Genomic DNA, 243,793 nt, shown 5'->3' with positions numbered 1-243,793 from the left:
TTGTGTCCTCTTTGGTTGTAGTCAAGTGATACCTGGCAAGTGTTGGATAGACATTTGTTGAATGAATGAGTGACTAAATGTGTGAGTGAATGATTTGAACTCCAACCTCTCCTCGACAAACTTCTAATATTGAGTGTTCACATGTAAATTATAGATGCTTGATGCACTGTGAGTACATTGAACAGATGTAAGTTCTGCGGTTTCATAGCATCACAGGGACCTCCACTTCTCTGGGTTTGCTCTGTTTATTCATGCTCAGATGTTCTCCTCTCCAGAGGAACAGTGTGAAATAATATGAAGAGCATCTGAAATATACAAAATGGTGAAGATGCTATGCTCACTAAATGAAGTAGGATGATTTCTTCAACTCAAAAGCAGATAAGAGGCTCATATCACAAAATAAGAAATGTACACTAAAAATCTCACATGTATAGGTTATGCTTTTTTAATGGAATCATACTGAATGAACTGAAGTTAAAGCCATGAGGTATGAATTTACAAAGTTTATGTGACCTTTATCAGAATTAATATTGATTAAACATTATAGCCTTATTACCTTTGAGGTAAACTTAATGTAACTATCTTGTAATTATATCTATGGTTACTGTCAATTTCACAATTGCTGGCTCATGGCATTCATTATAATCACCTTTCCACAAATGTTAGAGGGTCTCCTTTAAATTGTGAGATGTGCTCTGTGACTTGCAGTCCCCTGAGGGCACTCATTTATCTCTCTGGGGAGATACCTTCATGATGGAGCTCGGGTAAATTGCAGGCTGGATTGTTCCAAGCTCCCTTTATGATGCCCAGCTCTCAGGAAGCGCCTAGTTGTTTATAAATCTTTCCATATTATATCTCTTCAAGGAGAGAAATTCCATGATCTTCCTCCCTGGATTTCTCAGCAGGAGAGAAGTCAAGATGGAACTGTCATAATATACTTCATCTTGGCGCAGAGCTCCGCCTTTGATAATCTCCAGGGCACATTCTTCCTTTGGAGACGCTTGTGCACTGTATATCCCAGCAATTGCTTTCATGGCTGTGTCTGTAGAGCGAGAAGGGAAGAGTGTGGTTATCCAAGACAAGTAGTGTCTACATGATGGGAGGCCTGCAGACACCAGCAGCTTAGCTTTTAGGGGCTGTTGGCCAGTGCTTGTTCGGGCCCTGTCGGGAATACCTGGGGAAGACTGGGTTTGTTGAGGGCCTTTTGGGCAAAGAGAATCTTAGTGTTCATATGGACCCTATCTTCCTGGATGGAAATTTGTGGGGGCAACTGGAGGTTACTAGTTGAGCGATTTGAATGAATCAGACTCCTCTCTCGGGTGTTTTGGTTGGAGTGAGGGAGTGATATTGGGGCGCAGAATGAGGATAGAAGCCATGTGATGGGAAGAGTCAATGCGCAAAATCAGAGTGAGATGTGATAGTGAGGACTGACTTGTAAAAGGAAGAGACAGACAGGAATCCAGGCCTTGGCCCCCTTGGCAGCATCAACCACGTTCACTTGGAGGGAAACATTGTTACCTGCTCTCTCCTCCTAGGATTTGTGTCCTCCTTGCCCAGCTTCTCTCTGTTTCCCCACCCCTTCTTGTTTCACTGTGTGTCTTTGTCTTTCTCTCTCTTTTGTTCTGTAACTACCACTCAATGTATCCAAACTTAAAAAAAACTTTTATTTGGCTGTGCAGAGTGCAGGATCTTAGTTTCCTGATTAGGGATTGAACCCATGCCCCCTGCAGTGAAAGTGTGGAGTCTTAACCACTGGACTGCCGGGGAAGTCCCTTCAATAAAGTATGATTAAAGTTCTATCACATATTTTAGATAAACTTGCATTTGGACTTACAGAAAAGTTTAAAAAATTGTGCAAAGTCTTTCCTTACATCTTTCAATCAAAACATCATACATAACCATTATACAACTATCAACAATATATATGATAGAATTGGAACAATATTACTAACTAAACTGCAGACTTAATTTTTTCACTAATGTCCTTTGTATGTTCCAGGATCTTATCCAGGAGTACACTTAGCAGTAATTTTTTCTTCTTTTCCCTCTGATCTCTGACAGTTCCTTACTCTTTCCTTGTCTCTCATCACCTTGACACTTTGGAAGAGTTCTGTTCAATGGATCTGTATGAACCCCCCCCCCAAATTTGGTTTTTTCCCCCCCGTTGTTCTCATGATTAGAATAGGATTATGTGTTTTCGACAAGAATACCCCCCAAATGATGCTGTGTCCCTCTCAGTGCAACATATCAAAGTTGTGACATCTGTGACTTATTATTGATATGTTATTAAGGAAAACAAACTCATATTTAATAATCTCACATAGGAAAGTAATGGCCATTGAGTTTCCATGAGGGACATAAGGTGTTCAGAATAGGGTCAGGTGAGGAATGTGCTGTTATGCAGCACAGTTGGCAGTCAGAATGGAGAGAAGGGTCAAAGAGCAGTCAGAAGCTCCACAGGTGACAGAACACACCATTAAAGGGGGTCTAGTGCTGTCACTGGTTTTCAGTGCTTGACACATGATGACGTCAGGGAGTTCAGCACCCTCTTTACCCACCATAGTAAGACAGACAGTCCATCTGCAGGCCACTTATTCCAATTTCTTGAACTTACCTGTGTCGATGAGGCCAAGAATACAGAGGGTGATTGACACATTGACCTTGGTCGCCTCATATTCCATCCTGAGAGAGGAGAAGAACCCATCCAGAGCAAACTTGCTTGCAGAATAGCCAGCAATAAGTGGACAAGCTATTTTCCCTAAATGATACAGAAGTGGGTTAACATGGTCATCCATTGCAGCTCTGACAGAGCTGATCTGTGCTTTATCTGTAGCAGGCTTTGTAACCTCCATGAAGTACTTCTACCCTTAGTTTCTCTCTACTCCCCAAGGAGATTATCCTGCTGTGCTGAATTTCAAAAAGAAAGAAACATGATGATATCAAAGAAACTCCCCTTGATGGACTGGGATATGGTGTAGAGTGGTCTGCAGGAAAACTTTCATTGAAAAGGGATTAGTTAGATTTTTAGTAAGGATGATAAATAATTACGATTACAAAAGAGCCATGCAATTTCACACCTGGTAACTCTTCCACCTTTGACCCAAGAGCGCTGGAAAGCAAGTGTTTGGCAAGAGCTCTCTACCAGCACAGAGACCTGTCACTGGTCTTTCTACGCAAGGGGAAGGAAAACTCCTGTCTTTATTTTCTACTTCAAATCACCTTTCTTACTTTCATCAGTCTGGTTAATTCTTAGTTAGTTCTCAGTATTTTGGAGGATATGTGGGCATGTGTCCGATCAGTTCAGTTCAATTCAGTTGCTCAGCCATGTCCAACTCTTTGTGACTCCATAGACTACAGCATGCCAGGCCTCTCTGTCCATCCCCAACTCCTGGAGTTTACTCAAACTCATGTCCATTGAGTCGGTGATGCCATCCAACCATCTCATCCTCTGTCGTCCCCTCTCCTCCTGCCTTCAGTCTTTCCCAGCATCAGGGTCTTTTCCAAGGAGTCAGTTCTTCCCATCAGGTGCCCAAAGCATTGGACTGTCAGCTTCAGCATCAGTCCTTCCAATGAATATTCAGGACTGATTTCCTCTAGGATGGACTGGTTGGATCTCCTTTCAGTCCAAGGGACTCTCAAGAGTCTTCTCCAACACCACAGTTCAAAAGCATCAACTCTTTGGCACTCAGCTTTCTTTATAGCCCAACTCTCACATCCATATGTGACTACTGAAAAAACCATAGCCTTGACTAGACAGACCTTTGTTGGCAAAGTAATGTCTCTGCTTTTTAATATGCTGTCTAGCTTGGTCATAACTTTTCTTCTAAGAGGAAAATGTCTTTTAATTTCATGGCTGAAGTCACCATCTGCAGTGATTTTGGATCCCCCAAAAATAAGGTCTGACACTGTTTCCACTGTTTCTCCATCTATTTGCCATGAAGTGATGGGACTGGATGCCATAATCTTAGTTTTCTGAATGTTGAGCTTTAAGTCAACTTTTTCACTCTTGTCCCTCACTTTCACCAAGAGGCTCTTTAGTTCTTCTTCACTTTCTGCATAAGGGTGGTGTGATCTGCATATCCGAAGTTATTGCTGTTTCTCCTGGCACTCTTGATTCCAGCTTGTGCTTCATCCAGCCCAGCGTTTCTCATTATGTACTCTGCATATAAGTTAAATAAGCAGGGTGACAATATACAGCCTTGTCATACTCCTTTCCCTATTTGGAATCAGTCTGTTGTTCCATGTCCAGTTCTAACTGTTGCTTCCTGACCTGCATATAGGTTTCTAGAGAGACAGGTGAGGTGGTCTGGTATTCCCATCTCTTTCAGAATTTTCCACAGTTTGTTGTGATCCACACAGTCAAAGTCTTTGGCATAGTCAATAAAGCAGAAATAGATGTTTTTCTGGAACTCTCTCACTTTTTTGGTGAGCCAACAGATGTTGGCAATTTGATCTCTGGTTCCTCTGCCTTTTCTAAAAGCAACTTGAACATCTGGAAGTTCATGGTTCACGTATTGTTGAAGCCTGGCTTGGAGAATTTTGAGCATTACTTTACTAGCGTGTGAGATGAGTGCAATTGTGTGGTAGTTTGAGCATTCTTTGGCATTGACTTTCTTTGGGATTGGAATGAAAACTGACCTTTTCCAGTCCTGTGGCCACTGCTGAGTTTTCCAAATTTGTTGGCATATTGAGTGCAGCACTTTTACAGCATCATCTTTTAGGATTTGAAATAGCTCAACTGGAATTCCATCACCTCCACTAGCTTTGTTCATAGTGATGCTTCCTAAGGCCCAGTTGACTTCACATTCCAGGATGTCTGGCTCTAGGTGAGTAATTACACCATCGTGATTATCTGGGTCATGAAGATCTTTTTTGTATAGTTCTTCTGTGTATTCTTGCCACCTCTTCTTAATATCTTCTGCTCTGTTAGGTCCATACCATTTCTGTCATTTATTGAGCCCATCTTTGTATGAAATATTCCCTTGGTATCTCTAATTTTCTTGAAGAGATCGCTAGTCTTTTCCATTCTATTGTTTTTCTTGATCACTGAGGAAGGCTTTCTTATTTCTCCTTGCTATTCTTGGAACTCTGCATTCAGGTGAGTATATCTTTCCTTTTCTCCTTTGCCTTTCATTTCTCTTCTTTTCACAGCTATTTGTAAGCCCTCCTCAGACAGCCATTTTGCTTTTTTGCATTTCTTTTTCTTGGGGATGGTCTTGATTCCTGTCTCCTGTACAATGTCATGAACCTCCATCCATAGTTCATGAGGCACTCTGTCTGTCAGATCTAGTCCCTTAAATCTATTTGTCACTTCCACTCTATAATCGTAAGGGATTTGATTTAGGTCATACCTGAATGGTCTAGTGGTTTTCTAATTGGTTTTCTTCAATTTAAGTCTGAATTTGGCAATAAGGAGTTCATGATCTGAGCCACAGTTAGCTCCCAGTCTTGTTTTTGCTGATTGTATAGAGCTTCTTCACCTTTGGCTGCAAAGAAGATAATCAATCTGATTTCGGTGTTGACCATCTGGTGATGTCCATATATAGAGTCTTCTCTTGAGTTGTTGGAAGAGGGTGTTTGCTTTGACCAGTGCGTTCTCTTGGCAAAACTCTATTAGCCTTTGTCCTGCTTCATTCTGTACTCCAAGGCCAAATTTGCCTGTTATTTCACATGTTTCTTGACTTCCTACTTTTGCATTCCAGTCCCCTATAATGAAAAGGACATCTTTTTTGTGTGTTAGTTCTTGAAGGTCTTTTAGGTCTTCACAGAACCATTCAACTTCAGCTTCTTCAGCATTACTGGTCGGGGCATAGACTTGGATTACTGTGATATTGAATGGTTTGCCTTGGGAATGAACAGAGATCATTCTGTCATTTTTGAGATTGCATCCAAGTACTGCATTTGGGACTCCTTTGTTTACTATGATTCCTACTCCATTTCTTCTAAGGGATTCCTGCCCACAGTAGTAGATATAATGGTCATCTGAGTTAAATTCACCCATTCCAGTCCATTTTAGTTTGCTGATTCCTAAAATGTCAATGTTCAGTCTTGCCACTCCTGTTTGACCACTTCCAATTTGCCTTGATTCATGGACCTAACATTCCAGGTTCCTATGCAATATTGCTCTTTACAGCATCAGACCTTGCTTCCATCACAAGTCACATCCACAACTTGGTGTTGTTTTTGCTTTGGCTCCATCTCCTCATTCTTTCTGGAGTTATTTCTCCACTGATCTCCAGTAGCATATTGGGTACCTACTGACCTGGGGAGTTCATCTTTCAGTGTCCTATCTTTTTGCCTTTTCATACTGTTCATGGGGTTCTCAAGGCAAGAATACTGAAGTGGTATGCCATTCTCCTTCTCCAGTGAACTGCATTTTGTCAGAACTCTCCACCATGACCCGTCCATCTTGGGTGGCCCTACACAGCATGGCTTATAGTTTCATTGAGTTAGACAAGGCTGTGGTCCATGTGATCAGATTGGTTAGTTTCCTGTGATTGTGGTTTTCAGTCTGTATGCCTGATAGTGTAACTTATTCATTATACCCTTTGTAAGAGGAGAGAGTGGAGGTGTCCTGAGACCGTAGAGCATTGTTACAATGAAAAATGAAAGTGAAAGTTGTTCAATCATGTCCGACTCTTTGTGACCCCATGGACTATGTAATCCATGGAATGTCTAGGCCAGAATACTGGAGTGGGTAGCATTTCCCTTCTCCAGGGGATCTTCCCAACCCATGGATCAAACCCAGGTCTCTTGCATTACAGGCGGATTCTTTTCCAGTTGAACCACAAGGGAAGCCCAAGAATACTGGAGTGCGTAGCCTATCCCTTCTCCAGTGGATCTTCCTGACCCAGGATTCAACCTGGGGTCTCCTGAATTACAGGTGGATTCTTTACCAACTGAGCTATCAAGGAAGCCCATTGTTATAATAGTTACTTTAAAATCCTTATCTAATTCTAAAAATCTGGGTCATTTTAGTACTGATCTCCATTGATTGCCTTTCCTCTTGAATATGGGTCACATATCATATTCTTGTATGTGTAGTGACTTTTCATTGTATGCTTGATAGTGTTAGAGTCTTTGGATTCTGTCATATTCTTCCAAAGAGTATTGATTTTTATTTTTTGGTGGGCAGTTAATTTGGCTTCCCTGGTGGCACAGATGGTAAAGAATCTGTCTGCAATGTGGGCTTGATCCCTGGATTGGGAAGATGCCCTGGAGAAGGGAATGGCTACCCACTTTCAGTATTCTTGTCTAGAGAATTCCATGAACAGAGGAGCTGGTGGGCTACAGTCCATGGGGTCACAAAGAGTTGGATATGACTGAATCACTGACACTCACTTGGCTGAAACTCTGGGTCTCTTGCAGTAGGTGCCAAGTGAAATCTCTGTTTAATTATTTGAATCTTAACTGAGCTTCTTGATGGCTACACTGCTCTGTGAGTATTTCAGGGGATGAACAGAGATTTGAGAAAAGTTTATATACAGAATTTGGTGCTCTTCTAATGTGGCTCTTTTCTTTCTGGGATGTCTTCTTTCACTTTCCACCTGCTACAGAAACCCCAAGCTCTTCCTTTTGCTTCTACAAGGTAGTAAGGTGGCATATTTCCGGCCTGAAAATGGCACTGATAGGGACCTGCTCTTGAGCATAAGCTACAAAATTGGGAAAATCACCCAGTGTCATTTCCCTCTTTCAAGTGCCAAAAGCTCTCCAGTTTCTGTCTTCTTTTTTTTCTTCTCTTCAGTGCTTTCAATGGTTGTTTTGTATATTTTTTCCAAGTTTGTTATCTGGGGAAGGTTGGTCTATTAGGTAATGCCCTGCTATTATGTTAGAGAATTTGCCTGTAGTGCAGGAGACCTGGGTTCGATCCCTGGATAAGGAAGATGCCTTGGAGAAGGAAATGGCAACCCACTCCAGTATTTTTGCTGGAGAAGGAAATTGCAACCCACTTTAGGATTTGCCTGGAAAATCCTATGGACAGAGGAACCTGGCAGTCTACAGACCACGGGGTCTCAAGAGTCGGACACGACTTAGGGACTAAACTACCACTACTGTTATTATTGGAATTGGAACCTCTGTGTGTTTTTAAAAATAATAAAGTTGCATTCCAAATCAATAAAAGAAAAATGACTTATTCAATAAAGATGTTGGGAAAGTTGGTTAACTAATTGGAAAAAAGATTGTTAACTCCTTGTTTCATACCATATATAAAAAATGATACATGGAAAAATTGTGGCAGGTGATGTTGCCATGTCCATTTCCCTTTCTTTAATAAAAGAACCTAATTTTATTCAGGATAGCAATGTGTTGAGATAAAAATATTTACTTCCTCAAGATTCCCTTGCTCTTTTAGTCGTGTGCTCTAGACCTGGCCAGTGAGAAATCTAGCAGATGGGTCTCCAGGAAAGATATCGATTACCTGATAAAATAGATGAATTCAGGTGGCTTGTAGCTTTTATGTTTTGCCATTTCTCCTTCTTTCTAAGTAGACTACAGATACAATGCCTAGAATTGCAGTAGTCATTTATGAACTTGAGGAAATGCTCTATATTAATTATGTAATTAAGGATTATAGTACAAAAATGTGGAATGAGGTTAGATTTTTGAAGATCTAGTACCTCCAAAAAACCAGTTCTTGACTACTTATTGCCCGAGAAAAAGGAAACCTTATTTAGTGTTAAGCCATTGTAAGTGGAGTTTTGTTACATGTGCAGCAGAATGCACCTCCTGACTAATTAAAAATTTAATCATAGAAAGAGGATAATAGAGGCAAATCATGATCAGTTTCTTATTTATGAAAAATCATTCTAGCATAAAAGTTAAAAACATGTTAAGGCCAGGAATATTTGATTATAGGAAATGTAAAATTTCTGGATGTCAAAATGGCGACTATAATAATTTCACTATAAAGATAAAGGGTAAAATGATAAACTAGAAAATCATTTTCAACATATTAGGCAGACAAAAGCTTAATATCCTCAACCTCTAATGTATAAAGAGCTCTTAGAAATGCAAAAATACAAGCAAATCTCTGTAGGGAACCACTCCATCCTCAATCCTCGGCCATGAGTTTTGGGTTAAGATAACTCTAGTCAAGTTCTAGGAATGGGTGTGTGACACAGGATGTGCAGTTTCTGACACCACTCGGTTACTGACTAGTCTAAGGCTGAACCAAAGCAAGACCCACGCAGGGCTTCCAGATATGTCGTAGCCAAACCAGAGTTTAGTTTCCTTTTCTTCCTCTGTATTAGAACCCCAAGTGAATTCATGTTTCCACCTGTCGCAGGAACTGCAGTATCATCTCCATGTGTCTTCTGCCCCTCTTCCTTAGTGGCAGAATCCAGGATTTATATCTGGGCTCACAGTTACCTGGAATAAAGTCCACATTCCTCAGCTTCTCTCAGCCAGATGTTGCCAGATGACTCGGTGCTGTCCAATAATTTGTACACAGAAGCATGTCATGTGATTTCTGGGATACAGCCTTAAAGGAAGAAATCAGTCTCTCCCTTCTCAATCCTTTCTCCTTCTTAGGTTGTGACTGTTGGCTGTGACTCCAGAACTATCATGGATCATGGAGTAGAAGCTTCGTGTTGAGAATGGCAGAGCATCTAGAGAAAAGGAAGGAACCTGGCTGACCATGCGCTGCCCTCCTAGCCCTATACTTGTTATTTCCAGACTTGATTTACCTTTTTAACTTGTTACATCTACTATTGTTTTAGGTTTTCTGTGTCAGAGAGCCGCACTTCTCTGTTGAGAGTCCCTGTCGCTTTTACATAGTCCATGTGCCAAAGGGAAGCCGATACTATCTCTAAATCTAGAGGTGGCTCGCGTGATTTATTTAATACCATCATCCCTGCCCACAGTTGATACAGGGATGGGCGTGGGCCCCATTCTGGACCAGTGAGGCTCGAGGGGAATTTTGTTGGAGTGTCTGGGAAAGTTCTTGGTCCTTTTAGGAGAGTTTCTTAAAGTAGAAATACTGTCTCTCTTCTGCTGGATGTTTTTGTGTATGGCTGAAATTGTTGCAGCTGTCTCATGATCAGCCTGAGGATGAGGCTGCACGTGGAAGACAGCAGAGCCAAGAGAGTCAGGGGACACTGAACCTGAGCCAAGTCAGCTGTGAAGCCAGCCCTGCATCTGGACTTCCAGTCATGTCAATAATTTTCCTTATCGTTTGAGCCAAAAATAGATCCAGATTGCTTACAAGAGTAGCGTAATGGCTAAAAGTATGAGCTCTAGAGTGAGATGACCAGGGTGTGAAATCCCAAGCATACCATTTCTTAGCTATAATATGTGGATAATAATATTACTAAGCTGAAGTAATCCACGTATTAGATTTAGCACAAGCTGACACACAGAAAGCACTTAGAAATGCCATTATTATTAGTATTTCAAATTGGTGAGAAAAGTGTAAGCTGTTCAAAAAATCATGTGAGAATGAACAGCTAGCTACTTAAAGAAAAGAAAAATGCCATTCTAATAAACAGATTCAAATTATATTAGGCAGCACTTTGTGAAAACTAAAAGAATACAATATGGGTGAATATATAATCTCAAGGTAAGAGATGCTTTTAAAGCATGAACTCAAAGGCATATGCTCTAAAGGAAGAGATAAAGAGATCTGAATATATGAGATTTAGACAGCGTCAGTGTACTAGAAATGCTCACCACTGCCTCCCTACACAGATCCCCTTCAAAAAGGTTTTGCATTTCCATCCACAGAAGATCAGGTCAGTGGTGGTTAATGTGCACAGTGGCTTGAACACTCATCAGGTCTCTCTCAAGAAACTGAAATAAGCAACTCTAGGATTCTAATTAGCTGTTGTGAACTTTGAACTAAAACTTTATATAAGACTGGGACTTGAGTAACCATTTACAGTCATGGAAAGGGCTAAGTAAACAGACAAACAAAATAGGCAGCCACATGCAGGAGACAAAGAAAATAAGCATTAAAATTGGAGCTAAATAAGAGCTAAAGTTTATTTAGCTCTTATATATAATTTAAAGTCTTAAGGCTAAGTCATTGCCTACAGTTGCAGAGTTGGAGAATTAGAATTCAAATTTGATTCTCGTGGCTCACACACATATGGTGGTGTTTGCTCTATAGAAGTCATTGTTCTTTATATGAGTGTTTTTTTGGAGCCATGCGTCAAATCCAACCTTTTCTGGAGTGGATGAAGATTCTCTCTACTTGACAGTTAAGCCCCAAATAGGCAAAATTTATGAAAAGCAGAAATATTTACACTTTTAAGCTGACAGCTGCTGTGAAAGTGCTGCACTTAATAGGCCAGCAAATTTGGAAAACTCAGCAGTGGCCCCTGGACTGGAAAAGGTCAGTTTTCATTCCAGTCCCAAAGAAAGACAGTTCCCAAGAATGTTCAAATTACCACACAATTGCACTCATTTCACATGCTAGCAAAGTAATGCTCAAAATTCTCCAAGCTAGGCTTCAACAGTACATGAACAGAGAACTCCCAGATGTTCAAGCTGGATTTAGAAAAGGCAGAGGAACCAGAGATCAAATTGCCAACATCCACTGGGTCACAGAAAAAGCAAGAGAATTCCAAAAAAACATCTACTTCTGCTTCGTTGACTACGCTAAAGCCTTTGACTGTGTGGATCACAGCATAATGTGGAAAATTCTGAAAGAGATGGGAATACCAGACCACCTGACCTGCCTCCTGAGAAACCTGTATGCAGGTCAGGAAGCAACAGTTAGAACTGGACATGGAACAACAGACTGGTTCTAAATTGGGAAAGGAGTACATCAAGGATATATATCACCACCCTGCTTATTTAACTTATATGCAGAGTACATCATGCAAAATGCCAGGCTGGATGAAGCACAACTGGAATTAAGACTGCTGGGAGAAATAGCAATAACCTCAGATATACAGATGACACCAGCCTTCTGGCAGAAAGTGAAGAGGAATTAAAGATCCTCTTGATGAAGGTGAAAAAGGAGAGTGAAAAAGCTGGCTTAAAACTCAACATTCAAAAAATGATGATCATGGCATCTGGTTCCATCACTTCATGCATATAGATGGGCAAACAATGGGAACAGTGACAGACTTTATTTTCTTGGGCTCTAAAATCACTGCAGATGGTGACTGCAGCCATGAAATTAAAAGACACTTGCTTCTTGGAAGAAAAATTATGACAGACCTAGACAACATATTAAATAGCAGAGACATTACTTTGCTGACAAAAGTCCATATTGTCAAAGCTTTGGTTTTTGCAGTAGTCATGTATGGATGTGAGAGCTGGACCATAAAGAAGGCTGAGCACCGAAAAATTGATGCTTTTGAACTGTGGTGTTGGAGAAGACTCTTGAGAGTCCCTTGGATTGCAAGGAGATCAAAGCAGTCAATCCTAAAGGAAATCAGTCCTGAATATTTACTGGAAGGACTGATGGAAGGACTGATGCTGAAGCTGACACTCCAATACTTTGGCCACCTGATGGGAAGAACTGACTCATTGGAAAAGACCCTGATGCTGGGAAAGATTGAAGGCAGGAGGAGAAGGGGACGAACAGAGGATGAGATGGTTGGATGCCATCACTGACTCTATGGACATGAGTTTGAGCAAGCTCTGGGAGATGGTGAAGGACAGGGAAGCCTGGTGTGCTGCAGTCACGGGGTTGCAAAGAGTTGGACGGGACTAAGTGACTGAACAACACCAGCAAAGATGACAGGTGAGGGTACCCATAAATAGATAGGGCTAGTTACCCCCGGTCCTTTTGTATTAGTTTCCCGGTGCTGCCATAACAAATTTACAGAAACTTGGAGGCTGAGACAACAATTTATTCTCTCACAGCTCTGGAGGTTAGCTGTCTAAAACCAAGGTATCAGCAGGGTCACATTGCCTCCAAAGGCTTTCGTGAAGAATCCTTTCTTATCTCATCAAACGTCTAATGTCTGCTCCTCATCTTTGGTGTTCCTTGGCTTATAGATACATCACTCCAGTCTCTGTCTCCATCTTCAAAAATTTGGGTATGTCTTTTGCTTATTTTATTAAGGCACTTTTCATTGGATTTAGACTCATCCGGATAATCTGGGATGATCTCATCTTGAGATCCTAAATTACATCTGCAAAGATCTTTTTTTCATATAAGCTCACATTCACAGGTCTCATGTGGACAATGTTTGCGGAGGAGGGGTAGTGGTTACCATTCGGTCCTTATACTCTTCTAGATGATGATAAAGATATTGATTGCAGCATTTCTTAATGTATCTGTCCAGGTAGCAACAGAAATGCAGAAACAAGGGACCATGTGAACCTATAGTCTGCATTCTTGTAGCAGAGATATTTGTCCCACTAATGGAGCTTAGTGTATCCCATTTCTAGTCTTCTTCTACAAAATTAGTTAATAAATTAGTTTTTGGCTGTGTTGGATGTTCATTGCTCTGCGCGGGCTTTCTTTAGGTGGCAGCCCGCGGACTACTCTTGAAGTGCCTGTGGGCAGAGCATGAGCTGGAGAGTTCGACTCAGTAGTTGTGATGCACAGGCTTAGTTGCTCCGCAGCGTGTGGGACCTTCCCGGACCAAGGATCGAACCTGTGTCTCCTGTTACTGGCAGGGGGATTCTTAACCACTTGACCACCAGGGACGTCCCCACTTTCTGTTCTTGATTATGACTTAGGTAATTCTCAAAGTACAAAAAAGGATTCTAAATTGTTTTGCAGGAGAAAGGGAGACAGATTTTTTTTTTTTTTTATTGTTGTTGTTCCTGAAGGGAAAGAAGAAAAAAGGAGGGGGATAGGAAAGGAGCCAGACCTGGCAGAAGAGTTTTGAAAAATTCATCAAATAGATGTATGGTTTCAAAAAACAATATAAGAGGTGAAGCAAAATACTGAATTGACATACAGATGGCCAATAGGCACATGAAAAATGCTCAACATTGCTAATTTTTAGAGACATGCATATCAAAACTACAATGAGGTATCACTGCACACTGGTCAGAATGGCCATCACCAAAAAATTTAGAAACAATAAATTCTGGAGAGGGTGTGGAGAAAAGGGAGCCCTTCTATGGTCCTGGTAGGAATGTAAGTTGGTACAACCATTATGAAGTTCCCTTAAAAACTGAGAACAGAGTTACCATATGATCCTGCAATCCCACTTCTGAGCATATATTGCCCGAGAAAAAGGAATAGACCCACAGAGAGAAAACAAACTTATGGTTACCAAAAGGGAAAGAGAGGGAGGGATAAATTAGGAATTTGGGATTAGCAGATACACTACGATGTATAAAATAGATAACCAACAAGGACCTACTATATTAGCACCAGGAACTATACTGGATATTTTGTAGTAACCTGTAATGGAAAAGAATCTGAAAAAGGATAGATATGTATGTATAACTGAATCACTTTGATGCACTCCTGAAACTAACACACGCACATACGTGAAGAATACTGAATTATTAGGTAAGAGTCAAGATTGAACTACTGAAAGATATTCATCTTTATTATGAACAATTATGCACGTGGTCCACTGCAACCTAATTACTTACGGGAACTGTCAGTTTTTCAGAAGGCTGCAGCTGTCACTAACATTCATTATAACCATATTTCATCTGTCAGATTCTGTGGCCTGCCATTGACCCGCCAACCTTTAAGCCAGTAGTTCTCAGATTTAATTCCCACAAGGACTGTGTGGTAAGAACCTGCAAACTTGAGCCCACCTCCTCCTCAGATTCTTCTAGTTGGTGGTCTGGGTTGGAGGGCTGTGCTGAAGGGTTCAGTGGGAAAGAGGGTCTCTATCCATAAACCCTAGGATGGTTTTAAGGGTGGTTATGGCAGAAGGAAAGGCATGGTGACATAAGCTTACTGAACCTGATCTAAGACCTCGCGGGAGAAATGGAGGGGGAAGGTCTTTGGAAGGAGGAGCAGTCTCTCAAAATGACAGTTGGACGGGCTGTCAGTAAACTATGAGTTGTTGTATCTCTTTAAGGCTCAAACTAGTATGATCAGGGAAAACTTGTGTCCAAAATCTAAAGTGAATATTCAGGTGAAGAAAGATGTTGAGCTAATTAGGAAACTTCAGCTGCAGGTGGTAAATTCTGAACTCTGACTTGATAAAAGAAAAGAATTCAAGAAGAGCCAGGGTGGTGGGGAAAAGGCTTGTACAAAAACTAGAGATGAGAATTGGGTTAGTTACAATGAAAAGCCAATAGAGCAGGAAAAATAATAACAAAGTTTGTTATATTTTCTCCTCTGTAAAGTATAGGCTTATAAGCACTTATCCAAAACCCTTAGGGCCTGATGTGTTATAGAATTATTTTTGAAATTTAGAAGATGGTGCAAAGCTTGTACTGTATATGGTGGTGGTGTTAGTGGTGGTTTAGTCACTAAGTCGGGTCGGACTCTTTTGAAACCCCATGGACTCGGCCCACCAGGTTCCTCTGTCCATGGCATTTCCCAGGCAAGAATACTGGAGTCGGTTGCCATTTCTTCTCCAATAATGTCTATTGTTGTATACAATATGAAAGTGAAAGTCATTCAGTCGTGTCCGACTCTGCAACCCCATGGACGACACAGCCCATGGAATTCTCCAGGCCCGAAAACCGGAGTGGGTAGCCGTTCCTTTCTCCAGAGGACCTTCCCAACCCAGGGATCGAACCCAGGTCTCCCACATTGCCGACAGATTCTTCAGCATCTGAGCCACAAGGGAAGCCCAAGAATACTGGAGTGGGGAGCCTGTCCCCTCTTATCCCTTAAGGATAAGCCTACCCCTTATCCCGAATTAAAGCAGAGTCTTCCGCATTGCACATGGACTCTTTACCAGCTGAGCGACCAGGGGAGCCCAGATACAATATGCAGTATTGTATACAGTGTATACAACACTTCTAGTAGGACCTCGGGAGCTATCCTGTAAGGAAACACATAATTTCTGCACTGAGATATTTTAAAGTTCACACTGAGATAAAGGCTTTAAGCAGCCTCACTTCAGTTCAAGTTAGATTAATTTTATATAATTACTTATTTTTTTAAAAAATCTTGCTTTTCAGAGCCTTTTTCTTTACCCCTCCCCGCCCTGCCACCAGTTTTTGGATTTTGAAATTGCAGATAAAGGATTGTAAAACAGTGTAGGCTCACTAAAGGAAAGCAGAAATGTATCAAAAAATAGAATAAAGAGGGAAAAGCCTTCTAGGTTCTCAGTATTCTAAAACAACCTGGGTGCATTTCACTAAAGTCTGTTTTCTCTTGAAAGCACTGTTCTTACTCACTTCCCCACACAATGCCACTTAGCTGTGTGAGGAGACCCTTGCATTTGAAGTTTCAGAGAGCTGAAAAGGGCAGAGTTCCTTTTAAAAAACACAGGCTTCTACCACAGCTTCCTCATCCATTCGTCTGCTGATGGGCATCTGGGTTGCTTCCATGTCCTGGCTATTATAAACAGTGCTGCGATGAACATTGGGGTGCACGTGTCTCTTTCAGATCTGGTTTCCTTGGTGTGTATGCCCAGAAGTGGGATTGCTGGGTCATATGGCAGTTCTATTTCCAGCTTTTTAAGAAATAACCAGCCCAGGTTGGGTACATGAGACAAGTGCGCGGGCCTAGTGCACTGGGAAGACCCAGAGGGATCGGGTGGAGAGGGAGGTGGGAGGGGGGACTGGGATGGGGAATACATGTAAATCCATGGCTAATTCATTTCAATGTATAACAAAAACAACTGTAATGATGTAAAGTAATTAGCCTCCAACTAATAAAAAAAAATAAAAAAATAAATAAATAAAATCTATACACTTAAAAAAAAAACAAAAAAAAAAAAACAAAAAAAAACCACAGGCTTCTATTTTTCAGAAAGGATCTTTGAGCTAAGGGGATCTGGTCAAGGTGGAATAAATAATATGTAAGAGGATATTAAAATTTAACTTTTCCTGCTCTAGTTTCAGCTGAGGTTCAAAGATTGAGATTGTAGTAAACTTCAAAGGTCTCCATCTTCTGAAGGAATGTTCCAGACTACCTGTGCAACTTATTTAGGATGTGGTAACATAAACAAACCCCACCCCCGCAAACCCTAAAAAACAAAATCAAGTTTGCAACATGTAGACCCTTAACCATCCCGAGGGAATAAGAAGGGCCAAAGGTGAAGAGGTCAGAGAGGACAGGTATTAGGGCAAAGAAATGAACAGTGTCTCGCTGAGCTTCCTAGAAGAAGGGGTTGATCCTTATGAGAGGAGCTTCAAGGGCATCTCATGGAGACCTTGGCCCCAGCAGTGTGGGGGGCACTCAGGGCTGGGGTTTGACCCAGCCTGGGAGGCGCTGGTTACGGGCAAGGCCCCTGCAGAGCTAGTACAAACTCATACGAAAGGGCACTCTCCCTGTAGGGGCCCGAAATCCTGCCCACGCTCTGCTCACCGCCCCAGGGGCCTTGACCCAGCGCTCATCCCTTCTCCCCTGGAGTCATTTCCAGATCCTGCCCGAAAGGCCAGCAGTACGTGCTGAGTGTGTCTCCTTGCACTCCCACTGTATTTTCGGAGTCTGATGGAAATAACACAAGCAACTGCTGTCCAGCTCACTGGAAGAATTCAATATCCCAGCAGGGTCCTCCGGGGAACGTGCACGAACCTCCAAAAACCCACGAAAGCACCCAGTGCCCCAGGTAGGTGTGGTCCCCCTCCCAGTCCAGAGAACATGAGATTTCGACATGGACCAAAGTGCCCAGAGGACACCAAGGCTGTAATATCCGGGCACCAGCCCAGGGAGACCTTCTCCACCCTGCATCCTCCCTTTGATTTTTTAGGAGTGACCAGAGGGAGCCTGGTGAGGAGGAGAAGACCGGGGCAGGAGGACAGGCTGAACACATCTCTTTTCTAGCCCAGATTTCCTAAGACAACAGGTTTAAGCCTGATAAGGGGGGAAGCTTTTTTTTTCCCCTTTTAAAAGATTATTTATTTATTTAGTCTGTGCCATGTCTTAGTTGACGCACTCGAGATTTTTAGTTGCAGCTTGCAAACTCTTAGTTGTAGCATGTGGGATCTAGTTCCCTAACCGGGGGCCCCCTGCATTGGGAATGCAGAGTCTTAACCCCTGGACCACCAGGGAAGTCCTGGGAGAAGCTTTGCTTAGAGGTAAGTTACAAATGGGTGGATGTTTTAATTACTGAAGTGAGACCTTTCCTGAAACTAGAAGCAGCCAAAAGAGCCTTTATTATTCTAGAGTGTGCCGTCTCTCCTTGATCGTGTCCAGATTCAGAGAAGAACTCACCCAAAGAACAGGTCTGAAGGAAGGAATAAATTTGTTTTCTGATTGCACCCTATGGGATCCACTTGTTCAACTATTATTCATAAACAATAGGCTGGAATATGAAACTAATTGTATCAAATGGATAAATAAATAAATTACTGTTCTAACATGGGCTTCCCAGGTGGTTCAATGGTAAAGAACCTGCCTGCCAAGCTGGAGACATGGGTTTGATCCCTGGGTGGAGCAGATCCCCTGGAGAAGGAAATGGCAACCCACTCCAGTGTTCTTGCCTGGAGAATCCCACGGACAGAGGAGCCTGGTGGGCTACAGTCCATAGGGTCACAAAAAGTCGGACAGGGCTGAGTGCCTAAACCACCCCCACCACTGTGTTGGGTCACAAAAAGTCGGACACGACTTAGCGACTAAACCACCACCACCACTGTTCTAATATGCACTGAGCAGTCAGAAAGTGAAGGGATTAGAAGTCTGAGTGCTTTTGCTCAGGGTTAAGTTTTGGTTTATGTAGGAAGAATGGAGCCAGCAGTTAGATTTATCTTCTGGGAAGTTTTAGACCACAAAGAAACAGAACTATGGTGACCATATTTTCTAAAGCAAAATATAGGACATGGTGTCTGACAAGTAAGGGTGCAGACTGGGTGATAAATGGGCCAGACTGTTTGCAATTAGCTCTGTCCCAGAAACGCAGGGACTTAGCCACTGCAGAAACAGCAAGAGCCAGGGAACTGGCAGACTAGCTGTGTGCTGGAGCTTGTCAGCTGAGCAGAGGAGGTCAGAAGCAGGCCTCCGTGTTTGATTTCAGACTCTTGGTCTTCAGAACTGTGAGAAAATACATTTCTGTTGACCTCAGACCCAGCTTATGGTAATGTATTACAGCGGGTGTAAGGAACCGAGAAACTGCATTCCTCACTTGTATGGTTATGTAGGAGAATGTCCTTGCTTGTAGGAAATGCGTGCTGACATATTCAGGAATGATGGGATATCAGGTCAGCAACTGCCTCAATTAAACTAGCAATGACTCTCAAATAGTTCAGTTACAGGGCGATGGGGAAGTCATTTGTCCTATTCTTGCAACTCCTCCATAGGTCTGAAATTATTTCAAAAGACAAAAAATCCCTATCTTAGGGTTCTAGTGACCTAGAAGAAGTGATAGTGGATTTTGTGGGGCTTTTTATGGGTTCGTCAGAGGTCCCCAGAGACTTCCTTGGCATGAGCAATGGTTCCTCTATCTCACTTCACTAAGCACCCTCCTCATTCCAGGGCTCCAGTCAGTCCAGCCTTCCTGACTCAGTCCATCCACCATCCCTGAGCAGGTGACTTCAGGCCAGTTCCTCTTCACCCCTCCCAGGTCTCTGGGAAGCCTGCTATGTGTGGATGTATTTGATCCAATGATTCAGGCAGCTTCACTCTCAAGGGAAAACAGTTTCAGCCCTGCCTCTTGCCTTTAGACTTGCAAGTATGAGTCAAATACCAATCCCTAAACTCCAGGGACACTTGTAAAGGTCTCCAAATAATCCTCTTGAAGCCCCTCTCATGTGACATAAAGTGAAGGTGACGCAAATGCCTACCCTGAAATCTTCGTGGATGAACCTGACCCCTGCTGGAAAACACATGTGTTTGCTTAGTCACTCAGTCATGTCTGACTCTGCCCGACCCCATGGACTATATAGCCTGCCAGGCTCCTCTGTCCATGGGGATTCTCCAGGCCAGAACACTGGAGTGGGTAGCCATTCTCTTCTGCAGCAGATCTTTCTGACCCAGGGATCAAACCTGGGTCTCCCTCATAGCAGGCAGACTCTTTACAGTCTGAGCCAGCAGGGAAGCCCATGAATACTACAGTGGGTAGCCTATCCCTTTTACTGGGGCGTCTTCCCTACCCAGGAACCAAACTGGGTCTCCTGCATTACAGGTGGATTCTTTACCAGCTGGGTTACTAGGGAGGCCTTGGATGAACACACAGGACACTGACAAGTCTCTCTAAGCACAACTATTTAGGCTGCATGTGGGAGATTTGGTGATGTCGGTGGAATTGGTTTGGGCCCACCCTTCAACTGTGTGGATTCTTAGAATCTCTTTTTTTATTCTTGTTGTGGGAGAAGTGCTGAGGCTCTAAGGCAATCGGAGGAGCTACATTTCCCAGGCCTTCCTGTACCTGCACAGAAGTGCTCTTGCCAAAGTCACCTCGTGAAATTAAGCAACAGGTTTTATCTTATATTCAAAGAATTTTGGGCTGATTCAACACTATGCGCTGCCTCCTCTTCAGCCAAAACCCTCCCGTGTGTGTCCTCTAGGGACTTGGACTGCCCGTTTCAGTTCTCTCTGACTGGTTTCAGCTAGTCACTCCAATGAATATTCAGGACTGATCTCTTTAGGATGGACTGGTTGGATCTCCTTGCAGTCCAAGGGACTCTCACGAGTCTTCTCCAACACCACAGTTCAAAAGCATCAGTTCTTTGGTGCTCAGCTTTCTTTATAGTCCAACTCTCACATCCATGCATGACTACTTGAAAAACCACATCTTTGACTAGATGGACCTTTGCTGGCAAAGTAATGTCTCTGCTTTTTAATATGCTGTCTATGTTGGTCATAGCTTTTCTTCCAAGGACCAAGCATATTTTAATTTCATGTCTACTACATTTCTTCTAAGGGATTCTTGCCCAGAGTAGTAGATATAATGGTTGTCTGAGTTAAATTCACCCATTCCAGTCAATTTTAGTTTGCTGATTCCTAAAATGTTGATGTTCACTCTTGCCAGCTCCTTGGAAGAAAAGTTATGACCAACCTAGACAGCATATTAAAAAGCAGAGACATTACTTTGCCAGCAAAGGTCCGTCTAGTCAAATCTATGGTTTTCCCAGTAGTCATGTATTGATGTGAGAGTTGGACTATAAAGAAAGCTGAGCACCAAAGAACTGATGCTTTTGAACTGTGGTGTTAGAGAAGACTCGTGAGAGTCCCTTGGAATTCAAGGAGATCCAACCAGTCCATCCTAAAGAAAATCAGTCCTGAATATTCATTGGAATGATTGATGCTGAAGCTGAAACTCCAATACTTTGCCACCTGATGTGAAGAACTGACTCATTGGAAAAGATCCTGATGCTGGGAGAGATTGAAGGTAGGAGGAGAAGGGGATGACAGAGGATAGATGGTTGGATGGCACCACTGACTCAATGGATATGAGTTTGAGTAAACTCCAGGAGTTGGTGATGGTCAGGGAAGCCTGGCGTGCTGCAGTCCATGGGGTTGCAAAGAGTCGGACACGACTGAGCGACTGAACTGAAACTGAAAACTGTCATTGGGTTTAGGTCCCACCCAGGTAATCTTGGATGATATACTAAAAGATGCTTAACTTAATCACAACCGAAAAGACCTCTTTTTTTGTCTCCAAATAAGGTCACCTACACAGGTTCAAGGAGTTTGGATGTGGATGTGTGTTCTGAGGGCCACTATTCAACCTCCTCCATCAACATTGATTTATCCCTTTCATCTAATCTACAGGTGCCATTCAAGTTTGTCCAAGTGATATTTTTTACAGCAAAGGATTCAATCAGGGATCATATTTTGCATTTTAGTTGTTATAACTCTTTAGCTTTCTTTAGGCTGCAAAATTATCTAATTTTTCCTTGACTTTCATGACTTTGACATTATCAAAGAGTACTGCCAGTCATTTTGTACTAGAGCTGGCTTATCCTGGATGATGAGTGCTGGTTGTGCAGTGTTCATGAATTTTGCAAGCAGGTTGATCTCCTGTTGATACGTCTATCAAGAGATTATTTATACCATGGAAATGCTATAAATCAGAGTTCTGAATGTTCCCCTTATAGAGAGCTAGTTGGTAACCATTTACCAGCACACTGCTGATGAATGTTCCTTAGTTTGGATTTTTGTTTCCTTATGATTTGATTCAGGCATGTATTTTTGACAGGATCATTACAAATAAATTTCTCCCCTTCACACTGTATCCCATCAGATGATGCATGATTTCAGTTTATCCCAGTACTGGGGATATTAAGTAACTTGGATCGTTTGGTTCAGGTGATGTCTGTCAGGTCTCCACTGTAAAATTACTCATTTCACACACACATCCCCACCACTGTAATCAATAAATATTTTGTAGGATCATACTTTTTGTTTCATTTTTTCAAATGATCTCAGCCATTTTAAAGCCTACAGTTCAGTGGTACTAAGTATTAACACATTCATGGTGTGTGCAAATATCACCGTCTTTTGTCTCCAGAACTCTTTGCATCTTGCAAGCCTGGATCTCTGCACCTGTTAAATACTGACTCCCTCTTCTGCCTCCTCTGAGTCTCTGGCAGCCAGCATTTTACTTTTCTCTGAGCTCTTGACTACTCTCCGTTCCTCATATAAATTTGATTATGCAGTATTTGTCTTTTTGTGACTGACTTACTTCACTTAGAACAATGTTCTCAAGGCTTATTCATGTTGTAGCATGTATCAAAATTTCCTTTCTTTTAAAGACGGAACTGTATGTAAGTCACAACTCCGCAATTCAGTTTGCTTATCTGTTATCTGTCCACGGACATTTGGGTGGCTTCCGGGTTTTAGCTATTGTGAATAATGCTTCCCTGAGGGTACAGATATCCCTTCAAGACTCTGCTTTCCGAAAATATGGAATCACTGTGTTGTACACCTGAAACTAATATAACATTGTAAGTCAACTATACTTCAATTTAAAAAAGGAAGGAAAGAAAAGAAAGACACTACTTTCAGTTCTTTTGAGTATGTAACCAGGACTGGAATTTCTGCATCATGCAGTAATGCTGTTTTTAATTTTTGAAGGAACCTCCGTCTGTTTTCCACAGTAGCTGTACCATTCTACGTTCTCACCAACAGCGCACAAGCGTTCTGATTTCTTCACGTCCTTGTCAACAGTTGTTATTTTTTGTTTCTGTTTTTGATTCTGCCCATCCTAACAGCTGTGAGGTGACATCGTACGGTTTCAGTCTGCCTTTCGCTGGTAGGTAGTGATGCTGAGCGGTTATTATGTGATCTTGGCATTCTTGTGTCTTCTCCGGGAAAGTGTCTACTAAAGTCCTTGCCCATCTTTGAACCGGGCTGTTTTGTTGTTGTTGTTGAGTAGGGTCATACTTTGAGACTATATAAGTACTGTATTTCTTATTAAATTTTACCCACTAGGTTTAGCATTGATTGATGCTTCTTGGAAAAAGACTACTGTCAGTCAGTTAGTTCAGTCGCTCCGTCGTGTCCGACTCTTTGCGATCCCATGAATCGCAGCATGCCAGGCCTTCCTGTCCATCACAAACTCCTGGACTTTACTCAAACTCATGCCCATTGAGTCAGTGATGCCATCCAGCCATCTCATCCTCTGTTGTCCCCTTCTCCTCCTGCCCTCAATCCCTCCCAGCATCAGGGTCTTATCCAATGAATCAACTCTTTGCATGAGGTGGCCAAAGTATTGGAGTTTCAGCTTCAGCATCAGTCCTTCCAATGAACACCCAGGACTGATCTCCTTTAGGATGGACTGGTTGGATCTCCTTGCAGTCCAAGGGACTCTCAAGAGTCTTCTCCAACACCACAGTTCAAAAGCATCAATTTTTCGGTGCTCAGCTTTCTTCACAGTCCAACTCTCACATCCATACATGACCACTGGAAAAGCCATAGCCTTGTCTAGATGGACCTTTATTGGCAAACTAATGTCTCTGCTTTTTAATATGCTATCCAGGTTGGTCATAACTTTCCTCCCAAGGAGTAAGTGTCTTTTAATTTCATGGCTGCAATCACCATCTGCAGTGATTTTGGAGCCTCCCCCCCAAAAAAGTCTGACACTGTTTCCACTGTCTCCCCATCTATTTCCCATGAAGTGATGGGACCAGATGCCATAATCTTAGTTTTCTGAGTGTTGAGTTTTAAGCCAACTTTTTCACTCTCGTCTTTCACTTTCATCAAGAGGCTTTTTAGTTCCTCTTCACTTTCTGCCATAAGAGTGGTGTATCTGCATATCTGAGGTTATTGATATTTCTCCCGGCAGTCTTGATTCCAGCTTGTGCTTCTTCCAGCCCAGTGTTTCTCATGATGTACTCTGCATATAAGTTAAATAAGCAGGGTGACAATATACAGCCTTGACATTCTCCTTTTCCTATTTAGAACCAGTCTGTTGTTCCATGTCCAGTTCTAGCTGTTGCTTCCTGACCTGCATACAGGTTTCTCAAGAGGTAGGTCAGGTGATCTGGTATTCCCATCTCTTTGAGAATTTTCCACAGTTTATTTTGATCCACACAGTTAAAGGCTTTGGCATAGTCAGTAAAGCAGAAATAGATGTTTTTCTGGAACTCTCTTGCTTTTTACAGTGATCCAGCGGATGTTGGCAATTTGATCTCTGGTTCCTCTGCCTTTTCTAAAACCAGCTTGAACATCTGGAAGTTCACGGTTCACGTATTGCTGAAGCCTGGCTTGGAGAATTTTGAGCATTGCTTTACTCTTTGGAAGGAAAGTTATGACCAACCTAGATAGCATATTAAAAAGCAGAGACATTACTTTGCCAACAAAGGTCCATCTGGACAAGGCTATGGTTTTTCTGGTGGTCATGTATGGATGTGAGAGTTGGACTGTGAAGAAAGCTGAGCACCGAAAAATTGATGCTTTTGAACTGTGGTGTTGGAGAAGACTCTTGAGAGTCCCTTGGACTGCAAGGAGATCCAACCAGTCCATCCTAAAGGAGATCAGTCCTGGGTGTTCATTGGAAGGACTGATGCTGAAGCTGAAACTCCAATACTTTGGCCACCTCATGCAAAGAGTTGATTCATTGGAAAAGACCCTGATGCTGGGAGGGATTGGGGGCAGGAGGAGAAGGGGACGACAGAGGATGAGATGGCTGGATGGCATCACCGACTCAATGGGCATGAGTTTGAGTAAAGTCCAGGAGTTTGTGATGGACAGGAAGGCTTGGCATGCTGCGATTCATGGGATTGCAAAGAGTTGGACACGACGGAGCGACTGAACTGAACTGAGATGAGTGCAACTGTGCGGTAGTTTGAGCATTCTTTGGGATTGCCTTTCTTAGGGATTGGAATGAAAACTGACCTTTTCTAGTCCTGTGGCCACTGCTGAGTTTTCCAAATTTGCTGGCATATTGAGTGCAGCACTTTCACAGCATCATCTTTTAGGATTTGAAATAGCTCAACTGGAATTTCATCACCTCCACTAGCTTTGTTCGTAATGATGCTTTCTAAGGCCCACCTGACTTCACATTCCGGGACGTCTGGCTCTCGGTGAGTACACAGCATCATGGTTATCTGGGTCATGAAGGTCTTTTTTGTACGGTTCTTCTGTGTATTCCTGCCACCTAATGAGTACTGTGATGGTTGCCAAATGGTTGCCTAATTTCTTTATTCCTTCTGTATTTATTATTTGGCTTTTTATTGTATGGGAAAACCTTATTCTCTCCCTGCTTATTTATTCATGTATTTATTTATATCATTATGAATTCTTATTGTCTGTAATAGCTTATAATCTGTTTTTATCATTATTATTTATTTGAAAGTCCCAATGGTCCTAGATGGTCTTAGATTTGTCTCGTGGGAGCCCTTGAAAAGTTTCTGTGTTGTAATAACATGTCATTATTCTTTAAGCAGTTTTTTCCTTATAGGAACAACACCATTTCTTCAAGAAGTCTTGGTTTCTTTTAGTACAGGATGATATTTAGAAACTAAGATCTGGGTGCTAAATGTGCTCCCAAGGCCTCTCAGATGACAGAACTAGAGAATATATGCACACACATATAGACACATGTATCTATATTTCTATATCTCTCTATGTAGATTAAAAGTTATTGATTCATACCAACACCTCCAATTCCAATCAACATCACATGATTCATTCTAATTTTCTTTTCATATTTATAACTCCAGAAATGAGAACGTAGCTTTTGTTATCCTCAACATATACCACTTATTTGATGAGGTGATTAATCTGCAGTTGCTTCTGCGCCCTTTACGTGGATATCTTTCCAGTGTACCTGGGCTCTGACACCCCATGCCAGGCCAGGAGGATGCCCTGCTCAGTCTGCACTGGGCTGCCCCATCGCAGCCCCCTCACACATACCTTCTCTGCCTCTCTTAGTTCTGAAGCCCCTATGCCAGGTGCCGCGTGGACACCCTCTGCTGCCCACTTGAGCTCTGAAACTTTGCACCAGGCCACCTCTGTCGCCCCTGTGTGGACACCCTCCTTATCTCAGCCTCAGTATCTCAAGTTAGACAACCACTACTTCTCGACAGAAGCAGTATTTAGGGAAAATCATGCAAAGGCTAACTTCTTAGGTTGCGCAGTTATAAAAAATCCACCTGCCAATGCAGGAGACCCAAGAGACATGAACTTGATTCCTGGGTTGGGAAGATCCTTTGAAGTAGGAAATGGCAACCTGCTGCAGTGAACTTGCCTGGAAAATTCCATGGACAGAGGAGCCTGGTGGGCTACAGTTTATGGGGTTGCAAAGAGTTGGACACTGCTGAGCACACACACTGTGCACATCAAAGGCTGTTTGAGGAACTCAGACACGTCTATACCATTGCCTGCCTTGCTTCTAGTCTAGCTCTGTCTGCCCTTAGCATGGCCTCACTGATTTGACCTGAGTCAATGACTGTACCTCTCTAGGCTGGTCATCATAAGTGATTTGGGGGCTTGACTTATAAAATTCAGCTGAGCCAGTTAGATACCTCTTCTTTGGAGGGAATTTAGAGTTGGAAAATGGAGAGACCAAGAGAATAGGCAATGGGGCTGAAGTCACGGGTACACTGCGGGCTGAGAAGGGGCTGTGACGGCCAGACTGACTCTGTCCTGAGTGAAGCAGAGCTTAGAGGGGAGAGCAGGAGTTAGGAGCAGATGCATTGAGGAAAGCAGGTATGACTTAACCATGCTAGCTCTGGGAGATCCTAGCTACAATTCCCTCGAGGCCAGCTGTCTCCCAAGGGAAGGACTGAGACAGATGTGTGCCCAGTGTGGGCCAGTGATTTGGCGCCTCTTCAAAATAATATTCTTTAAATATCGTTCATTACGTTTAATTATTTAGTGAGTACCAGAAAAGACTAGTTTTCTAATGCTAGAAATAAAGGATTTATGATATGCACTTATTATATGGAAGTTCCTGAACGAGACAATTTCATGGGAAAGATGTTAGATGATTTAAAACCCATAGAATACACTCAGCTCAGTCATATGTTAATTGGAATCTGACTTCAGGCACATGTCCATTGGCTGTTTTCAGGTAGGTGTTGGTAGTTTTGCTTATAGGTGTATAGACAGGTTGAAAAAAATTCTACAAAAAATGTTCTTGTTTATATATCTATGATTGGATTGATGATTATTCCTTGATAGATTCTTAGCATTTTATTTGTTGGGTGAATTTGGGACCCACCAGAACCCTGAAGGCTCCCCCTACCCCAGATACAAAAGCCCCTCAATGTACCCCACTTCTTGATTTTAGAAAAGTTGAAGTCTCCCAGGACTCCCAGAGTTACGAAAGAGCAGGCTCGAGCAGTTAATGATTAGGACAGTAGAGTTCTAATAGTCTCAGTGTCTGACGCATATTCCTGAGCTGTGTTTCAGATACTCTAACTGCCACAAGAGGACATGACATAAGCTGTTCCATCTTGAGCAGCACTGAATCTATGACTAATACAATTCTAAGAACTGGTCTCAAGAGAATGAGATTAACATTATTACTCATAATGATCTACATCTTTTTGGGCATCAAAATAATTATAGCTTGCTCTGCCCGCATTCACATAAGCAGACATTTAAAACTGTCAGCAAAGAGATGCTACAGATCCATGATGGCATCTTGAACTCAGAAAATATGGAGCCCTTTGTCAGCATAAAGAAATTAGAGAAGACAGACCTTCACTCCTAAACCCATAGAAATGGAATGATGTTTGACAGTGAATAATTGAAACAGCTCTTTTGCTCCTTTCCTGTTTGCCCATTTCTGTTCCCCTCTAGCCTCAAAAGAACCTAACTATAGGGATGAGGTCACTAGGCAATTTAAACTAACTTCTGAGTTATGCTATCCTGAATGCATACCATGCCCGCCTAACTTGTTGATTTTTTCCTAGATTAAAAGAAGTAAGAATGAAGAATTATGTATTTGAAGAATAACTAGCTCTGTACCCCCAGTAGTCCCTTTAGCTATCCTGCAGGCAGATTATGGGGGCAAGATAACCTCTGAAGGGGGAGAGAGTCAACCAGTCTACATACAATGGAGAAGGATGCAGAACCCAGCCTCCTGCCTGATGATTCACTCAGATTCTTTCCCTCCTCTTCCCTTCAAAAACTGTCAAGGCTGAGCAGAATCTCTGGAGTTGGTCTCAGGACACGGGTCCACTTTCTCCCAAGACTGTTGGCTTTTCTCTTGGAAGTAACTTTCCTTTCTACTGACACTTGTCTCTTAAATTATTGGCTTTTGAGTGGCAAGCTAGCCGAACCAGAGCTCATTAACAAAATTCAAGGCTATATACTGACTATAGAATGCTCATATTATACATATGGAATACACATTGCCAAATTGCTTTAGGTACAATGAAAACTGAAGGACAAGACTTTTAAAGATCAATAGTGAAAACCAGTTAAAATAAATAAAAGAACTATATCCTTTCCCACCAGGAGGGTAAGAGTGCCTATCTCACACCCACTTTGTAGAGTTAAATATAGTCTGTAAGAGTTGACAGTGTTGTAGGCAAACAAAAAACCAACTAAACAAGAAAGACACCTTCACCTCTCCATGGTATTTGGTGTTTCAGTCATTTGAATTTATTTGTTAACTTGTGAGATTGAGCACAATCTCTGTCCTCCCGAAGTTCGCCATCCTGAGAGGTGAAACATTTTGCTTTTGCTTGTTATACAGAATCCTCTCCCTTACTTTTCTTTAAAAAAAATTATTCTAACAAAATTCATACCCAGCTTTTTGTACAATAAGCAGCTCCAAAGTGAATAAAATGAAAGGTGAAAGCCCCTTTCTTTAAATACAGGTCAACTCACACTACATATACTGTTCCGTGAACATATGATTCTTATACTCATAAAAATGTACATGGTATTTCACTTCCATTTAGGAATCTGCCCCTAGTGATAGGTATTTGGGTTTCTTTTGGCATCTTTATGACCGTGAAGAATGCAGTGAGGATCTCTTGCACAGGGATGTGGGCTTCAGGGCATAGGTGCCTTGCCTTCCTCTCCTGCTCATGGCTGCAGTCCCAGCATCTGCAGCTATGCCTGGCTCAGTGTGGACCCACCATTCATATTTTTTGATGACTGAATCGACACACTCGAGAAGTATTTATGCAAGTTTACCTGTAGCATAAATTTGTCAGGTGTAGCATTAATATTTCTCTCCCCAGCCATTCCTCATTTTGAAGTACCTTTGAGTAGATTTCTTCTTTTTAAAATCAAAGCTTTTTTCAAGAAGAAACCTCCCTGGGTCAAGCTCAACCATCTAAAGCTATCTAATGTCACCAGGTCAAATTCACTTTTCACTGTATAACTTTAAATTCAGCTGTTTCAGTGATATACCTTTGTCAGACTTTGCAGCATGAAGCTGCATGCGACACTGATTCACTGTATTTACTTTTAGAAAAGTTTTGTTAATATCTTAATAGGCAATAACGTGGAAGAACAGTTCACAGAATAGAAAATATAGATGACCTATAAACACATGAACATGAAATTCACTCATTAATTACCTGACTTTTATGAAATATCCACCACAGGCTAGGTGCTGTTGTAGGAAATAAGGAAATAAGTATAACCAAAAATAGAATGCTATTGCTTTCAAGGGGACAGGGGCCTCACATTCCATTCCATGAGTAAACAAAGAAATTCAAATTGTAAACACTGAATGCCTTGTTCCTTTACTTACAGAACTGTCAACTAATGAAAACTTGGTTAACTCTCCAAAGCAGGTGTGAGATGAACACTCATATATATACTCAAGGTGGGAATGGAGCATGATGTTCATATTCATTTAAATGGGTTTTTATTTTTGTGTATTTAAAAAGTCAGATCTTTTATTTTTCACTTTTATATAAAGCAATTTGGAAATACATACCAATAGCCTTAGAATCAGTTCCATCATTTCACGCAGTAAATCTAGTACTAAGAATTTATCAAGGAAATACTCATCAACCAAGTCACACATTTATGTGCAAGATTCTTGTTTTAGGGTTTTAAAAATACATTGGGAGTAACTACATCCAAGTCCTCCTAAAACAGAATTCCCCTGCTGAGCTTATGATTCATCTTTCTATTCAAACCTTTATTCCCTTTCTTGTCCCACCTTAGTTGCCCTCAGGATTGAGGAGTATCAAAGAAAAGGGGAGATTGAAACCAAGTAGGACCCTGTGGGACATTCCTGGGCACTATGGGCCTTCCATGTCCTCTATTTCTTATCTGTAGAAAAAAAGGCTTTTGTCTCTTAGGCCTTCTCCAAGTTTCAAAGAACAAACTCAAGTAGCTAATGATTAGAACAAGAGTCACAGGACTCCTATACCCTCCTAAAGGGATATAAGTTATAATCTGATGCTTATCTTCGATTTGTTCTGCAGAAACTATGACACCCCCCCCCCCCCACTCAGGTAGAGGATGATGACTACATGCTGATCACAAGCACAGAGACCCAGACTGTTAAAACTAAAAGGTTGATGATTGAGATCCCAGAAACATCACCCTGTTACCTCACCATCAACCAGTCAGAAGAAGGTCCTCAAGCTAATCTTATGACAGTTTCCCCAACACTGTCTTAAAAAACCCTTGTCTAAAAGTCAATGAAGAGTTTGAGTCTTTTGAGCATGGGCTGCTAGTTCTCCTTGCTTGGTGCCCTGCAATAAACGCTGTACGTTCCTTCTCCATAACCTGGTGTTGGTAGATTGGCTTTGCTGCGAGACAGTGAGCAGACCTGAGTTTGCTGTTCTTGTTCAGTCGCTCAGTCATGTCTGACTCTTTGCAACCCCATGGACTGCAGCACACCAGGCTTCCCTTCCTTCACCGTCTCCTGGAACTTGCTCAGATTCATGTCCATTGAATTGGTGTTGCCATCCAACCATCTCATCCTCTGTCATCCCCTTCTTCTCCTGCCTTCAATCTCTCCCAGCATCAGGGTCTTTTACAATGAGTCAGCTCTTTGAATCAGGTGGCCAAAGTATTGTAGTTCCAGCTTCAGCATCAGTCCTTCCAATGAATATTCAGAGTTGATTTCCTTTTGGATTGACTGGTTTGATCTCCTACCTGAGTTTGGTTCCATAAGAATAATTGTTCTATATTTATATGTACCTAGAAGTAAATTCTTCAAAATATTGGCATGATTATGGAGGAGTTTTATTCTCAGCTTTATGCTTCTCTTCATTTTTTCCAATTTTCATACTCTGTGTGTGTGTATGTGTAGCTTTTATAATCACAGAAACATTTTTAAAAAGTGTTAGGGCCATTATTAGTTCCATTATTTTGTGTCTTCAATTTATGATCTCTTATGAGAGGTTTATTTCAGAATTTGCTTCCTATGATGCTTCCTTCTTTTGAATATAATCTTGTCTATCATTGATTCTGTTTTATTCCTTTTTTGTCAAGAAACTCAAGAGTCAATTTAGAAACTTAAGCACAGCATCTATGTTGAGTCTAATTTTGGCATTTTTATATTCTTCTCTTAAAACCTCCTTTTTTACTTGGGTATTTCCAAATAAAGTGTATTTGTTATAAGCCTTTTCAAACTCTTTGGTGAGTGGACATAAAAGCATGGATGATGGTAGAACTCTGCTATTTTCGTCAGGAACAGTACTTGAATGAAAATAATGGTCTAGCAGGGTTAAGGAGCCATGACTACTTAAGTTTTTCCAACCCACCCCTTTCCAGGGAGTAACCAAGGAGTAATGGTCACATGAATAGCATTGTGGTGCTTTCAACCTGCACTAACTTGTCACGGTCGTCAGCAGGGAGTATTCTCCCCCACGTTAAAATCTCCCCTCACCCCTCTCGGGCAGTGGACGGGATACAACACAGAACTCTAATGTCCACTGTGTCAAGCTGCTTCGGTCCTCCGGATTCTGTCTGAGCACAGTCTCTTGAATTTAGGCAACACCGACTCCTGCAATTTTAAAGTGCAGGTTGTTGGTTCTTACTCTGAGCTCCTTTCGGTCTTCTCCTAGGCCCGATAGAGGACGAGTCTACACACACAGGCACCTCACCTGCTGATGTTTCTCCCCACACCCCTCGACACTGTCCAAACCTGCAGCACTCCCCTCATCACGTAAACACCTACATCTGTATGCAGAAATACTTCCACTCACCTTGGCAATTGTGCGCCCTGAAAATTATTTCTGAGATAATCAGATTTAAGGGTAAAGATTCATCTTTCTTAGAAAAATTAGGACACTTGGGTGAGGGATAAATTACCTCATTTTACTGTATTTGCTAGGCTTCTTTGCATCCTAGATCTTGGCTGCCACCCTCCCTGCTTCCCCTTAAGTCATATCCTTACATTAAGAATGAGCCTATATTTCAGGAAAAAATGGATGTCAGAGCTGAAGGCTCTGAGAGTAACAGCTGTACATTCTTGTCTTTATGCAAAGCAGAATTTTAAGTAATCCAAATCCTGTTAACTGATCAATTGAGAAACCTGTTTCTTTTTCTTCTTTGTAATGTAGAATTCTTGAAATAGGTTTAGACCACACAGCCAGTCCACAGCCAGTAAATGGGTTAAAGTCCAACAAATGACTTCATGCACTGGTTTGAGTTTTCCCAGGAAAGCATTGTCTTACAGGCTATTTGCCTCTGGCTAGTCAGCTATAACGTGATTGAAACACTACACATATGTATAAAAAATAGTAGGAAACAATGCTGGGAATGAGTAAACAGGGAAAGGAATACATTTGAATAATACTTAGAAAATATATAGGAAGCTGATCTTTTTAAAAGATTTACTTGGAGCATAATGAATAGGTAACTGGAGACATTTTTTGGAGCTTCTGAAGAGAGATCTGAACACTCAGAGGTTATTGACAAGGTTCTGTTACGCCTTTTGATGTGTTTTTCATTTTGAATATTTGAAGAAGCCCAGTGTTTTATTTTGTCCAGTTTCATTTCAGAATGGGCCTTAGGTTTTTCTTGCTACAGAAGAATCACGATCCCTACCCTTATACTGACCCAACGCAGTTAACATTTGTACTCTAATTATTGCTAATATTTGTATCACCAATGAAGCCAAAAAATAGAGAGGAAGTAGGGTTTCTAAAGGTAACTTAGCAAAATGAAGTAGGTAAGAATAAAGAGGAAACATTGAAAGGAATCTGGTGAAGACTGAAAAGTCTTTACAGGAGGTGATGTTAAATGGATCCTCATAGGGGAAAGCCAGGGCTGGGGGGGAGGGGGTGTGTGGTTTGTCCATGATTCCCTTGATGGACCATAAAGGAAGGGCAGAGAAGCAGTATCAGATGCTGGGTATCAGCTGTTGTGTGTGTAGGTGACATAGTTATGGGGTTCACAGAATCAGGGAATTCGGAAGTGGAATGACTTTTACTTTTCTAAAATGGAACCTAAGATAACCTTTTTGACTCATGGCTGATAAGCTTTCTCCAGATGTTTTCAAATGTTCTCTGCCTAATTCAGTGATTTTTGTTTTTCTAGTCATATTGGAGTATTAATCTCCCCGTCTCAGTTTGTTTCACAAATACCATCCAGGTATTTTCTTTCCATTCTTCATCCTACCCCACTGTCCCCTGCTTCACTGCCTGATGTTTTTGACTTCATGATGGACCTTGGATGTGACAGAGATTGTGTCCAGAATGTGTGTGTATGGTGTGAAGTACACGTGTGGGGTGTCCTAGAGGGAACACTGCCTCTAGTCTTATACGCATGGGTGATGTAGGGGAGACTGTTGTTTGCCGACACCAGTGTCTTTTATAGAAACAGTTAGTTAAGTCACTCAGTCGTGTCCGACTCTTTGCGACCCCGTGGACTGTAGACCACCAGGCTCCTCTGTCCATGGGATTCTCCAGGCAAGAATACTGGAGTGGGTTGCCCCTGATTTTCAGCTGGACACAAAGTCCATCCTGAATAAAGACCATAACTGTAATTAGCTGTAGCAGAAGTGTGTGACATTCAAGTTCTTCCTCCTTGAAAGTGTTCTTCTTTCTCCATTTTCTCTAGCTAGAATTCTGACATGATAATGAGCCATTTTGGACACACAGGTGAGGATAATAATGCCCAGGGATGCTGGTTTTGGGATAGAAAGTGCCCAGACAATTCCACGGACAGAACTTCTATTGCAGCTCTGAACTCTTCCTCGGGCCGTTCCATGTTAGAAAAATAAATTTAGATACGTTTAAACCATTGTAAATTTGGGGTTTTGTGATATTAGCTCAACATATACCCAAACTAGCACGTGGTGAAAAGAGGGAGACTACGCAATGTAACTAGATGTTACACATACATAGAAACTTGAGCAGTAGGTGCTAGAAATGGTGTTGAGTGGTGGATGGATGTGGACAGTAAGGACCTTCCCAGAGGCAATCGTCCTGTCTCTGATGATGCTAAAGAAGTAGCCAAGGTTTTAGAGAACATATTAAAAGTGTAGGATTTCTATGTAATGCAATACATGGAAATGCATTGGGGATAAAAACAACTGCTGATTACTGCAATTCAATAAACCACTTACTGCAGTCCCTGGAAAGAATTATTAAAAAGCCATCCCAATGCTCTTTGGCTGACCTTAGGTTTAATCTGAGGTTTAGCATCCCCCTGTTTGTGGGATTCAGATTTTAAGAAGGAAGGATTAAGAAACACATTTGCTGACTGTCTGAAAGAACATAGCCTATGTAAATCAACAATAGTTCAATTTAAAAAAAAAGACTATAGTCTAGAGCAGAGAAATTCTTCAATTAGGGTGCGAAAGGAAAGTGCTTGTACTTTGCAGATTCAGACATTCTTCAAAACAAACAGGCTGGATTCTTGGCTATACAAACAACAGACACGAAGAACAGCAGTCCAGCTAGGTTTCTACCTCCCAGAGTCCACAGAAACCACGAGGTGATATTAGTCATTGGAGAAGACGTGTAGAAAGAGAGGTTATCAGAATTTCATCATGTCCCCAGTCTTCTGTACTAACTCCGTTCCTTCCGAGAATATTTTGGCCGCGTGCATCTTACAGAGAGTTAAACTCACCAGATAGAGCACAATCTTTGTCCAGAGTGGCTGTATTAATCAACCGAGATCATAAAAGCCACCTACACCATGAGCGACCCGTGGGTTTTGGCCGATGCCCGAGGAGGGGTTGGGGATGTGCCCAGCACCCTCTCACTCAGTATGCATCCAGATGCTCTCCCTTCCTTTCAGCGCAGAGAGAGGCTGTGTCTGGGGAGGGGTGGGGGAGCCTGTGTTGTCCAGGAAGCACAGGGATGCATATCAATCACTCTGTTTGGCGGGTAGTACAGACACACTGCCCTTTTATCCAATCACTATGCAGGCCTTCCTTTCCCGTCCGTTCGGGAAGTAGGACTCTTTACAATATAGATGCTGTTCTGAGTTACAGTGATAACGCATGTTTGTGAACTACTCAAGAAATTACAAAGCTTCTAGGTGATTTGTTTTCACATTGCTGGGAGCCACATGCAGATGGCTAATTTCAATCCTGGTGTTTGCGTCCCACTAACTGACTAATGCAACAAATATGTGTGGCAATTCTCTACTGGACCCATAATGAAATGGGCCTCTAACTGACTAATCAGCAAATATGTGTGGCAATTCTCTACTGGACCCATAATGAAATGGGCCTAGGAATCCCCCAAGCTGGAAACTCTCTGGCTTTTCCCTGGTGATCCCTTCAAATGTGGTCACCATCAAAAACAGGGGGCCTCTCTTGATTTTGCAGCATTCTCCTTCTGAATATTTCTCTGGACACACTTGCTCCCTACCCTGTTGGTGGATTAAAATGAACTTTTGATGTAGCAAGTTCAGATTTTGGAGAACACCCGCGATATAGGCAGGTCTGTTATAATATGGTTTATTTGTTTTTGTTGTTCATTTTGCCTTGGCTTAACCCACATACCAGTCAACTGTGTGTTGTTAAAATATTTCACCTCTCAGTCCTCCCTTTGCATCAACTAACTTCACCAACCTACGGCTCTGGGTCATGGAAGAAGCAAAATCTTCTCTGCGATGACCAAGTCTCTCTCTGAGACTCAGGACAGGTGGCAGCGTTTTGATGACCCTGTGGACTCCAGCTTGTTGATTACAAACCACCTGCGAGTTCAGGGATGCTCTCTGAACTGCTGCTTCCTCCCTCATACTTCCAGGAACTCTGTAGTCTACCCACTCTGAACAAGTCCTCATCTCGCTCATCTCCCTTGTTCCAAACACTGTCTCTTTTTCTCAGCATGCATGCTCTTCAATGAGTTTCCTGACCCAAGGCTCTTATTCATATATCTGCCGGTCCACACATATGGGCGAGCTGTTAATCAGCTTTTGTTTAGCATCAGCCTAAGCATTTCAACTTCTGGTTTCTATTGTGTTACTTCTCGGCATGGAAATGGGCAAAATGCATGTTCACTACAGAACCCTCAACACCACCATCCCTGGCACTTGGGCCGCTCTTGCCCTGTGCACTGGCCCCTGGCCCACTCACCGGCTATGGAGGAGACGACCACAATGCTCCCGTTGGTCTGCTTCAGCATGGGCAAGGCGGCCGTGCTCAGGGCCACATAACTCAGGAGGTTGATATCCAGGCTTCTGCGCAAGAGATGGATGTCATTGGTAAACACACTTAAAGGTGTGTAGTTGATGTGGTTGAGAATGAGCATGTCAAGTCCCCCTGCAAGAGATGGCTGTGGTGAGAGAAACCATCTGTGGTTGATACCTCCCCTCTTCCTCCCCCATCTCAAAAGCTCCCTGGTGACCCCTAGGGCAAAGTCCAGAAGGGGAGAGAGGAGATGCCGTCTCACCCATGAGCTTTCCAGCTTTGGCAACAAATTGTTCTGCGAAGGTCATGTTCTCCATGGTGCCCGCCACGTAGTGCGCTGAGGCCGCCCCCAGCTCCCGGCAGTGGGATACCACCTGCAGGGGCACAGAGGCAGCTGGCGTCGGTCTTGGCTGCAGACCTCTGGGGGGACAGTCTCTGGCATGATGGGGGCTTAAATGAGAGGTTGCTCACAGCTCTGAAAAGTGTGTGTATGTGTGTGTCATTAAAGGCAACTGACACAGCATTTGTCCTGTTTAAAATACTGTCTGGAACAAGGTCAGGTTATAGATGGATAAATCATGTTGCTGGAGTTTTAGTCCATGATTTGTGCTCATGAGGCTCTTTGAACAGATGTTTCTGAACACATGATTGATATGGATGCTCGTTTCCGTGTGGGTAGCCTTAGGTTTGTGCATATTTGTGAGTCCTTGGGTTTGTGCGCCTGAGTATATAAGAGGGTGTGTGTCTGCATGGCGACCAGTTGTGAATTCTTGAGTAGGTACTGGAATAGTGGTTTCTGGGTACATGGCTATATATCTGTAACTCCATGTGTCAATGTGTGTGAATGGGCATGTCTGTGACCATATAGAACCCAAGAACTTTGTGTCTAGATATATATGCATGAGAAGGAACCTTAAAGCACACTTTGGTATTCCTGTGGGTGTTTGGATCTGTGTGTGTGTGTGTATCTGTGTCTGAGTGTGCCAGTTCTGTGCGTTGACATGTATATGCGAGCATATATAGGAATGCATCTGGGCACATGAGGTACATATGGCTGTGGGCACAGGACCCTCACCTTCTTTAGACTTTCTTCTGACCTCGCTGTCACTACCACATGGGCTCCCATCCTCGCCAGATGATAGGCCATTTCTCTTCCGATTCCCTTGCTGGCCCCCGTGACAATCACTCTCTTTCCTCGAAGCATCTCTGGGAAATCCCAAAAGGAAGTGAGGACCATACATGGCAGCAACATCCCTCTTCCCATTCTCTGCTTAGGTGGAGAGCCTTATCTCAGTGTCTGAAGGTTATGAGCCCGTATCAGCTGATGTCAAGCTGCACAAATCAATGAAGGGACAGACCCGTCTTTCGTAAACATTTTCTGAAATGGGAGTTTGCTCTGGTGGCTCAGAAGCAAGTCTCCTCGCTGCCCTTTTTGAAAACCCCTATGGACAGAGAGTTTAGCTAAAACACTGGCGTTCCAGACATTTCTGGACTCATCCGATTGCTCAATTGAAATAAAATTCAAAAAGTCATCAAAACACATGTGCTCATAGAGATTCCAGGGATTTTCTCTCACTTCTATTTAGTCATCAACTCCAGAATTCTTTCTTATTTCCCACTTATCCACTCCTTCACAGAGCTCAATTATCTGGTGAAATTGTGAATTTTGGAATTACCCGCATTTTTTTTCCCTTTTTTTTTTTTTTGCAAGAGATCTGAAATTGCTTTCAATTTAATGTGCCAAATAAAACATGGATTATTTAGCAATCTTTTAACTTCCTCACACCCCATAAACAGAAGAACAGTCTTACCTCAGAGTCCCCTCTTGTCCAGCAACTCTGGGGATCAAGAACTCCTTCTGAGCCTCAGAAACACTCCAGCCATCCCTGGGTGTTAAAATCTATTCCTCCAGCCATCCCTGGGTTTTAAAATCTTTTCCTCCAAAGTTAAGCACATTGGTACTTACCTGGTCTGAATTCCTCATTTGCAGAATAGTAGTAGTAGGCCAAGAAGATCCCCAGAATGGGGAGGAGGTATTTTTTCATAAAAGCCATCAGACAGGGATCTGGCCCGAGGAGCCCTGTGGGACACAGAGAGAACCTACAGAGCTTTCTACAACCTCCTAGGCAGGCAGCAGCCTCTGAATTGTGACATCAGGGACGGGGGAGGCTGGAGTAGTCTCAGGCAGTGCTAGCCAATTTCCCTGTCAGAGCCGCGATTGGCTTTGGGTGGGATCCCATTCGTCCCTGGCAGCCTGCGTGGTCGATTTCATAATGGACAATGTTTACTCCATTTCATTGAGCAAGAAGAGACTTCCAGATGGCCAGGCTCATGACTGTACAGAACTGGATTCCTGAGCATCCCTACTCCGAGCCCGTCTTCCTCGTAACGCCATTTACGCCAGGAATCAACGGCCTTTCAAAAGTGGTATATCAAAGGCTAGAGAGAAAGCGGGGCTTTCTGAGGGAAGTGTGACTAATAGCAAAGAGAGCCAGAGTCAAGCAAATCTCACTTTCAGCCCCACCTCCCAGTCGGAAGCAATTAAAAATAACAGCACAAAACAGAAAAATAAGCTTAAGGGGAAAAAAGGTGCACATCTTGGAGGGGGGAAAAAAAGCAAACAAGCCTTATAAACCCCACGTTCAAGTTCAATGAACAATATTACAACATCAAAGGAGAATGCATGCCAGCTAGAACCCAGATGGCGGGAAACCCATGACCCGTCAAGACTCTCAGGCAAGTGCAATGGAATGTGCACTTACTACTTTCACAGCAAATAAAGAAGAGATGATGAGTGTCAAGGAAAAAAAGGCACTAAGCTATTAAAGTAGGTCTTTTAAACACTATAGAGTTCCAAAAAAAAAAAAAAATGTGGGGAGGACAATAGGAAGAGGGGAACCTGATGTAGAAGAAAAAAGAATGAGCATCGTTGACGCAAAGCTAGCCTGAAAAGCTCACATCCAGTTAAAAATGGATCTGTTAAAAATTGATCTAGTTAACAATCAAAGGACTAGGGGGAGAAACCCCTAGTAATTTAGAATTTATCACAGAAATATAGAAATAGCCACGTTGGCATGTCTGTCACGAGGATCAATCCTCAAAGAATTTAGGATATTGTAATTGTTAAGTTTTTCGATTTAAAACCCACTATCGAAACCTTACCCATTACCCTATCACAGAGAAAATCCAGAATTTTGCAAGTTTCCAGTGGAACCAAGGAAACGAATTTAATATGGCAGTAAGGATGGGTACCAGTGCTTTGAAGGAGGAATGTAGGTTGAGGGTGAAGGATTCACATAAGATTAAGAGAAATCGAATTATGACCCCCAAGTATAGTATCTGGAAACACTCACTGAATTTTCACTTCAGAGCAAGGAAAAATAATTTAAGACCCAGAGGAGATGAAATAATTTGTCAACAAAGGCCCACACCTGCTTTCCAGGAAACAGTACAGATCTGAGAACAGTTGAGGGTCAGATAGTTCATGGAGAACAAAATAGAAAAAATATTTTAAAAATTCAACTGGAAAATTACATTACATAGTGTCAGAACTATAAGATACACTCACACACAATGTGTGTGTATAACACATATATATACATATACATATTTCTTTTCTTGGTCACAGCCCGTGGCATGTGGAATCTTAGTTCCCCGACCAAAGATGGAACCAATGAAGTGTGGAATCTTAACCTCTGGACTGCCAGGAAAGTCCCTGATGAAATAATTTCTCATCAGTAAAATGCACTGATGAAAATGAGGACACTACATAATGGTTGATGACTTTAAATCTTAGCAGTTTTTAAAAGTTTTGGTCTAAGGATCTTTTTTTTTAATCAGAGTACAGTTGCTTTACAATATTTTGTTAGATGATGCTGTACAATGAAGTGAATCAGCTCTGTGTACATACCTCCTCTCCCCCTTGGACCTCCCTCCCACCACCTCCTCTGCACCCTTTCAGGTCATCACAGAGCCCTGAGCTGAGCTCCCTGTCTATACCGCCAGCTCCCACCGGCCAGCTCTTTTACACATGGTAGTGTATTTATGTCACACCTAATCTCCCAACACGTCTCATCCTCCCCTTCTCCCTCTGCATGCACATGTACATTCTCTGTGCTTGCATCTCTGTTCCTGCCCTGGAACGAGGTTCATCTGTACTATTTTTCTAGATTCCACATACATGCATTAATATACATTTATTTTTCTTTCTCTGATTTACTTCACTCTGTATGACAGACTCTATGTCCATCCACATCTCTACCAGTTTTGCTCCTTTTTATGATAGAGTAATAGTCCAACATAATGCATCTTCTTTATCCATTCCTCTGTGGATGGACACTTAACATTGTTTCCATATCCTGGCTATTGTAAGTAGTGCTTCTATGAACATTGGGGTATATGTGTCTTTTTGAATTATGGTTTTCTCAGGGTATATGCCCAGTAATGGTATTGCTGGGTCATATGGTAGTTGCATTTTTAGTTTTTTAAGGAACCTCCATACCATTCTCCATAGTGGCGATATCAGTTTACATTCCTACCAATAGTATAAGAGGGTTCCTTTTCTTCACACCCTCTCCAGCATTTATTGTTTGTACATAATTTTGATGGTGGCCATTCTGACTGGTGTGAGGTGGTACCTCATTGTAGTTTTGATTTGTATTTCTCTAGTAATTAGTAATACTGAGCATCTTTTCATGTGCCTCTTGGCCATCTGTATGTCTTCTTTGGAGAAATATCTATTTAGATCTCTCCCCCCCCCCATTTTTTGATTGGATTGTTCATTTTTTTGATATTGAACTGCTTGAGTTGTTTGTGTATTTTGGAGGTTAATCCTTTATCTGTTGATTCATTTGCAAATGTTTTCTCCCATTCTGAGGGTTGTCTTTTCATCTTGTTTATGGTTTCCTTCACTGTGAAAAAGCTTTTCAATATAATTAGGTCCTATTTGTTTATTTTTGTTTTTATTTTCATTACTCTAGGAGATGGATTAAAAAAGATCTTGCTGTGGTTTGTGTCAAACAGTGTTCTGCCCATGTTTCCTCTAAGAGTTTTATAATGTCCAGCCTTACATTTGGGTCTTTAATCCGTTTTGAGTTTATTTTTGTGTATGGTGTTAAGGAGCATTCTAATTTCATTCTTTTACATTTAGTTGTCCACTTTTCCCAGCACCACTTATGAAGAGACTATCTTTTCTCCACTGTATATTCTTGCTTCCTTTGTCTTATATTAGGTGACCAGAGGTGTGTGGGTTTATCTCTGGGATTTCTATCCTGTCCCATTGATCTATATTTCTGTTTTTGTGCCAGTACCATACTGTCTTGATTACTGTAGCTTTGTAGTATAGTCTGAAGTTGGGGATACTGATGCCTCCAGCTTCATTTTTATTTCTCAAGGTTGCTTGGGCAATTTGGGGTCTTTTGTATTTCCATATAAATTGTAAGATTTTTTGCTGTGATTCTGTGAAAAATGCCACTGGTAATTTGACAGAGATTGCACTGAGTCTGTAGATTGCTTTGGGGAGTATCGTCATTTTGACAATACTGATTCTTCCCAGCCAAGAACTTGGTGTATCTCCCCATCTGTTTGTGTTAGCTTTGATTTCTTTCATCAGTGTTTTATAGTTTTATGAGTACAGGTCTTTTGCCTCTTTAGGTGGGTTAATTCCTAGGTATTTTATTCTTTTTGTTGAGATGGTAAATGGGGTTGTTTCCTTAATTTCTCTTTCTGATCTTTCATTATTTTAGTGTATAAGAATGCAAGAGATTTCTGTGCATTAATTTTGTATCCTGCAACTTTACTAAATTCATTAACTAGCTTTAGTAGTTTTTTGGTGGCATCTTTAAGATTTTTCTATGTATGGAATCATGCCATCTGCAAACAGTGACAGTTTTACTTCTTTTCCAATTTGGATTACTTTTATTCTTTTTCTTCTCTGATCACCATGGCTAGGACTTCTAAAACTATGTTGAGAAATAGTGATGAGAGTGGTCATTGTTTTCTTGTTCCTGATCTTAGAGAAAATGCTTTCAGTTTTTCACCATTGAGAATGATGTTTGCTGTGGGTTTGTTATGTATGATCTTTATTATGTTGAAGTAGTTTCCCTCTATGCCTACTTTCTGGAGAGCTTTTTATTTTTTTCTTTTTTAAATTATAAATGGGTGTTGAATTTTGTCAAAAGGTTTTTCTGCATCTATTGAGATGATCATAGGTTTTTAGCCTTCAATTTGTTAATATGGTGTATCACACTGATCTGAATATATTGAAAAATTTTTGCATCCATGGGATAAATTCCATTTGATCATGATGTATGATTCTTCTAATGTATTATTGGATTAGGATTGCTAATATTTTGTTGAGGAATTTTGCATCTATATTCATCAGTGATATTGATCTATACTTTTTTTGAGTGATATCTTTGCCTGGTTTTAGTATCAGAGTGATAGTGGCCTTGTAGAACCAGTTTGGGAGTGAATTTTTTGGAAGCGTTGAGATGTATAGGTGTTACTCTCCTCTAAATGTTTGATAGAATTCACCTGAGAAACCATCAGGTCCTGGACTTTTGTTTGTTGAAAGATTTTAAATTACAGTTTTAATTTCATTACTTGTGATTCGTTTATATTTCCTAATTTTTCCTGGTTCAGTCTTTGAAAGTTGTAGCTTTCCAAGAATTTGCCCATTTTTTCCAGATTGTCCATTTCATTGTCATATGGGTACTTATTGTAGTCTCTTATGATCCCTTGTATTTCTCTAGTGTCAGTTGTAATTTCTCCTTTTTCATTTCTAATTTTACTGATTTGAGTCCTCTCTCTTGTTTCCTTGATCTGGTTCAGGCTTATCAATTTTGTTTATCTTCTTAAGAGAACCAACTTTTAGTTTTATTGATCTTTGCTATTGTTTTATTTATTTCTGTCTCATTTATTTCCTCTCTGATCTTTATGAATTCTTCTACTGACTCTGGGTTTTGTTTTTTCTTCTTTTTCTAGTTGCTTTATGTGTAAGGTTAGAGTGTGTATTTGAGAGTTTTTTGTTTGTTTCTTGAGGTGAGATTGAATTGCTATATACTTCCCTGCTATGACTGCTTCTGCCGTGTCTCATAGGTTTTGGATCCTTGTGTTTTTGTTGTCATTTATTTCTGTGTATTTTTAAAAACGCCTTTTGAGTTCTTCAATGATCTCTTGATTATTCATCAGTACACTGTTTAGCTTCCACATGTCTGTGTTTTTTTACACTTCCCCCCCCCCACCCCCCCACCATGATTGCTTTCTAATCTAATAGCATTGTGGTTGGAAAAGATGCTTGTTATTATTTCAATTTTAAAAAAATTTTCCAAAGTTTGATTTGTGATCCAAGATGTGATCTATCCTGGAAAATTTTCTGTGTGCACTTCAGAAGAAAGTGTATTCTTCTGCTTTCTGGTGAAATGTCTTATAAATGTCAATTAAATCTGGCTGGTCTACTGTGTCCTTTAAAGCTTGGGTTTCCTTATTTATTTCTGTCTGGATGATCTGTCCATTAGTGTAAGTGCAGTGTTAAAGTGCACTTTTAGCCCACTATTACTGTGTTAGTGTCGATTTCCCCTTTTATAGCTGTTAATATTCACCTTATGTATTGAGGTGCTCCTATGTGAGTGCTTAAATATTTATAATTGTTAATTTCTTCTTGGATGTGTCAACTACAAATTGGCACTTGCCATCTACCTCTATACAAGATGCTTCAGCTGAACACCTGATTTTCAACACCTCCTGAAAAGAGTTCAGGTTGGGGAGCAGAAACAGGTACTCCAATTCTCATATCTCCTCATTATCTAGAAAAGCATGGAAATTCTTCATGGTGATATCTGCTTCTTGTGACTAGCAGTGACCTTCACGAGATTGCATGCACTCCCCTTTCCTCAAAATCACATATATACTCACCTTTCACCCTAATTTTTTGGAGCAGTTTCTCAGAGCTATCTGAGGTGCTGTCTCCTGGGTTATGGTCCTCATTTTGCCCCAAATAAAACTTGACTCCCAACTCTCAAATTATGCATTTGTTAAAAAAGTCAACAGGTGAACGCCTTGATCATTATGTAGTGTCTTTCCATATCTCTTGCAGCAGTTTTTCTTTTGAAATCTATTTTATTTGATATGAGTATTGCTACTCCAGCTTTCTTTTGATTTCTATTTGCATGGAGTATCTTTCCATCCTCTCATTTCCAGCTCACTTATCTGTTCTTCTGCTTCAGTTATTTTGCTATTGATTACTTTTAGTGTATTTTTAAATGTCAGTTACTGTGTTATTCATCATTGTTTGTTCTTTAGATCTTCTAGGTCCTTGTTAAATACTTCTCGTATTTTCTCAGTGCCTCCATTCTGAGATTTGAATCATCTTTACTATCATGACTCTAAATTCTTTTTCAGGTATGTTGCCTATTTCCTTTTCATTTACTGGGTTTTATAGGTTTTTACCTTGTTCCTTTGTCTGTAACACAGATTTTTGTCATCTCATTTTTTTGATGGGGGGGACAGGGTGTTCCTCTTGTACGGGTGGTCTGCTCTGAGGCATCCAGCCCTGGAGTTTGCATGCAGTTGGACAGAGCCAGGTCTTGGTGTTGAGATGAGGACTTCCGGGATACCTCACACTGATGAATATTCCCTGGGGTCTGAGATTCCCTGTTAGTCTAATTTGGACTTGACACTCCCACCACAGGAGATCAGGCCTGGTCCCTGGCCTGGGAACCAAGATTCTGCAAGCTGCTCAGCATTGCAGAAAAACACGCACACACACAGACACAAAACAATAACAAAGAAGAAAAAATAAAATTAGAAAAATTAAAAAAATACATTCTTTAGAGAAAAATAAAAATATAAATGAAACAAGATGAAACAACATGACCACCACCATGACAGGTATAAAAAATTAAACATAAAAATACCCCAAAGGAGAAGGCCTTGGCTGTGGGGGTTGGGGGGAGCGGGTCTTAGGTGGGGGCGGGTCTTGAGTGGGGGCGGGTCTTGAGTGGGGGCGGGTCTTAGGTAGGGGCGGGTCTTAGGTGGGGGCGGGTCTTAGGTGGGGGCGGGTCTTAGGTGGGGTGAGGGCTGGGCTCAGGGCCAGTGCTGTTAGGAAAGCTCCTGGGGCGGTGGGGATGGGGTTTAGGCTCAGCACCGCTGGAGAGCGCCTTGGAGAACAGGGGTTCAGGCTGGGACCCCAGTTGGCTCCTTGGGGCCCAGCGAGGCAGGGAACATTGCTGGCCAAGTTGCCTTCTGCTCCTCCCACCCCCGAAGGTCCCTTCCCTGCCCCCACTGAGCCCCTTGTCGTCAGGAGGCCACTCCAATTGTGGGGCCTTCTCATCTCCCTCCGCCACTCCTCAGAGGCCCCGGTCCCATCCCACCTCTACTTCTTTTCCTCCCACCCCCTCACGTCCCACTAGTTCACATGGGGGTCCCTCCCATCCCCTTAGGTATCCACGGTCCCAGGGCCTAGTAGGTGTCCCCGTTGTGAGGAGACACGGACTCCGCTTCCTTCTATTCTGCCATCTTAGCTCCATCTTCTAAGGATCCTCTTAACAATCTTAAAAACCATCAAGGCTCTCAAAGAATTTTTACATATGTGGGTTTATCTATTGATATAGATGTATTAGAAATTGAAACTGAGAATTTCTTGTTTTAACTCAAGAATACAGACGCATCCATGTGTTAAGCTTTGTATTATTACACATCTTGTAGGCTAGGGAAACTCAACTGGGAAAGAGAAGGAAAGAGGAAGAATAAGGTTTTAATATGATTATGAAAACAGTTTTGACCTTTCAAACTTCCAAGAGGGTCTCAGGGACCCATGGGGACCACACATGGATCCCATTACATGATCCTATTACTTGGATCCACTGTATGTTTATAGTTACACGGCTGGTTCTCTCATTAGCTTGTTAACTCCTGGAGGCCATGGACTATGTCTTTTTCATTTTTGTCTCTCTTCATCTCCTTCTAACTTTGCTCCAAAATAGGCATTCAGCAAAATTTTGCTGTTTTAGTGTTCGCAAGGCACTGCAGCAAAGAGAACCTTGCTATCTTTCTGGAGCCTGATTTAATCTAGGAATGTCACTGAGATTTAGCATTTTGTCCAGAACTGATCAACCCCCTGCCCCATAATCCTCTTTTGTGGTGCTCAACAGTTTGAAAACTAACAAATAATAATAATAAAAAAGGTAAAAGGAAATATGAATATTTCACCTAGCACTTGTTTGGACTAGATTTTCAAATCAAGAAAGTTTCTTTCACTGCCATAGCAACGAACCTGAACTGTTCATTCCTTCACGCTGCTCCTCCTTTGTAAGGCATTGACCATGTACATTTTAGAGCAGGCTTTCAGTGAAATGCCCTCGGCATGACCCGCGCATGGTCAAAAACCCACGTAGAATGAGTCGCTTTCAGCTGAAGGTGCATGGCTGAGCCCAGCCAGGAATTCTCTGACTTGATTACCCCCATCTAAATGAATGAGGTCAAGAAAAACATGGAGGGGAAAAGAGGTCAGGAGCAGCCACAGGGCAATTCCTGAGCATTTGGTATAATGTGAAGATCACAAATGGAGCACCTGTCATTTCTGAGGCAGCCGTGGATGGAGTGCCCTTTGGAACTGTTTGGCAGCTTTGTTAAGGAAGCAGTCTCTTCCCTCTGAAAACTCATCCTTCCAATGGAACCGTGAGTGGGCAGACCTCGGAGTAAAAGGTGGGTGAACCCTCTCTGTTTGGAGGTTCTGCCTTCCCTGGGAAAATGGCACCAAGAGCTTGAGACAGGAAAGGATCTTAGCATAATCTTGTAGGATGCATAAACTTCTCCCCTTCCTCGGTCCTCCCATCCTCTTCCCCACCCTGATCTGGTTCCTCAGGTCTGATTTTGTTGTTGTTGTTGTTAAGAACTGCTCGGTCTGTGCCATCAGGAATGGCAACCCCACTCCAGTATGCTTGCCTGAGAAATCCCATGGACAGAGGAGCCTGGCAGGCTCCAGTCCATGGGGTTGCAAGAGCTGGACACGACTGAAGCGACTTAGCACAGCAAGTCTGTGCCATGGCTGCCAAAATCTGTTCCTAGCCAGGGAAGCAGCTAAGAAATGAAATTAATCTTTCATGGCAAGATGAGAAAAATTTAAACAAAAAAATCTTCTCCATCCTTTGGCCTCCTCTTTCCTCCCACTAGGCATTGTGTATCTGCATTGTGCATCGACCAAAACGCCCCCATCGACAGACATACCTGCTTAGCCACAAAGAACCGTAGTCTCCCAGCGTTAGTAGGACAGTTCCTTAAAGATAACATTTTTTCATGGCGCTTAGATGTGGCTTACGTAAACTGTCAATACTGCATCATTCATTGTTCATCAATATAATGCCTGTCTCTCAGAAAACTTACATAACTGTGCCTTGAATTCTAACAGGTGGAACAATTCTCAGAGCTTTCCGAGATGCGCTTCCCAGCTTATAATCCTCAAATTTGGCTCAAATAAAATTTTCCTTTTCTTTCTTAGGCCAGCTGATTATTTTTTTGTCGGCACAACTATCATTTTACATCATTTTGTCTAATAACATGGACTTCCTGCCCTCCCCACCCCCAATCCGCTTCCTCTCCCTCTCCAGTCTGCCTAACAAGAGGGAGAGCTCTGTTTGTCAGCCCTCTGAAGGACACTATTCCTAACAGACAGGTTTACTCGTATTTCCCAACTAGTGGAAGCTCAGATGCAGGCAAATGAACTAGAGATGGGATAACCTGCCCTGCATGTGGTGTCCTGACCCTGCTGGTCACACGTCGTGGGGTGGCAGGGGGACTGGCGAGGCAGAGTAACTGATGTCTGTTTGCCTAGGAGAGCTGAGAGCCTCTTGAGAAAGAACAGGAACCCTGATGAGGCCCAGAGTTTGGCTTAATTCCCTCCCCTCGGGGGGGGCAGGGCAGAGACAATTCTAAACAAGTCTCACTTGCAGTTTAAAGTTTTCCCCTGGCCCACGGCATGTGAACTTGCCCTGGAACTCTCAGTAGCCTCACAGAGTAACTGTAAAAATCACTCCCCAGAAAGTTTGGTGAGACATGGGCAGCACTAAGGCTCAGAGGCCCACACAGTGGAGAGGACCGACCAGCAAAGCTGCCACATGGCTTCGGACCCCAATGTTTTCTCTTCGTTGTTAAGCCCGGTTTTCAGGTGGGCATAGGACCCTCTGCCAGGTGGGTTTCTTAGGGTGCCAGTGACCACAGTGTTAGAGGGAGGCCACTTCCCTCTGGGGAGAAGTAGGGTTGCCACATTTAGCAAACAGAAAGTCAGGCCAGCCAGTCAAATTTGAATTGCTAGATAGGCAACACATCCTATTTTAGGATCTGTATAATCTCCAGCTATTCCATGGATTATACTTATGCTAAAACATTATTCATGGTTTATCTGAAAGTCAGATTTAACTGGGTGTTCTGTGCTTTTTCCTGGCAGTCCTGGAAGTGGCCAGAACTTTGGGGACATTGGGAGATTATACCTTACATTATGGACAAAGTATCCTTGATCGTAGTAGATACCGAGAGTGGAGGCTAGAACACCTTAGGTACCTTCATCTCAGGGGGACCCAGCTGCCCAGCTGCAGACAGCCCCCAACGGGGCCAGTAGCAAAGGAGGAAGGGATACATGCTGCGTGGAGGCTGAGTGGTTTAATCTACTAATATTTATTCAGGGCGTTCCACAGAGCAGGTCCTGTGACCTGTGAAAAAGCAAAATGCTTTCCAAGGTTAGAAGGAGACAGACATGGCAGTCAATGAAATGGGATGCAGAGGGAGCTGTGTGAGAAAAGAGAAGGCGCTGTGGAGGAGAACGGAGTGTTTGGAAAACTGGGCAGTGTCACTGAATTGCAAGGGGTGGGGTTACATGGGGAGAAGTACGTCCGGAGAAGCGGGCAGGAACCACACCCCTGAAGGCCATCCACCCGAACCACTGGAATTGGTGGTTTTGGCACTTACTTCCAGACGTGAAGCCTCTGCACCCTGGTTGCATCCCAGAACCCTTCCTGTTCACTGGCCTTTTCATCCTTCCCAGCCTCAGGCTGAACGTTCTGGTCCACCTGCCCACCTCGGGCTCATCAGTCCAGCCTCACTGCCTCCATCAACACTTCCCTCTCCTGGTGCCATTGGGGTGCTGGGTCTGGCTGTGTCCCCTGGCGGCTTGCAGCTTCGGAGCTTTACCCCTGCTCCCAAGCCTCTTCTCCCCTTGGATTCTGTCCGTGTGTATTCTCTGGGCTTTCTTCCTTCCTCCCTGCCTGCTTCCTCCACCGGGAGGCGCTTTTTGGAGGTCTGGATCCCTTGAATGTTGGGTTTGGTCTTGCTTCTGTCCTCATTCTGTCCTTCTCTTTCTGTCTTCTCTGGGCATTTCCCCTCATTCTTGTCATTCCAGTTGCTTTCTTTAAGTTGATGTGTATTAGAAGTCTCTCTCTCCTGTACGGCCTTGTATGCTAAGCTTCAGGTCTCATAACCACCTGTTTACTCAACCTGTCTCCTAAACACCTCAAGCTCAGCATGCCCAAACTGACCTGATTTTTTTTTTTAAAACAGCTTTTGGGAAGTACCATTTATAGACCAGAAAAGTATCTCATGGTAAGTGTACAATTCAATGTTTTTTTTTTTTTTTTTTTTTTTTAAACAAATTTGCAGAGTTGGGAAACTATCAAAACAATCCATCATCAAATGATAAAACATTTCCATCACCCCCCAAAGATTCCTCTTGCCCATTTACAATTACTTCCTGTCCCTCTCCCCCTACAGGAACAGTAATCTAGTTTCTGTCTCTCGTATTAGTGGAATCAGATGATATGTGATCTTCTGTGCCTGACTTCTTTGACTTATGGTTTTGAGGCTCATCCTGGCATCCTTCTCATAGCATGTATCTGTACTTTGTTCCTTTTTATTGCTGAGTCATTTTCCCATTGTGTGGATATACTGCATTTTGTTTATCCATTCACTGATTCACAGACATTTAGAATTTCCACTCTTTGGCCATGATGAATAGTGCTCCTAGGAACACTGGCGTCAAAGTCTTTGTGTGGCATTGCTGGGTTATGTGGTAAATTTATATTTAACTTTCAAAGAAACTGCCAAACTGTTCTCTAGTGACTGTGTGATGTGTTTCAGTCAAGGGCTTCACCGTCCCCCCAGTTAATGCTTCAGAGCCTTGGAAATCCTTCTCTACTCCTCCCTCTCCATCACCCCACATTCCATTTCTCACCAAGCCCAGTCGATTCTATCTCCTAGATATCTCTACAACCATTTCCCCATCTTCACCCTCAGTATGACTCTCCTAACTTGGGTCACTGCTACGTTCTGCTTTAGCAGCCTCCTCACTCTTCTCTCTGCCTACCCCACCTTCTCCAATCCATTGATATATTAAAAAAAAAAAAAAGCTTGTGAAGCATTTGATATGCACAAAAGAATAGAAGAAGCCATAAATAACTTATGGGGCAATAATAAAGCAAAGGTCTATTGGCCTACCATCCAAATGAAGACCTGACTGTTGCCAAAACTGTAGAAGTGCCCCGTGGGCTTTAATGCAACCAGTTCTGCTTCAGTGGCTCCTTATTTTTAAAGTTCAAACTCGTTAGCTTTGCAAGTTCTTTAGAAGCTTTGAAATCCTTTCCCAGGAGCGTCTCACCACGCCTACCCCTGTTCCTTCTTACCCTTCAGGGTCTTCTCCCCCTCAAAGTCACCCTCTCTTGGACACGTAAGGTGTTCCCCACACACTGGCTTTCTCTTATCACAACTGCCAGTACTATGTAGTCACAGTCGCTCATTTGTCTTTTTCTCCCGTTACACGCAGGTCTGAGAGGCCACTGTATCTACCATGCTTAGCACAGCGCGTGTACATGTTAGATGCTAGAAGGCATTTTCTGAGTTTAATGGAAACTGACTCATACATACAGATGAAGATGCTTGTTAGGGATTTGAAGGTCAAGAGAAACGTCTAGGCTAGATATATTGCTTTGGGAGAATGAAATCATATAAACTAAAGTTAAAACCATAGTAGATGACACTCCATCTAGAGGGCGAAGGGTACAGTGGGATGCTACAGGAGAGGAGAACAGGTAGAAAGGGGCAAAGAGAAGCAGGGAGCAGGGGACCTGAGGCAACAGGGAGGTGGGCTGGGCTGGGCAGGGGGCGGTCTCCATGAGGTGCCAGAGGTTCATAGCTTGGAAGCTTCTGAGGGGTCAAGGAGGATGAGAAGTGACAAAAATACATTGGGTCTGGATATAGGAATTTCTGACCAACCTAGACTGCATATTAAAAAGCAAAGACATTACTTTGCCAACAAAGGTCTGTCTAGTCAAACCTATGGTTTTTCCAGTAGTCATGTATGGATGTGAGAGTTGGACCATAAAGAAAGCTGAGCGCTGAAGAATCGATGCTTTTGAACTGTGGTGTTGGAGAAGACTCTTGAAAGTCCCTTGGACTGAAAGAAAATCCAACCAGTCCATCCTAAAGGAAATCAGTCCTGAATATTCATTGGGAGGACTGATGCTGAAGCTGAAACTACAATACTTTGGCCACCTGATGCAAAGAACTGACTCATTTGAAAAGACTCTGATGCTGGGAAAGATTGAGGGCAGGAGGAGAAGGGGATGGCAGGGGATGAGATGGTTGGATGGTATCCCTGACTCGATGGACATGAGTTGAGTAAGCTCCAGGAGTTGGTGATGGACAGGGAGGCCTGGTGTGCTGCAGTCCATGGGGTCGCAAAGAGTCGGATACAACTGAGCGACTGAACTGAACGGGAGGCCTGTCAGGGTTCTGAAGGCACTGAGGCTGGAGCACTATGGGTTAAGGAGGGATGTATTTGAGGAAAGAACAAGTTTAGTGTGAGTGTGGGGGAGAGGGGCTTTTGAGGAGCTTGGGTTGGGGGATGTGCAGATCTGAAGGAGGGCTCTGATCTTTAGGACAGCAATGAGCTAAGGTTTCATTCAAATGTTTTTGAGTATTTTCTCTGTCCCAGACACAGTACTGGGGTGAGCGTGTTTTCAGCTTGTGGGAAAGATCCAACAGAGTCCCTGGCTAGAGAATCGCTGGAGTGGCAAGATTTATAGGGTCCCATGACTGGGCACGTGGAGACTCAAGGAAGTAAGGTGAGTGTGGATATCGAACTCTTGCGGTCTCCTTCTAAATTCAGCGAGCTTTTTAGCCTAATGTGTTTCCTTCCTTCGATTTTTTATTTTTGAGAGGCAGATGGATCTGACTTCTCCATCTGTCCATCTCTGTTGGAGGGTAGGAGAGGAAGAAGGTGGGAAGTTGAATCCCATAAGGTCTCCTTTCCGTCACGTTTGGCCACAAAATATTTAACTTTTATTCTCATTTCTGCCTCCCCCTGCACTGTTCCTGGTCTGTGTACAGTCACACCTGTAAGGCAGGAGGTGTCTTTCCCAGGTTGGTTGGATTTTTCCTTTTCTGTCTGATGGGAGGTTCATGAATTTTGAGGGCTTGGAAACAGCCTGGGAAGAGGGCCTTCCTTATAGCAACGGAGGGAGAGGGCCTAGGTTCCTTATAGCAACGGAGGGGAGTGTCTAGGTTCCTTATAGCAACGGAGGGAGAGGGTCTAGGTTCCTTATAGCAATGGAGGGGAGTGTCTAGGTTCCTTATAGCAACGGAGGGAGAGGGTCTAGGTTCCTTATAGCAACGGAGGGGAGTGTCTAGGTTCCTTATAGCAACGGAGGGAGAGGGTCTAGGTTCCTTATAGCAACGGAGGGGAGTGTCTAGGTTCCTTATAGCAACGGAGGGAGAGTGTCTAGGTTCCTTATAGCAACGGAGGGGAGTGTCTAGGTTCCTTATAGCAACGGAGGGAGAGGGTCTAGGTTCCTTATAGCAACGGAGGGGAGGGTCTAGGTTCCTTATAGCCACGGAGGGGAGTGTCTAGGTTTAGGACGTTTTGACAGGTTTCTGTCAGCAGAGGGAGCCCCAGGGCTGGGAGAGAAAGCACGGACTGCACGCGGATCTGCGTGCTGACCCCATGGACCGTCGCCCAGGCTCCTCTGAACATGGGATTGCCCAGGCAAGAACACTGCAGGGGTTGCCATTTCCTACTACAAGTCATCTGCCCCCTTCAGGTATCGAACCCGAGTCTCCTGCACTGGCAGGTGGATTCTTTACCACTGTGCCGCCTGGGAAGCACAGACTCCTGGGGTTTAAAATCTCAGGAATGAGGTCTCTCTCGTGTTTCCCGCAGTCCAGAGGGGTTTATGGGTTAAGATAAGAGAAGATTGAAAGAGGAAAGGAGGGAGGAAGAAGACGGACTCCCAATACACCAACATAAGCACAGAAACAGTTACACACACAAAAATCACATTACCCCCCACTCCAACGCGCTCACAGTTTCTGCTTTAGTCCAGTGATTCCTAAAACTTGCTGTGCATTTGAATCATCTGGGGGAGCTAAGAGCAGATTCCCAGGCCCCACCAAGGCATGCTGAATGGGAGCCATCAAGGGTGGGACCCAGGCGTCTGTATTTTTGCAAAGTGCCCAGGTGATTCTGAAGTAGCCTTTAGACAAACTGGCAAACTCCTCTGGATAGTAAGGTAAATACTTCAAGCAGAGCTTGTTTGAGACTGAATTTAATGGCTCCAGCCATCAACATGTTGAGTGGTAATAGAATGTAATCCATGAATGCTGTTGTGACTGAGTCATTTCCTTTCTTTCTTTCTTTCCTTCCTTTTCTCCCCTCTCTCCCTTCTTTCCAAGTAATTTTTGTGTTCATTAATATAATACACGAACAGTGTTTACAAAGTCACATGATGTCTAAAGTCTTATAATGCTAACAGCAACCCTTGTTTCTCCCTTCCCCATGCCCAGGTCCCTTTCAAGGGCAACCACATTTAAAAATCTTATTTCTTTCCTCTGATTAACTCCATATTTTAAAACATTTACTGCCATTCTTGATTTTGTAATGTTAGAAATTATCTATTGATTTCCCACTAAGGAATATTAGGACTTGCCATTTTATTTTACAACACACACAGATACTCATTCCCTTCCAGCTAGGTTCCTAATGCTATTAAGTCACAATTTTAATTAAATCATTAGTCAGTGTTCATATTATTATGACTGATTTTTTGCAGCTCAACAATTTGATGTACTCTGATTGCATTTCTTTGTTTTCTTCTACTCCCCCCCCACCCCCGGGAGTTAATAATCATCTCGTTTTTGTTTGTTTGCTTACTCGTTGTCATGTTCTCCAAATCCTCTGGTAAAAGCAATACAGCTCAAATAAATTGGTCATATTAATTGGATAATCTATATATTTTTTTCCCTTGGAGACATTCGTTTTGGAGCCCCGGGTCTTCCTGTTCCAATCCAGACTAGGAGCTTGATAGGCTGGTAACTGGGACCTCCCTTTAGCATCCGCCTGGCCACCCCAGCTCTCCTTGGCTTGCTTCCTCATGAATAAGAGGGGCCTGAGTGTGGGGCGCTGTTTCACATCGAAGACTTTTGCATGGGCTCTGATCCACCAGACCCTGGTCACGTACAGGCCAGGATGTCGGCTCTGCCAGCATCCTTACTTTACCTTCTTCCTGATTCATTGTTTGGCTGAGGAAGGATTTATAAATTGGGTATTATTTTCCTCCGAAACTGGAAGACGTTGCTGTGTTGCCTTTCAGTTTCTAGCTCCCAGGTGGATACTGAGGAGTTCAGTTTCTGTTTGGACTCCTGATCTGGCTTCGTGAGCTGTTCTTCTTCTCTCTAGAACTTTCGGGATCCTTTTCTCCCCCCTGGTGTTCTAACATTCCTAATTATGTGCTTTGAGGAGACAGTTTTGTGTTTTGTTTTGGTTCATTGTGTTGAACACCCACTGGGTCCTTTCAATATGGAAATTCAAATCTTTCATTACGGGAAATTTTGGAGAAATTATCTTTCTGGTTAATATATTCCCCTCCATCTTCTCTGTGTTTTCTTTTTGGATTTCTTATTAGAAGATGTCAGAGCTTCTGGATGAATTGGATCTTGTAAATTTCTTATTGTTTTTGTCCTAATTTTCATCTCTTAACCTTTCTGTCCTACTTTCTGGGAGATTTTGTCAGTTTTATCTTCCAGTGTTTCATTTTAATTTTTAAATTTCCAGTTATATTTTTATTTTACAAAGCTCCTGTCTGTTTGTGACTACTTTTTTTTTTTTTAAAAAAACAAAAAACAAAACGCTAACTGTTTGATCTTCATTGATGGACGCACTGCCTTCTTTTATCTCTGAGGGGATATCAGTATTGTCAAGGGCTATTGTTAGTAATTTGTTCTGACCCTCAAATATCAGTATGTATAATCTTTTTTCCCTTTGGTTGTATAGTTTCTCCAAGGAGGAATGCTTCATTCCTCTGCCTACAGTGGGCTGGAGTAAGAACGAAGAGGTGTATAAGTTGGACTGTGTGTGTTTTGGGAGCTAAGTCAGGATAAGGGGCTGGGCAATCTCATCTTTCAGTGTGGAGGCTTCCTCTCATCCTCTGTTTCCAGCTCTATGCCTGAGCCCACCTTTTGCTGTGTCTGATGTCCCCGAGCCTGGCAACTCTTTAGCCAATTTTCCCAGAAAATAAACTTTCCTTCCTCTTGGAGGGCCCGTCTCTTCCTCTGCATCGAGGTTCCTGGTGCCCTGATCCCTGAGATTCTTCTGGGCTCTGTGGCTTCTCATTGCCCTCCTACCAGAGGCTGTTGGGCTTCAATAGTCTCCAGTTGGCTAAGTCACTTATCCCTCATCTATCCACTTTCCATCCTCTGAAAGGGTGTTGACATTTCTCATCAGTTGTGTCCATGCTGGTTCTCTTTTGTCCTTGCCCCTTGTAGCATGTACATTATTCTACTGTGATCGGTGTACTTTGTAAGGGAGGAGAAATAAATGTTTGTTCCACTGGAATGTTTAACCCTAGGAAGCTCTTTTGAGTAGCCTGACAGGCTTTTTTGAGAAGCCTATAGTTCTGCCATCTTCTGTTCCTCCCAAGATACCCAGAAATCAAGACTGTGGGAGGGAGACTTTTTATTAAGTCATTTGAATGGAAGAAAAGAAGGGGGAATCTTTCATTTGTTCACTCATCCATTTTCCCCAGATATATATTGAGCACTAGTAAATGTCCAATGTGGTTGGTGCCAGGAATGTACAAGCTGAGCAATATCTGGTGTCTTCCTTCAAGGAGATGGTAGTTAAGTGTAAGGAGGGCAGGCAAGTAAGTCACAGCTCACAGCATCATAATAATAGCGCCACTGTAGTACAGTGGTAAATCTAAGCTCACAGCTGTGTAATAACAATGTGCATAGGGTGCTAACAGGGAACAGAGTAGGGTAGCCAAGTCAGGCCAAGGCAGTGGGAAAGCTTTCTGGGAGGAAGTGATCCTGGGGCTAAGTTTTGAAGAATGAGTACAAGTTATGGAGATGAAGAAATTGGGGGAAGGCTGTACCCAGTAGAGGGGACTGTCTGTGTTTAGGTAAGGAGTCTGGAGATAGCTTGAGATGTCAGAGCGACCTCAAGTAGATAGAAGTGGCTGGAGCAGGGGTCCATGTTGGGGAGAGGCCTGAGTCACTGAACTATAAATGTTCACATTAGCGTGATGCTGAGACTAGTAGTGAAAGCTGCAAAAACCATAATTTCTTCTTCTCTCTGTGAATTTGAGCAAATTAAAAGAAATTATTTATATTAATAAAAGGAGGATACCATGTGATTATATAAAGAGATAAGATATGTAAAATGCTGGCTCAATAGTAGGATTGTAAAGTATTCTAGCTCTTTCATGACAAACCTGCCTTCAACCCTTCTACTCGCTCCAGTTTCCTAACAGTTGTAAAACAGATTCTAGAAAAGCTTAACTATTAGCTTTAACTATTAAAATCTTTTCCCTCTCTCTGTTTCTGCCAGATAAGGATTACTTAAGCATCTTTTAACATAATATTTTATTTTATTTAATCAGAAGATGCCGTGTTTATAAGTTCTTGGATGTTTGGGGCACTTCTGTGTAAAGTTTCTTGCAAGGCTCCTGGGTGGAGCCAAGCTAATTGAGTTCTAGTCTCCCTCTCCTCCACTGACATATATGTGACCTTGGAGAAGGCCCTGCCCCTGTCTTGGCTTTAGTTCCCTCACCTGGCAAACAAGAGGAATTAAATTAGATTACCTTTAAGATTTGTTCCAGCTCAGAAACTGGATGCATGGAGCTTTTTAGCTCTACTGAAATTAGTATCAAGAAAGAGCAAGGATTTTTGGATTTTATTTTCATATCATACATAAGAGGGAAAGGCAGTTCCTTTCAAATTTTGGCAAGCAAGCAGAAGTGAGATTCTTCCATCTTTCCTCACTTCTCCCGCCCCTCTTTCAGCTTCTGACTGTGATTTACTCACACAGAACCCGAAGAAAAATACTGGCACTAAAAGAAAAAAAAATCAAGTGTGTCTCCTTGAACTGGTGAGCTCTGTTGGAAAATTTGGGGGAGCAGGACTCTTCAAAGCCAACTGTTGTGGAAACATACCAGCATCGTCTATAAGCACTTTCCAAAGCACAGGTTTAGCAGTTTTTAATCCCCTCAACCGACTGGAACCTTCTGGATGGTACTGTCTGTTGATGGCAAGGGAGGATTTGGGTAAATGGGGGTGTGGAGGGTGGGGAATTCTATTTCCTGCTCCTGTTAGGTTTTCTCTAATGGACCTGAAACCAGGGCGTTTGAATTCTGTCTGATCAGATGCTTTTAAGGCTCAGAAGGTCAGTATCCCGAGCAGCAGGTTGGACTGGGAGTAAGGAATAGATAAACAGCACAGAAAGAATTTTGATTGATCACTTTAGGCCTCCCTTAGTCCTTTGAACAAGGCTCCTTGAGATAAAACATGCCTTCTTCAAAGCTCTGGATCTCAATATTAAAAGTATTAAACTAGCTGACAACTGGACGCAAAAAGCAGATATCAGCACTGTTAGCAATTCCCAAGATACAGCTGAGTGTGTGTGCTCTGTCATTGCTTTAAAGCCAGTTTATAAAAACACAACCTGCAATCTTTGTATGATTTCAACAGAGCATGCAAACATTTTAAAAACTATTTTTGCAACTTTCCGTTCCAACTTAACTTTCTGTCCCGAAATGATCAGAATGTACTCAGTGCCAGTAACAGACATCCGGTTCCATCTGTGTTTTATCACATCTTCCCTCCTGCACATTGCAAAGCTCATCGGGCATTTCTTTAGGGTTTTTTTGTTATCTGTTTTTGACCTGCATTTGACATTGAAGTCTCTTTCAGCCCAGCCCTCCGGTTTATCCCAAATAGATGCATTATTTCAACAGCAGTTTTTTGAGGACCTACTATGGACTAGGCCCTGACACAAATGGTGATGCTATTGTATATTATTGTGATTTAAAAAAAAGTCTTACCTTGGGGTTTCAACCAAATTTGGCTTCTTTTTATTGATCTCGTTTTTCCTTTTGCTTCTTTTTCTCCCTCTCCCTCCTCCTCTGCCTTCCCTTCTGCTTCATCTCTTTCTTCCTCTGCGGTTTCCCACTCTTTGGGGAGGGGCAGGATTTCCTGCTCAGAAGTTGGTTGGTTTCTGGGAGGAGTCAGAAGACCTGAATCTGGACTGGAACCAGCTAGTCTGCCACCTGATACCAGAAGGTGAAACACGGGCCAAGGAAGAAGGCCCTTATGCTAGGACTGAGCTTGCAGCCAGGAGGCGCCGGGAATCAAGCCTTCTGGTGAGCCAGAAGGGCCAGTCCTGGGCATTGGGCATCTGGGCTCCCCAACGGACAGAGGACCCCCTCGGCCGCCCATGGTGGGAATGCTTGGAAGTGGTCCTGGCAGTGGTTGCCCTGGAGACCTGTCCGTTACTATTGCTAGCTCTAAACATGCCAGAGGCACGCCAGCCAGAACCCCTGGCCCACCCATAGCGAGCTCTGTCTCTCAGATTTCTGACTTTGCCTCAAGGGAAAGCATCAAAACAAGAACTGGGTTTGGGCAGATTTTCCTTTCCCACCATGAGAGACCAGCCGTCGAATGTACTCTGAGAGGCCGTGTGCCTACGTGTTTCTTAATTATCAGCTCCTTAGGAATCATCGAAATGACTCACAGACCACTGTGGTGACCACATCAGAGGAAGTGCGGCGTGGACGGCAGAGGGCAGACAGGGTGCCCAGGGCCTGGGGACTCCAGGAGCGGGGGCAGTGATTCCAGCCTGATTCCCGCCAGCTAGACGGAGAGGCGTATCCCAGTTCAGAGGTTTTCATTCTTTCGGACTAAGGCACAGGCAGAAATGTGTCCATAAAAATTTACTTTCTTCATCCGTGTATATATTCTCTATCCAACAAATATTTAATGAACACCTGCCTATTGCCAGGCAGTGGGTTGGAAACTGGTTGTGACCTGAACTGCCCTGGTGAGGAGTATAATTGAGAAGGGTTGTTGCACTCTGATCTCTCTGTGACTTGGGGACATCAGTTAGGAAGGACTAGAATTGTTGGGTTCTAATGTCTCTCTTGTAGTAGCGTCACTGGGCAGATTTTGGATAGTCGTCTGTTTCTTAGCCAAAAAGGAACATTGGTTCTTCTGAAGATCCTTCTACTCCTTCAATATCTACATGTATCATTATCTACAGGCTCCCAATTCTTAAAGGATGGAGGACTTTTTAATCTTATTTTTCTTTCGGGAGCCAGTTGTTTTATCTGGAGAACCATTAAGTTCTATTGATTTCTAGCTTACTTACATTCTAAGGCTCTCTGAAACTGTCTGGTCACATACTGGGTATTTTCTAAACTGCCAGGTTTGGATTTCAGTTTTTTTTTTCTCATTAAATTTCCTAATTCATATTTGATCTCATTAAAAAAAAAAAACTATGAAAAAGACAAGTCTCCTTTTATTCCAACTGTTGGGTCTACTCCAGAATGCTCTTTGAAAATTTCCTGAAGTCTGTTTTCATTTTCAGTTTATTATTTTTAATTTTTGTCCACTATATCTTTAAAAGAAAGGCTTTTGGAATTTTCTTTTGTGCCATATTTTCTACTTTTCTCTTGCCTTCTTAAGGCACTTTCTTTTTTCATTTTACACAGTTGAGTTATTTAAATTTTTCCTTTCTTAACCCTGCTATTTTTAAATATTTTTCTCCAGCTGAAGGATTAACAATTTACTGAACTAGTTGGTAAAGATCTAGTCCAGAACAACAAGTACCCAATAAAATCCTAAGTTATGTAAAAAATTTTTATATGCCTTGCTAAGATTTAGGAAAATCCTTAATTTTAACTCTTAATATGGCTCCAGACCAGGATTTTAAATTTAAGTTCTTTAAGACTGCCTTCTGGTTTAGCAAATTTACAATGTAATTGTTTCTTTTTCAAATAAAACTCAAAAAAGGGCTCCTATAGAAGGTCAGGGAAAGGTGAGTGAAAGAGAGAGAAATGAAATAAGGTTGCTTTCAGAAAATATTAGAGTCTTTGAAAGAGACCATGCTGGATTGGAATTTTGTTTTTTTGTCCCCAGCATACTAATCAAAGCAAACTACTTACTCTTTAAATTCCCAGAGTTCCTCTTAAATGTACTGATTTATTTAGGTGTTCCTCTAAAATGAATTAATTTATTGATTTTGATATGTCAAAAGTACCATGCTGACTATTGTTATTCTAAACTCAAAATTTTTGCCCTTTATCAAAGTAAAAAATGACCTTCTTTCACACCTTGGTGAACAAAGAGTGCTCCCATGAAAGTTTTGAAGGGAACCCAAAGCCATGTTTGATCATTTACCTTTTCCTCAATTGGCCACTAGTCTAATGGAGTTCCAACTATTGTCCCCAAGGATCAGCTTGGATTGATGGTGACTTATTGGGCCATTCCATATGGAACACTTCTTTACTTGTATATCAGAAACAAGGCATTTCAGTACAAAGCAAAAACATGTAAAATAAACTTGATAATATTGATAAACAAAAGCAAAAGCAAAGTGAGAAGCAGGAGAATAGTAGTTTCATAGAAAATACAGTTATCAAAAGGTATGCCTCCCCCCCCCCCAAAAAAAAGAGTCTAATGAACTTATGCAAGACCTATGTCTGATTACTTAATAGTAAATTCCATGGACAGAGAAGCCTTGGCAGGCTACAAGTTCATGGGATCACAAAGAGTCAGACACAACTGAGCAACTGAGGATACACACACCACATACCTTTCAGATAAAATGTCTAATGACCTTATACAAAGGCCCTGGTATAATTATTTACCAAAATGTGCACCTGTAAATGAGTATTTCTAATTCCTTTACACAAAGACTGAGATCTAATGATTTTATATGAAGACATACTTGATTAGAAATTATAGAAGCAGCGAGACCTCAGTGTAACCAGTCAAATTCAGATTATTGTTGAGACTGACTTACCTAGAAGCAGATCTGAGGGACAAGTAGAGTTTGGACACGAGGAACCTAGTAAATTTATCTTTTGGTTTTCGAGAAAGCATGAAGTTCAGAGTTTGGTGTACTTTCCCAGACATAAGTGGGCTGACCTCATCTGTAGCTGCACATTTATTTGTTCATTGGTTGGCACTCTGAAATATATTTATGGGGTGAGTCAGTTCCTGGTTAAATGACTGTCAGAAGTGAGGGACTGTTGCTGATTGTTTGGCTTGAAAAAGCATGTTACCTGAGGGGAGTCTTGATTTATGGAGCCAGTGGATTTAATACTTGGTTCTGTTTGCTATAATTAAACAGCAATCAAACTTTCCCTAAGAAAATGTGAAACTTTTAAGTATTTGCAAAGTTAATATTGCTATTTATTTTCACTAGAACATAGTACAAGTTCACATCTGATATTAGCACAAAATTCTGTATATATATTTATTTATATTAATAGCACAAAACTATGTATATATATAACTTATGTTTTGTTGTGTTTTGTAAAGAGCAAGGTGACTAATAACTGTTTCACTAGGACTAAGACTAACTGTGAGGAAAATTAGATTCAACTATGAGGTTAAGGTATTTTCTAAGAGAAAAGAGCTTTAGTTAAGTAAACTTAATCAGGAAATAGTATATTTTTAAATTAAGCAAACAATCAGGAAATCATTTATTTTTAATTAAATTCATTACTTTTAATAGTCATTCAGCTAGAAAGAGTTTGTCCACATGCTGAGAAAAAGAACAAAGAAGTGTTGAAAACAGAGGAGGAGGGTTCTAGAGAAGCAGGCTGGGATGGGAAATACATTCCTTATTTTGTGATTATATCAAACAGAATCTTAGCATCATATAATTGGATGGGACCTCAGAAATCATATAACTAACCTCCCTCCATGTTTAGAAATATCCTGTGTAGTTTGTACCATTCCTTGCATCCTTTGCTTGGGCATTTTCAGTAAAGGGAGCTTAATATGTATCACAAGGCAACTCATTACTTTTTGAATTACTCTGATTTCTTAATGACTTATGATCTTCTCCCTTGTACGCCTACTTGCTAGTTTTAGTTCTGCATTTTTCAAGCCATATGAAATAAGTGTATTTTATTGGACTTTGTTGGACGGATATGGCAGCCCTTCAAATATTTGAAAGTGATTTTTATGTGACACTGCTGCTACTGCTGCATAGCTTCAGTCGTGTCTGACTCTGTGCGACCCCATAGACGGCAGCCCACCAGGCTCCCGTCCCTGGGATTCTCCAGGCAAGAACACTGGAGTGGATTGCCATTTCCTTCTCCAATGCATGAAACTGAAAAGTGAAAGTGAAGTTGCTCAGTCGTGTCCGACTCTTCGCGACCCCGTGGACTGCAGCCCACCAGGCTCCTCCGTCCATGGGGTTTTCCAGGCAAGAGGACTGGAGTGGGGTGCCATTGCCTTCTCCGTTATGTGACACTACTGTATTTTATTTTATCTACATCCTTTCAAGTATTCTGTATGTGACAGGGCTTCTAGACTTTTATTTGCCCAAATTACTCTGATCTAAGAGGTTTGTCCCCTTCATGCATACCACCTTACCTGACCCCTAGAAACCTGTGTGTGGAGTCGAGAAGCAACAGTTAGACCCAGACATGAAACAAGTGACTGGTTCAAAGCTGGGAAAGGAGTATGATAAGACTATATATTGTCACCCTGTTTATTTACTTTATATGCAGAGTACATCATGTGAAATGCTGGGCTGGATTCCAGTTCTAAGCTGGAATCAAGATTGCCGGGAGACATATCAACAACCTCGGATAGGCAGATGATACCACCCCAATGGCAAAGTGAAGAGGAACTAAAGAGCCTCTTGATGAGGGTGAAGGAGGAGAGTGAAAAAGCTGGTTTAAAACAACATTCAAAAAGCTAAGATCATGACATCCAGTCTCATTACTTCATGGTATATAGATGGGGAAAAAGTGGAAACAGTGACAGATTTATTTTGGGGGCTCCTAAATCACTGCAGATGGTGACTGTATCCATGAAATTAAAAGACACTTGCTTCTTGGATGGAAAGCTATAACAAACTTAGCATATTAAAAAGCGAAGACAGCACTTTGCCAATGAAGGTCGGTATAGTTAAAGCTATGGTTTTTCCAGTAGTCATGTGCAGATGTGAGAATTGAACCAGTATCACTAGCAGGCTGAGCACCGAAGAATTGATGCTTTCAAACTGTGGTGCTGGAGAAGACTCTTGAGAGTCCTTTGGACAGTAAGGAGTTTAAACCAGTCAATCCTAAGGGAAATCAACCCTGAATACTCATTGGAGGGACTGATTCTGAAGCTGGAGCTCCAATACTTTGGCTACCTGATGCAAAGAGCTGACTTGTTGGAGAAGACCCTCATACTGGGAAAGACTGAAGGCAGAAGGAGAAGAGGTGACAGAGAATGAGATAGTTTGATGGCATCACGGATTCAGTGGGCATGAACTTGGGTAAACTCCTGGAGTTCATGAGGGATAGGAAGGTACTGCAGTCCATGCAGTCGCAAAGAATTGGATATGACTTGGCGACTGAATAACAACAAGAACAAGGAGGCAAAAGACCTACACTCATAAACCTATAAAATACTGATGAAAGAAATCAAAGATGACCCAAACAGATGGAGAGATATACCATGTTATTGGATGGGTAGAATCAGTATTGTCAAAATGATTATACTACCCAAAGCAATCTACAGGTTCAATGGAATCCTTATCAAATTGCCAATGGTGTTTTTCACAGACTTAGAACAAAAATTTTGACAATTTGTAAGAAAATACAAAACACCCCCAATAGCCAAAGAATCTTGAAAAAGAAAAATGGAGCTAGAGGCATGAGGCTCCCCAACTTCAGACTGTAGTACAGATCTGTAGTAACCAAGGCAGCATGGTTCTGGCAGAAATCAGAAATGGAGCTCAGTGGTCCAGAATAGAATGCCCAGAGATAAACTCATGCACCCATGGTCACCTGATCCCTAACAAAGGAGGCAAGAACATACAACAGAGAAAAGCACTCTCTTCAATGAGTGGTGCTGGGAAAACTGGACAACTAAATGTAGAAGAATGAAATTAGAATGCTCCTTAAGACCATACACAAAAATACATTCAAAATGGTTTAAAGACTTAACTGTAAGGTTGGACACTATAAAACTCTTAGAGGAAAACATAGGTAGAATACTCCTTGACATAAATTGCGGTAAGATCTTTTTTGATCCACCTCCTAGAGTAATGACAATAAAAATGAAAACAGACAAATGGCACCTAGTTAAACTTAAAACCTTTTTCACAGCAAAGAAAACCAGAAACAAGATGAAAAGACAACCCTCAGAATGGGGGAAAATATTTGCAAATGAAGAAACTTGCGAAGGTTTAGTTTCCAAAACAGACAAACAACTCACGCAGTGAATACCAAAAAAAAAAAAAAAAAAAAACCAAACAAAAAATGAAATGAAAAAATGAGCAGAAGACCTAAATAGACATTTCTCTAATGAAGGCATTCAGATGGCCAAGAGACACATGAAAAGATGCTCAGTATCACTAGTTATTAGAGAAATGTAAATCAAAAGTACAATGAGGTAATACTTCACACTGGCCGGAAAGGCCATCATCAAACGCTCTACAAACAATAAATGCTAGAAAAGGGAACCCTTCCACACTGTTGGTGAGAATGCAGATTGGTACAGCCACTATGGAGAACAGTATCGAGGTTCCTTAAAAAACTAAAAATAAAACTACAGTATGACCCAGCAGTCCCACTCCTGTGCTTATACCTGGAGAAAAACATAATTCCAAAAGATACATGCACCCCAATGTTCATTGCAGCACTATTTACAAGAGCCAGGACATGGAAGCAACCTAAATGTTCATTGACAGAGGAATGGATAAAGAAGATGTGATACCTATGTACAGTGGAATATTACTCAGCCATAAAAAGGAATGAAATTGTGCCATTTGCAGAGATGTGAATGGACCAAGAGACTGTCAAGCACAGTGAAGTAAGTCAGAAAGAGAGAAACAAATATTTTATGTTAATGCATATATGTGGAATCTAGAATAATGGTACAATTGAACTTAATTGCAAAGCAGAAATAGAGACATAGATGTAGAGAACAAAGATATGGGCCCCAAAAGGGGAAGAGAGGGGTGAGATAAATGGAAAGATTGAAATTGACATATATACACAACTCTGCACAAAATGGACAGCTAATGAGAACCTGCTGAGTGGGACAGGGGATAAAGGGCGCACTCTGTTTGTAGGACATATATTAACCTCACAAGTGCATTCCAGCATATATATAAGGTGCAGACAAATAATGTTTGATTCCACTTATACGAGGTACTTAGAATAGCCAAATTCATAGACTCAGAAAGTCCATTGGTAGGTGCCAGGGGTCAGGTGGTGTGGGGGTGGGGAGAAGGAATTGGGAGTTAGTGTTTAATGGGGACAGAGTTTCTAGTTTAGGAAGGTGAGAAATCTGAAAGATGGATGATGGTTGAGAGTTGTATAACAACGTGAATATGTTTAGTGCCGCTGAACTGTACAGTGAAATATGGTTAAGATAGCATGTTTTATATTATGTGACTTTAGCCACAATAAAACAAAAAACCTTTAAAAATGTGAAAGACATAAAGAAGACTGTAAGAGAGATGACCACTTCCATGAAACAACAGGGTTAAAAAGTCCATTACTGTGTGATCCACTATGAGACTCAGACTGAATGAACTCAGAGGAATGACAAGATCAGTGAGGACAGATAAGATTTTGATGGCTTGGATTTAACTGGGTTGGGTAGTTTGTCCATGTATAGATATGAGGCATAACCTTCAAAGCTAAAAATACACAGGCGTTTCCTTTTTATTTAGGGACATATGTAAAATACATGTATTTTTATATATAGGTAAAGAAAAATTAGAGGCATTGCCTTCTAAACCAAAAACTGGAGTACATGAGTTGATACACAGTTTGACAAGACGCACAATATTTGAAACTCCACTCTCTTGGGGAACCTGGGTTTATGGGTTGCAGAAGGTGTGGGGACTGTGGGTGGGCAGGCGTTCGGGTCGGAAGAGGAATGTGAGCAAAGGTGCTAAAGACCAGAAGGGGCAGGAGGGTCCTGGAGTTTCATGCGGGGCATCAGGTGGGAGGGCTGAGATGCAAGCAGATCACGGAGACACTGGGGAACCTGGACAGGAGTTTAGGCGCTGACGCCTTTGAGGGAGGAGCGGCAGGATGAAGGAAGGGCGAAACCCCGGTCCCGCAGTGAGTGTTTTGAGACGAATATACAAGAAAGCGCGGGAGGCGGTTTGAGGTTTGACAGCTGGACCAAGGAGCGGCTGCATCAGTGGAAGAATCATAGTGTGAGAGAGGCGCCTGGGAAGGAAAGCGGGAAGAATAAGATAGGGTGAACTCCTGAGACGTTTTCTGGACATTTAAGACAAGGTTATGTCTCCTTAATACAGGGCCAAGTTTCCCATTTTGGAAACTGGGAGAACAGTGGTTCCACTGCTATTCTTTTGCTTTGAATGCATGTCTTTTCTCTTGATTAATCTCACTGCTCTTTTGTTTGGAGTGATAAAGATAGATTTCATGTGGACAGGGCACTTGATGAGGGCCAGAAACACTGGGTAGGATGCGAGCTGTCAGAAATAAAGTGGAAACGTGTGTGTGTGGCGGGGGGTGGGGGAGAAGAGGGTGGTGGTGGAGAAACTTAAAAATCCACAGCCATGGATGGTGAGAGTGAAATGTCCACACCTGATGGGCGCAGAAAGAGAGTGGCTTCAGGCTCCTGCCCCGAGCTACTTCTTTAAAAACCACTTCTGATGCTGATAAGCTGAGCCCTACAGAGCCACAGGGACTAGTTATTAGCACAAAGGAACCTCTGTCCCCGGTGAAAGGGGACTCAAGCCTGTGATAAACCAGTCTTTCCCCCTCTTAAATGAGAGCTTCCCACTGTGATTCAGTTTGTGAGGAGGAAGGCAGAATAGAGCTAGACATTCAATTAAATGTCCTTGGGAGATCGCCTTCCCTCTTTTCCTTGCGTCTAGCTAGTTTTCCTCCCTGCGCCGCCCCCCTCCCCCGCTTACAGTTAGGAAGGAACAGCTCTCAGCAGGACCCTTCGGGGCACAGGTGTGAGATGGCAGACAGCTTTTCTGCCCTAGAGTTAAACTGCAGCTCTCTTTCACTTACTCTAGCTTGTTTATCTTCTGAGCTTGAAATGCTAAGTCTGGTGGGACTTAGAAGAGCTTCTGTCTTGCCATTCCTAACACAAAGCAAAAATAAATTCCCAGCTGGCTTACAAGCCTGTAACATCAATATCAGAGTCGGAGGGCAGAAGCAAAAGTTGCCTGATCTTCAGGAAACCGCTCAGTCCACTGGCCTCAGGTAAGACCCCAGCATGTCAGCCTTCCCTGAAGCCCATGCTAGGCAACTGTGCCCGCCCCCCCCCCCCCCGAATCAGATGCTGAGATATATATACAAAACGTTTTTTATTTCAAAACGCAATTACTGTAACAACAATAACAACAACAATATAAACAGCGTCTCTCCTCCTTTCGCCCCAGTGCAGAATGCTAGACGCACTCAGGTGGCTCGAAGGTACCTAGCTTCGGACGTGGCATCTTCCTGCAGTGCTGCGCTTGGTCTTCCTGCAGTGCTGCACTTGGAGCGAACTCAATCCCAAGCTCCTCTTGGATCCGCGTGCTAGTTCAGTTCTAGAAGTCGGTGGCTTCTCAGAAGCAAGTTCAGACAGCACAGGACGCCCACTCGAGCCTGCCCTTCCGGCTCTGGCTCACTCGCCCCTCTCTGGGTGTCTCTCCTCTCTTCCCTCCGCCGGCCGCCCCGAGCTCCTAGGAGGCGTGCAGCCGGTTGGACAGGGCCCGGCAGCCCTGGACGGCCTCCAGCGGCTTGCCTTGCTCCTGCGGGGCCGGCTCCCCCCTGGCGGTCCGCAGCTCGGCCGGGGTCGCCTCGCGCTCCCGCCGGCGGCCGGCGGCCGTGAAGGGGCCGCATACGGTCTCCATCAGGCCGAGCACGGCGCCGAAGAGCGCCAGCACGCCGCCCAGCACGTACATTCGCACCAGCTTCGCGCTGGGCTTCTGAGCCATCAGCTCCTTGGCTAGGGGAATCAGCTCCTGGACCGTCTCCATCTGGGCTCCGGGGTCTCGGGGTGTGGGCGACCTGCGGAAGCAGCGGGTCGGGGCAGCGAGACCTTCAGCCTCCGAAGGCCGGCTGCAGCTCCCGGCTCTGGAGGGGGGAGGCCCTCAGGGAGTGGGGGGCGCACCGGGGACCCCGCGCCCCGCCGCGCTCCTCCGCGCTGCGCTCACCTACAGGGGCGCCGCCAGAGCTGGGGCGGCGATCACCGTGTGCGTGGGCCCGCGCCTCTGCGTTCTGCTCCTCCTCGCCTTTGCGTTCTGCTCCTCCTCGCCTTCCTCCTAGCTTCAGAATAGGGACTCGGCAACTGGGACCTGGTCAGCGCCCCGGGGCCGCTTATATTTGTTTCTGCGAGCCCCGCCTCCTGGGCTCCCGGGACGCAGGCCAGAGAGAGGAGGGGGAGGAAGGGGCGAGGCGGGGCAGGGACCTTGGGGTAGAGGCCACGAGCTGTGCACGCCTGGGGTGCAGGGGCCGGGGGCGGGGTGGAGGGCCTGGATGTAGAAAGGTGAGGACCCGGGGAGGAATCCGCGCCCATTCCCAACCTCTTTCTTAACGGTGTGGGTGGATCACAGCTTCCCTTATCCGGGGAGGTCTGGAAGGACCCCTGGTGAGGACACCTGAAAGTGAAGTCAAAGTCGCTCAGTCGTGTCTGAGTCTTTGCGACACCATTGACTATACAGTCCATGGAATTCTCCAGGCCAGAATACTGGAGTGGGTAGCCGTTCCCTTCTCCAGGGGATCTTACCAATCCAGGGAGTGAGCCCAGGTCTCCCGCATTGCGGGTGGATTCTTTATCAGCTGAGCCACAAGAGAAGACCGGGGTTCAACTTAATTGAAAAATTAGTTTTCATAAAGAAAGTTTGTCATCTTCCCGCACGTATATGGATTTGAGGTAGAAGGAAAGAGGAGGGATCCGGTTATGAAAACAGAAAGGGTCTCCAGGCTCTGCATAACCAACGAAGTTTGTGCTTATAGTTATATTTCTCTCTGGTCTAACTGGTTTAGTCATGTGCCTGCTTTGCTAGGGTCACTTGATGGATAACTATTCATTGAGGCTGCCCTTTATGCACAGATTGTGTGTGTGTGTGTGTGTGTGTGTGTGTGTGTGTGTGTGGTGTGTGGTGTCTGTGTCTGTAGGGGTTTGCACTTCTCTGTATCAGAGAACTGCCATTAAATCCAAACTCTCCCCACTGCCACTTAAGAAGTGAAGTTGAGCACTGGGGCAAGGTGAACATGGAAAGGTGGGCCTTGGGGAAAGTTTGCTGGCCTGAACTGCAAATATTTCCTGTGTTCCTCAGCAATTATATGCCACTCCCCTGGACCTGGGGAGCAGCGCGGCTGTACCAGCTCCATTTAGCATAGACACAGTTTAGGAGCAGAAAGGTGAAAGTAGATGATTAAGGTAAGAAGCTAAAGAGTAGGGAAGACCCTTGGAAGCATGAAGCTGGGAGGGTTGATTTTAACCAGGATTAAACTTCATCACCTTGGTGGGGGGAGGGTTCTGGTTTAGCCTTGGTTATCCATATATCAGAGTTAGTTAGCAAGTAGGGGAAAAGGAGAGATCCTGGGCCAAAGCTCTTCAAGCAGAGAAAAGGAGGGGGGCAGGAAGAGGATGGGGAAATTGGACTGGCCAGACAATTGCAAAGGTCAGTGATGCAACCTTGCAACAGCTGGCAAAGTCAGGCTGAGCCCCGAGGGGAGGGACCCGGAAAGGGCTGTTGCAGGGATTACGTATTGGGCTTGTTGGAAGTTTTAGCAGTAACTTTTCTTGGGAGTCTGAGGCAATTTCCCAGACAAATGAGTTTAAAAAGGCAACAGTAATACCTGCCCTTCACCCTGTAGTTCAGTTAGTAGGATTTGTATGTGCAGCTTGGGCAAGGTTACCTAAAGAGCTTATTTGAAATTCTACATTTTAATCTGTACATAAGCAGGCAAGGTGACCAGGGGCCAGATGGGGATGATTCCTGGAGCTTGTGTCCCCTGCTTATTATTCTTTTAACCTTGTCAGGCAGGAAGCTTCCGTAACCAGGGAGATGAATATCAGTCTTGGTATTTTCTTTGAATCTTTCTTACAATTTTGGAGAAGTCTTTAATAACCAGCAGAAATGATCTTTGAACTTTCCCAAGAACTATGTGAGTCTGAAATACCATGACTTCTGAATGAGCGTGTACTGTCATCTTAACATCAGGACTTTCACGTGGTTTCTGCTTTGAAAGTGAGTCAGCCCTTTGGAGCGTTGGCCCCAAAATTCCGAAATTGACACTTCAGTGAGCATTTCCGGTATCTCTGTAACTGAAGAGACACAACCGCACGTCTCCCAAGGTCAGCAAGCTGTAATTTATCTGGGGTTCCCCTTTCTTGTGACTAACTCTGGCACATCACATCACCTCAGATGAGTTCCCCTGTTTCCCTGTCTGATAACCCAGCTTTGACCCCGAAGGCCTTACCAGCTTGCTGGCTAGGGCTGGGCAGAGGAGGGGAGAAGATGGCAAGGACTGGGGTCACTAGTGGATTTGCTGTTCCTGGTTTAGGTGGTAGCTAGGACTGAAGGCAAGATGGTGGGAATAGAAGGCTGAGAAATCCAAGGTCACCAATGCTAGGAATTTCTGACTGCTGCTCTGTCTGGGAGGGGAAGAGGCCACCCAAGGTAGCAATTTGGCTAACGCTTGGGAAACTAAGCATGTGATTTGACTGTGCTGATGTCCCTTTAAAGATGCAAAACCTTGTGTTGAATCATGCAGGTCAGACACAGGGTATATAAGTCAAGGTCAGTTGCCCTACAGTTGTAGGGCAACAAACCATCCCCGTTTGCCTAGGGCTGAGGGATTTCTGTAAGCTGTTGGACTCGCACGGCTGAAACTGGGGCAGTTCCAGGCAATCCAGAGTCCTTGCTGTTGCTCGGTCGTTAAGGCGTGTCCGACTCTTTGTGACCCCCATGGACTGCAGCACGCCAGGCTCCTCTGCCTTTCACTATTTCCCAGGGTTTATTCAAATTCTTGAGTTACTTTCATTTCATGTACATTAATTTTAAACACCACTTTATCCTACCATTCCCTGCCCAATGCCCTGCCTTATTTTCCTTCCTAGCACGTCACGCTTGGATTTATATTGATGTTATTATTGATTTGCTTCTGTGTTTTCTTCTGCATCCATCTGAGGATAACCTTTATGAAGACCAGAACTTTGGTTTACTCTTCACTGCATCCCCAGGACCCAGTATAATCCTTGGCACATAGCAGGTCCTTAATAGGTAACTATGGGATTAATGAGTGTCTTCCTTATTGGACTGGCAGGGAAAGAGACTATGTTTATTAAGTTCTCCTGCAGTCAGACTTTTAGTAGATACTCAGAGAAGCATTCAGGGTTTATTTGTATATATTTTTTTCTTTTTGGGCAGCTTTTTTTTTCTTTCCTTCTGCTTGTTTTTAGTTCTCTGTTTTCTAATCCACCTCAAACACTACCACCAAATAAATCTTCCTAAAGTTAAGTTTTTATTCTTAATTGCCTCTCAAAAGCCTGGATGGTTTCTCACTGCCCATGTGGTGAACTTTTGGATTCTGCATGTTACATTTATTTGGTCAATATTCTTGGTTCCAGGAACTCTACTGTCTGAGCTTCCCTATTCACCCAACCTCATATCTCACTCTTCTCCATCAAGTCGCCTTTGCACAGCCCGAGACAATTCCTTCCTGTTGCTCGTGACTCACCTCTGCTGCTCCTCCTCTTCCTACCTGAGAAGCTCTCCTCTTTCTGCTCTGTCTTCCTCCTTCCAGGTTAGGTGCTCCGAGAGGCCCCCGCTGCCTGTGCCAGCACAGCCTGCCCTCTCCAATTCTCTGAATCCCAGCTGCCTTCGTGGCTGGGACTGCCCAGGTTGGCCCTGCATCGTGTCCTGGTTTGACAGCACCTGCCTTGTGTCCTGGGGGCTTTCCCTGTGTCTGCAGAAGGCCAGGTCTTTGTAACAGTCACAGTCCTAACATCTAACAGGAGTCCAGTGAATGCTTGTCGTGTTGACCTGAAAGTCAGAGCGGGGATAATGGTTGCAAAATGCTCAGTAAAGACTCTTTGGGGAGGTTATTTTAGGTATAGTGTCTTGTCCTTGGCTCAGAGTCGTGGACTTGAAATTGCCCAAGACCTGGCAACTTGGCTCAGTCCCTTCCACTCTGACTCCCTCGCCTTTCACTTCCATTTCCAACTGAGTGTCTGACATTGCAGCGATTGGCTCACTCTCAGGCACCCCTCCAACCTGCTCCCAGGACCCCAGGGCCTTGACAAATCGATGCTGAGGAACAGACCCTTCATGGACGTTTTGCTTTTGTCCCTCATGGCTTCTGGCCAAGCAGAGCCACTGGTTGCTGGAACCAGCAGCACAGGCTGGGAAGAGGAATGCCCTGCAGCTCACACAGCACACACCCAGTACTGTACTCTACGAGTTTTTTTTTAATGTATCATTTTTTGTTGGCGTATACTTGCTTTGTACTGTTGTATTAGTTTCTGCTATACAACAAAGTGAATCAGCTGTATGTATACATATATCTCTTCCCTCTGGACCCCCCTCTCCCCACATAACCCCTATACTTTACAAGTTTAAATCTGTGCAAGGAACTTCCTTCAACTCAAGTACGAGCTGGACTTAGTGTGGGGTTCTGGAGTCAAACAGACTTGGGTTCCTTCAAGTCCTGGCTCCTCTTGCCAGGGTCTGACCTTGGATGAGTGACTTAACTTCTCTAGTCTCCATTTACTCATCTGTAAAAGGAGGGAGATGCTAGCACTGGGGCACTGTGATAGGCTTGGTGGTCTGGCACCAATGATGCAGTTGATTCAGTCATTGTTTGTTGACTCTTCAGTTATCTTTGCCTCCTGCTCCATGTCAGCAATTCTCGTGGTCCTTTATCAAACTAGACCAGGATATTCGCATTCCCTAGGCAGTAGTGGCAGCAATAAGGTCCAGGAACTTTGCTGAAGGACCTTTGCTGATACTTTGCTGAAGTATCAGCCACGTGTCTGATACTATGTCAAGTATAGCTATAAAAAAAGCAGAGCACGAAATCCCCCTTGTCCTCAAGCAGCTTATAGTTAAGTAGAGGACCCAGACAATAAATAAGTTAGGATGGTCTACTAGGATGAGCACAATCAGATCTGTATGCCAGGGAAGCAAATAGAATGAGAAATGTATTGGTCCAGTTTGGGGAGGAGATGGTCCAAGAAGGCCTGAGAGTGGGTGATGTCCGAGCCGCTTAGGGTATTAAAGCAGGGTCCAGCAGGGTCCATGGCCTGTTAGGAACCTGGCCGCACAACAGGAGGTGAGCAGCAGGTGAGTGAGCGAAGCTTCATCTGCCACTTCTCTTTGCTCTCCATCACTTGCATTACCGCCCACCCCATGCCTTACCAGCCCCACCCCCATACGTGGAAAAATGGTCTCCCAGCAAACCGATGTCAGAAAGTTTGGGGACTGCTGTGTTAAAGGATACATAGTGTTCACCAGGTGATTCTAGGAGGGAAAGGAGGGGTTGAGGGTTGGGGATTCAGGAATGAGAGAGGTCTGCACAGGAAAAAGGGAGGATGCGTGAGAAGACACGGCATGGTCCAAGAGAAGGTCAGTGAGGTGGGTGTTAGAGCATAAAGGCTCTAACACCTTTGGAGAAATGGCAGGAAAGGAGGAGGAAGTTTTGGTAGGAAGCAGGAGGGTGACAACGAACAGTTATGTAAACGATCACCAGCTTCTGCCATGCCTGGGAACGGCTGCACGCTCCCTTCTTCTAGAGGCACATTCTCCTTCGCTTCCATGATATCAGATTCTCTTAGTTTTCCTACCATCCTATTATGGACACTCTTTAGTTCTTTTTCTCACTTTTGCTTTTCATCTAACCTCTCAATGTCAGCATTTCTCAGGACCCAGCCCTGGAGCCAGTTTTCTGATCCTGCATGCTCTCTTTAGGTAATTTAGGGTGCTCCCAAGCCCTCTGTTACTGCCTCTTTGTAGATGACATATAAATCTGAGCTCTAGACCCGTGTGTCTCCCTTCCTATTCTACATTTCCACTTGGACATCTTGCAGATATCAAGCTTACCATGTCTAAAGCTAAATTCAATATTTTTACTCCATAAACTTGCATCACTAGCTTTCTTAATCCAGGCCTTACTGTTGACCTAGCTGCTCAGGTCCTAAGCCTGGGAACCATCCTTTGCTCCCCTCTCTCTGTCACCTCTCATATGCAAACAGTCAGCAAGACTTGTCATTCTACCTCTTAAATATCTCTTGATTTTATTTGCTTTGTATCCTCTTTGCCACCCTCCTCGTCAAAGCCCCCATTATCCTAGCTGGACAATAATGTGTCTCCCAGCTGATCTGTCTGCTTTGGGTCTTGATCCATTCAATTCAATCCAATCCAATATAATCCAGTGTAATCTTTAAAAAAAAAAAATCAAACCATGTCACCCTTCTCCTTAAAACCCTCAGTGGACCCCACATTGCCCTTTGAATAATGTCCCAGATTCTTGTAAGTTCACCCATGATCTTGTCCTCTGTTTTCCCAGTTTCATTATGTATATAATTCCCCTCAACCTTCACTCTCTCAGTCTTCACAGATGCCAACCACACTGTTGTGTTCTTTCACAACTTCAGAGCCTTCCTCATGTTGTTCTTGTCCCTTGGAACATTTTCTTCACATTTCTCCCCTGACCTTGTGAACTCCTACTCATCCTTCAAGTGTCCCTATCCTCCCACTTCCTCAAGGAGGCATTCCCTACTGCACAGATGAGGCTAGTTCCCTTTGCCACACATGCCCACACAGTCACCTCATTTTCCCTTTCATAATTATTGTCTGTCTCTGTTACAGGGATATAAGCTCTATGAGGGTAGGAACTATCTCTGTCTTGCTCAGTACAGTGTTCTCAGACTAGTACAATGCATTGTTCCTCGAGGTGTTTAGTCATAGCTATCAGTTTTCCAGTAGTCATATATGGATGTGAGAGTTGGACTAAAGAAAGCTGAGTGCCAAAGAATTGATGCTTTCAAACTGTAGTGTTAGAGAAGACTCTTGAGAGTCCCTTGGACAGCAAGGAGATCCAACCAGTCCATCCTAAAGGAAATTAGTCCTGTATATTCATTGGAAGGACTGATGCTGAAGCTGAAACTCCAATACTTTGGCCACCTGATGGGAAGAACTGACTCATTGGAAAAGACCCTGATGCTGGGAAAAGTTGAAGGCAGGAGGAGAAGGGGATGGCAGAGGATAAGATGGTTGGATGGTGTCACTGACTCAATGGACATGAGTTTGAGTAAATTCCAGGAGTTGATGATGGACAGGGAAGACTGGCATGCTGCAGCCTGTGGGGTCTTAAAGAGTCAGACACGACTGAGCGACTGAACTGAACTGAACTGATCAGTTTGTCTTAGATTGAATTGATTATCGTATAGGCAATGGGAACCATTGATAAATTTTAGGCAGCAGAACAGTTCTGGCACTTAACATTGAGCAGAGATCCGTGTGCTATACAATAGGCCATTGTTGGTTATCCATTTTAAATATAGCAGTGTGTGCATGACCTTCCCAAAGTCCCTAACTGTCCCCGACAACTGTGTTTGTTTTCTAAGTCTGACACAGCTACTTTTGAGAAAGGGAGATTATCCAGATAGGCCTAACCTAGCAGGTGAGCCCTTCAAAGGAAGTGGGCTCTTCCTGAAGAAGAAATTAAAAGTGTGAAAGGAATTCAAAGTGAGGGAAAATCTCCTTTGTTAACTTTGAAGATGAAGGAGGCAATGTGGCAAGGAATGTGGGTATGAGTGGCTCCCAGCTAACAGCCAGAGATAAAATAGGATGTGTGTCCTACAACCATAAGGAACTGAATTATCCTTCAGGTACATCAACTTGAAAGAAGATGCTGATGGAGAAGGAAATGGCAACCCACTCCGGTATTCTTGCCTGGAAAAATCCATGGACAGAGGAGTCTGGCGGGCTGAAGTCCATGGGATTACATGACTGAGCATGTGTGCACAAGGGTGGAGGGAGATGGGTTGGTAGTAATAAACTGGTAGAACTGAAAAAAAAAAAAAAAAGAAAGAAAGAAGACGCTGAGCTCTAGATGAGAATGTAGCCACCTGAATATTAGCCTTGGGAGTCTCTGAGCTGCTCTGCTCAGACTTCTGAGTTACATAAGTGGGAGCTTATAATTGAATATTATTTTAAGCTACTAAGTTTGTGAATTTGCTATGTAACAATAGGGAACTAATGCAAGTAGCATGCTAGGAGCTCCCACTGGGATGATGGGAGAAAACCCAATGAAAACTTGAGGGTTGTGGGATTCCCCAGGATAAGGAGAATCTGGCTTTGATTATATGGTTTTGATTATAAGCACTTTCCTGAAGACACCTTGTACTTCCTTGCCTTTCTCTGTTTCTTTTATGTTTACCCAGGAAGATTTAACCATGGTTGGAATCAGCTATCTGCTCTGTTATCTATTTGCACCCAATAAATTGGAGACATTTGTCCAATTAGGGTGTTTATTTTCTATAAATTTAAGATAACGAATTGAAAATGAGCAGTTAGCTATAACAATGTTTTCCCAGTCATTTTTATTATTCTCTAAAAAGACTTTCCCAGACTTTCTCCCCTCTTCTCAAACAGGCTATATCCTTTTCTTTCCTGATGCCTCACAGCCTGGAAGGAATGCATAGGAGGAATCAAACAGGAGCTACTTGATTTTTCAACCACCAAATCTATCTGCATCAATATGCTGTTTGCCTTCTGTCGCATTACCAGGGAGGAAGCATCCTCAGTTCTTTCTTTCTTTTTTTTTTCCTCAGTTTTTTCTATATAGAGCCACCCCTTCATTTCATCCCGGCTTATCTAGTTAAGGTCTTGGAAATCTACCAGTAACTTAGGTTGCTTTGGGCTGCAAGTGAGAATCTAATTCAAAACAGTTTAACAGTAAGAAAAACACTTTGTTTCACAAGACAGGGTTTCCAGGTTTAATTCCAAGTGTGCCTGTGTGCATGCAAAGTTGCTCCAGTTGTGTCTGACTCTTTGTGCCTCTATAGACGGTAGCTCACCAGGCTCTTCTGTCCTTAGGGATTCTCCAGGCTCTAGTACTGACTGGCTTGCCACGCCCTCCTCCAGGGGATCTTCCCGACCCAGGGATCGAACCTGCATCTCTCATCTCTCCTGCATTGGCAGGCAGGTTCTTAACCACTAGTGCCACCCGGGAAGCCCTCAGTAGTGTAACATTACGAACAAAACAAAACAAAACACGGTTCTTTCCAGTGTTCCATCTTCAGCATGGAGATTGCCACAGTTTGGCTCACAAGATATTTTTAAGATAGCTTCCACTGTTCTAGGCATTGTATTCAATATGACAACACCTGGTGAAAGGACAGAGGCTATTTGTTTTATCACCAAAGAAACCTTTCCTACAATCTCCTAGAGACTGATTCTCATTGGCCAGAACCGCATTAAATGCCCATCCCTAAAACTGCATTAAATGGCCATCTCCTGCATTGAAGGCAGATTCTTTACCAGCTGAGCCACACAAGGGAAGCCCAAGAATACTGCAGTGGGTGGCCTTATCCCTTCTCCAGTGGATCTTCCCAACCCCAGGAATCGAACCAGAGTCTCCTGCATTTCAGGTGGGTTCTTTATCAAGTGAGCTATCAGGGAAACAAAAACTACTTATGAAGGAAAGGATTACCATCGGGACCTTAGACTACTGGTTCTCAAAGATTCTGCCTGGGACAAGAGCAGCAACGTTACCTGAGAACTCATGAGAAAAGTATATATATATATATATTTTTTTGAGCCCTACTCCAAACCTACTGAATCAGAAATTCTGTATGCAGGACTAGCTATTCGTGTTTTTAAAAGCCCTGTAGGTCATTCTGACACATGCTAAAGTTTCAGAACCACTGGGTAAGGTTAATCTTTGAACTAGGGAAAGGACAACAGCCCTGGGGACTTGGAAAGCCCTGGGGATCTTTAAGCAAGTAGGAAGGAGGCTAGGGATTCTGGATAGGAAGTCAACTCCCTGCCAGAGCCTTCCTCTTTCCTGAATAATCATCTCCTTCTTTATTATGGCATCCCATCAACATACAAACATAATCTAATATCTGTGTCTTAAAAAACCTAGTCCATGACCCCAAATCACTGTCCAGCTGCTACCAGCATTCTTCGCCCCTCTTCATAACTGGAACTGTTTACTAACAGTTGTCTACAATCACTGTATTTCTTCATCAACCACTCATTCTTTGACCCACTTCCAAATGGCTCCCATTAGCACCATCCCAACAGAATCTAATGGGAAGCTTACTAAACGTACTGAATTTTGGCATTCAATAGATAGAACCATTTCTTCCTTCTAGAAACATTTTCTCTCTGCTTCAGGGTCACTGCACTCTTGTTTTTCATCATACTGTATTAGTTGCTTCTTCCTAGTGCTTCTCTGTTACATCTTTCTCCTCTATCAGACAGTGGTTCTCAGTCTTAAAAACCCATTAGAGTAACTGGGTAGCTTCTAAAATTTCTGAAGACCAGGCTGCATTCTAGACCACTTAAATGAGAAATCTCTCCAAGCAGGTCCCAAGCATTCATAATATTTAAAGCTGATTCCAGTGTTCAGCGAAGATTGAGAATCACTGCCCTTGATATTGGGGTACTGTAGGGTTCTATCATAACTTGCTTCTCCACCTGTATTATCTCCGTAGGTCCAGGATTTTCAGCTCTGACTCTACTTGAGAATCATCCTGTCAGCTTTTAGAAATTACCATTGCCTGGAAGTTCCCCCAGATGAACTGATTCCTAATTCCTGGGGGTGATTCCAATGTGTATCCAGAATTATGAACCACTTCATAGATGATTTCCTGTAATTCTATGGATTGTGGCTCAGTGCTTTCCTATAGGAATTTCTGTAGTGATGGAAGTGTTCTAAATCTGCGCTGTCCAACATGGTAGCCACTAGCTTCATGTGACTGTTGAACACTTGAAATGTGGCTAAAGTGTCTGATGAACTGAATGTTTAATTTTATTCAATTTTAATTAACCTAAGTTTAAATTAAATAGCCTTGCAAGTGTGGCTAATGTCTACCATATTGGATGGAGCACTACATGCTAATGACTCTGAAATCTGAGCTCCAAGATGACATATTAAGCTGTCTTGGTACCTCTTCTTGGGTATCTAATATAGTGTCTTTAACCTACTAAACACATAAAAATGAAACTTCCTGATTTTCTTTTTCAAAATGTATTCCTCTCCTAGTGTTCCCAATCTTGGTAAAATTTTAACCACTTCCTTCCCAATTTTTAAAGTCCCAAACATGAAAACCAGCTTTTATTCTCTTCTTTGCCTCATCGCTTTCAGCCAGTTTTCAGCAAGTCTTGTTTGTTTCCAAACATGTAATTTGACTCTGTCTTTTCACCTCTAGCACCTCCCACCTGAGCTAAGCGGCCGTTGTTGCTCACAAAGAGTAGTCAAAGCTAGAAGTCATTGCATCCTTAATACATGCTTTCTAAGACTGTTGTATGTATCATCTCGTTAATCCTACAAACAACGCTAAAAAGTGGGTGAACTATTGTCCCCACTTTTCAGATGGGTAAACTGAGGAACTGAAGGTGTAAGTAGTGTGTTTTGGATCACACAGCTAGCCAGTGGCAGAAATGGGATTCAAAACCAGATTGTCTGACTCGAGGGTCTGTATTTTTCGCCTTAACTTTTCTTTTACTCTAATTGATTACAAGGCCTCATGTCAGTGGTCCTGGCTGCAAGTTGGAATCACCTGAGGAACTTAAAAAAATGCCAATTTCATAACCCCCCCCTTCCCCACGGTGTGTGTTAGTCTCTCAGTCCTGTCCGACTCTTTGTGAGCCCATGGACTGTAGCCCGCCAGTTCCTCTGTCCATGGAATTCTCCAGACAGGAATACTGGAGTGGGTTGCTGTTCCCTTCTCCAGGAGATCTTCCTGACCCAAGGATCGAACTTGGATCTCCTGTATTACAGGCATATTCTTTACCATCTGAACCACCAGGGAAGCCCCCACCCTCCTAGGCCTTGGGTCAGGCCTCGGCATCAGAAATTTAAAAAAAAAATTAGGGAATTCTCTGATATAACCAGTGTTTAGAAACCACGCCCTGTCTGAGACATACTCTTTAGCTCCCACCTCAGTCACAGAGTTCTTGTCCCTTCTTCCTACCTCCAGAAGGGGCCACACTCTTTCCAGCCACAGGAACTTTGGACTTCTCTTTCTTTGCTGGGACGCCCTTTTCTGTTATCCCCTAGGGCTGAGTGAGACTTCAGAGGTTCTAATCCCTGAAAATATTGAGGGCTCTAATATGCCCATGCAAATAAAAATAAAAACAGTATTAAACTTTAAAATATATGTACGGAAGACAGAACTCTAATTCTGCCCAAGGGGCCTATTGTTGTATCTTTTAAAATATATTAGATTTAAATTCTTTCAAAATCAGTGTTGTTGCCTCTACCTTGCTGGCATCTTAGATATGTGTTAAAAAAAAAAAAAGAACTCCATCCCACAGCTAACTGAGTCTAGGTGGATCTGTTTGTCTAAGTCCATTCATTCACTGGGGACCAGCGGTGTCCCAGGGCTGGCTTGAGCATTGAGGCGGGCATTGAGTCCTGCCTTGCAAAGTCCAATCCTGTTATCTCTCAGGCTTATCCCAAGGGTCACCTCCTCGGAGAGAATTCTCTTACCTATCCTTTCCAAAGTGATACTTCCAATATTCCAAGACTCCCATCTATCATATCTCTCTGGTTTTTAAAATTTTGTAATAAAAAGCACTAAAAGCTTCAATTGTTGACGTTTCTAGCTTACTTCTTTATTGTTTGTCTCCTCCGGGAGGGAAGGGTCTTTCTAGTCTGTCTTGTTTGCTGTTCCCTTTTTTCTTTATTGTTGTAGCCTAGCACAATGCCCAGTATAAAATTCATGTTCAGTAATTATTTGTTTTTTTAAAACAACTGTACTTATTTATTATTTATTTTTGGCATTTCTCTGGGTGTGATGCACAGACTTCTCATTGTGGTGGCTTCCCTTTTTGCAGAGCATGGGCTCTAAGGCGTGTGGGCTTCAGTAGCTGGGGCCATGTGCTCAGTAGTTGTAGTACACGGACTTAGTTGCTCTGAGGCACGTGGGATCTTCCCCAACCAGGGGTAGAACTCATATCTCCTGCATTGGCAGGTGGATCCTTTACCACTGAGCCACCAGAGAAGCCCCAGTAATTATTTCTGAAATGAAAGAATGAATGAATGCAGGCTGATATATGGCAAGTCATAGTGAGTAGTTTCATCACAAGGTCGATGGGCCGTCTTGGGTTGTTACCGTGTAAATGGCTGTCTTCAGGGGGTGAGATGGGAGACATGAGTTCACAAAGAGAGGAGACTCCCGACTGGTTAAAAGGAGTGAAGACCGTGGTACCAGCAACCCGGGGAAGGCATTGAGCTAAGGAGAGAGGTGGCAGCCGGAACCGGCCATAATGTTGGATGGATTCTGGAGACAGTGAAAGCTGAATGTTTCTTTCTTTTTTTTTTTTTTATTGTCAAACCGAAGGTCAAGTTTAAATTTAATGACTTTGGTATTAACTATACACATACTAGTAAGTGCTAAGACTTAAAATCTTCCAGTTCAGTTGTGACTCCAGGCAGGATCCAGAGAGGAGTTCTAAAAATCTCTTCTCTGGGTTTTATGGAGACTTTCTTTACCCTCCTGTGTAAGCCTCTTAAGGCACTGCATCGGCCTTAAAAGGGCATTGGAAAGGGCGTGAATGTTTCTTTTTAGGTTATAATTTCCCTGTGTCATCTTCAGATTTTCAGTAAAATCTCTCAAATTCAGCAGCTGTGTCTTTTGTCTTTAGGAGAATGGAGAAAGGACCATACCTTCTTGTTTGGGGGCCAAAACAGGCTGGAGAGATCAGGGACGGCATGAAGAAATGGTAAAAAGGAAGCTAAGAGTGCTTGAGAACAGGCAGCGACTAGAAAGAATTTGCATTATCTGTTAGCATCTCCTTAGAATTCTCAGAATTAGGGTTGTTTGCATAGTAGAGGAAAGAGTGACTTGGATGGTGAAAGAAGACGAGGTCCCTCTGGTTGCATGATTAATGAGTTATTTGGCAGTGATGTGCTTAATGTCTGTGTCCCATGAGACAGTAGTCTCCCTCTGGACAGGGATGCGTCTGACTTGTTTACTACTGGGTCCCTGGATGCCTGGCATTGGGTGGGTGAATATTTTGTGAATGAACGGTTCAAGATATCTTTGTGTTTCTTGGTCAGAAGTCAGAAGGGCTGACTGAGACGCGAGGAGAAACTGGAAGAAAAGCCCAGAGTCTGAGGACGAGGACCAGGCAGAAGCTGTGGGCGGAGGGGTGTCAGTGAGCAGGTTGCTGTGCCGGGAGGATTCGGACCCAAGCTCAGGCCCCGAGGATAACTGGCGGGGGGACCAGGTCCTGTTAGAGACCCAGGCAGAAAGGCCAGAAGAGCAGCAGGCAGGATACACAGAGGGGGGTAAATGAGAGAAGTCGCCCTCAATGCTCGCGCCAGCCCTGACACTGCTGGTCCCCAGTGAATGAATGGACTTAGACAAAGCCATATACCTAGACTCAGTTAGCTGTAGGGCGAAGTTGCCTTTTTTAAAAGTGACCAGTGTTTTCAAAAAAGAGTTTTTAAAAATGTGGACCATTTAAAAATTCTTCATTGAATTTGTTACAATATTGCTTCTGTTTTATGTTTTAGGATTTTTTTTTTTTTTTTTGGCTTCAAGGCATGTGGGATCTCAACTCCCCAACCAGGGATCTAACCTGCACACCCCTGCACTGGCAGAGCCTTAACCACTGGTCCACCGGGGAAGCCCCCGGGGTGGGGTTCTTAATGGGCCGGGCTTGACGCTCATCAACCAAGGGTTGAGACAGGCCTGAAGCTCCTAGCGGAAGGACAGGGAGGGACTGACAGACCTTCTGCTACGCATGTCCCTTGACTCTGGAAGTGACCAAGAACCCTTGAATCATGTTTAGGAGTTCTTACTTCCCAAGACCGTCTCTCCCTTTGTGCCCTCCCCTCCCCTGGGCCCGTATTTACCCAATTCATTACCTCTCAGGCTTCTTAAAGCTTGGATGTCTTGAGGACCTGGATCCATGGCTCAACCCCAGAAATATTTCAATTCCAAACACTGAATCTACTTCCAATTTGACTCCTAGCTGTCCTGTCCCCAGGTACCAGCCATGGTGGACGGGGCAGGAAGCACAGCCGTGGAAGTCTGCTGATCAGTGGATGGACGCCTCGTGAATTTTCTCAGGTCCTAATTCTTAAGGGGATAAAAAAGGTTTTTCTTTTTCTGGATGATTTTCTATCTATGTTGTCTTGAGAGGTAGATATAAGGTGATATTCCTGACATCATATTCTTCAAACATGCTTTGGTAGGTTTTTCCTTGCATCAAGGATTCATACTAGTACATCGTGCTAAGTTGCCTCAGTCACGTCCGACTCTTTGCGAGCCTATGGACTGTAGCCCGCCAGGCTCCTCTGTCCATGAGATTCTCCAGGCAAGAATACTGGAATGGGTTGCCATGCCCTCCTCCAGGGGATCTTCCCAACCCAGAGATCAAACCTGAGTCTCTTACGCCTGCTGCATTAGCAGGTGAGTTCTTTACCACTAGTGCCAGCTGGGAAGCCCCACTAATACAGCAATATGCGTTTGTTGAGCCTTTAACTATGTGCAGACAGTGGGTGCGCATAACTCAGCAGATAAAGAGTGGCCAAGGGCTGCCCTTCTCGTTAAGGAGTTTGCAACCCAGACTTGGGAGCAAATCACAAAGTAACTAAACGTTGAATAGCCCTAAGTATGTAAATATGAGAAAGAAGGGATTTACAAGACAGATTAGACCTGGCTGTTAATTGAATTGTATCTGTAAGGTCTGCTGCTGGAGTCTGGGAAGAATTTACAGAAAATAGCAGAGAAACCATCACCTATCCAGAATCTAATCTGAGTCTTGGATTTAGGATTTGGCCAAGTACATGAGAGGTGGGAAGGGCAATACAGACAGTCAGAGCCAGATGAATCAAGCCTAAGAGTGGTCGAGGGAATGAAATGGATGGATCAGAGCACTTGTGTAGGGCAGGGCTGTGTGAATTAGGGCCAAAAAGGCAGCTGTTTTTCAGCAGGACTCTGAGAACCTCACTGTGGACTCTGCACTTTAACCTGGAGATGGTGGAGAGTGTACAAGTCAAGGTGCTTACCAAATCCAACTTCGCAAATGGAGCACTAAGGCAAAACTCACAAAACAGAATGCAAGAGGAAAAAGTGCAAGGGCCTGTATGTGCACCTGTGTGTGTGCACCTGTGTATGCGTTTGTGTGTACGTGCCTGTCAAGAATAGCACAAATTCAAGATGACACCGAACTTGAATGGTTTTAATGATATTTGACTTGAAAAACATCGAGGTGTTGATGTATCTATAAACTCAGTATGAATCCTTGATGTATTTGGCTGGGAAAAGCCTCCTGCACGTCAGGATGCAGAAGTAGGAGCAGAGTCATAGTTTTTTCTTTCCCCAAGTCCTTGAGGAGGACTGCTTTGCTGAAGTGAGCCAATATCCAAAGAGAAGCTTCCCAAGCCCTTGCCTGTGAGAGAGTTTTATTCTCACGTGCTATTTCCACCCGAGTTTTTCTTGGATGCAGGGCCAAGTTTACTTTCTCAGATCACTGTGCATTTTCATGCAGAGATTACTGAGCCACTTGAGATGACGCCTGCAGGAGCTGTCAGGGAGAAAAAGTATCAATGTACAACCAGGTGACTGAGCATTTTTCTGGAACTGAAGGGTGTCCTGGAAAGTGGAACTCAGGGCTAAAGCGAGGAGTGTCCTGATGGACTAGGATGGTTGGTTAACAGCATACCAGAATCTCCTCCGTGAAGATTTGCCCTCATCCCCAGTGGTTTTTCCCTTAGAGCCTGGAGTGATGTTAATGTCTCATAGACATTTACCCTCTGGGTGCAACTTGTAGAGGTTTCACTGACGGTGCTTAAGGTTTTTCCAAAGGCAATCTTGTGATGCTTTGTCGCTATTCAGTCGCTCAGTCGTGTCCGACTCTTTGTGGCCCCAAGGACTGCAGCAGGCCAGGCTTCCCTGTCCTTCACTATTTCTTGGAGTTTGCTCACACTCATGTCCATTGATTCAGTGATGCCATCCAGCCATCTCATTCTCTGTTGTCCGCTTCTCCTCCTGCCCTCAATCTTTCCCAGCATCAGGGTCTTTTCCAATGAGTCAGCTCTTCGCACCAGGTGGCCAAAGTACTGGAGTTTCAGCTTCAACATCAGTCCTTCCAATGAGTATTCAGGACTGATTTCCTTTAGGATGGACTAGTTGGATCTCCTCGCTGTCCAAGGGACTCTCAAGCGTCTTCTCCAGAACCACAGTTCAAAAGCATCGACTCTTTAGCACTCAGCCTTCTTTATGGTCCAGCTCTCACATCCATACATGACTGGTTTTGCAAATCTAAAACATTCACTATGGCCATTTTCCATATCAGTTTCCTTGAGGAGTCATAGTCTATAAATTATTCTGTCACAAAAATTCTTTCTTTTAATGAAAAGCAAACTCTGTCAGTTTGGGGAGGCCTGACATTGTAGTGGGAAGAGCAGGGATTTTGGGAGCTGAAGGGTCTGCTGTTGGATTCTGGTTTCATTATATACCGGTTGTGGTGGACAGTACTAGTGGTCACGGAGTCCTATTTCATTTTCCTCCTCTGGACATGCAGGAAGATCTCTCAGGAGCCCTGTGAGCAGTTCTGCCCAGCAGTCCTAAGCTGCATGACTGTGGAGCCTGGGGTAACTGGAGGGAGTTCCTCCGTGCCATATAACCTTGTTGCCGAGGCCGTTAAGACCATGTGTCCTGGAGGCTGCAGTTTCGAGACGGCAGCTGCCCCTGGGAAATGGTGTGAAGCAGAGACCCTCTCCTCTCACCACTGTCTTGCACCGTACTCTGTGCAAGCAACAAATAAATACTTGTTGGTTGTGTTAAGCTGCTGAGATTTTGCAGTAGTTTATTACTGCAGTGACCTAATAGACTATAGCCTGCCAGGCTCTTGTGTCTATGGGATTCTCCAGGCAAGAATACTGGAGTGGGTTGCCATTCCCTTCTCCAGGGGATCTTCCTGACCCAGGGATCAAACCCAGGCCTCCTGTATTACAGGCAGATTCTTCACTGTCTGGGCCACCAGGGAAGCCCATATTGGCTAAAACACTAGTTCTGTGTCTTCGTCACTTCAGGCTGCTCTAACAAAATACCACGGATAAGTGGCTTAAGCAACATAATATTCATTTTCACAGCTCTGGAGGCTAGAAGTTGGAGATCAAGGCACCAGCAGAGTTGGGCTCCTGGTGAGAACTGGCTTCCCAGCTTGCAGATGACGGCTTCTGGCTGTGCTCTCACATGGTGGAGGCAGGCCCTGGTGTCGCTTCCTCTTCTTAGAAGGGCACTGATCCTGCTCTGAGGATTCTACCTTCATGACCTGATGTAAACCTAATCATCTCCAACACCCGTCCTCCTAATACCATCACATTGGAGTTAGGGTTTCAATGTATGAATTTCTGGGGATACATATTCAGTCAATAGCACTTGGAAACCTTGAACAAGCTACCAAATAATGCTAACGCTATACAAAAGGGAATAACAATAAATCCGTCAAAGAGCCACCCTAAAGGTCTGCTTGTGACACTTAAATGAACTATTGTAGATGTGATGTCTAGAGTGATGCCTTCCTTTCTCACATATTTACTAAGGAACTGTGTTAAGTGCTTTCTTGAAATAAGTCTAACAACCTCAAGAAGCAACACTTCCTAAGAGGGGGAAACCACATGTTATGAAATACACAACGATGTAGAAAACTTGTAGATCCCTGGGGCAGTCTATGAGTTTAGTGGACAAGGTTCAGGGCAAATGAGGGAGCAAAGAGAGGAAAGATGAATCACTTGTAGGTGGGCAAAATCTCTTCCTCCTGAAACATTTTACTTTATTTTTTACTGATTGTTCTAGTAAAATAGCCTCATTTTGGAAAATGAGAGCCTCAGAGAAATATAAAGAGATGAGAAATGTTAACATTTTGGGTATTCTCTCCCTGTCCTCTGAGTGTTATTTTTTCCTTTTTGTTTTATAAAAATTGAATTATCATTGATTTACAATATTGTGTTTCTAGTGTATAGGAAGGTGATCTGGTTATAAATATAATTACATATATGTATGTATTCTTTTTTTGACTCTTTTCCACTATGGCTTATCACAAGATACTAAATCTAGTTTCCTGCACTGTACAGTAAATGCTTGATGTTTTTCTGTTTTATATATAGGAGTGTGCGTCTGTTAATCCCATATTCTCAAATTATCCTTTCCCCCTCCTTCCCCTGTGGTAACCATAAGTTTGCTTTCTATGTCTGGATCTGTTTCTATTTTTTTTTTTTTTCTCTCAAAGCTTTTATTTTTTTCCATTTATTTTTATTAGTTGGAGGCTAATTACTTTACATCATTGCAGTAGTTTTTGTCATACATTGAAATGAATTAGCCATGGATTTACATGTATTCCCCATCCCGGTCCCCCCTCCCACCTCCCTCTCCACCCGATCCCTCTGGGTCTTCCCAGTGCACCAGGCCTGAGCACTTGTCTCATGCATCCAACCTGGGCTGGTGATCTGTTTCACCCTAGATAATATACATGTTTCGATGCTGTTCTCTTGAAACATCCCACCCTCGCCTTCTCCCAGAGTCCACAAGTCTGTTCTATACATCTGAGTCTCTTTTTCTGTTTTGCATATAGGGTTATCGTTACCATCTTTCTAAAGTCCATATATATGTGTTAGTATACTATAATGGTCTTTATCTTTCTGGCTTACTTCGCTCTGTATAATGGGCTCCAGTTTCATCCATCTCATTAGAACTGATTCAAATGAATTCTTTTTAATGGCTGAGTAATATTCCATGGTGTATATGTACCACAGCTTCCTCATCCATTCATCTGCTGATGGGCATCTAGGTTGCTTCCATGTCCTGGCTATTATAAACAGTGCTGCGATGAACATTGGGGTGCACGTGTCTCTTTCAGATCAGGTTTCCTCGGTGTGTATGCCCAGAAGTGGGATTGCTGGGTCATATGGCAGTTCTATTTCCAGCTTTTTAAGAACTCTCCACACTGTTTTCCATAGTGGCTGTACTAATTTGCATTCCCACCAACAGTGTAAGAGGGTTCCCTTTTCTCCACACCCTCTCCAGCATTTATTGCTTGTAGACTTTTGGATAGCAGCCATCCTGACTGACGTGTAATGGTACCTCATTGTGGTTTTGATTTGCATTTCTCTGATAATGAGTGATGTTGAGCATCTTTTCATGTGTTTGTTAGCCATCTGTATGTCTTCCTTGAAGAAATGTCTGTTGAGTTCTTTGGCCCATTTTTGGATTGGGTCATTTATTTTTCTGGAGTTGAGCTGGAGGAGTTGCTTGTATATTTTTGAGATTAATCCTTTGTCTGTTGCTTCGTTTGCTATTATTTTCTCCCAATCTGAGGGCTGTCTTTTCACCTTGCTTATAGTTTCCTTTGTTGTGCAAAAGCTTTTAAGTTTCATTAGGTCCCATTTGTTTATTTTTGCTTTTGTTTCTAAAATTCTGGGATGTGGGTCATAGAGGATCCTGCTGTGATTTATGTCGGAGAGTGTTTTGCCTATGTTCTCCTCTAGGAGTTTTATAGTTTCTGGTCTTACATTTAGATCTTTAATCCATTTTGAGTTTATTTTTGTGTATGGTGTTAGAAAGTGTTCTAGTTTCATTCTTTTACAGGTGGTTGACCAGTTTTCCCAGCACCACTTGTTAAAGAGGTTGTCTTTTTTCCATTGTATATCCTTGCCTCCTTTGTTGAAGATAAGGTGACCATAGGTTCGTGGATTTATCTCTGGGCTTTCTATTCTGTTCCATTGATCTATATTTCTGTCTTTGTGTCAGTACCATACTGTCTTGATGACTGTGGCTTTGTAGTATAGTCTGAAGTCAGGCAGATTGATTCCTCCAGTTCCATTCTTCTTTCTCAAGGTTACTTTGGCTATTCGAGGTTTTTTGTATTTCCATACAAATTGTGAAATTATTTGTTCTAGTTCTGTGAAAAATACCGTTGGTAGTTTGATAGGGATTGCATTGAATCTATAGATTGCTGTGGGTAGTATAGCCATTTTGACAATATTGATTCTTCCAATCCATGAACACGGTATATTTCTCCATCTGTTTGTGTCCTCTTTGATTTCTTTCATCAGTGTTTTATAGTTTTCTATGTATAGGTCTTTTGTTTCTTTAGGTAGATATACTCCTAAGTATTTTATTCTTTTTGTTGCAATGGTGAATGGTATCGTTTCCTTAATTTCTCTTTCTGTTTTCTCATTGTTAGTGTATAGGAATGCAAGAGATTTCTGTGTGTTAATTTTATATCCTGCAACTTTACTGTATTCATTGATTAGCTCTAGTAATTTTCTGGTAGAGTCTTTAGGGTTTTCTATGTAGAGGATCATGTCATCTGCAAACAGAGAGAGTTTCACTTCTTCTTTTCCTATCTGGATTCCTTTTACTTCTTTTTCTGCCCTGATTGCTGTGGCCAAAACTTCCAAAACTATGTTGAATAGTAGTGGTGAGAGTGGGCACCCTTGTCTTGTTCCTGATTTCAGGGGAAATGCTTTCAATTTTTCACCATTGAGGGTGATGCTTGCTGTGGGTTTGTCATATATAGCTTTTATTATGTTGAGGTATGTCCCTTCTATTCCTGCTTTCTGGAGAGTTTTAATCATAAATGGATGTTGAATTTTGTCAAAGGCTTTTTCTGCATCTATTGAGATAATCATATGGTTTTTATCTTTCAATTTGTTAATGTGGTGTATTACATTGATTGATTTGCAGATACTAAAGAATCCTTGCATTCCTGGGATAAAGCCCACTTGGTCATGATGTATGACTTTTTTAATATGTTGTTGGATTCTGTTTGCTAGAATTTTGTTAAGGATTTTTGCATCTATGTTCATCAGTGATATTGGCCTGTAGTTTTCTTTTTTTGTGGCATCTTTGTCTGGTTTTGGAATTAGGGTGATGGTGGCCTCATAGAATGAGTTTGGAAGTTTACCTTCTTCTGCCATTTTGTGGAAGAGTTTGAGTAAGATAGGTGTTAGCTCTTCTCTAAATTTTTGGTAGAATTCAGCTGTGAAGCCATCTGGTCCTGGGCTTTTGTTTGCTGGAAGATTTCTGATTACAGTTTCGATTTCCTTGCTTGTGATGGGTTTGTTAAGATCTTCTATTTCTTCCTGGTTCAGTTTTGGAAAGTTATACTTCTCTAAGAACTTGTCCATTTCTTCCAAGTTGTCTATTTTATTGGCATAGAGCTGCTGGTAGTAGTCTCTTATGATCCTTTGTATTTCAGTGTTGTCTGTTGTGATCTCTCCATTTTCATTTCTAATTTTGTTAATTTGGTTCTTCTCCCTTTGTTTCTTAATGAGTCTTGCTAATGGTTTGTCAATTTTGTTTATTTTTTCAAAAAACCAGCTTTTAGCTTTGTTAATTTTTGCTATGATCTCTTTAGTTTCTTTTGCATTTATTTCTGCCCTAATTTTTAAGATTTCTTTCCTTCTACTAACCCTGGGGTTCTTCATTTCTTCCTCCTCTAGTTGCTTTAGGTGTAGAGTTAGGTTATTTACTTGACTTTTTTCTTGTTTCTTGAGGTAGGCCTGTAATGCTATGAATCTTCCCCTTAGCACTGCTTTTACAGTGTCCCATAGGTTTTGGGTTGTTGTGTTTTCATTTTCATTCATTTGTATGCATATTTTGATTTGTTTTTTGATTTCTTCTATGATTTGTTGGTTATTCAGAAGCGTGTTGTTTAGCCTCCATATGTTTGAATTTTTAATAATTTTTTTCCTGTAATTGAGATCTAATCTTACTACACTGTGGTCAGAAAAGATGACTGGACATCAAGACAGTATGGTACTGGCACAAAGACAGAAATATAGATCAATGGAACAGAATAGAAAGCCCAGAGATAAATTCACGAACCTATGGTCACCTTATCTTTGACAAAGGAGGCAAGGATATACAATGGAAAAAAGATAACCTCTTTAACAAGTGGTGCTGGGAAAACTGGTCAACCACCTGTAAAAGAATGAAACTAGAACACTCTCTAACACCATACACAAAAATAAACTCAAAATGGATTAAAGATCTAAATGTAAGACCAGAAACTATCAAACTCCTAGAGGAGAACATAGGCAAAACACTCTCCGACATAAATCACAGCAGGATCCTCTATGACCCACATCCCAGAATTTCAGAAATAAAAGCAAAAATAAACAAATGGGACCTAATGAAACTTAAAAGCTTTTGCACAACAAAGGAAACTATAAGCAAGGTGAAAAGACAGCCCTCAGATTGGGAGAAAATAATAGCAAACGAAGCAACAGACAAAGGATTAATCTCAAAAATATACAAGCAACTCCTCCAGCTCAACTCCAGAAAAATAAATGACCCAATCAAAAAATAGGCCAAAGAACTAAACAGACATTTCTCCAAGGAAGACATACAGATGGCTAACAAACACATGAAAAGATGCTCAACATCATTCATTATCAGAGAAATGCAAATCAAAACCGCAATGAGGTACCATTATACGCCAGTCAGGATGGCTGCTATCCAAAAGTCTACAAGCAATAAATGCTGGAGAGGGTGTGGAGAAAAGGGAACCCTCTTACACTGTTGGTGGGAATGCAGATTAGTACAGCCACTATGGAAAACAGTGTGGAGATTTCTTAAAAAGCTGGAAATAGAACTGCCATATGACCCAGCAATCCCACTTCTGGGCATACACACCAAGGAAACCAGATCTGAAAGAGACACGTGCACCCCAATGTTCATCGCAGCACTGTTTATAATAGCCAGGACATGGAAGCAACCCAGATGCCCATCAGCAGACGAATGGATGAGGAAGCTGTGGTACATATACACCATGGAATATTACTCAGCCATTAAAAAGAATTCATTTGAATCAGTTCTAATGAGATGGATGAAACTGGAGCCCATTATACAGAGCGAAGTAAGCCAGAAAGATAAAGACCATTACAGTATACTAACACATATATATGGACTTTAGAAAGATGGTAACGATAACCCTATATGCAAAACAGAAAAAGAGACTCAGATGTAAAGAACAGACTTGTGGACTCTGGGAGAAGGCGAGGGTGGGATGTTTCAAGAGAACAGCATTGAAACATGTATATTATCTAGGGTGAAACAGATCACCAGCCCAGGTTGGGTACATGAGACAAGTGCTCGGGCCTAGTGCACTGGGAAGACCCAGAGGGATCGGGTGAAGAGGGAGGTGGGAGGGGGGACTGGGATGGGGAATACATGTAAATCCATGGCTAATTCATTTCAATGTATAACAAAAACTACTGTAATGATGTAATTAGCCTCCAACTAATAAAATAAATAAATAAATAAATAAATAAATAAAAAAAGAAAAGATGACTGGAATGATTTCAATCTTTTTGAATTTACCAAGACTAGATTTATGGCCCAGGATGTGATCTATTCTGGAGAAGGTTCCGTGTGCACTTGAGAAAAAGGTGAAGTTGATTGTTTTGGGGTGAAACGTCCTATAGATGTCAATTAGGTCTAGCTGGTCCATTGTGTCCGTTAAAGTTTGTGTTTCCTTGTTCATTTTCTGTTTAGTTGATCTATCCATAGTTGTGAGTGGGGTATTAAAGTCTCCTACTATTATTGTGTTACTATTAATTTCCTCTTTCATACTCGTTAGCGTTTGCCTTACATATTGCGGTGCTCCTATGTTGGGTGCATATATATTTATAATTGTTATATCTTCTTCTTGGATTGATCCTTTGATCATTATGTAGTGTCCATCTTTGTCTCTTTTCACAGCCTTTATTTGAAAGTCTATTTTATCTGATATGAGTATTGCGACTCCTGCTTTCTTTTGGTCTCCGTTTGCGTGGAATATTTTTTTCCAGCCCTTCACTTTTAGTCTGTATGTGTCCCTTGCTTTGAGGTGGGTCTCTTGTAGACAGCATATATAGGGGTCTTGCTTTTGTATCCATTCAGCCAGCCTTTGTCTTTTGGTTGGGGCATTCAACCCATTTACATTTAAGGTAATTATTGATAGGTATGGTCCCGTTGCCATTTATTTTGTTGTTTGGTGTTCACGTTTATACCACCTTTCTGTGTTTCCTGTCTAGAGAAGATCCTTTAGTATTTGTTGAAGAGCTGGTTTGATGGTGCTGAATTCTCTCAGCTTTTGCTTGTCTGTAAAGCTTTTGAGTTTTCCTTCATATCTGAATGAGATCCTTGCTGGGTAGAGTAATCTAGGTTGTAGGTTATTCTCTTTCATTACTTTAAGTATGTCCTGCCATTCCCTTCTGGCCTGAAGGGTTTCTATTGATAGATCAGCTGTTATCCTTATGGGAATCCCTTTGTGTGTTATTTGTTGTTTCTCCCTTGCTGCTTTTAATATTTGTTCTTTGTGTTTGATCTTTGTTAGTTTGATTAATATGTGTCTTGGGGTGTTTCGCCTTGGGTTTATCCTGTTTGGGACTCTCTGGGTTTCTTGGACTTGGGTGGCTATTTCCTTCCCCATTTTAGGGAAGTTTTCAGCTATTATCTCCTCGAGTATCTTCTCATGGCCTTTCTTTTTGTCTTCTTCTTCTGGGACGCCTATGATTCTAATGTTGGGGCGTTTCACATTGTCCCAGAGGTCCCTGAGGTTGTCCTCATTTCTTTTGATTCTTTTTTCTTTTTTCCTCTCTGCTTCATTTATTTCCACCATTTTATCTTCTAACTCACTTATCCTATCTTCTGTCTCTGTTATTCTACTCATGGTTCCCTCCAGAGTGTTTTTGATCTCATTTATTTCATTATTAATTTTTAATTGACTTTTTCTGTTTCTATTTTGTAAACAAGTTCCTTTGTACTGTTTAATAGATTCCACGTATGAGTGTTATCGTCTACTACTTGTCTTTGTCTGTCTGAGTGACTTCACTTGGTGTGATCATCTCCAGGTGCATTCATGCTGCTGCAAGTGGCAACATTTCATCTCTTTTTGTAGCTGAGTAACATCCCATTGTACATATGGGCTTTGCAGGCAGCTCAGCGGTAAAGAAACTGCCGGTCAGGCAGGAGTCACAGGGGTCACAGGTTCGATCCCTGGGTCTAAAAGATCCTCTGGAGAAGGAAGTGGCAACCCACTCCAGTATTCTTGCCTGGGAAGTTCCACAGACAGAAGAGCCCGGTGGGCTACAGTCCCCGAGGTCCCAAAAGAGTCGGACATGACTCAGCGACTCAGCAACAACAGCAGCAAGCAGAGGCTCCAGGGAGAAGAAGCGCCTTTTCTCTGCGCCCTCAGACTTGCTGGGCAGTTGCCCCGAGGTAAGTAGCAAACTGCGGCCCAGACCAGCTTTGGCTCCTCTCTTTATCAGTGTTGGATTCTGGTTTTATTAACTCCTGGAGGCCCTAAAACAGTGTCGGTTATGCGCCAGCTTGCTTTTCTGCCCTCAGTTTGTGAACACGCCACACCCTGTCTTCGCCTGTCCGGGAAGGCCGGAAGTGTCACCTTGCTCTCAAGGAACGCAGCTCATCTGGCCCCCTGACTGGTCTCTCTTCCCTTCGGGTCCAGATCATTGTTCCTCGAGAATTTTCCTTCACCCCAAGGAACAGAGTGGAATGGGGGACCCGAGGCCTCCTAGCTCGGCCCACTGTCTGGTAAGTGAGCTATCAGACATCTGGATGGAATGGGGCTTGCTTTTTGTTACAAGCAGCTGCGAAGACTGCTGCTCATACCCCAACCCCTGTGTGTGTGACACACACATGGAGACAGACTTTGGTAGAGCACACAGCCAGCCAGGTACTTTGCTGAGAGCCCTGTAGGCATTGTTCCCTTCGGTCTTCCCAAGGATCCGTGAGGTGGACCGTCATTTGTCCCATTGGATGCAAGTAGCTTTGGCTGTGCAGAGTCACACAGCTGGTGAGTGCAGAACCAAGACTTGCAGCTTCATCTCTCTCACTTTCAACTCTAGGCTTTTAAGCGCTATCCTAAACCACCAGCCCCGAAAGCAGATCATCCTAAAGCTGGAGGGGACTTTGAGCATGCCAAGTCGCTTCAGCCATGTCTGACTCTTTGCAACCCTATAGACTGTAGCCCGCTAGGCTCCTCTGTCCATGGGGTTCTCCAGGCAAGAATACTGGGGTGAATTGCCATGCCCTCCTTCAGGGGATCTTCCCGACCCAGGGATTGAACCCATGTCTCCTGAGGCTCCTGCATTGGCAGGCAGATCCTTTACAGCTGAGTCACTGGGGAACCCTGGAGGGGCTTCGAGGGAGCTTTAAAAGCTTTGTCAATGTCCCTGCCCCTCTGCCCGCCCACTAAATCTGTGGCTGGGGCCTGGCCTGGGTATGTGATTTTGTAAGTTCTGCAAGTAATTCTGAGGGCAGCCTGGATCTGAGAACCGGTAAAATCCAACACGTCTATTTACAAAGGATGAAACTGAGGCCCAGAGCGGTGTTCTCCCAAGTCTGTGCTTCTGCTGGGAAGCAGAAGTGGAGTTAGGACTGGGAACCGTTCGAGTCCGTGGGGAGACCCTATGCGGCCAGAAGCACTGACGGCAAGCGCCGACTCCAAGCCTTCGCGTGGGGCTGACTCCAGACAAGAAGCCAGACACCTGCGCCTGCTCCCCCTCCAGCCGCAAGAGGCTCGTTTGTCCGTGCTCAGCCCTCAAACGCCAGTCTGAACACTAGGAACTGAGTTTGTCTCCCCGGTGGCCCTTTCAGGGATGCTCTTTGGAATTTTAAAGTCCCTCCGCTAGGGCAGGGAGCCGATTTCCCGAGGCTGGTTCCCCCTGCCCCCCGACTCTGGTCCCTCTCGGCAGGCCCAGTGGGTCCTGACCTCACCTGGGGCTGCACGTTCCCCGCGTCAGGTACAGGCCTCTCTCCTCTCAGCCACGTGGCCAGCTCCACATGGCAGATTTGTGGCCAAAGTGCACAGAGTTTGGGCTTAGGTTCTGAGAACCTGGTTCGCGGAGGGCAATGACCGGATCCTAGAGGGAGCGGCGGTGGGGGGCGGGGAGGGGGCGTGGTCCGACCCCGCCAGGCTGCCGAGGCGTGGGTGCTCAGTCGCTCCGTTGTGTCCGACTCGTTGTGACCCCATGGACTGTACCCCCCCAGGCTCCTCTGCCCACGGCAGTTCTCCAGGCAAGAATACTGGGGCGGGTTGCCATGCCCTCCTGCAGGAGATCTTCCTGACTGAGGGGTGGAACTCACATCTGCTGTGTGTCCTGCATTGGCAGGTGAGTTCTTAACCACTACCGCCACCTGGGAAAAGCTCGGGAATTTGGGAGGTCAGCAAAAGTGGCAGAGATGCCGAGATAGTCCTCCCTCTTCTCGGGGGACCCAGGAACCAGCCTTTGATCCCACCACACTGCCGGCTGCACTGGGCTGCACCCCTCAGGAGGGAGGGGACATCTGGACCTGGGAGATAGGACCTGACCTGACCCAGAGCCTGGCCTCAGGGGAGGGGATTCCCCTTCCGCGGTGACGGGGGAGTTGTGTCATCCGGTTCTTACATTCCATCTTGTTTGTTTAATCTTGTCAGCAATCCGTGCTGTTTGTCTGCTCACCTTCTCTGGTTTCCCACCCCTTGTGGGGCGCTCATGTCCTCACTCAGAGCAGCTTCCTGTTGGCATGAGGGGGAGACCCTGCCCGCATATGCCAGAGGCTCTGGGATGGGGCAGCGGAGCCCAGCGCCTTCTTCACCTGTGCCCACACAGAAGACGTTGTTTGCGTGGGAAAACAGGAAGGCACCTCGTGGTGGGTGCTCTGGATGTTTCTGTAGCATTGGTGTTTCCCCAGGCATCTCTGGTCCATGTTAACGCTCCAAAAGCACACTTTTCAGATATCGGGTCCTGATTAGCTTTGGGAAACATCAAGTTCAGAGTCTGGTGGACTCTGGTCAAGGATTGCCAAGAGTGGAGGCAGGGAGTTCAGGCCATTTTAGGCCCTAAGTAGTGGTTAAGAAGTTGAGGCTCCAATACTTTGTCCACCTGATGCAAAGAGCCAACTCACTGGAAAAGACCCTGATGCTGGGAAAGATTGAGAAGGAGAAGGGGGTGACAGAGGATGAGATGGTTGGATGGCATCACCGACTCGATGGACATGAGTTTGAGCAACTCCAGGAGATGGTGAAGGACAGAGAAGCCTGGCGTGCTGCAGTCCATGGGGGTCGCAAAGAGTCGGCCATGACTGAGTGGCTGCATAACAGTGGTGAAGAACTTGAGTGCAGAGCAAACTGGTCTGGGTTCCAATGACCACTTATTAGCTGGGACCAAGTTCTTGAAGATGTACCTCACTGTCCTCATCTCCAAAGAAAGGATGATAAGTGTACACTGCATGGGGACACAGATGGATGTTCAGGCTGGGAAGGGGAGGGAGGAGGAAGACGGACTCTGTGGAAAAGAGTCACACCATGATGGCAGCCCAGGGCCCCGTTCTGCCTTCTCCAGGTCCTCGCCCGAGGCTGGGCTCCAGCCTGAGTTCAGGAAGCCCCACCTCCTCGCTCTGGTGCCTGAGGAGTGACCGAGCGTCTGGGCGGCCGAGCAGCTGTGGCTGAATCACATGGTGGATCCGCAGGGCCCTTCCTGGAGCCCACCCAGCCCCACAGACGAGGACTCAGCCGTGACTCACGGTCCAGGTGGTGCCCGAGCCGTGAGTCACCCTGCGCCCCTTCCTCTTACACCTGGGATTCGGCATGCACAGCCTGCACCAGCTTCTCTTGCCTTCTCAGCCTCTTCTCTTCTCTTCTCCCTCCTTCCCGCCTTTCTTTGCTTCACACGCCTTTCTCTCTCACTCATCAGACCCTGGCTGATCTCCCTGGCTATATGGACAGCTTGAGCCTGTCAGAGGGGTAATGCAGATGGCAGCTTCTCAGGCAGCTCCTGAGATGTTGTGAGGGACGACGGACAAGCAGGCAGAGGGGGAGACTTGCCTGCCCTGACCTGGTGTCGTTTCTGTGACCTGGGGGCGTGTGTGTTAGTCTGTCAGTGACATCTGACTCTTCGTGACCCTGTGGACTGCAGCCCTCCAGGCTCCTCTGTCCATGGGATTTTTCAGGCAAGAACACTGGAGTGGGTTGCCATTTCCTTCGTCAGGGGATCTCCCCAACCCAGGGATGGAACCCTTGTCTCCTGCATTGCAGGTGGATGATTCTTTACTGTCTGAGCCACCAGGTTAATTTTGTTAGCTCCCTCTGCCTTTGGAAGGGGAAATAACAGGGTTGTCAGATGGACAGACGTGAGTAAGAGAGGAATGGGGAGTCAAGGAGAACCCCTTTCCTGAACATTGGTTCTAACAAGCCACGGCTCTGGGGAGCTGAGGGTGGGGGGCTCGGGCAGGATGGTGGGTGCCAGGAGAGGAAGGGGACGTGCGGGGGAGGCTGTTGGAGCAGTGCCTAGCTGGCCTTTAGCCCTTGCCAGCTCCCACCCTTGCTTCTGCCTGTGTGTTAGACTTCTTGTCTCTGAACAGACTGAGTTCTGAAGTTCAAGGCCTGTGCTTGGGGCCCTGCGGTGCTGGGGAGTGGGGGGTGGGGGCTGGATCCCCACTGGGACGTGCTCAACGTCCCGGAGGGGTGAGGCTGGCTGGGCCCTCCTTGGGGTTTGCCGAGGCAATGTCCTGACCTGGGCTGGGAACGCGGAATGAGGTGCAGGGGCCCACACAGGGCAATTGGCTTTCCCCTTTGTGAAGCCAAACCACGCTGGGACCTGCCCCGGCCTGTGAAGTCTGAGACACTTATTTACCTGGGCTCCTGGCCTCGTAAGCGGAGAGGAGGAGGGGGGTTTAAAGGGCTCAGCCTCCTGCCACCTGCCCGCCCTGCCTGTCTGGGGATCTGGGACGGCAGCAGCTGCTCCTTCTGCTGCATAAACTATTCCTGAGCTCTTCGTCACATCCTCTTCCTGCAGGACAGACAGCTCCAGGAGCGGCCAGGCTTCCCGGAAGCCCTGCGTTCAGGGAGTTGGCGGGGTGGAGAGAAAGAGACCAGACGGGTGGGCTTAAAGCCCCGGGGGTGTGAGCCGTGCCCTTTCCCTGTGGGGGGCTGCAGGGCTGTGTGCGTGTTCTTCCTGCAGAGGCAGAGCCCGGGAAGCCCAGCCGCTCGTACTGATCCCGGCTTGTTAAGCCAGATTTTACTGGAATGTTTACATGGGTCAAGACGCTAACGTGTGGGAAAGTTCATTTTGCAACTGAACGGCTTATTGTCCATTTGCTACTTAGAGTATTTCTCCTGCCTATCTAAACCTCTTGAGCTATATGAGAATCTGAGGGTTAGAAATGCCCAGTTTACCATTTAATCCACAAAATCCTCTGTTTTGCCCTGGAGTGTTCTCAAACCAGTTTCTTGGACACAACCCTACAGTTCCTGCTTAGGAGTCACTGACAGGCTGAACTGGCTCGTTTAGAGTCTCCTTTAGTAGAAACTTGGAGGTGACCGTGTCCAAACAATGCCTGTGTAGGCTGTGCCCAGCCAAGATCTGGACTGGGCGACCTTCCAGATCTCTCTAAAAGCCCTCAAACCCTCGCCTGGTGGAGGGGAGACGTGTCCTCTGAGACCAGCCCCTCTCTCTGGGCCTGTGACTGTCATTACAGCCACTCTCAGCCCAAAGCCCCGAGCCAGGAGCCACCCAGGGTCCCACAAAGGCAGCTGTGTTCTCAGGCCTGGCGGGGGCCCAGGGGAAGTCGGTCCAGCTGTGCCTCAGCACTCCCTTCCCACTCCTGTGGTCAGATCTGTTTTCTGTCCCTCCAGGCGGGCATTCTTGCCCAGTGGGAGGGGCTGGGAGAGCAGCCTTTCCCCGAGCTGGGAGCTGTGACTCACAGGTAGTTACCTGTCCTTGGGCTCCCTGCCAAGCCTGCGAGGGAGCCGGAGGGGAGGCATTTAGAGTTCATGCCTGTTGATTTCTCCTAAGCTTTTCTTGGGTGGGTTGGGCTCTGACCCCTTCCTGATGAACCATAGCCTTTTAATCCGCGCCCCCCAAGAAGCAGGGGTTTTCCACTTTTTTGCTTTCCCTTGGGAGGTGCTTTCCAGGGTCCTCGATGATGTTTGCATCTTCTCCCCTTTCAGCTAGCTGACAGGTCTGGGGCTGTAATACCCGATATGCAAGCCCTGATCCTTATGTTCTCTGCATGGTCTTCTGTCCAGGGTGGCCCAGGACCCCAGGAGAGGCTGACCTCTACGGGCCTTGGGAAAGGACCCAGCGCAGCGGCCGTCACAATGTGAGTGGCCATCACCCCCCGCCCTGCCTCCCCCCCACCGGCCCCCAGGAATCCTGGTCTCCTGTGATCACTCACATTTCCCTGGTGTAGCCCACTCCCACTCCCCAGCAAGCAGGCGGGCACTGCCGATCTTGCTGTGAGGCCTCCGGACCGGCCCCACCTGCCCAGTCCTGTCTAGGGGTGGGGTGGGGGTGTGGTGACGGCAGACGGGTGTGTGCCAGCGGCCAGATTCCTGAGTCCCGCCCTGCAGCCGGCGACGCCCAGCTGGGGAGTCTCCAGAGGTGAGGCCGTTGTTTAAAAACTGGGAGCCAGGAGAGGAGACCCCCACATTCAAGGGGAGCGTCTCAGAGAGGCGATCTGGAGAAAGCACTGCGGCAGCACGGAGCAAGGTCTGTTACCTGCCTTCACCTGCCGGGTGGGGGCTGAGGGTGGGACCAGGCTTGTGAACCTGGCTGTCTGGGGCCTGGCTGCAGGTCCAGATTCCTTCCTCTTCCTGGGAGCTTTAGCTAAGCCCACTGGGATCCAAAGGCTGGGTGTCGAGTCTGCCACTGTTTGGATTGCTTTCTCCCATCTGATAAGCGTCTCGGTGACCTAGAAGAGAGCAGGCTCAGAGCTGGGGTTGGACACAAAGAGGGAAGGAGAGGGCAGGTTGGCCTCTTCTAAGAGCTGCTCACAGTGCCTAGTTCCAGGCGGGGAGGGGGCGAGTTTCCAGCCCCTGGAGGAAGCCAGATGATGGGTCTTCCTCTTGGGCCACAGTTAGCTGTGTGAGCTCAGGCCACCTGTCTCTTCTCTGGGCCCCTGACTCCTCTGATAGGGGATTGGAGGAAAAGAGTTTGAAGCCTTAGGATATTTGATTTAAAGATGTCAGGGGGTCCCCTGCCCCGCCTTGCCATCCCTCCATCTGGGCTGAAAGGATGTGTGGCTGTCGTTGGAGCAGAGTAAACACCTGATGCAAGGCAGCGGTGGACTCCCCATGAGCAGGGTGGGGCTTGCCTCAGCAGGGCAGTGCAGTGCCCTGCCTCTAGGACCCCGCGCCCCCGCCAGCCTCCTTCAGTAGCCTCCCAACCCCCACCCCTCCTGTGCATCCCCAGTGCATCACTGGAGAAGTTCTGAGTTGCTCTCAATTCGGATGAATTCCTCACTCACTTTTTAAAGACTTCTAGGCCTCCTACTTTTTCCCCATTGTATTCCACTACCTGCTCAGCCCAGAGATGCTGGCCCCACAGTCTCACCCTCAAGGTAGTCATGGTGATACTGGATTCCATGCCAACAGCAGGAGACGGCTCCCCTCCAGGCCATCAGCCTCTTTGCGCCACACACTGTTGAGCCTGAAGGTGGGCCAGGGCTGAGAAAGGCCAGTCCTCTTTCCTAGGGTGACACTGAGGCCACAGACTTCTCCTGCAAAGGGCCTAGTCCTTTCTGGCTCCCCAACTTGTTCTGTTGACCATGGGGGGTCAGGGCGGGGCTGATCCCTCCCGTCTGTTTCAGAGTGGGGAGGCTGGAGTCCAGGAAGAGGTAGTGACATTCTCCCAGGACAGCCTGGGAGTCTTGTGCCCGCTGGGACGGGGGCCAGGTCTCTGGAGTCTTCCAGGTTTTGGCTACAGATGCGCCTGCTGTTCAGAAGTGTCCTAGGCCAAGGCCCCGAGTAAAGGCTTCTGAGAAAACTCGAGTCCAGAAACAGTAAAGGGCTAGCGCAACATAGGGGTTTGCATGGCTTCACCCAGGCTGCTTTGCTCTGCCCCAGGTGAGGTCCTGGGTGGGGATCGCCTCGTCAAGTGAAGATGAGGCCGCTCCTTCTCCTGTATTTTGGTGAGTATCCCTTCCTGTCCTTCTGGGCCCCGTCATACAGCAGAGAGGGGACGAGCCACGGGTAGGAGGACATTCTACCAAAGTGTGAACATCACCCATCACCCGGGGCCCTGGGGTTTGGAACACTTGCCTACTGGGATGCCCATGAGGTTTCTCTGTCCTGGGGGCCTCTGAAGAAGATGAGACTCATAAAAGGCTCCCAAGTGTCTTCTTCTTCCTACCTGAGGGTGGTTCATGGCAGCCCCAGTGCCCTGGTGCTGTGTTTATTTTCCATCTTCTCACTCTCAAACTGGTCCCAGAGCCATCATGGCTTGAGTTCTCGATGTTCAGGAAACTGCAGCTGTGAAGTGAAAGTCGCTCAGTGGTGTCCGACTCTTTGTATCTCCATGAATTGTACAGTTCATGGAATCCTCCAGGCCAGAATACTGGAGTGGATAGCCTTTCCCTTCTCCAGGGGATCGTCCCAACCCAGAGACTTGAACCCAGGTCTGCCGCATTGCAGGCAGATTCTTTACCAGCTGAGCCACCAGGGAAGCCCAGGAATACTGGAGTGGGCATCCTCTCCCTTCTCCGGGGGGTCTTCCCGACCCAGGAATAGAACTGGGGTCTCCTGCAAGTGGATTCTTTACCAGCTGGTTATTTGCAAAGTTGTGGCGGGGCGACTTTAAGAGATAAAGGAGCAGACAGAATGCAGGTCTCTCCCCGTGCCCCCCAGATGGCCAGCATCCAGCGCCGCTCTGTTAACAGGCGAGGAGAGCTGTGGCCAAGCGTGTGTCTGCAGCTCAATTCTAAAAGCCGCATATGGATGCCACATTTCAGGATCAACTTCTACGTTTTTAAAGCTGAGAGTTGCAGACTATAAAATCAGCTTTTTTTTTGACCAAACAGCACCAGGATTGCAATTATTCTCACCACCAGCAGGTCGGAGCATGAAGGCAAGGAAGAGGGTCTAGTCTTGCCGATAGATGACTGCTTCCCTGCGGGGCACTGGGGTGGCCGGCCACACTGTTCTCTGTTTAGGCTGCACCCCAGCACCCGCTGAGCCCCCTGTGATTTCAGGCTTGCCCAGCCTACTGTGTGCCCAGCAAGCCTGCTCCCGCGGGGCCTGCTATCCACCCGTCGGGGACCTGCTCATAGGGAGGACCCGGTTTCTCCGAGCTTCATCCACCTGTGGCCTGACCAAGCCTGAGACCTACTGCACCGAGTATGGCGAGGTAGGTTCTTCCTCCACGGCCTCCAGGGCCTGGAAGAAGGTGAGCTGGGGGTGTGGGGCGAGCCTGCCATCCGTTCACCGAACACTTAGAGTGGACTTGGTGTGGGCCTAGCCCCATACACTGTGGGGACTGTAAATCAAGCATGAGGCTGGATCTCTGCCTCTCAGGAATTTTCACCTTCGATGGGCAAGAGAAAACGGACTCAAAATGACTTATAACTGAACACCTCCTTTTTCTCTTTTGCTTAGTAAAGCTGGAGTTTTTCTCAGCCCTTGGGCCTGAGCAGGATAGTCACTCAAATCTGGGGCATAAGCAGTAAATGGGTACAGATACTTTAGGTGTGTGGAGGGTGAGGGGCCATCTCTGATGGACGGAGGCAAGGCTGGTGGCTCACAGATGCTGGGATGTATGCGCGGCTTGTCTTCTTGCCAAAGCGAGAACTGAGCTGCGTCCCGGCCACTCTCTGCTGCCTTCTCTTCTGCCCATGTTGGGGTAAGGGTGTGGCTGGAGCTACCAGAAGACTGTATGATTGTAGGTTGGAGACAATCCTTCTAGGTTTTATAATTGTCATGTGTGAAGAGCCAACTTGTTTACCTCCAGTCTCTGCATGTTTGGTCTGCATGTTTCACCACCCTGGGTGAAGTGGGTGACTTTCTTTTCTCTTTTTTTTTGCAGAATTTCCTTTTAATTAAATTTCTTTCTTTTTTTTTTTTTTTTTTGTGGAATGGATTGGGAGCTTGAGATTGACATATATACCCTACTGTGTATAAAGCAGGTTACTGATGAGAACCAACTGTATAGCACAAGGAACTCTTCAGTATTCTGCGGTGACCCAAATGGGAAGGAAATCCAAAAAAGAAGGGATGTATATGTGTGTGTTAATATAGCTGATTCACTTTGCTCTGTAGCAGAAACTAACACATGCCATAAAGCAACTATCGGTTCAGTTCAGTTCAGTCGCTCAGTCATGTCCGACTCTTCGCGATCCCATGAATCACAGCATGCCAGGCCTCCCTGTCCATCACCAACTCCCAGAGTTTACTCAAACTCATGTCTATCAAGTTGGATATGCCATCCAACCATCTTATCCTCTGTCGTCCCCTTCTCCTCCTGCCCCCAATCCCTCCCAGCATCAAGGTCTTTTCCAATGAGTCAACTCTTCACATGAGGTGGCCAAAGTATTGGAGTTTCAGCTTCAGCATCAGTCCTTCCAGTGAACACCCAGGACTGATCTCCTTTAGGATGGACTGGCTGGATCTCCTTGCAGTCCAAGGGACTCTCAAGAGTCTTCTCCAACACCACAGTTCAAAAACATCAGTCTATACTCCAATGCAAATTAATAAAAAAAATTTTTTGAAGGATAGTTGCTTTAAAATGTTGTGTTAGTTTCAGGTTATAGTAAAGTGATTCAGTTATATTCTTTTTTTAGTTTCTTTTCCATTATAGGTTATTTTAAGAACATAGTTCCCTGTGTTGTACAGTAAATCCTTGTTGGTTATCTATTTTATACACAGTAGTGTGTATCTGTTAATCCCAACCTCTTAATTTATCCTTCCCCCTGGGAAAATATTCAAATTGCCATTAAAGGACACAGATCAGTGAGGTAAAGGCAAGTGACTTGGGGTTAGCAGGAGGGTTCAGCGGTTCAGCTGATACGGAACCCAGCTGAGCAAATCCAGGCATTGGAACGCTTTGCTTATTTAAGCAACTGATTTGTTTTTCAAAGAGCCACTGTGATTTTTCTCCTTTGCTTCTGGATCTTTCTGGTAGGAACTTTGGTTTTCTTTTCTGTTCAGTGAGTTTGAGGGCTTTCCTTGCTCCTCGTGTCGCCCAAGGTGGAAATCACCCAGTGTTTTCTTATTTCCCAGCTGCCTGTCTCATTTGGCCATTTTTTTGGCCCTCAATTCACAGATTTGGACAAAGGAAAGAGTGAGGGAGTCATTTTCCCTTGAGTCTCTGCATCTTTGGGGTTAAAAAGACAGAGCAGGAGAGGGAGTGAGAGAGGCTGATGGCCACAAAGGAGGTTTGGGGTGTCTGTGGTTTCCTCTTTCTAGACGTTCCTTGTCCTCGGGACCATGCCGCTGGTATCTGATCCCACCTCTGGCCTCACTGCTCTCCTCTCCCGTGTCCTCTTGGCCACTGGTAGTCATAGATGGTACTGGGTCCAGGCTTTGGAGGCGTTGCGCGGAGATGGCTGTGGTTTCTGCACCTCACCCACTTGGATGTGGGGAAGCCCATCTGACAGTGTTGGGTAAGACGGCCAGCATCAGGCGAGTCCGCCCCGTGGGCCTGGAGTACTTCACAGACATCAGGAGACCTCACAGTAGGGAGCTCTCCAGACAACAGAATGAGTCCAGCTGCCCCCTGCCCACTCCCCGTCCAGTTTCGTACCACTGAGCCATGTCTAGAATGTTCAGGGTGTCCTCCGCTGGGTCCTCTCTTTGGACTGAGCCACCTTCAGGGATGGGCATCAGGCAGAGAGCCGAGGAATGCCCCTCAGTGCCAGCCCGGCCTGAACAGCCTGCCTCCCTCTAGGCCACAGTCCATCCTGTCCCACCCTCTGCCTCTCTCAAATGCCCCAGGGAGCCAGCGGCCTCCCCTGCTCTTAAGCAGTAGTTTGAGAACCCACGGGGGCTTGCAGGAGAGAAGTCTAGACTTCTGCAACCTGGGGAATGGATAAATCTCAGCTATTTTGCTGCTGTGAAAGTTGAGATGCGTTGATTGGTTCTTTCTTCCCCTCGTCTACCAGGGGGAATAAATGGAACCATGGAACCTCTCAGAGAAGAGGATAGGGCATCTTGAGTGCAGTGTGTAGCCCAAAGTCTGCCACTAACTCGTGGTGTGATCTTAGGCAGAAGATCACCCCCTCTAAACCTCGCGTTCCTCTTCGTGAACAAATATTAGCTCAGTGGTCTTTCGTGTCGCTCTTTGCTCCAGTTTCCTTTGGGAGTGAGCTGAGCACAGAGAACCAGCTTCTCTCCCCCGCCTGCCTCCTCTCTGCCTTGTCTAATTTCTCTTTCCTTCTCTCTTCCCCACCTCACCTCCCAGAGGCCATGGCTTGCCAGCAATGAGGACATCTGTTAAGTCACTGATACTCCTCTGTCCGGGTGGACCCTGAACCCTCCCTGGGTACACGGGTGGCTGTGTGATGAAAATTAGGAATCCAGATATAACTCAGGAGTTCTCATTTTGGTTTTTAAGTTTATTTTTATTAGTAAATGATATTATAGTAAAGCTATAGTTTATTAAGCACATATTATGTCTCAGGCATTAGACTGAGAGTTTTATATAAATTAGCTCAGTTAATTTTCACAGTGTTCCATGAGGTAGCTCCTATTATCCCCTTCCCCATGGGAACGTCTGGGTGTGTGCTGGGATCCCCCAGACTTCTGATAGAAATGTATAGGAACTGAGTTTTCTGAGTGGCTAGAGATGGTGGTGCAGTGGCCAGGCCCAGCTGGAGAGGAGGGCGGCATGGTACAAAGCTGCCTTGCTAAGGCCTGCCCCTCAACCCCGACCTCCCCATCCCTCTCTACCAGCCCCTTCTCCCACGTACACACCTTACTTAAGTCAAAGCCCCTGGTCAGCGCCTCTGTGCTAGTTTCATGCAGGGGTGACATGGGGGCCCTGAGCCCAGTAAAATCACCCGGCACTGCTGCCTGCCTGCCTTCCGGTGTGACATAAATGCAAGTGCACTAGGGATTTATGACTCTTGGACATTTTAGCATTGCTCGCTGCCCCCTGCCAACCCTGGGGAGACTCAGGGGCACTGGGGACGCCTTCCAGTTCCAAAGTGGCCTCTCCCAGCTTCTGATCTCGGAGTATGGCTGCTTTCTCCTGGGTCAGTCTTGGCCTGTCAGCCCGTCTCCTCTTCTGCCTGATTTTTTCTCACTGACTTAATCCTATTGGCCCATGTGTCCATGCTGCAGCCTTGACAATGGACTTAGGACTCGGGCAGCTTTGCCTTGTCCCCCCAGCCCTGCCCAGCTTTGCTCTTCCAGGTCTCCCTGCCTCGACTACCCATTAACTGTCCGGACTTGAACCCAGGCTGGTCTTTTACCGAAACAGCCTGAGGCGGAAGTCCCACCCTATCCCCTGGCTCTCTCTCTTCCAGCTCCTAGGTAATCTCTGAGTAAATTCACTGTACCGTTTCCCCCTAAAGCCCAAGGCAAGGATGAAAATATCTGTGATGTCTCCATACCCTCATTTCCTTCTGTGCTTTCCCCAAGCCTTCATTGCTCATTTGAAAAATAGGAGCAGTGGCAGCACCCTCTTCAGTGAGTTGTGTTTGTGCATGCTGAGTTCCTTCCATCCTGTCCAACTCTTTGCGACCCGGGGGACTACAGCCTGCCAGGCTCCTCTGTCCATGGCATTCTCCAGGCAAGAATACTGGAGTAGGTTGCCATGCCCTCCTCCAGGGTTGTTGTGCAGACCACATAAAAAAAGGAGCCAAGTGATCACGAGCCTGGTGTCTGGAAGAGGCTGCATGTCCCAGCCCCTCTCCCACTGACCTGTGTCTGCATGCAGAGGCCGCCCCACCTGTCAGTCATTCTCCTGAGCACTTCTTCTCGGATCAGGATGTGCAGTTGAATAATTATTGAAGTCAACCTGCCCTTGGGCCAGCCCACTGACCACCTCGCATCTGATTTTCAGTCTGGCTGCTGGAGAACCCGGAGGCAGTCGGGTTAGTGAAGTCGCCCAATAAGGGGTGAAGACTTTCTAGGTCTGGTCCTGCCTCTGACACTTAGAAGAGGAACGTGACCTTGAGAAGGTCATGCCTTCTGTCTAGACCGCCATTTCCTCATTCATGAAATAAGGGAGTCAGTCAGCCTTTGTTGGTTCAGCTCTCACATGCCTGCCAGGCTTCTGGCTGGGCTGCATGTGACCCCGAGGGTCATCTGTGATCTCTGCTAGGTGGGCCCTGGCAGGGGCTGAGCCACGACCTTCAGTTATTTCTGGGCTGGTGCACGCTGCTTGGGAATCAGCGGGGTTTTGCCTGGAAGCTTTCCAGCCCTGATTTCTGCTCCTGACAAAGTCTCCTCCAATGTTGTGTCTGTTCCCTTAAATGCTTTATTTATCCCCCCCCCCCCTTCTGGGGGAAAACTTAATTATCCAGCTGCCTTAATAACAGTCTTAAACAGTGCATTCCTCAGGTTAATTAGCTGTGTAAGCCAAGCAGCTGTCATTTTTATCTCTTGGAAACAAGCTGAGGAGCAGTATCCAGTTGACAGCCCTTCCTCTTAACATACACACACACACCCCACATAAGCACACTCAAACCCACAGGCACACACCCAACAACCATTGCCTTTCTGTGTTTGACAGACATCTGTTTTCTTGACCTCTGGCATGGCTAAAGTGTACACACAGAATGTGAGAATGTGTTCATATCCATCCTGAGGTCCTTGTCCTCTGCTCACAGAGGACTTTGAGCCTGCCTCTGACCAAAATATCTGCTCTCCTGTTTCCTAGGAGATCTTAACAGATCTGAAACTTTCCAAGCTCCTGCCATTGCGAGTCTTCATTTGGATGAAACATCGTTGAGTTCTTTGTTTAAAATCCAGATGCCCTTGGGAAAGGCGTCATGTTAATCTATCATCATTTATATTTCAACAAGGGTTTGCTTATCAGAAAATTAGCTATGGCTTTTGCAAAGGGTCCCAAGAGAATGAGACCAAGAATGAGTAAGTTTAGAAGAGAGAGCAGAAAATGAACAAGGTCACTGGTGGAAAGAGTTGCTATCAGAGGGAAGCAAAACTTGGGTTGTGGCATGTGAAATTTGGGGGTCCTGGTTCTTTCGGACTGGGGAGTGTGTCTTGTGGGATTAGAAGGAGGGAAGAGAGTAGAAAGGTGAGATGAAACCTGGACACAAACTTGGGTGGCCTCACAACTTTGTTGGCCTGGCTTCTCACACCGTTGCTTCTTGAATCAGGTCCCTAGAAGCTCTCTGGGCAGTGCCTTGCTTCTTTGCCCTTAGCGGCAAAAGGAATCACTGTCAATGGTAGAACTTTCAGAGGTCCAGGCATGCAAACCAACTATCTGCACTCAGGTCTAGGAGGACACCTCTGTTTCTGGAGAAGTCTGGGCAGGGGGTGAGGCTGCCCTTACTAGGGGAGAAGAGAAGGAGCATCCTGAAAACCAACTCTAGTCCCTGCAATGTCCCATGGCTGTCACGTGACTGCTGTGTCCCTTGAAGCACTACAGGATGAGAAGGTTTGGAGGCAGAGAGCCCAGGAGCAGAATTCCTGCTTCTTCTCTTCCTAGTCCTGTAGATTTGGACACATTTCTTAGCTTCTCTAGGACTTGCCTTCCTAATCTGTCAAATGAAGATACCCACTTTTGATCCAATATGCCTACCTCAGAGATTTTGGAAGGATAAAATGAGATAATGTATGTATCATGCTAAGGTCAGAGCCTCAGTTCAGTTCAGTTGCTGACTCTTTGAAACCCCACGGGCTATAGCACACCAGGTTTCCCTGTCTATCACCAATTCCCAGAGCTTACTCAAACTCATATCCATAGAGTCGGTGATGCCATCCAGCCATCTCATCTTCTGTCATCCCCTTCTTTTCCTGCCTTCAATCTTTCCCAGGGTCAGGTCTTTTACAGTGAGTCAGCTCTTTGCATCAGGCGGCCAAAGTAATGGAGTTTCATCTTCAACATCAGTCCTTCCAATGAATATTCAGGACTGATTTCCTTTAGGATGGGCAGGTTGGATGTCCTTGCAGTCCAAGGGACTTTCAAGAGCCTTCTCCAACACCACAGTTCAAAAACATCAATTCTTAGGCACTCAGCTTTCTTTATGGTCCAACTCTCACGTCCATACATGACTACTGGAAAAACCACAGACTCGACTAGATGAACCTTTGTTGGCAAAGTGATGTCTCTGCTTTTTAATATGCTGCCTAGGTTGGACATAGCTTTTCTTCCAAGGAGCAAGTGTCTTTTAATTTCATGGCTGCAGTCACCATCTGCAGTGATTTTGGAGCCCAGAAAAATAAAGTCAGCCACTGCTTCCATTGTTTTCCCACCTATTTGCCATGAAGTGATGGGACCAGATGCCATGATCTTAGTTTTTTTCCTGAATATTGAGTTTTAAGCCAACTTTTTCACTCTCCTCTTTCATTTTCATCAAGAGGCTCTTTAGTTCTTCTTCACTTTCTGCCATAAGGGTGGTGTCATCTGTGTATCTCAGGTTATTGATATTTCTTTCATCAGTCTTGATTCCAGCTTGTGCTTTGTCCAGCCTGGTATTTTACATGGTGTGCTCTGCATATAAGTTAAATAAGCAGGGTGACAATATACAGCCTTGACGTACTCCTTTCCCAATTTAGAACCAGTCTGTTGTTCCATGTCCAGTTCTAACTGCTGCTTCTTGACCTGCATACAGATTTCTCAAGAGGCAGGTCAGGTGGTCTGGTATTCCCATCTCTTTCAGAATTTTCCACAGTTTGTTGTGATCCACACAGTCAAAGGCTTTGGCGTAGTCAGTGAAACAGAAGTAGATGTTTTTCTGGAACTCTCTTGCTTTTTTGATGATCCAATGGATGTTGGCAATTTGATCTCTGGTTCCTCTGCCTTTTCTAAAATCATCTTGAACATCTGGAAGTTCACGGTTCCTATATTGTTGAAACCTGGCTTGGAGAATTTTGAGCATTACTTTGCTAGTGTGTGAGATAAGTGCAGTTCTGTGGTAGTTTGAACATTCTTTGGCATTGCCTTTCTTTGGGATTGGAATGAAAACTGACCTTTTCCAGTCCCATGGCCATTGCTGAGTTTTCCAAATTTGCTGGTATATTGAGTGCAGCACTTTCACAGAATCATCTTTTAGGATTTGAAATCGCTCAACTGGAATTCTATCACCTCCACTAGCTTTGTTCATAGTGATGCTTCCTAAGGCCCACTTGACTTCACATTCCTGGATGTCTGGCTCTAGGTGAGTGATCACACCATCATGGTTATCTGGGTCACGAAGATCTTTTTTGTATAGTTCTTCTGCATATTTTTGCCACCTTTTCTTAGTATCTTCTGCTTCTGTTAGGTCCATACCATTTCTGTCCTTTATTGTGCCCATCTTTGTATGAAATATTCCCTTGGTATCACTGATTTTCTTGAAGAGATCTCTAGTCTTTCCCATTCTATTGTTTTCCTCTATTTCTTTGCACTGATCACCGAGGAAGGCTTTCTTATCTCTCCTTGCTATGCTTTGGAACTCTGCATTCAGATGGGAATATCTTTCCTTTTCTCCTTTGCCTTTAGCTTCTCTTCTTTTCTCAGCTATTATACTCATGCAGTATAATTTTGGAGTGTTGTGGTATTCATCATTTTGGTCATCAGCTTCAGAACTGAGCTTTCTGAACTTGGTTTCACTGGAGATAAGAGCTGTACTGAGTTAAGGTTTTGGTCAAGATGTTAGTTCATGACAGTGCTTCATAGCACTGGGGTTTGATTCCCACCTGGCCCAAGACAGGCCCCGATTTTTCACCTTTTCTGGCAATATCCATTGACATATAAATGATGAGGCTTGTGGATCACAGGAGCTTCCCAGGTAGCTCAGTGGCAAAGAATCTGCCTGCCAAGTAGGAGACTCAGGAGACGCCGGTTTGATCCCTGGGTCGGTAAGATCTCCTGGAGTAGAAAAAGAGCAGCCCACTCCAGCATTCTTACCTGGGAAATCCCATGGATAGAGGAACCTGCTGGGCTACGGTCCATGGGGTGGCAAAGAGTCAGACATGACTGAGCGCGCACACACACATATGGATCACAGTGGGAGTCTGGTGGAGACCTTGCTGATCAAGGTCTTCAGGGTCCCTTCTTTCCCTGCTCACTTTGCTGGGAAGAGTGCTTCTCCAGCACCGTGTTTGGCCAATGCCTTATTTTTCTTTTACTTCTTTTGCATTCTTGTTTGGAGTGTCTTTAACCTCTGAGCAGATAAGCTGGAGTTGGGGAGAATTCTAACAGCATGTTAGAGCAAGAAGGAGCTTCATTATCTCATCCCACCCCTGCACTTTACCAATGAGGGAGCTGAAGTGGAGGGAATGTCTTGTAGGCAGCTGCATTTTTTTTTTTTTTTGGATCCCGGCTGTCTTTGTTTTGGCCCTGGCTGACAGCCATGACCCTGACTTCAGCTCCTTAAATGGACATAGGTCATCTCTGACTTGCTCAGGGGAGGGAGCTGGGCCATGGCTAAGCAGAGCCTGTTTTCCCATTTCCCTCCAGAATTTGCTCCCTTTTCTGCTAAGACACAGAGCTTTGATTTGCCTTGCCTTCCTTGTTCCACCCTCTCCACTGTGACTGAGGCTCCCGCTGTCGCCTTTGCCTTCCCGTATTTCTCTGGTTTGTCTTCCAGCCAGACTGCTGAGCTTCTAGAAAGCTCCGGGATAAGGGAAGAGGCCCAGCCTTTCCAGACGGAGAATGATCAGGAGCCAAGCTGGCTGGAGGCCTGACAGGCTGAATGGATAATAACGCTGCATCTCTGAGGTAGCCCGGCCAGGCGAGTGCTGGCCAAATGACCCCAGAGAGGGAGGCAGCTGCGGCTGGGAGCTTCCATCTCCGGGAGAGACAGAGGCATGTCACACACAAGAGGGGAAGGGCCTTGTGTTGAGAATCTCTCTCTCTTTCACATACACACACACAGTCACACTCACACACATGTACTGCATGTAGACATACAGGAATAAAATAGAAAGGGAAACTGAGGCCCAGAAAGAGAAGGAATTGGCAGCTTGTCTTCAGGTGGGCTTGTGCCATAGGCCACCCTAATTCGGGCCTCTGTCCCTCTGGCTGGCTGACAAGCAGAGCTGCATAAAATACCTGTCCCAAGCCTGGTGGCTTAGCTTGTGTCTGAGGATTGAAATAAGTCCCTCCTTTATTTCGTTACTGTGATGAAGGCACATAGGTGTTCAGCTCATAAGGTCATCTGATCCTTCTGTCACTGTCTGTGCATGTGGAGGCAGGTGGCGGGGGCCTGGGGTACCCCAGACTGACTGTGAAGACAGGGAGGAGGCAGGGCAGCAACCCCATGCTGAGTATCCTAGGCCTTCTGAGTTTGTTTAAAACAAGGCCTGGATATAAAAGTTAATATATATTCAAGGCATCAAAAATTACTAAAAAATAACCAAGAAAAAAAAGTTACCTGTAATCCCATTTCCCAGAGGTAATTAGGTTAAGCCATATGCAGTTGCCATTTTTGTAGGTCAAGATAGCTGAATATCAGTCATTTCATTTGGTTCAGCCTAATATATTGGTGCAGTGCCTTCTACCTACTGATTCCTTAAAAAATATGTATTTGTGATCATGATGTATATACAAGCTTATGCCCAACTTTTTTCATAAAACATTATATTTTTTTTCATAAAACATTGTAAGCATTTCCCCCATGCAATTAAAATCTTTCTGTCAACATTCTTTTCAAAAGTTACATAATATTTCATCATTTGGGAATATCAAGGGCATTTCCCGAGTCCCAGGTTGAGCTGCTGTAGGTCCTGTGTCCCATGGCCCAAGGAAAAAAAGAGCCTGTTTCTGGCACTCTCTTGGCCAGAGAACAGGCTGGGATCTGTTCCCAGCAAGCCCAGAGGAGCTTGGATGACAGGTCACCGGAAGGCGGCTGGCCCTCATCTCTCCGCGGGCCATGTGCTGAGTGCAGACAGGATGGGGGGTGGAGAAGTTTGCCTCTGAGAGGCCGGGCAGAGTGGGGAGGAGGGTGTGCCTGCCGCCAGGGACCAGAATAGGATCCTGGAGGAGACTCAGATGCCAGCAAGAGGCAGCTTTTGCCCAGAAAGGATTATTTTAAGTGCTCAGGTGTTTGTTTTAGCCACTGACATTCCTGCAGTCTCCGTGCTAACTGAGTGAGGTTAGCCTGACAAACCAGCTTTCTTCCCAGAGCATTTTCCCTGCCATGGTCAGCCTCAGGGTCAGACTGGGCCCTGTGGGTGAGACAGAGATGGTCACCCTTGACCATGCTTCCTTCCCGCGATGTCGGTGCACACAGGTGGCTTCCTAGTGGAGATGAGAGGATGGCAGAGAGGGAAAGATGGCGGGGAGGAGAGAGAGAGGAGAGGAGAAGAAGAGAAGGGCGTGAGGAGGGACCATGTCTGGCGCTGGTGCAAGTACTGGCCATCAGTCAACGGGAAAATCACAGAGCCTCTTGGAGCTTCAGCCTTCTCACACCTGCGGGAATAATATTACACGTAGGGTGGTTGTCAGGCTTAAATAGGTTATTGCACTGAAACTCTTGATACAGTACCTAGCACGTGGTAGGGACTCTGGTCATTTCATATTGATTTTGGTCACCTCCTCACCCCCTCACCCCTCTCTTTAAACTCCCAGGAAGGGAGGGTCGAGTAATAATATGAATGAAAATGCTAGCCTTTCCTGAGCATTTACTATTCATTCCAAAAGTTTTTACAGAGGGCCTACTAAGTGCTGGGCACTTTGCTGAGCAACTGGAATACAGCAGAAAGGAAAGTAAGTTCTGCCCTCGTGGAGTCTACATTCTAGCAGGGGGAGGCAGATGGCAAGTAAACACGGTGAGCAAATGCATGTACAATAAATGAACAGTATGTCAAGTGGAGATATTACTGTGAAGAAGAATGTAGCCCGGCAAAGGATGGACAGTGGCTGCTGTTTTATATAAGGCATGCATGCCAGCCATTATGTGAGCACTAAACTTCTCCCCACAATATTTTTTTAAAGTATTTCATAATCATTTAAAATTCTCTTTCATTACAGTTTATCATAGGATATTGAATATAATTCCCTGTGCTATATAGCAGGACCTTGTTGTTTATCTGTTTTGTATGTAATAGTCTGTATCTGCTAATCCCAAACTCCTAATTTAACCCTCCCCACCGGCACACCTTTCCCCTTTGGTAACCATAATTCTACTCTCTCTGTGAGTCCATTCCATTTTATAAATAGATTCATTTATATCATACCAAAATTGTTGTTTAATAAAGCACTTTGGGAAGTGATGAGGATGCCTCCAAGCACCAGGAAGGGGACAGTCCTCTTGTTTTGCAGATTGGTGGTGGGAGCTGGAGAGTGGGGTGGGAAGCAGAGGCTCGCAGAGCAGGACTCCTGGCTCCCCTCCGGCATCGTCCACTGTTCCAGGCTTTGTTCAGTGGCGCTGGGGGAAGAGCAGTGTTGGGTGAAGAGTTTCTGTAACTCAAGGCACAGGCTCAGCATGTCAACTCTTCCCTTCGGGACTGAGCTGTCAGCTTCACAGGTTCAGCAGACATCACCCATTCTGATGGATCAGCCTCCCCATCTTAGGGCCTTCGCTGGATGGTTCACAGGCTGCAAGGCCTCAGAGATGGCTGCCTGAGCTTCCTCCTGGTTCTGGGGGCTGGAGGCTTAGAGGAAACAGAGGCAGGGGGTGTGGGGAGGTGCAGTCGCCTCTGCCCGGAAGGGCTTGCCATTCAGGGAGGCTCTCGTCCAAGCCTTGCTTTAACATGTGTCTCAACCTGGAGCCCTCTGAGAAGTGTTCTTTCTGCTGGACATGAGCTTTGGGACCGTGGTTACTCAGAGAAAACAGGTTTTATGTGTGTTGCGTGAAGAACCTAGGCAAGGTCATGGTGTCTCAGTGGGGTGTGTGGGCACGCATGCGCCAGGGCAAACACATGCAAACATATGCAAACGTATGCACAATGACGCACTATGGGCAAACTGTAAGAACAAGGGCCAGTCCTCTGGCTGTGTTCTTTTCCTTGATGATCTCTGCCCTGCTCTGGAGCCTGTGGGGTCCAGTTCTGTCTCTTGTCTCACTCCAGGGCATGGGCAGACCAGGGAAGGTGATGTTTTGGGGGGACTTCCCTGGTGAGACTGTTTCCTCCTTGGCTGCCCACTCTAACCCAGATCTTCATGGGGAAGAGACTCTGCCTTCATCCCCAGGGCTGCAGACTTCCTCCACCTTCCTGACCTTGGGACGCCTGCCTACAGAGCTCCATCTGGTTGGACACACTGGGCTTCTCTCCTGTGGGTCAGTTCAGTTCAGTCAGTCACTCAGTTTTGTCTGACACTTTGTGACCCCATAGACTACAGCACTCCAGGCCTCCCTGTCCATTACTAACTCCTGGAGTTTACTCAAAGTCATGTCCATCAAGTTGGTGATGCCATCCAACCATCTCATCCTCTGTCATCCCCTTCTCCTCCTGCCTTCAATCTTTCCCAGCATCAGGGTCTTTTCCAATGAGCCAGCTCTTCCCATCAGGTGGTCAAAGTATTGGAGCTTCAGCTTCAGCATCAGTCCTTCCAATGAATATTCAGGACTGATTTCCTTTAGGATGGACTGGTTGAATCTCCTTGCAGTCCAAGGGACTCTCAAGAGTCTTCTCTAACACCACAGTTCAAAAGCATCAATTCTTCGGCGGGAGAATTCCCGGTATACAAAGGCCCCGCCTCTGAGTCTCTGGTGTCTTCTGCAGTGGCAGATGAAATGCTGCAAGTGTGACTCCAGGTTGCCTCACAATTACAACGGTCACCGAGTGGAGAATGTGGTTTCATCCTCAGGCCCCATGCGCTGGTGGCAGTCACAGAATGGTAAGCGCCTGCCACCACCTCCAGGAGCCCATGCATGTTGGGCTCCCGTAGGATGTGGAGGGTGCCCTGGGGCTCTTTGGGTTTTCCCATGTCTTTCTTATGGTGGTGGGACATGGGTGGTTGATGAGCAGAACCTTCTGTCTTTGTATTTGAGGCCTTTCAGATGTTGTAGGTAGAAGAACTTATTGGAGGTTAATGAAAAGGTAAGAAGGGAGAGAAATGCCTTCATTCCATCTTACTTAGTCGCAGTGGGCTTGCTGAAGGCACTGGGCTTTGGGAACAGATGTGTGTTGGGTTGAGGAGTTGAAAGTCTAAAGGTTTTAAAGACATCAAGTGACAGTGGGAAGGAAATGTGGCCAAGAAGATATGGGATCTTGAATAGGTGATGTGAGTAGAAACGTACTGGTACCACGCCTCTTTGAGAGGGAAATGGGAAAATCAGTTAGAGGGTTTCTGATTTCCCGGAGCCTGGGAAGGTAGATGGTCTCTGCTCTAAAGTTCCTGGCTCTTGTGTCTTTCCAGATGTGAGCCCCGTCTTTCTGCAGCTGGACCTGGACAGGAAATTCCAGCTTCAGGACATCATGATGGATTTTAAGGTGTGATTCCTGGGTACGGCAGTGGATGAGAGAGGGGGGACTCTGGGCCATGTGGGCTTGGACTCATGGGGAGCCCAGAGTCCTTGTCTCTTCAGGCTGGTGGTGATGGTACCACAAGCTGCATACCTTCCTCATGTTGGGGCAGTGCTTACCCCTGAGCCTATATCACGGCGACAGCAGAGGGACCGCTTCCGGAAGGTCAGGGGTACCTCCAGGCCCCCTGTCATCCTCTACCTTTCTGCACCCCCGCCCTTAGCCCATCCAGTTAATTCAGCTCTTCCAAGACCAATTCTACTTACACAGTTGTGTATTCTTGGTATCTTATGTTTTAATAACTTTGCTGATGAGATTGAGTTTAACCAACAGCAAGGAACTGGCCAAGCCACAGGTGAGATGTGCTTTCAGAGTCATCGGCTCATTCAGTGCTATTACTTCTCAGGTTTCGCTTTGAGCTAGTCTTTGGAGATATGCCTTCTGGAGGGCACATTTTCATTCATTAGTGACAGGGTCTTTTCTTTTCCTTTACAGAGATTTGATTTTATTCTTTCTATAGAAATAGTCAAATATTTAATAATAAAGCTTGATTGATGAGAATAGATGATCAGGATAGGTGATATTGAGCTGTGAATATAAAGCAATACGACCTAATATCCTACATGACTGAGGAAGTTGCTTTAAGAACCTCACCTCAAGAATGATAAAAAGGAAAGTGTTAGTTGCTCAGTCATGTCTAACTCTTTGCAACTCCCTGGACTGTAGCCCACCAGGTTCTCTGTCCATGGAATTCTCCAGGCAAGAATACTGGATGGGTGGCCATTCCCTTCTCCATGGGGTCTTCCTGACCCAGGGAAGATGCAGGGTCTCCTGCATTGCAGACATATTCTTTACCTTCTGAGTCACCTAGGAGGCCTCAAGAATAGGTCTCAAGTATTTTGAGAAATGCTAGAGCCATTTGAATAAATACCCAGTCTCTAATGGTGACAACTTTGAAGGGCAACATTCATTTGGATGGATACTCATAGTCTCATTGCTTTGTCATCACCCATTCATTTATTTGTCCATTCTTGCTACATACACATTGAACATAGATTATATTCTGTTAAAAAGCTGAATAAAACTAGATCACAATCCTCAAATTGCTTTGGTATGTATAGGGAAGACAAAGAATCGGTAGCAAGACAGTGGGACGTGTGCTCTGATATTGGTAGGAAGAAGTACTAGGGACCTTGGCAAGGGGGCACCCAGCTTGATCTGTCTTTGGTGGGGATGGTCAGAGCATGCACCCACGGGAAGATGAAACTTCTTAGGCCGGTAAGAGCCACGTGAAGTTTAAGTTCATTCCAGGCAAAGAGAATAGCAAAGTACAAAGATTAAGAAGCAAGAGACAAGAACGTATATAATTGGGGGAGGGGGCAAAAGAATGCACACAGGGTCTGGAAGGGCAAATGTGTATATGGTGGTGAGCGGCAAGGATGTGGAAGGCTACAGACTGAGAGATGAGTTTACAGATGTAAATGGGGAGAAGGAGAGTGGATGAAAGATTCATGTATTCATTCAACAAATGTACTGAATGACTATTATGTGCTAGATGCTGGGGGTACAGCTGTGAACCAGCTAGACAGGGGATGCCTGTGGTTTATTGTCGTGGTTCTCAGCCAGCTTATATTTGGCCATTTGTAGACCAATGTGTGGTTGGTACAGCTGTGGGCATGCTATTGACATCTAGTGAGTGGAGGTCCGGGGTACTGCTAACCATCCTGTAATGATGAGGACAGTCCCCATGACAAGGCATTATCCAACTCCAGATATTAACAGTGCCAAGGTTACCCTGGTCTGGTGGGAGAAAAATAAAAACAAAACAGGAAACCCACAAATAAGTAATGGGAAATTGTGGTGACATTTACAATGGCAGCAAATGAGATCCCAGAATAGGAAATGATGTGGTGGGTGGGCAGAGTGTGGGCAGAAGAATGCAGGTTAGGTGGGTATAAAAAGATCTCTGTGAGGAAGTGACATTTAGCTGAGAACAAAAGAAAGAACCCACCCGGGGAGAGGAGTACTCCAGGCCAAGGAAGCCACGTGAACAAAGGCTCTGAGGAGGGAGCAAACGGGCTGTGACTGAGGGCTTGAGGAGATGGAGTGCACAGTGGCATGGTCAGGAGTTCAGATTTATTCAAGAAGAGTGAGCAGAGGACTTGGACAGATAATCCTCCAAAGAGGACACACGGACAACGGGTCCGTGAAAAGATGCTCAGCATCGTTAACCATCAGGGAAAAGCAAGTGAAAACCACAGTGAGGTGTCACGTCACACCTGCCAGGATGGCTAGCATCAAAAAGATCAGGGGGTCCCCTGGTGGGGAAGTGGTTAGGATTCCAGCCTTTCACGGCCATGGCCCGGGTTTAATCCCTGTAGTCGGGGAACATCCCACAAGCCATGTGGCACGGGCCAAAAGAAAAAAGATGAGGTAAGTGTTGGTGAGGATGTGGAGAAAAGGGAACACTTGTTTACTCTTAGAGGGAATGTAGATTGGTGCAGCCACTGTAGAAAGCAGTATGAAAGTTCCTCAAAAAGTTATTAAAAAAAAAGTTCACCATATGATCCTGCAATCCCACTTCCGGTTGTATATTGGAAGAAAATGAAGTCACTGTCTCAAAGAGATGTCTGTAATGCCCATGTTCATTACAGTATTATTCACAATAACCAGGAGATGAAAACAACCTGAGAGTCTATCAGTGGATGAATGGGTAAAGAAAATGTCACGTACACACACATCCATATACAGACACACATGTGTGCACACATACACACACACACAGACTAGAATATTCAGCCATGAAGAAGGAGGGAGATCTTGTGACAGCAGGAATGGACTTTGAGGGCATTCTGCTAAGTGAACTGAGACAGATGGAAAGATGAATACCACATGTCTTCACATATATAGGGAATCTTAAAAACCTGAACTCACCAACGTAGAGAAGAAGATGGTGGTTGCCAGGGGCTGGAGGGAGGGGGAGATGGGGGGGTGCTCCTCATAGGATATAAAGGTCCAGGTATAAGATGAATAAGTTCTGAAGATCTAATGGACAGCGTGGTGACAATTATAATTATTAACACTGTGCTAGACACCTGGAAGTTGTTAAGAGAGTCGACCTGAAATGTTATCGTGACACAGAAAAAGATTATTATGTAAGAGGATAGACATGTTAACTCACCTTATTGTAATAATCATTCTGTAACATATATGACTATCAAATCATCACATTTGATACACCTTAAACTGACATATTGCATAGCCATAATATCTCAATAAAGCTTGGAAAGAAACAGAGTGGGAAAGCCATTGGGAGGTTTTGAGGAGAGAAGAGTCACAGCCCATTTTACATTTGAGAAAGGAAGTTCTGTTTGTGTGGAGGCTGGATTTATGAACCCAAAGAAGCATTCCTAGCTGGGGGCGGTCAGCATAAAGAGAACACGGAAAGTCGTGAGAAATGGATGGAATCACTGAGGGCAGAAGTAGGTCAGTGCAGACCCGTTGAAGAGTCTCATGCAGGGAGTGATGTGATCAGATAACCCTGCAGGTGAAGTGTGGGGGCGTGGCTTGAAGAGCCTGGGCAGAAGCTGGGTTTGAGTTTCAGGCTGTTGCAGGAATCCAGGCTCAGAGCAATCAGGGGCCTGAGCTCTGACCATGGCTGTGGGAGAAAAAAGAGGAAAGGAGAGAATCAGTGTTTGGCTCTAGGAAGCCCAGTGGGAGAATTTTCTGGCCTGACTGCCTGGGTGGTGGGCTGAGTAGGGATCGTGCCTTCTGGAAGTGAGATCTGCTTTCTCTCACTTCCCAGAAGCAGGGAAAACCTGCTGGGGCCCGTGGTTTGCCAGGAGGATTGGACCGCAGTGCCCCTGAACCCACTTGCTCCGTGAGGCCCTCCTTCTCCCTCCTCGCTGGGGTTCTCAGGAGCATCACTTAGCACTTAAGAGCGTCTTTCTGTGACCGTGTCCCCCAGGCGGGGTCGCTCAGACCCCCTCCCCGTGTGTCCCTGCAGGGGCCCGTGCCTGCTGGCATGCTGATCGAGCGCTCCTCGGACTTCGGCAAGACCTGGCAGGTGTACCAGTACCTGGCTGCCGACTGCAGCTCCGCCTTCCCCTGGGTCCACCAGGGCCAACCCCAGAGCTGGCAGGACGCTCGGTGCCAGCCTCTGCCCCAGAGGCCTAACGGGCGCCCGAATGGGGCCAAGGTATGAGAGGGCACCCTGAAAAATAGGCGTGGGGAGAGGCTTCCCACTTCCCGTCCCTCACGTGGTCACCCAGGCTTTGGGGAGTCCGTGAGAGCCCTCCCCCTCCTTCGGGCAGAGCCTTGCTCTCTCCTGACTCCCCGACAGTGGCCCCTCTAGGAGGAGTACGTGTGAGTGCGTGCTCAGTCATGTCTGACTGCGACCCCATGGACTGTAGCCCGCCAGGCCCCTCTGTCCGTGGGATTCTCCAGGCAAGAGTACTGGAGTGGGGTGCCATTTCCTCCTCCAGGGGATCTTCCTAACCCAGGGATCAAACCCAGATCTCTTGTGGCTCCACGTTGGCAGATGTAGGCTTTACCACTGTGCCACCTGGGAAGGAGCTCTCTGGACACCGTCAGGACACTTGGCGGGGCACTGATGGAAAAGAGGCCCTCTGGGCTTGGGCCAAGCTCGCCTCTTCCTCGGGTCTGCCCTTACCCCCTCTCTGCAGGTTCAGCTCAACCTTATGGACTTAGCCTCTGGGATCCCAGCCACACAAAGTCAAAAAATTCAAGGTCAGTGTGGCCACTCCTCTAGCCCGTGGGACTGTGGGTAGAGAACAAACCAGGCTTGCAGCTCAGATGGTGGACATTTGCTAGTCTTTGCTGCCTCTGTCAGCGTGGTTGGATTGAACGCTGGCCCTGCTTAAGCCCGTAGGGGTATGGTGCTGGCCCAGCCACTCAAAAGGCCCGAGTCAGGGTGGTGGTGGTCGGGGTCTTTTGTGTTGTGGGAGGGCTGGGGAAGACGGGAGGTGAGATCAGAGTTCCTTTCCTTATCATCCTGCCCTAGGAGACTCTGCGTCTAAATTCTTTTTTTTTTTTTCTTCTTTGCCCCCACTCCCGCCCCCTCCCTCCTCGCTGTTCGTCCCCTGCAGAGCTGGGGGAGATCACCAACTTGAGGGTCAACTTCACCAAGCTGGCGCCTGTGCCCCAGAGGGGCTACCACCCTCCCAGCGCCTACTACGCTGTGTCCCAGTTGCGTCTGCAAGGGAGCTGCCTCTGTCACGGCCATGCGGACCGCTGCGCCCCCATTTCCGGAACTCCTGCCAGCCCCTCCGCCGCCGTGCAGGTGGCAGCCCAGGGCGGGAAGGGAGAGGGGAGTGGGCAGGGCCAGGGCGGACTGCGGGCATCCTCGGGACCCCTGGAGAGGAGAGGGGCACTACATTTAAGACTTGAGTATTTACTGTTTTAGCGATGGCGAAGATGAGTGTAAACGGTTATCGTTTTCAAGGTCCCATTTGATAGCACTTCTTTGGACCTGCTTTATGATTTGAGATGATTTTTATTCAGTAACACAGACGTATATATAAGTATACATGTAAGTAGAAGTATATGCGTGGGTGTTGCAGGGAGCTTAAGGCATTGATTCTCAGCCCTGGCTGCACATCATAATTTCCCAGGAAGCTAAAAAGATCGCCCAGATCCCTACCTCCAGACACTCTAATTGTATTATTATTATTTAAAGCTCCCAGTGATTCTAACACCTTGCCAGGATTGAGAGCCCCTGGTTTGGGGACTTTGAAGTCCCATTTAGGGGTGAGATGTGGGACAGGAAGAGAGAACAGAGTCTAACAAGGATGCTACGTTCACCCCAGAGCGGCTGAGTCAGATGTGTCAGGGATAGAAAGAGAAGCTCCAGCTTAACAAGTGACCCAGGGGCGTTTGCTGGGAAGCCAAGCTTGAGGGCCGTCAGCAGAGGAGAGAGACCCTTGCACTGAGTAGCAGAGGGAGCTGTCATTTCAGTTTCCTGGTTCTTCTATGGTATTAACACGCGGGAGCAGGGTACTTGTTCTAGTGATAAAGGCACACGATGAGGTCCTATCAGGTGGCCCGCTAGGGAAAATAAGGGGACAAGAGCATTGGGCAGCCTTTTGCTTTCCACTTTCTGGGCCAGTGCTTCCCCCAGGCCGCAGAGGAGGCCAGAGGGAGATGGGTGCCAGCGATATGCCGGCCGTTAGGGCCCCAAAACACAAGACCAGAACCCAGGCTGGGCATGATCACTGGCATATGAGGATGTAGAGGGGGCCTGCCTAGCCCTGGTGTTTCTCAACACTTGCTACACCATGGGAACACCACTGTTATAAAGTACCGATGTCTGGGCCTTGTCCCTGAGATTGGATGGAATTGGGCCTGGGCATTATCTATCTATCTATCTATCTATCTATCTATCTATCTATCTATCTATCTATCTATCTATCTATCTATCTATCTATCTATCTATCTATCATCTATGTTACAAAGCTCCTCAAATAATGCTTAAGTGCATCCAGAGTTGAAATCCATGGAGTCAGAGGGAGCAGGCAGGCCTGATGAAGGTTGTGCCATTCCAGCTGGGCAGGATCTCGCTGGTGAATAGAACGAGAAGGGGCTTCTAGGAAGGAAGAAAAACTTCAGTACAGGCCACAGGTGGGGAGAAGTGGGGCTTATGCAGGGAGCAGCCAGTTCAGCTCAGCTGTGCTGTTAGGAGTGAGTGGAGGGTGAGCATGGAGCAAACACGGTGCAGGCCCTCGATGCCAGCCCGCGGGTGGTGAGCTTAATTTGGAAGACGATTAGCACACAATTGCTGTTCTATTTCTGTACCTTAATGAGTCTAGTAACAATTCATCATCGCAGTCTCATTAGCCAAACAACTGCAGTCATAGCTTGTTGGAATATAAATCTCCAGAGGGCCCACAAGAATCGCGGTTTACCAACAAGGCTGTGTGAGCACCTTCCAGGCGCTGTTTCGCATTGGGCGGTATGGGGATGGCCAGATGCCAGGACCGGGCTTTTACAAACCCAACAGGAGGAGCAGTGTAGATGTGCAAAGCATGCACACACACATGTATGTACATACATGCACATGCGCACCACACAAGCCGGCCTCTCGAGTGTCAGAGGAGCTCAGTGAAGGCTGGAGGAGCTGGGGTCTGAGCTGGACCCTGGGGTCTAAGCTGAGTGGGAGGGTCAGAGCGGAGAGGGCAAGTCTGTCCCTGGGACGCTCCTGTGATGGTTCCTCCTGGTGACCGATGCCCCGCCCCCAGGTCCACGAGGTCTGCGTCTGCCAGCACAACACCGCTGGCCCCAACTGTGAGCGCTGCGCACCCTTCTACAACAACCGGCCCTGGAGACCCGCGGAAGACCAGGACCCCCACGAATGCCAGAGTATGAGCCTGGGGTCGCCCACCTCCCCTGCAACCACTGGCTGGGATGCTGGCCTCTCTGGGCCATGATGACCTCCTCAGGGACCCGGGGGGAATCTAGTCTTTATTATTAATATTTAAATCTAAACCGAATTGCCCCCGTAACTAAAGCTCTCCTTGCTCTTTGGAGAAGGAGAGGGCTTGTGAGTCGCATCCTGCCAACCCCCAGACTTCAGAGGGACCACGGGTGGGTTCAAGCTTCTGATGCCACACAGCCTTCATGCTAACCCAGGTCTTCCTTCTGGCCTCTCCAGCACCTTATCCTGCGTAGGACACATCTGGTCTCCTGTTGTCATTCTTTCTCTTTCAGATGGGCCCCTGGGGGCAGGGCCCTTCCCTCCATAAATGAGGACAGCCAGAGTCCCAGCCTAGGGAAGGACAGTGACCCAGCAGGAGACCTGTGGTGGCAGTGGGGGAGGGCTGGCATGGGGCGTTCGAATGGCTCTCTCTTTGGCCCCACATGGGTATCATTCTGGGACGAGTCTCCATACTGGGAGTCGGGAGGCCCGCATTCTCAGTTTTCCTTTCTTACTGGCTGTATGAACTGAAATTGACAAGCCTCCCTGGGCCTCAGTTTCCCCATTTCTTAGACCTGGGCATCTTACAGAGTCACTGGGAATGCCAGCGAGTTAGCATGGAGCGTACTTTGTGGATGCCAACGATGCAGGTCTAGCGTCAACCCCAGGAATCTCCTTTTTCAGGGTGTGACTGCAACGGACATTCAGAGACATGTCACTTTGACCCAGCCGTGTTTGCTGTCAGCCAGGGGGCACATGGAGGTGTGTGTGACAGCTGCCGGGACCACACTGAGGGCAGGAACTGTGAACGGTGTCAGCTGCACTATTTCCGGAACCGGCGTCCTGGGGCTCCCATTCAGGAGACCTGCATCCGTGAGTAGGGGCTCTGGGGACCCTGGGCCTCATCAGTCTATTAATCCCCCCCTGCTCTGGGCTCAACAGAGCACATGTCCCTGGGGATGCACATGCCCTCAGGAAGCATGAAGTCTTGGGGGCAATTGTTTTTAACTTGGCCATGCCCTCCTAAACAAGTCAGCGAACCTCTCTGGACGTCAGTCAGTCGCTCATTATGTAGAACTTATTTTGAGTATACTGCTGCTTAGGCGCTTCAGTCGTATCTGACTCTTTGAGACCACAGGGACTACAGCCCACCAGGCTCCTCTGTCCACGGGATTCTCCAGGCAAGAATACTGGAGTGGGTTGCCAGGCCCTCCTCCAGGGGAATCTTCTCGACCCAGGGAACGAACCCAGATCTCTGTACTGCAGGCAGATTCTTTGTCATCGGAGCCACCAGGGAAGCCCTTTTTGAGCATAGGAAATAAAAAAGTCAATATCAGATACAGTTCCTGCTGTCAGGAAACAGAAAGACAGTTTGGTAGCAGAAACCATACACACAGGAAAATGAGGCAGCACTTTGCCCATTTACCTGCCTTTACCAGGTTGTAATGTGGTTTGCTTGTTTTTCTGCTTCCACCAGCATTAAGAACTCCTTTATGGAAGGGATTATTCTTGTACCCTTGGGCCCTAGCACAATGACAGATAAATAACTGATGCTTCAGGAAAGTTTACTGAAGAAACATAAGTCATCCAGGAGTGACTAAACACATCCACAAGGGTCAATGGGGCTTCCTGGGTGGCTCAGCGGTAAAGAACCCTCCTGCAATGCAGGGGTCCCAAGAGATGCAGGTTCAATCCCTAGGTCAGGAATATTCTCTGGAGGAGGGCATGGCAACCCACTCTCATATTCTTGCCTGGAGAATCTCATGGCCAGAGGAGCCTGGAAAGCTATAGTTTGTGGAGTTTCAAAGAGTCAGGCACAACTGAAGTAACTTAGCATGCATGCAGCAAGGGCCAGTGAGTTTGTACAGTTTGAATCGAAAGCACTCTGATTCAGGTGGATTGATCAGGCAAGACTTTCCAGAAGAAGTAAGAGTCTCTGTTTTGAAAGTTGTGAAAGGCACCCAGGTGTTAGGGTGAAAGAAAATTGGTTCACTTTCTGTTGATGTTATCTGCTTATGGAGAGAATGAGAAAAGCTAGAGTTTGACTTCTCGTTCCAGCACTACTTGCTGTGTGACCTTGAGTATGCTATTGGAACATCTCTGAGCCTCAGTTTCCTCATCTGTACAATGGGGATAAGCATGATCAATTCTCAGGGTTGTGATAGGATTACACAAGGCAGCATGCAAGAGTACCCAGCTCAGGGCTGGCTGCAGAGTGGTTGTTCAGTACATCATGCCCACTGAAACTTTCGTCCTACCTAACACATGCCAAGGACTTCCCTGGTAGCTCAGCCAGCAATGCAGGAGAATCCACATTGCAATGAATTCCAAAGAATCTGCCTGCAATGCTGGAGACCCTGGTTCGATTCCTAGGTTGGGAAGATCCCCTAGAGAAGGGATAGACTACCCAGTCCAGTATTCTTGTCTGGAGAAGCCCATGGACAGAGGAGCCTGGTGGGCTATAGTCTGTGGGGTCCCAAAGTGTCGGATGCGACTGAGTGACTAAGCACATTGCGGCACACCTGCTTTATTCCTCATAAGAGGCCCTGTGAGTGCTACATAATCACCCCATTTTATAGATGTGCAAACTGAGGCACAGGGAGGCTGAAATAACTTGACTAAGGTGTCAGGTCTTAAGCCAGGAAGTGGGGGGGGGAGGGGACAGGAATTTGAACCAGAGTGTGCTCCTAACGCTCTGCTTTCCCTGTCCGCTCCCCTGGTGCTGCCTTTGTCTTGCAGCCTGTGAGTGCGATCCTGACGGGGCAGTGCCGGGAGCGCCCTGTGACCCAGTGACTGGCCAGTGTGTGTGCAAGGAGCACGTGCAGGGGGAACGCTGTGACCTGTGCAAGCCGGGGTTCACGGGGCTCACCTTCTCCAACCCGCAGGGCTGCCACCGTGAGTAGAGGGTCCAAGCCTGCCATGGGGCTGGGCAGGTGGCCCTGGGCCTGGGCCATCGGGTCTGGGGCCGGCTCTGCTCCCCCTGTTCGGCATGCCAGTTGCTATGCCAGCAGCCTCCAGCATGTGGCACCGCAGGCCTGGCTTGGAAGTCTGGAGGGAGCAAGCCTAGTGGAGGGCGGGCGCGTGGCCAAGAGGCCAGGTGCTGGGACTGGTGGGAAAGCGCAGTGGCCTCGTGAGTCAGCCAGGTTTTCTGCAGGAAAGCACCCCGCCTGGTTCTTCTCCCTGATGCACTCCCTCTGGGGGGGTGGTGGGGGGCAGATTTGGGTGCCCCCCCCAGCTCAGCAGCCCCCCTCCTGTGCAGGCTGCGACTGTAGCGTCCTGGGCGCCAGGCGGGACGTGCCATGTGACGAGGAGACGGGGCGCTGCGTGTGTCTGCCCCACGTGGTGGGCCCCAAGTGTGACCAGTGTGCCCCCCACCACTGGAAGCTGGCCAGCGGCCGGGGCTGCGAGCCCTGTGCCTGCGACCCGCAGAACTCCCTCGGCCCCCAGTGCAACCAGGTACGCCGCAGGCCGGCCCCCACGCCCCTGGAGAGCCCGCGGAGAGCCCCCGGACGTCCGTCCCTCCCCGCGGCTCTCAGCCGTTGGCAGGCCCACATACGTGCGCCTACGGCGGGGCCGTCCTGGGTCTGACCGCGGAGCTTGCGTCCTGCCTGGAGCCCCTGCGGCTGGGGTGCGCCGGGGAGTCCCGCTCGCTGACCGGCTCTCCCCCGCAGTTCACAGGGCAGTGCGCCTGTCGGGAAGGGTTCGGGGGCCTGACCTGCCGCGCCGCAGCCATCCGCCAGTGTCCAGACAGGACCTATGGAGAGGCAGCCGCGGGGGGATGCCGAGGTGCGCTGTCTGAGTGGGGTGGGGGGTGGGGTGGGGGCGGTGCAGACGCCGTGGGGGGTGAGTGCTCCGGTGGGCTTGTGCTGGGGGGCATGCAGGTCTGTGCTGTCTGGTCCACGGGGGCTGGGCCCTGGCAGCCTATGAGAGTACTTGCCCCCTGCTAGCCCATCCCCGTGTCCCCGCGTCTCCCTGTCCCCCTGTTCCCGTGTCCCCCCGCCCCCGTGTCCCGGTGACAGGAGGGCTGCTTTGTGCCTCTCTTCCCTGAGAAAGCATCTCCCAGAGGCCAGCTGTGGGGAAACCCCTTCCTCCCTCTTCACGGATGCAGAAAGGGAGCCCTGCGGGGGTCAGTTTGGCAAGTGGTGGAGACAGCAGGCAGAGTCCAGTCTGTTGCCGGCTCTGTCGCCCCGGGCGGGGTTGCTCCCCCTCTGCGGGCCTCGGCCTCCTCGCCGGGGAAGGGGCACCCTGCCTCGGGTGCTCGCGCCCGTGACGGTGGGAGGGCAAGCGTGCCCACCCCGCAGGAGCAGGTGCGGGTCAGAGGCGCGCGCGTGCGCTTGGGGAGCGAAGCTCGGGCTGCGCCTGCACGAAGGGGCTGCTGAGTGAGCCCCGCCGCCCTCGCCGTGGTTCTGCTCTGGCCTCGACGGCCTCGCTCTGAATCCTAAGACCCAGAGGCCAGACGTCCTCTACAGGGCGCTCCCCGACAGATGCGCGCCCCACCGGCCGCTGGCCCCTGACCATCCTTTTCCCCACCCCAGCCTGTGACTGCGACTTCCGGGGCACCGAGGGGCCGGGCTGCGACAAGGCCTCGGGCCGCTGCCTCTGCCGCCCCGGCTTGACGGGGCCGCGCTGCGACCAGTGCCAGCGGGGCTACTGCGACCGCGCCCCGGTGTGCGTGGCCTGTCACCCCTGCTTCCAGACCTACGACGGCGGCCTCCGGGAGCGGGCCCTCCGCCTGGGCGGCCTCCGCAACGCCTCCGCCAGCCTGTGGCCCCGGCCGGGCCTGGAGGACCGCGGCCTGGCCTCCCGGATGCTGGACGCCAAGAGGAAGATGGCGCAGATCCAAGCCACCCTCGGCGACGCCTTGGTCACGGAGCAGGAGGTGGCCCAGGTGGCCAACGCCATCTTCTCCATCAGGTCATTCCCTCTCCCCACCGGGCGTGGGTGTGTGGGTACACGGAGGGGCACATACTGCTTACAGCCTTTCGCCACCTACCAAGCCTTTTCATGGCGCTTCACTGGTGACTCAGAAGGTAAAGAGCCAGCCTGCAATGCAGGAAACCCAGGTTCGATCCCTGGGTCGGGAAGATCCTCTGGAGAAGGGAATGGCAGCCCACTCCAGTGTTCTTGCCTGGAGAATCCCATGGACAGAGGAGGCCGCAGGGCTAGTCCATGGGGTCGCAGAGAGTCGGATAAGACCGAGCAACTTCTACGCTTCCCTTTCAAGCCTTTTCATGGATGCCTCTCTTTTTCACCGTCACCGCAGACCTGGGAGGTTGGTGGGATGGTTGGTACTACATCGGTCTTGCCAGTGAGGAAATGGGCACAGCTTAGTATCGTGACAGAACCAGGTGGCCACAGAGGGGCAGAGCAGGGGGCCAGGAGTGCAGGTGCCAGCCCAAGTGCCTGGCGCTGCCTGCGGGCGTCAGCTCTGGATGAGTCACCCTGGTGGAGGGCATCCGAGAGGCAGGGCTCTGAAAATAACTTGGTTTGCCTTTGGAACGGGAGCGGTCCCACCCACGGCCCCCTCCTCCCAGCAGAGGCCTCTTCTCAGTGAGGTTTGGTGCCGAAGTTTTCATAATGAGCTTTGCCTTCCCTGAGCCCTCGCTGACTCGCTGACCATGGCGGGGGCGGGGGGCCCAAACCCAAGTGTGGTCTCGGTCTCAGAGTCGAGCAGGGAGCCTGCGGGCATCTGGTGGGCTGGGCGTGCCGGCCTGGAGGGGCCTCCTGAAGGATGGGCCACGTGGAGCAGATCCCGGCCGCGGAGAAGGGGAGGCTGGTGGCAGGGACTAGTTGGGTGGAGTTGCAGAGGGCCTGGGAGGGAGGAGTCTCTGCAAACTCAGTGACCGTGGGTCGGGGCAGGTGAACAGACTGGTGGGTCAGCAGCTCTGGGAGCCCTGGTGGGGAGAGGAGAGACCCGGGTGCCCAGGGTCCAGGCGTGGGAAGGGGCACCTGTAGGGACCCTAGGAGGAGAGGGTCAGGGAAGCTCCTCATGGAAGCTGGTGTGGGGACGCAGAGGAGAGCTGGGAGCGTCAGGCTCATACCTGTCCAGAAGGGAGAGGTTTTTCTGGATCTGCCTGAACATAGGGATGGAAGGAGACGGTGCCGGCTTTTGCCCAGCGGAATCCTCTCCCATCTGCGGCTGTTGCTGATGGCCTCTGTTTCTCCTGACTCAGTAGCTGTTTCTCCGGGGGGATGGCTGGCTCTGGGGAGGCAGCCCCTCTCCTGTATTTTAGTGGAAGCTTCTTCCCCTCCCTTAGGCGGACACTTCAGGGCATGCAGCTGGATTTGCCCCTGGAGGAGGAGACCTTGTCCCTCCCAGGAGACCTGGGGAGCCTGGACAGGAGCTTCAATCGCCTCCTTGTCATGTATCAGAGCAAGAGGGAGCAATTTGAAAAGATAAGCAGTGCTGACCCTTCAGGTGAGCGGGGTGAGGGGGAGCGTGGAGGCCCCACGCCGGGCCAGGCTTCGGCTCCCCTCCCGCTGGTCCTCCGCCTGCAGGCCTGGGCGAGGGGGGTCCAGGGCTGATTCGATGACCTCTCTTCTCCCCGCTCCCCCAGGAGCCTTCCGCACGCTGACTGCAGCCCACCAGCGGTCATCCCAGGCTGCTCAGCAGGTCTCGGACAGCTCCCGCCGGGTGCTGCAGTTCAGGGATATCCGGAGGCAGGCGGAGAGGCTGGAGCAGCAGGAGGCGGGGGGACCAGGAGCCGGTGGTCCCCAGCTCGCGGCCCTGAGGCTGGAGATGGCCTCTGCGCCTGATCTGACGCCCACCATCAACCAGGTGACGCCTGTCGCGGCGCCCGACTTTCCCCCTCAGGCCCCCCGGCCCGGCTTGTCGCACACCAACGGCTGCCCCACCATTCCCACGGGGGCTGCGTAGAGCCCACCGCCACCCCACCCATCCTGACCCTCGGCCCCTGTACGGGCTGCTCAGCAGCGAACAAGCCAACCAGTTTCTGGGGGCCTGGTTGCCATGGAGATGTCTGTCGGCTGTTGGCTTCCCAGGTGTGGGATGGGAGTGGTTGTTGCGGAGCCTCGGGGACCCCCTTTGATGCCCCCATCTCTCCACAGCTCTGTGGAGGCTCCAGGGAGATGCCTTGCACCCCAGGGGCCTGCTCCGGGGAGCTCTGTCCCCGAGACAACGGCACGGCCTGTGGCTCCCGCTGCAGAGGCGCCCTCCCCAGGGCAGGTGGGGCCTTGCGGACGGCCGGGCAGGTGGCCGAGCAGCTGCGGGGCTTCGGCGCCCAGCTCCAGCAGACCAGGCAGATGGTAGGTGTGGCGGAGGGCGGTGGGCACCCGTAGTGGGGGGAGGCAGAGGGGACAGAGCCTCCAGGCGAGTCAGAGCTCCCATTTGGCAGCCAGGAGACGCAATCCCAGAGGTGTCAGCTGACTTGGCCCCATGGCCCACAGCACGCGGGGCATCTCGGGTGACTCTAGTGACCAAGAATCCGCCTGCCAGTGCAGGAGACACAAGGGACTCGGGTTCAGTCTCTGGGTCGGGAAGATCCCCTGGAGGAGGGCATGGCAGCCCACTCCAGTACTCTGGCCTGGAGAATCCCCATGGACAGAGGAGCCTGGTGGGCTACCGTCCATGGGGTCATGAAGGAATCGGACATGACCTAAATGACTCAGCAGGCGGCACGCATCACGGCAAGTGAGAGATGGAGGCCAGTGTTTCTACATCACTTCTTGTGAGGCCACACCAAGCTAGTTACACGTCTCCCAGGTGGATCCTGGGAAGCAGACACCTGCAGACTCCCCCGCTGAGAGGCTCGCTTGGGGGCTTCGACCCCCGCTGACCCACAGCCTGTGTCCGCAGATCAGGGCAGCGGAGGAGGCCGCCTCGCAGGTCCAGTTGGACACTCAGCGCCTGGAGACGCGGGTGAGCACCAGCCGCTCCCAGATGGAGGAGGACGTCAGACGCACGCGGCTCCTCATCCGGCAGGTGCGGGACTTCCTCTCAGGTGAGCCGGCCCTCACCCTCCCCTGGGCTGTGTCCACACCTGCTGGCCCCCAGGGCCCCATTCGCTGTCCCCCGATCCCCCACCCCCCACCTTCCATTCCCCCATCAGCTGCCTCCTCCCCCTGGACCAGGCCCCTCGCCTGGCTGCTTCCTCTCCCACCTCCTTCTGGCCTGTTCTCCACCCAACAGCCTGAAACATCTTTGAAACGTGTGCAGGTGGGATGGTATTCCACGCACACCTAATGTCCTTCACCCCACGGCCTCTGTCACCTCCTGGGTGTGGCCTGGAGCCCGTTTATTTGACTCACAAACTGTCCTTGAACAGGCCAGCTGTCGCTAACCTCAGGGGTGCTCTCTCTCTTTCTTCGCTTGGGATGCTGTCTCCAAGGTGACTGATTCTTACTCTCCAGGTCTGAGTGTACCTATGTCCCTTGAGGGGACTTCCGTGATCACCCACTCCGGTCACCCACCCCCACCCCCCAACCCCCTCTGGAGCCGGTCCTTCGCCGCTCTGAGCCTGTGGTTGTTGAATTCTTCTGTCCCACGAGTGTCTTGCTTACCTCCACACTAGACTCTCAACTCCAAGAGGCCAGGGATGGCTGTGTGTCTTGTTCACTGTGTCCCTGGTCAGGCCCAGAAAAAGCGCCCACTGTTGGTTGAATGAGTAAAGGAACCCAAGGCACTCCCATGCTGCTCTGGGGAGTGACAAAGATCCCAGGACAGGACTCAGGAAATTTGTGGAACTTTGGGCAAGTTCGCTTCTGCCAATCGAGATGAGAGTATTTCACAAGTTTAATCTGGGCATCAAGCAACTGATGTAAAATGTGTTTCGAAGAACGAAAGGTGCCCCAGGAATATGAACTGTTATTGTTAGACTTCTGGTCCCTGCCAGGGGAGCCGAGGGCCTGGTGTAACAACAGTATTTCCTCCTCCTGCTATCGGGGTGCCTTGGCTCCAAGAGCCTGGAGCTCCCTCCTGAATAAAACATGGCAGGTTGGAGAGAAGCAGGAAGGATGTGCCTGAGGTGCCCCGAGTGGCCCCAGGCCAGGCTGCAGTCAGCACCCTCTGGAGATCCTCAGAATGGGGACGTGCTACATGCATGCTGGCCAATGGGGCCTGACAGCGTGGATGAAGGGGTCAGGCCAGAGTTTAGGGCTCGGCCTCCCAGGTGAGGAAGCCTTGCCCCCGAGTGAAGCCGAGTAAGGCTGACCCCCCTCCTGCCTCGACCCCAGCCAGGGGTGAGGGGGTTGCGAGCCTCTCCTTGGGGTGCTGCCCTGGCTCCTGTGAATGGGTAGGGAGTTGCTGGGCTGTGGGGTGCCTGCTGTCCCCCCAGTGCAGATTGAGTCCTGGGACAGGATGTGGAGCAGAGAGGAGGAGCAGGGCCTCAGCCAGGATGGGAAGGAGCCAGGACAGTTCTTATAGTCTCCAAGGCCGTAGGCTCTTGTGTCCAGGGCCCTACTGCAGGCGGCATGCGTAGCAGCTGCTGTGGGCATGCAGGGATCACCCAGCGAGCGCGGGACGGTGCAGAGCCAGCGGAAGAGGGAGGGGACCCCGTCTTTCCCAGGTCGTCAACGGAAGTGACAAAAACAATAAATCAGGTGTACTGAAGTCTTACGAAGTGCCAGGCGCTGTTCTAAAGTGCTTCATGGGTATTACACTATTTAATCCTGACTGCCTACCACTTTGTAGATGCCAGACACAGGGAGGTTGAGAACCTGCCCACGGGCACCCAGCTTGGAGCGGGTGAGGGTAGGGCTCGCCTACCTCCAGGGTCCACACTCGAGATCATTGCACTGTGAGATGGAGGCCCCCCACCCCGCCACACACACACACACGTGCTTCCTTGTGTTTGCTCATATTCACCTTCTCCTTGCTTTCTCTCCCCTGCCCTGCCTGGCGCCTGGCTAATTCCCGTTCACCCCCTAAGCATCCTCTAGGTATCTCAGTCTCCAGGCAGAGCGGGTTAGCTGCCCCTGCACGGGCCCCTCAGTGGTTGGACGCCCCTCCGCAGGTGCAACCCTCACACCTGGTGCTTGGCCCCGTCACCCAGGGTTGTGCTCCCTTATCCCGCTGGATTCCTAGCTCCACGAGGGCAGGGACCACGTCCAATCTGGTTCGCAGCCTCTGCGCCCCACGTCCTGCTGCTCAGAGCAGTGAAGGTTTGCTGAGCCCACCCTGAGACTCAGAAGCCCACGAAACTGTGTGACTCAGACCAAGCCCTCAGGCGCAGCAGAAGTGAGGAGGAACGAAGGAAGGGCAGGCACTAGGTGGGGGGGGTGTGCTCGCCGTGGGAGGCTTTCTGGGAAGGCATGTCTAAGCTGTGTTTTGAGAGTAAGACTCTGAGTTAGGCGAGCAGTTAATGGTCTTTACTGGGAGGTCCTTGTGAAAGAGGTGGTCGGGGAAAAGCTCACTTGATTAAACAGCCACAGTCATGCCCTGGGCTCCTGCGGTGTGCTTCTGGCCCCGTAAGAACCCAGTAGAAAAGAGGCATGGTTTCTACCTTCTAGGGATGTCCTTCCCCCTGGCACGGGGAGGGGACTCAGTCTGGGACCTGTGTAACCACCTGGCGAGGAAGCTTTTGATTGTAGAATAAGTCTAGATCTGGGGCCCCTTCGATTGCAGAATAAGGCTAGACCTGGGGCCCCCAGAAAAGTTCCAGTCACAGGGCAAACCTTCTGGATAGGCGATGCCCACTTCCTTCCCACGGCGGTACCGGTGGAATCTGTAGATTGACCACAGGGAAGGAGACACCACCTCTGCACCTCTGCATCAGAGTAAGTCTGATCTTACTCTCTGACCCGGAAGTGGTTTGTGAAATTCCTGATAATTATTTCCTATCAGCTCCTTTCACAGATCGGGAGACTGAGCGCAGAGAAGCTAGCTAACTTGGCCCCGTTGGCTTGAGTAGGAAAGGGGAAGCCTGGGTCTGGAGCCCCTTCAGCCGCTCATTCGCTGTACACAGAGTGCCTCCGAGTGCCAGGCACCGTGCTCAGGCCTGGGCTGTAGCTGGGGCCGAATGCCCGTCCCGTCCTCACATTGCTCATGTTCTAGTGGGGAGTCCGACGGAAAACCCGACAAACGAATTAACTGTTTGGCGTGTGGGTGGTGATAAACGTTCGGGAGAATGATGAAGCTGAGAACAAGGAGAGGGAACGTTGGCAGAGGGTGCAGATTGCCACCCTCGATCGGATGGCCGGGGCCCACCTCCCTCAGAAGCTGACATGTGAGCAAAGTCCTGATGACCTTGACCCGCCTTTGCACAAATGAGCACTCTGGCCCGAGGTGGAGGGGGCACGTGGCAGGGGTCTTATTGCCAAGGAAGCAGTTCCGGTTCCTGGCTGGCGTCCTCAGCCCAGGGCTGCTTATGTCTGCGCTCCAGGCATTGTTCGGGGCCAGCTGCCTGGCACCGCCTCCTCCTCCCCAGCCTGCAACTTCCTGCGATGCCACATAGTTGCCACAGCTGTGCCAACGCCCCTCCTCCCTCGGCAGGGTGCCCGGAAACCCTCAGAGCAGGGTGCCTGGGAGGGGAGGGCGGCAGCTCTGTGGGCAGGCTAGACGGAGATGCCACGGGTGCCGCTGGGCCTGGGAGAGGCCTCTGACCTTGGGGGAACGTGGCTGGGCTCCCCCAGTCCAATGGGTGGCTTGTCTTCCAGACCCCGACACCGACACGGCCACCATCCAGGAGGTCAGCGAGGCGGTGCTGGCCCTGTGGCTGCCCACCGACTCAGCCACAGTCCTGCGGAAGATGAACGAGATCCAGGCCATCGCGGCCAGGCTCCCCAACGTGGACCTGGTGCTGTCCCAGACCAAGCAGGACATCGCTCGGGCTCGCAGGTTGCAGGCTGAGGCCGAGCGAGCCAGGTATGACCCAGTGCCCTGAACTCTCCTCCCAGGACCGGGCTGGGGTTTTGCTCCCCGGCTGTGTTGCTGGAAGCAAGAGAGGAACCTCTGTAAATCAGAGGGATGCTGAGGGCTGGGAGACAGGAGGGGTGCTGACTGTGGTGGCAGATGGTCAAGTGATACCCAGCGTCCAGGTTCAGGTTCACTCAGCATGGCCCCGCTTTCCATACTGGAAACTGTCCCCAAGGGCCGCCTCAGATCTTGTGGTTGGGGAAGTTCAGTTTAGTTCAGTTGTTTGGTCATGTCCAACTCTTTGGGACCCCATGGACTGCAGCACACCAGGCCTCCCTGTCCATCACCAACTCCCGGAGTCCACCCAAACCCATGTCCATTGAGTCAGTGATGACATCCAACCATCTCATCCTCTTTCGTCCCCTTCTCCTCCCGCCTTCAATCTTTCCAGTATCAGGGTCTTTTCCAGTGAGTCAGTTCTTCACATCAGGTGGTCAAAATATTGGAGTTTCAGCTTCAACATCAGTCCTTCCAATGAATATTCAGGACTGATCTCCTTTAGGATTGACTGGTTGGATCTCCTTGCAGTCCAAAGGACTCTCAAGAGTCTTCTCCAACATCACAGTTCAAAAGCATCAATTCTTTGGTGCTCAGCTTTCTTTATAGTCCAACTCTCACTTCCATACATGACTACTGGAAAAACCATAGCCTTGACTAGATGGGCCTGTGTTGGCAAAGTAGTCTCTGCTTTTTAATATGCTTTCTAGGTTGGTCATAACTTTTCTTCCAAGGAATAAGCGTCTTTTAATTTCATGGCTGCAGTTACCATCTGCGGTGATTTTGGAGCCCCTCCCCAAATAAAGCCTGTCACTGTTTCCCCATCTATTTGCCATGAAGTGATGGGACTGGATGCCATGATCTTAGTTTTCTGAATGTTGAGCTTTAAGCCAACTTTTTCACTGTCCTCTTTGACTTTCATCAAGTGGTTGGGGAAAAGCCCGCTTTATTAAACTCAGCCGTAATCATGGCCTGGGCCCCTGCAGTGTGCTGCGCGGGTCCCCAGAAGAGACAGCAGTAAAAAGGCATGGTTTCCACCTTCCAAGGATGTTCTTCCACCTGGCACGGGGAGGGGGTTTGCTGGGCTCCTGGGATGGAAAAGCTGCTACCGAGTTAGTACTCGGCCTCTTGCCTTGGCTGGAAAGGGTGCCGTCTGGGGCTGGAGAGCACCTTCCTTCGCTCTCCACTGAGTGAATTCTCCGCCGTCCCTTGTGCCCGCCCCGCCCCAGGAGCCAGGCCCACGCAGTGGAGGGCCAGGTGGAGGACGTCCTGGGGGCCCTGCGGCAGGGCACGCTGGCGCTGCAGGAGGCCCAGGACACCATGCGGGGCACCCGCCGCTCCCTGCGTCTCATCCAGGACAGGGTTGCTGAGGTAGGCATCACAGCTTCCCCCTACCCACGTTGGGGAATGGATGTTCAGACCCGGGCGCGAGGCAGAGACGATGTCAGGAAGGGACCTGGCTAGGAGCTGAGATGGGGCCCTAAAGAAGCAGGAGCTACAAGCCTTGGGCCTGGCTTCGAGCTTTTAGTTTTCGGGCCTCATGGCTGATGCGGAAGCAGGGGTGGCCTCTGAGCTCTGGCAGGAGTAGGCGGGGCGGTCAGCTGAGCTGGTGAAGGCTGGGAGGCTTGCATGCTGGGGGCAGTTAGGGGATTGGATGGAGGTGATAGTGATGCCTTGATTGGAGGGAGTTTTTGTGGCCCAATGAATTGGAGGAAAGAAGACCGAAGGTCGCTGCCTATGAGACCCACCCCAAGCTCCAGGTCTCTCTTTTTCCACAAAGGTTCAGCAGGTACTAGGACCAGCAAAAAGACTGGTGACCAGCATGTTGGAGCAGCTGGGGGGCTTCCGAGCGCGGATGGAGGAGCTTGGCCGCCGGGCTAGGCAGCAGCAGGACCAGGCAGCCCAGGCCCAGCAGCTGGCAGAGGAGGCCAGCAAGCAGGCGCTGAGCGCCCAGGAGGTACGGAGAGAGCGGAGAGAGCCCTGTCCGTGGGAGCAGGAGGGCTCTCTGTACGCTTGATGAGGCCACGGCTCCAGAGCACCTTACATGGGCGTGGTCGCTTCAGTCCTGTCCGACTCTGTGCGACCCCATGGGCTGTAGCCTGCCGGGCTCCTCTGTCCTTGGAGATTCTCCAGGCAAGAATACTGGAGTGGCTTGCCATGCCCTCCTCCAGGGGATCTCCCTGACCCAGAAATCGAACCTGTCTCTTACATCTCTTGCATTGTCAAGCAGGTTTTTTTTTTTTTTTTTTTTACCACTAACATCACCTGGGAAGCCCCCTCAAAGCACTTTAAGTACCAGTTACTCTGAAATATATCCGGGGTCGGGGAGAGCTTCTGGATTCTTGCATCCTTGGCTGCTCTTGGTGGAGCCACTTTGGGGATGTTGGAAACAGCCAGTCCAGTTCCTCACCTTTCACAGACGAAGTGGATTTTGTCCAGGCATAACACTTGTCTACAAAGCAGGGCTCTTGACACCCGATCCAGAGCTTATCCTCTGTCTGTGGCTTCCCAGCTCAGGCAGGCACTCTTGATTTAGCACAGCCTGAGTCCCATCACTGTCAGAATTAGATCAGAGAGAAGGTCAGAGAGCCATTCTCAATGTCTCCAGGGTACCGGTGGTCCCGGTACAACGGCCAAGTTGCCAAGCACGCTGTTAAGTGACAGCCGTGTATCTGGCTCTGTGCTGGTGGTGAGCTGGGAAGCGACAGGCACTGTGGGTGGAGGGAAGTACAGAAGTTAAGGTGCAGTTTGTGGCCCAGGGGCTTTTATAGAGCAGACCCACCCCATGGGGGATATTAAAAGGCACCTCATCCCCGTGTCTGGATGTAGGTGATATCAACTCCTTTAGCCAAAGGCCTTTAAGACTTTGGATGATGGTGCTGCAGAAATAGTTTTTCCTTTTATCAGGGATTTGAGAGAGTAAAGCAAAAATATGCTGAGTTGAAGGACCGGTTGGATCAAAGCTCCATGCTGGGAGAACAGGGCACCCGAATTCTGAGCGTCAAGACGGAGGCGGAGGAACTGTTTGGAGAGACCATGGCAATGATGGACAGGATGAGAGGTGAGACAGTGGTCCAGGGCCTTGGACCGCGGGACATCCCTGAAGGCTGCTGCCAACCCAGGGTTTCTGAGGCCCACCCTTTGGAGCTAGCAATGCTAGGGGAGTGAGAGCAATTGGGATTTCCCGAGCACCTAACAGGAACAAGGCCTAGAACGGGGCTGTGAGGAATGTGGTGATGTTCGCAAAACTAGGCCTGCCTTCGAGAAGCTTGCAATCCATAGAGGGGCCATTTTTCCTGTTGGCCATTAGCTTCATGAAACTGTATTTAACAGCACAATGAGGTCTGTGATGAAAGCCTGAATAATAGGCGCGCGAGGGGCTCAGAGGATACATAATGTCAGAGAGAAATGTTCAGTGATGGTAGTGTTCAAAAAAGAAAAAAAAGATCAGATTTGAGGTGGAAGGATGAGACTGTGAGGAAGAGGACGGGCGTCAGGACAGGGTGGGTAGGGAGGAACTAGAGGATGTGGGCAGGACCACCCTCCTGGAGAGGAGGGTTGACGAGGACAAAACCGGTGGGAGAGAAGGAGCGTGGAGCCACGTGGCTGGTGCCCACAGCTGACCCGCACGCCGGGAGGAGGGGGATAGACGGCCCTGGGGGCAGTAGGAAAGCATCCAGCAAGTCATAATGAAAGGAGCTTTCGAAAGCGTTCCGAGGCTCCCCAGAGAGAACAGGGGCCTCCAGGCTCAGTCTCTTAAGATGCGATGACAGGGTCACGGCCCTGGGGTGCCCTGTGAATGCCACAGCCAGAGTTTCTTTGAATTTTGGAGAAAGCTTTTGACAAAAATCTGTGTGGCTAGCCAGACGGACAGAATGGAGAAAGGTGGGCTGGTGAGTCGACAGTGAGTGGATTGGAGGCCATGGTCAGCCGCACCTGAAGCGGGAGGAGCTGACCCAGATGGAGGAGCCCAGCCCTGGGTCCGGGCCTGCCCTGACCTTGTCCATCACTGTTCTGTGTGAAGACAAAGATTTTGCTAATCAAATCTGAAAATGACAGGTAGCAAATACACTGGATAACAGAACTAGCGTTCTAAGTCTCAGAAGGATGGGCTGAAACTAACAGGATAACATTTAAGTAAAGAGAAACATTCTCTCTTAATCTGGCATTGTCTGGACTCACAAGTATAGCTCAGGTAAGGCCCGGCTACTCAGGCGGCTAATGTAGCTAAAAACTTTATAACTGGTAAGTAATAAACTCATACAAATTGTTACTCACCTGAAAAAGATCCAGGAATTTTGATATAAGCCTGAAGTGCCTTGCTCCTGACAGAAGAGCTTATAAACACGAAGCAGCCAAAATAATGGGAGTAATGGCTCAAGGGTGATATTAAAAATATTTTGTAACTGGTGTGCCCTTCACCTACCTACCAGCCAGAAAATAACTCAGTGAAGCGAGCATTTACCTGCTTGCTGGAATTTACCTTTAATTGCAGAGTTATGGGGAAGATCATGCATAGGGAGCCCCTAGGAACGAGAACGGAGGGAGAGAGCAGCAGCTATTAAAATGTCACTATTTTATTACGGCCCATAGGTCCATATGGGGGCCTACTGGCTGACTGTCAACCTGGTAATAACCCCTGATACACTCCACTGATAATCTTACCTGGGACGTGGGGTTCAGTGGAGGCCAGTTCATCTCCAGAAGAAATATTGACAAACCAGTGCACATCGGGGGTCAGGGCAGGGGTGAGCAGAGTTGGGAAGTAGGGAAGTCCTGGTGATTGTATCCGGTGAGGTGTGGAGGAAGGAACTAGGGCGGTTTCCTCTGGGGAAGACGAGGCTCAGACATGTGAAGGACTGCCACATAGGAGGCATAGCAGATCGAGTCTTAGCAACTCAGGAGACAGACCTGGGACCACGGGATGGAAGCAAGATGTGCTCAGATTCTAGCTTAATGAGAAGACTTTGTAATGAGGACTGCCTGAGGATGGAGACTTGTGAGGCAGTGACCCCCACTGCCGCCCTGCTCTGGGAAGTTGAGTCTGAGGCTGGGTACCAGCTCCCGTGAATGCCAAGCTGCCTAGGACGACAGGAGGGACAGGCTGGACCAGATCCCTTCGGAGTCCTTCACATCCTCCACACATAACCTGGGGGGTGGGACGCGGAATGGACCAGCGGGGCAGGACTAGGTGTATCCGGAATGTCAGGGAGAGAAAATGGGGAGGAATTCAGCCTTCCAGCTCTTTTGCCCTGGCGCTCACCAGGATCGCTGGTGGGATGGTGGCTGACCGGTCCACCGCAGCGAGTGTCTAACCTTGGTGCCAGGGACCTCCCTCATCGGCCTGGGACCGCTCCGCCTAGAGCCGAGGAGAAGTGTAGGGGCAGGGGGACCCCCGGGCCCAGCCCCAGCCTGGTTTCTTTAAAAGTGGGAGAGGGGGCTGGGGAGAGCTGCCTTGGGGGCCAGGCTTCCCTCGGGGTGGAGGTGGTTTCTCTGGCAGGTGCAGCTCCAGGTGGGTGGGAGGGGATGGAAGGGTTGGGAGTCCCGGGGCATCTCACCGGCTCCTCTCCCTGCTCCGGCTGTTCCCTCGGCCCTCAGACATGGAGTCAGAGCTGCTTCGGGGGAGCCAGGCCATCATGCTCCGCTCGGCGGACCTGACGGGGCTGGAGCAGCGCGTGGAGCAGATTCGGAACCACATCAACGGGCGCGTGCTCTACTACGCCACCTGCAAGTGATGCGGGACCCGGCCCGCCGCCTCCGCGTCTGCCCTCTCTGCTCCCGGGCCCGGCTGGCTGGCCATACGTTCCAGCTCCAGGGGACTCTTATGCAGCCTAAAGCACAGCGGGGACCACCCCCTCTGGGGTCCAGCTGAGTTGGGGCCGGTGGGGCGGCTACAGCTGGGGGACGGGGACCGTGGAGGCGGGCCTGCATCACTGACCAGCAGCTCTCTAGTGCGGGGTGCTTGGCTGGGCAGTGTCTTGGCCCTTCTTTCTCCACTGAGGCTGAAGGCCTGGGTCCCTCAGAGTTGTAACTAAAAATGATGCACAAGGGAAAAGTCCAATAAAAATCTTGGGAAAGGAGCCTGGAGGTCCAAAGAGGGGAACTTTTCTGTCTCCCTGTGACGTAAAGCTTTCTCACTTGTTTCTGTCTCCGGTCTGGGGTCCCTGCGTGCTCCCTGCTCAAGCCCAAGGCCTGGTGGTGTATGAAGCACCAGCTGACCCCGTCTGCCCAGTCTACCTGAGGCACCACCCAGACGTGGGGAGACGGGGCCCCCCTGCTCCAGGAACTGGTTGAACTCCTTCCTTGAGAGGCCAGAGGAGCCATTTCCATCTTTGAACAACCATCCAGTTTCTCATTTGTAGATGAAGAAATAGAAACCCAGACACGGGGAGGAAGTTGTTTGAAATCACATAGCTCCGAGAGGCAGAACTAAGACTAGACTTTGTGTCTCTTGGGATTTTAAAAAGAAGCTGTAAACGGGTGTGCGTGTGTGTTTGTGTTGGCAGATATGCGAATGGCATGGATATTTGTGTGTTAACTGTGGTCTAGGCACCATGCTGGCATTTTATCTACAGTAACTTCTTGGTCGTTATTGATCACAGTAATTATTCAGGGAGTGTGTGCATTATCTTCTGCCATGGGTGGCACTGTTGTTCCCACTTGATAGGTGAGGAAACCAAGGCACCAGAGGCTCGGGGACTCACCAGGGTCACAGATGTGGCCGGCAGGGCTGAGCGGGGCCTCAGACCCATGTTCATGTTACGGGCATTAGGAGGATGCTGGGGCCGGGCTGTCCGGGTTCCAATGGTGCCTACCTCCAAGGGGCTGCTGGACAGGAAGCTGAGTTGATGTGTGTAGCTCACGACACGAGGCACCGGGCCCACCCCCAGAGCTCCTGCCCTCCCGAGTCCGGCCTGACCTCCAACTCTCATGCATCTTCCACTCTGCAGGGCCCAGAAGCCCCCGAGCTGCTTGTGACTTAGAGAAGGACCGAAAGAAGCCTCATAGAGAAAAATATGTCCATTTTATTCAGCACAACACAGAGCAGGAAGCCAGAGGGCCGGAGAACAAGAGAACAGGGCCGGGACGAGAACAATGTGCCTGGTTTTCAGGGAGAGAGGGAGCAGAAGCAGGATTTGAATGACTGGCTGAAAGGGCAACAGTCAACTTCCAATTTTTACTTAATTGAATGTGTGTGTGTGTGTGTGTGTGTGTGTGTGTGTGTGTGTGCGTGTGTGTGGGGGGGGCATCCAGCCAGGATAAGAAGCGCTTACAGTACCTGGTGGTGGGTTTCTTTCTGCTGCATCTTGGAGGGTGTGGTACTGCTTTTGGACAGGGCTGGAGGCATAGGTGGATCAGAAGTGCAGAGGGCTGGGAGCCGTCCCGGAGTTAGGGAGTTGGGAGGTGAACTCCGAGAGCTCACGATGCTGCCTGTCACTCATGCAGATGGGCAGGCCTCTCCATCAAGGAGAGGCAGGAGTGAGTGTGTGCTGAGTGGGGAGGCTGGGTAGCTGCTCCATATGGCTTTGCTCGGAGATGGCAACACAGATGGGCCAGCCCATTAAGCTTTTCACGACGACACAGACCTGGGCACGAGCTATCTACGCACCCTGCGCAGAGCCACCCTGGCGGGCGGGCGTGTCGGGGTGGGGGGCACGGAGTAGGCAGGCCCGCGAGGATGCTGCTCCTCCTGCCCGCAGCTTCCCGAAGCTCCACCGCGCCCGGGGCTCACGCCCGAGGCTCACTCCCGGGCCTTCGGGGAGGCTCTGCCCTGGGCGGCAGCCGGCTGCTGCGTCCGATCAGGTCTTGGTTTGCTTGCTGTCCCTCCCACCTCAGGGTAGACTCCAGGTCTGGAAGGGTGGAGAAGAGTTGTGTATCTCTCCTGCAGAGGAAAGGGGTTGAGGGCTGGGGTTGGGGGGTGCTGCTGCCTCTAGGACCCCTTGTCCCCCATTGTGGAGACTCCGGGGCAGGGCTGTCCCGTGAGCTTGCAGCCTTCCTCCCTCTAGTCCCCTCACCTGAAAACTGTAGTGAGACAGACGCGGGCCCCGGGGATCACATGATGAGACAGACTCCAGTCTGCCCCACCCGGCAGTGGGAGCTGCCGCCGGCTTTCACTGGCACCATCACTTCTGATTTGAAGTTTCTGGAAAGGAAATGTTGCAGCAGGCTGTGGAGTGTTTGGGGAAGGAAGAAGGGCTATGCCTGTGACAGTCACTCAGACCTCCCTTCATGAGGTGCAGAAAGTGTAAACCTTTACAGAGGAAACGGATGAGATAACCAAGCCCCCAGTCCTCCCAAAACACAGTGCCCCTGGAATCTACTGCCCGCCACTCGCATGTATCCACTTTCCTGCAGGCGTTTATAGTCCCTGATGCCTCACTAAACTCTGACAGCAACACTGTAAGGCTTCCCTGGTGGTTCAGAAGGCAAAGAATTTGCCTGCAATGCAGGGTTCAATCCGTAGGATGGGGAGACTCCCTGGAGAAGAGAATGGGTACCCACTCTGGTATTCTGGCCTGGAGAATCCCATGGACAGAGGAGCCCAACAGGCTACCGCCCATGGGGTCGCAAAGAGTCAGACACGACTGAGCGACTTTCACTTTTCCTGTGGGGTAGACAGAGCAGGTGTGACCCAATCAAACCATTTTACAGACATGAGAGCTAGAGACAGAGGTACAGGCGGACACGTCCAATCAGACCATTCCACAGACACGTGAGCTAGAGACAGAGGTAGAGACGGACACGTCCAATCAGACCATTCCACAGACACGCGAGCTAGAGACAGAGGTAGAGGCGGACACGTCCAATCAGACCATTTCACAGACACGCGAGCTAGAGACAGCGGTACAGGCGGACACGTCCAATCAGACCATTCCACAGACAGGCGAGCTAGAGACAGAGGTACAGGCGGACACGTCCAATCAGACCATTCCACAGACACGCGAGCTAGAGACAGAGGTACAGGCGGACACGTCCAATCAGACCATTCCACAGACAGGCGAGCTAGAGACAGAGGTACAGGCGGACACGTCCAATCAGACCATTCCACAGATACGCGAGCTAGAGACAGAGGTAGAGGCGGACACGTCCAATCAGACCATTTCACAGACACGCGAGCTAGAGACAGTGGTACAGGCGGACACGTCCAATCAGACCATTCCACAGACAGGCGAGCTAGAGACAGCGGTACAGGCGGACACGTCCAATCAGACCATTCCACAGACAGGTTAGCTAGAGACAGAGGTAGAGGCGGACACGTCCAATCAGACCATTCCACAGACACGTGAGCTAGAGACAGAGGTAGAGGCGGACACGTCCAATCAGACCATTCCACAGACAGGCGAGCTAGAGACAGCGGTACAGGCGGACACGTCCAATCAGACCATTCCACAGACAGGCGAGCTAGAGACAGCGGTACAGGCGGACACGTCCAATCAGACCATTTCACAGACAGGCGAGCTAGAGACAGAGGTACAGGCGGACACGTCCAATCAGACCATTTCACAGACACGCGAGCTAGAGACAGAGGTACAGGCGGACACGTCCAATCAGACCATTTCACAGACAGGCGAGCTAGAGACAGCGGTACAGGCAGACATGTCGGTGGCCACATAGCTGGAGAGGGGTGGGGACCGGGCTGGGAGCACCTCCCTCAACCCCTGACTTCTAGAGCTTTTCTACACCATGCAGCTGCTTCCGAGTGGGAGAGGCTCCCGGGTCTCTTTCTTTTCGCTCCCTTGCCCTGAGTTCTTTCAGCGCCAGGTTGAGCAGGGCTGAGCCTGTGGCTGGAAATACGTACTGTTTTTTGTTGGCCTTTTTGAGGAGCGTGGGCTCGGAGCAGTAGGACGCGCTCGCTTTGGTCCCGACGTTCGTGCAGCTGGAGCAGCAGCCACAGGGCCCGACGGCCAGGGGCCCCTGCTGCATCGGCACCAAGCTGCTGCTGATGCGGAGGGACCCATTGACCAGGCAGTTGAGGGACCTGCCCCCGGGGGCCGCGGGCTGGGGGCCGTGCCGGCAGGGCAGCCGGGTCGGCGTGGGGACGGCCGTGCTCGGGCCCGGGGCGGCTGGAGTCTCGGTGATGGTGATCTCCGGGGAGGTGGGTCTCGAGGCTGCAGGGATGGGTGGCCTGTTCTCCACCTCCGGCCGGACCCCCGGGCTGTGCAGGTTCATGTGGAGCTTCCGCATGTGGTGGACCACGGCCGCTGCGTTGAAGGCTTGCTGGGGAGACACGAGACCCATCTCTGACCGTTTCCACCCCAGACAGCCTCCAGCCTTCCCTCTGCCCCGTGGACGCTTGAAACCAACGTGCACACCTCTCATTTCACAGAAGGGTCCAGGGAGCTCTAGCGTCTGCTGGGAGAACCCCAAGGAAAGCCCCCCCGCCCCAGCTGCCCCAGCCCAGCCTCCAGGGCCCAGACGGCCCGCTCGCCTCCTGGAGAGGACAACTCACCCTCCACTTGCTCTTGGCGAAGTTCTTCTGGATCTGGAGGCTGACTGATGGGTAGATGTCCCGGTGCAGGGCTGTATTTCCGTTAATCCTGTGGATGTGGAGGGGACATCTGGCTAGTGGTGGCGATGGGGACTCCGTCAGGGGTTGGGCAGGGGCTGGGCATCCAGGGTAAGCTGCCTGGAGTTCCCTGAGTCAGGGACTGGAACCCCCTGGACAGGTCATAGGGGGCCTATGCTTTAGAAGGGCTTCCTAGGTAGCTCAGATGGTAAAGAATCTGCCTGCAAAGCAGGAGACCCGGGTTTGATCCCCGGGTCAGGAAGATCCCCTGGAGAAGAAAATGGCTACCCACTCCAGTATTTTTGCTGGAGAATTCCATGGACAGAGGAGCCTGCCAGGCTGCAGTCTGTGTGGTCTCAAAAAGTTGAACATGACTGAGCAATTAACACTAGTGTTACTATGCTTTAGAAACTTGCTTTCGAGCTGGGTGGGCAACCTATAGCCTGTGGACCAAACCTACAAATCGCCTGCTTTTTAAGTAAAGTCTCTCTGTGACACAGACACGCCCATTCATTCAGCTATGGGCTATACTGCATCCATGCTGCGACGGGCAGATTGAGTAGTTGCCATGGAAACGATATGGCCAGCGAAGCCTAAAACACTTACTATCTGGCATTTTACAGAAATAAAAGTTTACTGATACCCCGTTCCTCACTCCTGGCCCAGTGTCAGAGGGCTGTTACTATTCTTTGACTCTAAACTTTGCACAGAAACCACCTCCTCTCGGAACCTTTCCTTTATGAGGCCACCCCCACAGAGGCTCCCTGTCCCCCGAGCCTCTTATCCATCCATCTCTAAGTGTCCTCAGACACTTGCCGTGTGAACAGTACTTTCTAGATACTAAGGGACCCAGAGAGTTAACAGATATGGCCCTGATCACTGGGGGCTTACAGTACAGGCTGGAAGCCTTGTTTCACGCCATGAACTAGAGTAATTCGTGGTGAGGTGTAATTGTTAGAGAAAGATGGGAAAGTCTGTCTGGACTGCAGGAGCCAGGGCTTCAGAGGAGGACGGACATGGCTCTTGATCCTGAAGGATGTACATCCAAGGCAGGGCCCTTGAGGTGGTGAACATGGTGTGACCCAAGGTGAAACGTGGAAAGAGCTTGGTATGGGAGAGGACAGGAGAAAAATACAGCCATTAGGCCTTTCTGGAATAGAGAAGGTGTGTTGGGAACCCTGAGAAATGAAGTTGGAGGTGACAGGCCAGGCCAGATTAGGGAAAACCATGGCTTGCTGCAGTAGGAACTGGGGAGCTTGTAAATTTTCCCAGCAGGCGGGTAGCACAAAATAGGGAAGTGTTTCAAGACTTTCTTTACCTGCTTTGTGTGTGTGTGTGTTAAGCCGCTTCAGTCATGTTCGACCCTTTGAGACCCTATGGATTGTAACCTGCCGGGTTCCTCTGTCCATGGGAGTCTCCAGGCAAGAAAACTGACGTGGGTTGCCAAGCCCTCCTCTAGGGGATCTTCCTGAGCCAGGATCGAACCCCCATCTCTTGCATCTCCTGTATTGGCAGGCAGTTTCTTTACCATCAGCGCCACCTGGGAAGCCCCTTACCTGCTTTACCAATTGGTTGCTTTATGATTGTTCTCAAAGCACCTTGCATGGAGCAGGCTTTGACCCCAGAGTGAGATGATGCTCTTGAGGAGAGTAAAGTTGTCTATCTGGCTGCATCTGATTCCTGATTTGATGATCCAGCTGCTACTGTTGGGTCAGAATCCACCTCAATAAATGCTCTTTACATCTGTGGCTCAATCTGATCTGTGCCCTTTGGGTATCACACCGGTAAACAGCTCAGGGCAAGCAGACTCCAGGGAAATGCGCTGTGAAAAAGTCAGCATGGTGTCTGGGGAGCAACAGTGAGGGTCTGGGGTCACTCACTTACTCACCAGGGGTGCCTCAGGGCCTTCTCACAGGTGTACCGCTTATTCGGGTCCTTCTCCAGCAAGTGGCAAATAAAATCCTTGGCTGTAGGGAGCAACCAAAGACACAGCAGCTAAGGACCAGATCTCATGACTGATGGAGACTCACTTCCAGGCTGGTGGGTGGCACAGAAGGCATCTTTAGCTCATCTTCCAAAGATATGAGCTTTGCCTTCCAAAGAGGCAATTATAAGAGTCTTGAAAGAGAAAAAGAATCCAAACCACCAAGCAACAACCCACCCGAAACCACCAGAGCGGCTCCACGCAGCCGTGTCACCCACACGCAGCACTGCAGACACATCTCTGGTCACGAGGCGCCCATGTGCCTGACGCCACGCGGGTGCCCGCCTGCGCCAGTTAGGGGCCAGCACCACACATGGGCACACGCGTGAATGCTGGCTTAGCTCTGATCCCCACTTAAACGGACCCAAGGACAAATACTGACGGCCTTCGCTTACACAGACCATGCAGGCTCTCGGGCTGGACAGGTGAAAGCAAAACTCGGCCTTGGTTTTGCCCCTCCTGCCTGGAACACAGCCCTGTGCCTGTTCTGCCCTCCTGGCCCCTCGTCTGAAGTACCTCCCTGCTTTTCCAGGCATCCCACGGTCCTGCCTCCAGGAAAACAGAAGCAGGAGCCTTAGATGCGAATCATTTATTTGGCCTTTGAACCAGATAAAGATTTCTCCACTTTCCTTGGCAGCCTGTTCCATCAGATTCCCCAGGGCCTGCCAAGAGCCAGGACTGTCATCCTTTGTTAAGCTCGCTTCTCTTGGCAGCCTCTGCCTTGAGCCTGTTATCTTGTCTTTCCCTCGGACTGGTCTTACCTGACTCAGAAATGTCATCCCAGAATGGAGATTCAAACTCATAGTAGCCTTCCTTGATCTTCTCAAACAGCTTAGACTCAGTTTCCTCGTAGAAGGGGGGGTACCCGCACAGCCTGTAGTGGAACAGCAAGGCATATGCTGCCGAAGGACCCCATCCTGGGCTAGCCGCTCCCCTCTGCCCAGCCTCCACTATATACACAGGCAGGCAATGAGGGTCCCCAGTCAGCAGTGTGATCAGTACCTGGGTCTGCCCCTGATTCACGAATGATGCGTGCATGTGCTAAGTTGCTTCAGTCATGTCCAACTGATGCAGGAATGATGCAGGTTCTATCAAATGTTTATTCGGGAACCGAAGTTTGGAACAGGTGGCCCTTTGTACATTCTATCCCCCAAACCCTCCCTTTCTCCCTTCCCCTGATTCTTGCATGTGTACAAAGTCGCTTCAGTTGTGTCCAACTCTTTGCGACTCTATGAACTGGAGCCCACCAGGCTCCTCTGTCCATGGGATTCTCCACCCAAGAATACTGGAGTGGATTGCCATGTCCTCCTCCAGGCAGTCTTCCTGACCCAGAGATTGAACCCGCGTCTCCTGCGGCTCCTGCATTGCAGGGGTATTCTCTACCGCTGTGTCACTGGGGAAGCCCCCATGACTCTTGAAAAGCGAAAGTGTTAGTTGCTCAGTCGTGTCTAACTCTTTGCGATCCCGTAGACTGTAGCCCACAGGCTGCTCTGTCCATGGGATTCTCCAGGCAAGAATACTGGAGTGGGTTGCCATTCCCTTCTCCAGGGGATCTTTCCAACCCAGGAATAGATCCCAGGTCTCCTGCATTGCAGGCAGATTCTTTACCATTTGAACCACCAGGGAACCCTGACTCTTTAGATAACGTATCAGTTGACTATCTTTAAGAAGGATGGTAGAAATGTCTACTTGAATGTAACTTTCCTGAGGGATTTTTTTAGGCTGTTTGGTTCTTCATTCTTTAGAACCTAAACCACTGCTTGGCACACAGGAGACAGCCAATGGGAATTTGTTCAGTAGCTCATCGAAGAGAAGAGTTATTCAACATACGTTGAGGAAATAGAGAAATGCATCCACACTGAGGAGGAAATGATTAATTTCACATTATTTTTCAAGAGCAAAGTTTGCTATCAGTGAGAAGGGATACTGGGCAGGGCTGGTGAGCAGATTTGGGAAGGAGAGCCTGAGAACGTGAGAGGAGCAGTGACTAGGTTTATCCAGGCCATCCTTTTGCTTTGGGCTGACGTTACCGGGAGAGAAATCTGAGACGGGGACATTGTGCCCACTTGGCTTCTGAGTTTAGGGTGTCTTCCCCCTCCTTAACTGCTCCTTCCATAGAGTGGGACTCCGTGCGTTTATATACAGTAAACGGGGGTGGGATGCAGAAAGCGGGAGTGCCACATAAGAACTCTGTTTTTATAACCGGGTGGAGATCAGGACAAGATCCTCTGGAGCTGTGTGCATGAGTAAGTGTGTGTGTGTGTGAATGCATGTGTCCATGCACATGCTTTGGAGGTGGATGCTGCTTGAGGTGCTGAGATGGGGAGGAGAGAGGAAAGGGTGAGTAGGCTCTGAGATTCCTCAGGAACTGAGCCAATGCCAGCTTCTACTCACAATATGTAAGTGATGACGCCGATGGACCAGCAATCCACAGCCTTGCTGTAGGGTTTCTGGGCCAGCACTTCTGGAGCTGCAGTAAACCAAAGGAAGAGTCAGGGGTGAAGGATGAGTGTCAAGGGTCAGGAAGAGGCTTAGGGAAGAGAACTAGGGTGGCACCTGGGATGGTGTTGATGTTTAAGACTAGACATTCTCCTAGGACAGGGACGGTGTCTCTCCCAGCAGGCTAAATCTTTCTCCAGTACACTGGGAGGTCCCGTGACAGGGCCCATGACTCCTCCATCAGACTGGGGATCTCCGGGGCTAGGTTTCCTGCTTTAGACTGATCTGGAGGCAGGGCCTGTAGCTTTCCACTCAGATGGGAGACCCCCAGGGCAGGCATCCTTAGACAGGGAAATCCGCAAGGTAAGGACTTTTTCCTCTCATGAGATTGGGATCTCCCTGAAAACAGAAGTTCCCGTTAATTGAGGAGCTTCCAGAGGGCAGGTGGGAACTGTCCCATCAGTCTCTGTTACCTCCTGAGGGCAGGCCTCAGTATTCCCCATCAGCCCAAGAGCTCCATGAGGGAATGGCCATGTCTTCCTCTGACTGGCAGCTCCGGGGCAGTAGTGAGCTGCCTTCGGTATTTATCCCAGATACCAGGGATTTGTATCCTGTGGACTCAAAACCTGTTGGTAAGTAACCAACCTCTCTTCTGGGGAGAGAGAAGATTCCCTCTGTTGAGTCAGGGTTATACTTCCCACGCGCAGCCCCACCCAGGTGACGAGTGAAGGGGCAGAGAGAAGGGGCAGACGTGGGTCCTCTGAGCTTTGGCCTTCTCCTTCCGAGAGCCCAGGAATGCTCTCTCCTGGTGCCCCGCCTGTTGTCCCCTTTTGGGGGGCCCTGGAAGCCCACAGAGCTATGAGGCAGGGGGCCCCACTTGTGTCAGTTTCCTAGGGTATGTCCTTGGGTGTATATTTGGGTGCCCATATTTAAGTTCCTCAGATTCAAACTCAACACTGCACCTCCAGAATACCAGTAGTTGGGGCGGGGGGGGCTGAGGTCTCCTCCAGACTGGGAGAAAGGAGAGAGTGGGGCTACTGGCCAACCCCTCTGCAATCTACTGATCTCTGGATTTGCAATCTTGTTTCTATCAGTGGTCTAGGTGGAAAAACAAGAGCAGGAAGCCTTGCTGCAAAAATGAGAGCCAAAGTATAGACGGGGCAGTGGGAAGGCTCAGCGGTAGGATGTCTTTAAAAGATGTAGGGTTTGGGAGCAGGTGGAGGAGCTTCAGATGGAAAGTGAAAGTGAAAGCCACTCAGTCATGTCTGACTCTTTGTGACCCCATGGATTATACAGTCTATGGAATTTTCCAGGCCAGAATACTGGAGTGGGTAGCTGTTCCTTTCATCAGGGGACTTTTCAACCCAGGGATCGAACCTGGGTCTCCCGCATTGCAGGTGGATTCCTTACCAGCTGAGCCACCAAGGAAGCCCAAGAATACAGGAGTGGGCAGCCCATTCCTTCTCCAGGGGATCTTCCCAACCCAGGAATCGAACTGGGGTCTTCTGCATGGCAGGCGGATTCTTTACCAACTGAGCTACTCAAACCTTAGACCAGATAGATCGGGTGGCCCTAAACCTCACATGTGACTGCTATACTACGATCACCACTGTCTCCTCACAGCAGTCTTTTTCTGTGAGTAATATCCATGTGGAGGAATGTAGCCAACTGGTCAACCTCCCTTCTGTCCCTAGACTCACCCACATAGCCTGGGGTCCCGCAGGCAGTGGACATGACACCACTCTGCTCCATCTTGGAGAGACCAAAGTCTGTGATCATGATCTTAGAATTCTCCTCAGGGGTGAGGTACAGGAGGTTTTCAGGCTGTGAGGGAAGAGAAATATCATGTAATGTAGGATATAATCACCTGAAACATGCATTTCTTTCCTTTCCACAATACATAATTTCTTAGAAAGCTGCACGCTGGGCTCCTGATTTTTAAGGCCAGACTTATTTCCCTCCATTTTTCCTATCTTCTTCCTACCTGGACCTTCATTCACCATAACTCAGCAACTTGTATTTTGGTTTTGGCCCTGACTTTACTTAGCTTTATAGCTATTGATATACTAACCCTTCCTTCTTCTCATCCCCAACTACCCCAAAATTGTTTTGTTCTTTGAGGAAACCAACCCTTATTTTGTCTGATGTCTCTAAACTCTGGTGCATGTCTGGTGCGATGTTGACTCTCAGTATTCAAGGCTGTGTTCAAGGAATAGCATGGATTATCTTGGTAACCTAGTAGGGTGAGGATAGTGAAAATCAGAAAAAGGCTGAGGTGCAAATTAACAATGATTGTTCAGTCACCTGAGATTTGTTCCAGAATCTGAGAGTGAAAGGGATCTTAGGGATCGTCTGGCCCAACTCTCTCGTTTTACAGAGCTTAGACTGCCCACGACTCATGCAGCTTCCCGAAGAATCATTCCGTGTTTCCCCGAGGGCCCCGTCTCAGCACCTTTAAGTCTCTGTGGACGATGCCATTCTCGTGGAGGTATTTCACAGCTGACAACACCTGCTGGATCACCAGGCTGGCATCCTTCTCTGTGTAGACACCCCGTTCCAGAATCCGGTCAAAGAGCTCCCCACCAGAAACACTGTGGACACAGGGCAAGTGCAGGAATCCAGTCCTTATTTCAAGTCAAAGGGACATGAATGCCTTTATTCTGGAGCTCTGGGGACAGAGAGCTCTTTGATGGAGTAGGCAGGGTTCCACACACTGCCATTCAAGGGGTGCAGGGGGAACCACTCCCATCTCAGGATACATCCTTTGAGTACCTGAAGTGCTATCACTAGGAGTCATTTCTTTTGGCCAACCATTGACCTGTCTATGGAAACTTTTTTTTTTTAGATGCAAAATACCACTGTTGAGGGTTTTGCAAGAAGTCGATTTTCAACTAATATAACATTGTAAATCAACTATATTCCAATCATTGCTTCCTGTGGACATATTTCACAGCTGCCTTCTTTCCTGGCCTGGGACATAAGAAGCCATGATGAAAGGGAGAAGTGAAGCTGAAATCAGACAAAGCAGAAAAGAGAAGGATGAGGCTAACTGGGCTTCTGCCAGGGTTTCTTTCCTCATTTTGGAAAATTGAGTTACCTAAAGCTGAAATTATGAGGTGGAGTCATAGTAGTGTTTTTAGGCTCACACAGTACAGTGTCTGAGGGTTCACAGGAGCTTTAGGATCAAGTCCGGCCCTCACGTCTTGGATGTTCTCTAAACTGCTTTTGCCAAGTTTTCTGTCAGTACCGGAACACGTCAGTGGCAGAGAATTCCCTCCCTCCTAAGACAGACTGTTTTACTTTTTGTCTTTTTCCTGATATTTCTGTGTATTATGACGGAAACTGACTCCCTGCAGCTCCTGCAAGCGACATTGCTTGTGGATATCCACACCTGACGGCGCCACCAGCAATAAGGGAGCAGAAGTTTCTCTAATGAAAATGCACACCACCCTATGCTTTTTGTTCCTCCCTGGAGCTCTGGGCCCTGTTGTGGGAGCTGGAGGCTCATGAAAAAGACACTCTTTGTGCATGACTATGAATTCCTGACTCAGAGCAGCCTGGGTCCTGGAGCTGGTGCTCTGGAAGCCTTGACGGTACTTTGGTGACATCTAAACCTGCCCACCCTCCCACCTGGTGACTGTGTGCTCATTCTGTTGACTTGGTCTTATTAAGGTGCCCCCTGACCCCTGGTCACTTGTTGGTGCTGCTCTGGGTCCCTCTAAGCTCACTCCCTTGGCTGCTTGCTACCACTATTCACTGGGCCTCATGTGAATCCAGGAGTTAATAGCCTGAGTAGACTCATTAAAATTCCCCGGGGAATCAGCCTATTCGTTAAAAAGATTGCATCCACCTTTGCTGAGATTGCAGGGTTAGTGTATATATATGTGTGAGTGTGTGTGTGTGTGTGTGTGTGTGTGTGTGTGTGTACCTTATACACAGAAGCATCTCTGAACCTAAGGATGAGCCCTCGGGGCACTGACCAGCCCTACATCAGTCACTCTCAGGCATAGCTCTTATCTGGATGTCACCATCACATGGACACCTTTGCAATGTGGCACCATTTCTGTCCGACACGTGGACACACACACAATCTCAGCTTATTTTTAACACTGGGTGGCTCTCTTTTGAGAAAGTCATTCTTTCTATTGAATTGCTGTCTATCTATCTACTTATGGCTTCTACTTTCATGGTAATTTTACCCTGGAGTGATGCTAAAATACTTAATACTCAGTTTAGAGAACATGGGGGCTTCCCGGGGGCTCAAACGGTAAAGAACTGGTCTACTGCAATGCAGTAGACTCACGTTTGATCCCTGCATTGGGGAGATCCCTGGAGAAGGGAAAGGTTACCCACTCCAGTATCCTTGCCTGGGGAATTCCATGGACAGAGGAGCCTGGCGGGCCACAGTCCATGGGGTCGCAAAGAGTCAGATACAACTGAGTCACTAACACTTTCACTTCACTTTCTTTAGAGAACATGGACTGATGGGTCAAAATGGACTCAAGCCACGGTGCCAGAGGAAGGTTCTGGAGGCTTCCTGCTATGCTGGGCATTACCCTTCCAATTGTAGGGTTGTGAGGCAGTCCAGAAAGTCTGAGAGGCATAGGGAAGCAGGGAAGGATGGACAAGTTAGGGCTACAGCCATTTACAGTCTGGCATTTCAACAAGTGGTGAGGCTACACTGGTACATCCCAACTCAAATATCAGCCCTAGTTTCAATTCTCGGTCCACGCAGAACACGTCCACAACCAGAAAGAACTCTTGGCACTTTAGAGCCTCTTGAACTAATTCTTGACTTGTCTTTTAATCACCATCCTTCCCTTACCACCGACGGGCCTCTCCGAGGCTCTAAGGTCACACCAGACACGTGTGGAGGAAGCGGTCCCCACGCACTTACAGCTGCATGACCAGGTAGTAGTGAGTGGTGCTCTCATAGATGTCCTCCAAGGTCACAATGTTCTCATGCTTGATCCTGAGGAAGAGAAGGGTCACTGTGAACGACATACGGTTCACGTGGTCCAGACAGAGAATGCAGACTAGCCTAGACGGACTTTGATTTCTTCCAGAGACTTTTGAGGACAATGTTTAGGAAGACAGGGTCCTTGTGAAGCAGTAAGAAAGAAATTCCAGAGAAAAGATTCCCAGCGTGGTGTTCAATTTGTATTTTTGAATGGGTAACTGATCCTCCTGACTTCAGGGAACAAACACCTCACTGTTACTCCAGGAATCTCTTTAAACTTTACCGAGACAGAAAGCTAAAAGAACTGAGGGAAGCTGAGGGATCTTTGATCATTAGTTTGTTCTACAAAATCGGTCTCCAAGTCTCCTTCAGAAACATCCCATCAAGTGTGATCCCTCAACAGTTGGGATGTAGGTTAGTAAGCCTCCTCATGGATAACCTAGGAGGAAGCATTGCAAGATGATTGTTCCAGGATATTGTGAGTAAGACAGATGCTCATTTTGAGGGTCAGTTCCGTGGGATGCCGTAGATCAGCGGTTCTCAGCCTGGGGCTCTTTTATTCCTCAGGGAGTCTTTGACAGTATCTGCTGACATTTTTGTTTGTCACAATTGGGGGCGGGGGATGTGTTTCTGGCATTTAGTAGGTAGAGACAGGAATGATGCTAAGCACCCTGCAATGCTTAGGAGAGCCCTCAACACAACAAAGAATTAACTGGTCTAAATTGTCAGTAGCACCTAGGCCAAGAAACCCTGCCCCAGACTACCTTTGTCTGGGATTACTCAGAGGCTGAGTCAAGCAGAATAATCATATTAGTTGAGGGGTTGGTTTGCAAGCAGCAATTCTGTGCATGCCCATCTAGGAGGAAAGTCTCTACCCAGGGGAAGAGGTAGTTTTACCCAGGGTTGTGCAGTACAAGGATTAACTTCAACTTGGAGACAACTGGACCTGAGTTCAGGTCCATTTGCTACTTGGGTAATCTTGGCTGGTTTACTCAAACCTTTCAAACCTTGCTTTCCTTGTCTATAAAGTATATCTCTTCCATAGAATTATATCAGGATGAAAAGCGGTAAGACATGTACAATGCTTAGTACAGTGCTTGGGGAATAGTAAACACATAATCAAGAGTAGCTAGCATCTTGAAGATATTAAAAAAAATACAGACTCCATGCAGCGACTGTCTGATGGATTCATCTAAATTTATAAGCTGATGATGCTAACAGTAATTTATCGATGATTTACTCACTGAACAAATATTTATTGAATATCTATGCTGCTAGGGACTGGTGATACAATGTAATGATAAGAAGGACCAATGAGCCTATAGTCTCTCTCTGCCCTAATCTCCTGGAGCCCAGACCAACTCTTCTACCAGACACTGCTATATAGAGATAGCTGGGTATTTATTCAATATATATAGAGGTAGGTGGATATTTATATTCAATATATTGCAACCAATTTCTATTTCATCTCGGCCTACACATCCTTTTCATTTGCTGTACTAAGCAATGAATGATATGACTGTCCATAGAACAGCTGAGTCTCAGGGTCTTTTTAATGCTTTTTTTTGTTTATACTCCTACCAACCACCTCTCTCTCTGAAACATCTCTTGAACTCAGTCTTCCTGCCACCACGTGATCTTGCCACCACCTTTGGTCCTCATCCCTTGCCTCAGTTATTGAGAATGTTTGGCAGTTGGTCTTCTGTCCTCTAGGCTGGCATCCTCCAATCCATCTACCACCATGCTTAAGAGGGAATGACTCTAAAATATAAACCCATCATGGAAATGTTGCCTTAAAATCCCTTGATGAATAAAGTCAGTATTTTTTATCATGGCATCCAACACCCTTTATTATCAGGTTCCCCTTCACCATTTTAGTTACATCTTCTGTCCCTTGACGGAACTCACTCTCAGTTCAGGGGCTTCCAATTCTAACTCTCCCCTGATGTCCCTTGCCCTTCCATGATTCCATTAATAGTTATGCTACACTTTACCTGACTTCTCTTTCTGTACTTCCCTTCCTGCCTCCATAGAATTCTACTCATCCATCAAGGTCTGTCCTCTTTGAAAATGTACCTAAAATCCATACTCATGAAGACACACATACAGGCAACATGAATCTCTCTCTTCTACACTCTGTCTTTTGCTAGTGTGGCTCACAACCAATGGGACTGGCATTTGTTACAGGTACCTCTGTCTCTGCTAACAAAGATATGAGTTCCTGAGGATAAAGAGTTTTTTTTACTTCATCTTTGTGGTCCTGATTCCTAGTCACTTTTGGATTACTGTAGGGGCTCTATAGGGGTCTGGTTTACGAGTCCTGTTGTAAACATTTGATGATTTGTTAGTGTTGTCTCCATTGTGATAGTTGGAATGCTGAACCTACATTTGAGTTAGAGAAATTGAAGCTCATTTCCAAATCTTGTATTATTTCCTTAATTATTAATTCTTCCTGGTGTTGACTTTCAATTGATTTTTGGTCCTTTGAGCTAATTACTTCGTGGTCCATGTGCACAAACCAGCTTGGCTCTCAGTTGAACACTAATTGATCTGATGAAAAAAAAAAAAAAACCAACCAAGACAGCTGTCTGGTTAGTATAGCTGACGGATCAAACTGACTCATCAGCTCAAGCAAAGGGAGTGATAATTTTGGGGGTGGAAGTCCCGCCTCAGTCTCTCTCAAAGGTAATTTGTGAAGGAAAGGTTGTGATCCCTTGGTTGTCCTTGACCAACACTAAGACCCACTCACTTTTTCAGCACAGCGATCTCATTCTCCAGGCTGCTGTCCCGGAAGGCAGGTGACTTTTTGATGCACTTCAGGGCAAAGAGCTTCCCAGTTACCCTTTGTTTCACCAGGAAGACTTCCGAGAAAGCTCCTCTGAGTAGAAAACACCAAGAGATAAACATTAGTACTGGCAGGCTAGGGAACATTGCTGGGGACAAAAGCAAAGGGCAGATGAAAGAAGGTGTGGCTGGTAACTTGTTTCATTGTCATCGTGGGCGCCCTGGCGGATCCTATCTGACATGCCATTGTATTCTTTGACTCAGGGGCTAGGAGGCTGGTTGCTCTTGCCCAGTTCCAAGATTTTGGATGATTCTCAGAAACTGCTTTAGGTCTGGAAATTGCTCCTCTTGGCAAACCCATTAAGGAGAGGTCACTGCTGATCTTAGTGAGGCAGCATATGACAGATCCTGTAAATAAGAGCCCAACTATACGCTTATAACTCTGGCTGCTGTCTCTGAGAGACTGAAGCTTGGTGGTTCCCTGGGCAGGGCAGCCCTTCGGGAGCTCCTTAGTAAAGGACTCACTAAGCTGCTTTCAAAGCACAGAGCTCAAGTAATTTATATCAGAAACACCAAGGGTGGAGACACTCCGGCTGCCGGTGAAGATGCATGAACAAGTGCCACAAGTGTGCATTCTGAGAAAACTTAACAAATAAAAAAAAAAGAGAGGTTGCCACAGAGTCATTCACTTGTCTTCTCCTAACATGGTGTGGGCTTTCTTGATAGTTGGACAGGACTCATGAGAGTCCCTTGGACTGCAAGGAGATCCCACCAGCCCATCCTAAAGGAGATCAGTCCTGAATATTCATTGGAAGGACTGATGGCGAAGCTGAAACTCCAACAACTTGGTCACCTGATGCGAAGAACTGACTCATTTGAAAAGACCCTGATGCTGGGAAGGATTGAAGGCAGGAGGAGAAGGGGATGACAGAGATGGTTGGATGGCATCACTGACTCAATGGATATGAGTTTGAGTAAACTCCGGGAGCTGGTGATGGGCAGGGAGGCCTGGCATGCTGCAGTCCATGGGATTGCAAAGAGTTGGATATGACCGAATGACTGAACTGAACTAAACTGAAAGAATCTGCCTGCAATGTAGGAGATCCCAATTCAATTCCTGGGTCAGGAAGGTCCGCTAGAGAAGGGATAGGCTACCCATTCCAGTATTCTTGGGCTTCTCTTGTGGCTCAACAGGTAGAGAAATTCACCTGCAATGTGGGAGACCTGGGTTCACTCCCTGGGTTGGGAAGATCCCTGGAGAAGGAAAAGGCTACCCACTCCAATATTCTGGTCTAGAGAATTCCACAGACTGTATAGTCCATGGGGTCACAAAGAGTCGGACATGACTGAGTGACTTTCACTTTCAGCATGGTGTGGTCACTGCTTGGCAGTGAGAAGTAGCACTGAGAGATGGGGCTCTAACATGAGGGAGAAAAGACTCCTCTATCAGTTGTAGACGGCGATGACTACTGTGATCCAACCGTCAGGAGCAAAGGGGCTGAGCATCCCTCGCTCCGTGGTACCTGTGAGGACAAAGAGTAGAGCCCGGCCGCTCCGGGCAGGCTGTCTGAAGGTGAGGAGGCTGGAACCCAGTGAGCACACAGGGTTGGACTCCAGACTGCAGGCTCCTTGGTTTAAGGGCAGCATGGGAGGTGGAGTGGGGGGTCCTCTAAAGGCAAGGCCGTAACAACATTCAGTGAACAGTGGATGCTGGAGCCTGAGGTTAGAACCTCAGATTTTGGGTAAGAAGTCATATACCCAGTTTCTTCATCTGAAAAGTGAGAATGTCAATAGTATCTGATTCATAGGGATGTTGAGAAGAGTATGTGAATTAATATGCGTAAAGTGCATGCAAGTGTAACCTGACATCTAGTTAACTACACGTGTAAAGTACTATTACTGTTAGAAGTACAATTTTAGGGGGAACACAGGCTAGTAACAAGAGGAGACAGAGTTTAGGTGAGGAAGTAGCTGAACCATCCTCTCCCCTGCCATCTGGGGACTCCAGCATGGAGGCCAAGTGGCAATCCAGCTTCCGTAAGGACATCCAGAATCGGCATTAGAAATGCTTGGTGTTTCACACACCTGTTTCCTGTTTCCCCCAGCTGCACATGGAACCGAGTTAATTAGAGCCTTCAGAGCTTGCTCTATTCATTCATTCACTCACTCATCCCTCCAATCAAGATTTATTGAGCACCTACTGAGTCTTAGACACTAGAGATAAAAACAAAAGTTTTTATTCTGCTCTTAAGCAGCCTGTAAATTAGTGAAGAGCCCAAACGGGCAATTAGCATTCACTTTGAAAAATGTTACTAGGCTTTCCATGAATGCTGGTTGAGCTGACAGAACCTCTCTGTGTCAGGCCCTGGGATGAGCATTGGTCTGGCTTAGAATCTAGTGTGAGAAATAACACACAGACAGATACGCAGGAAGTGCTATGACCCCACAGGAAACAGACACTTAAGAGAGGGCCTTGGCTGTGCTTGGGAGGGTGGGTCACATACTGCGCAACCCCAGCAGAGGCTGTCATCTCAGAGCTACTGTATCCTTTCATACAATAATTATGATAACATTTTTGCTCTGGACAGCAAGCTAGAGAAAACGGCTTTTCCCCCCCCCTAATGTGTACAAAGCAACCTCTTGCGTCAGCTGAGAAACACATCATCCGTGGCCCTCTGACTTAAGAACATGCCGAGCTCAGTCTTCAGGGCTCAGTGAGGGTGAGCCCAGAGCAAAATCAAGTTGGAAGTGATGCTTCAGGTGGGGGTGGGAAGAAGCAGGATTAAAAGGCCTGCAAGCGCAGAGCAGCAGGGAGGGGTGGGGCCGCTGGAGGGTGGTCCAGCCCCATCTGTGATGGATGAGGCAGAGAATGAGGGGAGATGGATGTGGAGGGATGTCAGGTCCTATGCCTGGCTCTGGGTGGAAAATGCTCATGTGTTTGTGTGATGGACAGATGGAGGGAGGGAGGTTGGATGGGTGAACGGCCAGGAAGTTTGGACTGGGATTATCACTGCCTTCTACTCATCGTAAGACTTGCTTTCCTTATTGTAAAAGGAGAGTTGAACCACATGGCCTTAAAGATTCCTTCCACCTGTGATGGTCTCAGGTTTGCCTTCAGATTTCTCCTTTTTGCCTGTATCTTTGGAACCACACGAGGATGGTTCTCTGATTTCAAAGCTGACACCCTCTCTGAGTCCACTTGGAAAATGAGATCAAACTAATACCTTCCTGGGGGATCTATCCTGCAGTGGGTGGCATCTCCTAGGGTTGTGCAATGTTGTGGTAGTTACTGCTCTTTCTGCTCAGGCTGCTTTATGCATGGTGTGTGTGTGTGTGTGTGTGTGTGCAAGGGATTAGAAGACTTAATTGTGCCATCTGCCGGACGGGGGAGCAGGGAGCTAGTTTTGAGAGGCCAAGGTTGCGTGGGTTAGAAGGCAAGACGGGCTGAGCTTTGAGCTAAGAGCATTTGCTGTGATAGAACTTGATTTGCGTTTCCTGCTCTGAACAGTTTTCTGCTCTTGCTGGGAGTATGGGTGTTAGAAAAGGAAGGGAGGAACCAAGAAGAAAAATCTCCTCCTGGGCCATGAAAAAAGGAGGCCTGGCCCTCGAAGACATATCCTCTGTAATGGATGAGTTTTGCCAAGTGTCCCTACAGCTGTCGAGGGCCCTGGAACTTTGGGTGATGTCTGGGCAGATTTCACAAAAGCCTCTTTTCCCTGATGGGTGGTTCCAGGGGAGCTGAGGACTAGGGGGAAGGCGCCTTCATCATGAGATCCTGGTGCTTCCTGAACAGGGGAAGTCGGCGCTGCCCAGCTGCCCCTCTGACATCACCCGACCTGGGAATTGCCACGGGGTCTGCAGCCTGGGGCTGCCTGTCCCCATCCCGAGCACCGCAGAGGCGTCTTCTCCTGAGCTTCTGTTCAGCCTTAGCTGCTGCGACAGCTGTGACTTGCCCCGTCTTGTCTGTCTGCTCCCCTCATGTCAGTGCTGGGCTGGGTACATCAGAGCCACCAGCAACACAAAATACAGATGACTGGCCGCCGGGTCCTGGCCCTTTAAATTCCAGTTTAGTATTCTGAGACCAGGAAGCTGTATTTTTCAAAAACCCTGTAGATTGAAATGATGCTAGGAAATTATTCATTTTCTTGACTGTGACAGTGATACTGTGGATATAGGAGAAAACGCCTTTGTTGTTAGGCGGTGCAGACAGAAGGATTCAGAGATGATGTGTCGTGATGTATGCAACTTGTTTACAAATCGTTCAGTGAAGTGTGTGTGTGTAAAGCAAATATAGTGAAACGTTAACAGTTATTGGACTTAGGTATAGCAGAGTTCACTGTACTACTATTTCCCTTTTACTTAACATCTTCATAGTTAAAAGTCAGAGGCATAATAAGCTCCCCAGGAGGCTCCCTTGTCCCCTGAGGTTTAGAAGCTGCTTGGCAGACCTCACTGAGCTCCTTGAGGGTGGCCCACCTCTGCCTCCGAGCTCCTGTAGCCCAAGTCTGAGCAGACAGTGAATACACTCTTGTCAACCTGGGCTTCTTTCCCCCTCTTTCTCTGGATTTTTGGGATGCTTAGCAAAGCATTTTTGATTCACTCATGAGTTGTCTTTCCTGCCCAAACGCCCCTGCTAACCACCCCTGCTTGGCAAAGGCCTTTCATGGAGAGCGGATGCTCTGAGGCCCGGGGTGGCCGCTGAGACCCTCCTGTGTGCTGTGTGCCTCCCCTGCCTGGGGTGGGAGGGCCCAGGGGTCTTCTCTCAGGGTTGATCCGGCTCCTCTCTGGTTTCAGAGACTGTGTGGGCAGCATCATTGCCTGAGGTCACTGCCTCCTAGCCAGGCGGAGGGAGCTAAACTTAGCCAGAGTTGGCTCAAAGGAAAGCTGGCTTGCGTGGACAGCCCACGAAGGGCCCCTTGCATCCCTGGCCCAATTAGCCCAGACTAATTAGCTGACCAGCAGGAGTTCGGAGGCCAGGGGAGCCGGTGGCCTGGAGCTGCTGCCAGCCTGCGTCAGAGGCTGGGGCCTCCTGGAGGTGAGGCAGGACTAAGTGGAGAGTCAGCCCCAGACAGGCGGTCTCTGCTCCCCCAGGCGTACATTCGCTGTCAAGGGGCAGGCACAGACGCCCCAGAGGCGGGTAGGAGCTTGGCTATAACCTGACTTTACTTTTCCAACATGGTACTTCAGTATGCAGCCGAGAAGGTGGTGGTGGCGGCGGCTGTGCGTGTGTGCTCAGACCTGTCCGACTCTGGGCGACCCCACGGACTGCAGCCCGCCAGGTTCCTCTGTCCCCGGGATTCTCCAGGCAAGAATACTGGACTGGGTTGTCGTGCCCTCCTCCAGGGGATCTTCCCAATCCAGGGATCGAACCCAGCAGACGGATTCTTTACTGTCTGAGCCACCAGGAAAGTCCAAGAATACTGGAGTGGGCAGCCTATCCCTTCTCCAGGGGAATCTTCCTGACCCAGGAATCAAACTGGGGTCTCCTGCATTGCAGGCGGATTCTTTACGAGCTGAGCTACCAGGGAAGCCCCAGAAGATGGTGATGGTGGGAGGCAAGTCAGGTGTGTGTAACCCATTGGCTTCCAAGCCTCAGAAGCACCACCTTCTGTCGACAGCAGACAGTGGGTTTGACCTGTTCGCTGGGGTGGGGAGTGGAATGAGGAAGCCAGGGGAGGAGGCCCAGGAAGGTTCAGGTCACAGGATCCCTGGAAGTGCTCCAGAACTCCTCTTCCCTGCAACCAGGGCAGGACTCACACGTTGTTATGGATCTGGAAGCAGGGCAGGGGTCTCGGGGGTGAGAAGGCAGAACCTTGGGGAGAGGGCTGAACTGACTCTGTATCACCCCAGGTGCCTTTCCCTGAATTCCCCCTTGAAGCCCCTCCTCTGCTCCTACGACCTGTTGAGACAGTGTATTATCTGCTGCTGGCCCAGGACAGCTGTCTCCAACCACCGCCCCCCACTCAGCAGGCAGCCCCACCGCCCCAGCCTTGGCCCCAGGACTCACGAGCCCAGCACTTCCATGAAGATGAAGGTTTTCCGGATGTTGGTGGTCTGTTTCTTCCAGGAACTGCAGTCATCTTCTTCCTTTCGACCCATCGCCTCCAGAGTTGAAGCTTCTGGGGATGCTTGGTTTGAGGAAGGGAAGAAAGAGTCTGATCAGCTAATTTCTCCAATAGGATGACAGCAAGTTGTAAAAAGGATCTATAGCACTCACAACCTTCATGTAACAACTAGGAGTAAGGACGGAGAGCAAAATCTGGATAACTGGCAAAAATAAGTTACATTACCATGACAGATTTTATTGACAGTCCACTACATGCCCATTGGGCTTGTCCCATGCTCACAGGGTTTAGACTCTAGTAATGGAAACTCCCCCTTGTACGAATGTCTTTAAGGACAGTAACACATTTATGCATAGATTAACATGGGACTATCCACCTTGATGGGGCTTCCCTGGTGGCTCAGAGGGTAAAGCGTCTGCGTGCAATGTGGGAGACCTGGGTTTGATCCCTGGGTTGGGAAGATCCCCTGGAGAAGGAAATGGCAACCCACTCCAGTGTTCTTGACTGGAGAATCCCATGGACAGAGGAGCCTGGTGGGCTACAGTCCATGGGGTCGCAAAGAGTTGGACACAACTGAGTGACTTCACTTTCTTTCTTTCTATCCACCTTGAAGGGATCTGAACTGTTTATGAAACTAGCACTTCCCAGCTGGCTTGGACAGTGAAGAATCTGCCTGCAATGCTGAAGACCCAGGTTTGATCCCTAGGTGGGGAAGATCCCATGGAGAAGGAAATGACAGCCCAAAGTTTTTTTATTGATTCAGACTACCGAGTCAGCCGGACTTCTCTCTATTATCACAGCTTGGCTGCCTCCTCCAATCATTACTATTCTTAACTTCTCTCCTACTATTCTGAGTTAAGTGAATGAATAGTAGATGAATGAGCATTGTGTTGTTTCCTTTGCAACACCCACAGCATTTAGCACAGTGCTGTAAAAATAGTTCCTCATTAAAATCTGAATGGAAATGTGCCCCGAGTTTATATTAGGCTTCTCTCAATATTAAATACAGTATTTATTCAACGGTCAGCACCTACGATGTGCCAGGGGCTGTATGTACCCTATCTGATTCCCCCTAAATAGTACCTTTGGTAAACACTCTTCATCCATCAGTGTGTGTCTTTTTTTTCCCTGATTGACGTAATAAGAACTGGAGAACCAGAGAAGTGGTCTTAGATCCTAGTGCAGTAGATAGAGCAGATCTCAAATCTTTTATAAGGATGATTCAGGATGTATCTGAAGACCAGATCATCTAGCCAAGATTATAGGGCTAACGATTTGCATTCTAGATTTCTTATTCAAGATTAGGAACAGAAGCTATGTATCCCCTACTGTATTACACTGCATTCTAGCCTCCTGACGCCTAGTTCTATGGTCTTTTTAGTGTTTTTTAATATGTTTCTAGACAAATGGGTTCCTGTTACATTTCACTGCAAGGTAACGTTGCTTATGGTACTCAGGGTATAACCCAGTGGTCAGATGAAGAATGTAGGTGATTGCCCTAGCTTTCAAAGGGCCAGAAGACTGGAGAAGTCTGGAACCAAGCAAGTGAGCTAATATGTACACAGTGACAAAGCCTGTGTAAACCATGAAAGAACAGAACCTGATCTTGTTACAGAGACAATCAGGTCTCCCTGGTCTTCTTTAGGGGAAGGTCAGGGAGGACTCATGTCATAAAGTAGCTTCTAGGTTCTTTTCTGCCTTTAAGTCATACCTGGGAGGCCTAAGACCCTGGAAATCAGAAGAATGTGACCAAGCGTGGTCCTTGCTAGGAGGAAGAGGCGTGGAAAGACTGATAATTCTGGCCCAAGTGGATCCTGAGAAGGAGATGGGGAGACAGATGGTGTAGTTGGCAGAAGTATACATTTTGGTTTTTAACCCTCTTGGAGTAAGCACCCATCCAGGAACAGAGGAGATCAAGGAACGTGGATGGGTGGGCTCCCCAGGACCCTGATGGTGGGAGACTATAAGCCTAGGAGGAACTCTGACTGCAACCGCATTGAACAGTCACCTCTGGGCAGGCCTAGAGGTGGGTGGTAAAACAGTGTCACGTGGCCTGCAGGGACTCCAGAAGCTCCCCAGGGCCCGAGGGGGCTGCAGCTGGCTTGGACAAGCTCGTGATGTCTAACCGTGCTCCATGCTCAGTGGCCCCATGCTGTTAGCATGGAATCAGCCACCATGGGAGTATTGACTCCATGGAAACAGGCAAATGCTACCAACAGGGCTTCTCTTCCCCTCCTTCCCTCAGCCCCCAAGAACCAGACGGTAAACATCTACCAGCTCACCTCTGCCCACGGCCCTGGAGAGGGGATATATAACTACCAGAGTGCCTGTCAACCAGAGTCCAGAAGAGACTGCTATAATCAGGGCTTCTTGGATGGAAGCAAATGTCTGCTATCAGGGCTTTAGTGGAAGGTGTCAGCATGACACCCTGGGGGCCAGATGGAGCCAGGTGCACGGCAGAGGTCACTGGGCAGCCTCTGGTGAGATCCCCAAGAGCCGGGGTCCGAGGCCCCTGATAAGTCTGGGGCCCCCTTCTCCCTGCCATTAACCTTAAACATCGAAGGCCACCTTGAAATTGAACAGGAGGAAAGGTCATCTCAAGGCTGTGTGTTTTCTTCAAAGACACTGGATCAGCTAAATGAGACACTTTATTAAACATGAGGTCATATGTTTATGGACAAGGTTATAATGGACAAGGTCAAATGTAAAGTTTTCCTTTTTGCTGTCTGGTAAGGCCTCCTCAAGTGAAGAGTTGACTCACTGGAAAAGACCCTGATGCTGGGAGGGATTGGGGGCAGGAGGAGAAGGGGACGACAGAGGATGAGATGACTGGATGGCATCACCGACTCGATGGACATGAGTTTGAGTAAACTCCGGGAGCTGGTGATGGACAGGGAGGCCTGGCGTGCTGCAATTCATGGGGTCGCAAAGAGTCAGACACGACTGAGCGACTGAATTGAACTGAACTGAACTGAAGGCTGGAGTTCATGGGGAAGGCTTTATAGGAATTAAAGAAGCTACATTTCCTTTGTACATTTCAGTCTAGTGTGTAAATGTGCAACTTGGCTTTATAATACATGCTAAGTCACTTTAGTCGTGTCTGACTCTGTGCAACCCTATGGACTGTAGCCGACCAGGCTCCTCTGTCTGTGGGATTCTCCAGGCAAGAATGCTGGAGTGGGTTGCCATGCCCTTCTCCATCCAGGGATTGAACCCATGTCTCTTATGTCACCTCCCTTGGCAGATGGGTTCTTTACCACTAGGCTCTTATTATGAAAGACACATGTTCAATGATCAGCATTCTTTAGCATTGGGTCCAGCCCCATGTAGACCTGGAGGACTCCTCCTTCATATCTCTAGGCCCATTGGTTGATTTGTTCCTTTTGGCAGGATGGCAGCCCAGAAGGACCACAGCAGCTGAGGGTCCAGGCACGGGCCAGCAGAGGACCCATCAGCAATGTGATGGGCTGATCTTGAACGTTGAGAGCACAGTCTCTAAGGTGGAGGCAAATGAACTCTGACTGGCAGAGACTGCTTTGGGGAAGATGAAATATTAGAATAGAGGGCTATCTTTAGCCAGGTACTATTCTGCAGATTCTTAGCCCCAGATCTAGCAGCTTCCACTTATCAAAGTTATTGGCAGCTGGACTTGGATCAAATGCATCTTACTGTCTAAACACACAACAGCTGAGAAGTCGTGAAGGCTGTAGGGGATGAGGGTCAAGGCTTGGATCTTAAAAGGAGCCAATTAAGAGCATTAGTTTGTGCGACTCCCTCTGTGTCTCCCCCTCCATAGAACAACAGGCCTGCAGACACTTGGCCCTTTTCCAAGTAAGGAGCCAACCAAGAGCCTTCTTTCCAGTGCACTCCCCTTTCTGGAGCCCCCTAGGATTGATGGTCTCACTCTCCAGGAGGCATCACCACCTCATTAGCAGCTCTGTACTCACTGTTCCTTCTTTCCCATTGCTCTTAAATAGCTTAAAAAACAGAGTATTCTTAGTCTAAGCTCAGTTATAGGAAAACATCTTTCCCGCCCACCCCTCCTCCCATACACTCCATCCTAACAATTCAGTTCCATCTTCCAAGCCACGTGGAAAGCTCAGGGCCCCCGTTTGAAACCCCACTTCAGTCCCACTTCATTCCCTCCTTGACCTTGGAGAAACCTCAGGACCTTGCTGCCCCTGTGCCCTGGGGGCCAGAGTGTGGACTCTGAGCTGGGGCGGGTGGGGGCGGCCTGCTACTGCTGCCTCTTGCTTCTCTGCCTGAAAATCCTCCCCCTCCTCTCTCGACTTCTGTAATCGAGGCCCTTTCAGTGGAGGAAAAAGAAAAAAAGAAAGAAAAACAAATTCTGAGGAGGTTGAAACTCCAATATTGTTTTCACTTGGTTCTAAAGTGATCCCCACAGGGCAATGCCTGGCTCCCAGTTCCTGCTCCGTTGTGTGGTCTCCCGCAAGACGGATGGCCTTCCTGATCTCTTGAGAGAAACTTGCATAGCTGCGGGTGCGGGGAGGGGAGGAGGCCGGGAAGACCACGGATGGAAAAGTTCTTCCTGAAGGACAGGCTGCACAGCCTTCGGGTGGGCGCTGCCCCTGATCGTGACCCTTTCTGAGCTTCTGGGAATGGGCTGGTGGCATCCAGCCTGGCTATTTATGAGATGCTGGTGAGAGATGCTCAGGCTGTGAGCCTGGGGGGCAGGCATGCTTCACATACTTCTTCCACGGAACATTGCTGTCCTTCTCTCCTTCCCAGGCTCCATCTGGTCACAGGGGGTGGTGGGGGGGCGGGCAGTACTAGCCCCAGACAGAACTCGAAGGCAGAGGAAGCTTATCTTCAGGGCCCTCGCCATTGTCATCACCATATCCCAAAGGGATTAAGTCACCTCCTGACCCCACCTGCCCTGGGCCCTCTCTCCCTGGACCCTGCCTGCCCTCATCCGCATGGCTTCCTTAGCCAAAGTTTTCTATTTTGGGTCATAACCACTTAAGACTCTGCTCTGAGGTGCTTAAAAAAAAAAAAAAAAAGAATCAGCAGGGCTAATTGCTTCAGAGTGTCACTCCACCTGATCGAATGCCCCCAAATCTCAGGGGCACCACGTTTGAATCCAGAGGAATTCAATTCAATGCAGTCCAAATGTATATCTCCCAAACCCATAGTAGGTTTCTAAGCTGGATGCGAGTAAACTGGGGGAGATGGACAGAGGGAAGAGGAGAATCTTGGAGCAGCGGGTCTGCCGCCTAAACCCACAGATGACGGCTCTCAACTCTGTCTATGCGAAGTGCCTTCCCCAGGGTCTCACCTGAGGCTTCTGAGTGAGGAGGTGTGGATGACTCGGGGGGCATGCTGGGCAGGCCTCAGATCCTTCCTGTGGGGCCAGGTGTGGCTCTTTCACAGACCCCAGAGGGATCAGCCCATCCTAAGACAGCTTCTGGAATTTTCCACTCCCTGAGAGCATGACTCAGAAAGGGCCGTGGATCTTGGGAGGGGGATTATCAGTTGGCTCATCTTTCATAAGAATGTACACTCTGTCTCCAGGCTGGGGCACACAGAACCAGAGGAATATATACGTTGTCTAGCCATAAAGGGGCTAAAAGACCAACGCTGGGACAGTTTCTGGCCCAGGCCCCACGTTTTCCTGGACTGAATTGCACTTCTCATCATCCTCTGGACTGGGAAGTGCGCTGGAAAGAGGTCAAGTTCTGGCTCCAGTCTTGGCTTGGCTGTGAGCTGTGCAGCCCCAGGCAGAGTCCTGTACATCTCTGGGCTTTCCCCTTTTCCTTAGTAGAAACAGGAAAATGAACTAGATTGGGGTTCCTTGGCATTTGTTTATTTTTTAGAAATATTTGTCCCAGGAGACTCTGCAATCAAAATGGATTTGCTATCCACCACTTCTTGAAGAGTCAAGATCTGTGTTAGCTTATTAAGGGCTCTGAGAGTTTTAAAGACACCTGCTTCATGTTCTGTAAGCTGGCGTCTCTCAACTTCACTAGATTGTAATTGTAAATTCTTTCCTTATGCAACTCCTACAAGCATCCAGAAGATCTAGACTGGCTCAGAGCCTGCTGGGGAAAGTGGAGACTGGGCCAGCTCTGATGCTCTGTGATTGCATACTTGAGCAATATATGATATTTCCAGCAGCCTGCTGTCATCACTCACAGCCCTGCTCTTCTGGTGCGCAGGCACGTGGGCCGGCCTTGTGCGTGCTGTCAGAACCCATCTCCGACCATGGGCTGCAGCTCAAGTGGCTGGTCCGCTTGCCTGGGGCTGTGCCCTCGACCCGAAAGGCCCCTGGACACTTCTTGATAGACAGACCCTCCCAGGAACAAAGCTGCCTCCCCAGCCCTTCCCCTAATCTGGCGCCTCCAAAGCCAACTCTGCACGCCAGCTTCTGTCCCCCGCCCCAGTCACTGAGGAAGGTTGTTTTTCAATTGCCTCCTGCAGTTTACTTCACTCTCAAACCCACATTTAAGTTTAATCAAACCCTGCCGCACTGACAAGCCAGAATTCACAATCTGCTTAAGGCTTATTGTGTGCCTCTTGTCGAGGAAATAAAGAGGAAATGAGGGGTTTGGTTGGCGGCTGAGGGGTCGACATATGAGTCACTGGAGAGAGCTGGGCGTGCTCCTTATTCTTCATGTGTTCGGTTTCCTCCTCTGCTGAATGGGACTAATAATCCCCGCTGTCTCTATTTCCCAGAATTCCTGTGGGTGTCCAATACATCAATGGGCACAAAAGCATGCTGCAGCCTCTCAAGCCCTGAGCCCGCTTTACAAGCACGTGGATGGATCGCTGGGGATCGGGGGAGAGGGGACACAATTTAAATAGGGGTGAGCACACGGCAGGAGACGTGAGTCTGCTGTTTCCTCAGCGGGTCTCAGCTCCCACGTGCCTCTCAACTGTGACCCCTTCTCGCTGTGATTCTAAAGTGCCTGAGGACACATAACGCTTCATACATCATGGTCCTGAAATGCAGACCAACGATTTTATCTGCTACTCTCCCCAAAAGAGATCTCCTGGGGTACAGAGGGAGCCCTGCCCGAGTTGGGTTTCTCCGTGGGCTGATCTCCATCGGGGCACCTAGTTCTGAGCTGTGTTCAAGGGTCTCATTATTTTTTAAATTAATCAATTAATTTTGATTGGCAGGTAATTACAATATTGTGATGGTTTTTGCCATACATAACCAGCATGAATCCGCCGCAGGTATACACGTGTCCCCCCCATCCTGGACGCCCCCTCCCACCTCCCTCCCCACCCCATCCCTCTGGGTTGTCCCAGATCACTGGCTTTGGGTGCCTGCTTCATGCACGGAGCTTGCACTGGTCATCCATTTTGCATACGGTAATATACAAGTTTCAATGCTATTCTCTCACATCATCCCACCTAGGCTTAACTGTGTGTCTGCCACACTTTGCCTTTAAGACCCTTTCCCACACGGGAGGTGGGGGAGAGCGGGGGTGGGGGGCGGTGCGCCGTTGGTACCCAAGTGGGGCTCGCTGTACTGCGCCCCCGGGAGGTTGAGAGGAGGCATCGCGGGGAGTGGGAGCAGGAGGAAGGGCCGTCTTGAGCTCACGATGGCCGTGCGTTACACCACTGGAGAAGCTCTGAGCTATACCACGCTTCCCCTTCCCCACATCCTGCTCCGGGACACAGACAACCGTCCACAGCCCACCCCCCAACCCGATCGCTAGCTCGCATTCACGCAGGCGGCTGCCCGGCACCAGCCCCCTCGCCCTTGACCAGCGGTTGTAGCGCCGGCTCGCAGCCTGTTTGCAGACAGCCGCCCTCCCTCATTCATGCTGCAGCTCATTCACTCCGCTGCCTCTGGCAGGCTGCGGCTGGGCCCCAGGGCTTATTTATTTCTGGCCGCCTGTCTGTGTGTGAATGGGGGACCGGGAGCTAGGGAGGCGCCGTCCTCCTGAAGCGAGATGCATCTCAGTCGCCGCTGGGAATTGCACCCAGACCCTCAGGTGCTCGCTGCCGCAGACTGAACCCCTGGGCCATGCCTGTGCTGGGCGCTTTCCCTGCAATCTCTTTAATGTCTCTCAAGGTAGGGACCCTTAACCCCATTTTGCAGTGCAGGTACTGACAGGTGGAGATATTAAGAAAAATGACCTAAATCTAACACAGGAGGGGACAGAGAGGGGCACAAGCCCCAGTCCGTCAGACCCCCCACAGCGGTCTCCCTGTCCACCCCGCGCCCCTCCCCACGTGGAACCTGTTGCCTCTTTCCTGGAGGTGGTTGTTGGAATTTCACTTACCTCCGACCTCATCCTCAGGGTGCTCTCCTGTAATCCCACCACCAGACTGCCCCTGGAACACGGGGCTGACTCCCATGATCTGGGAAGCCTGGATCTCTCAGCTTTCTCAAATTTACGCCGAGGCTGGACATCTATCTAATGCCTAAGTGACTCCTGACTCCAGCTCAAACCTTTTCTGTCTCTAACCTTGAGCTTCTTTCCCAAAGTTTTGCCCTATCTTTCTAAAGAGTGCTCTTAATACACATACAAACACCCACACCCACACCACAGCCGTCTGTAGTGTAGTATCATGGAAAGGTCTCTGATTCTATCAGAAGATCTGGGTGCAAATGCCGCTGTCATCAAATGGATACGACCAGTATCCAGTTTTGCCTGGTGGAGCCTCAGAGGAAATGCGATTCGCCCCACCAACCCTACGGGCTTGTCTTAAAGATGATTAAAAGCACACTCACTGTCAAGTGTGGTCCCCATATCAGGTATTACTAAGCGCTTTGTGCTATGGCCTGTGGGGTCTTGTCTTTGGTCCTAGATAAAGCTTCAGTCAAGTAGGACTGCCGGGGGTCGGACCGTCTCCAGCCTCTGATATACAAAGATGGTCTCCTTACCCAAGAGGGAACCCTCTTGACTCCCGTGACCCTTCTCAGAGATTTTCCTCTTCATCGGTTGATCTGATTCCAGAACAAGCAGCAGGCCAGCCATGCGGTGCTGCCAGGGCAGCGGTGAAAGAGCCCGGACAACTGCCTCCGGGAGCTTCAGGGTTAATGTTCGTGCGTCAAAGTTACGTGGAGAGAAGGGGCCCCAGCGCGGATGGGGTGGTGGTGGTGAGTCCAGACCTCCTGTGACCACTGTGACCTGAGAACTGAACTAGGGAAGTTGCAAGACGGCGGGGGAGACAGGCGCGCCCCCAGGGAAGGTGAGGGAGGAGCCGCGTGACTGACAGCGAGCCTGCGCTGAGTTCTGCATCCTAACGCAGCCGGGGACGGCCAGGACGGACTGAGGCTGGTCTGCCTTCCTTGGGTCTGTGAAGCCACAGGCTGTTTACTAACCTCCTTTTCCACCCCCGCACTGGCTCTCCTAATCCTCACAACAACCGAACAGGTAGGGGACCAGCACAGGGCACTGCCCCATTTGACAGCTGGGTCAGAGGTTAAGAGATGCAGGCAGGGCGGTGAGGATGCTGGAACACCTGACACCCTGCACATGGCTGGCCCCTCCAGGCACAGAGCCGACAGGACTGTCCCTGGAATGCAGGCGGGCATGGCAGGTGAGGCGCATGCAAATATTTTGCTCCCCTTTCTCTGCCCAAAAGGGCAGAAGGTTTCCACTCAAACCAGCCCTGAAGTTGTGGCCAGATGACTGCCCGCCCCCCACCCCCCACGAGATCCCCTCCCAGACCTCCATTCAGACTTCTTCCCAGGCAGCTACAACTTCCCTCTGACACCTCCAGCGTCAGGCAAGACAGGACCTGGGGCTGAAATAAACACCCAAGTTGCCTGCAAGAGTGGCTGTTCAAACCCACTCTCTTGGTTCCAGCTGCCTCCGGCCGAGGGAAGAAAGCTCCCCGGACCAAATAAAGAAGCAGGTTCATCTTACCCAGGGACTCCGAGAGAATGGTCCTCCTTGATCCTCCCACTCCAGCTCCTACAGGTCTGGGAGGCTGAGCGGCTCCAGTGCTTCAACAATACACCGAATTAAAGGGGAGGAATGCAGAGGTTTTCTTCCCCAGGACCGTAACCAAGCAGCCTTAAAGGGGAGGAAGAGGAGCTAGGGCGGCTTGCATGTCTCCTTCCTTTCCTCTGCCTTTCCTTCCCTCTGAGCAGATCCAGAAAAAATCCTTTTGCCCAGGGCCCCTCTTACGCTGCATGTGTGATTGTGTTTGTGTTGACATGTGTGATGCAGAGAGGGGAAGAATCAAAGGCAAAAACAAAATGACAGAGATTGCCATTGGCCTGAATGGGGTGGCAACAGAAAATCAGAGACTGCCTGCCTCAGTGTCCCTCTTAACCGCTCAGCAGCCGGTGTATGTTTCTGATCGCTTCCTGAGCAATAAGACATCTATACTGGCTGCAGTCCCCCCGGGTCTCACAGAACGGGAGGAGAAGCACTTGGATGTCCCTCGCGGGGGACACGGTGCTGGACGGGTTCACCCGATATTGGTGATGCCTCTGTTTCTAGAAGCAAAGCATTCCGATCCCCAAGTCTGCCATCCTCTTTTCAGTCCTAACCTGTTGGCCCCCAAGGAGACCATTCCCCTCCTTCCAGAAACTCGAAGCTTTTAAATTGTGCCTTTCCAGTTTTTATCACTTGGGTTTTTTGAATAAACAACACATTCCTATAGGTCAGCAATCAGGATTCTATTGAAAGCCATACCTAAAGGTGTCTCACCCCATCCACTCCCCGCCCACCCCGCCCTCTGCAAGTGGCCGCTTCGATTAGTTTCTCCTGTGTCTCCAGCGTTTCATGCAGATGCAAAGAAAAGTATATATATATTCCCTGCCCCCCTTTCTTATGTAAAAGGGGACATCTATTTTCATCTCTACAACCTTAATTCAGGTCCCCCTTCTCCTCTCTTGGGTACTGTTGTAATAACCTAGATTCTAATTGGCCCCTGGGTGAGGTAGTCCACTGGGATAGTTAAAAGAGGCTCTGGAGAAGGCTTCTGGGTTGGATGCCTGGGTTGTCTATTAACTGGGTGTGTGACCTTGGACAAGTGGCTTAACCTTTTTGTGCCTCAGTTTTCTCATCTGGTCAATGGATGATCACTGAACTTATTTCATGCACTAGTGGAGTGGAGCAAGGCAGAGGCTTAGAACAATGACTGGCACTTAGTAGGTTGTCAGTAAGTGTGAGCTACCATTATTCTCTCTGCAACTTTAACCTTTGGTAGAATGATCCCCTCAAAAATATCCATTCCCTACAGAATAAAATCCAAACACCTCATCCCATCATTGCAGGCGTTACAGGATCTGGCACGATAGTACCCTGCCCCCCTCCACCCCCGAGTCCCTCTGTGCACCTAGCTGATGCTCCAGCCACATCATAGGAGACACTGATGTCTAACACACGGCTGATTTCCAGAGCTCCTGACCTTTGTTCTACAGCTCTATCAGGGTAGAATGGCCTTTCTTCATTCTCAGCCTATGGAAATGCTATAGATTTTAAAAGCTTACATCAAATGCCATCTCATCCATGAACCCTTCTATGATTTCCTCACCTCCTTAGAAGGAATCACTCCTTTCTCTGTGGTGGTTCCCAAAACTTTTCATCTACCGCTCTCTTAATCTTTGTCTGCCTTGAATTCTAGTCTGTGTTTCCACTGCTGTCTCTCTTCTGGAACAGAGAGTTCTTAGCAGAGTGATTTTGCCTCTCTTCCTGCCCTCTTGACCTCGTTTCCCTAACCCTCCTGTGTCCCACACAGGGTAGGCACTGGTCCAATATTTAGTGATGAACCAGATAGGTTCCACCAGAAGTGGAAACGCCTTTGAGTCAAATAAGATAGGACTTCTCATGGTAGGTACACATGCCATTACTCAATAAATGCTAACTCATCAGTACTGGTCATGAGAATAATAGCGTACTATTGCTATGGGTCTAGCTTCCACTTAGTGCTTAGGTTCTCTGGGTATAGCATCCCTGATAGGTAGCTCTCCTTTTCTTGCTTGGACACTGGAACCAGGGAGTTTATCACCCTATGAGTGAGTCATGTAAGTTCCATGAGCACCAAAAATGTTAGCAGCTCTGTCAGGAGCTGAATTCTGAAGTCTCCCCCAGCATGCACATACGTACACTCACTCCTTAAGTATTTATCAAGCACTGACTCTGTACTAGGGGTTGAAGATGGACGTCAGACTCAGAATCCACCCTCATAGAGCTTCTACCGTCCACACAGGAGCCCGTCAGTTCTGAAGAACCCGTTGCTCTGTGGTACAGGGTCCTTTGTATTCTGATGCCACTTTGAATCGGGCACGGACCTGTCTGTGAGCATCCGTTGGCCTTCTCCTGCCAGTCCCCTCCCATCTCCCTGCACGCTGCTGGTGCTGGCGAGCCACAGAGCTGGGACTGAGTTCTCAGCTGCGCAAACACAAGTAGGCTCAGCAGGTGTTAGACTGTGTGGGGCACAGTGTCACCTCTTTATGCCGAGTTCAGAAGGCAGGTACTGATTGGGTCATGTGCCAGACATTAGAGGTCAGAGCGGGGACAGAACATCCCACTGCTCTGGTACTGACAGAGGTGACTGAAAAATGTTTCCCAAGGAGGTGGAAGACAGCTTTGGGCCTGATAACACGTGCACACGTGTGCACACACACACACACACACACGTGCACATACACACCCATGCTTGCAGTTTGACCCCCTTTAGATTCTTGTAATGGCCTTATCACTATGTTTCCCTCAATCAGCAATTTAACAAAATGTTTACTAAACATAAACAAACACAGAAGACTGTAGAGCCTCTTGATGAAGGTGAAAGAGGAGAGTGAAAAAGTTGGCTTAAAGCTCAACATTCAGAAAACTAAGATCATGGCATCTTGTCCCATCACTTCATGGCAAATAGATGGGGAAACAGTGGAAACAGTGGCAGACTTTATTTTGGGGGGCTCCAGAATCCCTGCAGATGGTGACTGCGGCCATGAAATTAAAAGATGCTTACTCCTTGGAAGAAAAGTTATGACCAACCTAGATAGCATATTAATAAGCAGAGACATTACTTCCCCAACAAAGTCAGTCTAGTCAAGGCTATGGTTTTCCCAGTAGTCATATATGGATGTGAGAGTTGGACTATAAAGAAAGTTGAGCACCAAAGAATTGATGCTTTTTAACTGTGGTGTTAGAGAAGACTCTTCAGAGTCACTCGGACTGCAAGAAGATCCAACCAGCCCATCCTAAAGGGAATCAGTCCTGAATATTCATTGGGAGGACTGATGTTGAGGCTGAAACTCCAGTACTTTGGCCACCTGATGCAAAAAGCTGACTCATTTGAAAAGACCCTGATGCTGGGAAAGATTGAGGGCAGGAGGAGAAGGGGATGGCAGGGGATGAGATGGACTCGATGGACATGAGTTTGAGTAAACTCTGGGAGTTAGTGATGGACAGGGAGGCCTGGCATGCCGCAGTCCGTGGGGTTACAAAGAGTCAGACAAGACTGAGCGACTGAACTGAACTGGAAACACAGAGAACAGTTGTAGATGAAGCCACAGCAGCTCGGATGCTGCTAACTCCCGCTGTCACCAGAGGTGCGGCCATGGGGAGTCAGCAGTGGGCTCGAGATGTCAGGGCAGGTTTCATGGAAAAGTTTCATGGGAGTCAGCCTGGGCATTAAGGATGAGTAGGGCCAGATCTGGGAGCTGTGGTGGGTGGGATGGGATTAGGAAAACACAGAGTTTGGAACGTACAAGACGCGGGCTGGAGATGACACCCTGCAGTGCAGCGGGCGATTAGCTTGGCTGGGCAGGGTGTTGAAACAGCGGGGGCTTTGGGCTTGCCCACCAAGGCAGCAGCTTCTGAAGCGAGGGTATTGGTGGGAGCCCAGTGGTGATGTACTTGATGCTGGGAGATCAGAGCCTGGAAAACCAGCAGAGAAGCTGTGTGGTCACCAAGACCTGAGGGAATGGGGCCAGAAGAGGGAGCAGGAGTGGGGAGGAGGAGGAGTTGGCCTGAAAGGAGCGCCTTGTCAGTCAGAGAGTGTCCTCTCACCCCACAATAGCTGGTGGGTCTGAGCTTATCAAGCTGTTAAGTTCACAGTGATGCTGGCAAAAGGAGAAGTGGCCAGGTGTATTCCCCGGGTCCTTGCCTCTGCTGCTTCCACGTGGTCACACTTATCCCTGAAATGAACAAAATAAGGGGTCTTCCTGTGGTTAGGATAAGGAGGAGAAAAGGGAAGTACACTTAAGAGGACAGAGAAATCCTTTGCCTGTCAAAGAGCAGATTCTTGCCTGCCTCCCCTTGGTCTGTGCTGTCTTTTATATTTTTTATGCTAAAATGGTTAATTTATATTTTTGTTTAAAGAGTTAGCATGCATTGCGCCAGCTCTGTTACTAAACTGCCCCAAATCACAATATAAATTTAGTATTGTAGGCAGAGGAATCATACAGCAAATAAAGGGAAAAGATAAATTCAAAAAGAGGAAGTAACAGTAAAGGTCAAGAAATGAAGTAGCGGGGGGCATTCGTTGCTATTTGTCTTTTACATTTAGTTATATCTCAGATTGAGCTTTCTGGAAAACAAATAACAAGACATGATGAGGTGCCAGGGTAGAAAAGGGGAGGGAAAACAATCTCCATCCATTTATTCATGCAACAAATGTTTGTGAACTCCTCCTCGGTCCTGGGTGATTAAGCTAGGCTCTGAGTATACACTAATAAACACAATAGGCACAGCCTCTGCCCTAATGAATTCTGTGTTTCAGCAGTAACGTCGGATCTTAAGCAAATACAGACAATTACAATTGTGATGAGTACTAAGAACAGTTTAGGGCATTAAGAAACTGTATATTAGGGGGATCTTACCAGCCCTGAGGAAGGAACTTTCAAACTGGAGTCAGAAGAAAGAGGAATGAGCTAAAAGAAAAGAACAGCATTTGTAAAGGCCCTGGGGTGGGAAGGAGCCGTACCTATTGGAACAGAGAAGTGCACTGTGGCTGGGCTGGGGGAGCAGGAGGGAGAGGAGCCCCAGTTGCTGCTGGTGAAGGTGGAAAAGAGGAAAGTGTGCGAGATCTTCAAAGTATGATGGGAAGGATAATGAGTGGGCAGGGGCCTCCAAGGAGCAAATCCCACTGATGTCATAACACATTCCCACTGAAGTTGGTTAATAGAGAATAGAATGAGCTCAAGGAGTGGGAATGAGGAGGGGGTGATGGGGAGGGAATGGAAATGACAGGACAGCAGAGACAGGCTGGCACACAGGTGTGAATGAGTGTGATACCTGTTACTTTAGTATTTATTTGTTTTAAAAATAAGGCACCAGATTTCTAGTGCTTCCGGGAATAGGCATGGTCTGCATTGTTCCTGCAGCCTGTGGTGTGCTCATTTTTCAATTTGAGGTGGGCTTATTAAAAGTCTCCTCATCTAAACACCTTTCTTTGGGTCCACAGGCAAAAGGGAGCACCCTCTCTGTTCTTCCAAAGCCCCGTCTCTGCAGGGGCATCCAGCTTGCTCCATCTGATACATGTCAAGTTTGGCCCAGAAGTGATAAGTTCTCTAAGGGTAGGAACCCTGTCTCAATGACCCCTATGATGACCCTATTGCCTGGCAGAGAGCCTGTCTCACAAAGGTCTGAAAAATCAAAGCGCCGAGTAAAACCTAAAAGGAGAGTTTTCTGGTGTGTCCTGAGTGATGGACGGAGCAGGAGTTCAGTCCATTAGTAACAGGCTACCTTGAGCTGCCTCGTGCACATGCAGAATCCAAAAGAAGATACCAAATAGTTCTTTTCTTCTGGTTTTGTTGCATCTTGCAATTTCTTTAGGGTCCTCAGAGTTGGGTGTTGGGTGGCCATCTCTGGCTACTTCCCCATGCCCCACTCTACCTAGGGAGGAAGGTATTAGTCCATGACACCTGGGCTTTCTCTTTCTTCTTTCCTCTTTCCTGTGATCCCTTCATCCTATATACCCTTCCCTCACATCTTTCCGTCCTTTTCAGCTTCTGTCATGGTTCAGCAAGCCTTCAGTTATATCAGCTCTAGTCTGGGTGCGGCTGAGGTGGCTTTGGTTCCTGTGAGTGGAATGCCTACAAGGTGAGTAGATTTTCACCTAATCCCCTCTTCGCATGCTATCTGTGTATCTATAGCTGAAAGAATCTGTCAGCTTTATTGCCTGGAGTCATATTTCCAAATGAGCCCAGTCTTGGTATATGCCACATTCCAGGAAGAAATGGGGGACAGGACAAAGCCTGTTACCCCAGACTTTGGATTTTTGGCTGATGACCTCGTCAGTTTCTCTGTGGGAACTTGTTTCCGGTCCTTGGCAGAGATTACAGGACCCTCTGTCTTCCGTGTCCATCTTTATCTGCAGTATTTCCATATCCATAGCTTGTGGAATCAATCATGACTCTCCAAGGTCACCAGTGTGACCTTGAAAGACAGTAGGGGGTGGGGTTAAGGGTAGTGGGTAGGCAGTCATGCGTATCACTTGTCCGACTCAAAGTTTTGTTAAGGCTGTTTACAAAGCACCCTATTGTGCAATTTGATTTTAATCTCCTTTTTCTGTTTCTTCCTAACCCTCCAGGGGATGGACAAATAGACTGGCCTATAAAAATTATGATGGTGAAAATTTCACTGAAGAATTCAGCCCACATCACCATGTTTACAAACAGAGATGCCCCAGACTGAGGACTGGGTGACCAAACATTTGTCCCCAGAGCATTTTTTTTCCTTTTTTTTTTTTCTATCTAAGCAAGCTGGGATTAATCAAAATCTCAAGGATCTTCCTGTTCTGCTCTGTGAAATTGGGCTAACAGTGTCAGTCTACCCCATGAGTCTGGCGGGGTCAAATAACATGAAACGATGTGTGTGGAGTATGAAAAGTAATGCTGTGTCTATTTTCGGTTGAAATGATGTGTCCGACGCTAGGTCCCCTGCCTTGGGCAGAGTTAGGATGCAGCAGGGCTGTCCTCAGAGGCTCGGAGGAGGGCGGGGTGCCCGGCTTCCTCTGTCCCAGAGCGAGCTGCCACTGGCCTCTATTGACAGCCTTCTGCAGACGTGGTGCCCGCGCTCCGGCGGACCGGGACAGCAGACCTTTTTCTGACCCATCCTTCATCAATAAATCCTCACCTCAAATTCTCCATATGTGTGCTCTGGGTGGTGAGCGCTTCTCTTTTCCGTGCTATTCTAGGAACTGACGCGTATGTGTCAGGGGTCTGCTATGGGGGTGTGCAGTGTCAGGGGTCTGCTATGGGGTGTGCAGTGTCAGGGGTCTGCTATGGGGGTGTGCAGTGTCAGGGGTCTGCTATGGGGTGTGCAGTGTCAGGGGTCTGCTATGGGGGTGAGCAGTGTCAGGGGTCTGCTATGGGGCTGGGCAGTGTCAGGGGTCTGCTATGGGGCTGGGCAGTGTCAGGGGTCTGCTATGGGGCTGGGCACTGTCAGGGGTCTGCTATGGGGATGGGCTGTGTCAGGGGTCTGCTATGGGGGTGAGCAGTGTCAGGGGTTTACTATGGGGGGTGGGCAGTGTCAGGGGTCTGCTATGGGGTTAGGCTGCATCAGGCTGCATATTCTGTGTCTCTCAGGAATGCATGATCTCACACCAGTCATCCACAGGACGTCAACCTGCTGGAAACTTTCCAGGGATGATACCTGAGCCTCCCACCATGTTCCCTGCCCTGCCCCCCCCCCCCGCACTCCGACATGCAAAGGACCCAACAGGACGAAAGAGACGACCGGCAGATTGTCTCCATCCCCATGGTGCTCAGCACAGAGGTGTTCTGAAGGACCCACCTATTGAAGAATTTGTCTGTTGAATGAATAAATTGACCTTCCGAAGTGCCTTCCTGGATACACCCTGAAATTCTCTAACATGTGTACATCCCCTTGAGAGTCACAGTGAGAAGGCTAGGCCTCAGATGGGGGAGCAGATTGGGGACTGCCTGTTAAGTGTCCGATCACGAGTGGCGTGCTCCTAGGCACGTTGGTTAACCTTTCTGTTTCTCACGTGCAAAATGGGCCCAAGGGAACCACCTTCCTCGGCCAGGGGGTCCTAAGAATTAAATGAGACAATGTACGTGAACTCCCTGGGAAAGGATCTGCGATCAGAAGTGGGCGCTTTGGGGGTGTGAGCGAGAGAGACAGGGCAGGGGCCTCACAGAGGGGAGGGCGGCTCAGAGGCTGGGCGGACGGGGGAAGGGGCGGTATCCTTGTAGATGGTAGGCGTGACTGCGCGGGTGGGTGTGCACGCCTGCAAGCCGAGCTCTGGGCAGAGGATTTCCACGTCGAGGGAGGTCTCAGCTTAAGGTCCTAGGGTGTGGTGGTGACGGGTCTTCTACCCTCCTGGGATAACTGTCTCGTCCAGGAACAGCAGCAGTGCTGAGCCCCAGAGCACTCCAGTACTCAGGCAAGCCACGGTGTGTGCCCTGGGTATGGACCGACTCGTAAGTGGGAGAAGGCCTCTGAGACAGCAGATCTTCCCTTAGTGATGGCGCCAGGGACAGTGACACCAGGACTTTCATACAACTGAAATGCTAGGACCTAAGGGCTGGACAGCGTTCTGGGGACACACCCACCCCCAGTGCCCACTGGAAAAGTCGCCACAGAAAACCTCGCTTTCCAGTGGCCCTCTGTCCACCCCGGCCGAGGGTGGGTGAGCCCCTTTGCCCTCCCTGCATCCAAAGTTTCAGGATGGGGTGCTCCCAAGGCTGCTGGCAGCATCACCCTCCAAATGCTCTCATCTCCCATTGTTCCTGAGATAGAACACTTAAGTAATAGAGCTGATGATAAGTAGAAATCAGCAGAAATCGTTTAGTCCCGAGGAAGAAAACCATTGGTTGATTCAGACGCCAGACCTCTTGTCCGACTGTTCGCAGTGCTGTGGTCCAAATCTGACCTTGGGAGATGCGCTGAAAGCATCTTGTGGAGGGGGAGAATGCAGGCTGGAGGCCTCCAGGGCAAGGCCTGTGGGCTGAGAACAACGGGCGGCCTCGTCTCTGTCTCTGGGCCCCACACTGGGAACAGACACAATACACTCCAGTCCAAGGCGAGTTTCTGTATCCTGGGGTGGAGGCGAGTCTGCTGCGCGGGGCAGGGGGTGGGGGGGGAGCAGGCTGGCACTGATGCTTCGTGTTATGCAGTGTTTTGATCTCAGCTTTCAGCACTGCTACGTCCCCTACAGGTGGGAGGAAGCAGAGAGAAAATGGTCTGCCCGGGCTTTCCAAAACCCTGGGGAAAGCAACCAAACTAGAAGCTTACTGAGGGAACAAGAGATTGCCTTCTGGTGGTGGTGGCAAGGCCAGTGTACTCAGTAGCACTGGAAGATGATTGACTGATCCTGGGCTGCAGAGATCCTAAATGAGCCTGAAGGGTCACGTTGGGGGCCCAGGTCTGCAAGGTGAGAAGGGGGGTGGGGAGGAGACATTTCTGCTGTTCCCCTCCTGGACAAGGGCACAGCAGAGTCCAGGGACAGGAGGAAAGGTTAGCATCAAAGGCAGATCTTGCTCCTTTTTCAACCCTAGGAAGCTTTGGGAGGAACAACCCCAGGAAGGAAAAATCCCAGGAAGCATTCTGAAACAAGGCAATGTCAGTCATTTTGGACATTTCTCTGTAAGGTAAGGTTGACCTTATGGCAGCCTGTGACTGGCTGAGAAAGGGAGGATTAGGGACCAAGGCAGGGCTCAGTATCTAGAGGGGCTGCTGATGGGTAATAGCTGGTACATCCCACACGAGGTCATGCGAACATCACCATGGGTGTGCAGGGGACAGCCATGGGGGGCCAGGAGCAGGCAGTTCTCTGAGATTGTCCTGCCATATGCCTTCGTGTGGGCCGCCTCCTCTGCCCGTGTGTCCTCTCCTTTTCTGATGGGAAGATTACTAACTGTGCTTTAAAAACAGCTCACATCTTACCCCCTCTGTGAAATTCTCCGTGACAAAGTGATTCATTTTCTCCACAGCATTTGGCAATCTCTTATTCATTTTTGCTACCATTTTCAAAATGCTAAATTATTAGATGAACATTATTTCATGAAATATTGAGCCCTTAGAGTAGATACTTGGTCTTTAAGTGCCTCCCATATAGCAGCTAGTAATTTATTAGTTCATTCAGCAAACATAAATAGGGATTCAGGGAGGTCAGCCGGCTGGTAGCATGAGGGTGAGATTTGATTGGGGGGGGGGGGGAGGGTGATCAGGGCAAAACCCGGAAACCCAAGATGAGGGTGGAAACAAAAGCAAGGAAGTGTCCTTTTCCCATGGGAACTGGACACTGGGTGGAGTTCCAATGCAGGGATTCCAGCATAGGAACCCAGGTTGGAAATGAGGTCCAGAAAGGGGAATTCACTGCAGGAATGAAACAGGGCCTCTGTCACCGAGTTGAATGTTTGCCCTGAGAAAGGCTGGATGCTGACTGGGTTTCAGGAACATTGAGCAACAGGATCTTCTAGGCTCCTTAGGAAAAGGCAGCCCTGATGTTCAAGCTGGGATGGGTCTGAGTCTGCCTCTGGGGGCTCAGGGTTGAACAGATCTCAGTTGCAGCTGGAGGACTGAGGCATCAACAAACCAGAGCCCTGGACCATGGCTTTGTCCTCGCTCCTCCACAAAGGGAACCCAGGTATCCGTATCCAGCCCTCCAGCCTAGAGCGGGGGGGCTAGCATACCCAATGGCATCCCTGGAGAGTTGACCCCTGCTCCCTTGGATATTAGACACGCCACGTGCCGCATATGGAAACTACACCTGCAGGGACACAGACGCACCATCCACACCTACTACCTGTCCGAGTTTTCTGCAGAGCCTACTTCTAGTTTTAAAATTCAGGAGCTGTTCTGTGGCTTTTCTCTTTCCATGGGGAGTATCAGACAGTTTCTCGATCCAGGAAAAATCTAGGAGAGACCCTGCTCCTAACCCATGGATTAGAGAGGGGAGGGTTAGAGTCAGGTGAGCTAAACATGTCTGTGGGTAGTGTTTAATCATCACCAAAGCAACCAGAAAGTGAAGTGGACAAGTCATGCAAGTTTTAGTCTTAAAGACAGTTCAGGTCCCAGTAGCCCTTTGCAAATTCTCATCTCATAGAAGAAGTTTCCTTTCTAGGTTTGAGTCCTTGTGGGGTGACTTCAGATAAACCTGAGCCTCAGTTTCTCCAGCTCTACAGTGGAGAAATAATCTTGTAATCACTGTAAGTAATCTTATAAGTGGGCTTCCCTGGTGGCTCAGTGGGTAAAGAATCCACCTGGCAATGCAGAAGACGCAGGAGATGCAGATTTGATCCCTGGGTCAGGAAGATGCCTTGGGGGAGGGCATGGTACCCACTTCACTATTCCTGCCTGGAGAATCCCAAGGACAGAGGAGCCTGGCAGTCCACAGTCCATGGGGTTGCAAAGAGCCGACGTGACTGAAGCAGTTGAGCATCCAATCTCATAAGGGAGTACTTGTAAGTAAGTAATCCTGCCTGCATTCAGGTTCTTACGAGAATAGAGGATACAGCTCCTGTGGGGTCTTCACAGCCCCCTTTGTCTTTTCTGGGTACAAGCTCCCACCCTTTTTCTGCTGGGAAATTCTCATTTTCTTGTCATATGGCTCCGATGGGAGCCATTGTGAATATGTAGAACCTACCCTTGGCCACAGTTGATGGATCAATGGTGAGTACAAGTTAATTATGTTTAGTTTTGTTGCTAAATGAGCTTCAAATTTACTTTTTAAAAAAGCTTTTTCTTTTGGATTTTCTGGGTTTTGTGGATTTTGTAATTGTAGATAAGGGGTGGTGGAATTATAGGTAGCTGAGTCTACACATATGTAGATCACACATGTCTGTTTTCTCTATTAGAATGTAAATTCTTTAGGGAAGACGTGAACTCCCCTAGGGGTCCCACACCCTTAAGTTCATCATGTCTAATGTGAAGTTGGGAGTAGAAAGCGTCAGGGGTGATGGGGAGCCAGAAAACTAAATGTGACATTGTGTTTCCACCTCTGGAAAGACAGGAGTTCCTCTGCCTGTATCCTGTATTACCCTCTTGGTCATCCACCTGGTACCCTGAGTCAGTTGGGATCCCCCAACCTCCTTCACCCTTCCATATCCAATTAACCTCCTAGTTCTTGCTGATTTCACTTCCTAAATATGTTTTGAATTTGCCCTTTCTTCACTATTCCTTCACGACTTGACTCCATCACCTCTTGCCTAGATAGGATATTAAGAGCTCTGAACTGGTCTTGCTTCCTCTAGTTTTGTCTCTCTCCCATCCCCATTCTTTGCTAGCCCTGCTAAAATGCTTGATCTGTAAGGCAAATCTGAACACATCACTCATTTGGGATCTGCCCACGGCTCCCCACTGCTTGCAGGACCAAATCCAAGCTCTATGGCACAGCACAGATCTGGCTCAACTCTCTGCGTGTGCCTCGATGTGTCATGATTCATGGACTTTTTTGTGCAGGACCTCTCCTTTTGCTTAGGATACCCATCCTGTGTTCTTCACCTTTAAAAGTCATCTCAGACTTCCACTCCTTGAAGAGCCTTCTTTGGACTGGGCAAAAACGTCTGTGACACTTTATCTCTCTATTTACGTGCCTTTATCACTCAGTCCATGATTTTGTGTTGAAAATAGTTTCCTAATGACTGTCTCCTCAGCTGGACTGCAGATCCTTTGAGAACAGGGACCAGGTCACATTCATCTTTGTAGCCTTAGTTCTTAGTTAGTGCATGAATAGAACTTAGTAGATTCTTAAGACGTGCTGAGAAAGATGTGAGTGTGAGAAAGATGCTTCTGGGATCATCTGGGAACCTGACGAAGTTGACCTGCTAGTGGTCTGCTTGCTTTGAGTTCGAGTAGATTCTGAGAAAGAGCCTCAGTGTATGTCTGCTGATGGGGTCCAGATATAAGAGGCCACGTCTTAGGAAACCAGGATTGTTCTATAGAAGCCCACGTGCAGGGGAGCCAAGGAATGCTCTGGGGGAAGGCACTCTGAGGCACGATCAGCTTGCTCTTGGGAAAGACACTACTTGTTAAATAGGAAGAGTATAATCTGGTGGCGGTCACTTGAAATCACCTTTGGCTCGGTGCTAATCTGTGCTCTCCAAAAGAAAAAGCGATTCTTACTGAAACCAGAAAGTGTTGTTTCAGCAAACTCTGTAAGCCATTAAGGCACAAAGAGCCTCTTAACGGTATTCCATGAAGGGGAAAGAGCCATTTCCGACAGACTCCACTTCATTCTCAAACTGGCCGTGCACAACAGGATAGGTACTGAGAAGGTCAGGACCCTGGAGACGGTGTGTGATGGATCAGCGATGGTCCCCAGGGAGGAGCTGCGTGGCTCAAAGCAGGTGAGATCAGAGTGGCAGGTGGAGCGTCCCCAGGCATCTCAGAGCAGCCACAGCGAGAGAATTGCTCAAGGGCAGACATGAAACAGGCCCTGAGGATTTGCAATAATACTTGGGGCAACTTTGCAGAAGGCTTTCAGTTTGATGTGAATTGGAGGGGTGGAGTCGAAGAGGTGTGGACATTTGGGTTATTACTCAGGGAGATTTCCAATCTGTACTGAAGACTAGCAAGCTGGAGAAATTACATCTAGAATCTAATTAATGAATGATTTTTTTTTCTCTTTATCCCCTGGACACAGGCATCCCATCTAACCTGGCAGATGAGTTGGTGGTTTTGGGAGGATATACCCTCCTGTTATGGGTTGAATTGTATTTATTTCAAATTCATACATGGATTTTGAGATTTCCTAACACACACCACCAACCACCACCTGCCCCCCCCAAATGCCAGTAACTCAGAGTGTGACTTTACTTGGAAATAGAGTCCCTGCGGATGTAATTAGTCAACATGAAGTCATCGGGGTGGGTGCTAATCCAATATGACTGGTGCCCTTATAAAAGGGGACATTTGAACACAGATATGCACACAGAAAGTACACCATGTGAAGATGAGGCAGAGATTGGGAGGATGCCTTGATAAGCCAAGAAACACCAACAATTGCTGCCAATCCAGCAGAAACTAGGACGGAGGCAAGGAGGACCTTCCTTCATGACTCCCTGAAGGAATCAACCCTACCAGCTCCACGCAGAAGGCTTTCAGTTTGATGTGGATTGGAGAGGTGGCGTGGAAGCGGTAGGGACATCTGCGTTATTACTCACTGAGGTTTTGAACACATAGCCTTCAGAACTGTGAGATGGTACACTTCTGTTGTTTAAGCCCCTCATCTGTGGTCCTTTGCTACAGCAGCCCTAGAAAATTAATGAGACACCCTGGTAGCTCAGCTGGGAAAGAATCCTCCTGCAATGCAGAAGACCCTGGTTTGATTCCTGGGTCTGGAAGACCCCCTGGAGAAGGGATGGCTGCCCAGTCCAGTATTCATGGACTTCCTTGGTGGCTCAGATGGTAAAGAATCCACCTGCAATGTGGGAGACCTGGGTTCAATCCTGACTTGGGAAGATCCCCTGGAGAAGGGAACGGCTACCCACTCCAGTGTTCTGGCCTGGAGAATCCCCATGGACAGAGGAGCCCAGCAGGCTTGAGTCCATGGGGTTGCAAAGAGTTGGACACGACGGAGCGACCAAGCACAGCACAGCAAACTACCACACCTTCACAGGGCCGGGTGGGCCTGAACTGGGGGTAGGCAGCTGAGCAGCTGGGCTGGGACGAAGCAGGGCGGTGCTGGATCCGCCTGCCTCCCCTCCTCTCCCCCCCAACACACACGGGCCGGAATGCGAGCTGGGGAAGGTCCCAGGTCTGCCTCTGTTGTTTGTTCTCTCAAAATGTGAAAGCCTCGATCCTCACTTTTTCATTCTCAGTCTGGAGTCAGAGCCCATGGGGCGCCCTCCGGGAGCTGTGTAGGCAACATGCTTTACATGTCAGAATTAGCTGACAAGTGAGCGGTTATCGCTTGCTGTTCACAGCACCATTCCCACTGCCCGACCGTCTGACTCTTGCAGGAAAGGAAAGACATGATCGCATGCCTTTGACCACCTGGAGCTTCAGGCAGAGAGAATGGCTTTAGTCACTGCTTGATAGCACTGTGCCTTGAGAGGGCCAGGCAGGCCCCCGGGCAGGCGGAGACCCCCCAGCGCAGGCCTTCAAGGCAGAAGAGCTGGTCTGAGCGCTTAGCTGATTCTCGGTCCCCTGTCTCCTCAGTCAGACCCCAGGTTGTAGACAAAGACTTCAACTGTTAGCAGAAATGATGGCTGTTGAGTGAATGTGTGTGTGTGTGTATCTGTGTGTGAGTGTGTGTGAGAGAGAGGGAAATGGATGGAATAATTGGCCTTGGATCTCTGATAGCTGTCTAAACAAAATAGCCAGTATTTTTAGATCGCCTTGAAAACTGTAGTGTTTCAAAAATCATGGCCAGGGAGATTTTGAACTTTTATTAAGAAAAACAGGAAATGAGAGAATTGTAAACCCCAGGGAAGAAATCTGACATTTTGAGGCCAAAGACTGACTCCCTTTGATGCGCTAACAAGGATCATTGAATATCCTGTGCTTGGGTTTAACAAATCTCTCTTGATGATGTAACCCTAGAAATACCAGGAGTGACCGGAGAAGGCCAAACCGAAGCGCAGAGTTTGAAGCTCTCCGAGGCCCTAGACTGGCGCCCTCTTCTGGCCATTCTTGGATCAGCCGAAGGCCCTCTCTGCAGCCGAGTCCTACTCTGCTGGTGAGGAAAAAACCAAATTTTGGATTTCTGTCTCCCAGCTGTACTTTTTTCTAGCTCCTCCGTTCTGGGTTTCTTGTGGAACTGGGATTTAAGTTTAAATAAGGCTAAAGATTTATTTATTACTATTTTTGGCAGGGCTGGTTTTCTTTGCTGAGAGCGGGCTTTCTCTAGTTGCCGTGAGTGAGGGGGGCGATTCTTCACTGCAATGCATGGGCTTCTCACGGTGGTGGCTTCTCTTGCGAAGCATGGGCTCCAGGCGTCCGGGCTTCAGTAGTTTTGCCTGTGGGCTCAGTAGTTGAGGTTCACAGGCTCTAGAGTGCGGGCCCAGTAGTAGTGGCCCACGGGCTTAGTTGCTCCGGCGGCATGTGGGATCTTCCCGGACCAGGAATTGAACCCGTGTCTCCTGCATCGGCAGGTGGATTCTTAACCAGCAGACCACCACGGAAGCCCGAATGTGGGTCTTTAATAAGACACAATAGAGGAATGGTTTTCGTTGGCATCACCCATGACGTTTTGAGAGCCTATCACTATCAGTGGGAGAAAGGCTCATTTTTCATGTAGGTATTCTGACCTGAAGAGCTGTTTTAGTCCCTACTCACTGGGATTGCCCTTCAGCAACACTGAGACTCAAAGCCTGCTCCTACAATGCTTTCAGGTAAGAGCCTAGCTCAACAGTAGTGAGAGGAGGTGCTGAGACCTCTGGGGGTCACATCACAGCTGGCCAGGTTCCCCTGGGTGGAACAGGGCCAAGGGGAGGGGTTGGGGGTAAAGAGGGACAGAGTGGAATGAGGACACCCCTGGGTCCCCGTTTTAGGAGGACCTGTATGATCTGGGAGGCAATTCTATGAGAAAAGTTAAGAGGTGTCTTATCTCATCATTTTAGTCACTGAAAAGCTACTAGGAAGACTGTGTTCTTTTAGGAGATGGGGCATCAGTGAGGGCCTTAAAGGCCCTCTATTGGAACTGGATCCCATATTAACATATCCGGCTTGAGCCAAGTCTCTATATCAGTAGGGTTACTGGTGCGGTGTTGCTCTCTGCAGAACTGTTTATATTTAGAATAGTCTGAACTATCAGCTTATCCAGAAACTCGGCCTTCCCACCAGAGCCTCCTCTATTCTCTCTTCAAAAACAAAATTAACTGCACAGTGATGGAGCAGAACAGTGGTTGAAAACATGGCCTCTAGAGTCAGACTGGCTGGGTGACAATCCCAGCTGTGTGTCTCCCTACCTGTGTGACCTGGAAAAACTACATAATCACACATTGTTTCAGTTTCCTCATTTGTAAAATGGAAGTGTACATGGTCCTTACTGTTAGTGCTGTTGTGAGAGATAAGTGAGTTAACACACAGAAAGCATTTAGAACAGTTCCTGGCACATAGTAAGCACTCAGTGGTTATTGCCTACCATCACCACCACCATCATCATCACCATCATCACCATCACCACCATCATCACCATCACCACCACCACCATCATCATCACCATCATCACCATCGTCACCACCACCACCATCATCATCACCACCATCATCATCATCACTATCATCATTACCACCATCACCACCATCATCACCACCACCACCATCATCACCACCACCACCACCACCACCACCATCATCATCACTACCACCATCACCACCATCATCACCATCATCACCACCACCACCACCATCATCATCACCACCATCACCACCACCATCATCACTATCATCATTACCACCACCACCACCATCATCACCATCACCACCATCATCACCACCACCACCATCATCATCACCACCACCATCAACATCACCACCACCATCACCACCACCACCACCACCACCACCACCATCATCACCACCACCACCATCATCATCACTACCACCATCACCACCATCATCACCATCATCACCACCACCACCACCATCATCATCACCACCATCACCACCACCATCATCACTATCATCATTACCACCACCACCACCATCACCACCATCATCACCATCATCACCACCACCACCACCATCACCACCACCACCATCACCACCGCCATCATCACCACCACCATCATCACCACCATCACCATCATCATCATCACCGCCATCATCATCACCACCATCATCACCACCACCATCACCATCATCACCACCACCATCATCATCACCACCATCATATCATTATCATCACCACCACCACCATCATCACCACCACCATCATCATCACCACCACCACCACCATCATCACCACCACCACCACCACCACCATCATCACCATATCATAATCACCACCACCACCACCATCATCACCATCATCATTGCCACCACCATCACCATCATCACCACCACCATCATCATCACCATCATCACTACCACCATCACCACCACCACTATCATCATCACCATCATCTTCCCATCATCACCATCATTGCCATCACTGCTCTATGACCAGCATGTAAGAAGCTGAAAGTGTGTCCCTATAACCACCATTCCATGTTGACTTGGTTGCACATGTTCCTGTGAGTGAGAACATATATGCTGGGGTGACAGGGTTACAGTCCAGGTGATCCCCAATATCCAGTTAAATTCCCTCTCCTTCTAGGGACATGGAAGGCCTGTACCTGGAACATGGGCAGGGCTTTGTGAGTAGTTGTGCTTGGTGAAATGTGAATGGGCATAATTAGTGTCCTCACTTCTGGGCTGAGACAGTTAAAAGCCCAAATGTGATTCTTCACTTTCTTTTCCTTTGTCACAGCAGCTTCAGAGGTGAGATGTTCCAGAAAGTGCAGCTATAAGATGATGAGCCATCTGTTGACCTGAGTCCTCCAGTGACTGCGTGTAGCAGAGATGCGCTGACTCGTATTCCATATGCAGCATGAACAAGAAATAAACTTCCATGGTGTGAAGCTACTGAGATTCATGAGTCATCACTGCAGCACAGCCTCGCCTGGGAGTTCTCAGTCTGGTCTGCTCACTTGGGATCCTGTTAGAAATGCAAATTCTCAGGCTCCCCTGCACACATACTGAATCAGAGACTGAGCGTGAGGCTGGGTTTTCCCAGCCGCTCCAGGTGAATCTGACATAGGTCAAGTCTGAGAACCACTGCTCTAACTGATCCTGAATAACACAAGTGGCCAAGGCCAGGCAAAGAGGAGGCCCGCTCTCTCAGCTCCCAGTTACACAGAGACTTTGACCCTCTAGGTGGCCGCTGCTTGGGATGATCCCTTCTGCTTCACCCTTTCCCACTGCTAGAGATATTTAAGCATTGACTGTCTCAGAGATGATTGGATGGCATCACCTAGTCAACAGACATGAACTTGGGCAAACTCTGGGAGACAGCGAAGGACAGGGAAGCCTGGCGTGCTGCGGTCCATGGACTTGTGAAAAGTCAGACATGGCTTAGTGACTGAACAACAACATGTCAGGGTAGTTAACATCAGACAGATCAAGGCCCAGGGTTTTTACCTGAAGTCAACAAATCTCTTCATTTACTTGAAGTCAGTGGGTTCACTGCTGCCTTAAGAAGGCTAATGCTTTCTAGTTCTTTCAGGTGTGTCTGAAGCCATGGGGATTTATTGCTGTCTTTCTTCCTCTGCATCACGGCCCTTCCTTTCCCCCGGGAAGACAGAGTCCAGTGGTCCCCATTTCAGCAAGGAGGAAAATGAGGCTCAGCGTGTTCAAGTTATTCGTCCACGGAATGGAGTCACAGCTTTGCGCTACAGCCCTGGCGCTCAGCCTCACGTCAGCAGGGGCTCAGCAAGTGGCTGTAGGACAATAAAGATACAAGGACATTAGCTTGCCTAATACATTTATTTAATTGTCTGAGCTCAGCTGCATCTCACTCCTGGTGCCCACCGCCATGCCTGGATGGGTCCCAACAGCACTAAGGAGGCATCTTGGCAATGGACAGTACAAGAGGGATGAAGCAGATGACTGAGCAGGAACAATCTGATCCAACACTTCCCCAGTCTTTTGCAGAAGAGCTGTCTCAGAGAAATGACTGCCTGTGGTCAGCAGAGAGCAGTGTTGTTCTAACAACTACTGTGTGGGGAGCAGGATGCCTGCTCCCATCCGCCCTGGCAATACTGGTGGAATTGACAGAGGCCAGAGGGTGCATGTGAAAAACAAAAACAGCCAAAAAAAAAAAAAAAATCCATATACCCGCCATATTTATTAGACAATTAGCATTGCCTATATAATTCTTTCAAATTTCTGTCTGAAAATTTTCACATTAAATGTTAGAAGAAGAAAGAGAATAAAGCCCTAAGCTGGCCCAGCTCAATCCCATGCCTAGTGAGTAACTCACCCAGCTGGACAAGTCCCACAGCCGCGGGATGGGGGCATTGCCATCGGCCTTCATTAAGCATCTTATTCTCAACATTCATCATATTCTCACCGCTCAGAGACCTGCCCCCCGAGAGCTCCCTTGCTCTTTCCTTCCCTGTTTTTTCTTTCTTTCTCTTCTTCCTCTCTCGCACTCTCTTTTTTCCCCTGGTTTATTCTAGGCAGATGGCTGATGGGGTAGCAGAGCCAGGTACCGGGAACCAGGTGTGAAAAACACAACAGATCCTTTCCCTGAAGAATTTATATTCTTGGCAAGACAAATCCACAGAAGCAGAACTTTGAGAAGGAGAAGCAGGAGAACATTTAAGTCCTGTTCTCTGAACCGTAGGAAAATCACAAGTTCGAGCCTCAGACTCAAGTCTTGGAAAGAGGCTCTGAACTTCTTCAGGTCTTCATCACCATGAACTTCCAAGAATGCTCCTCTTCCATATCTCCAAGCATCCTGAAAGGTCTTCCAAGGTAGAGCTTATCCCTATATCCAAGGGATAAAGGGACAGACTTCTTAATTTGGCCGTGAGAGGGCAGCTCAGCTCGTCCCAGAGGCTGCAGATAGCCTTCCTCCTAGGGTGGTTGGAATCCACTCTTTCACCACCTGAATCACTGCAGGGCTCCCTGACCCATGGATGGCCTAGAATTGGGACAGGCCTCCTAGGACCACTCCAAGCCAGAGGCAGGGCTTAGCTGGGTTCCACATCTGCCTGGCTCCCTGTCCCCAGGCACTGGCTGAGGCCTCTGAGAAGGAAGCTGTTTCCTGGTGTTCTGCTGCCAGAAGGAGCCAGGGTGTCCCCCTGCCCCCCAGGAACTGGGTGCTGGGAGGTGAGAGCACCATTACCAGCTGTGGCTACACTGGCATTAGGAGATTAATGAGCCTTTTTGAATAAGGAGTGTAGCTACAGCCAACTGTTGGCAATTAGTTAGAGCAAAGCCTTGCTGTGCTTTGGATCTGTCAGCTGGGACCCCCAAAGGAGCAGAACAGCAGGAAGGGCTAGGCAGAGAGGAAGAGTTGAAATTCCACCTTCCCCCTCCTAGGCCAGCACCCTGGCTGTTACAACCCCAAGCTAAACCTTCCCTGATCATAGCAATCTGATACCTGCCGTGTTGATTGGAGGCACACATAAGGCAATGAGGGTCTTAAGAGGTCATCTTGTCCACCAGCCCACCTCCACTTAGGAGCACGTAGCAACGATTCTCAAGGTCGGATCTGGGTCTAGATGACCTGGGATCCTGGAAACCTTGCTCCCAGGTGATTCCTGATGTTTGTGGTCCAGGTCGGGCACTTTGAGTAGAATGGCCCAGGGCATCTGGGGGAGGGGGAGCGGGGGCGAGGGAGAACGTCTATTTCATTAAGCTGAGATCTTAGTGTTTATCCCTCATCCATCATTTATTTGTTCATTCAACACTGTCCACTTTGTGCAAGGCAGATGCACAGGTCCAAGCACAGAGGTAGATAAAAGTAGCCTGGAGTAAGCAGGGTGATGCCCTGGGGTCTAAGAAGAGGAGACGGGGGAGGCAGGGTGGGTGCAGCACTGGGCATTAGGGAGGGCTGTGGATTCTCCGAGAGCCCGTGGCCCTCCTCCCTGCTGAGAATGCCCCCCTGACATTGCAGTGACTGCAGCCAGCAGCCAGGCAGGCAGAGGGGAGACAGAAGTGATGCTCACACTGTCTTCTCTTTAAGAGAGGAAATGCATCTTAAAAGCAGTGGGAGCTAATTTGCTCTTCTGCAATCAATCACCCTGGACAGAAAACAAAAACACATCACAGCAAGCCGGGAATGGCTGAGAGCAGGCAAGGACGGCAGGCAGGGAGGGGGACCCTGTGGGGACAAATGTCGGCAGGCAGGGAGGAGATTTTTCTTTTAATGTGTTTAAAGTAAAATGACTCTTAGGGACATTTGGTATATGTGTTCTTATGTGTGTGGACGGGTATGTGCCTGTGTGTGTGTTTCCATGCCAGTCTTTTTCAGACTTCTTAAGCATTCCATCCTAAAAGAAATCAGTCCTGAATATTCATTGGAAGGACTGATGCTGAAGCTGAAGCTCCAATACTTTGGCCACCTGATGCGAAGAACTGACTCACTGGAAAAGACCCTGATGCTGGAAAAGATTGAAGGCAGGAGGAGAAGGGGACAACGGAGGATGAGATGGTTGGATGGCCTCACCAACTCGATGGACATGAGTTTGAGCAAACTCCGGGAGCTGGTGATGGACAGGGAGGCCTGGTGTGCTGCGGTCCATGGGGTCGCGAAGAGTTGGACACGACTTCGCGACTGAACTGAACTGAACTGAAGCGGTCTCTAGCTCTCCCTGCTGTCTGGCCTCTTCTCTAATGCGTGTGTGGGCAGCGGGAAGTGAGGACTTCAGGTAAGGCTTCTTTGTCCTCCTCCCTCTGGTGAAGATGCCCTGGAGGCAAGGAGCTTCCCCTTACCTCTGCCTTCTCGTTCGTAACTGGATAGATTCTGTTCCCTCCTGAGCCTTAATTTTCTTCCCTGTAGAATGGGGAGGCCCACATTGCTGGGCTGAGAAAGAGGAGGGCTGTGACTAACATTGGTGAGGTACACTCCAGGAGACCTGGTGCTCTGGCTGTTTCCATCTGGATCTTGGAGTTGGGGTGGGGGAACAGCTCACGCTCTGGAAAACCACCCCGTCGGGAGCACCCTGTGCAGTCTGCAGCTACCGCATCTCTCTGCTCAGAGATGTGCCCCCAACCAGCTCCTTTCCTGATGCTCGCTTTCCTCCCTGCCCTTTCTTCCTCTTCCTCTCCTTTCTCCCTCACACTCTGTCCTTTATGCCCTTGTCTGCGCAACCACATTTTTCAAATGGAAGTTGAGATTTGGTTTGACCATGGTTCAGAGCAGCTGAACCTGGACATTCAGGGCATCCTAGGATGTGTGATCAGTCTGTTGCTGCTGTTCAGTCACTCAGTCGTGTCTGACTCTTTGCGACCCCATGGACCGCAGCACGCCAGGCTTCCCTGCCCGTCACCAACTCCCGGAGCTTGATCAAACTCATGTCCCTTGAGTCGGTGATGCCATCCAACCATCTCATCCTCTGTCGTCCCCTCTCCTCCTGCCTTCAACCTTTCCCAGCATCAGGGTCTTTTCCAAAGAGTCAGTTCTTCGCATGAGGTGGCCAAAGTATTGGAGTTTCAGCTTCAGCATCAGTCCTTCCAAGGAATATTCAGACTGATTTCCTTAAGATGGACTGGTTGGCTCTCCTTGCAGTCCAAGGGACTCACAAGAGTCTTCAACACCACAGTTCAAAAGCATCAATTCCTCGGCGCTCAGCCTTCTTTGTGGTCCAGCTCTCACGTCTGTACAGATGATCACTCTACACACTCTAATTTATACTTCCTCCTGTGCCCTACTGCTGCTCTGGGCTATAACTCCACAGCCATAAGACTCTGAGTTGTGGTCAGCGTGATACCAAATGTCCAGATGTTTAGAAGTGTCCAGATGGTATATTTAAGTTTTGCAGTTTTGCTTACTCTGGGTGCTTGAAGCCCTTTGGACACAATTCGGTAAAACAAATAGATGAATAAGTAAATATAACCTCTATAACCCAAGCAGTGTGTTGTTTAGCATCTTGTTTTCAAAATAACTGAGAGACAGATGGGGAATTTTTCCTTTTTGCAGGCATTGTTTGGGTGCTATATGTCACCTAAGTGGTCTCTGACCACACTTTCTGGGGATTCTCCTAGAAAAGAGAGTCTTCCAATAGAACGATCTGCGAAAGAAACACCATTGCTTGGTTTTCTGGAGCCACAGAGGCTGTAAAGAGTGTAGTTTCTCATCCTTATCACCTCATCCACCCATCCACCCATCCACTCGTCTACTCATCCACCCCCTCTCCATCCCTTCATCCATCCATCTATCCATCTAATCCACGTACTTCCTACTTTTCTCTCCTGTCTACTTTTCTCTCCTGCCTTCCTTCCTTATTTTCCTCCTTCAAAACTATGTTCTTTGCATTGTACGTGGTGCTAGTCCTAGCCTGCTAGGACTCACAGTGCATCGGGTGAGGCAGATGAGCACACAGCTGCTGACACACAGTTGTAGCATGCATGTTTTTACCCAGATCCGTCTCTGGACAATCCCACCATCTATCTGTATCCCTTTGGCCTCACATTTCCTCTATTTTCCCGGATGGGGCATTGTCTTCAGGAGTTCACACAGTCCTAGAAAAGGGCTGCTTCTTTGTTAACTAGATCTCCTCCCCAACAAGTACGGGAGGCTGGGAGAAGGAGCGATTTATATATAAAGGTTTGAATGGTGTCTTTTTCTCTCCTCTTCCTCTCGACTTCTTAATTCATGCTTCTGCGTGGAACAGCAGCCCTCCCGTCAAGGAGCACAGTCAACTTCCGATGAGGTGAAGGACGTTTCTTCCCGCCTAACGTCCTGCCCTCACATTACCACCCCCCAAAGGGAGCAGATGGACTGAGAGGGACAGCCGTTTATTCATTTCATTTCTGGCTGGGGTCTGGCCTGGCGGGAGACTGTAACCATGAGGAGAGAAGGCTTGTGGGGTTTGGAGCTTATTTAAACATATTCACAAAACCCAAGTCTGTTTAACTAGGGGAGCAGAGAGACAGAGGTTTGTATTGCGTTATAAGATTAATAAACCAATTAAATAAAGATGGCAGCCACCTCGCAGCCCCACTGGGGCAGGAGGCGAGTTTGACAGCTGCTCTTTTCTGATGATTGCCACACGCTTTAGAAGAAAAGACAGCCTGTGCTTCCCCCCTTCCAGAAGAGAATACCCCAGGCTGTTGTCTTGTCTAATCACTCACACTGCTACTCAAGTTGTTTTCTAAGCCTGTAGGTCGAATGTCATGGTTAACCAACTGGGAAAAAAAGGAAACAAAAGCTATTTCTTCTCTTCTAATCCTTAAAAAAAAAAAAAGCACCAGTATGAGACCATTTATTTCTCCCTGCGATGCACGTTCCCAGGTAGGCAGGGGAATTCTGGGAGTATCAGTAGGCAAACTCCAGAGAAGTCTAGTCTTGCTACCTCTCTGCCCTGCGAGCACGCCCCTCCACAGCTCGGGCTCCCCCAGGGTCAAATCTGGGTTTTGCGTGGATTACATTAGGTTTAAATGTTCCTTCCGCCCCCCACCTCGCAGCCAATACCTGGGGCATAATTAGTGGGGGAAGAAAAAGGCCCTTTTGCAAAGTCTGATGAATACGCTTCCTTTCTAAAGCAACAAACCAAATACTCCTGTTCAGGCAATGACAGCGAGGGGTGAACCCCACGCTCCTCTCTTTTCTCAAGACCTGTAGGCACGCCCCTCTGTATCCATTCTTGGCCTGGGGACAGAAGGCTCCCTGATTAAAAGTATGAGTGAGACTGTGGACAGAGAGGCGCCCCCGACGGGACGGTCAGTTGGGAGCCTTCGCCTGCACTGCTGTCCAAGAGCAGAGAGTGTGAAGGGCTTCCCGCCCGGCCCGGCTGTGCAACCCTGCGTGCTTCAGGGCCCGGCGATCGATCAGCCGCCTTGGCTTCGTTTTCACAGTGTCAGATGTGCTCTAATCTGGAGTCTGTCAGATGCTGGGGGTCGGGGCAAGTTTCAGGGAAGATTCTGGGTGGTTTAGTTTTCTCATTTGCAGGAAGAAAAAAAAAGTGAGGGGTAATAATTATAGAATGATGATAATTTAAAAATCAATTATAAAAAAGAATAATTATAATAAAATCAATTCTGTCCGCATTATGAAATTGGCAGAGGCTCAGGATGAATAATGTATTTGGAGAATTCTAGAAAAAAATGAGTATTTGTAGTCATCAGGAAGTACCTGTTTGCTTTTCTGGAACAAAATAGGGAGTGACTCAGTCAATCAGATTGACCTGGGACTTACCGATTTCTATCTGACCAAGTTTAACCCCTCTGAGCTTCGCTTTAAGTGGGCATGACAACTCTTAAGGTCAGAAGTGTGGACTTTGATGTCAAGATCAGGCTTTCTCACTTACTAGCTGTTGATTAGTATTGGAAGATTTATTTGAGCCTTATTTTTCTCATCTGTAAAACTGGAATGATCATAACTCTTGCCGTGTAGGATTATTGTAAAGGCTGATTATGATCACTCCAGTAAAGCTTACAATTTAGTGTCTGGTGTGTCTGTGTGTGCGTGTCAGTCATGTCTGACTCTGCGACCCTATGGACGGTAGCCTACCAGGCTCCTCTGCTTGTGGAATTTCCCAGGCAAGAACACTGGAGTGGGTTGCCATTTCCTTCTCCAGGGAATCTTCCAGGCCCAGGGATCGAACCAGTGTCTCCTGCATTAGCAGGTATGTTCTTTACCACCGTGCTACCTAGGAAGCCCTTTAGTGTCTTGTGCAGAGTAAGTATTCAGCATAATAACAATAACTATACATTGTAACCTTAATTATTCCTATTAATAAATGAAATCACACATATATAAACATCCTGCACAGTACCTGGCACGTGTAGATGTTCAATAAATCAAAGTCCCCACATTCTCTCCTTCCTAAATGGATAAATCAGTCTATGCATTAAAAACCTGGCTCAGAGGGGTCCAGTTGAACAGAAAGACTGCTGTAACAGGGGACAGAGCCAGAGGGGGTCCCAAGCCTTTGAAAGCTCTAGTCCACAGAGTCACTGCTTTCTTTAGAAAAAAGAAACTCCCTTCAGGAATTAGGCAAGAACAAGGTAGACATCAGGACACCACAGGAAACCTAGAGCCAGGACCCCTCTCCACCCCAGACTCAGAGGCAGTGCCCTTCCGTTCTGCTCACCTGCCTTCCAAAAACGCATCCTAAAACCTGGGTGGTGCCTCCGACATCCTGAAGTAAATATTTACAGTTTTCTCCTTAAGTTGAAATCATTTCAGAGGATATGATTTCAGCGTATCATAAATATGGACTCTTTAAACGAAACTATCATCGCTTGTTAAATATATTCTTTAGAATCTAAATATCTTAATGATTTGATGTCCACGATCCCTGGGCTGGGAAGATCCCCTGGAGAAGGAAATGGCAACCCACTCCAGTATTCTTGCCTGGAGAATCCCATGGACGGAGGAGCCTGGTGGGCTACATACAGTCTGTGGGGTCGCAAAGAGTCAGACGCGACTGAGCGGCTTCACTTTCATCCATTTAAAAAGCCTGTGAGTAAACTTTTTAACAGTGAGAACTTTATTTCATTCTCCTTCTTATACTTGTCTTTCTATTCTATCTCTCTCAGAATTTTATTCTAATGTAGTAAGTTTTTGTGTTGGATAATCCTTTATTGACTATTGAATATACATTTCTGAAATAATAGTATGTATGTGTTATATAATATGTATGTGTCAGAAATTTTTTAAAAAACTTATTTTTAATTGTGGTTAAAAAACACATAAAACTTGCAACCTTAACCATTTTTAAGTAGTGTTAAATATATACACATTGTTGTATATAATGTTTTTAATATTTAAAATATTTCCATAAAGTTCTAAATATTAAAATTGTTTCTTGAATTATAATTATCATGAGTATATATATAATTATCATGAGTATATTATATATAATGAGTGATCATTATAATTATTATCAGTGTACCAAAAATCAAAATAAAGTATGTATAACATACATTTTGTCAATACTAAATTAAATGATAAAAATTCATTGTGGCTACATTTCTTAATGAGGTCAATGGGATTGTCCTAGTTGGATAACAAATATTGCATATTGCTATGATGAAAAAGGGAGCCACATCAATGCTATTCTTTTTTTTTTAATTCTATTATTTTCCGAAGACTATTTGCTTTGTTTTTCTTAGATGTGAACACTGACAAATCTTAGTAACATGAGTAAGTGGATAGGAACAGGAGATATTTTGATAACTTCATTAATTATTTGAAATCTTTTTGGGTTAAATGTCCTAAATCACACAGTGATCCATCTTCGAAAATTATTTTCTCCTTCAATTTTGTTGAAAAAGAAAAAAGCTTCCTAAGGCATTTGTTATCCATCATTAAAACCATTCACTTTTTCAACTTCTGAGACTACCCTAAAGACTTTTCTAAAATTTATTCAATGACTATTAATTACATCTGCTATTTTTTCACCTTGTCTAGTTCAACTTATTTATAAAAATTGGAAAATTAAAATATCATGAATTTCAATCCACTTTTCCCAGTGCAATTTTAAGAAATAAAATACTTCTATTTTATAACATGTTTAAATATCTTTTGGTTAAAACCTTAGAGCTCCAATTTAGCCCTTTCGACTTATGGAAAATGCATAATCTATTTAGCAACACTAGTCTTTCTTGTCAAACCAATCTGCAAAAGAAATTTACTTTCTCTAAGAAAAAGTCTGACAAATTTTTAATTCAAATTAACATTATAGTACATTTTGGGGGATTTTATGAAACCTACCATAAAAAACACCATTTCTAATCTTGTAAAAATGATTATTTAAAGCAGACAAGATGAAGGTTATGAAGAATATAATTAATCTACTTCCTGAGAAGTTGTAGAAACAAGAATAAACCCATACGCTGTTTTTCATCAGTTTGTTATAATTCAATGTTTTTTGCCCAAATCTAAGTTATTTATGAAACAAAAAGCATGATAAAAAAGTGTGGTGCTTTTTTTGAGTAATTTGTATGTACTGAACTTTAGAATTAATTTTTGGAAATAAATAAGAATCTTGTATGAAAACACAGAAATAACTCCTTTAATTTCATAGACATTGAGATAAATTTTCTAACACATTTAATGAGAGGAAAAGGTATATATTGCTAAAAATGAGTTTGTCCAACAGCTAGCATTTAATTTTCTTTCTTGATTAATAGATAGGAGTTGTAGGAGGGAAAATATTTAAACATTTTATAAGATGAAGTAATCTCAGGATTGATTATAATTGGAATATATATCTCACTATATTACTTGATAAAATAGATTTTAACAACCTACTAAATAATGCACACTGCATTCAAAAGAAATCACATAAAACTTTTATCTGTGGGTTATATCCAATACAACTTCTCAACTTTCGCAGCCCCTGAAAATGCCTCAGTTGTGTTTAAAAGAATCAGTGTGACAAACCCGGGCTGGTGTGGCTGTTCAAAGGTTTTGTCGTTCTTAGCTGTTTGGGTTTTGGCTCACCCTGGAATTGAGTATTGAGAGCAGTTGAGAAGGATCACTTTTCTTTGCTATGGTGGGTGAGGGAAAGCCATTTTCAGCCTCCATCAGTGCTTACAGTGTTGTCTTCCCTTCATTCTCCCCAGACTCTGTCAAAGCCATGCATTTTTGACAAGACTTAAGGAATGCAGAACTGCTCTCCTTGCCCCAGATGCCAACATGCCCACTGCCTGTGCTCCATAAGACGCTGACTAATGCTACTGGTGGACCTGTCTGCAGGCAGCAGCAGAGACACAGACATAGAGAGCAGACTTGTGGACACAGTGCGGGGAAGAAAGGGTGGGACAAATTGAGACAGTAGCGTGGAAACATACACATTACCATGTACAAAATAGATAGCCAGTGGACATTCGCTGTATGGCGCAGCGAGCTCAGACTGGTGCTCTGTGACAACTTAGAGGGGAGGGATGGGTGGGAGGTGGGAGGGAGGCTCAGGAAGGAGATGATATATGTATTCCTGTGGCAGATTCATGTTGATGCATGGCAGAAACCAGCACGCTATTTATTGTAAAGCAACTATCCTCCAATAAAATTTTTTAAAAAGTCACTTCTATAAGGATCCACCATGTAGAACGTGGCTTTCTTTTGCCTAAAGAATGGATGAAACAGGGAAGGAATGGAAGTCCCAAGGTGGGGTTTTTGTGCCTTAATTCACCAAAATAATATCTTTAATTGTCCTTTTTGTTTGCTGCACTGAAGGATTTTACATCCTGGAGAGAACACCATGATAGAGTTGGGAATGGGTGAAGGAAACACTTTTCTTTTGTAAAATGAGAGAAGGGTGATTAAAATGGGGAAGGATGAAAAAAGGGAACCAGAAATTTGAGGACTTGCAACTGGTAAAATTAACCATATCTGCAGACCCCTAGGAAAGTCCATTCATGTTGAATGTCTTTTTCCAACATCTAAATGCATATGTATATGCATACACATGCACACACCCTTATAAGCTCATATCCACTGTATACTCCCAGACATTCTCTCAGACACCTTCACACTTACACATACTGTTGTACTCACACACATATAGACTCACAGACTGACAAACACAGAGAAATCCATATATGCTCACGATCACTCACACTGACTTACATACTCACATACATCCGCACACACCTACAGGCACACAATGTATAGAGGTTGGTACTAGGCCCAGAGAGGTCTTTTAATTGCCTTAGGTCACACAGCACATGGAGAAGGAGATGGCAACCCACTCCAGTGCTCCTGCCTGGAGAACCCTGTGGATGGAGGAGCCTGGCGGACTGCTGACCATGGAGTCGCGAAGAGCCAGACCCGCCGGAGCGACTCAACCACCACCACGCAGCACAATTGTGTGCTCTAGCTTTCAGACTTCTTTTCTAAGACATCATCTGTAACTCCCCTCGCCTAGGCTACAAGTCCGGCTTGTCTTCTAGGAGACTGGGGGTGATCGGGTTGTTGAGATGTTCGGCCCCTCACCTTGCGAGGATGATAAGGTGCCAGGTCTTGGCGAGCGGAACCGAATCCCCTGCTGTGTCAGTCTGCTTGCCCTCGGAATCAGCAGTGTTTCTCTTGGAGGCGGTGCCGCCAGGGAGACCCATCCTAACAGCACAGGAGCCCAGGAACGTCCCTAACTGATGGATGGTTGCTGGCTGGCAGCAAACAGGAACCATCATTGATGCACCCAGACACACTCGTGCTGCTTGTGGTCCTGCTTGTCCAGCGAGAGGCAGCCTGGTTGCCTGGATGGGGGTGGTCACCTTGGGATACAGTCCCAGGCCTGCCCCAGGGGTGCTCTGTGACCTAGAGCGGGTAAAACACCTCTCTGGACATCCCACTAACCTCTGCAACATGCACTTGAGTGTATGAGTGTGTGCATATGTGTCTGAGCATGAGTTTCAGAGTGTGTGGCATGCATGTGTGTGTGTGTGTGTGTATGTGTTTCAGTGCAACAGTGTAAGTGTGAAGTTGTGTGTGTGATGAGTGTATGTGTATGTGTGTGTGTGTACATGCAGATGGTGTAGAAAGGAAGGGTGAGGTGAAAGGGAATCTCTCAAGGGATTCTGAGAGATTCGGGAGTTGGTGAAAGACAGGGAAGTTGTGACGTTCTGGGAGTTGCTGATGGACAGGGAAGCCTGGCGTGCTTCAGTCCATGCGGTGGCAAAGATCGGACATGACTGAACGACTGAACTGAACTGAACAAGGGATTTCAAACTATCTTAGTACCTCCCAGTAGTGGGTGAGGATGCATGAGATTACCCTCATTCCTTCAACAGGCGCTGATTGGTACCTACAATATATGTCTGCTGCCGGGGCCAGAGCAGGGCCTCAGCGCTACACCAGGCCCCCGTGGTTCTCGTCCTTATGGAGCCTCTGGTCTTGGATTCAGATTAGAACACAGCCTTTAGTGCTTCCATGTGAGAGTGACCACAGGGGCTGTTAGGGACTGTGGGATCAGAGGAGGGCCCCTGGATGCAGCTCGAGACAGCGCCCTTCCTGTGAGCCTGAAGAGTGGGCACGTCCTGGACAAAGCAGAGGCAGGATGCTCTGGGGGCGGTGGGGGGGCGGCCCGTCCACTATGCTGTGCCATGCTCAATCGCTTCAGTTGTGTCTGATCCTTTGTGACCCCATGGACTGTGGCCCCTCAGGCTCCTCTGTCCATGGGATTCTCCAGGCAAGAATACTGGAGTGGGTTGCCATGTCCTCCTCCAGGGGATCTTCCCGACCCAGGGATAAGTCTCCTGCACTGGCAGGAGAGTTCTTTACCACTAGCAACACTACTAGCTAAATGAGGCTGTTGAGCACTTGGAAATATGACACATCCAAATTGACATGTGCCATAGGTGTAAAATATGTACTAGTTTTGAAGACTTAGTGTGACAAAGAATGTAAGTTATCTCAATATTTTATTATCTTAATTGCATGTTGAATGTGTGATACATCTTGGATGTTGTTTAGTTGCACAGTCGTGGCTGACTCCGCCATCCCAAGGACTGTAGCCCACTGGACTCCTCTGTCCATGGAGTTTTCCAGGCAAGAATAGTGAAGCGGGTTGCCATTTTTCTTCTCCAGGGGATCTTCCCCACCTAGGGATCGAACCTGTGTCGTCTGCATTGGCAGGCAAATTCTTTACCACTGAGCCACCAGGAAAGCCCAACATTTTGGATAGATTGAATTAAATAAAGTGTATTATTAATGATAAGGTCACCTGTTTTTACCTTTTTTTTTTTAATGTGACCGCTAGAAAATTTAAGATGGTGTAAATTGCTTGAGTTCTTCTGGCGTTTTTCTACTGACCAGCACTGCTCTAGGCAAAGAGAGTGGTTTGTGCAGAGACTCAGAGCTTCTGTGGTCTGTGCAGAGGTTCAAGGGGCTTAGGGAACTGGAAGAGATTTCTCATTGCTCAGACTGGGGGTGGGGAAAGAGCTGGTGAGAGTGGGAGAGGTTATGGGGCAGCTGCAACATGCCCTTTAAAGGCATCACTGGAGGAGAGTTCCCTGGTGGTCCAGTGGTTAAGACTCCGTGTTTCCACCACAGGGATCACAGGTTCGATCCCCCTGCTTGGGGAACTCAGATTTTTTCATGCCGCATGGCATACCCTCCCACCCCCCACAAAAGCATCATTGAAGGCAACAGGGAGGATTTTTTATTTTGCTGCACTGGGTCTTCATTATGGCCTGTGGGCTCTCTAGTTGTGACATGCAGGCTTAGTTGCCCTGCAGCATGTGGGATCTTAGTTCCCTGGCCAGGGACTGAACCCACATCCCCTGCATTAAAAGGTGGATTCTCAACCACTGGACCACCAGGGAAGTCTCAACAGGAAGGATTTTAAGTGGGAATATGCCTTGAATGGACTACCCTGGAGGCTCATCAGTAAAGAATCTGCCTGCAAAGCAGGAGATGCGGGCTTGATCCCTGAATCAGAAAGATCCCCTGGAGGAGAACATGACAACCTACTCCAGTATTCTTGACCAGAAAATCCCATGGATAGAGGAACCCGGAGGGCTACAGTCCATAGCGTCGCAAAGAGTTGAACGTGACCGAAATGATTTAGCATGCATGCAGGCTTTGAACAGATTGACATGCTTTAGAAATTCTTTTCTGGCTTCTTCATGGAAAATGGAATAAGCAGTGGAGGCAAAACTGACAGCAGGAAGGCCATGAAGAAGGTTCTAGCGGTGAACCAGATGAGAGAAGTCAGTGGCTGGGCTTGGGGGTTCCCGGAGTGGCTAGAGGAAAGGAAGTATTAGTATACGTAGGACAGACACAGAATCACATCAGTAAGGAACTCTACAGGAACCAAAGTCTTCAGTGTTTGCATCTGATACACGTGGAATCCTAAAATCACAGACTGATGGGGGCAAGAAGGTAGCTTGGAAGTTATCTGGCCATTCTTCTTTAAACCTTCTGATAGAATGAAGCTGTTTAGTCCCCAACCTGAAGAACTCTACAACAGGTAGGTGACTGCTTCCTGGGCAGGAGAGAGAAGGTGTTCTTCCCAAGAGAGGTTTGTCAAAGCGGCAGCTGCATGAGTATCCTGGAAAACAGGATGCATGCACCTCTAAGAGGTGGCTCTGGAGGCTGCAGCCCCCCCGAACAGCTGGGCCCCACTCGGTCCTCTTTCTGCAGAGGTCAGTGTTTGGCAGATGCTTGGGAATTGCCAGGTGCCTATTAAGATCTCCTGGCTCCTTGGTGCTGCCTCTGTCTCCAGCCCACAGACTCACTCCCTCAGGAATTTGATGGCCCTGATGTAGAAATTCAGCCACTACTTGGCAGCTATCCTTAACACAGTCTCCCAACTGGTTCCCCCATTGATGATTTTGTGCATGGGCCCCAGTCCCTGATTCTTCGTGATGCTGAAATCTAGTTACTCTTCACCCCCACCTCAAAATCTTCCCAGATGCCCCATGTTCCACAGACGGAAACCCATGCATGCATGCATTCTAAGTTGCTTCAGTTGTATCCGACTCTGTGTGACCCTGTGGACCATAGCCCTCCAGGCCCCTCTGTCCATGGGATTCTCCAGGTGAGAATACTGGAGTGGGTTGCCATGCCCTCCTCCAGGGGATCTTCCCGACCCAGGGATCGAATCTGTGTCTCTTAGGTCTGCCTGCATCAGCAGGTGGGTTCTTGACCACTGGCGCCACCTGGAGAGGCCAGCACGCCTTCACAGGCTCTGCAGGGCTCTCTACAATCCTCTTCCTGCCCTCATCTCTCATCCTTCTTTCCAAGTCTCTGACCCTCTAATAGTGCTGAGCACTTTCGAGTCTCAGAACACACCCCAGCTTGAGTCACACTATTTTCTACCTGCTGTCAGCCTCTCACTTTCTCCCCTGAGATGTAGTCTGCACATTTCCCATGGTCATGGGAGACTACTGCCTCCTTAAAGCCGTCTCTTCTGTTTCACTGTCATTCAGCCCAGGCTCTCTGCCCTTCCACCTACCCCTCATCTGGGCCCTTGTTCTAGCCAACTTTGCTCACATGCTTCCCTTCCCTACCATGCTCTGAGCTCCTTACAGTCAGGGAGTCTGCTTTCTTTGTGCTTGGAACCTAGGGATGTACAATTAACACTAAATGTCGTTTTGAGGCCTTGGGATGGATGGTGTCCTACTTTCAGTCTCTCACAGGGACCTGCCTGGCACAGTCATGGCAACTTGGATCAGGAAGCAGAGCTAGGACCAGAGTGAGTGAGGAGCCTAAGGTGCAAAATGTAGGAAAGCACGTTAAGAAGAGAAAGCATGAACCCTCAGACACCCACCCTGCACTGGCCTGATGCTGGCAGTGAGTGTCTCCTAGGTGCCTCCCTTGCCTAACCCTAGTCTGAGCTCTGGCAGGAGGGAGGAATTGGAGAAGTCTTGGAATCTAGAATGAGTCCATCTACAGGGACAGGCCAGATTCCAGAGTCCAGTTCCTCCTCTCACTGACACTGAAGAGATCAAAATGAGCCCATGTCCACAGGGCACAGAACTCCCAGTGTGATTCCAGAGCCCACTGGCTCCAGGAGAGTGACAGGTTCCCAACAGATGGGAGGGCCTAGGGATCCTGGAATGACTGATGCTTGGAACACTCCAGAGACAGATAAGATGACAGTCCTCATGTGATGTCCCTTTAAGGGAGCAAACTACCAGCTGTGGGCTGGGGCATGGCACCAGGTAATAGTCTTAAGATGTAGAGCCAGAAAAAGCATATGAACCAGCAGGGCCCCTAAGTAGTGACTGGGGTTTTAGGTTAGATCAGGGACTTGAGGTTAATTAATTAGAATTTATGAGTCACTCCATGTTTCCATGGGCCAGCCTCAGTGGGATTGAGTGGGGAAGAAGGAACAGAAAGAATTACATCCTGGTGGGAGTGGGGACAGTGAGGACAGTCAGCCTATGTGCCGAGAACACTAGGCCCTGTGTCTGATCACACCAAAGGAGAGTAGGGGTGTCACATGAACCCCACCCCTCCTCTCTGGAGCCATCTCTCAGGGTGTGGTCAACCTGAAGAAAGGAGACATAGAGGGGAGGAGAGACAGAGAGGCAGAGGCTGTTTAAATATGGCCCAAGACATATCAGTACTGGTTTGGGGGTGGAAACAGTGTTCGTGAAGAGTAGCCAATGGGTCCAGTTATAGAGCTCTAGCAGTGGTCCTCTATGGCCAGGTCATGGACTAACTGAATCAGGAAGCCCAGGGAATCATGCTGTAGGTATAGCTTTGTGGGCTTCAAACCTGGGAGTTTCTGGTTCATAGGTCTAGAGTTTATTTCAAATGAGCTCTCAGGGTGAGATGCAGCCTGATTTGGGAGCCACTACTGGGAGCTGAGTTGAAGGAGACCAAGAAGCTGGCAATTCATTTGGAGTTAGTCTCATGTTTTCCTTTAGGCCTCCTTTAAGCCATGAAATTCTCCAAAAAGTGTACCACTGATATTCAAACTAGAATATTAAGGACAAGATTCTGAGAAACACTAAATATTTCTAGCTGTTGCACTTTCCTTTCCTCTGTATCACTCCTTTCAGATGTTCTGATCATCCTTATCTTGCTTTAGTGAAGATGTTCTTAAACCCTGGCATGCAAAAGAGTCATCTAGAGATCTTGATTAAACACACATTTCTTCCATGCCAGAGTTTCTGAATAAATGGGTCTGGGTTGGAATGGAGCCTGATAATTGCATTTTAAATGACTTTCCAAGTGATGTTGATATTACTGGTTCAGGGACCACACTCTGAGAACCGCTGATCTGGTGAAACAAAAGGTATAATATAGACACAATTAGAATTCCAAAAGGAGAAGAAAGAGATACATGAGCAGAAGAAATATGTGAAATAGTAATGGCTGGGGATGTTCCAAAGTCAATGACAGACACTAAAACACAGATTCAAGAAAGCCAAGCCTGAATCAGTGGGGCCGTATTATGTGGACAGCTGAGTTAGTGACTATGAAGGAACTGCTAATGGAAGGTGATTTGTACCCTCCCAGCTCTGCCTGAGAAATGGGCTTGCCAAAAGAGCTTTACTCTGAAACCCAGTTTTTGGGCGGCCTTGATTTTTGTTTATATCCCAGGAAGCCTTCCAGGCAAGCCAGAGTGAGGAAACAGGTCAGTTCACTGCATGGAGCTGAGAACGGAAGGCAATGGGAGCAATTTGCTGCTGGAGGGAGAAAGCTCACCTAGGCTATTTTGGCTTTGGGTTGTTGTTGCTATTTTCTGAGTAGGACACTTGTGACTTTGCCTCTCCAATGTGCCAACAACAAAATGGAAAATAAAACATTTCACTGGTTGTGTTGTCACATCTCTTATGAAACATTTGATTGATGTTTTGGATTGAATGGCTCAGACGTTGAGTTTTCTGGAATGTAATGCTTTGATGTCTGAGATGATCAAAATGCACTGAAGAATATTAGCTTTGAGCAATATTAAAAGATGCTCTATGTGTCTGTATTGAGTCTGTAGGTGTTGTGGGAAGAGAGTGTGGAGAAAGCCAGGTTCTGAAATTCCTTAAACAAAGTGAACAGGTTTCTTTGTTATGAACCTTTAATATGAGCAAATGTGCAATGGGAATTCTTTTTTATTGAAGTACAGTTGATTTACAGTGTTGTGTTAGTTTCAGGTGTATAGCACAGTAATTCAGTTACACATATATGTATTTTTTTTCCCAATTCTTTTCCCTTATAGGTTGTTACAAAATATTGAGTATAGTTCCCTGTGCTATACAGTAGGTCCTTGTTGGTTATATATTTTATAATGGGAGTCTTGACAGACAAGGTGGAGAACTGTACTGTGGTGTGAAATATTTCCCAAACCTATTTGAATAGGGGTGCTTCCCCCCCTACAGAATGCCTGTACTAGAGGCAAATAATTTCCAGTGTGCTGTTTATAAAGTTTTTGTTTTCTTTCAGATGAAGGAAATGCAGAAGCTGGCGGTCCAGGTGACTATGACCCTAAGGCATCCCCTGGGGCCCAGGCTCCTTTATCTCTCTAGACTTAGACCCTTCGCTTGCAGCTTCCATCCCCCAGGGACGACTCAGCTCCTGATGGCTAACTCTGAGCTCACCATCACATACCTGTCCCAAGCAGAAAGCTGGGAGGAAAGGGTGAAGGGCATGGCATTGCTCCCCCTTGTCGAGCATCTCCCTTGGGATTTCCTGGAAGTCCCATCCCATAAGTTCTATCTGCATCTCATTTGTCACATTTAGCAGACTTGGAGACTAGGAAATGTGGGCCCAGAGCTGGGCACACTGCTGCTGTAAAAATTTATAAACAAACATCTCGATTAAAAGAATCCGGAGATCAAAAGAGGCAGCTCTTGTGTCTTGTGATGAGAGCAGAGCCCAACGGAAGAAGAAAGACTTCCTCTTCTTGCCTGGCAAGAACCCAGCCAATGAGAGACAGTTACAACTCAGCCAATGAAAAGCCAGCCTGGCAAGAAACCAGCCAATGAGAGACAGTTACAGCTCAGCCAATGAAAAGCCAGCCTGGCAAGAACCCAGCCAATGAAAGGCAGTTACAACTCAGCCAATGAAAAGCCAGCCTGGCAAGAACCCAGCCAATGAGAGGCAGTTACAACTCAGCCAATGAAAGCCTTCATGCTTCAGACTCTTAAGTCCTCTAAGGGACCCTTTGTTTACTGTGGCCCTGCCAATTTCCTTTCCTCCTCTCTAAAGGAGTTATCTACATTTTTGTTGGGAATTTGCATGTGGCTCACCGTGTGCAAACACTGAATTGCAGTTTTTGCTGATCCCAAATGCCCCCCCCCGCCTTTTTTCCCTGGAGAAAAAATTGGCAGTCTATTTGGTTTAGGTCAGCACTTCTCTGAGTTCAGTCAAAGGGCTTTTTTCTTTTTTAATTGGGGGATAATTGCTTTACAATATGTTTGTTTCTACCATGCATCAAGGGGAATCAGGCATAAGTATACATATGTCCCCTCGCTCTTGAACCTCCTTCCCTCTTAAGTCAGAGTGTTATAGCCAAAGAGGAAAAGAAGAAAAAATGTCAAAGAGGCAAACGGTCTCTATACAAACATCCAGCCAAACAAATCTCAGGGCTAAGTTTAGGAAATGTGGATGTGTATCGATTCCTCACTGGTCTCCAATGTTTTGTCTTACTTACAGGCTACATGGTCTTTTTTGTTCTCTCTCTCTCACACACACATCTGTATCTCCATTTATCTTTGTCTCTCAACATAGATATAAGTATACAGAAATTTATATATCTATGCAGGAATGTCTTAGATTATCCACAGTCTATAAATGACTAACTGACGTAGAGCAGAAAGAAAATTTAGAAACTAGCTCAGTGGTTCTCAACTGTGGTAGCATATTAAAATCAGTTGGGGGAATTTATAAAAATATTTATGCTTAAGTCCTGTCAGTTTGGATTATAATCTTTGGGGATAATATCCAAATATTCATCTTTTTTTCCTAAGTCTTTCTTCCCAGTTGATTCTATTCTATAGCCAGGTTGGCAATATGTGGTCTAGACTTACTTCTTCACTTTATAGGAAAATTATCTGTGAAATTATTTCTTTCATGTCTGTTTATCCCATTAGACTGTAAAACCTATTAGAGCAGTAATATTATATTAACACGACATCCATCCACAAAGTTTAGCACAGCCCTGGCACAAAGTTGAGTGAATTAATATGAATGAATGAGTCAACCAAGGATCAGAGAGGGGAAGGGTTTTCATGCAAGGTCATAGAGCAAACACACACACAGCTGAATGAGGATTAGAAATTTTACCTCTCAACTTCCTATTCAGGGCGCCTTCAGGTATCCCGTGGCTTCCATAGTCAGATGGTCAGAACTTGGAGCTCTTTACTCCAGATGTGCTTTTGTGTTCCTGCAGTGCTTATTATATACTGTTGTAATTATTTGTGAATCTCAGGTAAGGAACTGTATCTTATTTCTTCAAGCATCATCAGCCACATACCTTGCCTGGCTCACCATAAATAACTCATGATAATAGCTAACAGGGAAAGAAAGAAAGAGCCCATGCAAATTCACTCCTTTGGAATACCATAATACCATACCATATTTTCAGAGTCTTTCTTGTCAAAAACCACTTCTTCAACCTTCCTTTTCTATGCCTCAAACCTGGCTTTTGCGTGGTCTCTAGCCAATTGCTCAATTTTAATTACCTGTCTGGTTGAGAAGTTTTGAAAACTAATTCACAGGAAGGTGTTAATGATTGATAAGGTTTGATGGAATACACCTTTTGGGGATCTTTGCATATCAACCAAGAACAGTGTCCTGACTTGAGAAAGAAAAAATGTCTAAGAATAATGATCAGAACTCCTGAGGGAGAACTAGGGGTGTAAGCAGAATGGCCTTCCAGGAAAGATATAATCACATCAAAACATTTGTCAGGTAGCAGGCAGCTGGGTGTTCCTCTTTGAGTAAGGAGCCTGGAAGGTACACCTAGGGGTCAAGTCCTCCAGTCTGCCTTAGTTAGAGATCTGCCTTGGTTCTGGGGTCCTCACTACAGATACACCAGGCATGCAGTGGTAAAGACCAGCAGCCTCCCTGGGGTGAAGTGGGGGCTTGGCCACAGGGGCTCAGACCCATATGGTCCAGGCGGAAGGAGATGCATATTCAGTGCCTGAGGCAGAGCTCTTAATAAATGTTAACTCTCTTTCTTCTCTCAGCAGGCTTTGCTCAGTCAGCAGCCCCAGAGGGAACAATTAGATTGTTTATCCAAACCTCAGCCACTTTGCTATGTAATTGATTTTTCATTGAGTGTATTTAAGAAATGGTTATTTACATGAATACAGGCACACCAGGGACGTGGCAGCATCTGATCACAGGAAATGGGAGGGAATCTAGATCAAAGTGCGGAATTTAGTGGGAGGTGGGGTGGGCTTTGGAGGCAGACAACCTTAGCTGGGAGTCTGACTCTGGCTGCTGACTTTGTCTATTTGGGCAAATTATTAACCCTCTGAGCCTTGGTCTTCTCATTTGAAAAGTGGGTAAATTTACTTGCTATGAGAATGAAATTGAACAATGCTTATAAAATACTGAGAGCTGGGCCTGATGCAACTATTGTTATTATTACTACTACTGTTAGTTTCCGTGCCAGGGAAGCTCTCAGCCCACCACTTAGCCTATCTGACCCTAACCATATGCCACTGCTTGCCCTAAGTCTCACCTCTTCCCCAAAGCACCCTCTGCTGGTTCTGGTCCTTCTCTAGTTACCACCCTCTTCCACGAGCATTTATGAGATTTAGTCTGTAGCATCATGTTTTAAACCTTAGTTAGAAGCGATTGTGTCTCCTTTCTCTCCATCTAGACAAGGGATTGGCAAACTACAGCCCACCGGCCAAATCTGGTCTGCTCTTGTGTGGGCTCTAAGCTAAGGATTCACTGGGGGCTCAGCTGGTAAAGAATCCGCCTGCAATGTGGGAGACCTAGGTTCGATCCCTAAGTTGGAAAGATCCCCTGGAGAAGGGAAAGGCTACCCACTCCAGTATTCTGGCTTAGAGAATTCCATGGACTGTATAGTCCATGGGGTGGCAAAGAGTTGGACATGACTGAGCAACTTTAACTAAGAATAGTTTTCACATTTTTAAATGATTGAAAAAAATAAAAGGAAGAATAATATTTTATAATACATGAAAGTGATATGAAATTCAAATTTTAGTGTTTGTAAATAGAGTTTTATTGGAAGGCAGCCACACCTATTCATTTTTATATTCCCTATGGCTGCTTTTGGGCCACAGTGGCAAAGCTGAGTAGTTACTAGAGATTGTTTGATCCATAAAGTGAAAAATATTTAGTATTTGGAGAAGGGTTTGGGGGAAAACAGATACATGTGTATGTATGGCTGAGTCCCTTCACTATTTACCTGAAACTACCAGAACATTGTTAATCAACCATATCCCAGTACAAAATGTTTTGGTGTTAAAAAATAAAAATGAAAAAAAATAGTATCTAGTCCTTTATAGGAACATTTGCTGAACTCTAGACTGTAAGCTCCTTAGGTGGGCAAGATGTGCCATTCTTGTTTGAATTTCCATGGCACAAGGCAGAACAGTTGTCATAAGCAGGTGATAGATAAATCCTCTGCATTCTTGAAGCAACAGATCAGTCTTGCCGCCTGGGGTCTCCTGTCCATCCTCCCTGTGCTCTTGCTTTTGGGGTGCGAGTGGAGGATTATTTGTACAGCAGGAGTGTGTGGTTAGCTGTTCCTCTTGTGGATTTGAGGTCTTTAAAGGCAGAGAAACCCGTTCTAAGTGCAGTGTCAAGAGAAGGAAATGAATGTTCGTGGGCACCAGTATGCACCTTGCATGTGCTATGTCCTTTGGATGCCTTTCCTCATTTAATACTCATTCATTTATTCAACAAATAGTTATTAAGTGCCTGCCATGGACCAGGCATTGTTCTTGACACCGTGTGTATAGCTGGGAGCAAAACAGACAAAACCTTTTCTGCTATCATTGAGTTTACTTTTTATGTTGAAATGGGCAGGCATTCTAAATAAATAAGCGCAATATATTGTGTTGTTGTCGTTTTAGTTGCTAAGCCATGTTCCACTCTTGCTATCCCATAAACGCTAGCCCACCAGGCTCCCTTGTCCGCGGGCTTTCCCAGGCGAGAATACTGGAGTGGGTTGTCATTTCCTTCCCCACGCAGGGATCGAGCCCACATCTCCCTCACTGGCAGGTGGATTCTTTACCACTGAGCCACGAGGGAAGCCCAATATATTGTATAAATAAGATGATAAATGATAAGGGGAAAAATAAGGCAGACATGATGCTTGCCAGCTTCTGATTTTTGATGGTGGGCGATTCTTAGAATTTTAGATGGAGAGGTCAGAGGATGCCTCTCTGTAAAGGTGATTTGAGCAAAGACTGAGGGGGTGAACTATGCAGATATTTGGTGAGAATATTACAGTTGACCTTCAAAAACAGGTTTGAACTGCAGGGGTCATTTTATGCATATTTTTCAACAGTAGGTACTATAGCACTATAGGATCTGAGGTTGGTTGAATCCATGGGTGCAGAACTGCAGATACAGAAGAACCATGAATATGGAGGGCTGAATGTAAGTTCAGTTCAGCTCAGTCGCTCAGTTGTGTCCGACTCTTTGCAACCCCATGGACCACAGCACGCCAGGCTTCCCTGTCCATCAGCAACTCCTGGACCTTGCTCAAACTCATGTCCATCGCGTCAGTGATGCCATCCAACCATCTCATCCTCTGTCATTCCCTTCTCCCCCTGCCTTCAGTCTTTCCCAGCATCAGGGTTACACACGGATTTTCCACCATGAAGGGTTGGCACCCTAACCCCTGTGTTGTTCAAGGGTCAATTGTATAGGCAGAGGGGCAGCAAGTGCCAAGGCCCTGAGAAAAGAGGGGACTTGGGGTCCAATGAATAGCAGCAAAGTCTGAGTGAGGAGAGGGAGAAGAAAGGAGAAGGAGAAGGTGGCGAGCTGAGCGGGGAGGGGAACAGGGGAAGGAGAAGGACCATGGAAAGTGCTTCCCATCACGGAGAGGGCTTCAGTTTTCCTTCTGGGATGGGAGGTCCCTGAAGGTTCTGAACACAGGATTGAGGATATCTGACTTTTATTTTAAAATCAGAGCTGTATGAGGTAGAGCTGATTTTTGTTTTCATTCTACAGATAAAATCATGGAAATTTGCAAAGGCCGGGTGGTGCGTGGTTATGCAACCAGTAAAGGCAGGGGTGGGGTTTGAATATCATCCTGTTGAGATTCCACTGTCCTCTCCGTCTGGCTGGCTGGCATGGAGTAGAGCCCCAGTAACTGTCATTAAGTGAATTCAAAGTGGCCTCTGGGACTCGGGCCGTGGGTTGAGCTGCACAGCCCCACGCACTGTCCCTCTGCTCAGCTCTGCCCTGGTGTGGGGACAGCTAGGAGCACGGCCTAAGTACTGGCCACTGAGCCCTTCTGTCTTCCTGAAACTTGCGCCAGCCATGCAGTGGCCAAATGACAAACATTAATTAAAGTACGAGGGAGCGACTTAATTAGCTCCTAATACTCACATGCTGCCAATTAAACACCTTGATGACTGGTTTACCCTGGAGCTTAATTAGGTGTTTCCAAATAAATCTAGCCCTGTGCCACCACCTGTCAGCTTCAGTGCCAAACCTTCCCCTGGATGTGCCCTCTCTTCCTCGGGAAGGAGTAGGAGGCCTGGTTTGGGTGGAGAAGTGAAATTGGACGTTGGCATCTCTTGAGATGATTTCATGGTCCAATTGCGGATTTTTAAACTTGGCGAAAATCACTGTGTAGAACAGGCTTCAGGCCACAGGACCCTTTAGCTAAGGGGGCTGTGAGAGAGGAAAATTCTAATGAGTATTGAGACTTCTCCTTCCTTCGGGTAATGTGAAGTCCCACTGTTTCATCCCTACTGTCTGCTGCCTAAGCACAGGCTGTTGTGGTTCTTCAGCCACTAAGTCAACCCCATGGACTGCAGCATGCCAGGCTTCCCTGTCCTTCATTATCTCCCAGAGTTTGCTCAAACTCGTGTCTATTGAGTTGGTGATGCCATCCAACCATCTCACCCTCTGCTGCCCTCTTCTCCTTTTGCCCTCAATCTTTCCTCTGATACTGGGAAAGATTGAAGTACAGGTTATCCTCCTAAAACTTGTGGAATCACATTGTTCTGAATGAGAGGCCAGAGTTTAACAGCACACAGGAGAGAAGTCTTCGGGCCCCGGCAAACTCAAGTTGTGTTAACAGAACCAAATGATGGCTGGAGATGCCAAACTGCGCATCATTTGATCAAGGGATGACACTGCGATTGGTGCTGGTCAGGGACACACATTTTGAGTGAAGGGTAGCATTTTACAAGGAACATTGACAAGTAGACATTCCCTATGGATGATGGTCAGTGTGGTTGGTGGGGACAGGGGGAAGTGCTAGAAATCAAATCAGTCAAGGAAGACATGAAGAAATCACGAACACTTTGTCCGGAGCCCTGGCAATTCTTGGGACTTGGGACTGGGTATGGTGGCCATCATTCAGTCTGTGAGAGCTGCTGTAGCATATTCCATGTTGCTCTACAGATCAGTGCAAATGTCCAGGAGTGACAGTACCAGAACCCACATTTTTATCCTTTATACTTTGTAGAAGGAAGGGGAGGGATTTGCTGGGTTTACAACACTTACCATTCTCCCCATAGCTGAAGCCATTTCTTCCCAACTTGAAGTCTGCAGATAAAGAAAGCTGAGTACCAAAGAACTGATGCTTTTGAACTGTGGTGTTGAAGAAGACTCTTGAGAGTCCCTTGGACAGCAAGGAAATCAAACCCTTTAATCGTAAAGGAAATCAGTCCTGAATATTCACTGGAAGGACTGATGCTGAAACTGAAACTCCAGTACTTTGACTACCTGATGTGAAGAACTGACTCATTGGAAAGGACCCTGATGCTGGGAAAGATTGAAGGTGGGAGGAGAAGGGGATGACAGAGAATGAGATGGTTGGATGGCATCACTGACTCAATGGAAATGAGTTTGAGCAAACTCCGGAAGTTGGTGATAGACAGGGAGGCCTGGTGTGCTGCAGTCCATGGGGTCGCAAAGAGTTGGACATGACTCAGTGACTGAACTGAACTGAAGTCTGCAGCAGTTTTAAAACATGATCCCCAAATCTTTGACTCTCCTCTCATCAACAGATGGAATCTTTGTCCCCTTTTCTTAGAACTGTGACTTTTTCACCAATAGAATATAGGGTAAGTAGCAATATGGTAGCTTCTGGGCCCAGGGATTAAGAAACTGGCCGCTTCCACGCCTCTGTCTTGGGTTGCTCCTTCTTCAAATCCAGCCACTGCAGTGAAAGGAAGCAAGCAGGTGCCTGGACAGCCACATTTAGGTTGTTCAGCTGGGAGCCCAGCCAATGGTCAGAATTAAACACCAGCTGTGTGAATGTGATTCTCTGCAGGGAGCAGAAAGGAACTGTGCTCACTAGCCCTGCCCCAAAAGCACATTTGTGAGCAAAATAAGCGACGGTTGCTGTTTTCAGCTTTGTACGTGAGAAAGTTTGTTCAATAACTGGATCACAGGCAAGGCAGGCTCCCAATTTTTAGAAACAGTCCCAACTTGAACGCCAGACTGTTTGTCTATGCAGTAAGTCAGGTCAGCCTGACCCTGGGCAGACAGAAGTGACTCAGAGCATTTGTTGAGTGAATGAATGACTATGTGTTCCAGTCATGAAAACTGAAACCTCGCCCTAATCCTGGGACCCAGTCGTCCTCTAGTGCCCCAGTTCAATGCTTGTTTTTTTTTTTTTTAACTTTTATTTTAATAATGATGTCCATTTTTGAAATGGTGTTTCAAATTTGAAGGTTTGAAGGTGTTTCAAATACATAAAAGAAGTAAGTGAGGAGCTGCTTTGGGTGAAGTGGGACAATGGCTGTCTTCCCTGCCAGCCCACTCCACCCACCCCACCTCACAGGGATCCCGAGACACTTGCTTTTGTGGGAAAACCATTGTCTCTGTTCACCTGTGTACACTTGCCTTTGGTCCCATGTTAGAGTCCGTCCTGGCCACCTTTCTCCCTAACATATAGGACCAGGCATTGAAACGGAAACTGAACTGCAGTTGAAACTCAACTGCAGTATTACTAGTGTTAACAGAGGCCTGGTTGCCCACGAAGAGCCTTGGTGAGCTTTCTGAGAAATGAAGGACTAATGTCTTAGCAGATAAAAGCAAGGCCCTCACTGGGGCCCTGGAGCCAATGAATCGGGCCCTCCTTGTGGGAGGGGAGGTAGGGCTGGCTGTAATCTGCCTGGCCACAATGAGGGAAGGGCAGGGTCCAGAGGGTGTCTCTGCACATGGGTGTTAGGATGGCAGTCCATGGAGACGGTCAGGACACCCACAGCTGGGCTGAAGCAGATGCTGTAGGAACTGTCACCCACGGGGAAAGCTGAGTACCCACCAGATCCAACGGGAGGCATTTAAGTGTGATGGCTCAGCGGTAAAGAATCCATCTACAATGCCTGAGATCCAGGAGATCCAGGTTCGATCCCTGGGTTAGAAAGATTCCCTGGAGGAGGAAATAGCAACCCACTCCAGTATTCTTGCCTAGAGAATCCCATGGACAGAGGAGCCTGGCTGGCTACAGTCCATAGGGTCACAAAGAGTCAGACATGACTGAGTGAGCGAATGAGTCCAGTCAATGAGTTTGGAAGGTGGAACATGAGGCTTGAAGGGACAACAGTGGACAATCCACTCTCCCAGGGCCCCCTGGACGTGGAAGGCTGGGCCTGGGGTGGTTGGGGTGAAGGCTGGAGTGGAGGAGGGTGCTGAGAAGACAGGAGGGCAGGACCGAGTGAGGCAGGCAAAGACCAAGGGGAGGTCAGGGAAAGGACTGGAAAGGGCAGAGCCAGGACTCAGGGAAAGGCAGCTGAAAAAGGAAGCTTGTTCCCACAGAAAGGACCTGACATTCAGTCATGTGGGATGGAGAAGTGGGGAGGGCTCCAGGGAAGAGGCCTGGCTTCCAGAAGGTTCTGAGGGGATTGTTCGGTTTCCAATGAACTGTGATGGGCGTCGGGGTTGGGGATGAGTCCAGTGACTGAGGCCTAAAGGACCGCTACTTCTTCAGAAAATTAGTGCAATGTCATGAGAAGAACAATGTCTATGAGCCAGGAGGTCTGGCTTCTCATCTGACTTGGCTGCTGAGAAGTCATTTTGGTTTTCTGGGCCTTTCATTGCCTTATCTGTAATATGAGGAAGTTAACTGTTATTGATTGCCAAGTCCCTTTGAGTTCTAGAAGTTCTAGGCTTTTTAAGATCCCATCCAACAAACATTCGTGGGTCAGGCGTGGTGCTGGGCCCTCCTGGAGGGGCAAAAGGACCGAATGCCCTTCCTTCAAGGGACTCACATTGTAGGAGGGAAACCAGAGTTTCTACAAGTAGCTGGGCTACAGTGTGAAAGGAAGAAAAAGCACTGATCTCTTACTAGGCCCAGGTTAAAGTTTAGGGTGATTTAGTGAAGAGAAGTGGAAAAATCTCTAAAAAAGAGTCAGCAAAAGAGTCCAAAATGCAGTATTTGGGTGCAATCTCAAAAATGACAGAAAGATCTCTGTTCATTTCCAAGGCAAACCATTCAATGTCACAGTAATCCAGGTCTATGCCCCAACCAGTAATGCTGAAGAAGCTGAAGTTGAACAGTTCTATGAAGACCTATAAGACTTTCTAGAACAAATAACCAAAAAACATGTCTTTTTTCATCATAAGAGACTGGAAAGCAAAAGTAGGAAGTCAAGAGATAACTGAAGTAATAGGCAAATTTGGGCTTGGAGTATGGAATGAAGCAGGGCAAAGGCTAACAGAATTTTGCCAAGAGAACGCACTGGTCATAACAAACACCCTCTTCCAACAACACAAGAGAAGACTCTACCCATGGACATCACCCGATGGTCAACATTGAAATCAGATTGATTATATTCTTTGCAGCCAAAGATGGAGAAGCTCTATACAGTCAGCACAGACAAGACAGGGAGCTGACTGTGGCTCAGATCATGAACTCCTTATTGCCAAATCAGGCTGAAATTGAAGAAAGTAGGGAAAACCACTAGACCATTCAGGTTTGACCTAAATCAAATCCCTTACGATTATACAGTGGAAGTGACAAATAGATTTAAGGGATTAGATCTGACAGGAGAGTGCCTGAAGAACTATGGATGGAGGTTCATAACATTGTACATGAGGCAGTGATCAAGACCATCCCCAAGAAAAAGAAATGCAAAAAGGCTAAATGGTTGTCTAAGGAAGTCTTACAAATAGCTGAGAAAAGAAGAGAAGCTAAAGGCAAAGGAGAAAAGGAAAGATATACCCATCTGAATGCAGAGTTCCAAAGAATAACAAGGAGAGATAAGAAAGCCTTCCTCAGTGATCAGTGCAAAGAAATAGAGGAAAACAATGGAATGGGAAAGACTAGAGATCTCTTCAAGAAAATTAGAGATATTAAAGGAATATTTCATGCAAAGATGGGCTCAATAAAGGACAGAAACAGTAAGAACATATCAAAGAAAAAGAGATTAAGGAGAGGTGGCAAGAATACACAGAAGAACTGTACAAAAAAGATCTTCATGACCCAGATAACTACAATGGTGTGATTACTCACCTAGAGTCAGATATCTGGGAATGCGAAGTCAAGTGGGCCTTAGGAAGCATCACTACAAACAAAGCTAGTGCAGGGATGGAATTCCAGTTGAACTATTTCAAATCCTAAAAGATGATGCTGACAAAGTGCTGCACTCAATATGCTAACAAATTTGGAAACACAACAGTGGCCACACAACTGGAAAAGGTCAGTTTTCGTTCCAATTCCAAAGAAGGGAAATGCCATAAAATGTTCAAACTACCGCACAATTGCACACATCTCACATGCTAGCAAAGAAATGCTCAAAATTCTCCAAGCCAGGCTTCAACAGTATGTGAACTGTGAACTTCCAGATATTCAAGCTGGATTTAGAAAAGGCAGAAGAACCAGAGATCAAATTGCCAGCATCTGTTGTATCATAGAAAATGCAAAATAATTCCAGTAAAACATCTACTTCTGCTTTATTGATTACACCAAAGCCTTTGACTGTGTAGATCACAACAAACTGGAAAATTCTTCAATAGATGGGAATACCAGACCACCTGAACTGGCTCCTGAGAAATCTGTATGCAGGTTGAGAAGCAACAGTTAGAACTGGACATGGAACAACAGAATAGTTCCAGATCGGGAAAGGAGTACGTCAAGGCTGTGTATTGTCACCCTGCTTGTTTAACTTATATGCAGAGTACATCATGAGAAATGTTGGGCTGGATGAAGCATAAGCTGGCATCAAGATTACTGGGAGAAATATCGACAACCTCAGATATGCAGATGACATCACCCTTATGGCAGAAAGTGAAGAGGAACTAAAGAGCCTCTTGATGAAAGTGAAAGAGGAGAGTGAAAAATTTGGCTTAAAACTCAACATTCAAAAAATGAAGATCATGGTATCCTGTTCCATCACTTCATGGCAAATAGATGGGGAAACAATGGAAACAGTGACAGACTTTATTTTCTTGGGCTCCAAAATCACTACAGATGGTGACTGCAGTCTTAAAATTAAAAGACACGTGCTTCTGGGAAGAAAAACTATGACCAACCTAGACAGCATACTAAAGAGCAGAGATACTACTTTGCCGACAAAGGTCCATCTAGTCAAAACTATGGTTTTTCCAGTAGTTGTGTATGGATGTGAGAGTTGGACTCTAAAGAAAGCTGAGTGCCGAAGAATTGATGCTTTTGAATTGTGGTGTTGGAGAAGACTTTTGGACTGCAAGGAGATCAAACCAGTCAATCTTAAAGGAAATCAGTCCTGAATATTCATTGGAAGGACTGATGCTGAAGCTGAAACTCCAATACTCTGGTCACCTGATGCAAAGAACTGATTCATTGGAAAAAACCCTGATGCTAGGAAAGATTGAGGGCAGGAGAAGAAGGGAACGACAGAAGAGGAGATGATTGGATGGCATCACCAACTCAATGGACATGAGTTTGAGCAAGCTCCAGGAGTTAGTGATGGACAGGAAAGCCTGGCGTGCTGCGGTCCATGGGGTCACAAAGAGTTGTACACGACTGAGCGACTGAACTGAACTGAAGGAAGAACTGATTGATTTAAAGTTAAAACAGGAAGCTCTGCGAGAGTGTGCTCAAGGCTTCAGAGCTAAGGGCAGAAGCGAGGGGATGGGGGCTGCCTCTCATGGGCCCACCCTGCACCCAGGCCTGCTCTGAAGAGCTTAGGCCGCCTGCTGAACACAGGGCTGTGGGAAGGCTCTGCCCCTGGTCTTTTCCTCCATGGACATGGACAAGAAGTGCTCAGTTCATTCCTTTGAAACATCTCTTTATTTTCATTTTGGAAAAGTTAGAGAATTAAACCAGCAAATGATTCATAAGTTTAGCAGCCAGTTAGCTTAGTGTAGCCCAGGTCTCCCACCACCCCTCTCTCTTTCTCTCAACACACATACACACACACACACAATTTTACTCGACTATGTTTTGCTTTTCTCATTTGGCAATACAATCAAATATCTCCCTTTGTTGATAAATACAGATTGATAGCAGACCCCAGGACTCCACGATGGCGGCAGCCATTCCAGTGAAAGGGAAGAAACTCACAGATGCCAAAATCGGGGAGCTGCCAAGCAGGATACGGATGTAGGATTTCACCCCAGAGACACTATTGGAGCGTCTCAAAGCAGTTACTACCGGTTCTACAACAGGTATGTCTAGTGAGAAAAAAAAGGTGTAACTGGATTTTTCTGGTCTGGCAGCTTACATGGTTTCCAACTACTGCCTTTCTCACAAAGAAGCTCAAACGTGAGCAGCCACGCTAATACCTCTGAGGCTTGGAGGGTGCCCTCCGCATCCCTTACCATGACCTTCATTGCCTGGCACCCCGGAATCCTTTCATAGCCTAACTGAGAATTAACACCTGACAAAAGATGAGTGGTAAAAAAATATATATCAACATCCTCATTTTTAATGGCTTCATAATAATTTTATTGTGTGAATGAAGCATAAATTATTTAACAATTCCCTATTGTTTGAAGTTTAAATTTCTTTCCTTTTTTATTCTACTATTATAAACAATGCTTTAATGAAAACAGTGTTCTGCATAGATCTTGGCACACCTGCCTAATTATTTCCTCGAATATAATGATTTCACAGCTTCTGATGTATATAACCATGTTAGTCTCTGGAAAATTTGTTCCAACTTATTCCCTATAGTAGCATATAGATGTCATTCCCCCCCCACTTGCTGACTCCAGGCATTATAATTCTTTTTAATTTTTGCCCTCTGAAAAGTAAAAAGGGCATATCATTGTTTTAAGTCGCGTTTCTTTTATTACCATTGAGGTTGAATGTTGTTTACATTTTAAAATTGTATTTGCATTTCTTTCATGATTTGCTTTTTCAATATCATTTTGCCATTTTACCCCCATGGTGTATATATTAGTTTCCTAGCACTGCCATAACAAATTACTACAAACTAGGTGGCTTAAAACAACAGAAATTTATTTTCTCAGAGTTCTGGAGGGTGAAAGTCTGAAATTAAAGTGTCATCAGGGCCAGGCTTTTTCTGAAGACTCTAGGGAAGAATCCTTTCTTGCCTCTTTTGGGGAGAGACCACTGCACTGTGCTTTTCTCCCCTATTAATTTGTAGCAGCTCTCTGCCTCACCTTTGAGCTCTTTAGACTCACATCTGCCCCTGAACTCAGCCAGAGAGAGACAGAGATTGGATTAGATTTGAGGAAGGGAGGTTTTTAATACCTAGACACCACGTGAGTCATGAGTCCTGAGGGTCTCAGGAGATCTTGTATTAACGAGAAGCTAAGTGATGGAGGTAGAGATAGAAGAGGTTATCCTCCCGGCCCTGCTGTGAGTGACTCTTGGCACCTCTTTCACTAGCAGTTCTTGAAGCCGGTTGGTTAGATGCATGGATCAGGATAGGAGAGACTGAGTGCCCAGTGATGGTCTTTGAATCATAAATAAGCAGATGAATGGCCCCTGGGGCTGGGAAGAAAGTCATCTGGCTTTGTTGGGGCTTCCAGGCTTATATGAGGCCGTTTGAGTAACACTGGTTTATTAAAAGGATCATCTGGCTGTTTTCGTACTTCTCAAGCATTTAAGCATTTCAAGTGTCAGCTTGACCCTCAACTTATAGTTTCCTTGACCCTGAAAGTATCTTGCTCATCCTAAGAAGCAAAACTGTTACCAACTCAGAAGACTCTCTGCTCTCCATGACCTCTACAATGTCCTTCCCTAGATGGATAGGAAGGTGGGGAAGAATTGGCTCCACTTTCCAGATGAATTAAGTTGGAACCATAGTAGTCTAGTGGGAAGCTCCATGGGGCTCAAAGCCAGATCCTTTCTTGCTGCAACATCACCTCCGAGGAGCAGCTCTGCAGAGTCAAGAGAAAGACAGGACTCTGGAGAGGTTCTGGGGTCTCTGAGAGTGGGAAGTGCCTTGTTCCAAGGTGGTAGGGAGGCAGTGTGGAAGCTCAGCCTGCCCCCTAACAGGCCTGGGCAAGAACCAGTGTCGCTGGCAAAACCCTTGTCTTTCAGTGGGGCATCAGGTGCTGTCGGGGCCAGAAGTGAGAGTGAGGATGAAGAAAAGCGTGTCATGCCCACCACTGCCTGTTTCTGCTCAGGAAAGAATGCAAGCATCAAGACAAGTGCCTTTCAGAAGGTAAAGGCCGACCACGGGAACTGTGCTGAAGTAGAATACTCTTGAATTTAAGGAAAGTATAGACACGGGTTTGACTCTTAGCTCTGCAATTTACTAGCTGAGTAGCATGGCTTAATTCTCTTAAAACTTTCCATTTCAGTTTTCTTTTTGTAAAAGTAAGACAATCTTTTGGTAAGTTGTTTACAGGGTAAGAAAAAACATGATATGAAGAAGAGTCCATCACAGGGTTTGACACATAGTAGGTATCAAATAAACGTTAGTTTATTTCTTCTCTGTAGCAACCCACTCCAATAGACTTGCCTGGGAAACCCCACAGATGGGGCGGCCTGGTGGGCTATAGTCCATGGGGTCCCAAAGAGCTGGACATGACTGAGCGAGCCGCAGGACATTTTTGAGAAGCTGAAGCAGTCCCAGGAAAGTTGAGGTGCTTGCCAAAGGCCCCACAGCTTTGATGGCAGAGCCAGGACTGTGGCTGAGGACCCCCCTGGCCTCTTGATCCTGGCCTCTCTCACCAGATACGAGTGTGGAAAACGAGACCCTAAAATGTGTCTGAGGACTTCCCTGGTGGCTCAGTGGTAAAGAATCCACCTGCCGATGCAGGAGTCTCGAGTTCAATCCCTGGTCCGGGACGATCCCACATGGCGTGGAGCATCTAAGCCCGTGTGCCGCACCTACTGAGCCTGTGCTCTGGAACACCGGAGCTGGGACTACTGAAGCCTGTGCACCCTAGAGCCTGGCTCTGCCACAAAGAAGCCACTGCCGTGAGAAGCTTGCCCCACAGCTGGAGAGTAGCCCCTGCTTGCTGCAACTAGAGAAAAGCCCACGCAGCGTCGAAGGCCCGGCACAGCCAAAGATAAAAGCAGCTTTTCATCCTATGTGACTTGACTGGAGCAATGGCACCGAGTGAGTCTCCCTAAAGAAATCCCTTCATCCGTCTAGGTGAAGTTCTATAATTCTCTCTCTGATTCTTTGGGCTAAGGCACTCTCCCTTAAAAAGGCTTTGGAAAACTTACTTCTGTCTTCACCTGATCAGAAATCCGCATATCACAAGACCTGGTCAGGCCTTGTTGGGACACTGGATGGGGAGCAGGACTCTGATGGGGAACGTGGGGGAGGAGGGCTAGAGCGCCACCCCGTTCTGGGAGAGCAGGCGTGAGCGGCTCCCAGTGGGTGTACGCTGGACTGGAGATGGGAGACACAGGGAAGGGACCCCAGGACCGCCTGGGAGACACATCGCTCGTCCCTGGGAGAAGGTCCATCACGCAGGCTGTCCAGCCTCCCTTCTGGGCGAGTGGGAACCTGGGGGAGCCGGAGGCTCTGGGTAGAGTGTGAAGATGAAGGCATTGGCCCTCCAGGTGAAGAATATGGTGCTAAAGGGAACACCTTGGGGGAGTAGTTGGAGCCCAGATCTCCACAGACTGTTGAAACAAGTCATCACTTTGAAAGAGCAAATCAGAGAAGCGGAGTCAGGGGGGAAGGCCAGTGGACAGCATCCAGGGAAACCAGAGTTGAAGGTGTGGAAGGTTCGAAGCCAGGGTGGGCAATGGAGGCTGAGCTGTGCTTTGAGACGGCAGCTGGAGAGACGTCTCCCAGCCCCGCACAGGAGCCGTGACGACGTGGTAGGATTCTCCCTGCCGTCCACAATCCACGATCCACAACCCACATCTCCACCTCCCTGCTCAGTTTTAACCCCTCTTCCTGTCTCCCGCCTGAGGGGGAGGAAATGCGATTCCTAAAGCACAGGCGCCAAATCCCAGCTCCTTCTTCCCCCTCGGAAGCGGGAGTGAAGGATCCGCCAAGGAGCGAAGCCATTTCAGTGAGTGTCAGACCCATGCTTCTGGAAACCGCTTTATTGCTTTGGAAGAAGCCTTTGTGTTACCGTCGCTAAGCCTGGAGCCTCATACAGGGCAGCTGAGACACTCTGACCTCAAGGCTCAGCTCCCAGGGGCACTGTCTCCCACAAGAGTCAGTGTTTTGAAGGATTAGGCATTTTCATCACCGGGGATGATGAAACACCACAAGGCCTGCCTGGGTCTTCTTCCCGGGGGGTCATCATTCCATTGACTGAGACTCTGGCTCTGTGTATGGAATGATGGACATTACCCTCTGTGTGACTGCATGTGTGACTCATTTGACACTGAGAATAAAACTAGGCTGAATAATGAGAAAATATAAGCCACAGAGGATCTGAAGAAAATCCTTGAAATCATTGTCAAATCGTAAATTAACCCCCATAACGAGACTAGAAATTTATTCTAAATTTAAGACATTCTGTTTTTATTTTTTCCACTGAGTTTAAAAGCTTCCCATAAATCCTAAATATTTGGAGGCTGCAAAGTTGATTAAACACCTGAAATGTGGTTCCCTGGGACATAAGGAGAAAAATATTAAGCACTTTTTTAAAGTCCATGAGTGAGGACTGAGTTATGGTTTCTTTGAATAGTGAGACTTGTGCCTTCTCTACTGAGGTCAAGAGGAAATGAAGAGAAAGGAAATCAATAGGAAAATGACTCTCAGGCTTGAACCGTTATTTTCTTCTTCCACCAGGCATCTGCCATTGGTTCGCATAATTAGTAGTAAAATGATTAAAAACACACTAAAACCTTGAAACAGAGCGTGGGGCAGTAGCCTGAGCAGAAAGGTCCTTGCTCCTACAGCATTCCATCATTCTGCCTCTTTGACGCCCCCCACCCCCACCACCCCCAATCCCTTCACCCATCTTTTGAACATGACTCATGCCTCAATGCTGCTACCATGTTACATATTTATATGGTGATTCATCTTTCGAGAGAGTCTGTGTCTAGCCTTGCAAATGGTCTAGCAGTTTACATTTTATCAGCTCTCCCCGCCAAGCACTGACTTGTGACATCTCTGGTACCCAGAAGCGCTGGGCTCCCACTTGCTGTGAGTGGGACCTTGTTTACAGCTTAATATCCTTAGTCCAGTGGGCAAGTCAGTGTGTTCACTGAGTACCAATTCTCAGGTCCTACTTTTTGACGTGTGAGGGAAAGGAGGAGCAGGCTGGCCAGTTGGCATCCAGTGATTGGGGCAGAGGCCTCTGATCCACAGAATTCATTATCTCCATCTTCTGGCGAGGTTAATTAACTTACAGAACATTCTAGGCTACTCAGTGGTAGATTTGTACCCAGGTCTCCTTGATCTTGGGCTTCCCTTGTGGCTCAGCTGGTAAAGAATCCGCCTGCAATGCGGGAGACCTGGGTTCGACCACTGGGTTGCGAAGATCCCCTGGAGAAGGGAAAGGCTACCCATTCCAGTATTCTTTTTTTTTCCCCCCATTTATTTTTATTAGTTGGAGGCTAATTACTTTACAATATTGTAGTGGCTTTTGCCATACATTACCTGGAGAATTCCAAGGACTATATAGTCCATGGGGTTGCAAAGAGTCAGACATGACTGAGCAAATTTCACTTTTCTCCTTGATCTTAAGAAAAGGATAAAGTAAGGAGTGACACAGAGGATAACTGGAAAGCTTCGATGGATTCTGAAGCTGGCCTGCCATTATCAGCAGGGAGTTGTCCACACCCTCCCAGCATGCACTTGAGTTTGAGCTGACTTTACTTGATGTATTGGAGCAGATGGGCATCAAGTATATATTAACACAATTCCAATTACTGTGGGCTTGAAAATTACCAACCAGGACCTAATTTCCACAATTCTTTGCCAGTTGAGTCAAAGACGAACACAGTCAGAGTCTTGGATGATGAAACCTTGGGAATCAAGAATTAATTCACAGGGTGAGGCGGATGTTTGGGACCAGCTGCAAAGAGGACTGTCCACAGAACTTTGGTAAGGAGAGAGAGTGAAGCAGTTCTCAGCCTGGAGACATCCTCCGAGGGGGTGGAGGAGGGCAGAGGAGCTGCTAGGGTTTCCCGGCAAAGTCAGGCCCTGAGGGCGGGTCTCTTTTCTGCCTGATTGACCTCAATTTGCCTTTGATCAATTTTCTTCCCACAAGTCCAGTCTAACTGCAGATGGTTACCTGACTTGAGTCCCGTCCTGGCGCTTTGAGGGGGTCTGTCCTGCCTCTCCCTGGATGGGCAGGACTGGTGGATCATCCCTGCTGCCCCATTGCTTAGGGCCTGACTGGCAACTGGCATTCTTTTGGTGGTGACTGTTTCCTCTTGTATGAGTCCTAAATATCAACTGAGACTTGGGTTCTTTGCCTTGTGCTATGACTTTGGTCCTCTCCCTCCCAACAAGTGGACCTCCCTTTAGCACCTGTGACCTGAAACATGCCTGGGGTGACAACAGCCTTGAACACGGGACCTCGACTTCACCTTGGCAGGGAGATGCTTCCAGACTCTGCTGTGCCGTCAGCATCTTCAGCGCCTGTCTCACTTCAGAGTGAGGTTCTTTTTACTCACACACACACACATATATAATTTTATCTACTTACTTTTGGCTGTGCTGGGTCTTCATTCCTACATGGGCTCCCCTCTAGTTGTGGTGCTTCTCATTGTGGTGGAGTCTCTTGTTGCGAAGCATGGGCTCTGGGGTACGTGGGCTTCAGCAGCTGTGGCAACGGGCGCTTTAGTTGTAGTTCTGGGCTCCAGAGCACAGGCTCAATAGTTGTGGCTCATGGACTTAGTTGCTCCTAGGCATGTGGGATCTTCCTGGATCAGGGATTGAACCCATGTCTCCTGCCTTGGCAGGTGGATTCTTTACCCCTGAGTCATTAGGGAAACCCCGGGGTGAGGTTCTTGAGCTGATCCAAGATCTGTCCCTCTTTTCACCTTCCTGCTTCATCAAAAGAGGTCTCAAACCTGGATCCTGCTCTCAGAGAACCAGCAGACTTGCTAGATCAACAGGAAGTATGCAAACCAGACATATGGACAGCACTGCAAAGAAGGACGCAGTCCAGTGCTAAGCTGTGTGACGTGACGGGTGGTAGGAGATCAGAGAAGAGAAAGCAGCACAGATGCTGGAGCCAGACAGGGCTCCATGGAGGAGGTGAGGTACGGAGGGACGGTGAGGATGGAGCAGTCAGCCCTCTCTTATCCCCCCATCCTGACCACACAGGCTCTAACTGGAGTCCTAAGGGTGTATGGGCTTCAGATTCCGGCTTCTGTATGTGCACGCGCCAGCAAAGGGGACTAGGTGGATGAGAAGGTCTGGCTTCCCTCTGGATGGCCATCAGGAGCTATTAGTGAGGAAAGCAATTATTTACCAACAGACATTAAATCTTGGCTTCTTGTCCATACGGGTAATGATCATAATGAAATGTAGTCTCCTGCCAAATGGATATGGATAAAGTCTTAGAAAATGAAGAGATGGGTTTTTTTGACAGCTGGAAGCAACATCTATCAACAACAGGTGCCCCATCCTCCAGGAAACATCCTGCAGAATGTTAAGGTGTCAGTGGAGCTGGCAATGGGGAGAAACGGGCTAGAATCATGTACGGTACTGAGGCGGTGAGCCCAGGGTTTGCATAACAGACACATGTGGGACTTTGTGAATTGTTTATGTCAGCTCAATTTCTGCTCTGAGATTCTGATACAGTAGGTCGGGGTGGAGCTTGGACTAAGGTGCACATCTCCACTTGGATCATAAGAAGACATGGTTTCATCCAAACTCAAATCCCAAGCCCACTTGAAACCTGAGAAGTGCTGACAGAACGAATGACAGAACCACATCAAGAATGGACAGGACCTAGAAACCTGGTGGGCTGGTGTTTCTCAAAGTGTGGTCTTGCAACTGAGCAGGACCCTGTGAGGCCCTCCTGGGTCCAAATCCTTTACACGTCCCCATTGCTCATTTGTAGGGAAAAGGATTTGTCTGCCCAGACCCTCCCTGAGTACCACAGGGCAGGTTCAAGCAACTACTAATCAGGGAAGTAAGGGAAGGCAGGAACAAAGGAGGAGCAGTCAAGAAAGATGGTGCAGCGATTAAAGTGGGATTGTGGACCCTCCTCAAGGGATATACATAACAGTATCTTTGAATTTTTCCTGCAGAAACTAGAGCTTCCACCCAGTTGGAAGAGGGCAACTTCAGGCTGAGCACAAGATTCCTGGAGCACTGCCTTGTTCAGCTCAGTTCAGTTGCTCAGTATGTCCAACTCTTTGCAACCCTATGGACTGCAGCATGCCAGGCCTCCCTGTCCATCACCAACTCCTGGAGCTTGTTCAAACTCATGTCCATCGAGTCGGTGATGCCATCCAACCATCTCATCCTCCATCATCCCCTTCTCCTCCCGCCTTCAATCTTCCCCAGCATCAAGGTCTTTTCAAATGAGTCAGTTCTTCACATCAGGTGCCAAAGTATTGGAGTTTCAGTTTCAGCATCAGTCCTTCCAATGAATATTCAGGACTCACTTCCCTTAGGATTGACTGGTTTGATCTCCTTGCTGTTCAAGGGACTCTCAAGAGTCTTCTCCAACACCACAGTTCAAAAGCTTCAATTCTTCAGCACTCAGCTTTCTTTATAGTCCAACTCTCACATCCATACATGACTACTGGAAAAATCATAGCTTTGGTTATATGGATCTTTGTTGACAAAGTAATGTCTCTGCTTTTTAATATGCTGTTTAGGTTGGTCATAGCTTTTCTTCCAAGGAACAAGTATCTTTTAATTTCATGACTGCAGTCACCATCTTCAGTGATTTGGGAGCCTGTTTTGAAGGTAACTGCCCTGTTCACTCACCACAGACCAAACAGAATAAAGTTACACACTCTGCAGCTCTCAGCCCAAATTTTGTCTATGAAAAACATCTCCCCCAAATCATTGAGGAGTTTGGTTTTATTTTGGCTATGAGCCACCCATTCTCTTTGCTTGATCCTGCAATAAACCACGACTTCACTTTCACTTTCACTTTTCACTTTCATGCACTGGAGAAGGAAACGGCAGCCCACTCCAGTATTCTTGCCTGGAGAATCCGGTGGGCTGCCATCTATGGGGTCACACAGAGTTGGACACGACTGATGTGACTTAGCAGCAGCAGCAGCAATAAACCTTTCTCTACTCCAAACTTGACATTTCGGTTTGTTTGGCCTCACTGTGCATCCAGCATGGGGATCTTGCCTTTGACAATGGACTGTGGACCCTTTACAACAGAATCACTCCAGATCTAATGAATTGAATCTCTAAGAGGTGCCAAGAAGGAATCTGCCCTTTTAGTGAACTCACTAAGATGGCAGATACTTATGTACTTACACACTAAGATTTGAGAAACACTCAAGAAATCTCAACCTCTAAAAACGTAAGTACAGAAGCCCACGAAGCTCATACAAGCAGTAAGGGTTGGAAGTAGGATTCAATCCCTGATCTGGCTGGCAATGCTTGGGCAGAAAAGTACTAGACAGTCAAAGGCTCCCACACAGAGTTCTAGACTCTCTACTGTCGATTAAAAAATACAGTCACAACCTGAAAGTAGAGAGTTATTTTATTTGGTGGGAATGTTTAGGACTCTTGAGTCCAGGAGACAGCATTTCAGTAGCCCGGAAAAAGCTCTGAAGTAGCTCTGAGAAAACGGCTCCAAGGAGGCAGGAGGGGAAGTCAGGCTATATACAAGTTTGCAACAAAGGGCGCAGGCATTCTGAACAGCAAAGATCTGGCATCAAGTTAAGGAATTTAGCATTCTGTGTATGGGAAGATGCAAGCCTCTGGGCTCACTGAATTCATTCCTTTCATATGCACCTCAGCTGTCTGGGGTCAGTTGTTCACCTTGCTTCTTGCATTCCCCCAGCTCCTCTCTCACTCACGATTGGAAGCCAGAACTCACTGATGGCTGTGACATTTCTTGTTTGTTACCACGGCAGGAGGTATTTTCATTTTACACTACCACCATCAACCCACTCGTCCTAGAGAGACTCTGTTTACATGCTAACCCTAGCATTGCCTCTCAACCCTCAAATCCTGGTCTTAGTCCGGTGATAAATATTTTCTTTTTTTTTTTGGCTGTTCATGGTTTCAGGTGGCCTCAGCAACTTGAGGCAGGGTTTCGGTTCCTAGCCAGAGTCTAAGGTCTCTGAACCAAGGCAGTGAGAGCCCTGAATCTTAACCACTAGGCCACCAGGGACTAGGGACCTGTGGCAAGGCCCTGGCCTGCCAACTGTGTAGAAATGATTTTCCATACAGAGACACAAGGAGTGAAACAAGTAGTGTTTATTAGGAGGAGAAGAATAGTGGGGACAGACACACAGGTGGGCTCAGAGAGAGCTGTGCCCTCCTGGTCGATTTGAGGCAGGAGATAGGAGGGCTTCAGGCCAGGCATTTACAACTGGCCTCCTGTTCACATCCTCTTGGATGGGAAGATGAACTCCCCGCCAGATATTTATCATCAGCCACCTGTTTACATTTTTGGAAGCAAGAGAAAAACGGACCCCAGGACTACATATCTGTAATCAAACTCCTGTCCATGTTTTGAGATCTACACTTTGACATGAAACCAACAACAGGGGTAGAGTAAATAACGGACTTTGGGCATTTTCATATGCAGTGGGACTGAAACTTCTTAAAAGATCAAGAAGTCACACACCCCAGTCTTGGGGCAAGGGAGGCACTGTGCATGCGCAAAAGCCTTCATGAGGTTAAAATGACAGGGGCTGTCGGACCGTAATGAGTTCGGCTCTTGCTGCAAACTGCTGCCTGCTGGTAGTGTAAGATGTTAGTTGCTCAGCTGTGTCCGACTCTCTGTGACCCCATGGGCTGTAGCCCCTCGGGCTCCTCTGTCCATGGGATTCTGCAGGCGAGATGCTGAAGTGGGCAGCCATTCCCTTCTGCAGGGCATCTTCCAGACCCAGGGATCAAACTCCCCTCTCCTGCATTGCAGGGCATTCTTTACGATCTGAACCACAGCTGCCTGCATCCCAAATCACTCATATGGAACATTTCTTCCAGGTTTCCTTTGACCAGTTATCTTGTTTTACCTACTTCTGAGTCTGTCTTTGGTGTATCTCAGGGTCTTCCCACATGCGTATCTCTCAGCCAAGATGGAGTGTAGTCAAGAGGCCTATGCGTAGGTTGACATCACCTACTATGGGGTGGCCCCCCCTCCCTTTCTGACTTCCAAGGAGCCTTTCTGTGCGTGTAGAGTTGGAAAGCTCTCCTTTGACTTTGAGAATGCAGAATATGTGCAGTCTTTGATCTCTTATCTGAGCAAGGCTCTGCGTCTCCTCTGTTCCGCTGTTGTGGAGTACCTGTCCACCGGGGATGGACTCCAGCGGCTCAGCCTGGGACCCAGCAGTCTTCTGCCTCAGCCCCACATCTCATCGCCTTTCTCATACTTGGAGAATTCTTGACCCTAGAAGTCTTACTGAAAAGACAGATCATGACTCTGCTACAAAGCTTATATACTCAATTTCCAGTCTTCTACGGTTAGAAGTGGGATAAATGGCAGAAAGTGGGATAAATGACAGAAAGCCACCTGGACTTTGCTCAGGAGCTCGTTTCTAAGGGCAGCGGAGGGTAGGGCGGTGTCCTGTGCCAGCACAGATGTTGGGAGTGTGGCCCTGAGTCCCTGCGTTTAGCGGCAGCTGTTCAGAACCCCTCACCATGGTTCTGTGCGCTGAATTTGGCTGTGGGTCTTGTTGGTTTTTCCAGTGGTCATGTGTGGATGTGAGAGTTGAACTATGAAGAAAGCTGAGCACCAAAGAACTAATGCTTTTGAACTGTGATGTTGGAGAAGACTCTTGAGAGTCCCTTGGGCAGCATGGAGATCCAACCAGTCCATCCTGAAGGAAGTCACCCCTGAATATTCATTGGAAGGGCTGATATTGAAGCTGACACTCTAATACTTTTGGCCACCTGATGCAAAGAACTGACTCATTTGAAAAGACCTTGATGCTGGGAAAGATTGAAGGTGGGAGCAGAAGGGGACGACAGAGGATGAGATGGCTGGATGGCATCACCGACTCAATGGACATGAGTTTGAGTAAGCTCTGGGAGTTGGTGATGGACAGGGAGGCCTGGCGTGCTGCAGTCCATGGGGTCACAAGGAGTTGGACATGACTGTGTGACTGAACTGAACTGAATGGGTCTTGTTATGTAGCTTGTCTCATTCTGGCAGTTTTATAAATGATCCATCATTCTCCTAATAAATTACTTTTCTACTCAGACTAATCAGAAGGTATCAAATTACTGATAGGAAAAAGAAACCACTCTAATCTTTTCACCTAAGGAACTAAATACAGGAGTAATGTATTACTAATATCAGGAATTAAATACAGAGTAATGGAGAAACAAAAAACCAAACAAGGAATGTTGAGGCAACCCAAAGATTAACAGTTGCAGAAAGGTGCTGCCGCTTCTAGGACCAGAGTCATAGTGGGGGATGTATTTTCAGATGCCAGAGGCTGAGCTAACCAGTGCAAGACGTCCGTCTTCAATCAGCCTGTCTTGTGGAAGGTGGAGCTAAGGAGACACAGCCAGAATCAGAGACATGGCCTGAGGCAAAGCAAGACAGGAAAAAACACCCTGACTTTTCCCTCCTCCTTTCCTCCAGGCACTACTGGCAGAACTTACCAGAGGCCAGCTGCAAGGGAGCCTTGTCAATCCCTGCCATACGGGACAGAGCAAGGGGAAGGTAGAGAATGGATATAGGAGACAACGCACAAATGACACATTCGCTGAGTTCATCTCTGTTGCTTTCAAATAAAAGTGTTGCTGATAAGATGCTAAGGGAACATCTCCAAGTGAAATACAAAAATTCATTGGAAATTAAAATCTACAGGGTGGGTATTTCTTACGTTGAGGGTTCTCCCAGCAGGAAAGCTATAGGTACATAGAGTCATCCCAGACTTTATTCAGTACTGTTAGCACCCATGTCAGCTCATTTTACTGTTTCACACTCATGGGCTCTCTGCCTTTTCTCTTTCAGCCTGGAACCCTGGGGCAGTCTCTATTGTGATAGAGACTCAGTAATAACCATGTGCATGCATGCAAGTGTGTTAAGTCACTTGGTCATGTCTGACTCTATGTGACCCTATAGACTGCAGCCAGACAGACTCCTCTGTCCTTGGGGGCCCTCTAGGCAAGAATACTAGTGTGGGTTGCCATGCTCTCCTCCAGGGGATCATCCTAACCCAGGGATCGAGCCTGTGTCTCTTATGTCCCCTGCATTGGCAGGCGGGTTCTTTACCCCTAGCGCCACGTGGGAACCACTTCTCTTCTCAAATATCCAAGTTTCCAGTCTTTTCTAGACTTCTAAGCTTCTTAGCCCTGTGTTTTTTCCCATTAAGTGGCTGGAGTGCCATAGCTCATGAGAATGAATTAAGTCAGTAGGTCATCAGGGAGTGGCTATACACTTGGTAGAGGAGCTGCCCAGGGCTGGAAGAGGCTCCGAACAGGTCCCTGTGATTTCGCCTAGAGCTGCCCCAGCCCCATGGGGGAGATGGCCAAGGCCTGTCCTCAGGTACAACTGTATAATAATGGTATTAAAATCTATTACCCTAAGACCTCAGCTTCCAGGGTTCCTTTTCCTTATTTTGCTCTGAATAAGATTTTGATTTGCCCAGAATCAAAATTAGAGGCTGAATTTGCTTTTTTTTTTTTTTCCTTTTGTAGTGGTAGCTCCAGTGCTTAACACAGTCCAGTTTAAGTGTGGTAAAGAAGAAAAATCATGAATGAGTAAATAAGAGAATGAAAGAATGAATGATAGCCTCTCCATTGTGTGGCCAAGTGAGATAAATGACTTATACTTCCTTTTCTGTGGCTCTTCCTAGAGGTGGGTATGTGTATTTTATGACATTTGCTGCTATAGAAAGGAAGAAGATGAGAAGCCCAGAAGCTTAGGGGCTTCCAAAATGCAGAAAATGCAAGGAGATGGCTCTTTCTCTTTGCTACTCCAAAGGAATGGCTCAGTGGCCAAGGATGGCGCTGTGTTAGCTTGAGTCGGCCTTTCTGTCTTTGACCCATATCTCTCCATTCATAGTAGCAGCCAGGTGAAGCTGCTGTGAGAAATTTCCTTGGGGATACATGCAAGCCTGTGGTTCTCTCTTCTAAGGTAAGAATTTTTATGATGGGGAAGGAATGGGGAGTTTTTACTCTGAAAGTCAAACTCAGTTTTCAATATGGCAAAAAAAAAAAAAAAGCAAGGGGAGACACTAGCTCATAAACTCTGCTTGTTGTATGTGACTTTTCACTGTGAGTAACTGTTTGATGACAGAGGATTCTAGAGTCCCAAAGTTTGGAAATGGTTAGGTCTCTTTGGACGGGCTTCCTCTGACTCCACTTTCTTCTCCTTGAAAGCCTGCCTTCGCACACACCCCCAGACACATAGAGACACACGCAGACACACACACGTGCGTGCATGTGTACACACTGGTGTTCCCCCGTCAGCCCCAAGACTGCCTTCCTGCTGTTAATTTATGATTCTTCTTGCCTGGTGTCTGTTTTGGCTGATGCTGAAGTGACTCTCTCCCTTTCGAGATCCTGGGAAACTCCAGGATGTTGGAAAAGATCAGGACACGGGGTCTGAAAAATAACAGTGGATAACATCTCGTTGGATGAATAATAGGTGCAGAGGGATGTCTCGCAGCTTGCCAGAGACCAGGACCATATGCTCCTTAAGGGAAAATATCATCACATCACATTTTCTTCTCAGTAAGAAGTGAATGAACTCGAGACCACCCTGGGACTGGCTTTCTGAAAAAAAAAAAAAAAAAAAAAAAAGCTATTTTTGACCACTACCCAGGTTCTCAACTTAAAAATTGAGAGTCCCTGGAGCCACAGTCATAGAGGTGGGTAATAACATGAAAACCACTAGGGATTCCCAGGAGCCCATCTAGCTGACCTCTCTTACTGGAGTCCACTATTAACCCCAAAGAGAATGGTTGGATCATTTTCCAGGAGGCAGTTCAGGCCCCATTAACAGCTTTCGGGCTGTTCATTAGACATCTAGTCAGAAAGAACGTGCATATTTGCGGGTAATTCTTTAAGCACAGAAATGTTCCTCTCTGTTTCCCATGCTTTATGTGCAGGAGTTGTGTGTGTTTCTTTCCATCACTAGCATCTTTATATTTCACTTTCTCTTGCTTTTGAGTCTCATCTCATTGTCTCTAGTTCTGATGCCTCCTGCTTCTCTATTTCATTTCCTGCTTTTGCCTCCTCTCTCCTCCTCTGCCCTTCCTCTTCCCCCTCCTTCCCATCCTCCTCCTCCTCCCTCCCATCTCTTCTCTCTTGTTTTCTCTCTTCCAGTTGCTCAGTCTTTCTCCTCTGCCTGGCTCTCCTTTCCTTATCGAACTTGCTTCAATAGTAACAGTCCCTGCTCCAGATTCACATCCTACCTAGAACTTCATAATGCGAACTTACTCGGAAATAAGATCATCGTAAGTGAAGTTAGTTAAGTTACAATGAGACCATACTGGAGTAGGGCGGACCCTTGATCCCATGTGATGCTGTCTTGGTAAGGAGAAGAGAGACTCTGAAACAGACAAGCCCAGGGAGAACCCATGTGGTGATGGAGGCACACTTAAGAGATGATGTGTCTCCAAGTCCAGGAACGCCAGGGATAACTGGCCATAGCCAGAAGCCGGGGAGCAGCAAGGAAGGGCTCTTCCCTCACCTTCAAAAAGCATGGCCCTGCCTTCACCCTGACTTTGTATCTCTAGCCTCCAGAATTGTGGGAGAATATGTTGTTTGAAGCCACTCTGTTTGTAGACCTAGGAAACTAATACATTTATCACTAGGCTCCAGAATCCTTCTTTTCCCATTCACAGCCTCATTTTTTTTCCGACCCAAGCTATTAACCTCACCCACTGCATTCCTGCTATCAACTGGCTCTTCCTCTTTGCGGCAACGCTCACCTCTGTTGGACTCACAGCTCAACCGCTCTGCAGGCTGCCTCTCTGCTCACAAGTGTCAGGGTTTGTAAATATTTCATGAAGGGAACCTCCTTTGACCTGATCTTCCCAAGTGAGTATACTTTCTTCAAAAAGACAGAAAGAGTCAAGAATCTGGGTTTTAAATCTCCACGTGGCCTTGGGGCAAGTATCTTAACTGCTCTTGCTCCAATGTCTTCATCAATAAATTAAGAAAACCATTTTGGTCTCGCCTGCCTCTGGAGAATGTAGTTAACAGCAAAGAACCTTCAATAGTACAGTGTGGGATGCTGGGCATGTTTTATAGCCCTTTATTGTCCAGACTTAGGATGCTGGGATGAAATAAATATTTATTGAATATCCGGAAGGTGATAGGGACTTTCAAAAATACAAAATAACTTGAAGATGGGTGATTTCCATTTTTAA

General features: G+C 47.3%; 4 protein-coding genes, 1 long non-coding RNA gene and 1 other non-coding gene across 20 annotated transcripts; 2 read left to right on the top strand and 4 right to left on the bottom strand.

Moving 5' to 3' along the window:
- Window positions 1–422: 422 nt before the first annotated feature.
- HSD11B1 (hydroxysteroid 11-beta dehydrogenase 1) lies at window positions 423–39,064 on the bottom strand. Its single transcript, XM_020904244.2, has 6 exons — window positions 38,872–39,064; window positions 37,981–38,111; window positions 37,168–37,279; window positions 36,852–37,037; window positions 2,615–2,758; window positions 423–1,042 (listed from the first exon to the last, which is right to left on the bottom strand). Exons 1-6 carry the CDS (start codon window positions 38,957–38,959, stop codon window positions 825–827), a joined length of 879 nt encoding a protein of 292 aa, XP_020759903.1. The 5' UTR covers window positions 38,960–39,064; the 3' UTR covers window positions 423–824.
- LAMB3 (laminin subunit beta 3) lies at window positions 17,466–144,298 on the top strand. Of its 12 annotated transcripts, none has more exons than XM_070473860.1 (25): window positions 17,466–17,609; window positions 84,613–84,695; window positions 95,970–96,173; window positions 98,966–99,167; window positions 101,650–104,746; window positions 118,174–118,288; window positions 118,811–118,884; window positions 122,924–123,115; window positions 123,603–123,666; window positions 124,026–124,219; window positions 126,174–126,294; window positions 127,034–127,222; window positions 129,089–129,244; window positions 129,609–129,805; window positions 130,021–130,135; window positions 130,885–131,263; window positions 132,607–132,767; window positions 132,907–133,127; window positions 133,418–133,615; window positions 134,166–134,310; window positions 137,963–138,170; window positions 139,448–139,589; window positions 139,999–140,175; window positions 141,126–141,279; window positions 143,817–144,298. In XM_070473860.1, the coding sequence occupies exons 5-25, from the start codon at window positions 104,498–104,500 to the stop codon at window positions 143,951–143,953; spliced, it is 3,588 nt and encodes a 1,195-aa protein (XP_070329961.1). In that variant the 5' UTR covers window positions 17,466–17,609; window positions 84,613–84,695; window positions 95,970–96,173; window positions 98,966–99,167; window positions 101,650–104,497; the 3' UTR covers window positions 143,954–144,298. The 12 variants fall into 12 exon arrangements, with proteins under 12 accessions (XP_070329961.1, XP_070329959.1, XP_070329970.1 ...); XM_070473869.1 differs by lacking the exons at window positions 17,466–17,609; window positions 84,613–84,695; window positions 95,970–96,173 and adding an exon at window positions 97,537–97,753 and having other exon boundaries at window positions 101,650–101,723; window positions 103,468–103,532; window positions 104,592–104,746; XM_070473867.1 differs by lacking the exons at window positions 17,466–17,609; window positions 84,613–84,695; window positions 95,970–96,173 and adding an exon at window positions 97,537–97,753 and having other exon boundaries at window positions 101,650–102,112; window positions 103,468–103,532; window positions 104,592–104,746.
- Window positions 68,735–69,663, bottom strand: G0S2 (G0/G1 switch 2). The gene is made up of 2 exons (XM_020904250.2): window positions 69,586–69,663; window positions 68,735–69,439 (listed from the first exon to the last, which is right to left on the bottom strand). The coding sequence occupies exon 2, from the start codon at window positions 69,406–69,408 to the stop codon at window positions 69,112–69,114; it is 297 nt and encodes a 98-aa protein (XP_020759909.2). The 5' UTR covers window positions 69,409–69,439; window positions 69,586–69,663; the 3' UTR covers window positions 68,735–69,111.
- On the bottom strand, window positions 83,036–83,158 carry LOC139037594 (small nucleolar RNA SNORA26). The gene has a single exon (XR_011490476.1). It is a non-coding gene; the product is annotated as a small nucleolar RNA SNORA26 (small nucleolar RNA).
- A 925-nt stretch (window positions 144,299–145,223) lies between the features above and the next one.
- CAMK1G (calcium/calmodulin dependent protein kinase IG) lies at window positions 145,224–177,001 on the bottom strand. 4 transcript variants are annotated; one of them, XM_070473874.1, is made up of 13 exons: window positions 176,806–177,001; window positions 166,900–167,020; window positions 160,858–160,986; window positions 158,046–158,120; window positions 155,601–155,739; window positions 154,849–154,972; window positions 153,104–153,179; window positions 151,471–151,583; window positions 150,614–150,692; window positions 148,669–148,756; window positions 148,018–148,436; window positions 146,234–146,361; window positions 145,224–146,100 (listed from the first exon to the last, which is right to left on the bottom strand). In XM_070473874.1, exons 2-12 carry the CDS (start codon window positions 166,989–166,991, stop codon window positions 146,271–146,273), a joined length of 1,425 nt encoding a protein of 474 aa, XP_070329975.1. In that variant the 5' UTR covers window positions 166,992–167,020; window positions 176,806–177,001; the 3' UTR covers window positions 145,224–146,100; window positions 146,234–146,270. The 4 variants fall into 4 exon arrangements, with proteins under 4 accessions (XP_070329975.1, XP_070329972.1, XP_070329973.1 ...); XM_070473871.1 differs by lacking the exon at window positions 176,806–177,001 and adding an exon at window positions 175,818–176,015; XM_070473872.1 differs by lacking the exon at window positions 176,806–177,001 and adding an exon at window positions 175,818–176,015 and having other exon boundaries at window positions 145,224–146,068.
- On the top strand, window positions 176,222–184,685 carry LOC110130230 (uncharacterized). Its single transcript, XR_002311777.2, has 4 exons — window positions 176,222–176,310; window positions 182,847–182,940; window positions 183,431–184,005; window positions 184,428–184,685. It is a non-coding gene; the product is annotated as an uncharacterized lncRNA (long non-coding RNA).
- Window positions 184,686–243,793: the final 59,108 nt, after the last annotated feature.

This window comes from Odocoileus virginianus, chromosome 11 (genome assembly GCF_023699985.2).
Source record: "Odocoileus virginianus isolate 20LAN1187 ecotype Illinois chromosome 11, Ovbor_1.2, whole genome shotgun sequence".
In the NCBI taxonomy this organism is placed as follows: Eukaryota; Metazoa; Chordata; class Mammalia; order Artiodactyla; family Cervidae; genus Odocoileus; species Odocoileus virginianus.
The sequence above is the reverse complement of the archived record's forward strand: the minus strand, read 5'-3'. Positions and strand labels throughout refer to the sequence as shown.

What these genes read in the sequence shown, in the direction of transcription:
- LAMB3 (XM_070473860.1), top strand. Translation starts at nt 104,498, where the DNA reads ATGACTGCTTCCCTGCGGGGCACTGGGGTGGCCGGCCACACTGTTCTC. An exon ending in ACAAAGTCAAAAAATTCAAG is followed by an intron (nt 123,667 to 124,025) that starts GTCAGTGTGGCC and finishes CGTCCCCTGCAG; the next exon opens with AGCTGGGGGAGATCACCAAC. An exon ending in AAGCAGTGCTGACCCTTCAG is followed by an intron (nt 132,768 to 132,906) that starts GTGAGCGGGGTG and finishes CCGCTCCCCCAG; the next exon opens with GAGCCTTCCGCACGCTGACT.
- HSD11B1 (XM_020904244.2), bottom strand. Translation starts at nt 38,959, where the DNA reads ATGGCTTTTATGAAAAAATACCTCCTCCCCATTCTGGGGATCTTCTTG. An exon ending in GGTCGTCTCCTCCATAGCCG is followed by an intron (nt 2,759 to 36,851) that starts GTGAGTGGGCCA and finishes TGTATCATTTAG; the next exon opens with GGAAAATAGCTTGTCCACTT. An exon ending in TCTTGGCCTCATCGACACAG is followed by an intron (nt 1,043 to 2,614) that starts GTAAGTTCAAGA and finishes CTCGCTCTACAG; the next exon opens with ACACAGCCATGAAAGCAATT.
- CAMK1G (XM_070473871.1), bottom strand. Translation starts at nt 175,911, where the DNA reads ATGGCTGGCCTGCTGCTTGTTCTGGAATCAGATCAACCGATGAAGAGG. An exon ending in GAGATCGCTGTGCTGAAAAA is followed by an intron (nt 158,121 to 160,857) that starts GTGAGTGGGTCT and finishes TCTCTTCCTCAG; the next exon opens with GATCAAGCATGAGAACATTG. An exon ending in GGCGTCATCACTTACATATT is followed by an intron (nt 151,584 to 153,103) that starts GTGAGTAGAAGC and finishes GTTCCACTACAG; the next exon opens with GCTGTGCGGGTACCCCCCCT.
- G0S2 (XM_020904250.2), bottom strand. Translation starts at nt 69,408, where the DNA reads ATGGAGACGGTCCAGGAGCTGATTCCCCTAGCCAAGGAGCTGATGGCT.